Here is a 230,547-nt window from a genome sequence, read left to right as displayed (position 1 = left end):
TTTCCCTCTGTCCTAATATAAATCTTACTCTTTTGCATGCTTGACCTTTTTACCAGCTCACAGCCACTCAGTAATATTTCAATTGCCTATTTCAAGGTTTTTTTGTTGTTTTTGTTTTTAAATGGAGACACACAAGCTCTAGAAACAAGTTGATAGTGATAGACCATGCTGCAAAGCACTCATGTTGAGGAGAAGAATCCTTACCCTGCATGCAAAATAAAAGCACCAAAATGGTGCATCTTTACATGTTTAAATGACATTTATAATTAAAAGCAACATCTCAAGACTTAAGGGGGGAAAAAGGTAACAGAGGTGTCACTGGACATAGGCTGAAGTACACATTTTCATTTGTCATAGTGACAGTGAGGCAACACTAGAAGAGACTGGGGCTGCCACCCCTTCCTAAAATTTATGGGGCCATGAGCCTGCAGGCCCAGTGACCATCTATTCTGGATTCTTTTGCCTATTTTACAAATTATATATATCTTAATATAGATATATCTCTCTATAGATTAGATACATCATCTCCTTTTCTTTTGGTAGAAATAGTGCCCTTCCCCTGAACAGTTATCCTTTCCATTTTAAAACCAGTTACCTGCCTCCTGTTACATTCAATGCACTGGGACTTGTTGTAAAGGATTTGAACAAATAGCCCTATCAGTGTGCTACTGTGCTGGGGATTGGGGTACAAGATTAACCTAAGGTTGAAAAGTCCTACAATATTTGGAAGATGAGCAGTGTGGAAATAAGGCTTTCAGACTTCTTCTGTAGGGGCTTACATTAAAGCAAACATTGAGAGGGGTTGGAAAAAAGCTGGATACGTACTAGAGTCTGTTGTTCATTGAGACATTAATAACCTATGCATAATTCCCATTACTATCAATGGAAGTATGTTTTTTTTAAAGGTTGGGGTCCAAATGTGATGTTGAAGCAAGTTGGGCTGAGTTCCACTGCTTTGAATAGTGCTCATGCCAACTCTGAATTTGGCCCTCACTCTAAATATATTAGTATTACTTACTTAGTCTACAAATTGATACAAATGTCAGAAATTAAACAAGCTAAAATTAATTCATGCCAGAAAAACCACTAGTCTGGGATCACTGGCAGCTCGCATACTTGACAGAGGCCTAAAGCTGGAATAACTGGGGTGTTTTTGGCATATATACACACCCAATGTTTTTTTCCAGGCTTAAATGTGTCTCTACAGTTTGGAAGATTTGGGCCTCTCCGTCTTAATTTATGATGTCATTAAATAATTCTTTTTGCAGCTTGTTTAGAAAAAATGTTTCTTTTGAAGATGAGAACTCTCCTGGTGGGATGGTTAGAGTGGAACATTCCATTAGGAAGAAAAGTCATCTCTTCATTAGCCAGTCGAGATTTCCTACTGGTCTTTGAACAGCAAGAGATGACAGTTTTAGAAAATAAGGGCCTGATCCAGGGAAGTGCTCAGTACCTCCTATAACATGCTGAATTCATTTGAATGCCAGGTGGGAAGAAAGTACTGAGACTTTGCTGGATGGAGCTCTAAGAGCGCTTGAAGATTTCAGGGAAATCGCAACATGGCCAACTTGCTGGTGAGGAAAATAAGGATTTAAAATGTATCTCCTCTCCACAAGCTACATTGTCAATTTATTAAAAAAGGGGGAACATGGGGAACACTAAGACAAAGGGTCCCATTCAATAAAGAATGTATATTAATCTTAGCAAGACACTGTCATGCGAGAGTCAGGGGCCGTTGTGTCTCTTTTAGAAAGACTCAAGCTGTGGAGTCAGATAATCAAATGGAATCTAAAACACACCTTTCCGACTTCTTAAGGGATCAGCCTCTCATGCTTAGTGGTGGATTTTGCATCCTAGTTCTGCTTTTTGTTTTAAGATTGTAAGCAGATAGCCAGCTGTAAGAGGAGTACCAGGTAAGTGGAAAGGGATTGACGTCACTAAGAAGTGGGAACTATAAAGGGTCAGCATAATCTGGTTGCCATTTATCTTCAACCTCAGGGATTGTATACATAGAGAATTGCACTCGTTTAACTTGAAGTGTGATTTTTAAACTGTTTTATTTAGTTTAATAAATGCAAAAGCCTGACATCATTATTGTGATTTAAACCAGGCTTATTTTGGTTTAGTTTAAGTCAATTAGGAACCTGTTTAACATAAACCAAAATAACCCACTCAAATCAAAACAAGTAGCCACTAGAGCAGATTGTGACAGAAGTTGACAAAAAATTCCCCCCCCTCCCCTCAAAATCTATCTGCAAAAAGCAACAGGATTTTGCCCCCAAAACCCACAGCATTTTAAAAAATTGTTCAGCAATGAAAATATTTCAATTTTTAGGTAAAAATTGATTTGGCAAAAAAACAAACATTTCCCAGCAAAATTTCTATTTTGGAAAAAAAAAAAGTATTTTTTGTCAAACATTTTGAATGAAAACATTTGACCAGCTGTAGTGACCATATAGGACTATGCACTGTCTTAACTAAACTGGTTTAATTAAACCAGTCCAAGATTGTGTGTAGACAAAACCTTAGACGCCGCTCTTGTGGAGTTAAAGAAGCCTTTGATAAAACCCTTCACAGAGAACAACAAGCAAAGAACAACAAGTTTTTTGGTGTATCTGATATTCCAAACAAAAATAAATCCTACTTACATTAATTGAATCCATTGCCAGAAGGGACAACTGTGATCATCCGGTCTGTCTTCCAGTTCAAGACTGGCCATAGTTTCTTTTGAACTAGAGCATATCTTAAAGAAAAACAAAGTTTAAAAGTTGATTTAAAAGTTGCCATTGACAGAGAATCTACCTTGTCCCTTGGTTAATTGTTCCAAGGTTTACTCACTTAAAAATGTACATATTATTTCCAGTCTGATGAATGTGTCTAACTTCAACTTGCAGCCAGAGAGTATCCCACCTTTAAGTGCTTGGCAGATATAAAAGGGCCCAGTCTTTCTTCCATTGAAGTCAATGAGAAAGCTCCCATAGACTTACTTGAGTATGGCATGAAAATAAAAATGAAGAGCCTGATCAACAAGTCCAAACCCATATCTTTCATGGAGGCACTAGCCCTGGGATGTGCAGTAGGACATCGACATGCAAGGCACAGGGTATAAGGCCTTTGATGAAGGGCAAAATCACACATTGTTATGTATAACTCATTTTCATTGCATCTGTCTTTTTGCTAATGGGGTTTACACACACAGCGAAACCCTGAACTTAAATCAGTTTACTGCATATAAATAAAAATGCACAATACACAAAAAAGAGTAGCCTCAAACATTGATAAAAAATATTACAACTCCTGGAAAACACCTAAAGCAACTTATTTCAGCCTGAAAATATACAGCAGGTCTCTACAAGACATAAGGAATCAATCAGGAGACATCCTGGAAAGGTGATGAACTTGCACTATGTATCTAAAGTAATGTGAACCAGTCAGCATGGAATGGAAAAGGTGACAGCTACTAAGCAACTGGATACAGAAGAAAATGGAAGTGGGGATTGGTAATCAATTCAATTTAAACAGGAGACCAAAGTACCACAGTGTCTGTCTTAGCTGATTAGACATCTTTGTCCAAGGCTTCCTCACAAGAGCCATGAAAGGTCAGGAAGATAAAAATATCAGTGCCGCAGCCCTATAAACAGAGATTCTGTTTTATATGCATCACCATTCCTCCTTCCTGTCCTTTTAAAAAGCAACCAGTTTGAAGAGTAGTTTCCCCCTCCCCACCTGCCCAACCATTTATCATTATGAAAGAAAGTAGATCAGTTAGAAGCAGGAAAAATGTCCACTGAGATTTCTGTACAGTATCACTAAAGAGGAACAGATTTACATTTTACAGTTAAAACAAAGCACATGATCGTTACAAAAACGTTTGTGTGAGTTGTAGTTTTTCGACATTTCTCCCTCTGTAATGTGAAGAGGGTGGGAGGGAGAAATTAACTATTTCCATAGACATTTCCTAAGCATTTTAAGAGTCCAAAGCAGTCAGTGAAAGCAAGGTACGCAATGGTATGTGTTTAAAAAAAAGGGGGGGCACGGGGCAAACCCTAGTTATCCTGTATCTGTACATATTATGCCAGAGTCTCTGTAAGGAAGTGGAACCAATGTGTTTCCAATTCTCAGGAAAGGGGACAGAATTCCCAACTCCTGCACAGAGGATCCACACACCATGGATCTGTGCTCTGGAGTATTTAGGGGAGAGGCAGGTGAGGATAACTGGTCATTCTCCCCAGCTGTGGAGTGGAGACACAGGAGTCAGACTCACCAGACTCACCAGCCAAACACCCAGGAAAGAATTATCTGTAGTAACTTAGACCCTACCCCATCTAACATCCCATCACAGGCCATTGGGCATATTTACCGCTAATAGTCCAAGATCAATTGTCAAAATTAGGCTATCCCATCATACCATCCCCTCCATAAACTTATCAAGCTTAGTCTTGAAGCCAGATATGTCTTTTGCCCCCACTGCTCCCCTTGGAAGGCTATTCCAGAACTTCACTCCTCTGACGGTTAGAAACTTTCGTCTAATTTCAAGTCTAAACTTCCTGATGGCCAGTTTATATCCATTTATTCTTGTGTTCACATTGGTACTGAGCTTAAATAATTCCTCTCCCTCCCTGATATTTATCCCTTTGATATATTTATAGAGAGCAATCATATCTCCCCTCAGCCTTCTTTTGGTTAGGCTAAACAAGCCACGCTCTTTGAGTCTCCTTTCATAAAACAGGTTTTCCATTCCTCAGAACATCCTAGTAGCCCTTCTCTGTACCTGTTCCAGTTTGAATTCATCCTTCTCAAACATGGGAGACCAGAACATGGGAGACCAGTATTCCAGATGAGGTGTCACCAGTGCCTTTTATAACAGTACTAACACCTCCTTATCTCTACTAGAAATACCTCGCCTGATGCATCCCAAGACTGCATTAGCTTTTTTCACGGCCATATCACATTGGCGGCTGATAGTCATCCTGTGATCAACCAATACTCCGAGGTCCTTCTCCTCCTCTGTTACTTCCAACGGATGGCTCCCCATCTTATAACAAAAGTTCTTGTTATTAATCCCTAAATGCATGACCTTGCACTTTTCACTATTAAATTTCATCCTATTACTATTACTCCAGTTTACAAGGTCATCCAGATCTTCCTGTAAGATATCCTGGTCCTTTTCTGTATTGGCAATACCTCCCAGCTTTGTGTCATCCGCAAACTTTATTAGCACACTCCCACTTTTTGTGCCAAGGTCAGTAATAAAAAGATTAAATAAGATTGGTCCCAAAACCAATCCCTGAGGGACTCCACTAGTAACCTTCCTCCAGCCTGACAGTTCACCTTTCAGTATGATTCATTGTAGTCTCCCCTTTAACCAGTTCCTTATCCACCTTTAATTTTTCATATTGATCCCCATCTTTTCCAATTTAACTAATAATTCCCTATGTGGAACCGTATCGAATGCCTTACTGAAATCAAGGTAAATTAGATCCACTGCGTTTCCTTTGTTTAAAAAAATCTGTTACCTTCTCAAAGAAGGAGATCAGGTTGGTCTGGCACGATCTACCTTTTGTAAAACCATGTTGTATTTTTTCCCAATTACCGTTGACCTCAACATCCTTAACTACTTTCTCCTTCAAAAATTTTTCTAAGACCTTGCATATTACAGATGTCAAACTAACAGAGGCTGCTCTAGTGTGGCCCTGGAGCGGCTCTGCAATCTGGGAAACAGAGGGAGATTTTCTCCCCCCTCTTTGCTCCAGGAGGACTATCCTAAGCATGGCCAGTTGTATAGGTTGTGGAGTGGGGCTATGATTGGACTTAAATTTGTTTAGAAAAAAACGAGATGTTTGGCACACCCAACAAATGGTAAGGAACATTTAATGATCAGGGAATAGTGTACGGTCTCCTTAAGTGGGAAAAATCTGAATCTTCTGCAGCTCCACATAGTCGAGAGGAAGCTGGAAGTTTGTGAAATAAAGAACCTAGAGATGGCTGCCAGCATGAGTGCTATGCAGTACATGAATAGCCTGGAGTCCAAAGATTCCATATGGGATGAGCACCCACTTAGGAGTGTAGTTATCCTACATATCGTATCCCACCCCTCTGTGGTCCTGTGTTGACTAGAATTTAAAGGCGTGATGTTGGCTCATGTTAACCAATACATCTGGTCCAGCATCGACAAGACACACTGACTTTTTAACATGTCCTAAACTGACTGAGTTAAAGCCTATGGGGAGAGATCTTTAAATCATAGTTTACACTAGGCCTGTAAGGAAACAAGTAAATCTGTACCTGTTTGTGTGCATCTGACCTGGGGTTTCAGAGAGAGCGAGTGGCATGATCCAATGGTCTAAGCAGAAGACTGGGATTCAGGAACTTCTGAGCACTGACCTAACAGGGATCCCTTCTGGGCCTTCAGGAAGTCATTTAGGGTCTGCCTTATGTTCCTCATCTGTGAAATGGAAATCACACCGTCATGCCTGCTTCAGAGAAGTGAAGGAGGATTGTTTGAAGATGAAAAGTGATATCAGCACCACTAGCAGGAGAGTCATCTGCTTAAAACAAAATCAAGGGAAACAGACAATTAAAGAAAAATATAGGCAATTAATTAGGAGAAAAATGACATGGAACAAACTAGAATGGAAAGGAAAAAACTTGTCAAGCATCAAATGGAACTATGCACTAAGTAAAGTGAAAAGCGTGTGCATAAGTCTTTGCAGGATCAGGGACCTAGCTTGCTTTGTTGTGTTAACACATTGCAAGGGTCGTCTTATAAACCTCATTCTATATGAGACAATATCTACTGTGGGCCCCACACTGACAGTTCTAGGCTGCCCTCCGAACTTCCTTCTATTAACCCTTACTGGTCTTTTAACATGTAATGAACTATGGATGACATCTTGCAAAAGCATAAAAGTTAAAGTTAACTACAGCCCCAGTCATTGCTATTGGGTCATTTAAAAGCGCAGGCCTCTGAAAATGAGAAGTAACTGTAATCCTAGTTGAAAACACAACTTTCCTCCTGGTCTCTTTTGTTACCTCATTAGCCAATTCTCAGTTGCTATTTTAAAGATACAGAGCCAAATCTAGTCCCATTAAGTTAATGACAAAACTCCAACTGGTTTCAATGGGAACAAGACTAGGTCCACAATAAGAACAGGAGTACTTGTGGCACCTTAGAAACTAACAAATTTATTAGAGCATAAGCTTTCGTGGGCTACAGCCCACTTCTTCGGATGCATATAGAATGGAACGTATATTGAGGAGATATAGACACACACATACAGAGAGCATGAACAGGTCATCAAAGATCTACAACCTATCCTGAAAGATGATCCCTCACTCTCACAGATCTTGGGAGACAGACCTGTCCTCGCTTACAGACAACCCCCCCAACCTGAAGCAAATACTCACCAGCAACCACACATCACTGAACAAAAACACTGACCCAGGAACCTATCCTTGCAACAAAGCCTGATGCCAACTCTGTCCACATATCTATTCAAGTGACATCATCATAGGACCTAATCACATCAGCCATACCATCAGGGGCTCGTTCACCTGCACATCTACCAATGTGATATATGACATCCTGTGCCAGCAATGCCCCTCTGCCATGTACATTGGCCAAACCGGACAGTCTCTACGCAAAAGAATTAATGGACACAAATATGACATCAGGAATCATAATACTCAAAAACCAGTGGGAGAACACTTTAACCTGTCTGGTCATTCAATGACAGACTTGCAGGTGGCTATTTTACAACAGAAAAGCTTCAAAAACAGACTCCAACGAGAGACTGCTGAGCTGGAATTGATATGCAAACTAGATACAATCAACTTAGCCTTGAATAAGGACTGGGAATGGCTGAGCCATTACAAACATTGAATCTATCTCCCCTTGTAAGTACTCTCACACTTCTTATCAAACTGTCTGTACTGGGCTATCTTGATTATCACTTCAAAAGTTTTTTTTCTCTTACTTAATTGGCCTCTCAGAGTTGGTAAGACAATTCCCACCTGTTCATGCTCTCTGTATGTGTGTGTGTATATATATCTCCTCAATATATGTTCCATTCTATATGCATCCGAAGAAGTGGGCAGTAGCCCACGAAAGCTTATGCTCTAATAAATTTGTTACTCTCTAAGGTGCCACAAGTAATCCTGTTCTTTTTGAGGACACAGACTAACACGGTTGCTACTCTGAAATAGGTCCACAATGTCTCTTTCCTGCAAGACTAATATTATAATTGCCTCATTTTGTTATTACATGGTGGGCATACGTTCAATTTTGAGGTTACATCATCCCTACTTCTGCCTTTTACTGCAGTTTGAGATTCCTTTTGTTTTGAAATGTTGCCTTGTATTGTTTTTTCCACAGTAAAAAAGTTGGAGTTCGTGTCTTGTTCAGTTTCCTTATTGACAGATGTTGGAATTGCAGAACTCCAATTAATCAAGATTTTTACTAATAAACTCTAGCTGAATTGCATGTCAGTGGGCAGAGTTCTATAAGTGAGATTTGGATAATCATTCGGATTATAGAAAAAAGGTTTTTGTTGTCCTATGACTATCTCCATCCGTGATTGAACCTTTTGCTGTGCCTGGCCTAACTAACAGCTAATGCCAGCCAGTTGTACTATCATTGATACTCATGTATTATAGATATTTTCAATAAATGTTTAGAAGTGCAGGCTAAGATATTAAACTGATAAGAACAGATACTACGCTTGATCTTAGAAATAAATGAGATTTTGGGAGATGTTCCTTAATTTATTCTCTTGTTCAAATGCCTTGGTAATGTTTAATTGCTATAAAACAGTTGGAGCCCTCTTGCCTTTCTACCAAAATCTAACCTTATGTCTTATTCGCTAGTCCAATCCTGACACAAGCAAGATGGTATCATGGCATATCATTTTAGACAACGATTTTTCACTTCCATATGTTTCATTTAGCCAGCAGCATCTTTAATTATATAAGAAAGGTGATGGCAAAGATGGGCCATTCTGACTGACTACAGTTGAGCTACACCAGGGACGAATTTGGCTCACGACATAAAAACACAAGTTTAGTAATTAAAATGAAATGGTTGGGTTTCTTTTTTATAGTATTCAGTCATCTTGCCTTCAGAATACACATGCCTGGTCAGTAAAATCCAGCAATAAAGGTCTAAAGTGTTGAACATTTCATATGCAGAATAACCAGTGGTGTTTAATTACAAGTGTAATTTCTGACCTGGAGAAGGAACCCATTCTCTTTACAGAAGCTTATTTATTCAAGACATGCTGAGTATTTGCCTGCCGGCTGCAACTTCTAATACCAGTAATTGTGCTGCTTCTTTTGTCATCTAAAACCAGTTGAATATTGTTCATATTTGTTTTAAATTCCTTGTTTGGGTCACAGCGTTTGTGTGTTTTCCTTCCCAGTGATGGTTTTGGATGTTATGAGAGCTTCAGTCCCGATAGATTCCTTTTTTAATTCAGTTTTCAGAGTAGCAGCCGTGGTAGTCTGTATCCGCAAAAAGAACAGGAGTACTTGTGGCGCCTTAGAGACGAACAAATTTCTAAGGTGCCACAAGTATTCCTGTTCTTTTTTTTAAATTGACTCACTCTTTTCTTTTCTGAAACGAAGATTTGCTGTTTCTTCTACACGCTCTGGGCTTCTCACTCTCCCAACACTATGGGCTTCACCAGCATGCCAGATGCCAACTTTCAAACATATTTTGAAACCCAAATTTAGATTGGTGCATTTCTCTTCTTCAGTCTTTCTGGCTCCCCTGGAAAAGCTTCTGCCTTATACAAGGCCTAAAAGACAGCCAGATTCATGCTATCTGAATTTATTCACAACATTCAAGTTAATACCTTGCCTGATCCCAAGACACACACCCCAGCAAAATCTTGTTCATGCGCACAGCTGCCCACAGCAGCAACATTTTGGAAAGAACAGCATAATCTAAAAATCTTCATTTTTTAAAATCTGCACAAAATTCTGTCTAAACAGTGCCTTTTTGGAGAAAGTGAACCATCATTATTCATTAATCTCTATTGAGTTTGAGCTCTCACTTATGTGGCGCTTTTGCTAACTTATAAGGATGGATTCAACCTTTCTGTAGGAAACATGCTTTTTACAGGTGGGGGAAAAAACCCTACACAATTCTGTGATGTTGAGACATGATTTAGAATCATCACCTGCCTTATCATTCTCATCCTTATGCCTGAATCCTCAGTTTTTGATTAAGTCAATTTCCTGAGTGCACGTGAAAGCCTGTGGCTGTAGCCTGGAACAATCCTACCTCAGTGCTTCTCTTATGTTGTTGATCCTTTAATTTCCTCCAGCCGACTCCTGCAGGGTCTAGTTCTAAGTTTTATGCTCGCCTTTTGGACTAATCATTTACAACAGACTCAGAAAAAACTGCCCTATGCATACTGTGACTGCTTTGGATATAAGGGTTACTAATTGGGATGTACTCCCAGCCAAATGGCAACACTTTAACAGCAAGTTCATTGGACCCTAAAATTCTGCCCAAATCTTTACAACCAGAGCAATTATTGATAAACTTAGAATCTGATCCAAAAATTAAGGTTTCCATCTATGAAATTCTTCCATAGTGCAATTTTTCATACCTTTAAAAAAAGTGTGCTAGCAGCAGAGCCATATAAGATCTGATTAATAAAAGACACTGCAACTTAAAGACCAAGACCAAGTTTCATCTTCTATTTTGACTGGTTACTAAATTACATACTGACCCAATTCTGTATGTTAAATATGAGCGCATCTGAATGTAATATGGCTCTTGGTTATTAAAAAAGTAGGAAGCACATTGAACTGGAAGTTTAAAACCATTTATTTTGTTGCTGATTATTGAATACTGACAAGTATTTTTTAATAAGAATTGTAATATGAAAGTTACGTTCATTAATTTCCTCAAGGTTCTTAAAGTTAATATGTGGGAAAATGGACACAAGAACTGCAAGGTTACTACATAACAAAAACAATGTTTATGCAACACTACATTTGTGATAAAAACTGATAAAACCTATGAAATTCAAAGTGAAAGCTGATAATCCAAGACTCCTTCCTTAAATCACTTTTGTATTACCTTCTTCCACAACCTTAACATACTTAAATGTGCTTTTTTGGGTTAAACTTTCTTATTATTATTTATAATAATACTTATTTGGAGGCAATAAATAAAATACAGCTTTACAAAATATTCTTGCATCATAGTCATTATCTAAACAAATATTTTGGTCATTTTACATATTGAAAAATTTAAATATTATGGATTCATTATTTTCCAGATCTTTTTCTTTTTAAGTAGTGGAGACTTTTTGAACCATGCAAACTGGAGTTATATTTACAACAATAACTGTTGCACGAATTGGAAGTTATAGCCATACTTTCATATGTGCAAGCATTCATAGTTGCTGAAAATTGCTCCTAAGAAATTTTGTTATATTGAATGGGTGAATTTGTACAAATGAATGATATATTTTTCACAGCAGCTATGTTTGCAGACTATTATTAAAACTTAAAATCAATGTTTGTACATTACATTGAGGGAAAGTAAAGTCATACTACACTTTCCAGAACAGAAATGGGTTCTGTTCCTATTCCTGGCTGCATCTGCTAGACTGACTATTATCCTTATACATTCACTGGGAGCAAAAGCTAGTGGTTTAACTGTTTCACATATTCATGATAAAAATCTGGGATTCAATTAACAATGTTTTTTGGGCATAATAAAGCAAAAGTCTTTTAAAACACCATAACAAACGGGAGAGGGAGATTGTCTAAAATGATCATTTACATGAACGGTCATGTACAGCGGAAACAGAACCAAAAATCTCAAGGAGCAGATGATTTACACACTAATTCCTTCCTTACACAATCAGACTTAGACTGGTCTGATTTCAGCAGGAAAATCTTTGCATAGAGATCAATGCTAGTCTCAGGCATAAGATCCTAATTATTTGAAAGGCATTTATTTTCATAGCTTTTTTTGTGTGTGTGTCCAAGTCGATGGCATTTTAATGCCTTATTAAATGGTTGTTTTACAGCAGTCCATCTGTTCAGTCTCTGTGCCCACGCCTGTACATTGTGGTGCAGGATTTTACTTTTCAGGCTAGCCAAAAATATTTTCCAAATTCCCAATAAAAGTTTGATATTTCCTAAGACAAATAGCTTGTTTTTTTTTAAACATACTCTAAAATGACTGATATGTATCTGTCATTTCTACTATATCCATTTATGGTATGTTTGCAAAAAGGAGTGAAGGTTTGTTTTCATTAAAAGGACATTCTTAGGTAGTTTGGGCCAAATATGGGATTTTTAAAAAAACATCAAAGTTACATAAACAGATGTGAATGTTTTCATAATTTTTGTTTTTAAAAAAGAATTCAAACATTTTGCGTTGTGGGGATTTAAATATTCCCTTGAAATGTTTGGAGTCCAAACACTGCAGTGCTGGGGCTGCAAATTCATGAAAACCAGAAAAAGTGAAGCCAACTTGAAACTGACTAGAAACAACTGAAATTGAGGAGGCTGCTTTCCATCTTATACTCTGAAGGGCAGATAAGTAAACAAACAGCCAGAAAATGAAATTGAATTTTTTAAAAATTCTTTACCTGCATTTCTAACATCTCCAGCTAATAACAGTTAAAGATTTCTTTTTAAATATGGGGTGGAATCCTGGCTTTATTGATGTCAAAGGTGTAACTTCCATTGATTTCAATAGGGCCAGGACTCCACCCTTGATTTTTAACCTGATAATTCTTTCCAATCATTTTGCGTGTGTACAAAGATAATACTGCTTCTGCTACTGCACTGAAAAATAGTTCTGAGTTGACATTGAAGAATAAAACCCTTTACTTATCTATCTTATTAGTCCTGGTAACTGTGTGGCATACATCAGCAACATTTTCCAAGATAGGCTATGTGGAGTATAAGCTGTTTTCAGTTCTTGAGGGATCTGTAGCAATAACGAACAGACGATGGAAGGAGCCAGACCTACAAAAGAAAGTATAGTAAAATTACTGCACTTAGGGGGAAAAAAACTTGCCTTTGTACATAAATGGCTCTATTCATTAATAGAAGTTTTTACAAGTGTGGTAATTTCAAATAGTTAAAAAAGTGTGAAATACACTTAAAATGAGTAAAATGGGTGGGTTTTCCTGTGGGTTAAATGTGTCATGCAGTAAAGTTCTCCACACGCCTTCTCCTAACTCTCAATCACAGACCTCATCCTGCAAGGTGCTGTGTACCCTCCACTCCTATTGAAGTAAATAAGCATTCAGGGTGCTCAGCATTTTGGACCCATAGTCAGTAAGTCCCTAATCCTGCAAAGATTAATACATTCCTAGATTTTAAGAGGTCCAGAAGAGATCAGCTAAGGTCTGGTCTACACTGGGACTTACACTGGCATAGTTACATCTCTCTGGGGCGTCCAAACCTCTGAGAGATGTAGCTATCCCAAGCTAACCCCGGGTGTAGACAGCACAAGGTCGATGGAAGAATTCCCCCTCTCAGAGAATGGGATTAACTACAACCCCGTCGCTGTAGTGAGTGTCTACAGTGAAGCACTGCAGCTGTGCCACTGTAGTGTTTTAAGTGTAGATGTACCTAAGTTCGGCCCTTCTGCATAATGTTGGCCATAGAATTTTACCAATAATTCCTGTATCGAACCCATAAGGTGGTATTAGGCAGACTCATATGCTTGCACAAGTCCTATTGAATTTAGCACTTGAGAATCCCATTGTAGCACAGAGGCCCTCCAGGAGTAGTTGCCCTACTGACTCTCTGGGCAGGCACACTGAAAGTGAACGAGGGGTAGGGAATAATTCCGAGAGTTCATACCTGTCAAGGGAACCCAAAACAATCAATTGGAGAGAGAGTTTCTTGTCCAAAGTCTCAGAATCCACAGGTACCAATTCTGTACCGCTCACCATTTTGAATTCTCTCTAGGTGCCCATATGGTTCCTATCAAGGAGTATCCAAGCATCTCTCATGACAACAGTAATAAGATCCTAAACACCTCCGTGAGGTAGGGAAGTATTATCTTCAGTTTACAGATGGAGAACTGAGGCAGAATGAGATTCACTTGACCAAGGTCACAGAGGAAGTCTCTGCAAGTAATCGGAACTGAATCCAGATTTCCCGAGTCCCAGTCCAGTCTCAATCATATGACTGTCCTTCCTAGCTACCTTACATATTTTATTCTGCCACCTCATCGTCTTTTATTAAATTTCCCCTTCTGTTTAAAACAATATTGAAGTCAACAATTGACAGGCAAATGCACCTTGGGATGACTGTATTAAAGACACCAAAGGTCAGGCACAATTATTTTTCACCTGAATCTGTGAATTATTGGCAATGCACAAGCCTGTGGTGGAATGGTCTTTCAGGTTCAAAGGCAGTATTGCATCATTTCCCCTCTGGTGGTAGTTGTTTTTAAAAGGACTGTTTCTCTGTTTACAGCACTGTTATGGTCAATACAATAATTATGTCAGCAGTTTATATCCTGCAAAACCTGCTTTATATTTTATGTATGAAATATTGAGTCTAAGCGGACACAAATAAATGCTGCTGGATACTGGCACTGGAAATAAGAGTGCTTGTCACCACAACCCAGACAGTCATTTCTCCTGTATCTATGATCTCATAGTTTTGCCGTGGATGTTAAGATGACATCGGAAATTTAGCATGATGATTCTGCTGGCTGGTCAAGTAGGAAGATGCAAGAAACATTTTGGAAAATACGGATTTATGTTTCAAATTTGATATCTTTAAAAGCTGGCTCCTTGTTTGCAATAGGCAACAAGCAAAATCTGTGATTTCACAGCATTTTCCCCAGCTATTGTGGTACAGTATCAAAATCAAGTAAAAGAAATGTAAAATATCTGCTAAGCTTCAGTTGCTTGGGCTCTCCAGCAAGTGGTTGGTCAGTCAGGCACTTAGCTCCTGGGTGCAAGGCCAAATGGCCCTCTTTTCTACATACATTTCAGCCTCTTGGTATTGAATTAATTCTTCACCACGACAACTACTACAATTGCATGTGCTGAGCACCCTGATCAATGTGAGCTACTGGAAGTTCTAGTATGCACACACTGGCTGTTTTTCTAAATGAAATAAAGTCACATTTGAAATATTCCACACCACACGTCACATGGCTCCTTGCCCTACAATAGACTAAGGATCTTAAAAAACCTGTCTTTAAAGAAGAAGAAAAAGCAGCAACATTTTTTAGATACTGCTGTTGAAAAAGGCATCTAGATGTTTTGAGTTAATATTGTGTTAGAAACAGCTAACAGGCTGCATGCCAAAATTCAGTCCTAGGTCCATTTTTATGGCTTCAGCTGTAAACCCATGAAATTAGTGGTTTATAATGGAAATTTCGACACTATTTTAAGCATCAACACCACTCGTAGTGGCAAATGAGTTTTTGACAGCTGTGGCACTCACTTGTGTCAGCTGGATTACATGGAGGGGTCCCTCTCTTATCCCACACTGTTCCAGCTCACTGGTCCTGTAGCAGTTTGATGCAGGCATCCACTTGAGTTTCTTTTGGAGCTTGCTAATACTAACTCCTGGTTAGCTAGAATGAGGGGCTTGAAAGCAACACAAGGCACCAATCGGGGTTCACCGTACTGTGTCTCTTGCAATGCTCCCAGCCCAGAGCACAGACTCCTGTCATCCTAGTGACCTGCTCAGCCTATGGGACAATTTTTTTCCTTCACTCACAGGAAGATGGGGTGTTTCTTCAGTATTTCTTTCCTATTTTAGTGCTCATCCTTCTCATGTGGTGACCAGGTATTGGGGCTGAGGAGAGCCAGAGGTTAAGAGCACTTTCTTCAGTAGCTGAGCACGTGCAAAGTGCTCACAGCCTTGAACTCAAACTTGGAAACCCTCCTTGAAATCATCTTGACACTAAAGGTGTGGGCCAGCTCAAATAGGGCTTTCTCAAAGAAACATCAGAAACAAATGCATACAGGGAAACCATCCTTGTTATCTACTAATATTAATTTAGAGGCATAGCATAATTGTCATTTCTTATATCCCTACAGAAATCATATTCAAGAATAAGAGGGCATAAATCTACAAAATCCCTTTAGAGGTTAAATGGTAAGTGATAACGATTCATCTGCATAACCCACTGGATTGACAAGTAGATCCTTAAATAAATTCATGATTAAGTGAATACCTCATTAATCTTAACCATATCAATCTGAGGACCCTTCTAAAGCTGAACACAATAGGTTATCACGGAGGACATGACATGCTTCAGGCAAGAATGCACTCACTACATAGAGAGAGACATTTTATTAATAATAAAAACATGAATAACTTGCATTAATCTAAAAGGGTTTTACAACTTTGAAGCCTCTCACACACATGGTTCACTTCACCCATCGAGGAAATGGAACCATCTCTGGGGTGGAACACAGCAGCTATTTACCAGGGCATCACAACAGTTTAGCTTTGGAAGTGCAGAAGAATGCTGTATCCACTTGTATCTGTATATGGATCGTAGATAGCGAGAATTACATGAATTGGCCAGGACAAAGTAATTAACATCCCTAATTTTATTTTATTTTATTTAAGTGCCACATGATCTCGAATGACCACAAGTGGGCAGGATGTCCATTTTCCATCTCACCCAAAAGACCTCTGGCAGCACATTGCCCCCTACAGCCATGGTAGAACATAGGTTCAATGATGCCTCAGAGGGAAGAATGCCACCTATTGAATCAACAATACCATATCAGTGTGTTGGAGATTTCCCCTCCAAAAAATTATCAGACCAAACTTCATTAGCTTATGAAGTCTGATGGGACGTCAGCACAAAGTGGTTTAGTTCTAGAGTAGATCTACAGAAGATTTAAGATGCACACATTAGGAAGAGATCTGGAAAAACAGAACAGCCTAGACAAGAATAGTCATGAACATTTACCAGCAAAGGCACAAAGGTTACCTGCCTGCCACTATCGTTATTATGTTGGACTCATCTTTGAAAGCAATTTAATTGTCCCTAGGTAAGTGGGTGAAAATTATTGAGCAAAGAACAGACATTTCTATAAACACATCCAGTATTGTGTACTTATAATTGTGAGAAGAGTCTAATGGGCAGATTTAATGTGCCATCACCAGAGAATCTGCCGCATATCTGTACATGTCTGGAGTTAAAAAGGCAGAAGACAATTTTTGTTAACATGTCAAAGATATAGGAAAGAGGGAGGGTTTACAACAGTGACTGGCTAGTTAATCCATAGGGATCACTTCTATGCCTTATCTGTCTGCATTTGCACACATTAGGACTGGTGTTTCCAAAGGGGTAAATAGGGGAGTTAGGCACCCAACTCCCATTGACTTTCACTCATCTAATGGCCCCTGTGAAAATCTCAGCCTTGATTTGCAGTTAATGTTGTGGAAGAAAAGTAGTGGAGCAGCAAGGCAAATGGTCGTTAGTAACATGAGTGAATAGTATGGGTGTAGAGGATGACCACCAGGGTTTCAAGTATTATTTATCTGGCACTGAAAATGTGCTAGGCACTTTGCAGACAAATGAAAGAATATAGTTCTTGCCCAATCCTGTTTAAAATCTGAACAGATGAGAAATAGATAAAAGATTGCAGATTGTTCTTTCCAAGTAGCAAATTAATCTACTCTGTTGCAAAGTTAAGCTTCCTCTCTTCTTAATAGGCAGAATAATTAGAGGCACAATTTGATTAGCTACAACAGCAGATTACAGTGAAGCAGGCTTATTTTATGCAAAATATGAACGGAATAAAGACTGGAACAGAGGCAATAATATATGTCTGGAGAGGAAGTCAAATAACCGTGTCTATTAATTAAGATCCATACCTTGACTTCCAAGTCCTTCTTCCATTGACACTTCTCATTTAGCACGATTAAATTAGTGTTTGGAAGGCTGTGCTGATGGAGAGAAGGCAGAGCCTGGAGCACACTAGTTGGCTGTACTTTAAGAGCACCAAACATTTTAAAGATACATGTAATTTTACTTGTATCATGAGGATATTAATAATAAATTTACATACTTCGTATGATAATTGCTAAGGGACCATGGGCTCATTTATAAGGTGAGCCATCAGATGGCAAGTTTCACATTTAAGATGCTTAAAAAATCATGATACTGGCAAGGCCACCTGTGATTACTCTGAACATTGAGAATACCACAAACATACCCTTTGGTACTGTAACCTACCCTCTATCCCATTGGCATTTGTCTATTTAACCACCTGTTTCATATGGTCATAAACCTAGACTGTGAGCTCTCTGGGTTAGGGATTACCTTTGTATAGCAGCTAGCACTATGGGGCCCTGATCTCTGGATGGGACGTCTAGATTCTACTATAACAGAAATAAAGAAATAGTAATAGTAGCTTGATCATTGCTTCAACATATAATTTGCTGTTACTAATGTTTCTCCTTCTGGTTATTTTACTAATGTTTTACCTACAGGTCTCCAAAGTCCTAGAGATGGTTCTTTGCCTTGTGCCCAGCTGTGATTTCAATCATGGCCCTAGTGAGATAAATACATTTGTTTATTTCCCCCTCTTGATTTGCATACAATGAAGGGCAAATTGTAGGTGCTCAGCACATTTTCAGGATCAGACCCTTGGTATGTAAGAGTTTTACAAGCATTCCAAGTGCTTGAACTAGTACTGGGAATACCCAAACTCTCTAGAGTGAAAGGGCCTTTAGAGCAATTCCATCAGATGAGGGAGGGAGTTTTTTTGTAAAATGGTGAACAGGATACTTCCAGTTCCCTGACAACATCCCATTCACAGAAAGCAGCTGTCAAGAAATCACTGGAAATACAGAATTTAGATAGAGGAACAACAAAGTTGCCATTTGTTACCTACTGAAGCCCCACGTGTCATTCCAGGAAATGAGGGAACAGCAAGAAATCTGCTGCAAAAAGTGAAATTTGGAGCCTGTCTGAAGAAACCAGCCTGTGAAATACAAGTGAATGAAATGAGTTCAAGCTTGACTGTTAATTAAGAACTTTTATGTTACCAATCCTTGAGATAACAAGATATAGTTATAGGGCAAGTATAGGGCAGTGCCCAGCAAACGATGATGAATATTGGCCAAATTGCTCCAGAATGTGTTTACATGTGGTTTCAAGATACGTTATCATCAGTTCTCAATCAGTGCTGAGAGACTGACATCATACAAGTTAATAGTTATTTTCATATAGATTTTAAGGCCAGAAGGGACCAACAGATCATCTAGTCAGACCTCTCAGAGGCCACCCACCCCATCCAGCACCCGCACACTAAACTCAACAAGCAAAACTGGACAAGTATTGAGGCTCACAGGAAATTAGCCTATGATGTGCCACAGGCAGACAATAAGAGGGACCAAGGTGCACCAGTGCCCAAAGTCCCTGCAATGGGAGGGATCTGCATGTCTATTGAAGAAAAGAGATGGGAGGTGGAGGATTCTGTGTTCTTAATATTTTGGAATTTGCCCTTCCCCTGTTAAAAAGAGACTGTGTTTAAGTAGCCCTCTTCCACCTAAATTATTCCAGATTTCAGAGATCCACAGGGCAAAAATTCTCCTCTTGCAACCTCACTGCAGACCCTTTATCCATAGTGTGGGTCTCTAGTGCATATTCTGCCATGTCCAGTCATTTCAATGGGAGTTCTGGGTGCTCAAGGGATGCATGATCAAAGATTTAAAGAAAGATCTGAAACTTTTACCATTGAGGAGGACTTAAAAAATTCTCTAAGCTAAATGAAGCAGGCCTTTTTTAAAGTGGCGTATAAGGTAAAATCCTGCCATACCCACTTGCAACTCCATGGCCTCATAGAACCTAAAAGGCAAAAAAGTTGGTGCATTTCCATTACAGCATGAGATACAGGACGTGGCAAGTTCAACATTCAGTGCAAAAGATGGGTGCCAAGGGGACTCCATTTTGCCACTGCAGAGGGAGAATTTGGGGTCATGGCCAATGGCCCATATGAATACAACATCCAAACACCTTGAGTAAGGTGAAGTACAGTGGTTGTAGAAGCTAATGTAGCCCTCAGAGGGTCCCACACATTTGAAGACAGAACTTGGCTAACAACATTGAATTGAGTTCCTAATCAGGATTATTTTACTTGCAAAGAAACTTAATCCAATTAATACACATTGCAAAACACTCCAATAAGGAAGTATTTACATACTAATGATTTCCATATAAGGAAATCTGACCAAGTCAACAGCAGAACTAAACATTGCACGCCAATTTCCTCTAACAGTCAATGTAAAGTTAATGTACCATATATTTAGAATTTGTGTGGACATATAGTTGTATCATCAAAACTTACAGCAGGAATATTACAACCTTTATGAGGAAAAGATACACTTGGAAACCAGTCTGGGTTGGTGGGTTACAGCAAGGAGGAAGCCAGAAGAGCTGACTTCTATTCCCAAGTTTGCCACTGACCTACTGTATGTCTTTGGATAAATCACAGTCTTTCTCAGTTTCCCTACCTGTAAAACATCAATTATTGTTATTTCTCTTTGGAGTGTACACCCTATGCTATATACATATAAAGTGTTGTTACACATAAAACCCCAATTTGCCTCAATGTCTAGGCAACATGTCTTACAGTTCTGAAAATACAGCCTTTCAAGTGTGCTTCAAGCTGCTCTATAAAAATGCCATCATGTGGTTACGTTTTTAGTGTGTCTAAATTATTTACAGACCAATTTACTAGTATAAACTGCCAGCACTACAAATCTCACCTGGGATCAGAGAGTCAAGCTGGGTTCCTTCTTAGTAGTACATCATCCCATCTGAAAGATTCTGTGGCTAAAATTCTATGGTCAGCTACCCCTGTGCAAGTCCAGTGAGTTCCATGGGGCTGCACAGGTGTGGCAGAGGGCAGAATTTAGCTATGCAACTGGATTTTAGTTAACAGTTCTGTTGGTGAGGCACAAGCCAGAAAAATATTCTGCTCTCTATGCTCACAGTGCTAGCAGAAGTGTATTTAAAAAAATCCTTAATTTTGTCACTGAGTCAGCTGATATGACTGAGTGTGTGCCAGGAGCAGAAATGTTAAGCGAGACACTAACAATTTTACATCGTCTCTTTTCAGAGTAGGACTATACTTCAAAATGTAAAAAGGTCAGCAAAAGTAACATGAAGGCCAAATCTGACATATTTGATGGCATCTCTCTCCTTCCCCTCCCACTGCTGTATAGCACTTGACATCAGATGGTAGCCTCTTTGATGCAGGGGCCTTATCTGGGATTTTCCCTCCCTTTATACAGCAGCCTGGATCTAGTTGGGGGAGAATTCCTATGGTGCAAGAACTGAGTAAAATTCCCCTTTGCAAGCCATGCTATAGGGGGCATTTTGGGACCCTGGAGTGAGCAGAGACATAGTAGATGGTTCTACAGATATTTTGTGTGATACAGGACTTCCTAAGTTTAGCCAGGGGCCCTTTTGTCCTCTGCAACAGCCCAGAATCAGGAGGATGCTAAGGTGACTTAAAGCCACCTTCACTCCCAAGTCCCCCTGTGATGAGAGTTATGTGCTGCACCTCTTAGAACCACAAAACCTCTTGCCTAGTTTTCTTGTGTGTTTGTATGGCATCCAGCACACCGGGAACCCACTCATGATTGGGGTTTCCCAACACCATTGCAATATAAACATTCAATATTAGTATTTTTATTATGAACAGGCAGGAGTGAAATTACTAAATGGCTTCTGCTGAAAGGGTAGCATTTGCAGTATCCCCTTAATCTAACTTTCACCTCTTCCCCTTTTACAGAATAACTCCTCTTCACTGAAGACAAGTATGGTGAAATAAGTATACAACCAGAAAAGAAAGACATTTACAACACCTGCCTAATAAAAATCAGAATAAAGTTGGGGTTTGGTCAGTCTGATTTTACTCATATTTTAGGGTAATTTAGACTCATGGCTACCAATGAAAAGATCTGTATACATCCACACAAATGCACACCATGCAGTTTCATATTACCATGCAGTCCATTTAGATGTGAAAAAACAAACACCTTCTACACTTCTGACAAACTCCATCCTCTGAAAATGTTACCATGACTTGAGTGTTTCACTATCTACTATTCAAATGCAACAAAATTTTGTCCTGTATCAATGCTAACACTGCATTACATCATTGTTTTCTAATAAAGCTTATATGATCCTGAAACGTTATGGGGATAGCTGCATTTATTCACATCAGAGATCTGGGGTATGATATTAAAATGTTAAGAACAGGACACTATTGCACGTTTGCAATAGTGATCCTTCAAATCCAAATCTCTGACTTTTTAAAGCTCATTTTACCCCAAATGTCAAAAGGTCCAGTCCATAAGATTGTCTACCTGCTTGCAAAATTACAATATACTAATTGTTTAAAACACTGCTAAAAAGAGTCCTATGAAACAAACAAAAACCCCAAAATTTCTGATCTGCTCTTCAAATGGTATCTGCTTCCTAAAGGGAAAAAAAGATCTCTGCAATGTCTTAGCTATTTATCCTATCAGCATGGCATCTGACCACTCCTGGGGACATCTCCAGATTCTGATCAGGATATTTGAACAGCCAAGGAGATTGCCTCCAAGGCACTGAGTCGAGTATTTCCTGGCGCAGGGCTGGGAGCTTAATAGATGCTGGGTGGACACTAATGAAGTGCAGATATCAGTTGAGATTTTCAGAGCCAACTAGGGGACTTAAATGCACAATTCTCATTAAAACTAACGGGATCTAAATCCCTTAGCCAAGTTTGAAAATCTTAATCATGATCAATAAAGCTCACAATTAAATACTTCGCCATGAAATCCCAAGGTCGGATTTTCAAAAGTATTTAAGGACTTAGGAGCACAAGTCTCACTGGGACTTGTGCTTCTAAGTCTCTTAGGCAGATCAGAAAACTCCACCCCAAATGTTTTGCTTTAAGGACGCTTCAATCTGGAACACAACGTGAGCCCAATTTTAAAAATCCATCTGAATAGACAGCTTGAATTCTAAGTGCACACGGGATGTCCACTGACCCTTGAGGTTTACAGCAATCGAGCTATAAATCCATATAAACAAACGTTTATATGGACAGAAACCTTAACTAGAGCAGCCCATGGTGTGTTATTTAGAAATAATACAAATCGTGGGTTTGATTCTGCGAGCACTTATTCATGTGGCTAGTCCCATTGAAGGCAATGAATAAGGACTACTGACATGGACTAAAGGGTTTAAGATGGGGCATACTGTATAACATTCAGTTGAATTACAAAAGTGACTATAATACTTCTACAGCCTAAGTCTTACGATGTTGTCTTTGCCCATTCTCTTTCATTTGCACCAAAAGACAAGAGCATAGTTTTTGGAGTACACTTTTATGTACACATTCCATAAGGAAGTGTGCATTCCCTAGATCACAAAATGGGACATTTTTCCTTATCCAACCAATCTTTTTTTGCAATAGCATTATCTTGCCTGATCCAATTTTCCCCTACAAATCAGAAATAAACATCGAAGTAATCCAATCCACAAAACACAGAATGAAGAAAAAAATCACTTACATGCCATGAGAAGGAATTATTATGAACTGAAACTCAATTTTTTTCCCAACACACAACAAAATAGAAAGACAATAAGATGGCAAAGATAACAAAATTAATTAAATGCTTATAAAAACTAACATGCACTATCTCTATAACTTCCCAACAGACACCCCCATCTGGAATTTATTTTTTTAGGACGCTCACTGCTTCTCACAGGTTCAATGTTACCCATTTCACATCATTTAACTACTGAAAGCTCTTGAAATTCCGGATCATAGAAGCCAGAGCCAGTGTATTTCACAGTGATGCAGCTAATGTGTCAGACTTGTAAAATAGCTCTTAGTGGTAGACCTCCATTTAGAAAAAGACAGAAACTAGCTTTAAATACTTAAGGCTTTAATATCTAGTCCATTACGCTGCAACAAGGTCTTGTAAAGAGTCAATTATGGGATACTTCTGATTTGATCCACATGCAAGGGAAATCCGCTTCTTTGCCTTTAAATCCCTGTAGTAAGTGTCCTGTTTAAATAATTAGTGACACTTTTTCTTTGATCAAATTGATTCACATTGTTATTCTTTTATGTTAATTTAAAACCTAATCCACATAAAATGCTAGACAGCTCTTAATCCATCCTTCAGAGAGCTTTCTGCAAAAGGGACTGTCATGAGATTTTCCAGAAAACACTACAGGTTAAAACCATCAACTAATTAATTTGAAATGAAGTGTTACTTTGTGCCCATTGTGAATCACAAATCAAAATGATATTGGAAGCGTGGTTAAGTAGTGCAACAGTTTAAAAAATGCTGCTGAGTTGAAATGCAAAGTTACCTACCATTATCATATGAACATAGCTCAGAGATTTAAAGCATGAAGCCTGAATTTGTGGGTTTCCTGCACAGTACAAATAAATGGGGGTTAATTTTACAAAATTTTAATAAATTGCATCTCAAATGACTAATGTTATGGCTAACAACTTTGTTCTCTAGTCCAAGTCCAACTGTTTGAGTTATTTGGAAGTTTAAGAATAGCAAGGCAATCTTGTTTCAAGCTTAGGGGCAAATCATACACACAAACACAATCATCCCTATGGGTGCAGGAATGGGCACCAATTAAGGAGCAGGGGCATGGCTGATGAATCCATGACCACTAGGAGTCCACCCATCATTCCTCCAACCCTGGACAGGGGAGGGGTGTGAAGCCCGTAGAAGCTATTACAACTGCAGAAGTGGTCATGGACAAAGTAGGAAAATTCCTTCCTCCTTTGTTCCCATTAACCTTTCCAGTACAGAGTCCAGTTACTTGCAAATCCCAGCACCCTTTCACATGACCTAGACTTAGAAAAAAAACAAATCCTTATCATGTGCATGCCTTTGTACTGGTTAACAGATTTCTGTGAATCTATGCATGAGCAGTTGGCATTATAGTTAAACATAGAAGAGTTATACTTAGATTATTGCAGAGATATGAAAATTATGTTCTGCTCCATAAATACAGACAAATCCATGAATTCAATAAATTATACCAGTTCTGTACTTGTTGTAACATTCAAGCAATGTGTAAGTTTAAGTAAAAGATCAGCGGTGACAAGGTAGACCAAGGATTACATGGAAATGCACAAAAGAAGCAGAATTGGAAGCTATCAAAATGGGAAGAAGCTAAGACTGCAGCAGGAGAGCGGCAAAGATGGCAGACAGTGGTGAAGGCCTTATGTTCCTCAGGGAATAGAGAAGCATAGGACAGAAAGTAAAAGATCAGCTACACACTGAATAGAACACAAACTGATAGTTTCTAGATAGTTGAGTTAAATTTTCCCCTCACGTGCGGCTGCATGGATGCAAGCGAGGGCAGAATTTTGTCCTAAAACAGCAGCATTGCTACCTTATATAAAGAGACATCAATGGAACACTGCTCTCCTAAAATGCTGTATCATTTTGCTTCAAAAAGGTTTCAAAGAATAGCTTTTAAATCCTATCAGATCTTCCATGGTTAAGTCTTTTCTATAGCATTATTTCACCTGTTAAACAAGAAAATAAAAATGTGGTATGTTCTAACTATTGTGAAACATTTAAAGAAAAGATCAGATGATTGTGTTTAATTGCATGGCAAAATCTCTGAGCAATTGTTCTATAAAATGTTGTATATGAACATAACCACTCTAAAAAATTAAGTTTGAGATGAAAGACATGCTCAGCATCCTTGCTAAAAAGCTAGGTCTTGAGGACCTCTACTGTTCACATAATGTACTGTAGAGATGACATGTTTAGAATGTTATCTTTTCCCAACACAGAAAAGGCAATAGATTTTTCTAGCAATGCATTTATTTTACCAAATTATTTGAAACTTTCCAAACCCACAATTGTTAGTTAATGAAAAGGCTAATAAAAATCACTGCATAGAAGCTGCTTAAATATCTAGCTGCCTGGTGTCAGTAATATCAGTTACTTTATTCCCTTACTCTTTCATGGGGAATGGAGTAAACCCAAAGGAAAACACTCCCATTGTTTCTCAAACACATAAGAACATAATAATGGCCATACTGGGTCAGACCAAAGGTCCATCCAGCCCAGTATCCTGTCTACCGACAGTGGCCAATGCCAGGTGTCCCAGAGGGAGTGAACCTAACAGGTAATGATCAAGTGATCTCTCTCCTGCCATCCATCTCCACCCTCTGACAAACAGAGTCTAGGGACACCATTCCTTACCCATCCTGGCTAATAGCCATTAATGGACTTAACCTCCATGAATTTATATTAGTTCTCTTTTAAACTTTATTATAGCCCTAGCCTTCACAACCTCCTCAGGTTGACACTGAGCTGTGTGAAGAACTTCTTCCTTTTATTTGTTTTAAACCTGCTGCCCATCAATTTCATTTGGTGGCCCCTAGTTCTTATATTATGGGAACAATAACTTTTCCTTATTCACTTTCTTCACACCATGCATGATTTTATATACCTCTATCATATCCCTGCCTTAGACTCCTGTTTTCCAAGCTGAAAACTCCTAGCCTCTTTAATCTCTCCTCATATGGGACCCGTTCCAAACCCCTAATCATTTTAGTTGCCCTTCTCTGAACTTTTTCTAACGCCAGTATATCTTTTTTGAGATGGGGAGACCACATCTGTATGCAGTATTCAAAATGTGGGCGTACCATGGATTTATATAAGGGCAATAAGATATTCTCCGTCTTATTCTCTATCCTTTGTTGAATGATTCCTAACATCCTGTTTGCTTTTTTGACCGCCGCTGCACACTGTGTGGACATCTTCAGAGAACTATCCACGATGACTCCAAGATCTCTTTCCTGATTAGTTGTAGCTAAATTAGCCCCCATCATTTGTATGTATGGTTGGGGTTATTTTTTCTGAAGTGCATTACTTTACATTTATCCACATTAAATTTCATTTGCCATTTTGTTGCCCAGTCACTTAGTTTTGAGAGATCTTTTTGAAGTTCTTCACAGTCTGCTTTGGTCTTAACTATCTTGAACAGTTTAGTATCATTTGCAAACTTTGCCACCTCACTGTTTACCCCTTTCTCCATATCATTTATGAATAAGTTGAATAGGATTGGTCCTAGGACTGATCCTTGGGGAACACCAATAGTTACCCCTCTCCATTCTGAAAATTTACCATTTATTCCTACCCTTTGTTCCCTGTCTTTTAACCAGTTCTCAATCCAGGAAAGGATCTTCCCTCTTATCTCATGACAACTTAATTTATGTAAGAGTCTTTTGGTGAGGGACCTTGTCAAAGGCTTTCGGGAAATCTAAGTACACTATGTCCACTGGATCTCCCTTGTCCACATGTTTGTTGACCCCTTCAAAGAATTCTAATAGATTAGTAAGACATGATTTCCCTTTACAGAAACCATGTTTACTTTTGCCCAACAATTTATGCTCTTCTATGTGTCTGACAATTTTATTCTTTACTATTGTTTCAACTAATTTGCCCGGTACAGACGTTAGACTTACCGGTCTCTAATTGCCGGGATCACCTCTAGAGCCCTTTTTAAATATTGGCGTAACATTAGCTATCTTCCAGTCATTGGGTACAAAAGCGGATTTAAAGGACAGGTTACAAACCATAGTTAATAGTTCTGCAGTTTCACATTTGAGTTCTTTCAGAACTCTTGGGTGAATGCCACCTGGTCCTGGTGATTTGTTACTGTTAAATGTGTCTTCTGAGCCTGATGTTATTATATCGCGCCAAATTGCTTTTCCCTCAAGATCCTACATCACTCTGCCCTGCCTATATATCTAACCTCTACCCCCCATACCCTCATCTCTGCCACTGATGCCAGTTTTATACACATACACACACACGAGGTGGTTATGCTGCTTTCCTCGTAATGGCCAGAATTTCACTCAGTGTTATTTCATTTATAATTATTCGCAGAGGTTTTTTGGTGAATTTGGAAACAATACCACGCAAGCTTCAGAAACATAAATTAAGAATCTCCATTTGAAGGTCAGTATTTCAGTAAATCTGCTCAATAAATTGGTATCGTCTTACTCAAGCTTGTGGCAAACAAATGAACTAGGATCCTGCTATCATTCAAATCAAAGACTGGGCCCAATAATTGGCTGATTTCTCTAACTTATGTAAATCCTGGCAGACACTTTTGGTTACTACTTAGTTCTTGCATGGCTCACTCTGGCTATTTTTCTTCTCTGCTAACTGTGTGTGTAACCCAAAAGACCTAACTGGGGAATATCTAATTGAAAACATTGAGACCCACTCAAAACTGGGGCAGAAGACCTTTCTAAACATTTCATGATGTAAATCATCACTGGTTACATGTCTGCAGTATTTAGACTCAATAACCACATTTAATCACTTTGTTAAAAGTGTAAAAAAACTAATCACAAGCGTTCTCCTCTTCAGAATGATTGCGTGTAGCTAATGCTGTTGGTAGAAACCCTCAAAGAAAGTTTGGGGCGCATTCACTCTTGTAACAATTTAAGAAATTTGTTAACTCATGATTTAGCCAGACTGATCATTGCCCAGTAAATCAAAGAGTCTTGAAGACAAACATTGGTTCATAGATTTTAAGGTCAGAAGGGACCATCATGATCACATGATGCAGGCACATTGCAGGCCACAGAACATCACCTGCCCACTCCTACAATAGAGCCCTAACCTCTGGCTGAGTTACAGAAGTCCTCAAATCATGATTTAATGACTTCAAGTTACAGAGAATCTACCATTTACACGAATTTAAACCTGCACGTGACCCATGCTGCAGAAAAAGCCGAAACCCCCTCCCAGGGTCTCTGCCAATCTGACCCAGGGGAAAATTCCTTCCTGACCCCAAATATGGTGATCAGTTAGACCCTGAGATGCTGAGGCTGTAATTGTGTGCCTATAATCATAGACAATTCTGTATCATTTTCTTTGGAGGTTGCCCATTGAGTCCTGCGAATAATACTGAGAACCTCAAACCTTTTAACGTGCTCTTGAGCTACCAATTTATTGTGTGCATTTTCTCTTTACAATGGAGTCATTTATACATCTGATCTGGTTTTATATGCCATTTAGAGCTTTGAGAAAAAAATGTTTAGTAATTCCATACAGATAGATATAAATACATTTTCTTCTTCTATAATGCAATTCTATATTTGCTGGTTTTATATTTCTAACCTTACTAGGTCTGGTTTTACAGTAAAGACTAATTCCAAGATGGACATGACCTTCCTGTCCCCCACCTCCAATGCATTAATGAAATGCCACCCACAGTAGGCCCTGAGATGCCTTACAGAATTTCTATTTCCTTGGAATTAAAATGTATATGGAACTCAATAGCCGACAGCCACATCCTTGAACACGCTTTATTACAAAAGCTAAAATCATCATCTCTGAAGTAGACAGTGCATCAGTCATGAGCATCAGTTGCTAAAAGCATCTGCCTGCTGGAACAACAATGCATTTACAAATGGACTGTCTCTGTCACAGTAAAGATGTCAAAATGTGAAGACTAGCCATTGCCTGGAATTAATAATCTGTTTATCTAGGTACTTCTGGCTTCCAATGCAATAGTATCTGAGCACCACAAACATTCATGAAGTTATCCTCTCAACATCCTGTGAGGTTGGGAAATAGTGCCACAATTCTCAGACAAAGTTATTTGCCCAAGATCAGAGGGTACTGTTTGTGGCAGAGCTAGGAACTGAACGCAGATCTTCCAAGTCTAAGGCCAGTGCCTTAACCACCAGACTATTTTTCCAGCAGGAAATCTAAATTGAACTAACACTATACGAAGACTAAGCATTAAGAAAAGCTTGGCTAACCATTTATGTAGTTTAAAACAGTGCAAAGGCTAAATGTTGCAAAGATAAGAAAAAAGGCCTCTCTTAGAAAAGACTGTCTTCAAGGCATAAAGTAGCAAACACAGGTTCTGTGCCCACCTTCGTGGAAAAAGACATGTTTTAGCAGCATATACAACATCCCCGAGGCAAGCATCTGCCTGGTGTGAAGCTTTCCAGAAAGTTACAAAAGTGATAGTTAGCTCTCAGGGACTCACACATGCACGTCCATGAGAAAGAGTGGGTACAGCAGAGAATACTTATCAGTATCCACACTCACCTCCATGCACAGGTGGGAAACACTAAAGATGTTACAAATCAAGACAGTTTCAGGGAATAAATGTGTAATGGTATAAAAGCAGGGAAGCAGTTGGGTGAACCCTAAGTAGTACAAGTACTCTCTGCCTTAGGTTTTCTGATAGTCCCCATCACTGTAATACCGAGTACTGCATATAGAGGGTGCTTGTCTAACCCTCTGGTATGTGCCAGGAGATGATATGATCTTCATTAGGCTAGTAATTGCTCTTCGCTCCCAAATGGCTCCGTTATTTTGCCAGGTGAGAGGTGAATGGTACAATTTTGCCAGAGGAGTGTTACTTTCCTTTTGAGTTGTCTTTTAATAATGTCTGTTCAATCACAAATTAAATTCATTGTCCTAGCCACAGCCTAGATATCCTGCCCTTGACCAGTATGCTCCTTTTGGAGGTATTAAATCTTGGCAACATCCATTGCAGTTCCCACTTAAGCTGAAGTAAGTACATGTGCAGAAGGGCTCTGTCAACATATCGGAGTGGAAAGATGTTTGGATTAGCTAAGAAAACCTATTTCAAATCTCAGATAATAAAATGTCCTCCTAAATCCTAATTGCAACTTTCATCTTGCGTCTTAGGCCTTGCCACCAGCTGATGTGCCGCTATGGATCAAGCGTTTAGTTTGATAAATGCGGCTTACTAGGCTCTCGGTATTGCTGACTGACAGAGTAGCTGAATAGGATCCAGGCCTCTAAAGGTGATTATCTGCCTAAAGAAGGAAGAAGATGAGCACAGGACAACCTTGTTTGTCATTTTGCGCACTTAATCAGACAAAGCTCATAATACTAAGAGCTTCTCTGTACTATCAAAAATAAAACAAAAGCAGCTTTCAAACAAATTACACTACCATTTTACGGGGGTGGGGGGAATCTATGAGCATGCATCCTTTGGTTGCTATTTTCCTGCAAAAGTAATTACAGTCTGAACACTAAATCAAACTCACAAAGGCTCATTTCCTTGGAGTGGTTGAATTCGGAGTTTATTACAGCTAGAGTTCACTATATAATGCACGTAAAGTGGCACTCTTATTATAAACAACGTGTAGCCAGATAGAAAGTCAATAGATAGAAGTCCAGTCCTTTTAGTACAAATTGTTACACAGCATAGAAACAAATATAATGCCTCTTTGGGAAGATGCAAGCCTGTCAAAGACACATCACCAATGCCCCCTAACTACATTAAGATAATACCAAGGGTATATGTTAGTTACTTTATCTTTGTCTCGGTATAGAGGGTGCATAACATGATTCTAATGCAATATGATCAAGTTTATTTCCCACCTTATGAATTTAATTTATGAAGCATTATTTTTAAACAAAACCTCTGAGCAATGTCCCATTCCATATTCCGTTCAGCTTTATTCGTTGCTGAATACAAAAGAAGGTAAGAATTATTTATTTTCACAAAGTTATCTTTAGTTTCAAAAGAGGGAAACAAGTTTAAAATCAAGAAAACCTGTTTTTTTCTTGGATCCTTCTTTAGAGTTAGTATATCACCGACCTTCATGTTACAATCTATTTTCTAAATATTCTGTGATGTTTAATTTGTGTTTCTTTAAATGAGAGTTTGTTAAACCAATTTAATCCCATCATAAACGTAAATTGAGCATAATTTTTCAGATGGTCTTCTCTTTAAGTCAAAAAAACAAATGCCTTCTTTCGCTGGCATTTGAAAAACAACAGGCTGGGATTATAACTGAATCTTAAGATTCGAAAGCCATTCGGTGAATCTCCCTTGTAGCACCACTGTAAAGAAACACTGAAAGACAGTAATAGAAGTACCTGAGTGACAGTGTTCTAATAGTGGGGCTTCAAAAAGAATGAGAGAGAAAAAAATTATTTAAGCAAAATGCATCATATCCAGAGAAAATCTAGAGTCGGATCCTATAATTTATACACATGCAAAACTCCCCCAAATTAGTTATTGCCGTTGAGTCTTAACTTGGTAATTTTTTTTTCATAATGTGAAGTCCCAGTCTTCACTTGTACATTACACATATCAAACTACTTACGTAGACAGTCAACATAACACAGGGATAAAACTAATTTTCAAAATATGGGCCATTCCCTACACACCCATAGCCATGTGAGTAGATTTTACTCACACAAGCATTCCCATGGACATGAGCAGCACAACTAACCTGAGTAAGGCTTGCAGGATCTAAACCTAAAGCTGGAAAGCAGCACTTAATGGCCATGGACTGGCATCACAACTCAAGTATTTCAATTCACAGAAAGTCCAAAACATTTGATCAGTAAAACTGTCAGAAGGAAGCATTGCAAAATGGGATCATATGGAATTCTAAATCCTGTTACCAATTTTCGATCAGAAAGGCTTAATCTATATCCTGCCCAATAAAATATTTGGAGAAAAAAGATTCCTGTTTTCTTAAATAAACTTTGTTTCTTTCAAAATAGGCCTGAAGCACAAAGAAATCATTCTGATGCATTTCAGAGCTAAAGCATTTTGTCAATTCTAAACTTCAAACCAAACAACCTCCCAGTGTTTTGTAATCACACCTAATTTTGCATTTAAATCACTCGAAGGATAAAGCAGTTATACTTGTAATGGTATTTGTCCTACTTTGAACATTACCAAACTGTTTTGTCTAATCCTTTAGGAAACACCATAATGAGGCTCATCCAGTGGCTTCAGCTAGTTAGGAAGGCAAAATAAAAGATTTAGCTCCTCAGTCTGTCTCTAAATCTTCTAAGTGAAAGATGATTTACAGTTAAGCTAAGAAAAATGTGACCACTCTTGAGTCTGGAAAGTCTCAATCTGATTTTAGCAATCTTAAATTACGACAAGAGATTGTGTCTCACTAACTATAGATTTGCTTACCTAGGGAATCAGCATCTGTTGCAAAACATTCATCAAGTTATAAAGGTCCATAGTTTTCTAGGGCTTCAAACACAGGAAGATTTTCAGTGTTAGCACTAGAAATAATTTTTAGATGGGCAGGGACAAACAATATGTAGAAACATATTAGCCTGAACCCTGAAATAACATCATCAGCTAGATAAGAATTATGTCTCATCCCCTTCTCCAATATGGTATAAATCAGCCAAAATATCTGTAATTTTCAGAAGGAGAAAAAAGGTGTATTCAAATATTTTAATGGGCATATTAATAAAAGTAGAGACAGAAAACGTACTAGTAAGATACAGCATGAAACATAATTGAGAATGGTCTGTCCCTTAAAAGTATTTGGTGAAAAAAGAAAATTGTTGAAACATTACAATATAAACCCTGAATGCTGCAAGGCATTTCCAGGTAGTTGGAGTGCATTTTCCTCTTCAAAAATATGTTTAAACATAAGATTTAAAAATAAAGCAAAACAAAACAACTTCAAGGCACCCAAATTTTGAGGCAAGAAAGGGGGATGGGATAATGTGAAGCAGTCACTTTGTACCTCAGACTCAGCTGTACTGAGCCTTGCATTTGATGCTTCTCTTTCCCTTAGTTGGGCGTCCTTGTTCTACCATGGCCCAGCAGTTGCACCTTTCCCCAGTAAGTCCTGTGAATCAGCCCTGAAGCCATTGATTGCTATATTTCAAAAGTTCTCAGTATCCACAACTGGGATTAGGCTTTCAAGACAGCTCAGCACCCAGCTCCTCCCATTGCAAATAATGTAAACTGCTGGGTACTGACGAGTTTTGAAAATCTGGTCACTTTTTAAAGTACCTCAATGGAAGTTGTTGGGTACTGATCCCTTGAAAATCCAGCTGCCGTGGTATAAGAGTAGGGGCCCTGGGGCTTGGAGGGGCAATAGTTGGCAGTTCATAGAAGGGTAGCATCTATGTTTCGGCAGTGAGGAATGAGGGGTGTTTCCAGGTTAACAACACACAAATCTCCAAATGAAGATGCAGAGGTTGGCTTGCTGAAGTGAACTGCAGGAATCAGTTCATAACCAAACCCTGTACAATTCACGAAACCTGGGAAAGAGCAACAGCCAGAACAGAAGCTGGAGCCATCTCCTGTGGCACCTTGTGCAGGAGGTCGTGGAACCGTGTTTAACAAATTGTTAAGGTAAAAATAATATTCTCAAGGCGTAGCTACCAAATATATAATGGGCTTGATTCTCCTAATGGGTTTTGCACTGATGTTAGGTTTTTCTTTTCTTCACTCCTCATCTACACTGGGGTAAGCGAGAGGAAAATGAGGCTCAATATTTAAAAATGAACGTAAAGACACAGAGTGCTGATAGATACCTTTCAAAGCCATCCCTAGGAAGGGGCAAAAGTAATAACGACTCCTGATCCCAGTATCACAAGCTTCTGGGGGCCCTGCAGTCAAAGCACATACCTGCTTCTTTATAGCAACTCCCCTCAGCCTCAGAGCTCCCTCTGTCTACAAGACCTCCTGAAACCTTGAGACTCCAGGGTCACCTGATGTTGAGTAGCTTTGGATTATTACTCATTCTGATGCAGAATGGGAGGAGATGGGCCACAAGACATCAGAACAGGCCACCATGGGAGGAAAAAGATTGGGATGTTATTTCACAAACGGCCCTGCAACAAGTAGGACATGGTGCCTTTGAAGTTCTGAAAATTAATTAATATGGTCCTGCTACACTGACATTTGCAAATGGCTAATGGGTGTGTATAAAATAACACTATGCAGTTTCACTGCCTCATGTGTTTCACTTGGCATTGGTAAACCCCAATTAGAAGGATTTAATACAGGGCTCTCCTGCACTGTGCCTTCTGAGATGTTTTGAGCACCCTCAACTCCCACTAGGAGCCCCCCTAATTTCAATGTTTCTTGCAGTGCTGGGGCCTTTAATCATACCAGGCTGCAAACTGCTGAATGGGTCACCAATTCCATCTTCTCATCTCTCCTCCTCTCCCATGGTTTGAATCTGTTAAGTGCTGTGGATTTATAAAGCCACAAAAAGGTAAATTTCTCAGGATTTCAGATGCTTCTCTCATCAGATGGCACAAAGTTTAGGCCTAACTGTCCTCCTAAGATCCAGAGAGGAGATTCTGTGAATGGATTTTATCCTTTGCTCACAGAAGTGGTGAAAAGCTTCATACCATCCTCAGCACTTTCCAACCCTCCCTGGAGAATCAGACATACACATACATACATACATGGAGATATGCCTATCACATTGAACTAGAAGTGACCCTGAAAGGTCATCGAGTCCAGCCCCCTGCCTTCACTAGCAGGACCAAGTACTGATTTTGCCCCAGATCCCTAAGTGGCCCCCTCAAGGATTGAGCTGACAACCCTGAGTTTAGTAGGCCAATGCTCAAACCACTGAGCTATTCCTCCCCCAATAGCCCTCAACTGTGTGGCTGGGAATTCACAGCTAAAAAAAGGGTTATTCTGAGCCTGCAGGGGGCCAGTCAGATTGGTTGATGGGACATGTCTCATCCCTTCAAAAGCCCAGAGGGGAACCTGTAGAAAAGGCAATGGAGATTGTGGCTGCATTCACTTCCTGGTGGTTCCCCTCCTCATTTTATTAAAATTATTTGTATTATGGTAGCACCCAGAGGCCTCAGCTGAGATCATACTGAGATCCCATTGTGCCAGATGCTGAGTAGAGACAACTTCTGTCTTGAAGATTTTCCAATCTAAATAGATAGGAAAGACACCTGGAGGGAAGGAAGGGCCATAATACAAAAGTAGAGCGAAAAAACACAATTGTCTACAAGCGTGTTAGATCCACCTTTTTTGGTTTGTTTGTTTTAATGTTTTGGATAGGGTTTTGTTGGGAGAGGTTAGCTAAGCAGAAAGACAAAGGAAAGAGCATGGGATGTGAGATTGAATTGAGCAGGGAGGGCAATTTGACTGTAGGAGGGTTTTCCTCTACACAGCACCCCTGGTCATGGGCTCTGCCCTGGGAGATGTCAACAGCACCCTTTACTTTTTCAGTTTTAAATATTTTTCAGCTGAGTGAGCTGGTCCTTAACACTAAAGGAATTAAATATTCCTTCTAAGCAAGGTTTCCAAATAGCACTAGAACATTTCTCATTTGTTTTTCCTTCAGGAGCTCCTGCCCCCAAACTTATCATGCCCCAAAAGGATCCCACCATTTCATTTTTTTCCCCTTTCCTGAGGCCCCAGAAATTGCAGCCACCTTCCTTGTAGACAAAAGGATCTGGGTGTAGCCCCCTTTGGAAATTGACACCACCACCTCTTACTCAGCCTGGAGGGTCCCAGTTGAGTGATACAAGGCACTCCCCTCAAAGGATGAGTAGGCTCCCACCATAACGTTCCCAGCCCCAACTGGCCCAGAGCATGAGAGAATAGGAATGGGTATTAAATCAGTGACAGTATCTTTTTATGTGACATTACTGCATTAGAATAATAGAATATCAGGGTTGGAAGGGACCTCAGGAGGTCATCTAGTCCAACCCCTGCTCAAAGCAGGGTCCATCTCAAGACAGATTTTTGCCCCAGATCCCTAAGTGGCCCCCTCAAGGATTGAACTCTCAACGCTGGGTTTATCAGGCCAATGCTCAAACCACTGAGCTAACCCTCCCCACTGATTGTTTTTACTCTGCACTGGCCAACTGAAATTAATAGCATTAATGGGATTCTGTACAGTAAGACACAATATGCAGTAACACTGTGATATTGCGTAGAAAGAAATTGTGTTGTGAGAATCAAATGGCTGCTAGTGCATCTGAAGTGACAAGTATATTATCTTGTGTGAATTTGTATCATTTACACAATGTGAAGTCTGGACACAAGCATAGTAGTAACAATGCACAGAAAAAGTACTGCATGGGATCAATGATGCAGATCAGATCACTGCACTATCTTGCCAACACAAGTGTTTTCATAAGGACTGGTTGCACACACCGCCTCTATAACTTCCTGCCTCCCATATAGGTCATGCTTCCTTTAAGCAAATGAATTTAAATAAGAAAAGCTGTTGAAAAATAAAATAGTTTTTTGTTCTGACTTCCAGCTACAAAACAAAGGAATTCAGAGTCAAGGTTGTTTTCGGAGTGGTATTTTCATTACACTGTATGTGTGTTTATTCTGTTATACAATGCACTAAGCACTTTGGCAGGGGTGGGGTGCTCTCTACAAATACACTTACTACCACTTCCTACTTAGCTGTTATAACCCGGTATTCATACTGCCATGAATCTCTCTCACGGGTGCTCTAGGAACACAAGCAGAATTGCATACTAAGACTTGAACCCAAGAGGTGCTGAGCCCTCACAACTGCCAGAGATTTCAGGTCCTGGATCAGGTTTTCAAGGCACAATGTCATGAATAAACAATGGAAGAGCAACTGTCACTCTAAAATGTCCTAGTTCAATAGTTCAAACATTAACATTCCAACTATACAGGTAACTCTTACTCATCTGGAGAAACCCTCTTTGGTTACAATAATATGGTATTTGCCTCCAGGCCTGCAAGGTTAGTGGAAAGTGTTTTTTTTGTTGTTTGTTTTTGTTTTTTTTTGGGGGGGGGGGGAGGGGGGAGAGGGAGGGTTTGGCCACAAAGATAAAAATGTAAAAATCAAACTCCCTAGAGAATATATAAAGTGAGACTGAAAGTAATTAATTTTTTAGCCTTAACCCCCCCACACCTATATAGTCCCCCAAGGGGAACTATTTCCTTAAAAATATTCTGTCTTAAAGTAGTAAATTCTGTACATTTAGTGGATATTTTATTACTGGTGTCATGTCTAGACAATCATCTAGATACGTAAGCAAGTCTGTTATAACTGACATCATTCAGCAGAAAGCCTCAAAAAAATCCCCAACGCCATAACGGCACTTGCGAGGCTAGAAGGAAAAGCGTGAGCTGAAGGAAGAATGGCTAAGATTGGATCATACAGTATGTTTATCTGTAGAACAAACAAAAATGTTTAGGAAAAATTGAATGTTTCATTCAACTGATGTGAATGAAAGGTAAATAAAAGGTTACACTTTGAAGATTAGTAGAATGGGTTAATATTCCTGTCCCCCATACTCCTTCCACCCAAAAAATAGACTTCAACAGAAATCTGGAAAAGAAAACACTTCCATGAATTGTTCAAAGGGCTAAGCTTTGAGAAGTGCTGAGTGGTTTTCAGTTTGAATAGCAATATAAGCACACCTGCTGAAACATTATTCTACTTTTAATGTTTACTTGGAGCTTGGGGTTGTTTTTATTTTTTGTGCTATGACACTATAGAAAAATACAACGTACAAAGCTTATTTCATTAGTACGTTTTGAATTATCTGCATTTGTCTGTTGATCTGTTCTTGGTTTTTATCTATTGTTCTGCTGTGCATACAAGCGGCCTCTATTATTAGAGAGAATTAGTATTGATATAATCTGTGAAAAGTTCAGTATAACTAGCCATTAAATGAAAGCATCTCTGAAAACATTACAACTTTTGTGTTAGAGGGTGTAACCTAAATTATAGAGCTGGTGAATATTCTCTTATGTATTATGACTTCACCACATTAATACCATAAGTAAATACTAGATGGAACCTTTATCACACATGAAAAGCCCTTTAATGTTCTTTTCAATAAAGTGATGACAATGACAAAACAATACAGCGCATGAGTAAGGCAGCTCAAAATGAACAGTTCAAGAGTCCTGTGCAAGCTGTGAATTGTTTGGGCTTTTTCTAAAGAACTTATTTCAATTTGCTTTGAACTTCCTTTTGCTGTGAACAATGATTGTTGGGAACATTAGGAAATCAAGGGATAGTAAATACAATTCATTTTCTAAACTGCACAGAAACTTCATTCCTACCCCCACCCCGGCCTCCCTGTACGTCAGAAAGAACTGTATTTTTAAGGGCAGGTAAATCAAACCCAAAGACAGTCCTGAAAACACTTGATTCATGTGGTAATTGATTTCACATGCAGTTTGTCAATCTGCTCACTTTAATTAATCTTGTTGACATAAAGTTCCATTATGATTAACCTAAATAACATTTCAGCTATGAGAAACCTGGGTTCTAATGTCACATCCAAACATTTACTTTGGGAATTTATCTGGAACATCAACAAACACGTTACCTAGCTGGAGGATCAGTAGAGCTGCAGCTCTCTTACTTAAAAGAGTGCCCAAAGCTCTGAGGACTTAAGGAGTTTGTGATTTCACACTTAAAGGGGGCACAATATAAGGGCTGATAGGATTAATCCTGTTTTACACACACACACACACACACACACACACACACACACACTCACTCTGCTCATTCATTTCAAAAATTTTAGACAATACATAAATTGCTAGTCAAGCTAAGCAGAAATTAATACCTACAAGTTATATGGCAATTACTTGTACAGGCTTTTTTATTCTGCTAATGCAGGACAAAATTCTCAGGGACATACTCCAGATTAGCTTCAACTGGAGTTTGCCTGAGTAAGAAATGAATAAAAGCAGAGTAAGGACTTCATGATTTGGCCCATATACTATAGACGAGGGTTTTTTGGTCTTTCTAGAGATAATTACAGTTAGGAGTGAAAAATAAAGGTAAAACTGAGGGAGGGGAGGTAACAATGGGAATTTACCAGCTGGAAGACAGAAAAATGCAACAAGCAGTTGCCAGTTGCAAAATGGCCACTTTAGGACTGGAGCTGCTGGGTTCTGCCATGTGGAAAGGGCCAGCCCCAGAAAAGCATGTTTTGAAAAAAGTTCTTGTAAGAGACAGCTCTGGACTGGGAATAGTTTGTAGGGACCAGGAAGCTGCTCCTGGGAAAGGGTTTGCTTTGATGTTATGGTAGGTTAGCTTCTAAAGGCAGTTCATGCAAATTCTGGGAAAGCAGGCTTTCCAGATAGCCTTTGACAAAAATCAAACCCTATATGCACATAAACTCTCAGAAAAAAAGACTAAACCTACCTACAGCACGGGTAAACAAAAAGTCCAGTAAACTAAACTCAAACAAAATAACTCCTTGCCCCTACCTGGGTTCACTTTTCCACTGACTCTTCACACCCCTTCCTGGACTCTGCAGAGTTGTCCTTCCGCCCTTGTGCAGAGCAATGCCTCTCAGGGCTTTCTTCCTTGAGACATGGCTCCAGATTCAACTGTCCTTTTCCCTCCGGTATTGGAGTGTTCCTACATCACCTTTCTTGGCAGCTGGTAGGAGAACCCAGGCCTTCCCTCTTCTCTGGATTCCAGGCCAGGGGCTTGTTGCTGCCTCCCTGGATTTCTTCCTACCTCACTCGTCCTTCAGGCCCTTTCCTACAGCTCCTTCCTGGGCTTACTGATTATTTACCCCTCTCTAGGCCCTTCTTCCACTCTGTATCAACCAGAGACTGCAGAGTTCTTCCCTTCTCCCTGCAGCCCCCTTCCTGCTCACCACCCAGCTGGGTTTCATCTTCAATTGGGCCTGATCCACCCTCCAGGTGCAATCAAGTGCCTTAACTGAATTCTCTAGCTCCAGTTAACCCTTTTAATGCCAATGTGGGGGTATATAACCCATGACAGCCTGGAGACTGAGATCTCTCCATCTCTAAATGTGGTCCCATGAGGTCAGGGTTATGTCAAGATCGGAAAAATGTGCTCCACTATTGCCCATGTCATACTGACCATGCAGGAGTTGAGAGCCCAGCCCTGTTAAACGAATACCACGAGGTTCACTTAGAAGTAGGAAACATACTTGAAACAAGTTACATTTTTTTAAAAGAACAAATAACATTCTAACAACTATTGGTTCAGATTTTATTTCTAATGAACAGTTATACAAGACCGGGGGGGGCAGGGAGGGGAGGAGTTCCCACCGTTTGTTTTGCTATGCACTGACAAAATCATTTTGTTCTTTTAAAACCCCAGGGTCCCAACAACAGATAGCCCTGTAGAGCATGGCACACACACACACACACTATTTGTTTCTTCATCTATACTCAGGTAACATTCTGGCTTTGTTTCTAAAAGGTGGTACTTTGTCTCTCTGAAGTGACAGAACATATTTTATTGCTCACCACAGCAATGCTAACAGTGCTATTGTAAGCAAACATTTCTGTCCAATAACATTTAGCGGCCAACATGTAAATGTGTTCAATGAGACTATTTGCATTCCCATCCCATCCCACGCCCCGCACACGCACTCTTCTTTCTTCAGACATTCTTTTAAAAATTAGGTTAGTGCTGGAGAAAGGTGCCCGGCTGACAGCTCTGGAGAATTCTAATTTTCCACAAAACAGGTTCAGCATGGGCGACTGCAAGCTACCCTACAGTTTCCTGCCAATGCAACTCCACCCTGACCAAGAGGGACACCTCTAGGGGTGAAAAGATAGCTCACTCACTTTCAATGGCCAATTCACACCTGCTGAGAGGGCCACAAGGAGACCAACTGTAGCAGCTGTTTTTGTGATATGGACACTTATTTATTAGGCACTTGACAAGGATCACCACCCTCATTTCACAAATGCCACCCAATAATCTTCAGACCATACTAGCTCAACACAGATACGAGACTGTGACCCCAGAGGTGAAAGGCTCCACACTCCCTTATCAGTAAGGATACGATTTAGTCACGGAGGTCACAGATTCCGTGACTTTACCGGAGCTCCATGACTTCTTTGGCTTCAGCTGTCAGTGGCTGCAGCCCGGGTTGTGTGCTCCACCCCTCTCCAGCAGTAGGGCTTGGGCTGTCAGTCCCCAACCATGGGGCTGCAGCTGTCATTCCTTCCCCCCAGCCCTCCCTCCATGGTTATTTTTCATAAAAGTCACAGACAGGTCACAGGATCCCATGAATTTTTGTTTATTGCCCTCAACCTCTCCTTGACTTGTACTAAAAATAACTGCGACAAAATCTTAACCTTAATTATTGGTCTCCTGAAACCACCCAGTCTACCAAGAGCTTTCCTTTTCAACAGAGTACCAGAAAACAAAGATCAACATATAATTCTTGGGAAATGATGTAGTCTTTTGTGTGGGGGGGTGGGGCACACTCACCACTTGCACACCCCCTTATGGCTAGGGTTGGTGTAGCAAGTTTTTCCTTTCTAGTGCCCCTTGCTGACACTCACTCTGGTCCCACAGTGGTCTGACTCTTCTTGCAACTTGGCTCCAGTCTGGTCATCTTTTAGTCCTACCCCTTCTGGGGTAACAAAGTCAAATGAATAAAAGTTCAACAAATAATTCCTAGACCTTTTATTAATTCTCCAGACCCTGACTCTAGGCCCAGTGGTCCTTACACCTTTCTCTCAGCATTTTAAATCATCCTTATCCACATATATTGGAGGCGGGGGGAGGAGGGGGCTTCACTCCACCTTCCTCATGGCTGGTAGGGGAATCAAGGTCCACCCTCTACACTGGATTCCATTCCAGGGATAGAAGGTCTGCTCTGACAGACACCATAATGACACTGCCTCCCTGGACTCCTTTCTACCCACCTTTTCCGCCAACTCCTTTCTGAGCTCTTTCTAATGCACACCACCTCCCATAGTATTTCTGGCTGGTTCCTATTCTTGGGTGAGGGACACCACGGAAGCTCACTTCAATCCTGTGTCTTGCAGGTATCTTCCCTCATTGGGCTTCACTGTCACCCTGCAGGAGCCTTCCTATTTCCCATAGGCCTCTCCATTCTCTAGTGCCAAGAGAGTGGCTACAGAGTGCTTACCTCCCTCCCCTCTAATTTCTCATATCCTAAATATCGTCTTGTTGGGATATTGTCATCTCCCCCCCCGATATACCAAATCTAACATATATTTGTTGCAACCTTCTTTGTAAGAAATTTCCATTCTCATAGATTCTTAATTTCCATATGAGTCCACAGAACCTAGTTCAAGGCCAACTGTTCAAAATGCTGCATACCCTCAACTTTCATGGCTATTTTGATTTTAAATGAGAGCTAAGGTTGTCCCCTTTTATAGGGATGGTCTTCCAAATTATAACTTTAACAGATTAAAATGCTGCACCCAGTATGCTCCATTTACTGGGTCTTAGATCCCCAATGTCATAAATGCACTTCATATTGTCTTGATTTGTGGCATGGGTCAACACATCTGGTTGTCAAATAAACATGGACCTCTGATTGTACGAGAGAGGCATTATCAGGTCAGTTTTAAAAGTTAATAACTACCATCATTCCATAATACATATTTTTGGCTTAATATGTTTTATAAATTAATGCATTTTCAGATTTCATTATATGCACTCAGAGTGATATGTGCAGAGGGCACAGTATCATGCTGCTTGGACATGTTTCAAGGAAACGCCAGTCGCTAATAACATTATGTTCTGCTTTCCCATGACTAGACTCAACTTCAGGCTAGATGCCATTGCACTATAAACACTTATCCAAAAAGGTAAATGTTTTTAAGGTCAACTTTTCAAAGTCTTCAAAAAACACATTTATTCAAACTGTTCTCTGAGTAGCTAAACATTTCAAATCATCCCAAAGGACACAGGGTACTTCACAACCCTCTTCTCCCCCCCTCCAAAAAACCCCTCAGTCTACCACTGGGATGAAACAACAATTGAGCAATACCGGACAGCAATATTGTGGAATGATTTAGAACAGAAAATAAAGAATACCCTTTCTAGTTCAAAATACAAGGAGAATTTTGTAGACAAAATATGATGATAGGTGTTGCAATTTGGCTAGGAGAGTAGAGATGATAACCCATCACTTACAAGAAGTGCCATAAGATCTTTAATAACATATGTCAGGTCACCTTTTTTAGGTCACCATTCTGGGTGACTGGTTCACATGCTGAAGCAGAGAAAAAATACCACCTACTGAATCACCAACTCCCAGTTCCTGCAGTACCTCGTTGATCTTTAGAGTTCTCCCAGTCAAGTCTCTACTTACTTAGTCTGACCCTGCTTAACTTAAATCAGATGATGGGATCAGATCAAAATGGTAAGTCTGCAGTCCAAACTGCCATAGCAAATCTCATCAAACTTCATTGCTTACCTCATCAGCTAAACAAAATTCCCAATATTTTAGATGAGCGCCTTATGTTTTGTTGTTTTGTTTTAAAGCAGCCTCCAAATCTGCACCTACAAAATGTGAACACAGATCCATTTTGTACACATGAAGCCCAGGTTTGTTCACTAACATTTTTGTTCAGTTTATCCATTTTGTGCAAGTAAGTGAGGTCAGTAGAGCTGGGCAGGGAATGGTTTTCCCATGCTGCAAACAATTTCAAGATTTCAAATTGTTTTCCTGTTGACTTTTTTTTTTTTTTGGGGGGGGGGGAGGTTTTTTTTTTTTTATTTTTATTTTTTTTTTGAGAGAGAGAGACACAAACCAACTGGCCTACCCAACTCCAGCACAGCATGTAGCCCACTGTTTAAGGCCACTCATCTGGGATGTAGCAGACCCAGATTCAAGTCCCTTCTCTGGCTGATTCATTGGGTGAAAGAGAGAGACTGACTCTATATAGCCTGGTATTTAAAGACACTCACCTGGGTTGTCAGATACCCAGATATAAGTCCCTGTATCTCTGACCTCCCACGCAAGTGCCCTAATCATTGTGATAGACAGTCAATCTCTCCCAAAGAATATTTAATTATTTATACAAAGCGGAACAGCTCCAACAGAAGAGGCTGAGGGAGAGAGAATACTGAATAGCAATAACCAGCTGGTTGGGGCACTCAACTTGGATATTGAAGACTCAGGTTCAAATCCTTCTGACTCAAGCAGAAGAGGAACTTGAATCTCTTGACAAATCCCTCTTGAATCTGGGTCTCCCACACCCCAGGTAACCACTGGGGTCAGGGCTACTTTGGGGTGGGGCTCTCGCTCCTCTGGGAGGAAATTCCATCATGGACTCAAGAAACTTTTCCATCAAAATCGGTACGTCCCCACAAAAAATTTGGTTTAAACCAGTTGGCATTTTCTGACAAAAAATTTCACCGAAAAATTCCTGACCAGCTCTAGTTTAGCTCTGTGTATCTTGAAAGCTTGTCTCTTTCACCATCAGAAGTTGGTTCAATAAAAGATATTATCTCACCCACCTTGTCTCTCTAATATCCTGGGACAACAACATTGCAAATAACAATGTGAAGAGTACAGTCACATCAATGTTCTGTAGAAAAATACAGGCAGGGGTAAAAACCATTTTCTCCATATTAGGGAAAGTCATATGGTAAACATCTGGAATTCAGACAGGCACTGTAGAAGTAGCCACTATTAGTTTGTATTTTCCAAAGCAGCGATAACACACACACACCCGCTCCTGAACCTAAAATTACCCTTATGCAATTTGTTCTTATTTAACTCTTACTAATTTTTAAAAGGTAGCAGATAATTTAAGAGGTTAGTTTAAAATCTGGTAACACTTGGAACCATCATGCCATTTATAAATATTCCTATTATAAGATTTTACAGGACTTTATAAATATGCCTGGATTCAACAATAATTAAGGCCTACTATTTGCTTTTTAGCTTTAAGCACATGAAGTCATTTTGATTTTAAGGATTGGCATATATGTTGAAGGACTGGGGCCTAAAATCTTAGAACATGCTTTACAACATCTTACTGTAACATTATCTGTTAAGCATTTGTGAATGCATTTCATGCCATATCTTACAATATGGCTGGTTACTGAAGAATACATCCTGTTTGTTTTTTTTCAGTTAATTCAGTGCTCATGGAAGATGGACATCACTGAAGAGTGACGTCATCTGTTTATCCCCAAAACAGGTAGAGCATAGACAGTGGATTCCACATATTCAACTGTGGTGCTTGTTTTGTGATGTCAGTACTAGAAAATTAACTGAGACTCATTTCAAATAGATCACTGAACAGCCACCCAATGGTAATTTTCTGTCAACCACTACCTGCAGGATATGGTCCTGGGGTATTTATATTTCAAGTCAATGGAACAATGAAACATTCCCTCAGCTAACAAGCATTAAAACTAGTACCACAGGATCAGTCACCCCATCCCCTTTACCCAGCCCACTTACTTATACCCATGACTGTCTCTACTTCCTATATGGGTGATAGACCCTCACCGCTTATCGACTGTTTCCTGATCCCGCCCACCGGTTACCCACCCCTCATTGGGGACATTGCAGTCTGTATATACTATGTGTGCTGCCCAACCCCAAAACACCAACATACCCCTACACTCTGTATGTTACCCCCAATGACCAATAACTGACGCTTCAAACTTTCTGTATCATTTATTTTTTAAATAATCTCTGAACCCCAAAATGTATGTAATTGTGCAACTAGATGCAAATACCCATATGGGTGTACAAATCACATATTTGTAGGAATAGCAGGGCCAAACTGGCCACATACACATGCAAAACACCTAATCTGTTGGTGCACAAGTATTTACAAGTTAGTTGCATACATATGCACATTTAACTGAACACACCCAACTTTGGAAGTCTGGCCCACTGTGATTAACAATGATGAGTCAATCATACTGGGACAGACTTTTACAGGTATTTCAGCATGTTATTGTCAGTGGGAGGTAGGAACTAACTGCCTATTTGCATCTTTAGGCACCTAAATACCTTTAGAAATATGTCCATTAGTCAATAAGATTTCTCCTGTATTTAAAGCTACACATGTGCTTAAATACTTTTCTGAATCAAGGCCAATCTGAGTACATTTGTGTCACTTTCCAAACTGATGGCCTGATTCTCCTGTGGTGTAAATTTCCACTGATGTAAATCAAGAGTAATTCTCCAAAAAGTCAATGCAGCTGTACTGGTGCAGAACATATAAAAAAGGACAATCATACCCTGAATGTTTTATGCATTGCAATTCCTACGGGACTGTAAAGAAATAAGGAACATGAAATCTTATTTGCAAGACCAATTATGGTAACATATGGTAGATTTTATGCGTAACAGCTTTCAACAGACTATCAGCAATATTGTAATATTCGTGTGGTGTTTAATTTAGAAATAGTTTGGGGTTAGGTAAAAATAAGTCTAATGTTATGCTGCCATCTACAGTTAAATACGGACATCGTCTCTAATAAAAACTCAGAATCCACTACACATTCTTAAAGTTTATAAAATCTTTTCAAATAGTAGTGGGTTAAAAGGATGACTCTCTGGTGACAATCTGCATAGGTTTCATTGGCTCCAGAATACTGAACTGAAAAACAGTGAGAAATCACTGAAGGAGGTCCTAGCACTTGAAGAATGCAGTACAAAATGAGAAGAGGAGAAACAACTGAGATCCTTCAGGAATTATAGTATCAAACATTTTTATATGAAAATAATATGAATGGGCTGCTAAATATTTTCAGAAAGAATTTTTCAAATTGGTCCTAAAGTAAAATTTGAAAGGGGATCTGCAGTATTTGACAGTTTCCAAAGACAACTACAACCCCTGTTATCAGCAGACGGGCTCCTTCATTAGCTTTATAGCCAGCTCTGCTAAAGGTACACAGTAATTGTAATGTGTTTCAATTTGTTGGGTCATTGATCAAACATAATTAGGTCCCTACCAAATTCATGGACATGAAAAATGCATCATGGACCATGAAATCTGGTTCCCCCTCCCCCCCCATCCCCACCATGAAATCTGGTCTTTTGTGTGCCTTTACTCTATACTCTACAGATTTCACGGGAGAGACCAGCGTTTCTCACATTAGCGGTCCTGACCCAAAAGGGAGTTGTGGGGTGTGCGTGTGAGAGACAAGGTTATTTTAGGGGGTTGCGGTATTGCCACCCTTACTTCTGTGCTGCCTTCAGAGCTGGGCGGCTGGAGAGCGGTGTCTGTTGGCCGGGCACCCAGCTCTGAAGGCAAAGCCCCACTAGCAGCAGCAATGCAGAAGTAAGGGTGGCAATACCATACCGTCATCCTTTCTTCTGTGCTGCTGCCTTCAGAGTTGGGTGGCCGGAGAGTGGCGGCTGCTGACTGAGGGCCCAGCTCTGCAGGCAGCAGCACAGAAGTGGGGGTGGCAATACCATACTGCGCCATCCTTACTTCTATGCTGCTGCTGGCAGCGGATCTGCCTTCAGCGCTCCTGGCCAGCAGCCACTGCTCTCCAGCTGCCCAACTCTGAAGGCAGCACCGCCACCAGCAGCAGCGCAGAAGTAAGTGTAGCAGAACTGCACCCCCTCCCAATAACCTTGTGACTCCCTCCACAACTCCTTTTTGGGACAAGACCGCTACAGAGGTCAAATTCTGCAGTCTGAAAGTTAAACTCCCACTGAAATCCGGGGGAGTTTCCGGTAAAGACTCCAGTGGAACTAGCCTATTATTATTTTTGTCCTAAATTTAATGTTTATTTCCATTCATATTTATTTTGAAAAATGATGTTGCAGTAACATCAGTATTGCACAGAAAGAATATTTAGTAATTAATTTCAGAGTTACATCAGGGATAAATTTGGTCCTGTATGGTTTCTTTGAAAACTATGCATTGCATCATTCACTTGATCTATAAGGTTGGGGTTTTTGGGGAAAATGAGGGTGGGGGGGTTGCATATTAGACTTTTGAGACTGCATATGTAGGTTACATTAGAAAAATCAGCATTTATTGTTGTTCTATATTAGCAATGGCATGCAGTATACTGTAGATAATTTTTCCTGACCAAAGTTTTACTGTTTTCTTCAGATTAATCTATTACAAGTTGGGTAAATATAGAAACAGAACATGAGTAAATACATTGTGTTTAATAACTACTAATGTTAAAAAAGAAATGTGGTATCTACTTGTTACTTAGAACAATTTTATAAGCCTTGCAGTCTCTCTATCTTTTAAGTTATGAATCATTTGAAATGTTTCTAATAACATCATGAATGTACTTGACACAATTGCTAATGGTTTACTTGTCACTACGAACTATACAAACGGTTTCTTGAGACTACAGATCATTTTTCCTAATCTTTGTAAAGATATATTACAGCATCATACCACCGCCTGTTACTTTTTTGTAGGCATGTTGTTTCTAACCATCTATTAGTATCCCCAAGTCAACAGAGGTATGTATTTGAAATAGTCTATAAGATTTAAAACAAATATTAATAAGGATTATCTGAATTCTTTACACCCCCTCATTCATCTTTCATCACTGCCTAAAATGCTCTTAATTTGTCTATGCTCTTTAAAATAAACAAAAAAATTGCCAAGGAAGGCTCTAAAGGCTGTAGGATTGCAAATTAAACTGAAATCCATCTCCATAACACACCAACAACTTTCAATAGCTTAAACTCTGATAACCAAACAGGATCATATATATAGGATGATACTGAGTGAACACAGCCTATGTAAGCATTTCATAGGTTTTTTTTTAAAACCCTTATTATTGAAATCATTTTTTTCTATTGGGGTAGTTATGTGTATTGTAGAGCAGAGCTGGGTAAATACTACACAAAAACATTTCTAAAAATAGCTTGAATGAATATTGAATTCACTTCAATAATATTTTGCAACCCTCTATTATTTTTTTTTTTTAGCAAAACATTCATGTAAGTCTGTTTTTGAAAGTGTGAATGTTTGCCAAAAGCAAAAGGCTCACAAGTATTCAAGTGAATGTGTTTGCATGGTCATTTTGAAATCTCTGATTTCCCACTTCCTGCTTATAAAAGTTCAGTCATCCAATCATTGAAAAAACAATACCACCTGACTTAGCTGACCAATTACATACTACAAACAAACAACGAAGTATCAAAGATATAAGAGAAGCAAACACAGTTTGTTCACAAACCCACCAATAGCCTAAAATATATTTGTCTGAAGTGCTCATTAAATAATTTTGAACCAGCATTTGCCAATTACTATTTGCCAGTAATTCTCAAATAGAAAAGAGGGCAAAATTTATCAGCTATGGTACTCATAGGTTGGCTAGCTCTACTCTAGATTTTAATTTCAGTTTACTCCAAAAAGTACAGGATATTTAGTATAGATTAAATATAGAACTAGAGGTCACTAAAAGTTTGCACAGTATGTTTTAACATACAGTTGATGGACTCTTTCATATAAATAAGGATGTGAAATGGAGACATCATAAGAACAAAACTTGTAGAGGAAAATTACCACATTTCCTCCCCCCGCCGCCTTTCCCCCCCATCCCAGTTTTGCTACGATATGGAGAAAATATGGACATTTGAAAAACAAAACTAAACAAAATCCCTCAAAACCGATCACCATGAAACTGAAATGTATCTCTTGGAGCCAGAAGGCACCACTGAATGTAGGCTGCATTCTCGGTGACTACAGTATCCACATCCTCCTTCCAACTTAACTGTCAAGTGCCTTGTATTTCAGCATCATGTTCAGTTGATATGTAACGCATAATTTTTCAGTCTACCACAGGATACTATTCTCTTCCCCAATAGATTATAAATACCTCATTTTTACTCCTGCTAAATAAAGCAGCACAGTTTACTTAAAATATAGTAAGTGCTTTCCATGGTTTATACACATGGAATATCTTCCTCTTTGTCAATTCAATCCCGTTTTTTCTTCTCTTTGGAACGGGGAATAATCAAACTGGGAACAACCAAACTGGAATTAATAGACCATAGCCACGGCTACCCATTAAAATGTTGCTTTGAGTAAGATATCAAAAAAGCAAAGAAGATAAATATTGATGGCTGTGTTAACATGTAGGCATGCATATGAGCCTTAAAATAAAACAAGTGTCCTATTGAAAAATATGTTGTGATAGTAGCACATACGTTTGAAAATTAGAATATAGAATGTGCCCAGATATCAAATAATGTGACAGGTGGCATTAATGCATGAAGATAAATACCTCATTTGATCCTCAGAAAATGATCAGGGACTGCTTAATACTTAGTAGTCTGAATACCCTGTCTGACATGCTGGAGTAGTGACCCTAACCACCAGTTGCGAGTGCCAACTCCCTTCCCCCATAATATTCTCTCCTTCCAACAATGGAGCCATAAGCTATGCTGAGGTTTCCTAACTCTTCTGTCAATGTTATTCATCTGCCATCTTGTGAAATGAAGTGAATCCCCTCATGATCACTGTAGTTTAATCATATCAAAAACGAGAGTGTACAGTCATACTGACAGCCAGTGATTGACATGGCCTGGATTGCCGCTGTCAAAGATTTGCATGTCAATCAATAGGAATCCATATGGCATCTGTTTACAATGATCATAAGTCACTTGCCATCAGTGTCATCATAAATCTTTGACATAAACAAACTGGGATCCATGTCCTGTATTCCTGAATGCATGAATTACAATGTTTTCATTTAGAATACATATACTAGTCAAGAGAGCTGGAGTGTGATAGCATACTGTGCTAGTGACAAAAAGCACATAGGGTGACTTTTAGTAATGAAAGACAATGAAGAGACATCTTCCGCTGGCACTTGGCTTGACAGCCGTTTGTATTGATTGTGCAGCTTTTCATTTTCTGAAATAATGCATCTCTTCTGAATGTGTGCGAAAATCATCACCTCTGGTAACATCATCAAGCACTGCTGAACTATTATTGAGCCACAGTTAGACTTCTTTCAGTTTCTTTTGGCACTTAATGTGTTCACTTCCACTTTCTTCCTAGATCATTAGCTACATTCGAATACTATTGGAGAACAATCAGGTTGACAGAAGGATCTGAATATTAGCTTCCAGAGAGAAAAATAACTTATCAGGCAGATATTGCTTCAAAGATTTGGCATGGCATTCAGTGGGAAACCATTTTGGATCAATGCCACTAAAACACACATAAAATCATGCTGTTTTTTATTTCAGATCCTTGATAGTATAAAAATGAGTGTCTGGTAGCAATCACAGTTGGGCATGATACCTTCCTGTAATGCAATTCTAGGCACCCAAAGAGTGATAAAAGAGTCTTGACTCTTGATATTCATGAAGAAGAAGCCGGCAAATTCACCCCTATGTACTGCGAGAGCAATAAAGCTTTTCCCCACACAAGCAAATTTAATATACTTAATCCTGCCCGCATACTGACAGGTCATATCTGAACGTTCTTTCACACCGACAGTCCAATAACAAGTATACTAAGAAGACTGCAGAATGTCTCTACAATTTTTTTTCATTTAACTTTGGGTAGCATTCTCATTTCTTCACATATAACCTCTTCTAAGGAGCGGTCAGCTATGTCTACTAATGCCATTTCTTGCAGTCAAAAGGAGTATCAGTTGCACATGAAATTTAATTTCAATGTTGTATTGGGAACATAGCACTGGAAGGGACCTCCTGGGTCATCAGGTCCAGTCCCCTCCTATCACAAGCAACTCCCTCATATAATCCCTTTCCTAAACTTACCAAGCTCCATTTTAAAACTAGTTAGGTTGTTTTCCCCCTACTCCTACTGGGAGGCTCTTCCAGAAACTTTTTCCTCTAATTTCCAGCCTAAATTTATTCATGGCCATTTCATAGCCCAAAGTGTAGTTATGTTATGTGCAGCACTATAGGGCCAGTTCATTAGAAGATGAATGGCTGTTAGCACATCAGTTTCTTCCCCCGGAATGTTTACCTATAAGATCATAATGAGTAATCCAATGTAATTTGCAACAGTATAATAATAAACATTTAGAATTTTTATCAAGAGATTTCAGAAGTTGTTAAGGGTTCTAACTCCCATTTTACAGATTGGGAAATGGAAGCAAAAAATATCAAGTGACTTGCTCAAGGCTGCATCAAACATCATTGTCAGAGTAAGGAAGAGGACCCAAGTCTCCTGAGTGCCAGTTCTCAGTTCTAGCCTCCAGTCCATGTTGTCTCCCCGGACAAGTCATTTAATAAAATAATTAGCTCATCACTTCTAAGTTCAAACACTATGTGCCTGGGCATGATTTGCTTTTAAATATATAATGCTTTCTTCCTTTTACTGGCTTAAGTACAATTTAGTGGTGACTCAATTTATGTGAAAGAGAAAGATGTATTTTTAGTTTGGTTAAGAATTAACTGAGTACTGAGTAGCAACAAGTTTTTCTATAAACTCAAAATGCTTTTTCACTTTAATAGGCCATTCATTCTGACCCTACTCCAAGAGACTGATGAAAGTAAACACCTGTGCTAATCTGTAGTTTGGGAGGCATTTGATCACAAGCTTTGCTCTGCATTTGAACTAGGACGGTCTTTTACAAGATAACTGGCCACGCCCAGGGCGGTATGTGGATATCCAATTCCTGCTGTCAGCAGAGACACACTTAAACCTCCTATTGTGTGTCCTATCAATAATTATATTTGTTTTTTTTATTATGTACTATCTCCTGGTCTGTGAGCTCATAGCTACTCTAATCCTCTCGAAATGAATGACACCAGTTCTAATACCAGTGGATCTTATTATCAACAATTACCAATTTTCCCCGATTTTTACCGCATTTAAGGATGCAAGCATACAAAGAAGATTTTAAGAAAATATTTAAAAAAATTAGAAATCAATAACATTTCAGAGTCACTCCTATTGTATGCAGCTGGATTAAATGTATTTAGCCAGGATCCTTCCAACAAGACTTGAAGTACTAAAGCTATGAAATGCAATTGTCACCCTAAGTGAAATATACATCAAAGGAAAATAAATGATGAAATTTCTTTAAGGAACATATTGAATCATGTGTGCAGAAAAAAAATTGGGAGCTAGAAGTGGGGAGGAAGTACTTTGTTCTTAATCTTATAAAATGATTACTAATTTATTTGCATTTTGATTAGCTTCATGGACTGTAATTGCTAATGACATACCAAAGCAAAGAGCCTTTCCAAACTTCATGATAAAAAGATTCCCAGAAACTTTCCAAAAGCACTTAAGTCCCATGGATTTTCAATGAGATTTTGAAAGTGGGATTTAGGCACTTTTGAAAATTGTACCCATAGTCCAAAACAACTTTATTCTGGCTATACCATTAACATGCTGAAAACTCACTAGAGGTCAGATGCTGATGTCCTCACTGTTCACTCAGGCAAACTCTAAGGAACTACCGAGGAAAAGATAATCCCTCCCTCTCTATCACGGTTACCCCTGCAGGAGTAGAATCTGCAGGTGGGAATCTACACAAGGATCACCCCCTTACAGAGCTCCTTCTCTACAATTTTGTTGGGAGGTTGGTATTTTCCCTTCTTCGAAGGGTTCACTTGACCTGCCCTGAAACCTGACAGATCCATACAGATCCCAGGGTATCTGCAGGAGACGTGCCCCCACATTGGTTCTAGCTCCTGGTGGTCCTACTATGTCCTTTGCAGTGCAGTTTTAATGTAGCCTTGCTATAGAGACTCCTCCCCTCCCCTTTGGCCTGGCTACCCTCAGCAGCTCCAAGTGGGAAGTAGCTTTGTAGAAACCATAATACTTGTGGGGGTTTTTTGTTTGTTTGTTTGCCCAAAAGGTTCAAAGGGCTGGAGGAGAAATGATGCACATCCCCCTTTGCCTTGTCCACTGCCCAGTCTTTCCAGTCTCTACCCACTCGCCTAGCTCAGAACCACAGAACACCTTCTAGAGTCCAACAAAGGGTGCAAGGAGTTGATGCTGCAGGGGCACGGGAAATGTGTGTGCAGAGGATCTTTATTTGGAGTGTATGCTTACTTGATGTATACATTTGAAATGTTTGAAGTTTGTACTTTCAGAGGCCCATTTAAACATCCAAATAGACGTACACAGAAATTGGTGAGAGCACAAAACAGAAGCCACCTGGAAAGGTGCCTGCTGAAGCAACGTTCACACAACACTCAGGCCATTCCTTTCACTCTGACCGACAGAACCAATCATTTCTGAATTCCTCTATACTATGTACTATTAGAGGCTCCCTATTTATTGATGATCACAATGAGGTTCAAACTGCAGGGACTTGCACAGTTCCCTTTTGTGGTAACAAACAACAACAAAAACACATTGAACAAGGCAAATCAATGGCACTAAATTTGGAATTTGCACTCAAAGCCATGATTGACCACACCTCACCCAAATACTTTTACCTGGTTTTGCATGTATGAAAGTTTTTTCCCCAGCACAATATGCTATTAGCAGACATCCCCTCGCCACACAAGATATGCACAATACAAAAAGTACAGGACAAGAACATAAGTGGATAAATAAAAACACAGCCCTACTGCTAATTTTTCAAAGCAGCACACAAAGGTTTGACTGCCCAGCTCTTATTAACGTCATTGAGAGTTGTACAGATAAGTACTCCATACCAATCTGAAAATTTATGGTGCATCATTTTGACTGTACTAGGCATTCCCATGGGACATTTTGCAACAGTGCATGTATTAACCTCAGAATCCTGGCCAAACTTAAACGTCGACCATTACATGTTGTCTACCCAAAAATCACCATACAGTTTCAACTGGAAAAAGTATTCTTTACTTCCTATCTTAAACTACTGTGAAGTATTGCTCTGTTTCATCCTAGAAGTGAAGTGAGATCAATTGTAAAATATTCTAGAAGAAAGGCACAACATAAATCTAATGCATCATACATAAATAACTGTAGGAATGTATCTGATATACAGGAAGCTGATAAGTTAACTGCAAAGTTATCTAAAAAACAGAAGTACTGTGCAGTAAATGCCACTGTTTCCAAACAAAGAAATAATATTATTCTTATGAAATAAAACATGATTGAGGTCAACATTTTATTGGTTGTCTCAATGGTATTCATTGCATCAGACAGCAGAATGCCAGTCTATATATATTTTCCAACTAAAACAAATATTACATTTTATTTATCACTATTCTAGCTAATTGCAAATCTCTCATGGAAATTTACTGCAATTCAATCCAAACAATCCAAATAGTGTATGTGTGTACACAGTAAGTGGAAATATACAGCTTCTTGATAGAAGAAATGTTATTACAATGGCTAGGATGGCTGAAGAGGAAAAAATAGTGTTCGGAGGTCAAATGTGATTAAGTTCGTCTTGTCTGATTCTGATTAAGTTACTGAAAGAGAAGGGGGAAAAAAGACCAAATTAATGGTGATGAGACAGAATTCAGGACAAGGTAGAGTACTTACTAAACCAGGGGTCGGCAACCTTTCAGAAGTGGTGTGCTGAGTCTTCATTTATTCACTCTAATTTAAGGTTTTGCGTGCCAGTAATACATTTTAACGTTTTTAGGTGGTCTCTTTCTAGGAGTCTATAATATATAACTAAACTATTGTTGTATGTAAAGTAAATAAGGTTTTTAAAATGTTTAAGAAGCTTCATTTAAAATTAAATTAAAATGCAGAGCCCCCCGGACCGGTGGCCAGGACCCGGGTAGTGTGAATGCCACTAAAAATCAGCTCGCGTGCTGCTGTCGGCACAAGTGCCATAGGTTGCCTACACCTGTACCTAAACAAAGAGAAGGTGACTATCTTGTTCAAATCAGTTTATTGTATCATTTACTGGTTGTGTTAAAGGCCAAATCAAGTTACTGAAGTTAACAGCAAATTCCCACTGATTTCACTGGGTCCTAATCAACAATCAGAAAGCTATGTCTCAAATCACAATTTTTAAAAAAGTACATTTGATATTTTTCAATTAACATCTAAGTGTGCCTCTACCATAGTAAAATTTATTCTAGAGATGAATACTTTATAAAGAAACTTTACCATACAGTTAGTATATTAGCTACTTTCTCTTCCCAAGCACAAGAGACAAATTAATATCTCTTCCATATTTGACTACACACATAAAATGTAGTTAATGGGAATATTTGGTAGAATAAAAATAAAAACAGACAACATTGCTATGCTAATAAAATTTTATAATCCATAGTATATTTATTATTTTACCACACTGCACTGATGGTTTTATTTTCTCCCTTCATTATTGATCTTTTCCATCCAAGATTGATTGTAGAGGGACCACGTAACAAACAAACTGGCCAGAAAATCCTTTTTCAATACTGTACACATAGGATCAAATTCTGAAAGCCATATGCAATTAAGCAGATGCTAGAAAATCAGCGGGCATTGTACAAACTACCATACAAAATAGTTTATAAAGTACTTTGGGATCCATCAGGATGAAAGGATATATACAGCTTTGGGAACATAGGAATTGCCATAGAAGATTAAACCATTTAGTCAAGTATGCTGTCCATACTTTACCAGATATCTGCTTTAAACATGACAGACAGTTAGCGTAGGATATTATAATTATACATAAAAACAACAAGGAGTCCGGTGGCACCTTAAAGACTAACAGATTTATTTGGGCATAGGCTTTCGTGGGTAAAAAACCTCACTGCATCTAAAGAAGTCCACCAGCATTAAGGTGCCACCGGACTCCTTGTTATTTTTGTGGATACAAACTAACACGGCTACCCCCTGATAATTATATATGTATACATCACATATATGTATTGTGCATGTGTATATATGTGTATATATTGCATACATATAGGCACATACATGATACATTATATCTGTTTATGTTCTTTTATATTGTATTATTATTTGTAATATAGCAGCACGTAGAGGCCCCAGGTGAGGTCAGAGCACTATTGTGCTAGGCACTGTACATACAGGTAGCAAGGAAACAGTCCCTACCTTTAAGAGTTTACAATCTAAATAGACAAGACAGACATGGAAAGGCTTATTATCTCCATTAGTGCATATTTATACATGTAAACAAACATTATCAATATTAGATCTATATATAGATCTATAATATAAACAATGAAGGTAGCATTGCGAGTGTGTGTATCTGCATACTGATATACAAACATACACACAGTGTATTTACACATTGTAACAATACTTGCTATTTTCTTCTAACTGAATATTACAAATAATCAGAAGGGTGTCAACATAAGAATTTCCAGTGGAAAAAATAGTAGGTGAATATGAGCTAAACTTAAAATAAACCACATAAAACTGGACTTTTTAAAGCCATAAACTTCCCAGTCTATTAGACATAAAGCATGTTTGTATTTAAGAAGCTTTTCCAAGTGCAAGTGTGATTTACATTGTTCAGACACTTACAGCTATTATTCATTTCCGAGAAGCAATACCCAAGAGCATGGTTTTGCATGATTCATATTAGACTTGTGCCAGTTCCGTACTTTCTGTTTACACCTGTGTAGATGGCAGAGATTTTTGAAAAACCATATTTTCCTTCTGGACAACCTAAATAAACACTATGATGCATCTTTTACAAATATCTAGCTGCCATTTATGTTGAAAATTTGATATATTCCAAGGGTTGATTCTACAGAAATTCTATATAGCAGTCAAGAACCATCAAGGTCATTTCCTCTACATGAGTTATGTTTTGACTGGATTTTTCAATTTTTACTATGGCAACATATGGCCAATCAGAATAAGAGAGTCCCATCTGTTTGCAATTGGTTTCAGCTATTATGTTTTAGTTCACTGGTAATATTTTGCATACTAAACTAAGTATGTGTTAAGCGAGCTATTATTTTTTTTAAAAGGTAATACTGTTCTGTAAGAAGGAAAAGATCACTTAATTCTAATTCACCACTGATAATTAATGGAACAGATTCACAATTTTATTTTTTTGTACAATCCTCAACATCCATAGAAAGTTCAATTCTGAAATAACGTTACTGATCTTTACTAAAAGTAAAGATCTAAAAGTGGAGGAAGTTGCAATCCCACCTAAAACCATAAATGTCTTGATTGTTTATATTAAGGTCTTATATAGTGTTCATTGTGTTGAGAGATCACCAATTGTCTCAAGCTGTGATTTCAAACATTTACAGGCAATGGTTTATAACAAAACAAGACTGCTTTTGGCATGGAAACTACATATTGGGGGCTTGTCCAACTAGCTTTGGGTGAAATTCATCTCTCATCACTTCCCAAGATGACTTCCCACTAAACAAACACCTGGGTTGAGAGAATGACTGGATGAACCAGGACTGCAAGCCTGGGCTACATTCATATTTATTGGATTAGTTTTAATCTATACCATTGTTTCTTTTTGAAAAGTATTCCATTTAAATATTTTAAAAGCATTTTAACACAACATATCGCCACATTTTAACACTGTTAAAATGCTTTAGATAATGCTGCCATAAGATGATCAACCATTATAATGAATTAGAAAAAACAGGGGGTGGCATTTATTATATTTGAATTTATAGTCACAGAGCAATATATTATATACGTTACTGATAGAAGTTACTAGCAAAGAGGAAATCCAGATGCCCTGAAAATGTGACTTACCAGATGATTATATTTACTCAACATCAGCTAAAACAAATTATATATTTATAGGACAGGGAAGTTTTTAAGATTAGTGTCTGATAAGGAAATAAATAAACCATATACCAAACACAAATAGTAATCAGAGCACTTAAGTTATTAAACCTACTGTGCAACAAATCATCTCACCAGTGTATATGATGAAACTCTCTAAAATAAACACCTGATAAATCATCCATACAGAGACACAGTTGAATATAAACATACACAATATACACAATCAAATAACAATTTCAGGACAGATTTATTAGCTTGTGGATGTTTCTAATTATTTGAAAACTGTAGTCTTACTCCCAATAGCAAAAGCAAACAGTAACAAGACTCTAAATCTCAGATAAATGAAGTCGCTTACTGAAGAAATGAAGAATCAGAGAGAGTGAGAAAGAGAATTAAACCCACCTTGCAATGTAAAGCAAACATATGGTGGGTAATGGCAGTGTTCCACTATAGTATCACTTGCATCAGCTCTGTAATCGTGTCATTACCAACAAGGTTTGCTATAAGTACTAACACAAGAGATACAATGCAGAAGGCATACAAGAGGGGAAGCAGGGGGAAAAGATTTACTACATTCAATTATTTTTGTTAAGAAGTTTCCTCGAAGGCACAAGCACATAATATATTGCACTTTCCATTACCTGGTGCAAATGTAAAACACATCTGAAAAATACATTTCTTCCTTAAAACATATTAAAACAACAAGTAAGATGTCATGGCATTGGTTTGATAGATTAACTGTCATTTATTAATGTTGTATTACATTAGTTAACAACAAATTAATATCATCATACACATTTTACCCCGTTTACATTAAAAAATATGAATTTCTGATTTTGAATTCTAGAATGACTGTTTGAGACTAATGTAAGACAAGATGGCTAACAAACATACAACCGTTTGAAAATGTTTAGAATTAAAAAAAACACTTCGCTATCTCAGCCACCTCTTGAGATTAAAACAATTTTATTATAAGCTCTAACCTAAAACCCCAAAGCTTTTTTTCACTGTGATATTGATTTGACTTGACTACATACACACACACACTTGTACTTTATGAAACAGCTCATAAAGACCATTTCATCATATTATACCAAGTTTACTCTAACTGTCCCTACTATAATTTGAGGCCAGGCTCTTTCACCAACATCCAGTTAAATAAAATTTCACTAGCACAATAGATTCATGGTTATTTATGGTAAAAAGAGCAGAAGATTAGCATGTTTTGATATACACTTTATTTCAATATACTTATTTTCTATATGCCCTACTCACCAGGAATGGACACTCGTCTCATTTCCTGGTATTTTTTTTTTAGCTTGCATCTCCACATTTTTCTTCAAAGCATACAAATAAATATTAAGCAACTTAGTATAAAATTCAGACAAAAACAATTACTACCATGTCTCATATGTGGTTAACTCTGTTCTTGCATGTTTAGTGTTTCATATATACCTATTGATTGTGCAGCTTTTCATTTTCTGAAATAATGCATCTCTTCTGAATGTGTGCGAAAATCATCACCTGGTGGTTTATTGGTCACATTGATACATAGCTAAGTGTCACTCCTGGCTCCGTACTAAAAATAAAACTCCAGACATATTAAATAGATTAAAGACCTCTGCCTGCACCTTGAATTTAAGTATCAACTCAAACTACAACCAAAATAAGGTTAAATGATGTACAGCAACCAGCCAAGTCTTGTGATCTACCAGTCCAGGGGTGAATCTTGAAGGCCCCAGGCATCACCACAGTATTGCTAATGCTTTTCAAAAATATGAGTCAGGCCTCAAGAACCATGAGTTTGGCATAAAAACTATGAGATTAAAAAAAAAATAAACCACACACTTTGGGTACTTTTAATTTGCCCTTTGGTTTGAGTCCTTAGGGTGCATTTGGGTCACGTATTCCGCACAATCCTGTGGATTAAAGTTTTTATTTTTTAAATGAAAACAAATCCTTGTCTATTCACACACTTCCAGGAATTGTGGAAAAAACCACACTATACCACAAGAGCGGCCACTCTGTTTCTATGTCCCTATCATGCAGAAAGGATGCAGTTTTGGCAAAGCCACAGATCCCACCTAGCCCTTTTGAAAGGAATCAGGCCCTTTTAAAGAGCATGCCACATTTCACCTTTGAACATTATTGAGCTTGCTGTCTGCCACTACCACCAACTGTGGCCTGTTTTAATTCTGCACTCTGAGCCCAGATCAAAGTCCATCCTTTCATCCCAACCAACTTGCAATTCCTCTCACCCATCTTTGTTACTGCTACCTGCTAATCTCCAGACCAAGCCACATTTTTTCTGAAAGATCAAATTCCTTATTAAACTAACTCCAAAATGGATTGTCACTATTGCAACAAAGCGAGGACTACAGGCCAATATGCTGATGGAAAATTTCTCCCTGACTCCAAATATACTGATTGATGTAACCTAGTGCATGTTGTGGAGACCCAGGCCCTGAACCAAAAGTTAACTGCTAGCCCTTCTTAATAACCACACCCTAGCTGACACCACCAATGCACTGAGTTGAAAAATGTGTGCAAGGGCCAAGGGAGAACCTCCTGATTGGCCATATGTACAGCTCACCACATCTCTTGTCCCAGCCTGTTAAACCCCTTAAATACTCTTCCCCAACCATGGGTCCAAGGAACCACGAGGTATGCCTACCCCAGGCAGCAGACCCCTTGAAGCAAAGCCATGGGCCCTTTCTCTCTCACCTCCAGGGCCATATGGAACTTGTAACTCATGAGCAGATGGAGATGCTCTGATTCCTTTTTCATGTTCTGCATGAGGGAATAGGGAGAGGTAGAACCTCTCAAAGCATTGTCTGCTAAGCCAAGTGACTCAATAGCTCAGAAGTCCCTGTGGTGGGAAGAAACTGAAGGAGAGAGAGAAGTAAGTACTGTTCCCTCTTAACGGGGTACGGTCATTGTTCAATACCATATGCTCATAATTGGAATTACTGATTTAAGAAAATTTTATTTGTACATCATATTAGCCACTTGCATATTGTGTTGTTGATAATGATACATCAGAGTAATATGTTGATATAAGAGTCACAACATAACTTTTAGATTTTATCTCATAGTAAAATGTTTTTTCTATGTTCTGAAGCAGAAGCCAGAAAAATTGTACTTATAAAGTACTAGATTTTAAACCTCTTTACATTGTCTCAATTTAGAAAATTAACTCTTCCAAAACTTTGACTGCATGAGCACACTAGCTGAAATGCAATTTTTTGTTAAATCTAACCATTTTAAGAGAAAATAATGTTTTCAGTGCGATGCATTTCCATTAAATTGGCCACAAAATGTTATTTTTAACATACACATAAAAACTCCAGAAAAATATACAAACCACAAAGTAGACAAAACATGAATATTCTTAGCAATATCTTGAATATAAATATATGTGCAGTGCTTAAGATTAAAATATTCATAATTCAACAGTTTTACACAGGCCATAGATCAGCCCAAAAGATGCTTGTGTGGAAGACTATTATATAATTTACAAGGTTGATACAAAATACATCACCACATCAAATTCATGACAGACACAATGAAAATATGAAACATATGTGAACTTTATTTTGCTTTATGAGTTTCTTTTTCAAATATATGAGTCTAACTATAAACTGTCAATTCTGTTTTTCATATAATTTACTTATTACATTCTAAATGTAAACTTTTTTTAAACCAATAAAAGATGCACATCTATAAAAAAGATTGTATTGCTGATTAAGACACTAACATATGGGCTATATTTTTCGTTAACTTGCATTTCCTCTGAAAAATTATTATTGCTGATAACTTTTTGAAGGAAATGATGAAAACAAATGGCAGTTAGTCCTCATGGAATTTTCCATAAAGGCGGCCATTTTAATGAATTCATCTGGCCAGTCTCTCTCAGGTTTAGGGTAGTTTTCATTTTCTCAGTTTTGACAAAATTTTGCAAAATTCCAAATAATTTTAGATATATTTTATCTACCTACTGTTTATCAGTTCCCCAAGAACTTAGTTTGACTCCAGTCTTGTCACTCAGGTTCCTTTATTTGGCATACAGCAAATATATCTCTGGAGAGGAACAGAACAGTCTGTATATGAGATAAATATTTACCAATTCACCCATCACTGAAATTCAGCTACCTCTGGAGTAGAATAGAACAGTCTGAGTTGATCAGATGCAAGCATAAGAGGTGGGTATAGGGCAGTAGTTTTCAAACTGTGGTACACGAACTCTTATCAGGGGGTAAACGAGAAAAATCCTATAACGGCAGACAATGCATTTTATTTAGTAAGACTTGGCAATCTAACCACATAGGTATTAAACTGATAAGAACAGATATAACTTAGAGAATTTTTTCACTTCAAGGTCCCAGAAGCAAAGACAAGGTTTTCATCTCTTAGCTCAAAGAGCCGAGAAGCAATACACTTGACCAGAGCTCGGAGAGCCAGGAAGCGATATATTATAACCCAATCTCATATGGGGGTACACAGCAGACTACATTATTTGGAAAGAGGTACACAGCCTAAAAAGTTTGAAAACCTCTGGTATGGGGCGTACCACATACCCGAAGTTACACAGCAAACCTATTCCTTTATATACATTTACACATTACATTGCATTACACAATTTGGGATTGGCTCTGTTACTTTGTAAGAACCAACCCCTGTACAGCATGCTCTGTGCACGCATTGTCCATATATGACTTACCCTTTACCTCATCTTTACATTCCTGATTTAGCTTAGCCATTTTAAATGGTTCCCTGGATATTCCCCCTTATTTTAGCTAGTGTAAACATTCTTTTTCTAGCCTCCTGATCCATCTACCTCCCTAATCCTATCTCCCAAGAAATGAGGCCTCCCCCACATCCAATTACTCATGCCAAGCCAGGACTACATTGTTTCCTAGACCATCCCTGACAGGAGTTTGTCTAACCTGCTCTTAAGAATCTCCAATGATGGAGATTCCACAAGCTCCCTGCACAATTTATTCCAGTGCTTAACCACTCTGACAGTTAGGAAGTTTTTCCTAATGACCTACCTAAATCGCCCTCGCTACAGTTTAAGCCCATTGCTTCTTGTCTTATCCTCAGAGGTTAAGAACAATAATTTTTCTCCCTCCTCTTTATAACAACCGTGTATGTACTTGAAAACTGTTATCACGTCCCCTCTCAATCTTCTCTTCTCCAGACTAAACAAACCCAATTTTTTTCATCTTCCCTCATAGGTCATGTTTTCTAGACCTTTAATCATTTTTGTTGCTCTTCTCTGGACTTTCTCCAATTTGTCCACATCTTTCCTGAAATGTGGTGCCCAGAACTAGACACAATACTTCAGTTGAGGCCTAATCAGCGCAGAGTAGAGCGGAAGAAGTACTTCTCATGTCTTGCATACAATACTCTTGCTAATACATCCCAGAATGATGATTGCTTTTTTTGCAACAGTGTTACACTGTTGACTCATATTTAGCTTGTGATCCACTATGACCTCCCAAGATCCCTTTCCGCAGTACTCCTTCCTAGGTAGTCATTTCCCATTTTGTATGTGTGCAACTGATTGGTCCTTCCTAAGTGGAGTACTTTGCATTTGTCCTTATTGAATTTCATCCTATTTACTTCAGACCATTTCTCCAGTTTGTCTAGATCATTTTGAATTTTAATCCTATCCTCCAAAGCACTTGCAACCTCTCTCAGCTTGGTATCATCCACAAACTTTGTAAGTGTACTCTCTATGCAATTATTTAAATCATTGATGAAGATATTGAACAAAACAAGACCCAGAACTGATCCTTGTGGGACCCGACTTGATATGCCCTTCCAGCTTGACTGTGAATCACTGATAACTACACTCTGGGAAAAATTTTTCAACCAGTTATGCACCCACCTTATAGTAGTCCATCTAGGTTGCATTTCCTCAGTTTGTTTATGAGAAGGTCATGCAAAACAGTATCAAAAGCTTCACTAAAGTAAAAACATACCACATTTATCACTTTCCCCCTATCACAAGGCTTGTCACCCTGTCAAAGAAAGCTATTAGGTTGGTTTGACATGATTTGTTCTTAACAAATCCATGCTGATTATTACTTACCACCTTATTATCTTCTAGGTATTGCAAATTAATTACTTATTTGCTCCATTATCTTTCCAGGTACTGAAGTTGATTCTCCACTGTTTTGTGCCAATAAAATTCAAATGTTGTAGTGGAGAAAGAGTCTGTCAATTTTGTTTGGTGAGGACAAGAGAATTACACACAGTAATACCCCTAACTATTGCAAAAAGTTCCATGGGAACTTTAATTACCATGATTGGTTGGAGCCGCCTCTGAAAATTAAAAAAAGCCAACAAGCTGCCAATAGTGAGAAACAGGATAACTATATGTTGCGACAAAAAAGGGAACTAAGTCTACAACTCTTACTCTAGTAAGAGTAAGTCCCAGTATCATCACTGGAACACCTGGCACAAGTAGAATCTGTTTCTGAAACCAAAGGTTTGCAGGAGCAGGCCCCAGATTATCATAGCAAGATACAAGATATTAGCATTATGATAATTAACATAGGAAAACAGGAAAATACATTGTCACTAAATTAACTTGTCCTGTAACAACCCCCCCCCGAAATAACTCAACACTTATGCTCTATTTATATCTTCCAGTTCTGGGATAAGGGCAGGAAGATGAAGGTTTGAGTATGTGGATTCAGGGGACTAAAAAAAATGACAGTTTCACCTACACATGCCCATATATACCAGCCTGCAGTTGCCTCAGTCCAATGGCAGCTGCACCGCGTTTGGATCCTGCCAAGCCACTCCTTTATTAGCATCTCCTAGCTCCCCCCAGAGGAGTATGGAGAACTTTTTACTTTGTGAGATATGGATTCATTGCATCTACTGCTGTTTTCCAAGAAAAAATTATTTATTGAAAAATATTAGAAAATATTCTGTTTTCTTAAAAAAATCTGCTGTACAGGAAAATGAAAAATTGCTTTGATTATGGCTTTCATGTTGACACTTTAAAATGCTAAACAGAAGTTGTGAATAGTATGAAATGACACTTTTCCATCCATTTTAAACGGAACAGAAAAAACAACAGAATTCCATGAATGTCTCTTGTTTATTAAGATTCTGCTAAATAGAAAGGAAGAGAAGTTCTCTTCAGGAATCCTGACAGAGCCAGTCTCCAGAAACCAGTGAAATGTGTAGCCTAGTGAAAGTATATCATACACTGATGATAACACAGCAGTAATTCAAAAGCAAACAAATCCTGCTAGAATGAAAAATCAATGTGCTTGCAGAACTTTTGACAATGAAAGGCCTCTCTTCCTGTGGGATCAAGTGGAGAAGCCCCATTAACAGAGCAGCCATCTGCTTTTTCTTCATCTTTATGTATTGTTACACCATTTGCATAACTTTCTCCCTCCTCTATATAAGGGTACAAGGGACCAGACAAATAAGCCCAACATCTGCAGAAAAAAATACATGGGTGAAAGAGAAGAGAGCCATACAAGAGCCATTTAAAAGAAAAAGAAGAGTACTTGGAAGTGAAGTAAGCCAGCTCTTAGCGCACACAATATTTCTAAGGACAGAGATGCCAATAAACCAATTGGGCCCCAATCCTGACATATGTGCTAAACTTTACTCATCTTGAGTAATCCTATTGAAGTAGGTGGGACTAGTCACGTGACTAAAGTTAAACATTTGTGTAAATCTTTTGTAAGTCTTTTCTAGGCCTCTGACACAGCACTGGGCAAACGAGTCTAAAATCAAGGTTGGATCCTCATGATTCCTTTAGATGCAGCCTCACAAAACACTGACTCTGTCTCCAAGGGCAACATTGGCACCACAATCCAATGCATGAATTAACTTGGCCCTTTTCTTTCTAGTGAAATGTCTACAAGTAGTTCTTTACCACCAAAATTCTGCTGTTTCTTTCTTTCTTACCATATACATCAAAACAACTTAACTCTCCATTGAAAGTTTACTGGGAACAATCTGATTTTACATTATAATTATCACACTCAAACAAGTTTATGAAATATGAGAGAAACATTTCACTGTTATAAGTTTTAATATTATTTTAAATGAATAAAATGATATAAATTTATTTTATTTTAAACGTCTTCAGATTAATGCGGACTGTATACTTCAATTTCACTTTCCTTCATTTTATAAGCAAATTCTCCACACTTACTCAGCATAACTAATATATATTAATCAGAAAAGAAAACCCAGGGTTAGCATTCATCACCTTTGTCAATTTTTATCTAAAACTTGATTAGTCATAACTTGTGTGTTCTAAGATTACCACAGAGTGCTGAAAAATTTGGCATCAAATACAGATATGTATTAATGAAAATAGTAATTCACAAGGCTAAAATGGATAACTAAGCAACAGCTTTAGGGATAAAAATGCCTAGCAGTTAGTGTTCTTGTAGCCTGTCAGTAGGCTGAAGAGGTTTTAAACAAACTGAAATTAGTTTTTAAAAAAATCCCTCTGCATCCTACATATTTCTTACACTGAGAAATAAAGCCCAGGTCTATTGTGGTCTATTACAATTTCTCAGATGATTTCCAAATGTTTCATTACTACATAGTAAGAGGATACTATTTCTGATCCAGATGCTTAAAAGAGAAAGTCTAACAAAGAAATTTAATCTGAGTTAGACTTGGCAAAGTTTTAAAAAAAACCTGTAGTATGATGCTTTGGAAGCTGCTCAAACAAAAGCCAAAAGAGAAATATGCTTCTGTCAACCATACACTTGGCTGCTGTTAAAAATAAAAGACAATTCCCATAAGCATGAACTGCTGCTGAGGTTTATAAAGTACAAAATGTAGATATCAAAACTGCACAAATTTTGTGCTTTTCTTTTTATCTCAACTTAATACAATTTAGAAATGGTTACTTTAACACAGAAGACGTAATAAAAAGATATATGAATGGTTTTATACTTACATTTTCACCTGTTATTTATAATGGATATCTTCATTACAGAATTTTAAATTTCTGAAATCTTTGAAAAAAAAAAAAAACTATGTAGAAATCACATATCAATATGGTGGTAGCTTTTGCATGACTCCCATTAACAACAACATCTAATTCTACAGAACCTTCCAGCTAAGGATCTCAAAGCTCTTTACAGATAAGAATAAGATAAAACCTACCTCACAGGAAAGTTCATATCTCAATTTTACAGAAGGGGAAACTGAGTTACAGAGAGATCAAGTGACTCGCCAAGGTCACATCAGAAATATATAGCAAAGCCAGGAACAGAATCCAGATTTCTTAAGCCATTGCTTTACCCGATGGCCTTTCTTCCTTCCCATAAGAGTTACCGTACATAGCAAAATTTCTGCACAGCACTCATTATGTATCCACACACCATTCAAAATCTTAGCCAAATGCTTTAGTACAAGCCCTTTAGAAAGGGCAGCATATATCAGTGGTTCCACTGACTTCAGTTGAAGAATTTGGCTAAATGTTTGTGTATTGTGAAGAGGAAGAAATGTACAGACATGAAGAATAACGATGATAAATACCACATAAGAATCACCTGTTTGTGGAGGTGATGACGTTTTTCTCCACAGCTTATAAATGTGTGTAGCAAGGAAGTTATTTAAGGGACAGGATAGTCTCAAGTAACCAGAATTTCTACAGTGTTCTAGTCAGGCATATGTGATGCAGTATGGCCTGACTGTCTAAGATTCAACACTGACTTTTATTATGTAAGTGCTTGGTACTGTACCTATGTTACACAAATCAATTGTATTCTAATGTCCTCAAACAGGAAAATGGCTTACAGAACCCGAAAGTATCTGATGTAGGAAACATCTCAACAACTATAACTTGGTCTTTCATTCCTGTACCACCATTTGGCTCCTCAGGTAGGAACAATGGCTATTACTTACTAAACTCAACATAAAATTACTCGAAAGAAAACTCAATGTATGAATTAAAAAACTCAAATGAGAAATGACCTTATTTTCATTGTAGCAGAACAGAAACTTATGAGTTCAAAATATTTTAAAAAATTATTGGAAGTCAGATATTTCTATGGAAAAAATGTTCCATGGGATTCAGATATCTTGAGCTATGTTTTTATTTACAATTAAATTATTAAAAAACATATGTAAAAGTGATCATTTTAAGGCTTTCAAAAGCTCAGTGATTCATTTATAAGAGCCCAAATGTCTCCCATAAATGGTCCTTTTAATTTTTTTCTGTTGATGAATGTTACTCTGTTTTGAATTCACACCCACAACAGCAGATATTTCCCATACTGATAACAAAGAGGTTTTTTGTTAGTGCTGACTGAGGGGTCAGTGGCAGCTGCACTATGTGTGCAACATAATCAGTATAAAATACTGGCTTGTAACAATGACTGCTCATTAGAATATAAAACAATTAGAATGTTGCATTTGTAAGCTCAGCAGCTGTTCCTGTATGCTTTAAATGCAACTTGTTACACGCTGGTTGCTCTTACTTTTTGCTTCTTTCAATTCAAAATTGCAATGAAAGATTAATTTAAATGGTGGTCGGTACAACTAATTTGGACTGCACTCTTGGAAATGTGAATTTGGATTTTCAGACCACAACAGTCAAACTGTAAAACAAATAATTTTTTCTCCCTAAATGATTGTCATGCTTCATATACCAATCTATACATCGAAGATTTAACTAGGAATTACTAGGAAACAGAATTTTAGCAACCTAACTACTGCTAGAGATACTGATATTGAAACAATATTATTACAAAGTCTTATGGCACAAATATGAAGACTTCTTGTGCATCGTGAACATCAGATAATACATAAAATATTAGGAAAATAAACTAAGTGATTATAATTTTAGGCCTGAAATATTTGCAGAAAGGGAATTTGGAATGGTATGTTGAGTTACAGAATTTGCAATTTGTACTGTGTTGATTAGAAAAAATATCATGTAATCAACACAGCACAGATTGTTAATGTTGTATTCAATTTCAGTAATTTGCAGATTGCTGTATCTTCATAGAGCTCATTGTAGGGTCAGGGTCTAAATTTGAGGATTTTAAAACTGGCTTGCAGATTATTTGTTAGACACAAAAAATTAATAAATTGATCATTGTAAATTATTTGCGCTGCTTTACTGCAGATAAACATCCATTGTGTGCACTGAATTAATCTAGCTAAGTCTTCATTGTGCTATCATATTCTTAGACTACTATTGTAAAGAAAGCTTACAGTCAAATGGGTTATCTTTGTGATAAAAGATAATCTGCAATCACAGCTCCCAGTCAGCAGCTGGATCCAAATGGGCACAAGGCCCAACTCACACAAATGTGATTGCAGAACTGGGGCTTTAAATGGTACACAAATTGCTTTTATCAATGTTCTTGTAATGTACATTTATGTCACTGAATCAAAATGACATTGAAACTTTATAGACTTTTAGTCTATTTAAAATCTGACATCAGTTTGTTCTCACGACAGAATTTCACATCATAGTCTGAATTTTCTTCATGACAAAATGTTATTTCTTTATAATGTTCTTTCTAGTTTATGAATTAAAATCTCTCTTCATGTTATGCATGGATACATCTGTGGTCTTGTAATTACATAGCAATCTTCTTCTATATTGAGAAGTAATAACTACTGGGATTTTTAAATTTACAGGGATGACCGCAGCAGTAACTAAATACATCGGCTAAGATTTTTCCAAAATAAGGGCCTAAAATCAGGTCCACTGAAATCAACAGAAAGGCTCCCACTGACTTTGGTGGGCTTTGGACAAGGCCTGAGGTGGTTTGATTATCAGTGATAAACAGCCAACAATTGCCATTGAGGCCATTGGGAGCTGTTGCTTGCTCAGCATTATTGAAAAGCATTGTCTGTATCAGAAGAGACAGATATAAAGCGGAGTGTTATCAACACATTGAAAACACTGCAGACTATATCTTCTGACTAACCCTCTTAACCGCCTCATACATACATACACACTTTACTTTAGATAGATAGATAGATAGAAAGAAATCTTAAGTTTATCTATCAAGAAATATTTCCTGTCAATGAGGTCTAAGAAATTATAGAAAGAATGGAAGACCTATCACTTGGAACATTTAAAATCAGATTGGACAAAGCACTAGAAAATGCAAGGTGGGAATGCATTGACCAGAGGAGATGGACTAGCTTGACCCATAGGTCATTTCTCTTCACTAGGTTTTATAGGTCATATTGTAAGCCCTTTATTTACCCTGCTTATCAGTTACTCTCAGTTGTTCCGTGCTCACCAATTAGGCTTTCACAATCTAGCCCTATGACTCTAGGAAAGTAACAACAACAAAAGAGCAGCCCAGAAGTTTTGAAAACTACTTTGGGTATCCCTAAACCTCCAACTGCCAGAAGCTGTTAACCTGTTCTGTTCATTCCCTTAGATACGGGCCTAGATGGACCATTGGTCTGACCTAATATGGCTCTTATGTTCTTAAGTTAATAAAATATTTACAAAAACAATTAATATTCTGCTGCTGCTTGTTTTTAGAAGTATGCAAAGTTTCATATCTGCATAAAACACCAGAAACCAACATAACCTAAATTATACTCATATAGTGTTTGATTACTAAGAACTGAAAAAAGTAAGTACCAGTAATGTGTTTCTATCAAAAAGCTCCTATATGTTGGTGCTTCTCACATATAGAAGACTGTAATAGGATTTGTATCTTTCTGCAAAATGGCTCAAAAATAGGAGACACATTGAGAGTTATATACATAGGAGGTACAGAGAAAGGTTAAGGTGTGGGGTGAAAGAAGCAGTATCCATTTAATACTGAGTTACCAGTTCTGAGCGATCACAAAGCATCTGCTCTCAGGCTTCTCCCCAGTAACCCAATGGAACCAGTGCAAATGGACTTCCAGAGATTCCTGAAGAGGAGGAAGCATGTTATATTGCCTCTGCCTTCCAGAGAGGAAGTTATGATGCCCCTGTGTCCTTCTTTACTCAGATTTGTTCCCTTCAATGCCTTGCAGTAGAGGAGAGCATGAAGCTCTATTGACAAAGAGAGAAGGGGCATGGGGAAGAACAGCTCCAGATCATCCCCAGCCCCTCTTTCCTAGAAGTTCACATACAGCGCTTCTAAAAATGTCTAGGGCATGACCATCCTACTTAAACTAAGCTCATAAGTATAAGTAGGAGCATTGCCAGCATATCGAGGGACATGATAATTCCCCTCTATTCAGCATTGGTGAGGCCTCATCTGGAGTACTGTGTCCAGTTTTAGGCCACGCACTACAAGGAGGATGTGGAAAAAATGGAACGAGTCCAGCAGAGGGCAACAAAAATGATTAGGGGGCTAGAGCACATGACTTATGAGGAGAGCCTGAAGTTACTGGGATTGTTTAAGTCTGCAGAAGAGAAGAATGAGGGGGGATTTGATAGCTGCTTTCAACTACCTGGAAGGGGGTTCCAAAGAGGATGGACCTAGACTGTTCTCAGTGGTACTATATGACAGAACAAGGAGTAACAGTCTCAAGTTGCAATGGGGGAGGTTTAGGTTGGATATTAGGAAAAACTTTTTCACTAAGATGGTGGTGAAGCACTGGAATGGGTTACCTAGGGAGGTGGTGGAATCGCCTTCCTTAGAGGTTTTTAAGGTCAGGCTTAATGAAGCCCTGGCTGGGATGATTTAGTTGGGGATTGGTCCTGCTTTGAGCAGGGGGTTGGACTAGATCTCCTGAGGTCCCTTCCAACCCTGATATTCTATGATTCATGTGAGCCCTCCTATTCTATGGCTTGCTAGGCCAAGATCCTAAGTATGCTACTTCCCAGAACTATCACTAAGCCTCAGAAAAGTGCCCAGGAATCACTTGTAAGAATGTGGCCTATGTCCTCTTGAAGCCCAGCTCAACAAATATACCCTGCCATGCGTTTGAATTACTAAATTGCAAAAGAATGAAGGGCAGAATGAAAAAATGGTTTACAAAGTTAAACATGAAAATAAATTAAAAATAAAATGATAGAGCGCTCTGTGCATGCAGATTTTGCTATAGCTAACTGTTTTCTCTCTTCTGGAAGATGTAGTGTAATCAACAGAAGAAAGATGAGTGATTGCGTCTCTGATTTCGGACTAAACTCAGCCTTTGTATGAGCAGCACAACTACACTGACTTCAATTGTGTTACATCTGCTAATGCCAGGGACGGTCTTGTTCCTTGTTGTTTGATTGTTTTATGAGTGGGAGAGGGGGATGTATAATCCCGAGGTTGAATTATACTGTTTCTGTATGAAATATAATTATATCTTGGAATAAAAAAGAGTGGATTAAGGCAGAATCCTTTGTTAAAGGAGGGCAATGAGAGGCAAAGCAAGCATAGGTGCAGAGCACAACTGATTGCTGCTGAACGGCTAACCTGTCTCATAGGAGAAGAAAAGCAAGGATTTTGGAGTGGGAGGAAAAATCTATTTGGGTAAAGTACTAACATTTTTGCAGCATGCCTGAAATTTTAGTGGATGTAGGCCCTATTTAGCCTTACTCCACTTACAGCACTTACAGTATTGCTTACCAATGCACATTTGTTTGAGTGATTTGTTACTATGTTGTTTGTATGTTGTTACTGTGTTGTTTGTATTGTTCTAGTGTGTGCACACATATACACTTACATAATTTTATATGTATAAAGTCTCTATAGTTACATACTAAAATTCATACTACATACATATGTCTCATACTGCATTTAATATTGTAGATCTGATTTAAAACAACTAAAAGTGCAATTTTACAGCACAATTCTTATACAATTTTTAAATTACACAATAGAGTGCTATAGAGTGTTCTTGTTGAAAATTTCCAAGGCATTTATCAAAACCCTATTAACAGTAAGGCATTTTAATACAAATAAAGAATCATTAATTTTGCCACAGCATTTCTATGCATATGTGTTCTATCAATCAGATAATGAATTATGTAGATATCATCAATATGTCTGAGATGCTGGTATAATAACGAGATGTTTGCTCACTATAGCTCAGAATAAATCTGTCCATTAGCATAGTCAAAAATCACCCTATTAATAAAAATACAAAAGTACACTTTGATGAATAAACATGTTTCCAATTAGCTTGCCATACACTGTTTATTTAAACTTTTATCAGTAAATAAGGATCAGACATCCAATATTTCAATTACTAATACTGATTTACTTTGTAATACTAATCAGTAAAACCAACAACCTAACATGCTTTATAGTAAGTACCAAAAAAGGAGAATTGCCATTCAAATAATTCTGTTATATATATCAGTTTCTGACAGTAATTAATGTTAAAAATGATAAAATGGCCAACAAACAACAACAAAACTATTTTTTCCTCTTTCAGAAATAAAGGCATTATATTACATACGTTATGCTGTCAACCAGAGTTTACTATGAAACTTTAAGCTGATCTACTGATTTTCATTGCATCTTTTTGAAAACAATGTTAGTCTCCTTCTAGATCTGTCTACTCACAATTTCTAAACCAGATTATAAAGCTAAATCCATGCAAACCCTTAATGGATCAGGATTTCATTTCTAGTACTGCAAAAACTTCAGTTGTGGCCAAGTCTTATCAGCTACAGTGGCAGACAGATTACAGAAGATGTGCTATGGATAAGTATGAAGCACTACCAGCTTAAACCAATTACGCACTTAGGACAAAGTTGTCAAACCGCAGATGAATGCCAAATCCTAACATTTAATTTCCTATGTACTTACATATTTTAAGGAGAATTATACTATAAATAGAGGTTATAGGAAGTACAAAAAGACAGGTGGGTAAATATAACACAAAAGGAAATATTTAAAACTGTTATTGAAATATGATGGGGTGTAAATAATGAAGCCATTTTAATTCAATAAATACAATTTAAGAATCAAAAATGTCTGCTAGCCACAAGATTTCATTTCTTCCAGAAGTGAAATTTTAATGCTACCTGTGTTTACTTGTTGATGAATATTTCTTTAATTTTTGACAACTAATTCTCACCGTCTTTTAAAAGAAGAAGCTACATAAAATTAATCTGTTGCAAAACAATCCATAGCTGTCCTAATTGTTCTTCATACAATTGCAGGCAGGAAAAGGGGCAATAAAATGTGTGTGTATATAATTCAGTTTCTATGACTTACTTGCTTCAGTACTGTTACCCTGTGGCTTCTTCGTGGTGTTCTACAATGTTCTCAAAACATTAAAAAAATCATAATTAAGAAAGGCAGTGTACAATTTAATGCACATAATTAGCAATTATTTTATGCACACTTCACAATAAAAATCTGTTGCAAACTAAGGGAAAGAAACATTAATGAGCTACTTCTGATGCTGCTCTGTGTACTGTGTTTGCATAATAATGAGGTCCAATCTGCCAGAAAACACATAAAGGACAAATTAATAAGGTCGTCATTTTTGTCTAATGATGCTTAATGCAGTTTTAGCAATCTGCTCAAGACAAAAGGCAGTCACTCAGACGTAGCCGATTATGCATTCGCGTGGCAGATGAAATCTTTATTAAACAGAATGATGAATCTGATTAACATGCGATAACAAATATACAGTCTGCGAAAATGACCACGCCACCTCCTGCAAGCATCCCTCACGTCGACTATTAAGGCTTTACTCAGATTGAGGTCAGACTGGTATTCCCGAAAGGCGCATTAAGATAAAAGTTTGCCAAATGTGGTAACATGATGAACAAAACAATATCCTGTTATATAAAAGCTACTGTCTCAACAGCTGACTGTCTAATCAGTTACAGTAACAACTGCTTAATAAGTTAAAAAATCTTTATCAAAAGAGCTTGGTTTAACTTTTAATAGGCGAGGGAAAATTTATTACATTAGCTGGGCTGGATCTCAAAGCACCAGGCTTTTGATTTGTAGCACTAAAAAATTTCCTATACGTTTCAAAGTTCTCTCATCTATGAGCATTCTATCATTTTAACACAGAAGAGAACATGGAAGTATGTAAAATTCTTTGGAGAACTTTCAGGAATAAAAATGGTTACTGTGATCATTCACATGGTGTTGATATCACATAAACCACACTGTAGCTTGTACAAGCCAATGGAGGTTTCTAGATCAACAGCAAGCACAATTTAACCAAACGCAAAGAAATTTGGCGCTGAATTAGCCTACTGAACTTTGAATATAAATGGATGCTTTCTTAAAGTCTAGTTTAAACAATACATTAAAAAAATGAATTACATTATGGTAACCATTCAATTAAGACTTAAATTTAAGTTAAATTCATGGAAAAAATATGGTAGGCCTTCGTTAGAAGGCTATTTATTATAGAACAACTGAACTCCAGATCCTAATTCAATTGAAAACATTTTAAACTTGTTTTGCCATAACAATGCACTTTTTATTACCTGAAAAACTCTTTGGTTCCCAATTTATAAAGAGAGGAGGACATTTAATTTAAGATGACATCTGATCTCTCAAATTGACAACAGGCATGAAAATCCTGGACTAGGCCGCAGTGTTAAACTTTGGTGTTGATTTTTCTCTCTTCAATCACATTGCTCAACAGCAGCAAGAATTTCATACTCAAGAACACGCAAATGCAAGCTGAAAATAACGGAGTCCCAGCTTCCGCACGATAAAACATTTGTGCTTGCGCTGATTTTCCTTTTAGTAGCATACAATAATCATTTCAATTTCTTTTGAATCTTTGTTTACAATAAATATATGAATTCCCAATTTAAAAAAAATAGATATTTGGTTAAAGTAAAATGATGCTAAAATTGAAACTACATTTACCTTTACTATCATTTGTCCTAAGCCTATAAAGAAACAAATAGCATCTCCGTCCCTGATACCCATCATCACCATCATGCAGGTCAACTGCTTACACTTAAAGAAATACAGGTACTGTCATACAACATTAAAATACTCATATGAGGTGCAAAGTGTTACTGAAGTTCTAACAGTTGTTTCACAAGTCTATCAAACATGACAAGGCTCATTCCTGAGTTGCTCTCTGAAACAAACACATGCATTAAGAGATTAGCTGCCTCTTTCCTGAATGCCCATAGCTTTTAAAATGCTCCATCAAAAACCAGATGTGGGCATTTTTTGGGAGTCTATGTTGCTCTTTTATAACCTACCATATTATTCCTTACTACATTTACCAATGCCAAAGATAGATATTACATCTAAAACATATTGCCTTGCAGCTATTTCAGAATTATGAGTCATTATAAAGGGAGACTGTAGTAGCTTTATTTTCTGAATTATGTTCTAGCTGCAAATAAAGCCTACCCTATGCCGAGTTCTTAAAAATACATTGGCCCTTATCAGTACCACACTGTGCACCATGCTCCGAGACCGGAGAATTCTAGCAAGTAGTGTCCGTTGACATCCTGCATCCTCACTCTCCTCCTGCTACATACGGAGGATACAAGGGGCGACGTGGACCAACACCTCTCCAGTTCCTCCTCTAACCACAAATCAGAGGAACCGAAGCAGAAGGGAGAATGGCTAGTGGAATAGAGACAGGGACCACACATCTCAAAAAAACCTCCAGCTATAAAGGGTAAAGAAGAGGAAAGTTATTTAAGTGGTGGTCCCTACATGTATTTCACTGTGGGTGACTGACAAGCAGTACTCAAAATGGAAAAGAGTGTGAGGATGCAGGTGATATGGCTGCTTGTAGAACCGCCATCCCAAAGGACGTGCCAGTGGAGGAGACTTGGACCAAGGTATATGATCTTGTGAATGTATGCACGGAACTCTATGTTTCTGCCTTGCAAACGTAAAGCAGAGTTATGTCTTGAATGATGCTACTGATGCAGCCTGTGCTCTCATACAGTGAGCCCTTACCTCACCTGGGGAGGAAGGTGTGCAAGTTTATAAATTAGGATTCAGCCAGAGATCTACTTGGAGATCCTCATCGCATTTCGAGGGAATGAGGTCTCTTCCCTAAGCTAGAGGTCTGGGGCTTTGGGAATAGCACAGTTAAGTGGATAAGCTCATTTATGTGAAATTCCAAAACTACTTTAGGGGTGAATGTCAATGTAGTCATAGCAAGACCTTGTCTTTATGAAATGTAGCATAAGGAGGGTCTGCTGTTAGGGATCCCAGTACACCTACTTTTCTGACTGAGGTGACAGCAACGAGGAAAGCAACTTGCATAAACAGATGAAGCATTCAATAGCTAGCTAGGGGGGTTGAAAGGTGGCTTGGTATTGGTGAAAGTACTAAATTAAGGTCCCTTTGAGGAGCTGGGCTTATTACCAGTGGGAAAATTCTAACTAAGCCCTTTAAGAAACTGGAGGTGATTGGGTGAGTAAAGACAGAGTAGCCATTCGATGGACAGTGACATGCACTGATTACCACCAGGTGAACCCATATCGAGCTAAGGGAAAGAAACATCATCTTGAGGATAAGGAAGTAATCCAAAATATGAGGAATACCCATTGTCTCAGGAGACATACAGAGCTGCTGGATCCAGACAGAAATGCTTCCACTTGGCTAGATAACATTTTCTCATGGAGTCTTTTCTGATTGTGATGAGGTGATAACCAATTACCCATTAGGCAACCTAGGAGCTTAAAGCAGAAGGGACTGCTGGGAAAAGGCAGACACCCCTAGGAGAAAGGAAGAAGTGAGTGGAGACTGCAGGCTGCGGTCACTCCCTAGGAAGAGGGAGGAGGCTTTGGGAACTGGCAGGCCCAGTAAGAAAAGGGAAACCAGTGGTAGGAAGAAGCCCAGGGATAGAGCAATGAGGCCAGAGAGAGAAGGCCAAGACTGCTGAGCTGAAGGTCCCTGGGCCGGAAACTGAAGAAGAGGGTGGGCCTGGGTTCCCCTACCAGTCACTGGCAAGTGAAACAGAGGCAGTGAGCGGGGAAGACTTCCTAGGACTACTGAGGAGCTAAACCTCCCCCGGAAGTTGGGGAACATGGACAGTGACATGGCCGGAGGACTGAGCCATGAAGAGAATGCTGGATTCCTGAGGCTGTGGGAGGAGCTGCAGACCAGCAGAGTGACGGTGTTAAAAACCATGGGGGTGGGGGAGCGCATCAGCCTCAAGCTAATCCCCAGAGTACCAGGAAGAGGCACCAGTCCGCTGGTGCGTGGTGCGCTCCTACAACACTCCTATTTGTAAGAACGGCTGGCACAGTTTTGGAACAGGAACCTTCTAGCTCCAGTGCCCATGTAAATACCAGGAAGTGAAGAGCTTCCGGGTTGGGATGTATGACTTTACCATTCCCTTGAGCCAAAAGATCCAGGAAAGGATGAATACTGATGGACAGCCAGACTGACATATGCTGGAGACCTGGGAGCCAGAATTGCCTGGGCCATTTGGGTGCAAAAAGAATTCTCTATCCTATCGAATTCTTCCATAGTACTCAAGGAAGCAGCGGGATAAGAGGATAGACATAATTCAGGTGGAGGACGGGTCTCAACCCTCTTGTCATTTTGGGGACTAGAGAATATTTGGAATAAAACCCTTTTCCCTGATGTTAAAGAGGTATCCACTCTATGGCTGGTTGGAGGAGGAATTTTACCTCCTGAAGGAGAATCTTATCATGACAGTGGTCCCTGAAGAGGAATAGGGAAAGGATGCTGGGAGGAGGTGGGGAGAGAAACTCAATGGTATAGCTTAAGGGGCTTGTGTATACATACCTAGGGAGCAGACAGTTGTCCTGGAGTCTTTTGGCGAATGCAAATATGTCTCTGTCTTCTGGTGGAAAAGATTGATCTCATTAAAAGGAAAGTTCTCTACAGGGGGCCCCTAAGAGTGTAGCCCAGCACAACCTTATAGCAGTTGCCATAGATCTCAAAACAGTATCAGCTGCATCGACTGCAGCTTGTAATGAGGTCCTTGCCACTAATTTACCCTCATCAATAAGGGCTTGAAATTGAGTCATATACTCCTGGGGTAACTTGTCTTTACAGTCCAGGAACTTAGAATAATTTTTAAAATATCATATTTTGCCAGGAGAGCTTGGTAGCTGGAAATTCTAAATTGGAGGTTGGTGGAAGGAAACACCTTTCTCCTCATAAGGTCTAAACATTTGGCCTCCTTATCTGCCCTTGGGTGGTGTTGTCTGGAACTTTCCATGGCTGCTTGGATAACTAGAGAGTTTGGGGCAGGGTCGGAGAACAAGAACTCTGCTCCCTTAGCCTTAGACAAAGAACAGCTTTTCTGCCCTCTTAGAGGTAGGGACAAAGGCAACTCGCAAGTGCCATAGAGTTCTTGCCAGTTCCTATATGACCTCATTGACTGGTGTAGTAGAAAGAGATCCTGGAGCACTGGGCCTGGTGAAAGACCTGAACCACACTCAGAAAGGCCACGCTGAGCTGTGAACCAAAGTCAGGTGAGTATTGAAGCAGATGCTTACAAGTTCACTGTCCAGTACATGAACTTGGCAAAGGTTCTGCTACTGTTGCTAAAACACAGGCACTCCTAAGTAGTACCAGGCACTGGGTAAGTATGTGAATACATTCCAAAAGATTAGCCCAGGTACACCCTGACCTAACACAAGATAAGATGGTTTGACGGAAGTGATGAATAGGAATGTTTTGCCCAAGACATCTGGAGCAAGGTTACAAGGGGAAGTAACAAGCAGATGTCATGAAACACGTAAGGTGGTACATAAGTTATTTGTTTACATCTATAAATGTTGGGGTGCCTCATCTTTGTGTGGTCAAGGGGACAGTAGAAATTCCCGCTGCTGACTGAGCCGCTACGTGCCACAGGGTACTCATGTGTTAGTGTACTTGTAGCTTCTATGGGATGCTTGGACTGTGCCTTGAGGGCAATAAACCTAGCTGCTTTCCCTTGTCACCAAACTGTGCCTGTGGTCTTTTTTTTTTAAGAGTAACATCAAGGTCTGCTGAATTAGCAGGCTGCATTCTGCTAGTGCTGATAACACCAGAGCTCCAAGAACAGAAGGATTGAGCAGCTGTAATAGCTCAGTTGCCTGGACAAGGAAGCAGCGGACAGTATTACCAAGGCAATGACACTCCAGCCTTCTTCACTTACCAACTGGCAGGGCTATTCTGCTAGATCCTGTAGGATGTCCAGGAGCGTGAGTTGTGAGACCTGGACCTCCTCTAAGGGGATCTACAGCCTTTCTGCTACTCTCCAAAGCAGCTTTTGGAATGGTCGGTGGTCATTTGGAGGAGATGGCAAGGCTGGAGCAATCGCCTCATTAGGAGAGGAAGATTAAATATTTGTTGGTACTGACAGTATGAATGGATCTGGTTCATCCTCTTCCTCCTCCATAGGTTCAGGTTGGCCTCTTGGAGGGGAGGGGTGGTAAGGCTCTTACTGGATCGCACGGACTACGGATGCTGTGTGAATGGGTCCCATGGCCCTCTACTAAGGCCAATATGAGGAGTGAAAAAACAGGTTATGGTTGACCCCATAAGGCATTGGATACTATCAGTCCCGAGGAGGGGGTCCCTACTTGGACAGATGAGATTGGTAGTAGAAGATTCTTGATCCCCTCTGGGCTGAATGCCCTCAGGGGATGGGAAGGAAGGTTTACCAGTATGTCCAACTCTCAGAGCATGAAGAGAACAAGGGAACAGGTGTGGACAACGGACACTACTTGCTAGAATTCTCCAGTCTCGGGCATATGGGGGAGTGTGGGAACACATAAGGACCATCACTCGAAGAAGAATTAACAGACCTGTCGCTCATTTGCAGCCCAGTTGCTGGGTCAATATCCAACTGTTTGGTTACCAGATTTTGTAATGCCCTTTTGTTATAACCAACTATGTGTCCTCTGATATTTTCTAATTACTAGACCACCTTTTTCTGATTTTCACTTCCTATTTTACTCCTCCATAGACAGTCACCCTCTGAGTTAATAAAATGTTACCTTTGCCATTATACACGCCTAATCAAGCTTTTTTCTTGCAGGAAAATAAGGATCTACCACTTTGCACAATCTTTGTATATTGGGTGCTTTATTGTACTATATCAGAATATTGATGCACAGAATAAAGTAATACTTAAAGTGGTCTAGTTCAATTACAATCTTCAGAGGAGGATTACATGTTAATTATCACCTTCTTGAACAGTATGGAAAACCAAAAAAAGGAAAAGCAGTACTTTTTGCCAAGAACTTTATTACTGTACTTTCTAAATAGTTTTAGATATATTAGGAAAAATTATTTGGAAATAGGTCCACATTGGGTAAAAATACTAAAACATCAATTAATGGGTATGTTTCCAGTTAAAAAGGAAAGGGAGAGGTTAAGACCTGGAAGTAGATTAAGACTATAATGCTAGGTTATTCTGCACATTAATAAAAATACGAAATATATAAATTTAATGACAACCGATTCCACAGCTATATATTGGCTGACATTGGCTGTACAACTACACTCTCACACAAAACAACAGAAGGGTGAAACACTTGCTCTCATTTGCACACACAATCCTTCATATTTCCTAGCATAAGTTACAAAATCATCACTTTAAAAAATACACTAAAATAAAAGATTACTGTTCAAAACATCTAAACTTGGTAAATCATGAACTCATTTTATTATAACTTACAGTGATCAGCTATTTTATATTGTTGGGTAATAATTCAGATGCATAGAGTGAAACACACAGACAGAAGATATTTATACATACAGAGAACATGAAAAGGTGGAAGTTGTATACCATTTGTACACATACCAATTGTAAGAGGCCAATCAATTGAGATGAGCTATCAGTAGCAGCAGAAGAAAAAACTTTGAAGTGATAATCGAGATGACCCATAGAAGGTGTGAGGAGAACTTAACATGGGGGGAAGTTTCACAACCTCTCTAAGCAATTTATTCCAGTGCTTAACTACCCTGACAGTTAGGAAGTTTCCTAATGTCCAACCTAAACCTCCCTTGCTGAAATTTAAGCCCATTGCTTCTTTTCCTATCCTCAGAGGTTAAGAACAATAATTTTTCTCCCTCCTCCTTGTAACAACCTTTTATGACCCTTTGCTCTTCTGTTTTGTTCCCAGATCAGTCAGTGCTCCTTTTATATGAAATATTAGTAAATGCTGGATATTTTGATAATAAAATTAAAACTATAGACAGTCTATCAAATTATCTACAGACACTGAAAAAGGTCTTGATTTAAGGTGACCTAATCTCAGTTACTAAACACTCTAGTGTAAATAATTTCAAACCTATCTGGTAGAAGCATGACTTAAGTAACCTACATTTTTCCCTATTTAAAAGTATATTTTCACTCTCTTTAAAACTGGCATTTAGATATGTTCAATCGATACATACAACTCATTTGCTACCTCTGATACACAATATGAACCAATTGAACTTACCCATGACTGTGCATTGTTATTGAGATCAATAATTTCAGCTCCTATCAAAGGACACGGAGAAATAGACCGGATGACACAGTTTCTGCATTGCAAATAGCTGGTCAGAGAACATTCCTTCACATTCCAGATAGCATTTAAAGATAAACCTGTGTCCAAGTCTTCCAAAAAGAAAGAAAAAATCCTTTCATACATACATCCAGAGACATCTTAAAAGAAAGTAATATTACAAGTTTGATTTGTGAAATGTTTCACATGTGAAAAATCCAAATGGACATTCAGTTTTTAGTATGTCAATAAGTAAGAGAGAGAAAAGTAATGAAGAGGAAAACTTTGTAATATTTAATACTTTTAATAAGAGAATAATTCATTCAATTAGAATCATCTGACAAAATCATATCTAATAGACTATGCAGTCTAGTAGTAACAAGGCAGTCTATACATTAACAAAAATCTTTTTTCTTTGCTTTTGGTATATATCAGCTAAATGTGCAGTAAAAGGAAAGTTAGTTACCTGTAACTAGATCTCACCAAGTATATTGCCTCTGCAGATCCCCCAATTCAGAATACCATGGAATGACATGAAGAATTGAGGAAGAGAAGATGCATTGGTGTGGATTAAAAGGCAACAGGTCAAATTCACTGCTGGTGTAAACAGACGCATCTCAACAAAAGTCAATAGAGTTATGCTTGCTTACACCAAACAATGAATTTAGTGTGGCACTCCTTCTACAAGGGAGTAACATTCCTTTTTCCACACAGAATTGCTTCTGCATATTCCCCAGTCCTGGGAGGTTGACTAGTATTAACAGTAACTACACTCTAGAAGAGGTGTGAGGACTCCTTTGTTAAACAACTGCTTTCCTGTAAAGAATATCGGTCTTAACTGCCTAGTCAAAAGGGTAGAACTGGTGTGGCAGCTATATAGATTTCAAAAGAGAAGACATATCTCAAGATCATCATGGAAGCTAGCTTGGTTGAATGTAACAGAAGTGGCCTGCAGGACTGGATACCTGCTTGGTTAACATAGTTGAATAAAGTTTAACCAATTAAGATTATATTAAAGCAAATATTGATTCCTCATTGGACTTGTCCCCAAATGCCAAAATAACTTTATAAATCTGCAAAAAGATTTTTTATTATCCAGGTAATAATGCTGCAATATCACCGGACATCTAATTTATGTAGCTTTGCTTTCCTTGGTAAGTTACAATGCCTAGTGAAGAAGAATGAGGGGCTGATGGACTGGTTGAGATGGAATTCAGACATCATTACAAGGAGAAATTTGGGTAGATCTTATCCTTTTGGAGCACTATGAAAGGTGTATCGGCTATAAGTACTTCTATTTCACTCACTCCTGGCTCAATGCAATGGCTACTAGGTATACAGCCTGGGAGAAACAAATGTTAAAGGGTCCACTTGCCAACGACCTAAAAGGAAGAGCCCATGAGTCTCATCAGCACTTAATTCAAATTCCATGAATGTGTGGGGGGGAGGGGTCTCACGTGATAAGTCTGACATGAAGTGAGCTCTTAATGAATAAGGATTTGGCAATCAGTATGGGGTATGTATTAGCCATCAGAGAGATTTACCTTCATACTTCACTTGAGTTTGATAAACCTTCAAAGTTTCTTTAAGATGACTAAGACTTGCATCATCTGTGATGATCAACACCACATTATCATCTTCTGAAATGGCACCTAATTCACACATGCAATTGCTAAGAGATTCTGTAGCTCTTACATTTGTATTTCTGAAGAGTTTCTGGACTATTTGCAGCTCTGCATTACTGCAGAAAGCTTTTTTCAAAGTTCCTAAAATTAAAAAAGTAGAGGTTAAAGTATTCTTTTTATACACACAGTTTTGAATACAATACAGTTTGAATACACTGCAAACTTTCCACATTTACAAGATGGTAATTTAGGCCCAGATCCAACACCTCTTCAAGTCAATGAAAAGACCTCCATTGATTTAAATGGGCTTTGGACAGTGACCTTATTTTATTTTTCTAATGTATCCCAAATCTACTTATCAATGAGTGGTTTTTTTCCTAGTATAAATACTAACCTGATGAGTGAGTTTGAATCTATTTTCCATAAATTGCATTTATGTTAAATTTTCATCAAAATGTGACAGATTTTACACTTCCATCAATCAACTGACAAAAGGAGTCTAATCTAAACAGTAAAAAACCTATTGCTGCCAATAGACACATTGGTGCCCACCAATGCTAAAGCACCCCAGAGCTTCAGAATGGTTTCATTTCCTGTACCACACTTCCACTTCACTATATATCAATTGCCAAAGGCACAAGAACAGACAATTTAATGTTTAAGAAACAGATGAAAGGTCAGGAATTTATTGATGACATTAGACCATGTTGCCCTCTAAGTGTTCCACGTGCCGCAGTAGTGCCCTGGTGTTAGAGTTGACATCTCCAGCGCCCGTTAGCCATTTCTTTGGCCCTGTGATAGCCTCTCTCTCTGGCTATGGCTCAGCTCCCTTTTCCAGTTCTGTTCCCTTTCAGGGTAACAAAAGTCCAACTAAAGAATCCACGCCAACATCCAAACAAAAGATCCTTCTACTCCTCTCAGGCTGTGAAGTTCCCCGTGCTTGACCACTATTCCTGGCGCCTGCAGAGTTCCTTCTTTGCTGCTTTGGCTGAGCACTGCTTCCCAAGGCTTTTTCTCTGGATGTCCTCCTTCTTAGCAGACTGCTTCTCCTGCCTGGGAATGGTGGCAGCTTCTCACAGGCCCTATGTCAGCACCTCCCACAGGAGCCTAACCTGCTCCCTGTGGGTCTCTCCAGCCTGCCTTCACCAGCCTCTTCCCAGGGAAAAAACTCTCCTTGCTCCTCTCTCCTGGGTTTCCTTCCTCCTCTCTCTCTATGCAGTCCTCCCTGATCCTTGCACAGCTGGAGTCACTATGCTAAGCTACCAGATCAGGATCCCATGGAGGATAATAGCAACATCACAGGCAAAGCTGAGCCTGATTCACCTTAAAGAACCAGCCAGCCTGTGACAAGCCCCAAAAGTAGGTCGTTCTGAAAGTGGATGATCCTTTACTACTTTTGGCCTGCTTTTCTGTATTCATATAATAATGCTCATCTTGCTAGCCAGGTTTAACTTTGATGGATCCAGAAGCAGTGGGGACAGCCCTCACTTCCTCTACCCCTGGGTTAAGGGGGCACCTGGAGATCACCGAGTAGGAGCAGCTGGGGGAGTGCTCTATATGCTCTTCCTGGTTCCCCCTTCCCATCCCTGAAGAATAAGTGTATGGGAGAGGGTGCTGCTCCTTTCTCATTCCTCCACAGCCCCTTCCATGATGGGAGGAGGAAGGCTATCCCATCTGGTGGCCAGGAAATGGATTCTGACCTGCCTACTGCAACTGGTATTGGACAGGGGAGTTAGGAAGAGCCATGTGCCTAGCCCTCACTTGCTCTGGAGGGTGGTCTCTCCTTACTTTTATTGCCGGGAGTAGCCATTCTGAGCTCTTTTGCTTTCTGCTGCCAAGCTGCCAGTTTGGTTCCATTCAAGCCCCACTCGGAGGCTATGTCTCCACTAGGAGGGAGGGGCGTGATTCCCAGCTTGTGTAGACAGTAGCTCTCCTTGAACAATCCTGAGTATAAATAGCAGTGTAGCAGGGGAACTGGCAAGGAAGGCATGGCTTAGCCATGTTGAGTACAAACCTGCCTGAAACTGGTGAGTAAGTACGTGGCACAGTCTTGCCACTACCCGTTCTACAGTGGCTACACTACACTCAATGAAAACTAGCATGAGTATGTGTATGTGAGCAGGGAATCACACCCCTAGCTCATAGCATAGGCATAGCCATATTCTCCCCATCTAATGGATGAGATCTCTTTAGATACCAGGGTAGAGGCTCATTGCCAGACTTCGTTTGGAGATCTGGAAGGAATTTTTCCCATATTGCAAAATTGGCAAACTGCTGTGTGGATTTTTTCACCCCCATCGAGTATCTCCGAGGTCCATTATATTGCCTTTTGCGACTTCAGTGGGTTCTAGTACGGCTGGTGAGTTAGAAAGGGTCTGAGAGGAAGACCCTGTAATCCAAGGGGCTTCTTGGGCATGGGCCCAGAGTATAACATTTGCACAATGAGGGGGTATGTTTCCACATGTCATGCTGCATGTGGCTTCCCTCATCTAATTTCTCCTACCTCCTGTTTGTAGGTGGGGAGTGGATTGGGACTCTGACTGGCCAGCCAGGCTCCCTGAGTAGGCCTGAGAGTGTTAAGGGGGCGGGACATGGCCTTCATAGCTCCCCTCAGGTTTGTAGAACCCAGGGCCACTGGTGCCAAGTTGAAATCTGCATTGGAACAGCCCAAACATGTAGTTGGGAGGAATGGTCCCTGTTGGTTAAGAATTTTAATAAGGTTACAGCCTCTGCATTTAACCATACTATGGCATATGTGTCTCATTGTTTCCATGTCGTCATCAATGAATGTTGATGCTAACATCTCTAGCTATGCCACTAGTATATGTGGTCTAGTAGCATGACTCTACAATCTTAGCGAGCAAGACCATTATCATTACCATAAAGGTTTGGGAGTCCAAAAGAGGGTTAGATGTCTCACAAGAACAAATTAAATCATAGTCAAACAAAGAATTCATAATCTATGTTTGACATGACACAACAAGTGAGGGTTAAAAAACAGACAAAAGTAAGCAGTGGGACAGGAAGGAAGAAGAATGACAAGAAGATCATGTTATGCAGGAAGGCATGTATTTCCATCAAAAACATATTTTTGGTCTTTTTCAAATTATGCTGCCAAAATACCACCACATCTCATGTAGCCATAGTCATCCCACATAACGACAACACCTAACAGAGGTGGCAAATATGGCAGGGCTGGGAGGTAAAACACACCCCTGCCCCTTGATCTCTCTAATCTGGGGATGCTGCCAGAACCAACTGTCACAGACTGTGCTATCCAATTAGCTGGCATACTCCACTTAAATAGATGCTAGCTGTGCTGCAAGCCAGGTTAGTATGTTGAGGTTTAAAACACTATCAAACAGGCAGAGCAACACTGAGACTGCTTCCATTAGCCACCACTTTTATGGTAATTCACCAGCCTGTCTCTAAATTTAGGGAAAGGTCAGTGAGATAGATAATAAAAAATGCTATTTGTCAGTCAGAGACTACAGTTCCACACATTCTAAGAGGGTCTGTTGTCTGCAATGAGACTTCAGGTGAAAACGAAGAAGCTGCTTTACTGTAATAACGTCGGTAAAAAGAAATGCTGCAAATCTAAAATCGGTCTTAAAGAAATAATTAATTTACTAATTACCTTATCCTTCTGGTTAACTAAGGATTATTCTAAAACGTACGTTCAGTATTCAGAGGTGCAAGGTAAAAAAAAAATTTGTACAGCCCCCTAGCCCCAAAAGCAAAATGAAAATGAGCTGGAACAGGTCTTACCCTCTGCCCTTGGTAATATTTCAGCTTCACAGACAATACAATACAGTCCTGACCTGCAAGGTTGGCTGTGTGTTTCCTTCCACAATATAATAAGGCAATAAATAAATTAATGTATTAAACATTTAATGTCTAAATATGTAGGTCATAATTATTTAAAAATAAAAACCATTACTATCAAGTAATATACTAATGAAAATTATTGCTTCAATATAAATAAATAATATTAGAAGCACAGATCCATTTGAATCAATATTTAATTGCTTTAAAATTTACATTAATTGGTAAAATATGTATCATATGAAATAATAAAAATGACGACTAATTAATATATATTATATATGAGATATTTTATAATACTGTAGTCTCCAAAAAAGGGGTTGAGCAGCAGACCAAATAAGATAAAACAATAGACTTGGCATCATAGACTCCAAACAAAACTTTGAGTGCCAAATTTTAAAATGTATTATTCAAAGAAATTAACAAATTTTGTATTTTAGATGTTTCTCTCTAAATTACAGTGAAATGTAAAGCATCAATGTAGTTTTCTTGTATATTGGAGTTTTATTTTATATTTTAATCTGAATAGCTCAATATATTTGAAAAGGTTATTATTTCCTGAATTAGAGCACACCATAAAGTATGGTTTTGTAAAGCATTTAGGACCCAATCCTGCACCTCTTACTTATAAAGGTAGCGCCACAGACTTGATCACCTATATTCATGTGATAAGGGCTGCAGCCTGCAGCCCTGGAATTTAAAAAAAAAAAAAAAAGTAATGGAGAACTTATAGAACATCAGTAGAATGAGAGCACATGTTAATTTTATGGCACAAAATTACAATCAATGCTCTTCAAATAGTACTTTAAAAGATTAATTTACCAGTCATGAGTAAACAGTTCATTTTAACAAATAGCAGACTACAACTTATGAAGAAAATATAACTAAAACAGTACATTTTTAAAGGTAGGATTGCATGTTGTACTAGACCAGACCAGAGGGTTACTCCACATCATGTTGCTCCTTTATTGGCTTCTGGAATGTGAGATACAGTGTCTGTATTTTATAATCTATGGTATTAACAAAACTGCTAGTTGATAATATATTTAAATAACATCATTTGTTCCAGAAGAACCCAGAGGTACTTTACAAATTACTGATATTTAGAGTTTACATGAGTTCCATCAGCTGAGAAGCTGCCAGGACATTTGGACTATATACCCTCTCTCAAGAAAATGGCCAGTGAAATTTAATGACCACAAGCACCTAGTGACTTAGTTTTAAGTCTCAGACTAAAAAGGACTTTACAGTGTCAAAATGTTCCCTTGCACCATGCGGGTGGTGTACTAGTTTAATACTATATAAGGGAAGAGAATAGTCTGCTTAATCACCAATACTACATCTTGTAGGAGACGGGGTTTCCTTGGAGGTTTTCAACCCAAGTACTGACCATTCTCAATTTACAGAATCACAAGATTACAGAGGCAATCTGGTTACAGGCTACAAAATGCTTAGTCTGGAATTTTTCAAAGGCTCCTAAGGCAGTTAGGTGCTGAACTCCCATTAAGCTTCAAAGGAATTAGGATCTTAGGCTCTTTTGAAAAACCCTGCCTTAAAAATTACACACTAATCAAAAATAGTAAAGAGTGCTTATGTAGAAAGGAGACATCTATTACAAACTATGGTCTTGATTCTGCAAAGTGCTGAATATCCTCAAGAACCACTGATGCTAATAAGGCGTTCAGCGCTCATTGCTACAAATTTTTTAATCCGGAAATAAAAGTGTCTCTACATTACTTACTGAAGATTTAAATTACAATAATTATATTAATCAACTAATAAACCATACAGAACCATGCACATTGTACATTATTTCACCTCACAGGAAAAAGGTAATATATATATTTTTCTTATATGTTAACAGTTGCCACTACCATATTCAATAACGTCATTCAATCTACTCTTTATATTGTACCTTTCTTTCACAGATGAAGCCATTTCCCCTACTAGCAGCATTCTTGGTTCTTCGTTTGCATGCTCTTTGCACATTCAGTCCTTTAATAAATTTGGGATTCGATTATTATTTTATGCACAAAAGAAATTAATATTAATTATTGTTTTAGAATAATAGGATTCTTTCTATAATTTAGATTTCACTGACTTGAGAAGTCCAAACACAGTTTTAGGTTAGTTTTAGTTTATGACAAAAAAAATTTACGTGCAAAGTAGACAGCTAAGTAACCAATTTACTTTTGTTGTTTTGAGTCACCACAAATCTCTGATCAATTTAAAAATAAAATGCTTTTCAACCATTGATGTATATATACGAGAACAAGAAGCTTGTGTGTGAGCGCAAGCATGTAGGGCTGAATTTATAGTTTTTGCATTTAAAAAAAGGCAGCAATACTATCTGGTCTATGATCCCATCAGTTCTCCCAAGCAACTGCGTAACAGTCAGGATTTAAGATGCGTCTGGTGAATATTTGAATGGGAAACTCCAAAGAAAACCCAGTATCTAATGGTGATGTTACTTCAATAGGTGGCACTTGTCCTAAGTCAATGTTATTATATATTATGATATTATATATTGATATAGCAACTGCAAATTAACACAGTGCTTGAACATAGATAAGACCAGTTTCATGTGTCAAAGTTTATAATCAAAACAAGATAAGACAAGACATACACAAGACAAGACAAAAATTCAGGAGAGGAAGGGTCCAGAGGCTCCTTATGATAAGAAAAGAGAGGAGAGATTTCCTATGAAAGACTTGAAAGAGGATAGAGAGGGTACTTGTGATTCAAGGCACAAAGCCAAAAGTGCTAGAAGATTTTTATTATACATTTAGATTTAAACACAAAAATATAAAAAGGCATTTTCCATGTGACCTTCTGGAGAAGATTACATGAGGCCTTTAAGAGTAGCAATTCAAAACCCCACAAGGAGCAGAAGCCTGGCAAACAATGGAGAACTAGGCATTTTGGATGAACCATAAAACTAAGAGTAGCATTTAGATCAAGAATGGTAACTACTGCAGTAGGCCCGAACAAGAAGTCCCCACCGCACACACCAACCGTTAGGTTTCTTGCAAGAGTTATGAAAAGAAGCTCAGTCACCAGTATATAAATCTAACATAAGGGTTCCAATGTTAGCTGCTGGCATGAAGAGAGGGAGAAAGAAAATCACTAGCCATTTGATCCACCAACCCCACAACAAAAGTTACTACTGACTGAAGATGGGTAGAGCCCTGTGCGGATACAAATTTATACCCACAGACGCAGATATCCACGGATATAAATCGGTATTCGCGGAACCACATGGTTCTCCTGGGAACCGCAGCGATGAAAGGAGCAGACCGTGGGACCGCCACACAAAGGAGCCAGTGCCCTGCACTGGCAGCTCGTCTGGCACAGCTGTACCACCCGCAGCCCTGCCCCCGTCCCTTCCACATCTCCAGTCTGGGGGCATGTGTGCCACTTGCACACACTAGTGTGACCAGGGACAACTGCTGGTGAGCCTGGTGCCTGCCCCAGGAGGCGGGGCTGGGGCGGTACAGCCGTGCCAGAGGAGCTGCCGGCGCGCACTGGCTCCTGGGAGTGGCTGCCCCACGCTCTGCTCGTTTTGCGCTGCAGTTCCCGGGAGAGCCCTGTGGTTCTGCGGATACCGATTTATATCCATGGATATCAATTTGTATCCACCCAGGGCTCTAAAGATGAGCTCAATAAAGTAAATATAATACTAATCTGCAGCATTAGGATTTTGTGGAGCAACTATGAGTCAGACTAAATTTGAGTATAGCGACTGTTCTTATGTGAAAGGAGACTATTTTTACTTTATGTAATTTTTTTTCTTTATCTGCTGCAATAGAGGAAACAAGAATTTGGGCCAAAGGTCATGTAATCAATTAGTGATAAATAATCTAATGCAGTATATGCAAAAGAGATTTAATATTCTACCCATCTTTTACCATACTTGCACACATAAGTTTTCATCTTCTTAAAGCAATATTTAATATAGAAAGAAAAAAAGCTGTTTAATTCACAATACTTGATGCAAGAAAACGTACAGTTTTGAACAAGGGGATATCATAGCATTATTTAGTCTGATTATTAAAGAAAACATCACATGTGCAATTCCAACTCAACTCCTGTGCCAAATATATAAATGTCCACATAAATATTTTACATTGTCCCAGGAGTTGACCCCCCACCCAAAATGTACTTCATTAATATAACAATAGAAACAAAAACTAGTTTTTCTCAACCGTGTGTATCATAATGTTTCATCACAGCAAAATCCTTCCTTCCGCATTAATTTTCAATGTCAAATAGTTAATTCACCATGTTAACCTGGGATAAACGTGAAGCCCTGGAAATAATTATTCCAAATTTTGTGTTCTTTAAATGTCTAATAGAAGTTATTGCTTTATTTTGTAACATGAACTCTCTTTGCTCTGGTTTTCTGTAATAATGGCAGTAGGACCAAAATTTAGTACAATATAATCAACAAAAATGTTTGAAATATTTCAAAATAAAATATACACAGAAAAGTTTCAAAGTTCATGTGATATTTTACTTGGTCAAATACAGCATAAGAAGTGCATTTATAAGGTAGAAAAAAGTGCACTCTTGTTTGGCTGTCATTACATCTCAGAACCTGACCATAAATAAAAAAGATCATCAAAGCAGCAAATTTTGAAGAGATGTCAGTGATATTAGCTTATCTCAACTTTCTATTTACACATGAAACAAAGGAAGAATACATAATAATGTTATTAGTACCATTAACCTTCAAGCAGTCTGCTCAATACTACTCATCTGCTGATGTGTTCTTTTTGTGAAGAAAGACTTGAAGGAATGGAAAATGGCTCCCCTAATTTGGGAATCTAGGGTTGCTCTCGTAAATTACCTGGTGCTCGAGGAATGTGCATATTCTGCATATTAATTTTTTTAAATCTAAGATAAATGCACAGAATTATATCTGCTTGAAGTTTTATCTTCCTTGGGGGCTAAACAGCAATTGCTTGCTAGTGTTCAACACCAGATGAATTCAATCGACAACTGATCAACTTTGTCCTCACCCTATAGTTTCAGGTACAGTACACTATTGGGTTTACAATTTATGATTCCCTGGGTCTTGTTTGGCTCTTCGGCCATACATTGTGAAGAAGAATCTTAATGAAGTCTGAAGAAAACAGCAGAGCAGTATTATTTGCATATGCAAAATAAAAAAATAAAAAAAATCAAATCAGATAGAGATAATATGGAAGTACAATTCCACCATTTCTCTACTAGTGAGGCTACATAGTCAATAAAAAAGCCTACCAGAAATAGAAGTGATTCATAATGAAGTTCATTTCTAAATTTCCTGTAAAACATGGTAGCTATGGACTAGTACTGCTCAATGAGAAGGAAGACACACCTTTGTTTCGTGATCTGGAAAGTTTACTTTTCTTTTTTCTGGTGTCCATTTCCTGATATTTTTTCTGTTCTACTTCTCCTACTCTAGTAATACTTTCAGCATCACTAACTGTATTATCCTTAATCTTGTCATTTTGCATTATTATAGCTAATTCTGTGTTCATGTTATCATTACTTTTTATTTCTCCAATTGAGCTTACTACTTTTGAAGTACTGATTTCAAAAAGATCTTCAGCTACAATGCAAGCTCCATGTTCATTCTGATTCACAGTATTATTACACGTTTGAATTAATGGTTCAATTTGCTGTTCCTCTGGTTCTATATCATCATAAAGTTCAGGTGTAAAATAGATACTGTCATCCTCAGCTTCTGCTTCTATGGATACATTTAACATTGAAAGTTCAATTTTTCCTCTTACTGGAGATAACTCGATGCATTGATCTATGACTCTATTAGTGCAGAGGTGCTGCTCAGCAGGATGTTCTTCAGCAGTTGCAGCTTCACATATTGAGGAACTAGTTGTTTCCAGTTGTAATGCTGGTCCACTTGGTGTATGTTCTGTAAGCAATGACAACTGGCACTGGCGTTCATTAACAACAGGCTGACTAGATTCAATAGTTCTCCTTTTTTGTTTGCACATAGCTTTGGAGATGCATTGCTTTTCATTCACAGGCAGAGGTGTTGAAGTCAGTGGCTTATTGCTGAAGTATTGTTTCATAAGGTCAGCATTAGTCCAACTATTCCTTTTCTCTCTTTCTTTTTTGATGGCAGGACTTTTTGGTTTGGAATCTATATGTTTTTCTCTCCGCACTGTTTGGTGAGAATGATTTTCTACACCAAAATTCTGACCGTCTGTGGAAAATCACAAAATACAATAGTAATTGATTTCGTTTTTGCCCTTATTTTACAATAAACTTTTTGCACAGAATTTTATTAAGTTTACAGAATTATTGTTATTATGTGAAATGAAATCCAGTATAAAGGGTCAGATCATCAAATAATTATGCATTGACTTAACTGGGACAACTCACATGCCTAAAGTTAAAGTGTGTGTTGGGCTTGTAGGATAAGAGTCACAGTCAGTATTTTTCACTTTAGATTACTATGTTCTCTATTTGCAAATTCTCTTATTTGTCATAAATGGTTAGGACTACAGATGAGCTTGAGCCACTAAATTCAGATTTTACATCAATGTAATCAACAAAATGTTGATGTAATTTGCATGCAGAATATTAATTTAGCCAAGCTATTAGAGGTAGGAAGTACATGTGAAGTACAATTCTCTAAACTTTGGAAACAATCCGGAGCCAAGATTGTAGCTCAGACTCAACTCCAAGTAAGATGCGAGTAAGTAAAATTAAAACAATGACTCCATATGTGAATTCAACTTTTTTTTGCTACAATGTCGACATTGGTAGATGTAAACGTACTGTAAATTATCTTCAGATTATCTTCATATTTTTTCAGTACAGAACCAAGATAATGTCAGAGTTAAACATTTTTAAAATTACACCACAAACTTATCAAAGTTGTTAGTTTTAAGACAACCAGATGGGATGACAACTAATCGTTTAATCTCCTGAGCTAAGCTTATATATATTTGTGAGAAGTGGCCATTTTACAGCACAGCACTTCATAATTTTTTTTTTTTTAACGTGTGTCTCTTTCAAAAAAAAAAAAAAAAAAGCACAATTTTATAGCCTACAGAAAAATATCAGTTCTGAGAACTGTTAATGAAGTTTTAACATGGGAAATAAGCATACTTTTCTTTGTTGCCATGCTGTTACTTGATTGACTGGATGCTGAAGGATTAACTGTGTTGATTGCCGTAGGCGAATGAGCTTCCAGGACCAAATTCTGCACCTTACTTTCAACAGGAACATCTGGTGACAGATGAATAGATGCCTCCCATAACGAAGTTGGTGACAGATCTTTTGAACTTGAATGTATGAGCAGAGATTCACTATTACACTGGGTTGAAGAACCAGCACCCTCTTGATTTTTTTTAGCAAATGCATCCAACGACTCAAGTGCAGTACTAAAGTTCTCATGGTGCTGGATTTGTTGACGAACCCATTTGGATAATCCTAATGGAAAAAAAAATTGGTACACTACAACCAAACTTACTTTATCTAGATTATATACAGTAGCTATTTCAAGTTACTAAATTGGGCCCTGGTCCTGCAAATACTTACACATGTTTAGCTTCGCTCATGGGAATAGTCAGATTGACTTCAGTGGAACTACTCCTGTGAGTAAAGTTAAAAAAAAAAAAAAAAAAAATAATGGAGATATCCCATCTCCTAGAACTGGAAGGGACCTTGAAAGGTCATCAAGTCCAGCCCCCTGCCTTCACTAGCAGGACCAAGTACTGATTTTGCCCCAGATTCCCAAGTGGCCCCCTCAAGGATTGAACTCACAACCCTGGGTTTAGCAGGCCAATGCTCAAACCACTGAGCTATCCCTCCCCCCCATGAGATTGTTTATAGGATTGAAGTCTTGATTTTTTTATAGTTTTCTATTAACATTTTTCAAAAACTAGAGTACAGATGATGTTATCATTTGGTTTAAAAAATTCTCTACCCCATCTTCTCATTTTTCACCTACCCTTCTCTTAAAATAAATTTAAACTGATATCTACTGTTAAGGACAGCAGCAACGCTGAAGCCTTCCAAAATGTTACTACTGTTGTCCTTTGATATCCGTGTAATGTTTCTCTTGCTTTCCTTCCTGTGCTATTAATTTAAATATCATGAATGATTACAAGAGGAATTTATGTATAGACTATATATTTATTACAGCTGTTTCACTGCATGACAAAAATCTAGCAGTATTTAAATAGTTTGCAGGTTTTGCAGATTAAAAACAGTGTCAGATTTTTTTGAAAGAATCACAATCATTTAATACTTCCAAAAATATCATACAAGATGCTCACATGAACCAATATTAATTTTTATAATTATTGTATATCACAAATCTTAAACAAACAAATGTTTTGATGAATCAGGAAAACTGAAGATTGAGAAAATTAATTTTCATAAACATTAAAAATACACCTTTTAATCCCTTAAAAATACTCTATATTAGAAAAGGTTTTTTAATTGGCTTTTATTCTTTGAAAAAAAATTACGCTTACCAAATTCACAAACTCTTAGTGTGAGTGTGTAAATTACAATACTCTGCTTTCTCCCTTTTGTTTCCTCTCTTCAGTTATCTAAGCATTTGCCTAATACAAAACAACATGTCAGAAAACTGCTTATATGGCAGAATCTGAGCTCCACCTGCTGACTGGACATGAAAATTATCTCCTTTACATTATCCTTTTACTGTGGTTGTTTATAAATGGAGAAGGGGCAATGAAGCTATGCAATCTATTCCTAAGAAATTTCTCCTTGACTAGTGTCATGTAAGCCTTATTTTTGTTTTAGCTGCATTAATTTTACTAAACATGAAGAAACTGAATTGATCATGACAGCACAAACAAATGTTCAACGATGCTATGAAAGGAATGGCGGTGCCTCTACCTGTTCATGTCTACAAACCAGATGGTTAAACCTCTAACTGCTAACATTAGCCCCTGCAGTTCACTATGGGTGCAAAACTACTCATACAAATGAATGAAAGTCGATACCTTTATTTTTATATTTACCATGGATAATAGTTCTTAAATATGTTATAAATTTCATTTTGGAATATGTCAGTTAAATTCGGTAAATTGAAGTTTCCTCAACAAATCTTACTACCAGCATGTTCTGAATGGGAATTAAATTAAAATAACAGAATGACTAATTTGTGTGTTTCATTGCATTTTAAGCCTGACACCCAGAAGCAGTGTTTTACAGTTGTTCAGAATTCTAGCTGCACAACCACAGAACCGAGTTTAATGGATATATTTTGTTATAGCCTCCCCCCACATAACAGATTTCTTTGGGAAATCACCTCTTGAAGCCTAGATTTCCCAACTCAACATCCTAATACTAGGATCTTTCCCAGGAGAATCTGAATATCTTACCAGTTATGTATTTATTAGGGTTACTCCTGAAGCGATCATCAACTAACACAAGAGCACCCCAATCCTTTTTGTGACGAATACACCTACAGGAGAACAATGAAAAAGAATTATAATTAAATAAAATAGCATCTAAAACTGGAAACTATTTCTCTTTTGCATACAGTTGGAAGCACAAAAGATGCAAAGATGTGTCAGATGTGCTTTCCTGAGCTCCAACAAAAGGGATATCTGTCAGAGAAGGAATGTAAAAACTACACCTCTACCTCGATATAACGCTGTCCTCGGGAGCCAAAAAAATCTGTGTTATAGGTGAAACCGCATTATATCGAACTTGATTTGATCCACCGGAGCACGCAGCCCCGCCCCTCTGGAGCGCTGCTTTACCACGTTATATCCAAATTGGTGTTATATCGGGTGGCGTTATATCGGGGTAGAGGTGTATATCAGAAGATAGTTAAGCATAGAAACTGCTTTTTCACACAATTCATAGAATCACAAGAGTGACCATTTGATGACACAAACTAGGAGGTCACACATTATTTTACAAACTGAGGACTTGATGTCTAATAATTACAACAGATGTTATTTGTTTGGCAATCTACTGTTGTGGGAAAGATAGGATAAGTACTGAAAGGAGAGTATAGAAGAATGTAGGGGCAAGGTATGGGAATGCACTGAGTGTGGTTGTACAAAGATTTATAGAACTATGTACTTGTTTTAGTATTTTCTGGCAAGGTTTTAATAAAATAACGTTCTATACAAAGAAAACATCAAGATGCAAGGTAATGATGGCTGTTGACTCTGTAATTAAAAGTTTGTTAAAAAGTGGCTTTCTGTAACAATCCTGAAGTGCCACTTTATATGAATCAATTATTTTTATAATACATTGACCTTCTACAGTGTCTTTCAGATAAGGGTTTTCAAAGAATTACACAAAAATAAATGAACTGGACCACACAATCCCATGAGAGATACATAAACATTATCCTCATTTTACAAATTAAGGAAAACTGATTCAAAAAGTATCAGGGGGTAGCTGTATTAGTCCGCATCCACAAAAACAACAAGGAGTCCGGTGGCACCTTAAAGACTAACAGATTTATTTGGGCATAAGCTTTCATGGAAGAAAAGGAAAGAAGAAAAACCTCACTTCTGAAGAAGTGAGGTTTTTTACCCACGAAAACTTATGCACAAATAAATCTGTTAGTCTTTAAGATGCCGCCAGACTCCTTGAGGCAAAAAGAAGTCTGATTGGATATACAACGTCACTGTGTCTAGAGATGGGATTAGAATCCAGATCTTCTAATTCACAGCATCATAACTAGCTCAGCAAAGAATTTTTTCTTGAATATCTTTAAAGCCTCCCATGAAAGAAAAAACTAACAAAACAATTCAAGGCAAAAGATTCCTTCCGAGCTTTTCATTTTTTAGTGCTTTAATAAGTGCTGTTTTAACTTGCCATTTAAATGAATTATACCCACTGGAAACATATCCCACACGTTTAGTAAAGCAGCATTGCAAGGAGTTCATCGCCCAGTTGTCACCTGGTCATGCACACCATCTGGTATATTCCCAGAGGTTGTTATTACATTTCACGGACTTATGTTACTTCATATACGGTAACAGCACTATATTAAGAGAAAAGTGCCAGATTCAAGACTAACATGTTTCTGCTCACTTCAATCCCTGCAGGACTCTTTTACAGAAAGAAGCTTGCCTATCTGCGGCAACCACTTTCTAGGACTGTCAGCAAATACTATATTTTGATTTATATTCTCTTTTTATAAATGCACTGAAATCTACTGGCTTTTCTTTTCCAAGGCTCAATATAATAAAATCTGGGTCAAATTATAATATAAACCAGAATTATTCTCCCTTACATGAAACTGAGCCTTTTCCAAATACACCAGTAGGGGAATCTGTCTTTCCCTTTCGGCTCAGATTAAAGTGCATCCATTTAAAATGGTTAGTCATACAATGAAGACCTTTCATTAGCAACAGATTTTAAGTGGAAAATGTCTATATTTTTAGACAGACAAAATAACCTGTATACTACACAACCAAACTCTCTTCCTCAAACTCACTTCCTTCAGTAAGTCTTCCATCACTGATCACCACTCTTGCACCCTCCTGGAACTAAAATTTTTTATTTTTAAATTACTCTCACTCCCTAAAAGGAAATTAACAAGATTGATATCTAACAATGAGTATGTATCATGATCTTTTACTATTCTCCACCATATTCCCCCAATCCCTTCCCCACCCGTCATATATATCCCTCGCATGCTGTATTAAATCAAATTTAGGGTACTTCTGCACTGCACACTTCTCTTGGTGCTGTGTATGTAGAGTACATACCTGCAGAGCCCCACAGCATGAGAATAAACAGCAGCATAGAGAGTGAGGCATAGCTTAGGCAAGAAGAGTAAAGACACGTCTGAAGGGTGGAGGTATGTATGTGAGTACAATACTATATAGGCTCTATTCACCCAAACTGCCTCCCCATCTACACTGCTAATTTTGGCAGTATAGTGTCCTGCTGCTGGAGCCATTCCCCTCTGCAGGAAAGACTCCCCCCAGGAGGGAAAGGTGTGGGTGGTTGTGGGAGGTGGTGCTTGGGCATGTAGAAAGCCAATATATACTCTAGGTTTCTAGTAGGTCTCCACTCGCTGAAGCAGTGCCGCACTGGCTACACGGCTATTTATACCCATTCTCGCTGTGGGTTTAGTGTCTCTACTCTATATGCCACTGCAAGTGTAGACCTCACCTCAGATTTGACCACAATTAGTTGCAATAAACACTACTCTTTCAGAAAGTCTCAGTGACAGCAGTCATGCCAAAATGAACCCAGTTACCATGCAATCTCTTTAAAGCAGTACTGAGGACAACAGCTTGGTTAGATTCTCACTCCTCAATCTTTGTTCAGCACAAACATCAGCTTGCCAAATATCTTGCCACTTGATTTGCAAGACGTCAGTCCACTTTTAACCATGTTAGTTGTTACAAGACTTTTGGTCCATAGAGTACTCAGGGCAGAAATATTTACAAGGCAGGAATTATAGTTCTGAGTTATTTACTTTGAAATGAAAGATACCCACTGACTTAAGCGTCAGTCGGAAATCTTTGCATTTGATTCTTCCATGGCCCTAAAATATGAAAGAGTTCCTGAATTTAAAAGGGCAATACAGTTTCCTAATTAGTATTTGCTTGACGTGTTTATGGCAACCCCTTACAGTTAGATTTTACTGATGCCTATCTGAAGAAAGAAGAAATCTGAATATCTGTATTTTAAACAATTCCAAGGATAACATGAAGATGACGTGCAAAAATACCTCCAGTGCTAAGAATGAGGGACTGATCATGTTCAAGAAAGGAGTTTAAAAATGAAAATATTTAAATAATATTCAGTTTCTCTTACCTGCCCAGTGCCTGGTTGAGAGCTCTGTAAGCTTGAATTTCATACCACTGGCTACCTGGTAAAAGGCCTCTTGTCTTTGAGTGCTGGTCATTGTATTTCCTCTTTAACTCAACCTAAAAATAAAGTCAAAATATTATTTTAAAATATTTCCTTTTGCAAAATTATATAGTAAAATGAAAAACAGAACAAATTGGTTAATCAATTGGGTATGAGAGAGTGAGGGAGGAGGCTGTTAGGTAGAACACTGTGTTAAAAAAATCTCTTCCTTTCCAGAGGAAATTTCATCCAAGCCCTTCTTAAACCACAAGTGAAAGTGAGTTTGGTGCCCATCTCAGACTCTATTTGTTCACAACAAACCACTACTAACCAATTAAGAATAATTACCATTCTTTGCTTAAGATTAGCCTTGTGCTGTCTCAGACTAAAGGCAGAGCTGCGTGCCTGGTAATAGCTAATATTAGTGTCATTTGCATAAGAACCACCGTTCATCAAATATAATTGAAATAATATTTTAATGCTAAGCTTCTAGCTCTCATTTTGCAAAAATATCATAAAATCCATAATTGAAAGTTTTATCACAAATTTTTGGAATGTGCAAAGTGGAGATAATTTTGGACATGCGTTTTACTGTATAGACTCATCAGTGTTTATATATTTCAGTTGTACAGTAAGTGTTGATGCTGTAATTTCTAAAAAATATAGTTTGAGTTTAGGACCTATTTTCCAGTCTTTGAGAAATTACAGATTAGTTTATCAACAGTTCTAATAAAAGGCAGTAAGAATTTTTATATATTCTACATAAAGTTTACAATCCTGAACATTGTTTCAGTTGAACATTGTAAAGGATTTGTGTAATCACTCTGAGCTTTTATGTCCACAAATATAAATTGTATCTACTTAACCATGAATGATCTAAAACACTACAATATCCAAAACTTACTTGATTGATTGCTCTCTATTAAAATTCTAAATAATATTTCTGTTTTTCAGGTATAATTCATGGTCTTCACTCTGCTCATTTTACTCATACGTAATATGTGGTTCATTCAGTAATAGCTTATCACTCACAATACAGTAATCATATCTTTATCCAGACCTCAGTGGCCTGCTGGGAAAGGATGGATAATCACTAAATTTGGTCATTTCCATCATTTTCAAGTAGTAGTCTAAGACTGAAAGGCACTATGACTCCTGCCATGCTATATAACACCATTCTCATTTCATTCCTTACAGCAGGCACCAGAGTACTCCAGTTGCTAAAATCACATACCATCCAAGCTTACCAGGCTACCGGAACACACCTACTTGTATCAAACACAGCTAGTTTCTGTCAAGGAATACATAACTGACAGACATGTGCAACGGTTTAATATTGGGAGTAATTCCCTGAACACCTGGCAGAACTGCAGAAAAGAAAATGTATGCAGTGTAGTTGTAGCTGTGTCAGTCCCAGGATATTAAAGAGACAAGGTGGGTGAGGTAATATCTTTTATTGGACCAACTTCTGTTGGTGAGAGAGACAAGCTTTTGACAGAAGTGACTTGAAGAAGAGCTCTACGTAAGCTCGAATGCTTGTCTCTCTCACCAACAGAAGTTGGTCCAATACAGATATTACCTCACCCACCTTGTCTCTCTAATATTCTGGGACTAAGAAGTCTAAAACACCACAGCATACATGGAAAGTAAATGTAATATTTGGGGTGTGGGCAAAGGAGGGAACACTTCTGAAGTACTAAGATGTTTTTTAAAAAAGAAAGGGAGAAAGTAAATGAAATAAATAATAAATTTTTGCTCTATAACCTGAATTCAAAGGCATTTCTTTACATAAACCCTGGACTGCTGGAGCAGCTGTGTAGTATGTTGCCAGATAGAGAAGAGGGCTAGGGTCTCCAGGGCTGGGGTCAGTAAGGAGTGGTAAGCCTCCTGGAGGAAGAAGCCAGCTCCTCCAGGTAAATGGAACCTCTCCTCACTAGTCAAGGAGCAGTGCTGATATCAACTGCACGAGAAACCCCTCGCCGTCCCATTTCAAACAAGGGGATAATGCTTGTTAAAGATCCATTCTGAGAATGTGCAGAATGATCTCTTATTTGGAAAATATATCCAACTCCAATATATATTTTCAAAATGTATTGGTTTAAAAAAGACATAAAACTACAAAAGAAAGGTTCTTTTCACTGCTCTTTTGCACAGTATTAACCTTTTTAAACTGACATCTGAAAGGACACGCTTCAGGAGAGAAAACAGCAGACTTCTAACCACATCTGACAGGTAACTTTCAACTTGAATTTGGGTAAGAAATTTTATTTTGTGTACTTATGCCCTTTGAAACAGCCTGTCAAATTTACAAATTCAATCTTTACAGCCAGAAAGTAAATTCAGTTTGATTTCACAGATTTAATATTTGTTCCAGTCACTCAGATTTTATTGACTGGTGCATAAGGTTTCCTTTGTTATTTTTGAAACATACAGAAGTCTTTTCCCCCTAAATAGTTTGTAAACATTCATATAATTCTTCACAAAAAAATTTAAACAGTAATTACACATATCTGTGTATTACAATACATGTAACTGCAGTTAGAATAACCAAAGACAGTACTTTTAAAGGATTTCAGATGGAGAATAAAATTTAGGAAACAATCTAAGTAGTGGGTAAAGCTAAATAAATATTTTAAAATATGAAATAGTCACAAAGTTCTTCTGAAAGTATTTCATAATTCTCTTAATCTCATGATAAATTTCTCAACAGAATTTCTTCACAAAGTCTTTTGTCAACATTAATACATTTATCATTTCTATAGTTTCTTGCTACTTTGAAAGTCTTAGTAAAACAATATTAGAATAACTTGTCATTCTGTTTTACACCAATTACAATTATTGCAGGCAGTGTCACATCTACACACACAGGTATATTCATATAAATAGAGTCAGCGGAAACATTGTCCCATCAGATAACAAATATTGAGGTCTATATATTAATGTAAGAGATATTAACCTCTCAATTATATGAACAATGGATGACAAAAAACTAAGTATTCCATTTCTCTCACTCTAAAGATCAGGTTTCAGCATGAAGTGACTATTTAGATTGCTGAGGGTTAAGGATTCATTATAAGTCTAGTAAAGGTAAAAGGCCAGTGCATGTCATTTTAATCCAATCAGAATCTATTTCATTGTATAACTCTGCATTATCAGGCATCAAATCAACACCCAATTCGAAATGACATGATGCATATGTGAAAAAGCCAGTCTCTCCTGCTAGCAAATATCCTAAATGTGCAGTAAACCACAGGCTAGAAGGGATTAGTTAAAATGTCAAAAGACAGCCTTTTACTTTTACCTGTTCATCCTTAAAAATATACTCTTAGCTATCAGGCATGCTTTACAGACAAATAGTTTCAGCAAGCAGCAGCAGAAGGCCTATGGCAAGCTCTGCCATCTTGCAGCTGTCACAGAGATTAGTCTTTGATCTATCTGGGAGGTCATGGTCACAGTCACATTAGCTGAAGTCTAACAACATTATACCTGTTAACTACTCGTTCTTTTAATGCTTAATTAGACAGACTTTCCCATTATGGAAAGTTTAACTGGGAAATTTGCTGAGTTTCAACAAAAACTAAATGACATAAACAAACTTTGCTTACTGTGATTTGGAAAGATTTTGCGGCAGTTTATATTACAATTCAAGTGTATTTTACAATGCTTTCCTAAAGCAGAAGGCTAATAATAGAGAAAGTTAAAAAGCATTTTACTAGACAAGCTCTTTTGGGGATGGTGTTGAAGGGTGATGGAGAATGGTTTAGGTGAAATGACCTGTGAAGACCTGCATTCATCTTTGATTCAAGGGATACAAGAAATAATAGCCTTGCTAGCCCATGGTGAAAACAGCATTAAACTACTCCATTATTGGCCATGTGCTGAGGTGATGCTTAGGAGAGTAACTGGGGTGTGCAGGTTAGAGTGGAGGTTTATTTACAGAGTTACATGCAGAAACCTGTATAGTGTCTTAACTTGCACTGTATTAGAGAGCAGCACATTTATTTAACTTAATAAAACCCCCAAAATTTTAATATATAACATTAGGGCATGCAAATAGCAGCTTATTATGAATTAATAGCTTCTGGAGAAAAACAATGGTGGAATGATCTAGCCACAGCTACATTTTATCCTTTAAATTGTGTACTTTCAGTTTAATGTTCGGTAAATAAAAAAAAGTTTCCCTTTATGGCAGTTTCATATAAAACTGAGGTGAATATAAGTGCATACGACACTAGAAGTTTAAGATACCATCACATAAACAATATATATGAGAAATATTACACTGTCTTACACTCATGATAAGCTCTTTAGGACTAAGAGTTCAACCCATAAATAAGAGTAAGAACTAATCTGTTAAAACTACTGATTAAAACTATTAAGAAAACTTTACTTCAGTAAAAATAAACACATTGTCCACCAGACACTCATGCAAAATGGTTTTATCTTCAGCCAAGGATAGGGCCTTAGACCTAAACAGTTTATAGCAAAACCAAACTGGAAGAGAGAGAATGTGCATTAGGAGCGTTTACTATTCAATATCAGCATACCATAAACACATGCATCAGTATAAATATCACAATATAAATTTCAATGGCTAAACTAAAGTACAAGGTCTTGTATGCTGAGTAACTTAAATAGACAAAATCAGTATGGTTGTGTTTTATTTTATCTGGCATATTTTCAAGATTTTTAGAGGCAGTATTTTATTTAACCAAATGCAGTGCTATATTTTGCTAAAACGGAAAAAAAAATAAAAAAAAAAATGGGTCTCTGCCAAAAGTGAAAAAGTCAGGCTCACTCAGATATAACAGCACTTCTATCTTCCCTTTTAAATTACAAACTGATACACAACAGAAGGAACACTGAAGACAAGGCAACAGCTCAGCATTGTAATGACACAAATGTAAACACCAAAGGCAGCACTGATGAAAACCCTGACCAGAAACCTGCCGCCTTCTTTATACTACCACTTGGTGGAGCTCTGAGAGTCACTGCTAAAGAGACTAGAGATAGGATGATTCCAGATTGGATAAGGCTAAACAAATATTGACACTCTACCAATATATTTGTGCATTTATATGGGTACACACATACATACTCCCTCCTCTACATCCATCCACCGCAGATTTAAAAAGCAAAAAAAATATTTTAAAAAAATATGGTCTTAAATCTATCTTCTTAAAATCTTGTGTGTCCAGTTAGGGTCTGTCTTCAGACTCGTTCAGAACATACTTGCCATCTAGTCACCCTCTTGATGAATGCCAAGTAACCATAAAAGTTGGCGAATGTAGGAAAGTGAAAGACAATCATATCCCTTATTTTCTTTTTTGTTTGAAAATGTTTTAAGTAGAAGTAGCATTAAACAGTGTAGCATTTAACATTTTTTTCCTTCAAAAGAAGTAACAACATCTGTGAGAATTAAGACTAAGTAGTGAACATGTAAAGACCAGGGCACGTCACAGAACACACGTTTCACTCCTCAGTAGGCTCGCTAAAAGCTATATCTAAACACAGTCTCAATTTATTAACCCATAAAGACTGAGATATTAACAATAGGACACTACTTGCAAACTGGTGCAGTCTTTTCATGGGCAAACAAAGGCTTGAAATATGCAAATGCCTATCACCTGTAACCTGTCAAACTAGTTTCTGTGTATGCTGTAGAATAGCTTATTTTGTAATCATACCAATGAACACCTTGCAGAGTGCTAAAGATAAAATCCAGATTACTTAACACAGATCATTCTACTTCACTTTCACACACAGTTGCCACATTTTTCTGTTTAAAAAAAATCTTCATGTGTGTATAGCGTTCAAAGATATGCTAAGGGTCAATATTATCTTTCGGTACCATCAAGTCTTTGTATTGCTTGGTTATCTATAGAATGCTGTGCTGTGTCTCTCTCTGTCGACACCCATAGTATTCTGTAACACTGCTTTGGGCTGGATAAATCAGACAGGCTCAACTGTGTGCAATCATATCACCTACCAGTGGCTGAAGCTTACTGAGGCTATAAACTAATCTTACTACAAGAGTATAAATATTTCACAAATTGACACTAGCAGTTTTTAAATCTAATTTATTTTTAAAGGTTTAAACAAAAATTATCTGCCTTAATGTATGGGCATGAATGTGAAATAAAAGAGCACGAATAGTGCAAAGCTATCTGAACTCCAAAATATTTGAAGTAATCAACTCCCTTTTTTTGACTGCCACTTAGAACGTCAGGGACCTCCCAGTCCCCACCATGCAAATCTCAAACTCTCCAACATACACATTTTAGGTTTTTTTTCTGTAACAGTAATCGAGAAGAAAGGGACGGTTCTCATCTCTGTGGTTATATCTGCAGCTCCAGAACACAGCACCATATCATTCAAATCTCTTGCATTTTGCAGACTGCTTCTTCCATACAGTACAACTCAAAAATGACTGGGCTCTGGAGTTCATGGGATTTGAATGGAGCAGTACTTGGGGGCCAATGTCTCCTGTAATGGAGATAGAATCAAAGCTAGTCAAAAATCAAGGAAATTGGCAGAATGGAAATAGAATGAGATAAAGTCACAACAGGGAAGAGAGGCTGTAAAGAAAAAAAATCACTGAGGCAATTTGATAGACTAACCCCATAATTCAAAACTATAAATATGAGGGAGCACCTGTAGACAACTATTATCATCCTGCATCTTATCATTTCTCTATGTATCTTTCTGTGCCAGAACAGTATTAACAACTACATGTGAAGAGACATATTTCTCTTATTTTTGATCCACAAAGTGCCTTTTCACTTGAAGCACTTCATTCATTCCCAAGTATTCTCACTCTTAATCCCAGTGACAAAGACTGTAGGAAAGGCTTATATAATGTTAGAGTCACTGAACACTTTTAGTATTGTCAACTACAGCATGTGGCATCTCCGAGATCTTGAAGTTTTGCGGTTTGACAAATCATCTAGCACATTCACCCCAGGCCCATCTACTCATCTCAGTCTTGTAGGCTTTGAGGGACTGTGAACTAGTGACTTGATTAAAATCTAATGCAACCAAAACTCTCCTCTGAAGAGAAAATTCAATCCATTTCCAGTGAAGCAGAAGTGAAAAAAATCAAACAGCTTCCCTTGAGGTACAACGCTGCTGCATACGCTCAGTGCCACTGCGTCTAAGGTGAAGTGGTAAGTGTCAGTCATCCTTACAAATCCCCAAGGTGATAGCTCCACTTTTAAAGCCTTCAACATTCTTTGACAGTAAAGTAAAAACTTAAAGGTCAACACTACTTGCTAAGGACAAGATAAACACAAGAAAATCACTTTGGAATTTTTCATGGATCAGAAAAGTAAACTATTAAAGGTAAAAGAAAAGTTTTGATTTGCTCTATTATTTGTCCAAAGGCTAAACTAAGGGATATATTTAGGGATGACTCTCTTAATCTGCGCCAACATATTGACATTACTGTTGCACCAACAGAAGAGAAATGCCATCCACTAGCCTTGTCTGATAATCTGAACTTAAAATGTTATCTTTCTAAACCAGAGAAATTCTGTATTTTACAAAATGTTGCAGATAGTTACCAAAAACCCAGCCTCTATTATCCATAATTTTTTATTTACATAAAAACTTTTTGCAGCATAATTAGTACTGGGAATAATGGTGGGAGAGGAGTTATTTTTCAGTATTTACAAACAAAAATTCTTTAAGGCAAATGGTGTATTGTCTCTCTCTAAAATTTATTTCTGCTTCAGGCTAATATGCAAAATTGACAGCAAGCACAGCTTACACTTGTTGAATGGCTTTTAAAATTTTAGAGACAAAAACAAAAAGCACTCTGAATTTAGTTTTAACACCCCTTTTTGGCCACATTCTCCACAAAAAGTGGCTCACATGCCAAAGCAAAAATGTTGTCTACACCTGGTATTTTAAGTGGGCTAAACCTTAACTTATTTTCCTCCAAAGAGAAAAAAATTGAGAACAAGGGCAATATCCTCCCAACCACCTTGGCAAGATGTGATTTTTTGCATACCACAGTCATTGTTACTATACTTTAGTATAGTAACCACTGCCATTGTTACTATACTTTACAATAACAAGCTGAAATAATTTATGGTACCTGTTGCAAGACAATCACATAATGCCAATCACCTTGAAAACGTAATACACACACATAATTAGTAAACTTTTAATACTCACAATTTGAACACATGCCTCTTGAAATGTCAAACTATGTCCCTCAATCACTGTTGTTGTAAATTTGGGGGCCTGCTAATATAATGTTGTGCATTGCAATCCTCTACAAACAGTCAAATCTATTCATCACAATCTTTACTATTTTAAGAAGGTATTTTATTCAATTTATTACTAAATATACTTGTATGGTGATGGAAATGAGAGGGGCATATAAGTATCTAGATGGATAGGACGCATATCCTTATTCACTTGCCCTTCCTCTAGATCAGGTCACTTAATATTCTTTTTAAAAACCAGCTTCTGTAAGAACACCCTTTGAACAGTATCTCATGTTTGTTTTTCCTTTAAAATTTTGATAAGGGTTTTTTATGATCCCATTACTGTTTCCCCCCTTCAGCAAGGGAGAAACTGACTGTACAGAAGAAACAATTAAACTGACCACACTTTTGCATTTGATATCACTTAGTGTAAGCAAAACAGTGATTTTTTGCAGGGTTTTTTCAGTTATACTGAACATAAGGTGTTTCTTGCAATTACAGCAGTTATACTATTTTAAGCCAGTAACATAATTTCCAAGTTGATAGTTTCCCTTTTAAAGCAAAATTGTTCAGAAACATTCAAAACTACTTAGAACTACCAAAACTCTAGAGCAATAATAAAATATCCAGTTTCATTTTAAAGAGACGCTTTAAACTTCGTTGTATAGTATTCAAATAATGTCAAAAATCCTTGCAACAAAATTTCCAAAAAACTTGTAACTATGTATCAATTCTCCTGTATTTTAAAATGACTATTTACTTTTCCCAAAACATGATGGGATTAAAAATGAAAATTTCCTAATTCTAGGATTTAGCTATTTAATTAGTATTTGCATGGCTCACAGTATCTGGTTTTTATTAACTGATTTTTTTAATCGATTCAAGTGTGCAAGTCATAGGTAAATGAGGACCATAACTGCTTCCATGAAGTGGTAAATAGTCTACACTAGTGCAAGAAAAATGAACCAATGGTGTCATGTAGAACAGAAGCTTCATTTTCATTCAGAATAAAAATGTATTTCAGTCACCATTTAACTAGTGTAAATTTCTCTTTCCCTGTACAAGGAACAACAAGGAAAAAATACAAGCTAAAAAAGGTTGAGACACGGATGGAAATAAGTTTAAATATTAAGAAAAGTTGCTGTTTGTTAACTGGAAATTTCAGGCACCGGTTTTGATTTGTTGATTCTTCATCATAGAAGTGAAGAAACCCCAATAGCACAACTGATTTTTTTTACACCATTAAAATACTGAGTACATAGCAATGAAAAATGAAATTCAAATGTGTTCCATCATGGCTCACAGATTACACTTCTGGAAACAATAAGAAGGGTATCTGCCTTCATAGCTTATATTCAAATCATAGCAGCTGACTAAAGGAAATATGTAAAAGATTCTCATTATAAGGGAAACCCTCTTCCAGTTGTTGAATAATATCAATGCACAGAAAGTGTAGTCTTATCCAGTTTATTTTCTTTTTACATCTATTCATATAAAAGGGTTTGAATGTTTTCCCTACATATTTTGGCTGAGTAAAGGTCTCACTTAACTGTACCACAATTATAAAGTATGCTCTACTGTAGTACGCTCAAAAAGGCATCTGGGAAGTGGAAGTCGAGAAATCTTCTCTGAGAAAATTAGGTTAATGCTTGCTCTATCAGAGTTGCCCATTACCAACATTTCATAGCAAGTCTCTTTATTTTCAGGTCCCCTAAGAAAGAACAGTAAATTATGACTGAACTAAACAAGTCACACTTGGCTCCAAAATCAAATTTTCCTACCTCTATTTTCAGGTCCCTGAGGTAGGCAGAGGAAATCCTAGTCACAGCCAAAGAAGTCATTTTTGGCTCTGAAACATATTTTCCTGCTTCTTTCGAGCCAAACTCTACCACTGAAAGTACCAGAGCTTTACCTAGTATTTGAATGTTTCTCTTTTTATTTTTGCTGTAGCAACCGGATTCTTAAACAATATGAAGACATTTTAAATAATACAGAATTGGTCCTATAGTGTCCTTTTTCTAAACATCTTATTTTTCTTTTATTGAGGTCCAGTATACTTCCAAATCTTAGTGATCTTCATTTCCATAATATGAAGAAGGTAGGTTTAGACTGTTAAACTAATGCATTTAAAACAATATGTGCCTAGAACTCTGGATTGGACCAAATGGAAAAAAAAAAAGTCAAAATAAATAAATAATATCCTAAAAGGGATCTTGTTTTCAAACAAACAGATTAAGTACATAATATGAGCTACAATTTAAAATCTCTACCATTATTTAAGTGGACTGAACATATTATTTGAAAACCTTTTTCCTCTCACGCTTAACTGAAGTAGCACCTTATATTTTCTCCAATGATATGGAGAAAATTACATTTAGCATTATACCGCATACACCTCTACCCCGATATAACGCGACCCGATATAACATGAATTTGGATATAACTCGGTAAAGCAGTGCTCCGGGGGGAAGGGGAGTGGGCCTGCGCACTCCAGCGGATCAAAGCAAGTTCGATATAACGCAGTTTCACCTATAACATGGTAAGATTTTTTGGCTCCCGAGGACAGCGTTATATCGGGGTAGTGGTGTACTTTACAATGGGACTTTTACCTGAGTAAAGACTGTAGGATTGGATCCATAACATTACAATTCCAAACATACAACAAAAGTTTAATGAAAATTATTTTAGCATCAAACAACATGAATTTGGGATGACACAGCCTTCTCAGTCACATTATTTATATTCTTTAACAACACAGTTCACTAGCATTAGCATCAAATTACAAATCATAAAACATGTTTAGAAAGCAGGTTGATCAGAGACAAGTTATATTAGCAGTGGAGATGAGCCAACATCAAACTGCCTTTTTAAAACATTGGTCTCTAACGCCTCAATCCTACAAACCCTTACGCTTGCACATAGTATTAGTGAAACTAATGGGATCACTCAGAAAAGTAGGATCTATGTGCAAGTGTAAGGGTTTGTAGGATTGAGCCTGAAGAGGCCTTTTATTAACCATCTAATAACCTGACTTGCAACCGTATTTCCATAAAGCACCAGTGACATTTTTTAGTGACAGAGAAAATCATTGGGTGATATGCTTTAGGGATTTGCCTAACAAATGTTCAACACTTACGTTTCCTTTTTTAAAAAGGAAGTCAGAATTAATTCCAGTATCTTCTGTCTTCAGCATATTTCTAATTGTCTAAAGACTCTGTTAGTTAAATAGCAATATACTTTTGTGACCTATATCTTTATTATTTTCTTATATTTATTATGAATTATCTGCTGCCTATTCAAACCACCTCCTAAAATTTGAAACCCACTTAGAAAGTTTTATAATTTCCAATACTTTATAGCTCATCAGTTTTCCAATTAATTGACTGCCACAAAATCTACAGAAAAGCTACCCAACTATATCATAGGACCACAATCCTAAACTCCACTTGTGAACCTCGAGCTTACTTTGATACCTGCAAGCAAGGAAGCATCCCTTGAATGACAAAAAAAAAAAAAAATCTGGGCTCTGCTGGACTAAGGAGAGAAATGAATTCCACCGTAGAGGACCTGTCAAGGAGAATAACCTGCCAGAAGCACCCTCTCATTTACTATGAGGGAGTTCCAGCTTGAGGGCTTCCCCAAAGTCAAATGACATGGGAGGGAAAGGGGGGAAAAGGTGATCTCTCAGGTAACCAAGACCCAAACACGTTAGGGCATTAAAGGGTAAAACCAGTATCTTTAATTTCAACCAGAAACGTATTGGTAGCCAAAACAACTCTGAGTAGGGTTATTGCATAATAAAGTACTACTCAATACGGAGGAAGGTGGCAAAGTCTGGCTCAACATTACAATATGTAGGCTGTCTATCTGAGCAATCAAAGATTTTCTATATACATACAAACATATCTGCTATATCAATTTCTAATAAAAAGCATCGTATTCTAGCTCCCAACTGCTTTAAAACATGCTCTCATTTTAGCTCCGAGTTTTTAAATGACACTCAAAATATTTAAATGACACATAAGAATAACCATGTGAGAGTGGAATGTATTATCAATCTCTTTCAGAGGCTAGAATAATTCCCACACCCCTCCTATATCCCACAAACAACTTGACTAAATATCAGAGACTGATCTGCATGAGACTCAGTGCATCATATAAATCAGCTATTCGAGAAAGTAAATTAGCTTCTGACTCAAGTAGTAATGCATTCACCTACCTAAAACAAATTCTAATTCTTAAATTAGCAGTATCCAAAGAAAACAGTGCCTTAATCCAATTCTGATGCAAACTGATCACAAAGATTTAGGTAAACTGGCTCAAAGGAAAGCCATCGCAATGTATTACTTATGGCAAACACTAAGAAGAGGAGAGAATCCAGGATTCTTATCTCTGGGGTCAGTACAAACTCTATATTTTTCCTGATTGTCTTTGTCACACCGTTTTCAGTGTTTCATGGTAGGAGCAGTTGAATGCGTGGTCTCAAATGCCTGAAAACCCCACAGTAGGACACCCACTGCCCCAGCCCATAAAGGAAAGAAAAAGGACTTAAGCCTGATTAAATGAGTACAACCATTAATTGAATCTGCATCATAAGCAGGACGGCAATTTCTCTGCAGACCAAGTATTATTTAACCCCTTGGCAATAGGATTTGAGATTTTTGGATGCTAACTGCGAATGTAAAATGCAGTAACATAGCCAGCAAAGCGCAATCATTTATGGCAATGGGTTAAGGCTTAATTTGGCCCAACTGCCCATGCACTTACAATTCAACAGGTCTGGAAAAGGGAATATATGAATCTAAGTATCTGTTTTATGTTAAATTTATTTCCTCTCAATCAGTAATATTAAGTGTTTAATCTTTCCAAAATAGGAACTGCTGTTCCAAGTGAGAACTGTGATTTTGGCAATTCATTACATCAGACAATTTCATTATAATAACTGGAGTGCCTCATTTATTTCCTGCACTATAGTGCATTTCAGAATTATTTTGCAGCCATGCGTGCACTCCCATAAGGCCACAAACAAATCTTCTTCAGGGAGAAGAACTGCCACCATAAAGGTGGCAATCTGAGCTCCACTGGCAAAAGGAGTAACATACGTGAGGCTGATCCAGAACTTTCTGAAATATCTGACAAACTTAAAGCTAGGGACAAAGTAAAGCATTCCTCAACTGAATTTACATAGAAGTAGTGCTAACTAGATGTCACTTTGAACCTAAGTTGCCTTTTGCTCAACATGTCTACAATAATAACTAGCTTTCCCAGTATTATCTTAGGAGCATTGCCATGCACCAGCCAGCTCTTCAGATCTGATGCTAAGAGACTGGTGCATGCCCTTCTCTCATCTAGAATTGATCACTGTGGTGCTTTGTGCAGTGGCATATCTAAATATATATACTCAGAGGTTCAGCCTACTTGCAATTGGCAGCTAGTGTTTTGATCCTTGCTTAAAAATTTAGTTTTCTTAAATCTAACTTTTAAAACTATAAAATATCTCAACATAATATTGATGTTTGGTATTTAGTGAACAGTAATGATTTGTATTGTCTGGCTCTAGATTTTAGTTCAAATCTGGCTGATGTATTAAACACACACACACACACACACACAGGTAATCATAATTTATCCTTGACTCACTTCTGAGTTTAGTGTTGCATACAATACCATCTAGAATATAAAAATCACCCACTTTTGGAGATCACCTACTGCAGGAACAATCTGGGAGGATTCCAACCACATTACAGAATGAGTGTTGCAAAACTTCATTTTAATATATAAAGGTCTCTAAAATAAAACATTTCTAATTACCGCTCTAACTTTACAATGAGGAACAAGACTTTTTAGTATATGTACATTTTGAGTTTAAAACACTGTGTGCCAAGCTTTTAGCCAGGAGGAAAATGTTATGGATGAGTAATAAGTGATTAAAAAAAGATTAAGCTAGTAACACTGAAAGAACATTGCGCTAGCAGGCACCTTAAACTAATATAATCTTACTAGTCCTTATAGGATGCACTTTTTTTTTTTTTTTTTTAAACCCAGGCAGTACCTACACATGCATTTTGGACAACAAAGAAATCTTTGATTATGCACTTAAAATGCAGAATGCATCCCAAAAACTAAAGAAGCTAAGTCAGTTTGGGCTGTCAAGTCCAAACTTATTACTTGTTTGTTTGATTTGGCTTACTTATACCACTGTTTGGTTGGCTCTACTATTTGTTTATTATGGGATATTTCATTTTGGTTGTTAGCTCTGTACAGCAGTATGAGTTTATTTTATAAAGCACCTTTCAAAGTTATGTAGTAGTAATGGTGGTGGCTGTTATCACTGGGAAAGAAAAGGAACCAACAGTTGGATGACTGTTTAGTTGGCACACAGAGAACACTAATAAATAGTGTTACGAATAAATTTGAATAATATGGGTTCTTAAGTTTATTTGGTACTGCAACCTCTATATTCCTGACTGATCTCATGGTATGCCAGCCTCCCTTTAGCATAAGGGTGGAAACTCTGGAATTCTACACTTAGTAGAGATAGTTACCTCTAATTAGAATTCAAGTCAGTTGTGTATAAAACATTTAATGCAAACATGGATATATTTTAATGTAAATACCTTTGTATACTCAGATCCCAAAAGGTAGAAAATCCCTATTTATTTTGGATTTTACTGATAAGGATGACCCTCTTGCTTTATATATTGTAGGGACCATAGTGGTGGTGGTGTTTTTTTTTTTTTTTTTTTTTTTTTACAAAGAGTTTCTTCTTAGCCCATTAATTAGTATTCATATGTGACCAGAGATTAACCAGACACATAAATGCTAATCTTTTCCACTGTATTGCTGTATCTCTTAGTTTTGATGTTATGGAAGAGGATGCTCATTGAAAAATGTACTTTGAGGATGAAACTGATTTTGTATTTAAACAATTGCCTCATTTTAGAGGACCTGCATCCACTTCCAAACAGTGTTATTTTATTATGGTGCCATATTTAAAAAATAAAAACTGGGACACTTTGGTGGCAATATTTTTTTAGGGTTGTGAAACAGTCATACTGAAGACAAAAGTACACTTTTAAATGTGGCCAGATGTTGCTCCTGCCACCTTCTAACTCAACGGGGGGGGGGGGGGGGGGGGAAGGATAGCTCAGTGGTTTGTGCATTGGCCTGCTAAACTCAGGGTTGTGAATTCAATCCTTGAGGGTGCCACTTAGGGATCTGGGGCAAAATCAGTACTTGGTCCTGCTAGTGAAGGCAGGGGGCTGGACTTGATGATCTTTCAAGGTCCCTTCCAGTTCTATGAGATAGGTATATTTATTATTATTAACAGCAAAACATGCATATTTCTTGGAACTGGTGGATATTTTCTAGTAAGTTACTGTGCTAAATGAGTTTATCATGAAACAGTGAATGTGTGTCATTGACATTCACTTTGAGCACAAGACCAGCTTTGCTGTTGCCTACACTCTTGACTTCTCTCTTCACTTCAAACACTTTTCATCACACTGAACACTTCTTCCATTGGTCTGTTTGCTACTGGTAAACCAAGAGCAAATTCTACTCTGTGTAGCAATATATCTTTGGGTGTAAATCAGGCACCCATAAAGCAATTATGGCAGTAAAAGAAAAATACTTCCAATGTTGAGAGTTGAAAAGTGGTAAATACTCCTAAATTATAACTAACAAATGTCAACAGCAAGATATCATATTGCATGTAAAGGAAAACACACTGATTTCTTCAGTTACAAAAGGGCCATATGAAAAAAGAAACAACAGTCATATTCTGTTCACTGAAATATTGTGCTTCGATTTTCAGTATTAAGATTGGCAGCCCTTGCTTAACTGAACAGTGAAAGAAATGGCTTCAGATGCTTTGGGAAATTTTTAGTTATGGGAACTCTGATCTGTATTTTCTTTATTCCTCAGTTAGATTATACGAATCTATTAGTATCATTTAGTAAGGCAGTTATCTGATTTATCTTGGTCATGAGGCAACCCGTGATATTTTTTACTGGAGGATGTGTCAGAGTTTTATGTTATTCATGGATAAAGCAAGCTGACAAGAGGTATAGTTGAAGGGAAAGGGAATTAAAAGTATGAAGACTAAATTTAAGTTGATGTATTCTGAAGTCTAACTAATCAATTACTATAATTTTTTGTGCTTCTATAACACCTAGGAGCCTTAGTCATGGACCAGGTTCCCATTCTGCTAGATGCTGTACAAAGATAGAATAACACTATAGAACAGGTATGAAATAATTCATAGAATTTCATGTCAAAGATATGTCACTCTCCGTAGCATGCCCTTGTTTTTGGAATTCGCTCCCACTGGAAATAGGTCTCAAGCATGTCAACTTCTACCACATGCTGTAAGACATGTGTTTATTCAGGTTCTCAATTAGTCCATTAATTGAGTTTCCTCATTTCTGCTTCTTTCAGGGGAGTGGCTGAGTGTCAGGAAATATGCCACCAGCTAGTTGAGGGAAACGACTTAGCAAGCACTCAGGGCTGGTCTATACTTAAACTGTAAATCAACTTTTAAGCTACGCTACTTCAGTTACATAACTAAAGTCGATGTAACTTTGACTGATTTACAGTGGTGTCTACACCGCGCTATGTCGATGGGAGACGCTCTCCCGCCAACTTACCTTCTGCCTCTCGGGGAGGTGGAGTACAAACCTCGATTGGCAGAGCACTCTACCATCGACTTAGCTTGTCTTCACCAGACTCACTAAATCGATACCACTGCATCAATCGCAGCAGTGCAGATTTAACCGGAAGTATAGACAAGCCCTCAGAACTAAATCTCTCACTGAATTTGATTAACAGAGGACCAAAACTATAACACAAGCATTGCAAATGAGGACTAAGACACACTGACAATTATGTGGCAAAGCTTCCACAACTCCTGTCTGTGTTATGCCAGAGTTTTCCCAGTACGTCAGATTCCTCTTCTTCGTGAATACTTAATCTTCCCACTGACTACCCCCCACTCCAGGAAGGACTGAAATAACAATCAGGATAGCAAAGGACCAAAAAAAAAAAGTCTATTAGTTACATGTCTAATGGGTACTCTTTTCATTTGGGTACATACATTGCAAGTCAGTCTCTCTCAGATTACTCATCACATCTTTCTTTCATACTTTATTATTTTTAATCCCTTTACAAAACATAATGGACCTAAACGTGAACCCTTTACTCACACTGATGAGCAGTTACTGACAAGCAGTCCCACCAAAATTGGTGAGTATACTCACGTGAATAACTTCTAAGCAATGTAAGGGGCTGACACTTTGGTCAACTCAAAGATACAAACTGACCCGGAAATGTAGTTAATTTAGGCCTACCACTACATTCAGAAGCCACTTTAAGATCTATGCCTCAAATCATCAAAAAAAAGCAATGTTCTCAATTTCCAGGAAGAGCTCATTTCATGTAATAATTTCACACTTTAAAGAAGCAAGCTAAGCATCAACATTAGCTTTGGAAAAGCTAAATGAAGAATGTTACACACAACGATGTTGAAGGAGGCAATGGAGACTGAAGAGGGGACATGCAGCAACCAACAATGAAAGAACTTTAAGATAACAATGAAAGAATGTAGGTAAATCTTTCACCTCTAGGTTATATCTATATATTTACCTCTCAACCTATTTTACCCATCTTAACATTCTTACTTTAAATTTGTATCTGTTATTTATTTTCTTAGGAAACAACCTCAAGTAGATTAAAAATAATCTTTTCCCCATCATTTATAAAAAGAAGAACAGGAGTACTTGTGGCACCTTAGAGACTAACAAATTTATTAGAGCATAAGCTTTCGTGGACTACAGCCCACTTCTTCGGATGCATCCGAAGAAGTGGGCTGTAGTCCACGAAAGCTTATGCTCTAATAAATTTGTTAGTCTCTAAGGTGCCACAAGTACTCCTGTTCTTCTTTTTGCGGATACAGACTAACACGGCTGTTACTCTGAAACCCATCATTTATAATGGATCTTAGCTATCACATATCCTACTGTATCAGATTAATCAAGGAGTAGTCTTTATCTGTGCCATAGCTGGTAAAAATGGAGCCAATGGGCACTTTGAATGTAAAAACACTATGACTAGCTGTATTCAAACAATGGCTTAAAATAAATTTATTGTAGTATGTAGTATTAACAAGTGTTAAAATCTAAAAATAGAAGCCACATAGCTTCCCAATTTTACCATGTAGAAAGCATGCTGAAGAATTCAAAATGAGGTCAGGTGAGAGTCCTGACCAAATTTGGTAATACAGTATTCCGTACATGAAGAAGTATTTTAGACATGACATAAATTTAAGTTACAAATCTTTTGGTTAAGTGTTGATGTCCTACCTGAAGGTCTTTCACATTTGGAAATGGAATACCAATAGTTATAACAGCACGGGCATTGTCATCAGAGAAATCCAAGCCTTCGCTAACTTTACCTCTGCATACTGCTATGAGAAGTGCTCCATCTTGGACAGAGCAAAGAAAAATTAGCAATCATTTTGGGAATAAATCATCAGTTACCAAAACGCAGTTTTACGGTATTCTTTGACAAGACTAAAGTTAATACAGCATAATGCAGTGAGTATCAGTTTAAAAAAGTGAGCTGAAATAAAAGTACATGATTTTTTACAGAAGCATTATGATAGCTAATATAATTTAGACAAATGATATTGATGTGCTGAATTAGCAATTTTCATATTATGCTTGCAAGAGGCACTATATAATATAGAAGTGCATCATAGGGAAAAGACTGTACCTACCTAAAGCAATAGTGTTTTCAATTTATCATTTCAATAATGGTATTCTCTTGTTCTCTTACTTACTATTATGCTGTATTGACTGAACTGATATTTAGGGTATTTTTTAATAAAATGTATAAGGTTAAGTTTGTAAAACAGTGCACTGTAAATATGTTTCTATGCTTTGCAAAATGGTGGCTTTGCTCAGAAATTAACAGGGTAAATATTACATTCACTGTACACATCTGGAGTCTATACTGGACAGGTATCAGAGCGGTAGCCTTGTTAGTCTGGATCTGTAAAAGCAGCAAAGAGTCCTGTGGCACCTTATAGACTTTCACCCATGAAAGCTCATGCTCCAATACGTCTGTTAGTCTACACTGGACAGAAAGTCTACAATAAGAATAATTCAGGATCCAGTTATCTGAGAGACCACTGTTGCAGTTAAATTAGGAGAATCTTGCTGAGGTAATATCTTTCATTGGACCAACTTCTGTTGGTAATAAAGTGTTCTTTATGCAGAAGTTTCACAAATGGATCACCTTTTGGAAAAGCTGAATCAACCCTGGACCTTCCTTCTTGTTGAGAAAAAACATAGAAGTGGTGTTGTCGATAAGAACTTGAATCACCTGATTACTGATGGTGGTAATAAAACTTTCACAGCCCCAATACGTTTATGTAGAGAGAAGTCTCCTGTGATGTGCAAAGTGCTTGAGCCTGAAGTTGCCCCAAATTGGCATCCTAGCCCCTGGAGGACACATCTGTTACAAGAGTCCTTGTTAACTGTGGTGGTAAGAAAGGAACACCTTTGCAGACATTCTGGGGATCTATCCATCAACTCATGGACTGAATCACTCTTGCTGGTACACAAATGAGCATGTCCGGAGAACATCTGCTTGGATGGTATACTGAGCAAAGCCAGGCCTGTAGATACCTGAGGTGCAGGCTGGCAAAAGTCTCTGACTTGAGTGAATTGGGTGCATGCACATCTACGGTAGAACGTATATGTGCACAATCACTAAAAGCACAGGGCTCCTGTGAACAGGAGTATGTGATAATGTATTTAAAGATTGTATCATATTATAGATGCACAAGGGGGCCGAATAAAGGTTAATACTGGCATTTCCTAACTTCATAGTGCTTGACTTTGCATCCTTAATGTTATTTTAACAAAGGTTTGGTGTGTGTAATATATGAATACATTACGTACAAACCATCAGGCACAACTCCTCTCAAATCCAAAAATATCATATCATCTAGTAAAATTAATTGTACAACACCAACTTAGTCTGACTTCAAAATATTTTAAAATATCAACCACACTTTCTACCTGAAAAGTCTACATTAACTACTTAATGTGAGTTAAAAATTCATTCAGACATCCTCACCCATCCGATTACCTTTTCCTCCTTTATATTTTATTGCATCATAGTATATTTGGAGCAGTGCATCAAAGTCAGCTTTGTCTCCTCCTTTAGGCTCTGCAATTACTGTCTTAACAAGCTCCAAGTTTCTCCATAAGCCAGTATGCATCCAGCGATCTTTTAATTTATCCAACAACTAAACAAACATACAAAAAAAAAAAAAAAAAATCAAAGAGTGCCATAGTGAATATTCAGTCACCTATTTTTTCAAAAGGCTCTAAAACATACTAAACATGTCCCCAATAAAGTGCACAATAAAAATACCAAACACAACTTTATAAAATGCATATTACTCAGTATTTGTCAAATATTAGTTGTAACTTGACACTGTGGAAATTTGTGCAATTCAATGTAAGCAACTGCATTTCTAAATTCAAACATTTATGCTTTCCACTGCTGCAGCTCTATATACTTACGCCCTGCAATTCTCACCTGTGACAGGTGTTGTACTGATGGATTCTTAAAGTAATAAACAGAGTGGATGCAATTCAGTATAAGTAAATTTTATTTAGCGAAGGCATATGAAATGCACAAAAAGGCTCAAAACCACATTTTTTCATATATTTCTATTAGGGCTATCAAGCAATTAAAAAATTAATCATGATTAATTGCACTGTTAAACAATAATAGAATACCGTTATTTAAATATTTTTGGATGTTTTCTACAATTTCAAATATATTGATTTCAATTACAACACAGAATACAAAGTATACAGTGCTCACTTTATATTTATTTTTGATTACAAGTATTTCCACTGTAAAAAAACAAAAGAAATAGTATTTTTCAATTCACCTAATACAAGTACTGCAGTGCAATCTCTTTAGAATTATGTACAAAAAAACCTCCATTCAAAAATAAAACAATGTAAAATTTTGGAGCCTGCAAGTCCACTCAGTCCTACTTCTTGTTCAGCCAATCACAAAGACAAACAAGTTTGTTTCTACATTTGCAGGAGATAATGCTGCCCTCTTCTTGTTTACAATGTCACCTGAAAGTGAGAACAGGTGTTCGCACAGCACCATTGTAGCCAGCTTCACAAGATATTTACATGCCAGATGCGCTAAAGATTCATATGTCCCTTCATGCTTCAACCACCCTTCCAGGGGACATGCTGATGATGGGTTCTGCTTGATAACAATCCAAAGCAGTGTGGACGCAGTGAATGCATGTTCATTTTCATTATCTGAGTCAGATGCGGACATCTTCTGGATCCTAAAGCTCTAGTTTTTAATACTTTTAAATTATCTCAAATAGACTTGACAAAAAGTTAGAAATAAAAAGTATGGACATACCATTTAACAACAGCCTCTGCTTTTAGGAGCAATAAGGCCATATTGGCTGAGGAAGCCTGCTGTACCTAACAAATTGCAGTCTCTGCATTTGTTATCCCAAATTAGCACAGGTTAGCCCCTTTGTAAGCAAATAGTTTGCTTGCTTTACATGCTCTCTAAACTTAATGAAAATGTGTATTAAATCTAAAACCAAAAAAAGTATGGAGTGAACACAGCTCTTGTAGATTGATTGGCTAGGGGGCAATTATGCCATTGGTTATCATCACTTCCCCTTCTCTCACCAATCCCCAGTCTGAATTTTATCAGCCTAGGGAGCAAGACACCCAGAGATCCATTCCTTCATCTGATCATTTTGTCTGATGATACATAACACACCTCTCAAGACACCAGAATAGCAACACACATTTGACATGAATGGGGATTAAGTAGATCTGGTTCAGTGGACAGAAATAACTATTTCTCTTACTGCTGAATGATCACTAGTATTTTTCTTAACAATTCTGCAGTACAGCCACCTGATTTCATATATTCAAAGAGTTTTAAATTCACAGTTCAACTCTGTAATAAGGATTATGCTTTTCATAGTTAAACTTTTTGTCAGTCCGCTGCCCCCTTCAACTCCACTCACTGTAGGCTGTCTCAGTCCTTTGCTTCAGACTGTGCAAACTGCTCCCTCTAGAACCTGGACCAATCCCTAACTCCCCGCAGGAAGGAGAGACCTACACATGAACTCATCCCATCAGGTTTGGGCTCCAAAGTGGAGGGCATAAAAATCTCTGATAAGGAGAAACTGAATCTCTTTTATGCTGTCTGGATTCTGAGGGTCAAAGATTCCTAAACATAAACAAAGAGGTCCCCATGCTACTTGGCATGGGTTAACCTCAAAAGACACTTTGCACTGAGATTACTACAACTATGTCACCTTTTGGATGACAGACAAACCCATTTGTGTATATACACCTGCTTGCCTTAACCAGTAATAACTCTCATTTCTTTTTCCCAGCTAATAACCTTTAGATAGTTTATTACAGGATTGGCTACAGGCTTTGTCTTTGGTATGAGATGTAAGATACAACCTGACCTGGGGTAAGTGACTGGCCTCTTGGAACCGGAAGCAACCTGAATATTTTGTGATTTATGGTGTAAATGACCATTTATCACATAGTTCAGCCTGCCAGGGTGGCAAGATAGACTGGAGTGTCTAAGGGGACTGTCTGTGACTCCATTATAAGACTATTTTAATACTTTGGGCGCTCACATTTGTTACTGGGTGGTGAACTCTAATTACAGAACATAAAAGTTTGGGGTATCTGCTCTGCTTTTAGAGAGTCTGCCCTGAGGTTGGCACGCTCAGTCATGAGCCATTTCAGACAGCATGACAGTATACATGTCTAGAGAACAAAATGGGTACATTTTATCCATTATCCTGTAATAAGCAGGTAGGTTTTGCTTTTATAATACATAAAACACTGGTTCCAGTTCACAAATTAACTACTAGAAACTCTGAATCAGAAAGTTTACAAACAGAATGGTTCAACTTCTTGTTAATACAAAAACTACATGATAATAAGGAGAATTAATATGCAGCAGGGTAATCAATCTCACTTCAAAATTTCACACTATCAACAATAAATAGGACCCCACTTTCAAAGATTTTATATATTTAAACTGTAGACACTGTATAAATCTCCACAGATTTTTTAAAAATCTGAAATTCACCCATTCAATCCTATTGTGTTCTTCTCATTTTAAAAAGAAATAACTTCCACTCACTACCGGCAAAGAATGTACTAGAACATCTTTATCCAGATCCATCAGAAAACATCTGCAAAGCCAATGTTCCACTTTTATGGATTACACAGTAATGTGAGCTCTACTTCTCCCCTTTGAGGAATACACTCAAAGCCCCTACTGGCCCTTGATGACTTCAGGTTTGTCTTTTAACTGACAGCTGCCATGACACCAGCAAGGCTACCTTCTGTATGTAAAAAGGCAGATTATGAATATAATTAATATTTGGCAAGGATAAAACAATTTCATATAAAATTTACTTATTCTATTTTAATGGTGTTTGCCATATACAGGATCTTTCTCATATACAGAAATGGTATTCAAATGCTTTTATAAACATGATACAACAACAAGTGCTATTGAGATACCTATAAATAAAAATAAATAAAATATAACACACATCCATGCTTCATAGGAACTATGAACTCAAGTGCAGGGTTATAATGAAAAACAATAGCACTTTGGTTTGGAAAAAACACAAATAAGAGTGGGGTATAATGCCAGAAGCCACAGGAGGAGGCTATTAATGCCCACAGTCAGTCACTTTCTCTACCCAGGGGAATAATAGTTTTTGCAGGGCAAGGCAGTCTATATATGTTTTATTAAACCCTTTAAATATGGACTCTCTAATGGTTCTATAAATGAAATAAGGTTTTCCTCCAAGAAAGCAGAAAATCTTGTTAGGCAAGTAGAATCTGCCATCTTCCCAGAAGCTGATGGATGTTTATTTGATTTTTTTTCCACTTGTAATTTTAAAACAGTTGCAAGTTCTTCCCCAAGAGTTGTTTTTCTAGTAGCTAGGCTTGTCTCCCAACTCTGCTGTTTCTTGTTTTTTAAGACAGTCGCTGAAGCTTTCCAATATCTTGTGAAGTATGGGAGAAGAGGTTTCCTCAGCATCTTTTACCATTTCTCTCCGCCGCCTTGAGCTGTGGTCCTCATATCCTACTTAACAGATATGTTCCCTTTCCAGATTCCTTTTTTCATTTTTTCCATCTCAGGGGCAGGCGAGGGGGTTCCTATTCTATGCAACAAAGCCAAAGATTTGCTACGGCTACATGAGTGTAATTGCCAAAATCTTAAGCAAAGGGAAGTTGACAGGTTAAACTGCAGCAATCATACTGCTGCAGAACACTATGGGAAAACAGTCACTTTCTTTGCACTATCCCCTGGTTGATTGGTTTCTGAGGAATAGGTCCTTGGGTGGGGAATCTAAAGGAGAACACAAAACTATCAGCTAACTGTTCTCCTTTCTATGCCCCACCCTGAGGACCTGTCACTCAGAAATCCCTTACATAAAATATGCATTTAATATTTTAATGCTGATTTTAAATGGGCATCAAGCAGCATTTAGAGAGGGAACATTTGTGGAATTTAACAACACAGAGGATATGCAAAGAGCAGCCCAGGATAGGAAAGGATGATGGAACCTTGTTCATGCCCTAAGAGACGTCTGATGGTGTAGGAAGGATTCAGATAATAGCTTTGGATCTAATCAACAGTTAAGTAACCATTGGCTTTTATTACACTGCAAACTACAGCAATGAGGTGGTGCATCCTTCTTCTCATTTGTAATGGGCTTGTCATCATGGTATTTAAATACTACATCATAATCTTCTAAAACAAGTGGATCTTGAGGTGCTTTCTTTAATCACCCAATGACTGCCCATAAACCTATTCTCCCACTGCCTATGTAACCACTAACCTTAGACAAATATCTGTACCCCGCTGAAAGCTTGCAATTATACATAAAAGACATACCCTTCGGAATGTCCACATTTTCTTCACCTCATTTGTACAGGGATGGTTTTGTAAAGCTACAAAGTGCATTTTATCAAACTTACCAGTCTAGCATCTCTGAATCAATTTAATTGTTACTTGGAAATGGGGTGTGGAGAAACAGCCATTAGGCTTTCCTTAATAAAAATCACAGTTATCGGCACTATTGTTAGTGCAAAAAGTCAGAGATCCTCAGGGGACTAACATTGATCTAAAAGCCTTTTCCCATGCAGAGCTCTTCATGTGTTTGCTACCAGAATTTTCTTTTTGAATAAGCATTGCTTCAAAATCAAAGTGTCTCTCCAGTGGGCTGGAAACGTGTTTGAAGGGTCAAACAGAAGTTCTACACACAGTCAGCATAAAACTTCAGAAATGGAAAATACAGATGCACCCAACCCAGTGGCTTGGCAGCCAAGCTTCAAAAAACCCCAATTTTGGTGAAACTCAAATGGATACAGTGTATTTGGGACAACAAGGACAAGCACTTGCTCAAAAAGGGGCTCGTACCAGCCCACCCGTCAACATACAAGAGAGACATAAAAATGCACAACATTCATATAATATTGTATCCTATGCCGTCTTCAGAATCAGTTAATCAATATAATTTCATTTACAGATTATATAAAAGGGAGGTGGTCGGGAGGAGTTTTGGAGTAATTTTTCAAAACAGCTAAAATTCCATACTTTGAAATATTTCCCTTTTATTACAGGTCCTTAAATGTATATTTATCATGCAATTATAAATACATCTGAAAAATCTTTTAGTTAAAAAAATTATGGCCAAGTGATAATGCTCTACACTGCCATGCTGCAGTTCTGGGTTCTATTTCTAGTTATGGACAGCAAGGGTTGGGGTTTCTGGGGAAGTGTGGGACAAAGATTAATTTATGTCACTCCCTATAACTGATTATGCTGATTGTTTCCAAAAGGAGTCCTAAAATCCAGTCTGCATTCAGCTGTGACAAAAGGACCTGGAGATCAGAGGTATCAAACAAAGGGAAAAAAGGAATGCCTCAAGGCTCTGACACATGAAGAGGATCACGGTGAACTTTTAACTTACTGAAAGTTTAAGTATATAATTTTGGTTCCACATTTGGGAAGTTACAAACTGTCTCAAGACTATTAGAAACTTATTTCTCCTCCCCCGCCTCTAACCCAAGACAATTTTGGAAGAGTCTTTTAACCTCACAGTATCAAAAGCATTTTAAAGAAATGCAGCTGTACGGAAACTGTGTCCAGCTGCATCTCTCTGTACACGTACACAGTGCACAAGTATTTCATCAATGATTACGAAATTCATGGAGAGACAAGAGAGGCTGTCAACTTGGATTTGTGCTCTTCAAGCCCTTTGATAATTTATAAATTGTGAAGATGGCCATAAATTCCACAGGTTCATGAAATCAACCACAAGCATCAGACCAGGGAAAAGGCAAGCAAGGGCAATTCCAGCTGCCTGGAAATCTTATTGGGGAGGAGGGAACAAAACCAGACCATAGTCTACTTAAAAAAAAAAAAAAAGTTTAATTCCACACTGTTTTTTTTAAACCTTTCAAGTTAGTGCTCTATTCACATTTGGCTGAGTTGCACATAAAACTCTTCCAGATAACCACATAAAAATAAAAATATTTGGGGATACTAATTTCAAGCATAAATCTAATAAGCTCTTATAATGTTCTAGTTCATACTACAATAATTAAGATTATTCCAACATTTCAATTACAAGAACTGATTATAAACAGATTCATCATAAAAAAAATCACAAGGGACAAGATGACTGCTACTGATACAGATTTTTTGAAGTAATTCGGTAACAGATCTTTAATCATTTTTATGATATAGAATTTGTAAAAAAAAATCAAAATTATTAAAACTTAACTTTGCAATAATGTTGTTGCTTTTTATAAACATTAAAAGTTGTTTGCTTTTGCCCAGAACATGTGATAAGCACTTTAATGCTTTTTAAAACACATTAGTTATTTAACAAAAACAACAAAAATCAGGCTGTACCAGAGGCGGAATATTTTTAATAGCTTTGCTTTACATTTTATACTAGGTTATATTTAACTACATTTTGTACATTGCCTTTTTCTGTCAGATGGGAAATTACACATTCACATTTCTGTATTTGTCTGACAGCTCTTCTTTTTTATTGATCTCTTTGCTGTGTTTTCATCAGTCCAGATCCCAAAACATTAGCCATAAACCTCTATTCCACTTTAAGCTCTATAATACCAGTTCACGAAGAGACTGATGTATCCACTTGCCTAGGCCACGGAATGAGGCAATCACCACTGGAGAGGTCAATCATTTTAACTAAAGTGGTGCCAATCCAGCACTCCTTACTGACTCCAGCAAAGCTGCAATTAAAATCAATGGTAGTTTTAGTTTTGCCTGAGTAAGGAGGTATGTGTTTGCCATGAGCTCAGCAAGTGAAGCAGACTTAATTTGGCGCACATGTATTCAGTTTTTTCATATGTAAATTTAATATTTGTGCAAGATGCCTAGTTACCCTAGAAACTGAAGTCTTCTTTTCATTCACTGAAGTGGCACAGGATGGGCTACAGCAGTGAAAGTTTTCCCAAAGTGCTTGTCCTTAAGCTGAGAAACCATAACTTTGGGTGAGAAGGTAGTTCAATCTCCATGGTGATTCAATTTTTGGCCCCACTAATAAAACTGCCAATAATGGTACCAATTGCCACTTGTGGTGGTGAGTTTTGTAGAATAGGCCCCTGTTCTCAAAGAACAGGACAAACCAACATCTAATAAAAATTTTCAACAACTGTCAACATGGCCTGGATTTGAACTGCTGACATAAGAGTTCAACATTCCACTGACCAACTACTATACCATTGGAAGTCTTCCACATCAGTTGTTAGAACTACTAATTGTATGTAAAACACTGTGGCCAGCTCTTGCAGGACCATTTGGTATAATTACAAAAACATTACACTTTCTACAAATGCAAAGCCCTTTAACAATAATTTCAGCCAATTTTTTTAAAATACAAATTTATATTTTTTCCTTCACAGGGATAACCATAAAGTATGTTTTATTTCTTACATCCCCTTCCCTCCTGCCAATTCTTCCCCTCTCCCTCCTCCACTGTATGGTTCTGCTTCTGTGCAATTCCAAAAAGTAAATCTTTTGTTCTCAGATACTAATCACATTTTGGCAGAGATGAAAGGAGTGGCCATTGGGAAAAAGGTTTTTCTCAGTATAGTACCTTTCATACCCCTGCTCTGGGTAGACAGGTGTCAAGAGGAAATGCAGTTTTCTTTTCTTACTATAGAATGTCTCTCACCATTTGGACCATCTGCAAGAACTAGTCCAGGTTGCTTATATATCATAGCATGATCATAAAACTGCATCTACATCAGCTGCCTTTTCCCTTCCTCTCAGAACAGATCTATGCACAGCCTAAGCAGACAGGATCTTAAAATGGTGAAGTTCTTATTTTCCATGAAAGTAATCCTCTGATGATCTCAGGATACTGACATTTTTATATTGTATCTAGTTCCATTGGTATTACATCTCCTTTAATAAACTTTCATGATGATGAAGTTTACTGAGTCACCTATTTATCTGCAGCTGTAACTTTTTGTCCAAACCACTCTCCTACTGGCCTCAGGCCCTAATCAGTCCTTCACAGTGGTTAACTGCATGGTTATATGTTCTACCTTTGAATTTAAGAATGAATGTAGTGTCCACATTGTCATTTTTTGCAATGATTATTTTTAGTATTTCTCTTAGGGAACTGCTTGAAGTTACAGAAGGAATGAGACACTGATAAAGCAAATAGATCAGGCCTGCACAACATGCGGCCCGGGGGCCGCATGCGGCCCACGTGGGCTCACTGTGCGGCCCGCGGGGGTTGAATAGACGGCTCACTGTGTGGCCCGTGGCGGGGGGGTGAGTAGGCAAATGGGCAGGCAGTTGCAGGGAGTGAGTCGGCGAGCCGGGGGAGAGGGGCTGAGGAGGCGAGAGGCAAATCGGTGGCTGACCTGTTCTACTGATCTGGTCTGGCTCCCATCCCCTTTCTCAGAGCCAGCTCCAGGCACCAGCAAAACAAGCAGGTGCTTGGGGCGGCACATTTCTAGGGGCGGCATTCTGGCACCGGCCATCATAGGCACCAACTCTGAGGCATGGGGAAATAGTGCCCCCGCCGCCCCAGCTTGCCTCTGCTCCGCCTGCTCCCCTGAGAGCGCCACCGCCACTCCGCTTCTCCCCTCTCCCTCCCAGGCTTGCCGCGTGCGAAACAGCTGTTTCATGCAGCAAGGCTGGGAGGGAGGACAAGCCGAGCGGCGGGGCACTCGGGGGAGGCGGCGGTGGTGGAGTGGAGGTGAGCTGGAGTGGGGAGTGGTTCCTCTACCCCCCCCGTTACTTCCTGCACCACCCCACCCTAGCTCACCTCTGCTCCATCTGCTCCCCTAAACGCACTGCCGCTCCGCTTCTCCCCCCTCCCTCCCAGGCTTGCCGCATGCAAAACCACTATTTCGCGCAGCAAGGCTGGGAGGGAGGGAGGGAGAAGCAGAGCGACGGGCACTCGGAGGAGGCGACGGTGGTGGAGCGGAGGTGAGCTGGAGCGGGGAGCAGTTTCTCTACCCCCCTGTTACTTCCTGCTTTCCCTGACCCTAGCTCACCTCTGCTCCGCCTGCTCCCCTGAACGCACCACTGTTCCACTTCTCCACCCTCCCTCGCCTGAAGCGGAGCAGCAGCACACCAGGGGGAGCAGGCGGAGCGTAGATGAGGTAGGGCAGGAGGTCATGGGGGGCCCCCAGGAAGCAATGGTGGGGGGGAAATGCGGCACACCGGGGGAGGAGGCAGGGCTGGGGATTTGGTGAAGGAGTTCAGAAGGGGTGGAGTTGCGGCGGGGCCGGGGGCAGAGGGACATGAAAAAAAAAAGGGGGGGGCGGCCAAACATTTTTTTGCTTGGCGCAGCAACAATCCTAGAGCCGGCCCTGCCCTCTCCAAGTGTTGCAGCTATCTGGAGGTGCCTGTCTTCCACACCTTCCTCATTCACACCTCATTCATTCAACAGGGCAATTGATTATAAAGCGGGGGGGGGAGGGGGAGATCTTATTCTACTTCTAGCAAAAAGACATTTTTCTTTTACCTTAATTATACTACCTTTGGGCCCGCTATAACAAATTACCGAGGTTCAATACTGCTGTTTCGGTGGGGTAACGCTGGGGAAGGAGGGTTTGTTTCCGCGGGGAGGTGGCGCTAGGGGAAAGGGGGGGTGTTTCGGCAGCGCTGGGGGGAGTTGTTTTTGTGGGGCGGGTGGCGCGGTGTTGTGTTTTGGGTGGCGCTGGGGCGGGGTTGGCGGCTCTCGGGGGGTTTCGGCCCTCAGCTGTTTTCTTTGGAGTAATATGGCCCTCGCCACTTTATGAGTTGTGCAGGCCTGAAATAGATCTTTATCCAAATCTCACATTCTGACATTTTAAATTTCTTCCAGTATTATGAAGAAAGATCACACAAGCTTTTAATATTCTTAACAGGTGGGCCTCTGTATTGTGGAATCTTCTGCCCTCTTGTCCTGCTTTCTTTAAGCACATCCCAAGAGAAAGCTACTCTCAACAGGAAATCCTTACTATTAAGTGCTATCCCAAGAGACTGATGCATTTAGACCTTTCGCACCCTATTGCAAAAACAGAGAATCAGCTTAAAGATAAACCTTCTCACACCAGACAGATATCTGTAAACTTCAAGAACTCATTTGAAAAAGAAAATCTTTTTCAGTTTTGAAATATTGTATCTATATTTCTCAGGAAACAATTTTCTGCAAGCAAACACTACCAGATATTCTTCCCATACAACATTATGACCAAGACCTACATGAGAGAGATCTGCATACTCTAGAAAACTTGGGGTAAAATCTGGGCTGGCCCACACAGGCTTGGCACATATAGTGTGTTAAAAAAATGCAACACAACTACATAATTAAACTAAACCCTGTACATGGTGAAAAGCTCTGTACTATGAACAAGGTTAGGATCACTATGTGCACACACTAGCACAATAAAAGGTGAATAATTCATCATCATTTTTGAAGAAAGAGTATGCATCACTCAACTTGGGGGAAACACAAGGGATTTCACTGGTATGATTTTTCTTTAGGGACAATGACAAAGTGCCGCTCACCAGCAGGAAACTGAAGCACTGAACTGTGTTCCATGTGCCATAAATCAACACTGCAACCTACAGGATGTCTCTCTGGTACCAACATACCATCAATTTTTCAATAAGCCCCTTAAATAATGGAAAATATGAATGGCGACAACAGTAATGAAAAATGAAATGTTTTGCACTAAAGACTCCAGAATAACACTGTTAATATTTTGCTTCCACTGTTAAAAGTAGTCATTTATGCAAACTCTGTACTTTTCCCCAATGTAATTTACATATTCTTTCTCAAAACAAATGGGCAAACCTTTGAAACACTGAATCATTTAGAGCTATCACAGTTATTTCTAAGCAATCTGGCTCTTTTGTGGTTTTAAAGTCGACGAAGACAACAGCTTTCTGTGTTACAATAGTACGTGTGTGTATAAACATTTACCTTAGGCTAGCTATATTGTTTTGCTTGCTAATGAGACAACAATCTCTTTTACAAAGAATGCTGTCAGTGAAAGTATTTTTAAAAGGACTATTTAGAAGTTGTTTCCAAATCAAACATGACTTTTAACTTATATATTCTGTAACAAGGTTAGCATTCCACAGTGCTGTTCTCTTCTTCACCAGTTGTCCAAAAAAAAAAAAAAAAAAAAAAAAAATTTCAATCATCCCTTGACCTCTTTTTTCCAGAAGAAAAAAACAAACAAACAAAAAAAATGAGAGAGACAGACAAGATTGGCTTAGTGGCACATTAGCAGTGAAGCACAGTGCCATGTGGGAAAACTGATTCAAAACAGACTTGTAGTCCTAGGCCTTGGGCCAACCAAGCCTGAGAATGCTGTGCAGTTGACACAGTAAATTGAAGTAGCTGGATGTGTGTCATGGGGAACTGATTCCAACAGTAGGAGAGTAATAGCAGGATCTTTTAGTCTCCTTTTCTTGTTAATAGAAAAAATAATGGAAGTATTTATATAGCACTTTTGATCTGTACAGCTCAAAGCACTTTATAAAGGTGGGTATGATTACCCCCATTTACAGAATGGGAAAGTGAAGAGAGGAAAAAACAAGGTTAAGCAATTTGCCTAACATCATATAGCAAGTTCGAGACAGAACTCGATGTAAAAAACACCCATTTTCAATCCCTGATCACCAAGAATTTTGTGTAGTGGTCAACTCTGACTGGTTAATGTGAAGGAAAGTTAATACAATTTAAAAGGAAAATATCAGACTAGCCTCTCAAAGCTGGTTAAAAGCCTCTGGTGTGTGCGGGTGGGGTTAATCACGGAACATAAGTTAGGCTAATTCTGAGCCCAAGTTACAGAATTAAACCAATGTTAAAATACTGAAATGCAAAGCGCAAAAGACTTTCTACAAGTAAGCCAATGCAAATGATGATCCCTTACCAATGATATCAATATTAGTAGCATGTGTTCAGTCAATAGCAATTAATCAAGTAGAAGACACTAAGGAACTAGTCTTACCCACCAAGAAACTACATAATTTATGCATCCGAAGAAGTGGGCTGTAGTCCACGAAAGCTTATGCTCTAATAAATTTGTTAGTCTCTAAGGAGCCACAAGTACTCCTGTTCTTTTTGCGGATACAGACTAACACGGCTGCTACTCTGAAACCTACATAATTTAAAAAAAGAAGAACAGGAGTACTTGTGGCACCTTAGAGACTAACAAATTTATTAGAGCATAAGCTTTCATGGACTACAGCCCACTTCTTCGGATGCATATAGAATGGAACATATATTGAGGAGATCTCCTCAATATATGTTCCATTCTATATGCATCCGAAGAAGTGGGCTCTCCTCAATATATGTTCCATTCTATATGCATCCGAAGAAGTGGGCTGTAGTCCACGAAAGCTTATGCTCTAATAAATTTGTTAGTCTCTAAGGTGCCACAAGTACTCCTGTTCTTCTTTTTGCGGATACAGACTAACACGGCTGTTACTCTGAAACCTACATAATTTAAGGACTTCATTAGAAGGAAAGTTTAAAAAAATCTGCCAAAATTAACAAATACTATGTCTACATCCCTGTAGTTCAAACTGCAGGGGACTGTAGACAAGACCAATGTATCTAACAATACTATTTTAAAAAGTGAGATCAGATACAATTTCTTAGAGATTAAAGCATGAATTACAACAGGGACAACAACAAAAAAGTGTTACCCACCTCACAATGTTCATGCACAATAACCTTGTTAAGGAGAGAAAACTGAAGGCCAGACTCTCGGATGGTGTATGCTGGTGCAAGTCCATGAATTTCAATGGAATTGTGCTGATTTAAGAATCTGGCCTAAAGCCTTTTTAAAGAACATACATACGTAGCAGGAAAGGAATTACCAGTCCTTATCTATTTTGTATGATTTTTTTCAGCAGTCATATTTAACATTCACTAGGATCCTACACTGTTTATGTCAAGAGATGCTACTACATTCCTGCAAGGTAGGAAATCTGAAAAGGAATAGCAGTGATTTGAGAATATCTGATTCTGAAAAATTATTTCTCTGACCAGACTTGAACCCAGTGATCAAGAACCCTAGAAGGAAGGAAGTAGATAAATTATAAGGAGTTTCAAATTCAAGACACTGCAATTTTATAATGGTCCAGCAAAAATTTAGTCATCCTAAATCATTGTTTTGAAGACATTAAATAAGACTTCTGCTTATACAGACACTGTGAGCAAAGATATCAGTGCAAAATTGGACAGGTTAACTGTTTTCTTGGACAATATACCTATGAGAAGCCTAGTAAACTCTGAATCTACACAAGAGAATAGTGCCACTGACCAACTGTACAGGATCAGAATCCAACTGGGGTCTTCCTTTGTTTGGAGTGTGGAATGATGACATTTTGGTTGCCTTCAACAGTCATATAAAGAACTGATAAGGTATGGAAAATGGTGATTTTTTTCTTTATACTGAAATTATCTGTAATATTTATATTAATAACGCCCCACCCCTTTCCCTATCTTGGTGTAAGATCCATCTTCTATAGTAAACAGATATAGTAATACTTTGTACTGTTCCTCATGACTTTCAATGCAAGAATTTTCAAGCAATTCATAAACATTAAGCCTCACAACAAACTCCATTTACAAACAGGTAAAGCTGAAGCATGAGAGATTGAGAGTTGGTCAAGGTCACTCAGTAAGTCAGCAGCAGAGCCAGGAAAGGAACCTAGGAATCCTGACTCCAAGTCCTGATCTAACCACTAGCCAATATTCTTTCTCTGAACAGTATCTTAGCACAGTAAGAAAAAGAAACCCATGTTTTCTCCCTTTTGTCTACCAAGCAAAAAGAACTATAATACAGTCACAAAGAACAAGGCAGCATTATTCTGGACAGTCATTCATTAACTGTTGATTTATTTACATCCTTTGAGTTTATGCACTGTATTAATATGATCAAAATTATACAAGTGTTGAATATGAAAAATCTGTTTTCTTGCAACTCTTTATATTTAAACAATTTAAAAAAGATTATTTTGTGAATTTGCCATATGCATTAGAATGCACTGAATATACTATACCACGGACTAAATTTTAATGTAAATATAAACTACTTCCCACCTGATTTGGAACTTAGTTTTAGGCATGGATATCAAAGGCCTATTAACTTCACATTAAAGTAGAACAAAAAAAGTTTACCAAGACACCCAAATATATGATTTTCAAGAAGTGCAACAATTCAATTTTTTTATGTGCTGTTATATGTGCTCATGCACAATATGCTGCTTAAATATGTATTCTCAGCGCTGTTTTCTCTTTTGTGCGGGAGCTACATCCATCAAGGTGACAAGAGACCCCCTTAGATTCTTGGTTAATGTTGTTAGTGTTTGCTACACAGACACACACAAATTAGGATTTTATATATGAATTTAGAGATAGTGTAAAGTAAAACTGAAAGGTTCCCCTCCCCCTCCTTCCAAAAGAACGGCATAGCATGGGCTGAAACAGTGCAAACCTTTTCATTCTGTCTCAAACATGACCTGGATAGAATACTAAGGGGGGAGGAGGGGGAAGAAAATCAGTCTAGTCTATATGCTAATACAATCCTTTGCCTCTGTCCTAGGCTGTCAGATAGTGATGTGTACAGTTATAAGAAACTAGACACAGTCTATAGGATGAAAATTAATATTTGCATTTGGGGTGTGCGACACCTGTCCACTGGGCTGTATGAATGTTGACACAATGCAACCTAGATACATTTACAAGGTCATGGAAAGCTATCAATACTGCAATAAATTGTTTAACATTGCAAATTTATCTGCTTTAGCTGACATCTTACCTTTGTTCATTAATGCATTAATAATAAACCTCAAAGACAGGAGTTTGAATATAAACATCATAAGATTGTGATCAGTCTACTGGTACATTGATTTTTCACATCTCAATCACATCAGGCAGTGAACCTTTAAGAAATGCCAAAGGGAGCGGGAACTCTGTAGGCTGCAGTGGTACAGAACAATGGTAAGGTCAAAGCAACCGAGGCAAGACATATACAGCAGTTTTCTTTAACAAAGAAATGTTTCTAGGTTGCACTCTTATTTATTGCTAATTCTTGTTTTTATTCCTGCTTTCTTTTCAGTAGAAAGCACTTGAGGAGAAAAATGTAATGATTGCAAAATATTATTATTTGCTACTTAGACTCATTCAAAAACTGAGTGTGGCACATGTCTTGAGTGTGACAAACCTCATTTCCCATGTAATTCCTGCTTAAATAGTAAGAACAATGTGCAAGTAAAATGTGCTAATCAGACCATGCGTTAAGCAAGATGCTCCAATTCAGCTTGCTGCAATTTAACAAAAAGTGAGAAACAATAATGGATTTTTACTTTATTTTCCTGATGCTGTATGTTCAAGACATTTAAACTAACAGTGTAATAAAATATTAAACTACATTGCTATGCAGGGTGTGAAATTCAGGTGGAAAAAAAACCTCATCTACCAGTATAGTATGTAATTTTTTTAGACGTTATGTCTAATAATCTGCCACTGACTGTCACTGTAGATTCCCCCTTATGTGCCATGCAGATGTTGTTAGAAAGTATCTGCCCCATGTAAAAAGCAAGTGCCACAGGCACTTTAGAAATTGCAAGCCCCTGCTGATCACTGAATTACATGGGAAATGAGGTTTGTCACACTCAAGACATGTAATTGTTCAATAAACTGTAAAAGGTACCCACCAACCTTCCCCATGTATGGCATGAGGATAGGATAGCACCCAAACCATACCTCAAAGTCTCCTGAGAGCCAACAGCATCACATTAGCATTATGCAAATTGAACCCAGATTTTAACTGCTGTCAGTGGCTGCCCCAGGGAATTCTAGCAGCTGGCTCACATGTCAACTGCCCAATTGCAGTACATATTCATTATGTCAGGACTACCCGTGGCTCCTCCACACCCACGGCTCTGCTCTCATTTTCACATCCTTGGTAGTAGTTGCACACTCCAGTTTTCTAATAGATGACTGTGGCAGAAGAGGGGTTAAAGCAGCCTGGGGAGGCTGCACAGGAGGCAGCCAATTAGGAAAGGGCTTGGAGAGAGAGCTAATCAGGAGAAGGTTTAGAGAGACAGCCAATCATGGCCAGGTTGGGCCATATAAGAAGGACTGCTTAACAGAGCGGCTTCAGTCACTCCCTGGAGTTCAAGGAGGGAGGACTGGCTGCCCAGAAGGTGGGAGAAGAGACAGCACCATGGTCCAAGCAGCGCTGGATGGGGTCAAGGGAGCATGAGTGAGCGCCTGGTTGACCACTGCCAGACTGAGGCCCTGATACAAGGGCAGAGAAGGTGCTAGGGCTGCAGGGAAGTGGCCCTGTGAAAAAGATGGCGGGGTTGGAGATGATGCAGTGCGTGACTGCCGGTCTCCACCTTCCTTGGGCCCCAGTTGCCACTGACGCAGGTGGCTAGACCCTGGACTGTAGCCTGCCACTGAGGCAAGTGGCTGGACAAAGGACTGCTGGCCTCCCCCAGAAAGGGGGGGGGGGGAGAACCGAGTGGGGAACAGCTGGAGGGCTGTGTCCAGAAGAGGACACTGCAGTCCTGAGAGTGACAATGGCTCTCATGGCAGAAGCGACAGTAGTGAGATGCCACTAGATGAAGGCACACCAGCGAACCAGAGCTAATTCCCAGGTCAGCCAGCAGGAGGCGCCACAGTAGTGAGTCGACCCCCGTTACAATGACAATACACTGTAAAAATATTTTTTCACAGAAAATATGGTGAGTGATTAAACTCATATCCAGACTCAAACACTAAATATAAAGGATAAAATCATCTTTATAGACAGCATATTATATATAATGTAAATACACTCACTTCTCATTCTAGTACCACTCCAGAATGGAAAGCATTTAGGATATTACAGAAATGTGTTCTTGAACTGGGGATTGGTCCTGCTTTGAGCAGGGGCTTGGACTAGATGACCTCCGGAGGTCCCTTCCAACCCTAATATTCTATGATTCTGTGAACAGACAGCTGTATAAGGAGCCTGCTGCTCACATACAGATATACTACACTATTACAACTCTACTAAAAACAAGGATGAGTTAAAAGTGAACTTAACATTCTTTTTAAAATCGTTTACAAACCCAAATCTTTAACAGAATATGATGAGATTTAAGCTACAAATGAACACATTTTAGAATGAACTATCTGAAATTTAGAGATAGGGAAAAGTAGAGATCTCCTTTATGCAGGGTTACAGTTATGTAATAATTATCACATAGTCACCACAGTTATTCCTGTGGTGTTTCAGATGCTCTTATCGTTGTATAGCAACTGTTGTCTAATACCGAGACCAAACTTTGGGTTTCTTCATTATTATACTTCCGTAGAACTTGCAGGCCTAGTGGCAGACCAAAAGCCCAGTGTGCTAGGCGCTGTGCAGACAGAACAAAAAATTCCTTGACCTGGCTTTCAACATCTTGGGTCTTGATTATTGCATTATCCTTTTCTCTAGGCTTGACAAATTCAGTCTTACCCTGCTCATATCTATTCAGAATGCTGCTGCAAAGATCATTCTCTAGCCCATTGCTTTGACCATACCACTCCTCACTTTGTGTCACTCCTCCGGCTCCCCTTTCTACAGCACATCAAACATAAGTCATTTGGGAAGGAATTGGAGGATCATCATGTATTGATTGTTGTGACTGGCCGTGGCTGCATGTTTTCACTGTAGTTCCCTTGGGTTAGCAATAGGGAGGATAAGCTCATTCAGAGTCTGCTCTATGCCTTAGGCCATGGTGTCTGCCTTGCTATGTGTCACAAATAGAGGCAGGTAGATGTGTGAACCCAGAGCATGTTATCAAAAACAGAATTTGAACCCAGGTTAAGACTGCAATGAAGACAAAATGTTTTGTCCAATAATACTTTTTCAGCTTACTTAAAAGCTTGCAATGTTTAAGTCTAAATGTGCTTAAAAAAAAATCCCTCCTATGAATTAATGATTAACTTCACACACTGACATTATTACAGTAGCTAGGGGTAGTGATGCAGTACAGGACTTCACTCTTTTTTTTAAACGTTCCCTTCAAGGATTCAGAGTTATACGGTAAGTGACCCATCCAAATATTGCTTTATATGGTCAATACTACACTGATTACTACTAAAAGCTTGTTCGGGTACTGCACTCCAGATCCATGTCAAGGTCCTGGTAATTATCTCTAAAGAGCCAGGTAAGCCTTTAATAGGCAATTCAAAGACCACTTCTTCTTCCATACTCAACTGCAGTGGGTGAGTTCATGGAGGATGTTTCAACTAACAGACCTCAGAGTTCAGAATCCTTGGCTATAGAATACTTCACCTCTGAAGATCAGGGTGAGTTCATCTCTTGGCACTTATAAGGTCCAGTGCAAGACTCATGTTTTCAAGATGATCTTCCCCAGATAAAAGTGACATGGTGACAACATTTCTCATTAAAAGATGTACCAAGCTCACTTATGAAGGTGGCTTTAGGTAGGGAGGAGAGTAATGAGAATCTTCAGTTATATAGAATTTTTTTATATAATGCTTAGATATCATGTTGATGAGTGCATTAAAAATAAAACAGATTGCATAAAGAACCAAAAAAGGGTAAACTGACAAATGTTTTAGACTTTTATTTTCATTGCAGTCACAAATAAAGAATAAAACTGAAATTACATGGAGCCTGAGAGATAACATCAAGGTAATTATAAAGAGAGCACGAGAGAGACATAGCAGTGGTCACAGCAAGACAAAGAATGCTTCCTAAAAAAAGGCAGCTCATGTAATCTTAATAAGGACAAAAGTTCTTGAAGTGTTGGCTTTTTAATCCAGTGACTAGTGTCGTCGTAAATGATGAAAAATGCTGCATGTTCTGATACGGTGAACAAATGAGAGAGTCTCTTACCCTTTCTTCTCACAAAAGAAAGCAGCTATATTGAGAAGCTTCTTACCTAATATGGCTTCTATTGCTATACTCCACTGGGAGAAATGGAAAGTTTGCTACTTGATTATTTCCTTTCTGTGACTGATCTCTGCCCCAGTGACATTTGAGGTACATCTCTTCTTCCACAGACAACTAAAATGTCTTGGACTAGGGAAGAAGTCAGGATCCACAAAACACCCAGGTTTTGGAAGGAAAGAGGAACTACAAACAGAGCATACAATCTCCTGATGGACGACTGATCCTCCAACCCAAACTGTATTGCCTTTTCTAAACTAGCCCAGATGTTTGCACCACTCCTCCATATAAGCAGGTTTGTATGCCATCAGAGCTTCAGATTTCTATTTCTGCTACAGGATTCCCAAAAAGGAAAGAGGAAGTTAACCCCACCCTGTTCTCCTTGAACATTTTAGTTTACCATTCCCTCAAAGATTTTCATATCCTTTGGAATCCTCAGAAGCTTTTTGGAATTCTCTCATTATTTCTGCTAATAAAGAAAAGGTTTAGATCAAGGCCTACTTATTACGGCCATGCCATAACAAATACAAATATTCTGCTGAAACTCAGTCACTTTACAAGAGATGTTTTTGTCAGGGATTGACAGGAAAAGAGTTAAATAAAATATCTGATATCAACCAATGGATTGGGGTCACTTTTTTGCGACTGCTTTCTCAGTATGAAACCTGGACGGTCAATACCTGCTGTAGCCATTCGTAGTAACCAACCAAGCAAAGAAACCAACTTGACAGATTAAAAAATGATCTGAGGCAAGTGAAGAAATAATAACTATTCTGTACAACAAAACAGATATCAGCTTTAAAAAATTTAAGTTATTTTTTATGGTTCTGTACTTAACAGCATTTCAGTTATTCATTTGAAGTGCTATTCTGAACTTGTTTTGCCTTTCTGAGCCAAATGAAATATGGTTGCTGCGGGCCTCCTGGATGGTACAGAAATTGATTTTACAAGGATGTGAACTGTCAGTTCCTTCCTAAATTGAAGACTGGCGGAATGACTTGAATGAGCGGATGGCATTAAAGTAGGGGGCTTACAACAGACTATGAGAGGACAGAAATTGTATTACTAGTTACAGAAAACTTGTTTAATTCAGCAGTGTGTGCGCAAGTAACATACATGTTCATTAATTCCTGTCTCCAGTCCTCAATACTGGATTTAATATCACTCAGGCTTGCTATTTCCTTTTCCCCCCTCACCTCAGGTGCAGATGTGAAAGGATGGTTGAAGGTACAGCTCCTATCACACACAGTGATTTTAGACACCGCAGATGGCTAACTGAAATTTAATTTTTCACCATATTCTTCAACTATGTCCAAGTGAAAGAGAGAAACTGAAACTGCAGCTTTCTTTAAGTTTCAGGAATCACAATAAAAGGTGTAAAGGCTACCCTATCTTGCAGGAGTTAACGTCAGCCAATGTTGCACAGTAACTCTGAAAATTGTTCTGTGAAATGGGTGCAATGCCCTGAAGCAAGGTAGATATATTGCAGAGCCTGAAACAGTTAAATGAGGAAAAACTGAGGGTAAAAACAGTGAAAGTAAAGATGTTATATACAATTTATGGACATGAAACCATGCATGGAACAAGCAGAAGCTGAGATAAAGATCAGAGAGAAATCCGCCAATGGGTAGTCTTGAAAAACAATGGACAACTAGTAACAAATTGCATCTCTTCATTAGGCACAAATGTAGATTTATTTTTTTTTAAAGTCACTAAAAATCTGGCTTCTTTGGTCCCCTTTTTTGTCCTCAAAACAACATCTCTTGCGCCAGGCATAAAGTATCAAATTAAAATCACTTTACTAGTTTTATTATGCTTCTAAATAGAATAAGGCAAAAGACACAGCTTTAGAAACTGGCAATAGACCCTCCTTTTCAATCAGCATTGGCCAGAAAGGGGTCATCTTGGTATCATAGGACCTAACCAAGCACTCTGAAGTCACTGGAAAGAATCCAGTGACTTCAGTTGGCATTGGATCAGGTCCTCAGTGCCAGCCAAGAGACACATGGCACTTCCTACATATTGTTTAGTTCCACCATTTCTCTCAGCTTTTGGTTAGATATTTATACAGAATTTGGGTTAGCAAATACGACAGCATAATGTTCCCAACAGCCTTTTCATTTCTTTTTTAAGGTTTCCTTTGTACTTAATGTAATTGCAGATGTTCGGCTCAAACAAATTAAGGCTATACTTCCACAGGAAGAGAATCCCCTACCCTCAAGAATATTGATTAAATGCTATGTAGAAAGTGAGCACCAGTATTCATTTACAAACATATCTCTAGTTTACCAGCCTATTTAGAAGCCTAGTTAGCTCACGCTCCACTTGATAGTTTTCTGTCCCAATGCCTGATGTTCTTCAGTCTTGGATATTAGCCATAATTATGGCATTTAAAACAATCTAGGTCATTAGAGATGGTAAAAGACTATACAGATAAATGAAAATTATACATAAAATTATATAACCTTGACTTTTCCCCAGCATTTTCATACATCACCTAAAAGGGAAAAATATTCTATAATAAAACATGCAGGTTGCAAAAAAAGGTATCCCAACCTGCAAACACTTAAACTTGTGAATAAGGTTACTCCCATTTAAGTCAATGGCAACACTAATATGAGTGGAGTCACTTGCGTGCTTTAGAGTTTGCATGTTTGTCCCCAAAAGTGTTTAATGAGTAAACATCAGCAAACAAATAGATGTTTATGCAGGAACAGGAAAAACCATCCAGCATGTAATCCAACCTACATTACCCATAATTTCAGTAAGTAATTATTAGGTCCCAAAACAAAATCGGAATGTTCCAATGTGACAGCAAGAATTATGCCTTGAGGTGTGAATTAATCTAATTTTCATATTTAATCTCCCAAATTCACCTTCTGACTCCACAAACCTAATGGTTTCTCATTTATTTCCTTACATCTCGCAAAGAGACACTGTGGAATGTTTCTCTCTTATCTGGATATTGTCATTTTACTGTCTCAAACTTCTTAAAACAAGCATCTCACTAGGGAGGAAATCAGTCAGCATCAGACCTAGTAGGGAAACCCTGCACTTGCTCAATGTCTATGGCTCTTACACAGTTCCAGATGTTCAGCACATTAATAATGTACTAACTCAAAACCTCTTTTTGAAACTTTAGAATGTGCAAATTGCATTAAAACCTCTTTGCCCTCATTAATGGTATTGTTACAATCCCAGTACTCTGGAAAATGTTTTTTGGCATTTGTTTAACTTTGTAATATTGCCATTTACTCATTTTAACAGCTAGTGTTCAAATCGTAATGCTTTTAATAGGCCTAGCGAAACAGACTACCATCTTTTGTAAATTTATAGACCTAATTCATTAAATAAGTAAAAGTTGTCAGAAGGTTTTTAATCATCTTTATTTTTGTCACAGTCAGGAAGAAAACAAAGCCTGTTTGTTAGCTTTCTTAAATTTATTTACAAGAACTATGTGTACAACAAAAAGACCTGGAGTACTTGTGGCACCTTAGAGACTAACACATTTATTAGAGCATAAGCTTTCGTGGACTACAGCCCACTTCTTCGGATGCATCCGAAGAAGTGGGCTGTAGTCCACGAAAGCTTATGCTCTAATAAATGTGTTAGTCTCTAAGGTGCCACAAGTACTCCTGTTCTTTTTGCGGATACAGACTAACACGGCTGCTACTCTGAAATGTGTGTACAACGGTTGTTTGTGGGCAGTACCTCTGATGGAAATCTTGTCATCACCTTTCATTTTTATAAATAGATAAATTTCAGAAGAAATTGAAAAATTTACTAACCACCAATTCAACTCTCAAAAAATGTATTTCTACTAAAAACTCTCTCAAACCTCAGTAAAATAAAAGGTGTCTCAAACTAAGAAGAGCCAGACATACAGAATTAATACCAAAACTGCATTCTTAGCTCGCCTGCAGTACACTGGGATGGCCCCATTGGTAGCACATTTCCTCTGGACCAGCAGACAGTACGCTCAAGGACTTGCACTCATATCAAATGCAGATACTGCAGTGCAACACCTGAGAAGTGCAACACTGTCCAAGGTTAAATCGAGTTAACTTCTACTTCTCCCTGGTGACAGCTTAGATTGAATTTAAAGGTTCTCCTAGTCTTTTTTGGCGGTAGCAGGGGATAGCCCCATTCTTTTGGCCACCAATCCCTCACTTAATAAAACGAATTAATAACTCCAAGGCTATTTGTCAAGGGGTGTGTACTACTGCCAAGAATTTAATGACTGACATATACCTAAACAGTCACTATACAGCTGCTTGATCCTTCACGAATGAAAGGAACTAAAATAATATCTAAGCACACATCATCACCATCTACTCTTCTCAGTTCTCATGAAACAGGACTATGATGAGCTATGACACAGACATAACAGGACGAGTTCTAAAGGACTTAAGCCCAAAATCTGAATTAAGAGCTTCTGACAATCTATCACGTAAAGATGTACCTGAAAAATTAAATTCAGTATTTGTTTTAAAGCAAAATAAGTACCTGTAGAAGTGCCAGATAAAATATACCTGAAGTCCATTATGCACACAGCAGGTACAGTACAGAGATTAGCAATGCATGCTTCTCCCACACTATCCTATTAATGTGACTCAACCCTGACCTCTGTTAGTAAAGGATAAACCAGTCTATGCCCACACAATCTTTAATGCCTCTCCCAAGACTGCTTACTTGAGTGCAGAGTAGTACCAATTCAAGATGTGGGGATAGGTTCACTAGTGACTGGATTGAAACTATCTAATTTATTTCACATTAGACAGCTGTTCAGCACCCAATGGTTAACTTATTTTGGTGACTACAAAACTTGTACTGGAGTTGAGCTAGTGATCAAGAGGTGAAAGGTTCCAGGTTGTTAACAATCCCCTAGACCATTTATTCCATACACTAAATGACAGTTACACACATCCAGAAGTTATAAGAAAATGAGCAACAGGAAGTTTAAATAAGTCATGATTACAATAAACAGTGCTGCTGAACTAAAGCAATGTTTTTCACTCTGATTAATCAGTACTTCTGGCAAGATATGAAAATCACCATTTGCATGAATGCTACTTATCCAGTGTTTGCAGGATCAGGCCATAGAAAATATTAAAAACTCCAAAAGTTTGTAACACATACAGTACTTCCAGAAAAAGAAGCAAAAGGGAGAAAAAGTTTGAGTTATTCAACAAAGAAAATAAAAGAGCAAGCTAAAGAGGTCCTCCACTTTGTACTAGAGATTTATGATCCTGTTATAGAAATTTAAACATAGAACTACTTCTATAGTCCGTTCCAAGTAAACCTCAATGAGATACCACCCCAGAACCTGCTTACAATGGATATACCAAACTATCCAAGTCTGTGATCTCATGTTACCATGACAACATTATGGTCTCAAAAACAAAACCATCATCCTCCATAAGTTTGGGGGTCTCTAATAAAGTGAGCATGATATAGAGTCAGAATGAGATACTTATCCTAATAGTTCCAAATTCCTGATATACTGGTTTTACATGCAACATTACCCCCATAATGTAATGACTAGAGACAGCAGAGAAAATAGTTTAGATTGTGCTCATTATTTTGAAATCAGCAGTAGATGCAAAATGTACCTTAAGGGAAATGGTTTATGCATCAGACTCAAAGGTGTAAAAGGTACAAGGTACAAGACTGCACTGGACATAAAAAATTATCCAAGTCTGAATCCTTGCACCAGACAGACATCTTTCCAAAACCATTTAGTGGAATCCTTGATAGCCACAAGAAAAACTATGAAAACTTTCTTCTATGTATTCAAATGTTTTCTTACTAGGTTCTAAGACATTAGATGCAACTACTGACATCAGTACCAGAAACCAAATTTTTCTTAACAAGAACACAATATTTCAAGTCGTACAATCTTTGCCTCTCCGCAACAGTGCAAGTTTTTGGACTTAAATGACTTATAGAACAGGACTGCATGAATGTCTAATGGCAAAGTACTGAAACAATTTCACTCTCCCAGCTGCACAAGAGAGAACTTTTCAAGTTTCATTTTTGAACTGAATGTGTCCCAGAAGAGAGAGATTTAGTTTATAATGTTCAACTTCTGTAGAAGTATTCATTAGTGAATATCTGGCCTGCCTGGCAAAATCAACTAAGATTTTTTAAAACCTTTCCTGCAAAACTCTACTCTTTGATTATTCCCAATAGAAAACTGTTGGATATCTGTTCTCATGCAAGTGCATACAATTACCACTTTGTAAGCCAATACATTTTCCTAAATTCTTTCATAACTTTGCTTTATCTTCCTATTTGAAGCTATTTCCCCCAAATGAACACTGCCCACAATCAAGCTATGAGATATATATCAGCTGTCTATAACTGAGGACACTGAAAGTCCATTCCTCTCTCTAGATTTAGTACACATTTCTACTGAATTATAGCAATTCAAACAAAGCCTATGATACACATATCATGACAGACTTTTGTTTTGACCAACCACTAAAATCTCCACTTCTTCACAGAGGGAGTTTCGTGTTAAGATGTACTGTGTCAGCAAGAAATATCAGATTTAAATCAAGATTCAAGACCAATATGTGAAGTAAAGATGTTGCTGCAGCTTGATTCTGCTTCTAAGATCATTTGTTTCTGCAATAAGCCACAAAAAGAAAAGAGTAGAATTCAGGACAGGTATTAACAAAAACCCTCTTTATAATCTGTCAGACAATTAGTCAAGATTCAAGAAATTCACTATTTCAAAACCTTGTTGCAGACTAGTATTGACTCCCTTTTAAAAGTTTTAATGAACAAATTAATAAGTGAAATTTCCAGAATACTGGTGAGTTGTATATTTGTAAACCTTGTTCAAATGAACTACCTATAAGGGAATGAATGCATTCTCAGAGTCACTGTATCTCTTACCCTTCCCTGTGTACAAGTTCCAGGTATTGCAATTTCCGGGTACATTTGGAACCTGAGGTGGTATGAACTTTCAGAAAAATCCACACCTCCTGTGAATTGCACGCAACAATATTTTTATCTTTATAGCTTGATCTCAAAGTTTAATTCCACCTGTGATGGTGATCTAAAAGTGTGTTTATTAAATTCATCTGGTTAAGGAGATTACTATTTCAAGAACTGAGTTCAGCTCAGAATTGGGTTACCTTCTAGGCTTCTCCCTGGTGGAACTAGAGTTCATTAGTTACCTATATCCTAGAAGTAGCATTAGTCAGTTTCTTTTTTTTCTCCCTTTACTTTACAATTGTAAATATTGACGATCATTATTCTGATGTATTTCCCTTTTTTTCCCCCAATTTGTAATGCCTAGTGAAGGGCTAGGTGAATGCCAGCAGGAAAAGGTCTGCTTCTTTAAGATTAAGATATGATGAGAATCTTCTCTAGGATGCAACATCCAGCCTTATCAGAAAGATCTCAGTCTAGTGGAGGCTATGGGAGAGAAAGGTACTGCACGAACTGAAGGGATGTAGGGCCCAGTTTATGCCAGATATTTTTGTTTTCTCTTTATATTGTAGTTGTTAGGGTTCTGAAAGTAAAATAATTTTTCAAATTATTAACCTGAGTCAGTACATTATATATTAGGAGGTCTGGATCTCCAGACAACTCCATATCACACTGTCTAGCAGTTGACAAACATATGATCATAGAATCATAGAACTCGGGGACCTCAAGAGGTCATCTAGGTCAGTCCCCTTCACTCAAGGCAGGACTAATTATCTAGACCATTCCTGACAGGTGTATGTCTAACCTGCTCTTAAAAATCTCCAATGATAGAGATTCCACAACCTCCCTAGGCAATTTATTCCAGTGCTTAACCACTCTGACAGTTAGGAAGTTTTTCCTAATGTCCAATCTAAACCTCCCTTTCTGCTATTTTAGCCCATTGCTTCTTGTCCTATCCTCAGAGTTTAAAGAAAAACAATTTTTCTTCCTCCTCCTTGTAACAACCTTTTACATACTTGAAAACTGTTATGTCCCCCCTCAATCTTCTCTTTTCCAGACTAAACAAACCCAATTTTTTCAACCTTCCCTCATAGGCCAAGTTTTCTAGACCTTTAATCATTTTTGTTGCTCTTCTCTGGACTCTCTCCAATTTGTCCCCACCCTTCCTGAAATATGGTGCCCAGAACTGGACACAATACTCCAGTTGAAGCCTAATCAGAGTGGAGTAGAGTGGATAATATTTTAAAACTGTTTTGAAAAACATGAACCAGTTGCAAGCCTTTTACATTCTTTTCCATTTTAAAATACACCCCAAAACAAAAAACGGTTCAATTGCTGGAAATTATATATGGCTAAAAGGTCTCTCGTGAATCCATTATAACAAAGGATTGGTGGGTTTTCAGATATTATCTATTCTACTTGTGTCATGATCACTACTGCTTTTGCTATTGATCTGTCAAAGCAAAATGATTGCATGTGGCACCCATAGTTACAGAATGAACCTCAAAGAATTATCAGTTCTGTAATGCAATGCACAATAATACATTACAGTTTAAAAGCAGCAATTACAGATGTAAATGCAGAATAGGTTTTAGATAAAATAGTTTTAAGGCCTGAATCAAGTTCAACAATTTCTAAGAGACTCACAAGAAAAAAACACCCTAAACTATTTTATATCATTTTAGATTAGAACCCATGACATCGCTGAAATCTCTTCTACACATACTATATACAGCTATTTGGTACAGTGTACCGTACAGTACACACCATCACCCTACAACTGTCAAGCAGAACTTTGCCAGACCAACTGAAAAGTTAAAACATATTGAAAAAGGTCCTGAATATCACATGGAGAGGAAATATGATTAAAGTCTGAATCAATGGAAGACATTTGCCTTTTGAAAGGTAAAGGAGGAAATGAAGAAAGAGGAAAACAAAGAAAACTATGTCTCATGCTTCAATTAATTAATAATTTTCTTTTTATTGGTGAAGCTTGTAAACTGAGAAACTCAACACACTGAACAATTGTCTTATTTTTAAATTTTATTTAAAAAAAGTTATGAAATCAACATTCAAAGGAAATCAACAGGGGCTCATAGAAGGGACTAAAATATTACAATTTATTGTAAATAGATCCCAAAGAAAGGTCAGTTAACTCATCATGATGGATCATCACTAAAATTTATAAGCATTAGCATTCTTCTCCTTGCGGGGTACTTTGACTTTGATATGACACATATTGAATGAATCATCTCAGATGCAGGCACCAGGCAAGATGTATCTTAATGCAGACAGGTCGGCGACATGAACCCTAATGGGCCCTTATCTTAATCTTGTTTAAAAGCATCTTAGATTTCTGAGTAATCTTTTCACTTTCTGATATTCTCTTTTATAGAGTGTTTTTGCTAGAGTTGCTACTGATTTTAACATAAATGCATTTTTGTTGCATAATATCATCAGTTTGTTTTCCAATGATGTACTAACCTTCAAAAATTGTCTAGACTTGCATTTTAATGTAAAATTTATCCAAATTTAAAAACACTTTCAAAGTAAAAGTGACAGAATTTTGATTGCCTGTACATTACTGCAGGTTCAATGTGTAAGAACAGGATGCAAAGCTATGAGAGAATTGTGTGAGATGCATTGTTTCCATCTCATATGTATATTTTACTATAGTGGGTTATTAATCTCAGATATCTGGCATATGTAATACACAGCATTTTTTTTTAAATAGTGGTTTTATTAAGAAAAGGCTTGTTTTTATTTATTGAAATACTATTTTAATAGGGTAAAAAAAAAAAAATCAAACCTCCCTACTAGAGTTTTCCCACAGTGCAACACATTTGTAGGGCTAGAGCGTCGACACTGAGGTGGAGGGGGAGCACTAGGCACTTTGGGATAGAGTTACTTTGATTCTGGTCTGTGCGATGCAGTGTGGACGCCAGAGCATTAGGTTTGAGAATGGGTGAGAAAATCCTTAACCTAGGGTTAAAATGCAAGTAGATGCTCAGCCCAGGGTTTCCATGACACGGGTCAGCTGACTCGAGTCCCTCTAACTCTAGGTTTACATTGCTGTGTAGACATACCCTAAAAGACTAACGCACTTTAAATCCAGTAACAGTTCTCTGAATATACAACATAAGACAAAACTGTGTCTCCCCTCCCCACCCACCAGACACACACACACACACTAATTTTCCTTTCTTTTTGTGAGCATGTTGATATAAAATTCTGTAGCTAACAAGGTCAAACTTATGGTGATCTACTGAAATACACAGAAGCTGAACTTACTTACCAGCCAATCAACTCCTTCCCTCAGGTTAAGCCATTTTATAAGGCTATTTTACTTAGAAAATTTTAAATCTGTAAGTAGGTATTTATTGATATTTCATATATAAACCAAATTAAACTATTTCAGCATCTCTCTAAATTTTATATTAAAAACTAACATTTTATACGATGTTTATTTTTGGGACATTATTTGTGTGTGTATATATATATATACACACACACACACACACGTTACAGTATTGCTCAAAGGGTTCATTGTGTTAAGCTCTGTACAAACATACAGATTCACATGGTTCCTGCCTCACAGAACTACCATATAATTGAAAACAAGATGAGGTAAGTGAATATAACAAACAATAAGAGGGAAGAGCAAGGGAGGACAAAAGTAGCAGTAATTATAAGAAGAAATAACAATAATAATGTGTGTTCATGAGCTAACAATATATACCACTTGATGACTCCAAAAATCCTTTAAACATTTTTATTTATTTAAGAAAACTCATAACCCCTCTTAGGTGCTAGCTTAATAATTTCTTGTCTCGCTATCCTCGCAGGAGTGAGAGACCTGGGCTCACTTATGTTATGTCAATTAGTTAGTTCCCTATATAGGATCATAGATCACAGTACAGTAACAAAAATGTAGCAGATGGAATGTCTATTCCATACCCATACAGGTGCATGATATCTTATATTTTTGTAAGACAATTCAGATTGTGTGTTTGTGGTATCTCTCTCTCTCTCACACACACACACGCACACACAACCCTCTTCTTCACAGCTAAAAAGCTATGAAGAGTATAAGTTCTTGGTATTTAATATTATGTTCAAAGTGAAACTTCATATTCATAGGGTGAATTGTTTCTGCTACGAGAAATCAAGTGGGGATTTTTCGATACAACTGTTTATGGCTCTTGTATATTGGACAAAAGCAGCATATAAACACACACTAATCTTAGATGTCAATTCTGAATCTTCCTTTTTAGGGAATTTTACTGAACAACTGGTAGACATGGCAGGTAAAACATTAACCGGAATTCTCAGATACTCTTGACCCCATTCGAGTCTGATTTTAAACCATAACTTGGTGCAAATATTGTGCTGATCTTGGTTAACAATTAAATCACAGGTGTCCATGCATTGTTTTAGATCTTTCAGCAGCCTTTGATACTACTGCCAATGGAGATATTGTTGATGTACCTGCAGATACTAACAGAAAATAGATGGGAGTTGCGCTTGAGTGGTTCCATTTCCATTTTTTCCTTTCAGAGGGAGGTACTGGGCAATTGCACATCTGCCCAGAGGGCTCTCTCATGTGTATTAAAGCAGTTTCTATTCTCACTCTTCTTTTTTATCCTTTATCTATGTAATTAGATTTCTAAAAGCACCTATCTGAGGAAAGAAGGAAAAGAGGGTGGGTAACAGCAAAACAATTTTGGCTGCATTGCCCTCAATCTGATGATGGTATATTTTCTCTGACGCTTGAATGAGAGCTAGACGACGGAGGATCAGTCTGGATAAGGTAGCAGTGGTGCTGGTGGAAGAGGGAAACACATTGCTCCAGCTACTTAGTATGGATATCAATGCACTTGTGGCTTCCAGATAGATTCCTGCAATAAGCTGTATGTGCTCTTGAAGACCACTCACACTTTGAGCTAGTACAAAATGCAGCTCTCCACCCATTTTGCTGAGAATATTACAACAGTACTCTATATAGAGTCTGTGGCTTCAAACTGGTTTCTGGGCACAATCCAAGGTGCTGACTGTTATATCTACAAGTGGTTTGGGTCTTGGCTATGTAATGAACCATCTCTGTCTTCATGCCCCATTCCAAAAATTTTGAGAAAAAATTCCCCAAAATTTACTCTGGTGGATTGCAATTAGGGTGTTTCTCAATGAGGATTTGCAGGGAGCAACAGTCTTGAAATATTTGCCCCACTAATCAAACAGAGAACAGAAAAGCCCTAGTTTGCTGATCATACTTTTGCTTCAGGAAGACGATTCAGGGAGTTGGACTTTCATTTACAGTTTAGTGCCAAGTTGACATTCTCAATGAATGCATGTGTGTCTCTAAAGGCTGTGAAAGGTACGTTTTTTTAATACAAAAGGATGTCACTCCTTTAGATGAGCAGGAGGACATTTCCACTGAATGAGGGCATTGTACTTCTGCCATAGAATTTGCTAAATCTTGCACATAATTGCTTCATTCGGGTTTCATTCAAAAAGAGCTCTTCCAGCTTGGAGTCTGAACATCCAGAATTTATGAAATCATAGTTAGTAGAAAGGCACAATTGACAAAATATATTTCAATTTAATTTTTCATTGTAAATATATAGCCTGCATGCTGAACAATGAATAGCCATCGTGAAATCCCTACTTCCCATTGTTCACAACTGACAAAACACTAAAGTCTCACATATGTTTGAAATACTTCAATTGTGTGAAACATATATACAGATTTTATATTCTCAATGTTTTGTTAGACCAACAGCATACTTTCTGTGCAAGCATAGTGTTCTATCATCATATCGCAGTGGTACCTTCAGGAATGAAAAAGTGTTTGTTCCTTTTAATATATTTATATTTACCTTCTGTAGGCAAGAATCTATCACTAAGAAGGAAGAATCAGAATACAGATTATTTATACAGAATTTTCACAGTATTACTGGTGATTGATAACTGTAATTTACAGAAATTATTCATTTTTAGTGGGATATTATAAGCTTCTTTTACAAGGAAATATGATACAAGAAAAGTTAAAGAATGACTCAAGCTTGGCAAACTGAATAATAAAATATGTAACTACTATATCTATTCTTTTATTAGTCCAGTTAATATGACAAAATATATGGAAAGGGAGAGAGAAAATACAGCTGATATTACAGGCTTTGGAAACTCTCTTCTCTGCTTGTCAAAAACTTCTTCTTAAATGGGTTACTATAAAGTAGTTTAGGCTCAAAATGTTATATACATTAAAATGGTTATAGTATGGTTGGGTAATGTCCTACAGATTAGTGTTTCTCAACCTTTTTGATATCAGGGACGTGCTTGCTGCCTTCCTAAACTGTCAGGGAGATCTCAGGGGCTGGTGCCAGTCGACAGACCGGTCATTGAGAAACACGACTATAGATTCTAAACATTTATTTTTAAGGGCCAGTCTTGAGTAGAAAGAGGGCAAATCACCACTACAATCCAATGGAAGTAGGAGAAATATGCAATAGATTCTGATTTCTCCCAAAGGAAAGTATACGTAAATTGAAACTTGCAACTGACAGAAAAATTGAGCCCTTTAATGGATGCTTTTTGCACCTGTTAGCACTGGAAGCAGTAAATAACTATGATGCTAGTTTCTATAGCAACGAGCATTGGTCACATAAATTTCACCTGAGATGTTTTATCAGCAGCAGCCAGCTTCCTCTCTATATGGTTAGTTTAATGCAGTCTTTGACTGGCATCTCCTTATTAGCACATCAACATTTTCAAACTTGTTGCTACTTGTTCTTAAGGTCAGGGCACAAGAAGTCTGGGGTGTTTCTTTTCTGATAGACTTTTTATGTGATCTGGAGTATGTCACTGTATTTCTTGGCACCTCAATTTCCACAGCAGTAAAATGGGGATAACACTTTCCTACCTCACAAGGTTTTGCAAGGACACATTCATTAATGTTTGTAAAGTAATTTGAAATCTTCAGAGAGAAATGTACTTACATTATAGCTGACTCCTAATTATTTCTTTCCAGACTGGGGGATTCAGGTGGTTTCATTTGCTCCACTTTTGCCACAAATGGTTTCTATTTCTGAGACCATGTAATAAAGGTGCAACACATGGGTACTGATAATAGACTACTCCTTATTTCCTGGCTCTAGTCACTTGACATTGTATAGTTACAAACTGCATCATGTAGCATGGTTCCTTCATCTCCCAAATCCAATAACTAAGAGAATTTTTTCACTTGACCAGAGCTCAGAGAGCCGGGAAGCGATAAGCCCCTCAGTTGGAAGAATTTGGTCTGTGTGCCTAGAGATATTGGCAGGCACTTCTTAATAAATCAAAACATATATAAATAGATATGAGTGTATATCTGGAGCACCACACTCCATGGATGATTTTGATACTAAATGTGAAAAAGTTAGAAAAATCACTTGTTCCATAGTAACTGTAATGCCTTTATTGCATATTTTGTTTATAAAGTCCTAAAAGTTGACCCCACATACAGTATAACAAAATACTAGATATGTTTAAGTGGTTGAATTCAAGTTGCTGTGGGAAACAATTCAATTTCCTGACTTTTCCATTTAAAATCTGGCCCATATGAATGTATTAACACAGTATTTATATTTAAGCCTTTTGTAGGTGTCTGTCTGTATTTTGGTGTTTAAAGTAATTCTGAAATTTATATTTAATCAATACCTTCACTAAGTCCATGGAAGTGCCTCCACAAAGAAAAAACACGTAGGGTATGTATACACTGCAATAAAACACCCATGTCTGGCCTGGGTCACCTGACTTGGGCTCACAAGACTTGGACAGTGGGGCTCTAAAACTGCAGTGTAGACATTTGTGCTCGGGCAGCAGCCCAGGTTCTGAGACCCTGAGCCTGAGCCCAAATACCCACTCTGCAATTTTATAACCCTGCAGCCTGAGCCCAAGTCAGCTGACCTGGGCCAGCCACAGGTGTTTTATTGCAGCGTAGACATGCAGTTAATGTTTTTTTTGTCAGTGGTCCTTTCAGTGAACCATAAGGCCAACTGGAGTTTTGAAGGGGGAGGGGACAACCTGAGCTGATCAGCAATTTCTTTCATTCTTACTAAATATGCCAGTTATTACTCTGAGCTCAAGGGCTCTAAGCATTTTCAATGGAGATAAGTTTTACTGTCAAAAAATAATTTTTTAGCAAATATCTTTTGTTTATACACACAAAAACCAATGTCCACGCAACATATACAGTACCATTGTCACAACTATTGCTCTACATAAATACATCACAAACTGAAATAATGCCTGGGATTCAATTTTAGATATCAAATTAGAAGACAATTTAAGATTTATTTTCAGCTTGCTAGTCTTGCACATTATACATGTGATTTTGTGAGTTAGAATGATGGATTATAGTTCATAGTCTGCCTTCTTCTACCAATTTTACATTGTATGGTCTAATGTGGTCACCTAATGGTTATTTCTAGTAACTGCATCGATGACTGCAACTCTTTATGGACATCAGGCAAGATAAAGAACTGGTATTCCTTTTGATCTAAAATATACATAATGTATGTAGCGTGTCACACAAAAGGACATTTTCTTTTTATCCATTCCTTCAGGTTTTAAATTACTCTTTCTTGTGGGACTTCTGACATCAGCAAAGCGGTCAGAAATCTTGAACTACATCAGCGGCTCCAAATTGGTGCAGTTTTTCCAGTGGTACCAGTTTTGATTTTTAAAAGGTTTACATTAAACCACTGTTGATTGTACTAAATTGTTTACTGCAATCCAACCACAGTTACAATTTGATGAAATAAACAGACCTGTACTCCTAATTACATTGCACATTTATACTGTTCCTCAGATCTGAGTTCTGTACAACAATAAGAACTATGGGAAAAGAAAACGAACTTCCGTTTTTTATCACTGGGGTATAGTCTTAGCCATAAGATATACCCTCCTATCAACAATAAAATTTAGTAATACATGCTTTGAAATAAAGAAAATTGATCCCTTGGGACAGTGGGCTTTGTGCAATTTCCACTTGATTCAATAAAACACTGCTAAAATCCATAGTGAAGTGAAATGAAACAGCTGTATATTATATACAAACTGCATATAAAGAAAATGCAAAAGGCATCCTAATTGCTGAGTCAATGCACATGACAAAGTTGCCTTTGATGATAGGCAATTGAATGGTAAGAGTTTTTTAAAAACTGGTTTTAAAAAGCTAGACCATGGAGACAGTTCAAAGAAAAACACTGAACATCTCATCTTTCTGCAACAGATATGGCAATTTCCTGCAATATCCAGAACAAACCTTATTGAACTAAGTTAAATCTTACTGTATTAAGTGTATGTACCACTGTGGGCCAGGGATTGTATGCAATTCCATGGGGGAGGGGGAACACAGCCCTCCAGGAACTAAGAGGGGGAGGGAAGGCGGAAGAGGAATGGGGGGTATTAGACAAATTCATTCAGGTTGTAACGTCCCCAGAGGCACCACCACCTTGAAAGAGGCATATACTGGTTCCAATTGGATTCTCTAGAGACCAGCAGACAAGAAAGGACTTTTGGATAAATAATCTGATTTTAAATTGACTCAGGGCCTTCTTTCTGATTCAATAAATGGACAGGACCCTCTGTCCAAGTGAAGGGCCCCAATCCTCAGGTAAGGATTGGAAGGACTGATACTGACCAGAGCCCTTGTGGAGATGGGGGTGATGATTTCTAGTAAGCTTATTAGCATCCATGTAGGTTCTTTCATTGTTTTAATATGCTTTTACCTTAAGAATAAATGCACTTGCTTAGAAAGAGCTGTGTGGTAACTTAAACCAGTGGACAATTATGCTGTTTAGAGTCTCTGAGTAGAAGGCAAAGCAGGTCTGCTAGGCAGTCTGTCTTACTGGGGAATTCACAGTATAGGCAGGAAATTGTGCAGCCTGGAAATACCTTGGTCTGGAAGAACAAAGAAGTGTGTCTGCCCAAGAAAGGAGACAGCTGGGGAGCTGGAAGCCTAAGAGTAGGTGCCCTTGCTGGACCATGGAGGGGAAATATGGGCAAAGTTGCCCTGAACTATTACACTTTCTATCCACGATTTATTTTCATACCGAGATCCCTTTCTAACAGATGCCAAAAGCACACAAGCACACTTGCACTGAGGCCCAAACCAGTCTTTTCTGGATAACTGTGATCAAAACAATAATATTCCTATTATTCCTATAATGAAACAAAACATACCTTGCACAAAAGCAAACTTGTAACCAATCAACTACAGGATCCAAGCAATTCCAACATGGACACTGCTGTTGTCTCTATGTTGATGTATAGGGATAAAAAGTTACAGAGTAAATCTTTAAGTAGGGTTTTTAAAAGAGAAGAATATGAATTAAAATTTCCTTACCTTATAAGATGGCAAAAAGCATAAGACCCCTTGGCCAACAGTTTGACACACTGAAAGCAGAAGTGCTCCCACTTCATCCTGGAATTCAAAGGTCTCTGTATGCTGGAATGTGGCATGCAGCTTCCGACCCTTGGGGCCTGCCCCAATGGTGCCAACCCAAACCTGTTGTATTAATATTTCAGTGTTATATACATATTTACACTAACTTAATAGGGGAATGTAAAAACTGAAGTAAACAAAATAAGATTATTTCTGAACAGATTAATGCTAAGGAACAAGAATATAAAATGAATAAAGAGAGAGAGAGAGAGAGAGAGAGAGAGAGAATGGAGTGTAGCAAGTCACCAAAGTGAGAGGTGCTGTTACCAGTAGTGTTTACTTTTTAGCTGTACTGGTGAAATAATATTTTCCTACTATTACTACTTTTATTTAGGATTATTATATATCAAGTATAGTTTCATTTAAACACTTAGTTGACAATTTTCTCAATGCAAGTAAATGTCTATTTTACTCTTTCCATTTTGAGTTATAGAAATAGAATGATTTTATATGGTCTTCATTTTAACTTGCCATTTATAATGAATATTAAAGTTTCAGGAGTGAAAGCAATGCTGCAAACATTTACCTGTGAGTTATGAATAACATGATTTGCCTCAAGCTGGATAGTAAACTTCACACCAAGTTCTGAAGAAAATGAGTCCATTGGAGAGAGCGTACCAGATGTTAGAACAATTGTCCTGACATTACCACTTAAATCTGAAAAGGCCTAGGGAAAATTTTAAAAAAAATTTTAAAATCAATACAAACTATTATATTTGTATTTGTGATCAAATAAGGGTCAGTAAAGAGTTGCTGGTTCACTTTGTACTTAGCTTACCACAGCTGGATTCAAGCACCAAAAGTTAAGCGTATGGACTGCTGTTTTCTGCCGTGAACTTCTCTGATATTTTGGTTGTACAAAAAAAGCATTTTTATCTGGAATATCAAGTTGCTTTTCATTTGTCCAAACATATGTTTGTTGCAAAGCAACTCTGTAGTCATCTGCAAATCTATACAAAAGTAAATTAATATAACTGGTAAATAGATGTAACCTGCACTTGTGTTTGTTAAATATATTTCCTAATATCTGTCATGTGAGTTCAGCATTAAACTCTGAAAAAACAAAACCAGTGTTGACACAATGTGGTTCCACCTTAAGCATCCAGCCTAATGCTGTACGAAACTCTGCCTATAATAAAATGAGTTGGCTACTGTGCATACAATATATGGAATAATGTACTCTACACTAGAAACAGAGATTATGATTTAAGATACAAGGTTCAAAAGTTATATGACTTCCCATTTAAGAAACATAAAGAGCCCCTATAATCGCTAAGCCGTGTATTACAGAATTAGTTCTAAAACAAAATATTTAATAGCTACAGTGGCTTTAAGAGTGAAGGTATCAAAAGAGTAGTTTAGATCACTTCAATATTAATTTAAAAGAATTAAATTGCATACTGGAGTTAAGCAACATGCCAAGAAAATATTCTAGTCTGACCTTTAGAGAAACCATACTCAACATTTTAGTTATATAAAAAAGAAAATTAATTTGGTGATATCAACCTACTACTTACTGGATGTTTACCCACATGAGAATTTTTTGGCACAATCCTGTTTAATTGGTAGGTTTCGCTCAGGAGAAACCTGACACTGAAATAAATAGCAGAGGTGCTGAATAGTTGAGAAAGAGACAACTTGGCAAAGAAGCAGGAACATGTTTGTACTATGCATGCCTCCACTGTGCTTGGCTCTTACAAGTGCTCTTTTTTTCTTTATCATGCGCACCAAAACTACCCAAATGTCTTAGGGAAAATATTTATATTTGCCGTCTTTCCATCTTCCTATAAACAATCAGATGTTTACAAAAATGCACTCACTTGCAATTTAAATATATCTGATAGAAAGGAGAATGAAAAAAGTCCACAATTCAGGCTATATATTTCCACCAACCTGTTGTTATCTTTAAAAAGATATAGCAGAACCATGAATAGCCCTTTTAGCACAATTTGAGTGGCAGGGCTCACAATAGGAACCTCAATAAGCTCATCTCCTTCATGAAGATTTGATACTTTTTCTTCTTTTTCAAGGACAGCTGCAAAATGTTTCTGCAACAGGCAAACTCTTCATTAATATCATCCTAAAAATCTTCCCAAAACAAATGCATACAAATAAAGGGTTCACCACAGTATTTTAAAACAACTTATCTCAATGCAGCTAGAGAAGTTAGACTGAAGATAAAAATCTTAGTACTTAACTCAGTGCTTTCAATGTGCTTGGTACCATACAGAAAGAAATGACTGGCTGAAGCATGCAGTAAATATGATTTGTTAATCAATCAATCTGAATGTAGATGGTCAGTAAAGAGAGAACTAAGAGTCACTACATTGTCACAACTTTGAATAATTTTATCTGATCACAGTTATTCTTTGGTAGAACAGAAATAAAGTAATTATAAGTTCATCGTAACAAGGTCAGTGTCTGCGACTTTGAAAATAAATGACTCTAGTAGATTTAGAACTTGATTCGCCACTGGCACGTCTTTTACACAGGTGTGACTGTACTAGTTTCTGTGGATTTACCTTTGATTTTCATCATGCACACTTTTTAAAGACAGCTTTGAGAAACTGGACTGAATTTAAAAAAGTACAAGTAGTGTAAGCGTATTTTAAAACATGAAACCAAATAATATTATGCATTTGTATAATAAATTCTGTAACAGAAAACTCTACCTGCAAGATAGGAAATGTAGCATTTGTTATTCCCATATTGTGCAAAATGGTGAGCATTTCCTTTCCACTCCAAACTTTACAGGAGGTTTCATATCCCCTTTCTTTAAGCTGACCAGAGCTTTCCTGCAGCCAACTGCAAATGAAGAGAGGAATAATAATTGTAAATCATTCCTGCATTAATTTCAATGATCTTGTATGATTGTTTCCAGGAAGCAAAATTGAATAAGCTTCACAAATTGTACCATACTCCTGTGATATTATATACTCGTTCATAAGCCTAATATTTTTGGTAAAATATGACACATCAAAGAGCGGGGATCGGCTTATAAACAGGTCTACACTAAAATTTGATGATTTTAAACTCTATGGAATCATTGAATTGAATATCTAATACATTGTTGTTTTGTTTACCTGGAGCGTTCACAGGCATGGAGTCCCTCAGCTCCCTGTGGCTGCAGTTCCCCGTTCCCAGAGAGGTGCCACTTCCCGCAACTCCCATTGGCTGGAAACAGCAAACTGCGGCCACTGGGAGCTGAGGGGCTCCATGCCAGTGAACGCTCCAGGTAAACAAAACGTCCAGTCCCGCTAGAGGCTTATCCTAACGGGCCAGGAGCCAAAGTTTGCCAACCCCTGAAATATAGGGTCGACTTATGAAAGGGTCATAGTTTTTGCTATTTTTACCTAACCATCTCGGGGGGTCGGCTTATAAACGAACGGGCTAATGAACGAGTATATACAGTACTTATTTTAACTTAATATCTTTAATCAAAAGGTGAGGGCTATGCATTTAGGGTCTGATTCTGTTCTCTCTTCTGCTAGTTTTACACCTTTGAACTGCACTGACTTTAATTAGAGCTACTTCTGATGTATGCTGGTGGATGTCAGAGAAAAATCTGTCCCTTAGTGTTGACATTCCCCCCGCCCCCCCACCCCATATATTATTTTTTAACTTTATTTTAAAAGGGCATAAAAATATAACTTGTTTCTTTAATTTGTCAGGAATGCTAGGAAACATTTGTGTAGCCATGCACCAATCCTTATTTTAAGCTATTATGCTTTACAGACAATTCATTACCTCTGTAATTGGTATGATCAAGGAAAGAGTGATAACCTGCATCATACAGCTCATTGCTAAGTATTTCCAAGATGAGTTAAATCAGCCTAATTAAACCACATCCCTTCATTCCAGCCACGGAGGAAGAAAGACAGGATGCAAGAACTCTTTTGCTAGTATAAGCTGTGTTTCCACTAGGGGAACTGGCAAATCCTTTCAAGTGTAGGAAAGGGCACTAAAACATGTGCTTAAGTGCTTTTTAGAATCAAACATAAGAGACTTTTTTAAACGGATGTAGAATTTTTCTGGTTACTCACTTAACGGGCCCAGAGCTGCCAGTTTGTGCAAAAAGAGAATACTAATTATTGGTCATTTACACTCAGTCTCTTGCTTTCCCTACGGTTGGCAGACTTGACAAGAGAATCAACCTGAGTTTTTCTGATAAGGTTAAAAAGCCAGAGGCGGTCAAATCTCCAGCCTTGTTGCTCTCCTCTGCTGCTAAGAAGTTTAACATTTGAAAGACCCAACAAAGGAGAATTAGTAGCCACAGGGAAATTATTCTGTCTCAGTGGCACACAAATGTTAACCCTTGGCACCAAAGGGAAAAGAAAAGAGGGTGAAGTTGAAGGTGTAGCTAATCTCTAATATAAACAGGGACTTCCTAAATGAGCAACACTTCCAGACCAATATTATAACAAAATGCTTGTCCCAAATGTAATTAAGATAAGCTCAGTTAATATAAACAAAGCCACTTTTGTTATTTCTTACTGTTATTCCACTGTTCAGATAGGTTTCTGATGAAGGAGGCAATTACTTAATTGGAATATTTGGACATGCACAGTTGGGTACCAGTTATTTATTATTTAAATTACAGTAGCAGCTACTATATATGGCACTGTACAGTCAAAACACAAAGGAGAATGAAATGGTGGTGGAGGTTGGCTGCTTTTTGATTTATGTGACTTGCTCAGCATCACATAGAAACTCTGTAGCAGGAGCAGAGAAATTTCCATTCTCCCTTCGGGTTCGTTGGGCATTTTCTGTGGAATAATTTTCTGGCAGAAAATTAACTTTCTGCAGGAAAATTTTAATATTCTGTCAGACTATCATCCACGTCTCCATGACTTGCAAACTGCCCAGAGACAACATAAGTAAATACTTCTTCACACAATGCACAATAAGCCTGTGGAACTCCCTTCCAGGGGATGTTGTGAAGGCCAAAAATATAACTGGCTTCAAAAAAGAATTTGATGTGTTCATGAAGGAAAGAAACATCAATGGCTATTAACCAAGACTGTCAGGGATGCAACCTCATAACTCTGGGTGTCCCTAGCCCTCTGATTGCCAGAAGCTGGGACACGACGACTGGGACAAATCGCTTGATAAACTGCCCTGTTCTGTTCACTCACTCTGAAGCATCTGGCATTGGCCACTATCGGAAGAGAGGAAACTGGGCTAGATAGACCATTGATCTGCCCCAGTATGACCATTCTTATGTTCTAGATTCCACAAGCTGCCCAGCTCTCAGGCAGGTGGGCTGCTGGGAATCTGGGCTGCTGGGGGCCTAGGCAGCCTTATTCTCAGGCTCCTCAAAAAGTCCAGATTATACAGGCAAGTGCTCGACTCTGAAACCTTAGCATTCTTTTAATGTAGGAAATTTTAACCAAAATTACCTAAGTTTTTAAAAAACTTAAACACTGAAAAAACAAAATTGCATCACGTAGAACCACATGCAGGGGTAAAAGCCAGGTGGTACAGTGTACCGGTAAAAAGTGACCGCTGGTACTGGCCCGTACCCAGCTGGCTTTAATGTCACTGCCCCTTTTGCCCCTCCCGGGTGCCGATGAGGGGGAGGGAGGAAACAGCTGCCCCGGAACCGATGATTTAAAAGCCCGGGGCTCCGACCACTGCTATTGCTACTGTGGCAGCGGCCGGAGCCCTGGGCCCTTTAAATCACCACTGGAGCCCCAGGTGGCGTGAGCCAGGAAGCTTGGAAGGGATGGCTGGGGGACACTGACCCCCCTCCAACCCTGCCCCCATACCGGTAAGTCTTCAGCGTTACTTTCACCCCTGACCACATGCATCCTCCACAACATCAGCAGGGTTGGGATCTTTAGATCCACAACACTATCCACTACCACTTAAGCTAATGGAGTAACTGGTAACAGAAGAAGGCTATTACTTCTCTGAGGACCTGGCACAAGGAGATGGAAACAGAGAGAGACATTTTACCAGAGGGTTTCACAGCTATTTGCTAGACAGCAAAGGAATGTTAAGACTCATCAATAACGGGTTCAGTTCCAAGTTCTAGTGGCTATAGACCATCTGCCACTGTTCTCCCAGCCTCTCCCTGCCCCTTCTGCTTCTATACCCACCTTGTCCAGATCCTACACCTGTCCCCCTCTCACTCAACTCCTGCCTGCTCTGTCTCCTTGTCTTGCCCCCAACTCTTGTCCATGTTCTTCTTCACCCATTCTGATCTTCTCCACTCCATAGCTCCTGTCCTTCGCCTCCCCCCTTTGTTCTTATTTCCTCTCCCATATCTTCTGTCCTTGTTCCTCCCTGCCAGTTCTTGCTCCTAACCACACCATGCTCCCCTCAGGCTCCTATCCCTTATGCCTTGCCCCTGTTCCTCACCACTGTGCATTCAAGTTAGGTTGCTGCCTCTTTCCACTCCACAACACATGGGCACCCGCATGGAGAGCAATGAGAAAACAGGATTCTCCCTGCTCTCAGTTCCTGTGCATGGCTTCACAGTGGCTACCGGAAAGAACAATTGCAGGGAAAGTCCTACGTAGCTCCTGCAGCCAAGGGAGAGAGCATGCCTAGTTGGTCTGTGGGGCCAAAACAAGCACTATCTGGCCACAGACAGAAGCTGTGAGAGGGTAGCACATGATCAGTGCAGACAGAATCTTTGGAGAATTTAGCTGCCAAACACTAAGATGTCTCTACTGAGCATGTGCACACTGCAATTTTTCAGAGCCTTATACCAGATTTGGGCAAATTTTCACAGAGATGCTTGACACCAAGGTGTCCCCACTTGACAAATTTCAAGTCCCTGTTCTGAAGCATGGAGGCACTAGACAGTCTCAGCAAAACAGTTGTAAGATTGAAGAACATTTCTCCCTGACCTTGCTCTCAAAAATGGCTGAGTTATTTTAGGTGAAACTTTAAAAAAAAAAAAAAAAAAAAAAAAAAAAAATCAGCCTTAGGCAGACATCCTGCCTGGGAAATTTTATCAGCCCAAACGATTTGTGTTTGGCAAAATTACAGGCAAATGATAAGTGTTGGGTAGCCTTAACTAGGCGTTGCTACCTGCCCTGCCTTTAGTTAAAGCAAACTCCAATTGTCTTTTACTAAACCAGCAGAGGATGTCTACTCTCAGAACACTTGAAACACTTTGCATAAAATTTTTCCCTACCTTAAGGGGGACGATTTCCTCTGGGAACATAAGTTTCTCTAATGCTGACTTAACAATACTTTGTACTGATATAACACCTTCCATAGAAGGCTCACAAAGCATTTTACAAACATTAATTTTCACAAAATCCCTGTGATTGGCCTGATGTGGAAATGCACAGAAAATTTAGATGGATTTGCCCAAAGTCTTGGAGTAAAATTTTCAAAAGCACCTGAATGACCTAAGAACCTAAATCCCATTTTGAAAAAAGTGAGTTAGGCACTTAGGAGCCTAAGTTACTTCTGGAAATTGGACTTTTGAAAATATTCCCATGATCCATTAAACAATTAATTGTCATAAATGCCACAAATCCTTCTTGGGTGCCCAAAATGAGAAAAACAAGAGGTCTGGCTTGTGGACTATAGCGTTTGAAGTATATCTGTAAGTCTTCTTGTCAATTATGCAGTGTGTCTTCTAGTACATGATATTCATAAAAGGACTATAAACAGTAGATTTTTTTGTTTGTTTGTTTGTTTTAAATAGGCCTTACTTTGTCAGACTGTAGCACACAGCCCGCAGGGGATCATGGTCCTTCCGTCTGATGTTGTTGACGACCATGATATCAAGTTCTTCTCGAGCAAATCTCAGCTGTGTTTCTGTAACACTGTAACTAGCTGACTCCCGTGCACAATCTTCAATATTATGAGCTTCATCTAAAATGACTACTTGGTCTTTTAAGTTAATCTCCATCTGCAAAAGACAACAATTGTCCAGTAAAATGAGTAAACAACAGCCAGTAGGTTCATGTTTAAAAAAAAAAAAATCTGTCCAAATTGTGTCACTTGTACAAGCAATGAAAAGTGATTTTTTAGAGCTTGACAGAATTTCTGTAGCATAGGAACTAGCTAGGTTTTTCACAAAACTGAAACCTGGTGCAAGCATAAATGACAGAATTTGGTCCTTATCTGTAAATACCATAGGGGCAGAGAGTTTGTAAAATATACTTTTATGGTACTGTATAATTAATAGCAAAAAGGACAGACAGGTTGAAATGTGATTTTTTTTAATGAAATAAAAGTATTTTCACTTTTTACACCTTCCCTAAGCCACCATGCCTACTTTTCGTAGTTACGCCATCCTAGAAGTTTCTCTTCTGTTGTTGTGTAAAAAATCCACACAACTGATTAGCTACAATGGAAAAAACAGTGAAACTGACTATTACCAGAGGTACTGTCATATGTACAAAATAAGGATATTGCAAAAGAAAAGAAATATTCTTTAATCTCTTTAATTTAGATGTTACTTGTAACACTAGCAAGTATTCAGACAGGAATGTGGCTTTAAGTTGACCATGTGCCTTTATCACATTCTTTATTCATCTCGCTTTAACTTCAGTCAATGCAACAACCAAAATCTAGGGCTGTCTACTCTTACAACACTGCAGAGGCACCACTATAATACTTAGTAAAGACACTACTTAGGCCGACGGGAGAGTTTCTCCCTTCAGCATAGATATCCACTTCCCAACAGGCGATAGCAAGGTCGATGGGAGAAACCCTTCTGTCAACATAGCACTGTCTACGCCAAGGGTTAGGTCGGCATAACTATGTGGCAAATGGGTGTGGATTTTCCTGAGCAACATAATTATATCGACATAAGTTCGTAGTTTAGACCAAGCCCTACTTACAAATATACTTACACTCTCTCTTATTTGTGGGTCCAGCAGGTAGTTGTAAGGACAAAATACAATATCTGCCCCCACCATGAGTTCTCGAGCTGCAAAATAGGCACATGCACGTAGCTTCTTTCCCAGGCTTACTAGATCTTCTATGTCCCAAGCCTGACACTTCTTACGTGCAAACTGTAGAGCATGATGTTCACTAAGTTTATGGACACCATGGTAGTAAACACAGGACCCGCCCTAAAAGGAAATATGTGCAAGTTTGAAAACAAAATATTGTCCTAGGAACAATGATGCACGTGAACTTACATTTTTTTGTAAAACAAAACAAAAAAAACCCCTTATTTTGTAATCTTTTACTTCATCTCAATCACTGAGGTATTTTAAAAAGTGCTTGTTATCTTTTGGACTTTAACAACAACAAATATTATGGCAGAAACGAAGCAGGCAAATATGACAGGATCTATAACCTATCATACATAAATCTGTAAGGTACATTTCAGAGTTTTGCCCCAGTGAACCCAAAGAAAATTTTAATCTATTTTACAAATAGCAACCTGGCAGTGGAAGAGGGTGGGATGGATTCTAAATCATGAGCAATTAATTAATAAATCCAAATACATATAGTTAATTCAACTAGGAAAGATAGAAAATAAAATAATATGGCACATTCACATCCACCCACCAATATATCAACTTTCTTATATCATCAAATTACCAACCAGAAATGTCTAGTGAATTTAAATCACATTAGAATCCACCTGAGCTTGTTCATTTGTATGTCTCCTCTGTGCTAATAGCTCAGGAGGGTGTCATGTTTAACAATAAAAGCAAATAATAGTTGTTCTGCTCATGACTTTGACAGCAGTCCTTCCACTGGTGTACAAGTACATCATTTCGAGGTTGGTTTGGGTTTATTTGTTGTTGTTTTTTCTGGAGGGGTAGGAGAGAGATTGGACAGACAAATCTTAATTTATGGGTTGGAGATGATACCCTGGAATTACAGGGAGGAGTGGAGAATTTTAAAATTTTAATACTGGTTAACACTGGTGTCCCTAAGGTATAACTAAACAACTATTATTTCTCTGTTCTAGTCAATCTGAGTACAGTTTTTTTTTTAAACTATAAAATTAGTTGCTGTGAATTCTATTTTTTCTTTGATAAACTTTTAAGTAAACAAAACCAGCAAGAAGAGAATAAATCCCTGGAAATATATACTTTAGACTAGAGGCAATTAAGGCTGCCTAGTCATATGAAGATTGATAACATGAACAGGAAAGCCCATCCCTTTTTAACAGTGTAACACGACCCTAAGGGGCAGATTGTCAGTTGAAATGTTATCACACTTAGTGCCTTTTCGCTCACAAATTGTCAGTTATCTGCTTATCAGCTCACTTCTGTAATATAGTCTTGGTTAACACAGACACCTAAAGTGACAGTGTAATTGGCTCTCATTACCACTACTATTTACCCTTAGAACTTGGGAGCATAAAAAGCAAATGCTCACTTATACTTGATGAATACAAAATAAACTTGAAGCCCCAACAAGAGGACAAAACAGAAACTAGGTACAGTATGACCATATAGCCTTCAAAACAATTTGCCAATGGAGACAACAAAAGCTGTTCCTATCAGCCTCAATAGTTTTCTACAGTCTGAGTCGTACATTGGAAACCAGCAAAAACCTTTTACTGGATGTACGTACACACAATTATTAAAACCTTTAATTTGCTTATAGACACACTATTTTTGGCATAGAATGACTCCCAACTAATCTTCCTACATTTATGATCAATGTATGTGTGGTGCTGATATATTTTAAAAGTGACCAACAAAGGGAAAAAAAAAAGTGTGTGCGCCCTTTTTAGCTTCCTTACAGGGAATAGAGGCAGCTGGAAAAAATTTTCGACTTGCCTTACAACTATCAAGATCAAGGTTTTGCTGCAGGACTTCTTGAAGGACTAGAAAACTGGAATAAGAGTTGCTCAGCTCACAACTGACGGAACAGGGAATAAGGGAAGGATTGAAACGTGCACAAAGAGCTTTTCTCTTAAGTATTTGTCAGCAGCTTGAATTAAAATAAGTATTCTAAAACAAAACGGTGTTAACAGTGATATCAAAATCCCGTCCCCTCTCAAATTCTTAAGATTTAGTCTTGTTCAATCTGATGTGCAGCCAAGCCAACTATTTTCTTGTCCTCTAGCAAAAACAGGGAAGTCCAGACCTGATATTTTAAATGCGTAAACAAGCAGAAACACACTACTTTTTGGAACATTCATTTCAGAACTTCTATATACACTATGAAGCAGCAAAAGATGGCAATTTTGTTAGGTTTTGCAGATTATCTGTAAATAAATAAATTCTGCTGTGCTTTTGCAGTCTAGTTTTATTTATTTATTTTAAATGTAGGCTGCAAAAGTGGAAAGGAAACAAGATAGTCTTAAAACAACTCTGAAATGGCAAGCAGAAATCCTAAACTTGGTTAACCAAGATGATGATGAACAAATTATGTTATCAATAACACTTTTTATCATAGGGTGAGCAAGCACAGTGTATCTCTGCTAGCATCATTAGCAGATTATTTGTTCCAGATTTGTGGTGGGTTATCCACATGAGAAAAGGCTCTAAATTACTACTTACATAACACAGGTAATTAAGTCCCTATTCTCTTAATTTTGCAACTAGAGAATTATTACAATAATTTTACCCCCATGCATTCTAATCATCTTCAATGCCCAGATACACTCAATAAAATAAAATAAAAGAATAAGCAGAGAGAAATCAGGCCTGAATGGATTATTTAATTTAATTTAAAAAAGAAATAAGTTTTGAGAAAGCAAAGGTTATTGCAATTATAATTAAGCTCCCAAATTAAAACTATAATCATACATTGTCATAATCTATTACACTTTTTAAATTTTGATGCTGTGAATCAAGATTTACTGAAGATTAATGGTCTAATGCAAAATGAGTTAGAAGTTACAAAAGGGCTTCCAACCAGTGTGCCATTAAGAAGTTAGAATGTTACTCAATCCAGCTGCTCAGGCAGCTAAATCTTTCATTAATATTTTTTAATTAAATACTCATTTTCTGAAACAAAACTACTCACATTTTTTCCTTCCAGCAAGTCTGCGCATTTTTCATTCCTGTTACTACTTCTGGATACCACTGGATGAACACAGGTATGATCCCGGCTAGAAAGAATTGTCATACGGACACTGGAGTACACTGTCCTCTGCAGCTCTCTAGTAATCTGAGCTATTTGCTTGTGTGTTCGAGTTCCAAAAAATATTTTGGGGATGTGTGGCTTTCCTCCATTTTCCTTCCTCTTTGCATTACTAACATTTTTACCATTTTCTTTTGCAGAAGAACAGGAACACTGTGTGCAGGGGCCAGGAGACTGTAACCAAAACACGGAAAGTTTATTAGGACATTACCACTGCAAACTGTATATACTAAATCTCCATATTGACCATTGAGCGTTTTCCTCTAGGGTGGTTCAAAACGTCCCATTAATTAATCTATCAAACTCTGAATAGTGGACTCAAGTTAAAAGTATACATAAAACATTACAAAATCTCAAAATAATTTCTAAGAGAGTTTAATTTTTTTTTAAAAAGTTATCGTAGAAAAGAGAGTATCTCTCAAGTAAAAAAATGTAAGTAATTACCAAATTCTCCATCTGCTTTTTTCTTTATATATTCTTTGCCAGTCAGCATAATATTTTCCAGGTTAATATGCCATTACTTTGATGGAAATTAAAATGTTACCATCGAAATCAACATACGAAATTTAGTAGCAAAGTTGATGCATGTCCTTGGTTATACCATCTATTAATTTTACATATAGAAAGGTTTACTGGTACCGTTCACTGTCTCTCCAGGATTTAAACAAACCAGATTGTGGTTAAACTCAAGTGCTATGCCAGTAAAATAACATTATTTTGTACATGACATTTTAATTTGTTTATTCGTTTGTGCCAGAAAAGAGAGAGAATTTTAAACTAATTTTTACAATGCACTAGGAAAGTTTTTCTACTTTAGGTTCATTTTCTGCCATCATGCACGGCCAATTACCTCTAATTTACCTGTGACAAATTATTACAATGAAAAAAGCCAGGACAGTTTAGTAGCAAGTTATGCAGGACGCCTAGAGTTAGGAGTTCCCAGGCCTTAAGAACTGAGTAAAAAAAAAGCATGTTATACAAGAGACACACGCGGTCTTCAAACCAGATGGCAGCCTTTGTTTCATAGCAGACAAATGAAGAAAAAGTGAGAAACATTAATGTGGGGGAAAAGGATTGTTTATTATGTTTCTTAATTTGAACAAGTACTTATATACTGACTGCCAGCTAAAGGAAATTACTTTTCCATTGAGGGCTTGATCCTATAAGGTGCTGAGCACTCTGGCCTCAATCCAGTAAAGCACTTAAACATGTGACTAGTGCAACTGAAGTCAGAGAGACTTCTCATATACATAAATTTAAGCATGTGCTTAAGAGCTTTGCTGGATCAGGACACAACTCTGCAGCACCTTGTAGGATCAAGACCTGACTGGGCTACCAAATTAAAACTAATACTGAAAACTTTGTTTTAATATGGTTTCATCTGCAAATCAAATTTCACTAAATTGGCTTCAAAGCATATACTCCATTAGTAATACACTCATCATGGTGTTATGCCATTAGTCAATTCTAATGAATACTCTCATTTCGCCTTAAGAGTTTCATAATTCTTAGCTAACAGTACTGAATCCAGGAAAAATATTTGGAATAGCAGGACAACTGTTTTTTTTTTTTTTCACTCCAATTACTTTGTCACAGAGAAACTCATCCTCCTCAGTCTCTTCCACAACATAAACTATTGGGAAGACTAATCATTAGGATTTATGTAGATGACACAAAGAAAATGTTAAGAGATCTGTAAGAAAAGTATCTTGTCTGTACAAGTACATGCAATAGTGAAAAACCGACCAGCACGTGTTAACAGTGTAAAATAGTTTGCACTTGGTTTTTAGTTTGATGGCGCAAGTAGCAACAAACTGTACTTGACAGCTGAAAGTTTTTCCCTCTGCTTTTAATTGATTATCCTTCATAAACAAATGCTAAGTCATGGAATGTGTTACACCACAATACTGGGGATCAAGCTGTCTCTTAGCCTCCACTCTGTGGAAAAGCAAGTTCAAATTACCCTGAGTCCCACTCATCCTTGTCCGCCATTAAATATTACAATACATGATAGAATGGATGTAAATGTGACCCTCCTGGAGCTGTCACTCACTGGGATAAAAGGTTCACTGATGTGCCAAATAAACAGGCCGTCAAAGCAGATAAAGTTACAGCCATGCTGGAATTGTTACATTCCCCTCTCAGGTTGCCAGTAACAGCAGATTTCATTACGGTGTGCTGCCACATTAAATAGCCAGTTCCAAATATCCTGCCTTCTATATTGAATAATTACTTATTCACTGAAAGGATAAAAAGAAGAGAGTTATGAATGGGGCTCTTGTCAGCAGTGAAGCAGGAAACAGCTGACATGTGGTGTACGTTACATATGCGGCAATATCCGACTCAGTTTATACTCTCAGAAAATTGGAATGCAAATTATATCGTGATATTTTGATCTATATTCTATTTTGGTCTTTGAAATAATGATATTTATTAACATACTAAGAAAATTAATGTAAATAAGCTGCAGAATCAGTTTACTTTTGCTTACTGTGCAGGCCTTTTTGCCCATATCTATCCCCTTTCATTTGAATTCATTTTTTCCCCCTCAGAGATGATGCAATACCATTAATCCTTTATGGGAGGATAATGTGAGGCCTAAACATTTACTTTACTAAATGTAAATTTTAGAGAAATCTAGACCAGTACACCAACAATTTTCCAAAGCACAGTAATATTTGCTGTCCTATACTGTACTTATACAATCAAGATGATTGGAAAATGCAATTCAAATTCTTTATGTACAACACCAACAGTGGTAATTCCTTTTACTGTATCTTTGGGGAAAAAATAAAATTCAAAGAAACTTTTTATTAAAAAGTTTTAAAAAGGTAAAATTAAAACCATAATGCCTGCATGTGTGTGGGGTGTATATAAATTACAGTATTTTACAGGTGACCTTAAAGTTTTTCTTAAAAGGATTAAAATTGGCATAATACTGGCTTTAAGAAGCACTTCACTCACTATTGCAGCTTTAAAATGTTACCTTTTACTAAAAAATAAAATAAAATAAAATAAAAAAATAAACCAACATCAGGAAAGCTGTAAACTCAGGCTGATTTTATAGTAACCAGTAAAAGTATATAACTGCTTTGCAGTAGTCATAACATTTCTGAAAACCACAGACGCCATCAGCCAAGAAAAAAAAAAAAAACACTTTAAAGAGGTGCCTGTATAACAAAAAAACCCGACAACCCAACAACAAAAAAAACCCACACATTAAGAAGGCTCTTATTTGAGAAGGTGAGCCCTTTATTTGCATTAAACTGGAGGTTCACACTTTCAGATGCTCTGTTAGAAATTTTTTGGGAAAGATCTTTCAATTATACGGTATATAATATAACTGAAGTGCCTATAGGTTAGGCATTGACACATGAGGAAGCACTTCATAAAACAATTAAGTTTCGGGTTTCCATGAGTTGCGTGACAAGTGGGTTAAAGTAAACAGCATACAGGTTCAATCAGTAAAGAGGATTGTCTGTTTTAGGCAAGCTATTCCCCAACCCTGCTTGAGTACAATTAATTTATGACCCAGCTGCATACAGCCACATAATTTCATGGTTTAATGGGTTATTTTTACGTTTATTTTCTAAAAACACATTTTTGAGTCAAAAAATTCAGCCCCTCTAAGCTTAACTATTAAAAAAGGATATTACTGTTCAACTAGTTCAGGCCCTCAAAATTTGCTTTCATTGAGGAAGGTAAGTTTCGGGCAAAATTCCTGGAGGATGCATTGCATGTGAGCTGCAAGCAAGCAAGCAAGCACGCACACACACACACACACACACACACACACACACTTTTTATATTTAAAAATACATTATTTTGGGGTCCTCAGCAATCAATACTTATATTTCTGTTGCAAAGGACCCAAACAAGCCTTTAAAAATAAAAAGACTCTAAATGTCATCATAGGATTTACCTTCCTTAAAAAAGTTACCGTTTGGGACTTCAGCAGGGTAGATTTCTGGTAGACCATAAAGTAAAGAAGTGCCCATTTTATGACTTAAAACACAGTAAAATAGTCCCAAACTGACAAATATCTCTGGAAATCAAACAACATAAAGCAGGAATAATTAAAGCAATAGCATGGTTAAAGCAGCAACTTCTCCCTACATCTTGCAATACTCACTTATGCAAATTTCTGCAGAGATTTTCTTGTTAAAAAAAAAAAAGTTGGATTAGGTATGAAATAGCTGAGCTTTTAAACATTTTCGTAAGTGACCCTTTGGGTTCTGCATTTCTGTACCAGAAGCTATTTATACCATTGTAGTTGCGACTTAGCATAATTTATGACATTGTAGTCTTCCATTACTGTAGAAAGAGGAAAAAGAGTCCTAGTTACTTTTCACTGTAAGAGGTAATTACTGTATAGTTGGGGAGTACTGCAGTAAAAATTATAAATCTGCATTTCAGGAAGGAGAGGAGCTTGCTAAGCTACAAAAGTATCTGTCATATTCCTTTCAGGGCAACTGAGAAATAGTGAGGAAAGAAAGTTAACTTGTATACTAAAACTTATTTTACTAACAGCCCAAATTTCTTAACCTTCAGGACCCAAGTTTGTTAACCACAAGACCCAAGTTTTAATCTGTATTTGGCAGGAAGTTGAAGAAAGGGTTCAAATGGGACTTCTGTGGTTGAGTTTGTGTTATATTTATATTGCTGCTCCAACAATGTTCTTGAGTTTGTTATAAATTGTATGGCCTATTATTTTATTTTGCTTGTAAACCCCCTGGGACAGGGAGCACATCTGCATCTGAACAGTCTGGTACACCACACGTGCTCAATAAATATCTTTCTCCTGCATTTCCCAAATTATATAGTACCTATTTTGGGCTTTAAATCTTTTTATTGAAAGAATTCCTAGATACACACAAAGATAGTAACTGGGAAAAAAGTTAAATTGTTAGGATAAAGAAAAACTTTATCTACATCATCATTTTATAACTCATTAAACTATTTAGAATTAGAGGAACATACTTTTTTTTTAAGGAAAGATGAAGGGCAATACCTAATTTATCCATAAGGCCCTGTTCCACAGTATGAAAACAGACAAGTTTACCCAGAGATGTTAAATATGATTGTGCTCCATCTGTGTTACTGCTTGGCCCAGAGAGCCAAACTATGATAACTGGTTTAAAAATACCAAGTGATTTAATCCTGGTAGAAAATACTGGTTTAAACAAGGACGTTTTAAAATAACTGGTTATAACACAGTTTGGCTCCATCCACACTGAGCTAAAAAAATAGTTGAGCTAACAACTGTTTACACCATCTATGGTTAAATTTTATCATTTTCACTGTAGAATTTAGCAAGATTTTAAGGGAATGGACATTTATATGGATAACAAGAATTTCCAAAATTATAGTAGTTAATGCTTAAAAATGTTTGCAAGAGATATAAAATCCTCATGCTTCAGGGCTTAAACCAATTTCTAACTAGTAGGAGGTGGGATGAGACTTTCAGGGGATGGGAGGGAATTATCAAATATCTACCTCCTGCAGGTCTCTTGCACCTTCCTTAGAAGCATCTGATGCTAACCATTGTGAGACACGATACTGGACAGGATGACTATGAGTCTGATCCAGTTTGGCAATTCCTTTGTTCCTAGGTAGAGGGACTCAAAATAAACCACCTTTCCACATCAATACTCATGATAAATAATGCAAACGTCAGATACATACATACATACACTGAGAACGTCCACGACAACATCCAGCTTCCTCTTGGGGTGTCAATTATAAAGGTCTGCACAGCCTTGCCTGAGGCTTTTAGGATTTCATTTAATTGTATCCACTTGTGTTCTTCTTCTACCCATGATATTATGTGAGTAATATTGCCCTCCCCCACCCCTTCCAGACACACTGTGTCCTTTCACTACCTTCTCTTCTCCACATTTTTGCTCCTCCATTCCTAGAACTGAGTAACTCTGATACTCAGGAGGTGGATCTCATAGTCTCCTGCTCCTTTTTTGCTGCTCTTGGGAGCTGTTCTCCTCCTCCATCTGCCTCAGCTCCGTGCTGAGGCTCAGCGTCTGGCACTTCTCCTCCTGCAACCAACTCCTGAGCATCCAGAAGCAGCTTTCACGGACTTGAGCGATGTGCTTTCTGATCAGCTCAGAAGGCCTGTGACATTGTTTAGCTTGCACTGATGTCTGGTAACTTTCCTAGCCAGCTCACGCCACACTCTCTTACAGTCAACTTATTTTACCTGCAGATCTTGGCGCTGGACTTCTACTTTCTTGGACTTGAACTCAGAGTCCTCTTTGCACTGCTGAAGTATCGTCACCTCACTGAACAGCTCTGCCTGCTCGCTCTCCAGAGCCTGCTTTGCCTTCTCAAAGTTTGCTGTCACTCACGTTGTGTGTTCCAGCTGTTCTGTCAGCTCCTTCATAGCTTGTAATTGCCTTTCTCTTATCGGCTGGGTTTGTGCCTCATGAGTCTTTGTCTCATCATTCAGGGTCTTCTTCACGAAAGACATTTTCTGTTCCCACTTTAATGTGAGTTCCCACTATGGAGCAGTGGAGTCTACTGTGTCTTCTAGCTCCATTCCCAGTACCTTCAGCTTTTTCCTCAGCTCCTGCTTCTGGGTTTTTGCTCTGTTCCTATGTACTCGCTCAAGGTGTCCTTGATGTTCATTAATCTGAGATTCCAATTTACAGATTATTTTCTGGGCCGTGTTCTTCTGGCTTTCTTCCTCTTCCGTCTTAGTCACGGCTGCTTACGTTTCCTCTTCCTTCTGGGCCAGCTGTCTTTTAAGTTCTCCAACATGAGTTTGCAGCTCAGCTATCTGGTCATGCGGATGGGTGGAGTCTTCCCCATGCTTCATGCAAGTTATCCCCAAGTCCAGCCACTGCTGTTCTTTGTGACACAGGTGCTCTTCCACATCTGTGATCATGATCTTGTGTTTGTTCTTGCATTTCAGGGCCGGCTTTAGGCACCGCAGGGCCCGATTTGAAGGCGCTGCCGCTAAAGTTCTGCCGCTGTCTTCGGCGGCAGCGCAATCGCTGCCGCGGAGGAAGGACCCCCCGCCAAAATGCCGCCGAAGACAGCAGCAACGATTGAGCTGACGACGACAACAGTGCCGGGACTTCGGCGGCAGCTCCTTTGGGACGTTACAGGGCCCTCTTAGGGGCGCAGGGCCCGATTCCAGGGAATCGGCTGAATCGCCCTAAAGCCGGCCCTGTTCCATTTAACGTGGTTCTTAGATTTCTCCTTATCATCTGGGGCCATCTTCTCCTGCAGCTTCCAAAAAACGGTTACTCACCTTTTCGTAACTGTTGTTCTTTGAGATGTGTTGTTCATGTCCATTCCAAGCAGGTGTGTGCACGCCGCGTGCACGCCAGCCGGAAGATTTTACTGTAGCAGCATCCGTAGGGTCTGCTTCGGCGCCCCCTGGAGTGGCGCCTTCATGGCGCTGTATATAGGGGCCAGCCGACCCTCCACCCCCTCAGTTCCTTCTTGCTGACACTCCGACAGAGGGGCAGGAGGGCGGGTATTGGAATGGACATGAACAACACATCTCGAAGAACAACAGTTACGAGAAGGTGAGTAACCGTTTTTTCTTCTTCGAGTGATTGTTCATGTCCATTCCAAGCAGGTGACTCACAAGCCCGAATCTAGGCGGTGGGGTCGGAGGTCACTCCAGACTGGAGTACTGCGCGGCCAAAGGCAGCAGCATCTCTGGCCTGGTGCGTGATGGCGTAGTGCGCTGTAAAGGTGTGGATTGAGGACCAGGCGGACGCTCTACAAATTTCCTGCGTCGGGACCTGGGCCAGGAATGCAGCGGAAGAGGCCTGCGCTCTTGTGGAGTGGGCCGTGATAGGCAGGGCTGGTATATTGGCCCGACTGTAGCACTCCCTGATGCAGGTTCTGATCCAAGCCGAGATTCGCTGTGACAAGACCGGGAGCCCCTTTCATCCTATCGGCCATGGCGACAAATGGTTGGGTTGATTTCCTGAAGGATCTTGTCCTTTCGATATAGCACGCGAGAGCCCTGCGAACATCCAGGGAATGCAGCCTACACTCCTTCGCAGAGGAGTGCGGTTTCGGATAAAACACCGGGAGAAAAATGTCTTGACCCATGTGAAATGGAGAAATCACTTTAGGGAGGAACACTGGGTGCGGCCTGAGTTGGACCTTGTCCCTGTGGAAGACAGTGTATGGAGGTTTAGATGTTAGAGCTCTGACTTCCGACACTCTCTGGGCTGATGTGATAGCCACCAAGAACGCGACCTTATATGAAAGATATAACAGCGAACACGAAGCCAGCGGCTCAAAAGGGGGGCCTGTGAGGACGGACAGGACTAAATTGAGGTCCCAAGCAGGGATGGGTTGACGAATGTGCAGGAACAACCTGTCAAGGCCCTTGAGGAAGCGACCAACGAGCGGGTTCGCAAACACTGAGGTACCCCCCGCTCCAGGGTGGAATGCCGAGATGGCAGCAAGGTGTACTCGAACCGAAGAGAGAGTCAGTCCCAGGTGTCTGAGATATAGTAAATAGTCCAGGATAAGAGGGATCGGGGCGAGCAAAGGAGCAAGACCCCGTTGTGTGGCCCAAAGCGAGAAGCACTTCCACTTAGCCAAGTATGTGGTCCTTGTTGAAGGCTTCCTGCTGCCAAGAAGGACCTGCCTGACCTGATGGGAGTATTGCATCTCCACAGGGTTTAGCCATGGAGCATCCAGGCTGTAAGGTGGAGTGACTCCAGGTTCAGGTGAAGGAGGCAACCGCGATCCTGTGTGATCAAGTCCGGTAGTAGGGGCAACCTGAGGGGCACCCGCATAGACACGTGCAGGAGAGACGTGTACCAGTGCTGGTGCGGCCACGCAGGCGCTATCAGGATGAGCTGATCGTGATATCTGTGGGCCTTGAGGATTACTCTGAACCATGGGAATTGGGGGAAAGGTGTAAAATAGCCCGTCTGCCCAAGAAAGGAGAAAGGCGTCTGTTAGAGACCCCGGACTGCGTCCCATGATGGAGCAGAATTGACGACACTTCCTGTTCTCGCTGGAGGCAAACAGGTCCACCTGGCGATGACCCCAGAGCCGGAAAATTTAGAGTACTATATCCCTGCGGATAGACCACTCGTGACCCTGGAACGAGCGGCTGAGGGCGTCTGCAAGCCCGTTGTGCGTCTCTGGGAGGAAGGATGCTGTCAGGTGAATTACGTTCTGTACGCAAAAGTCCCATAATGCAAGGGCCTCCCGGCACAGGGGAGAGGAGCGAGCACCACCCTGTTTGTTGATATAGAACATCACCCTGTTTGTTGATATAGAACATTGTTGGAGTGTTGTCCGTGAGGACTGAAACGCACCTGCCTGCCAGCTGGGATTTGAAGGCTATGCACGCGAGGCGCACCGCTCGTAATTCCCTGACATTGATGTGCAACGAAAGATCCTCTCATGACCAAAGGCCTTGGGTTCTGAGGCCGCCCAGTTGTGCACCCCCATCCCCGATCCGATGCGACCGTTACCAGGGATAGGGAGGGCTCGGGGTCGAGGAAAGGCCCTCCCGCGGGTCGAGCCACCATTGAAGGGAGTCCAACACCGGCCGAGGTAACGTCACCACTGATTCTAGGGAGTCCCTGACCGGCCAATAAACCCCTGCCAACCAGGACTGGAGTGGGTGCAGTCTGAGTCTGGTGTGTCTCACCATGTAGGTACATGCCGCCATGTGCCCTAGTAATTTGAGGCAGTTTCTTGCTGTGGTGGTCGGGTAACGTTGGAGGCCGAGGATAATGTTGGACATAGTCTGGAATCTGGCCTCTGCGAGATATGCCCTGGCATGTGTCGAGTCCAGAAATGCCCCTATGAATTCGATTTTTGGGGTTGGAGATAGTGTGGACTTGGCCTCGTTGAGTAAGAGGCCTAGCTCAAGGAAGGTCTGCCTGGTAAAGACCACCTGAGCCTCGGTCCTGCCCTTGATGAGCCAATCGTCCAGGTAAGGGAACACCTGAATCCCCTGCCTGCGCAGGAAGGCTGCCACGACTGCCATGCACTTCGTGAAGACCCTTGGGGCTGCGACAGACCAAAGGGCAGAACCGTAAATTATAGATGAGCATTGCACACGAGAAACCTGAGGTAACGCCTGTGCTGAGGGATTATCGCAATGTGAAAGTATGTGTCATTTGAGTCAAGGGCAGCATACCAGTCTCCTGGATCCATGGAAGGAATGATGGAGGACAGGGAGACCTGCGGAACTTGAGCTTCTTTACAAACTTGTTGAGACGCCGCAAGTCCAGAGTAGGTCTGAGGCCCCCTTTCGCTTTCGGTATTAGGAAATAGCGAGAGTAGAAGCCCCTGCCCCGTAGCTCCTGAGGAACCTCCTCTACTGCCCCTGATGCGAGGAGGGACTGAACTTCTTGAAGGAGAAGTTGCTCATGAGAGGGGTCCCTGAAGAGGAAGGGGGAGGGGGGCTATTGGGGCGGGATGGAGGAAGAGAACTGGATAGAATATCCCCTCTCTACCGTGCGAAACACCCAAGCGTCCGATGTGATCCGGGCCCACGCACGACAGAAGGGGGACAGATGTGACGAGAAGGTAAGGTTGGATGGATCCAGGGTTCTGACTGGGAGGCCGTCCTCAACCAAAATGGTGGTCTAGGCCCCTGTGTAGGCCTTGGTTGGGCAGATGACTGGCCGAAGGGCTGCTGTTGTTGCCTCCTCCTGCCTGTCCTTCCCCTTCTGCGCAAGGCATCCCCTCAATTTTGAGGCTGGTACGGCCGTGGGGCCTGTGGTGGCCTGAACTGTCTACACTGGGTGACCGGGGTGTCTAGGCCTAATGAACGGAGGGTGGTCCGTGAATCCTTTAGACTATGAAGCCTCTTATCAGTCTTCTCCGAGAAGAGCGTGGGCCCTTCGAAGGGGAGGTCTTGGATCGTTTGTTGGACCTCATGAGGGAGGCCAGAAACTTGAAGCCAGGCTCTGCACCTCATGACCAGACCAGTCGCCAACGTGCATGAGGCTGAATCGGCTGCGTCCAAGGCCGCCTGGAGGGAAGCCCGGGTAATCAATCTCCCCTCTTCAACCAGGGCTGAAAACTCAGTTCGTGACTCCTGTGGAAGGAGGTCCACAAACCTAGACAAAGCCGAGCACGTGTTATGTCCATACCGGCTCACTATGGCTTGCTGATTGGCAATGCGCAACTGCAGGCCCCCCGTTGAATATACCTTGTGCCCGAACAGTTCCAGCTAGCCGTCATCGGCGGTAAGAAGGAACTGAGGGGGTGGAGAGTCGGCTGGCCCCTATATACAGCGCCATGAAGGTGCCACTCCAGGGGGCGGCGAAGACGACCCTACGGACGCTGCTATAGTAAAATCTTCTGGCTGGCGTGCATGCGGCGCGCACACACCTGCTTGGAATGGACATGAACAATCACTCGAAGAAGAACTTGCCTTTTCCTTTGTATTTGTGCCACAAGGTATCCTGGCCCAATTATGCCCACCGGCAGTGATGTGGACCAGCTCCTGGTGGCCTTATTCCTGAAGTAGGAGTTTTAAATCCAAAACAAGGGGGCCTTTCACTTATACAAGCCTCCTCATCTTTCCAAGGATGATCTCTACTTGCTTGCTTCATTCTTGCTGCTCAGACAGCCACTCTGGGCTACATGTGTCCTATCATCCAGTTTCTGCCAGAGTGCTTTCATCTGGTTGTGTAGTTTGTCATGGTGTTTGGTGCTCATATCAGGGGTTTGGTTATCAGCATGTTCCTGAGCTTCCAAAACCCGTGAAACAAGTTCTACCCTTTCTCTGTTGCCCCCACTCAAGGAATCCCTCTGTCACTCAGAACATCTCATTGGGCTTTTCTCCCTTGTGTCTGGTTTGTTTCCTGTAAAAAACTGTACATTCCCCAAGTTCTCTCTGCACAGGCTGAGACTAGAATCTGGGTTTCTCCCTCAGGAAAAGTGAAATTTGAAACTCAGCTGACCTCCCATCTCTAAATTGGTGTCCACAAAGCAGTTTCCTTGGCTAGTCCAAGTTTCCCTATCACTGCGAAGCCTGGCTTCCCCATAGTACCAGTCCCACTTCTGAGAGTTTGAGATTTTTGGGGGTGCAATGTCTTTTTATGTGCCTCATTTTCCTACAACATAAAGAAATTATTCCTAGGGCTTGCTTTTCCTTCGTCCAAAGGAATGAAGGGGTTGTGTAGTGGTCAGTGCTGGATCCAGTACTAGTTAATATTTTCATTAATGACTTGGATAATAGAGTGGAGAGTGTGTTTATAAAATTTGCAGATGACACCAAGCTGGAAGGGGTTGCAAACACTTTAGAGGACTGGATTAGAATTCAAAATGACTGACAAACCGGAGAATTGGTCTGAATTCAACAAGATGAAATTCAATAAAGATAAGTGCAAAGTACTACACTTAAGGAGAAATCAAATACACAACTACAAAATGGGGAATAACTGGCTAGATGGTAGTACTGCTGTGAAGGATCTGGGGGTTATAGTGGACCACAAACCAAATATGAGTCAACAGTTGCAAGCAAAAAAAAAAAAAGGGTAATATCATTCTGCTGTGTATTAACAGAAGTGTCGTATGCAAGACCTGAGAGGTAAATTGTCCCACTCTACTCGGCACCGGTGAAGCCTCTGCTTGGAGTATTGTGCTCAATTCTGGGTGCCACACATTAGGAAAAAAGTGGACAAATTGGAGAGAGTCCAGAGGAGAGCAACAAATATCAAAACCTGACCTAGGAGGAAAAGTTAAAAACACTGGGAACATTTAGTCTTGAGAAAAGAAGACTGAAGGGAGACCTGATAACAGTCTTAAAATATGTTAAGGGCTGTTATAAAGAGGACGGGGATCAACTGTTCTCCATGCCAACTGAAGACAGGACAGGAAATAATGGGCTTAATCTGCAGCAAGGGAGATTTAGGTTAGATATTAGAAAAAGCTCTCTTACTATTAAGGGTAGTTAATGTCTGAAAGAGGCTTCCAAGGCAGGTTGTGGAATCCCCATCAATGGAGGTTTTTAAGAACAGGGTGGATAAACACCTGTCAGGGATAGTCTAGGTTTATTTGGTCCTGCCTCAGTGCAGGGGGCTGGACTTGATGACCTCTTAAAGTCCCTTCCAACCCTGCATTTCTGAGATTCTATGAATAATAAAAGAAGAGTCAAATGCACTGAGAGAGTTAAGTGTAAAATAAGGTTAAACAAACACTGAGGCTATGATCTTTGAAGCACAGAGATAAGAGGACTTCTTGATATCTTCTTCTATATTTCATTGGGTACAAAGCCATCTGAATGATACAGTGGTGAATACCTGTTGTGTGAAATCTCACACAAGCACACCCTAGTAAGATATCAGAAGTGACATTACTAGAGCTTTTCAGCTATTCTTTTTTAAAACGCTTTTAAAAGGAGTAGTATTCTGCTGCTACAGTCTCTTGATTAAACTGCACAAAGCAGCTGTTTATCCACTCACAGTAACCAGCAGGTGAACCCGATTCAATATTTATCACAGGCTTTCACAGATCACTGCTAACCAAGCAAACGTTTTAATTAAGCTGGAACTTGCTTCAAAGAGCTCATTCAAGATGTCAATCAGCGGGTAAGGGATCAGATACGGTGTCAGGTGAGAGTGTGTAATACAAATCCACAACTTTCTTCATCCCATTGCTGTAAATTAGCCTGCTTTAGAGTCTGGACTCTGATTGTAACAGACTGCCAGTCTCCTGGAATGTGTAACTGAAGTCACTCAAACTCTATTGTGAAGGTTGTAAGCAATATGTTAAACTGCAGGGGGCTAGCACATTAAGACAGATTCTTTTCACAGTTGTTTTTTGATACTCCAAGTGTTTGTTACACTACTCTCCATTTACTGTTTACTTTTTTACCTAGTGTAAATGGGGATTCCTTAACACAGCTGCCCCAGTTTCTCAAAGTCAATGCTTCTGCATAATTCACCAAGAGAGTACAACAAGGGTATAATTTCTCATCTAGATTTATACTAGAACTGCACTGTTTTGTAAGAATCCCCAGTTCAAGAACAAACATGGGTTCCCAGGCACAAAGAGGCTAAAGATAGTCAATTGCTCTGGACAGGAAGGGCCCGGCCTTCATTATGTCTACAGACATTCCCTTGATACAGCACTGGAAGGTGCTTCTCACTAGTTCTCTCATGTTGATTATAGGCAATAAATGGGGCTCAAAAGCTAAACACAGTAAATAGTATAAAACTGAATGGTTTAATTAATCATGACTGTGAGGACAGCACCATAGTACACTGTTTGTATCTATTTTCCTGAAATAAACGAAAATAAAGATCAACACAGAGTTATTGACAAATAAAATGTCAGTCTTAAAAAAGACGTTAAAGCAAATACTATATATATATATGCGCATTTGGAATATAAATGAGAGAAACAAGAAAATAAAGTATTTTCCTCAAAAGTGACTTAACTATTATAACTATTGTAAATTAGTTCATTTAATCAAAACACTACTAGTATCACAAGAGCATGTGTTTACCTTGTGTTAATGTCCAACAGGGCTTATAAAAATTAGGGCTGTCAAGCGATTAAAAAAAGTTAATCACGATTAATTGCAGTTAAACAATAATAGAATACCATTTATTTAAATATTTTTGGATGTTTTCTACATTTATATATTAATTTCAATTACAACACAGAATACAATGTGTACAGTGCTCACTTTATATTTATATTTGATTACAAATATTTGCACTGTAAGAAATAGTCTATTTCAATTCACCTAATGCAAGTACTGTAATGCAATCTCTTTATAATGAACGTTGAACTTACAAATGTAGAATTATGTACAAAAAATAACTGCATTCAAAATAAAACAATGTAAAACTTGAGAACCTACAAGTCTACTCAGTCTACTTCAGCCAATCACTCAGACAAACAAGTTTGGTAACAATTTGCAGGAGATCATGCTGCCCACTTCTTGTTTACAAAGTCACCTGAAAGTGAGAACAGGCGTTCGCAGTGCACTGTTGTAGCCGGCATCGCAAGATATTTATGTGCCTGATGTACTAAAGATTCATATGTCCCTTGATGCTTCAACCACCATTCCAGGGGACATGTGTCCATCATTTTCATCATCTGAGTCAGATGCCACCAGGAGAAGGTTGATTTTCTTTTTTGGTGGTTCAGGTTCTTTAGTTTCCACATCGGAATGTTGCTCTTTTAAGACATCTGAAAGCATTTTCCACACCTCATCCCTTTCAGATTTTGGAAGGCACTTCAGATTCTTAAACCTTTGGTCAAGTGCCGTAGCTATCTTTAGAAGTCTCACATTAGTACCTTCTATGTATTTTGTCAAATCTGCTGTGAAAGTGTTCTTAAAACGAATATGTGCTGGGTCATCATCCGAGACTGCTATAACATGAAATATATGGCAGAATGAGGGTAAAACAGAACAGGAGACATACAATTCTCCCCTAAGGAGTTCAGTCACAAATTTAATTAACGCATTATTTTTTTTAAGCATCATCATCGGCATGGAAGCATGTCCTCTGGAATGGTGGCCGAAGCATGAAGGGACATATGAATGTTTAGCATATCTGGCAAGTAAATACCTTGCAATGCAATGCAAATGCCTGTTCTCATTTTCAGGTGACATTGTAAATAAAAAGCAGTCAGCAGTATCTCCTGTAAATGTAAACAAACTTGTTTGTCTTAACAATTGGCTGAACAAAAAGTAGGACTGAGTGGACTTGTAGGCTCTGAAGTTTTAAATATTTTGTTTTTGAGTGCAGTTATGTAACAAAAAAAATCTACATTTGTAAATTACACTTTCACGATAAAGAGATTGCACTGCACAGTACTTGTATGCAGTGAATTGAAAAATACTATTTATTTTATCATTTTTAGAGTGCAAATATTTGTAATCAAAAATAATATAAAGTGAACACTGTACCCTGTGTATTCGGTGTTGAAATAGAAATCAATATATTTGAAAATGTAGGAAAACATCCAAAAAATTGTAATAAATTTCAATTGGTATTCTATTGTTTAAGAGTGTGATTAATCACGATTAATTTTTTTAATTGCAGTTAATTTTTTTTAGTTAATCGTGTGAGTTAACTGTGGTTAACCGACAGCCCTAATAAAAATGTATAGGCCCATTTTAGACTAGATAGCTGTAGACTGAGTGGAGGGCAGTTCAGATTCTGTACGGATAGTTTTCTCTCCTGTGTTTCGCCCTCCCTTGTCCTTTGTGTCATCACATCACGCAAAACCACAGGTTATCATTAATTTTGTTTTCTTTTAGGGAAAAAAAGATTGTCACAAGCTGCTTAATACATATGTTTTAATATACTTTCAACAGTAGTTATTATTAAGAGTGTATCAAGCTTGCCCATCCAAAGCAGAAGCATTTCTGGCTTGCATTTAGAGTTGACAGCTGCCTTTTTCTCCTCACAGTATGTTTCAGTTGGCCAGCACCACCACAGCAGTGAGTATTAAGCAATTTGATATATCATGTTATGTTTTGTTTTCTTGTAACGAAAAAGAAAGTGACTAGCCAGCCAAGCCTTTTAAACCCACAGCTGTGACAAAGTTACTGAGAAGTGTAAGGGCAAAACTCTATTTTCAGCCCAAAAGTGGCCTTGCACATTAAAGCAGAGGTGCACTGATGCTGAGCTAGGACAGTCAGCACCCTTGCTACAGTCACTCTGTCGATAAACACCTTATCTCTAGTGAAGTCAGTCCGGCACCCCCTCTAGCATTACAACTCACTAATTGTTATAAAGACTAAAAAAAGAACAGAATAATCATGCATTGCTATTGGAACTAAGAATGCCTTTCCCCTTATGGACAGTGGAAAGGTCTTCCTTAAAGCAACTTACCCAAAGTCATGCAGCAAAAGCTGAGAATAAAACTCAAGTTCCCTGATTCCCATGTTTTTGTTTTGAACCAAGCTGCCTTCCTACAGAATGTTTTCCATTATGCCACCTCCTTTTGGTTAGTTCTTCCATCTCCCCACGTCCACACATTGTTACATTACATTATGCCCATAACTAACTCCACTTGTTTCTTAACACTTGAGTTTTTGCATGAATTAATTCCTAAATTTAAAAGGCTTTTGGATGAGGAAATATTGTCTGTGTTTTGATTACAGTTAAATTAAAAAGATGGTACTCCATATTTCTGGGTCACATATATAACCCCCCACTGACTCCTCTATATAACTGGGGTTTTGGCTAGTCTTGTAATCAGGAGAGCAACTCTGGCCACCACACAATTTAATCAAACTATTTTTTACTGGTGACCCTTTCACATAGAAAGCCTCTGAGTGCGACCCCCCTTATAAATTAAAAACACTTGTTTATATATTTAACACCATTATAAATGCTGGAGGCAAAGAAGGGTTTGGGGTGGAGGTTGACAGCTCACGACCCCCCATATAATAACCTCACGACCCCCAGTTTGAGAACCCCCGAGTTACACTGACCCAAGCCCCGGTGGGGACAGCGCTACAGGTTGAACCTCCCTAGTCCGGCACTCTCTGCTCCGGCAACATCCATGGTCCAGCATGATTTTAGTTAGCCGGATGTCCGCTTATCGTGAGTGGGTCCAAGTTTCCCGCGGTCCGGCAAAGTTTGGTTACAGCCGCCAGTCCTTGCTCTCAGTGTTCTGTGTTATTTAGCTCTAATTTATTCCTAAATATGTCTTCTAAGAGACCAGCAAGCAGTGGAAGTGTTGGTAATGCTGCTAGGCGTACGCATGTGTCAGTATCGATACAGGAAAAGGTGGAATTGTTGCCGAAATTGGAAAAGGGCACATCGGTATGTTGTTCTGTTTATTTGCCTCAGTGAAATAAAAATAAAAAGAGACCCGCTCATTACAATAATGTATTGACCTCCCATGGTTCAGCAAATTCTCTGGTTCGGCACCAGTCAGGTTCCGAGGATGCCAGACTAAAGAGGTTCAACCTGTATGTCAGCAAGAGAGCTGCTCCCACTGACATAATTAATCTACCACTAATGAGCAATGGTAGCTAAGTCAACAGGAGAGCTCTCTCCGCAGCTACACTAGAGAGCTTGCTTGGGTGCAACTGCGCCACTGTAAGCTCTTTAGTGTAGCTACAGCCTCAGCCACAATCTGGGAGAAAGAAGATTACCAAAAGTTGTAATAAATTACAGACGTCTAACAAGAATGTTACAAAACTGCAGACAAGCACTCTGCAGCTAACACAAACTTTTTTCCATTTTAAGAGGGTTCATTATTATGTATAACATAGGCTGGGCTGCTCTGGAGCACTTCACTTACCCTGGTTATGACTGTAAATTAAAAAACACACCCTTGAGCGTCATAAGTTTTGCCAGCGTAAGTGGCAGTGTGCACAGTGCTATGTCTGCAGGAGAGCTTCTCCCGCTCGTTGAGGTGGTTTTATTATGTTGATGGTAGAGCTCTCTGCTGTTAGCATAAAGCGGCTACACGAGCGAACTTCCAGTGGTGCAGTTGCATTGGTACAAATGTGCCACTGTAAGATCACTAGTGTAGACATGGCCTTAGTTTAGGACTTCTTTAAGTCTCAGCCTTGGAGATTTTTATTGGCATACACTAATCAGGATCAGGCACAGAAGCCCTAATACTCTGGGCTTGTCTACACTTACACTGGATTGACGCTGTGGCGATCTATCCACCGGGGGTCGATTTAGCGGATCTAGTGAAGACCCACTAAATCGACTGCCGATCACTCTCCCATCGACTCTGGTACTCCACTGGAACGAGAAGCATAAGGTAAGTTGACGGGAGACACACTCCTGTTGACCCAGCACGGTGTAGACACCGCAAAAGGTCGACCTAAGCTACATCGACTCCGGCTATGTTATTCACGTAGCTGGAGTTGCGTAACTTAGGTCGACTTAACCCTGTAGTGTAGACCTGCCCTTAGAGATTATTTAACTATCAAAACAAACCTTTCACAGCTCTGCTCCACCCTACTTCCCTGCAGTTGTCTCTTTTTGCAACTCCCCAGCCTGGCATCCCAAATTTTGCCAACAATGCCAGCGTCGCCCACCTATTTATCAACTTCTCTTACAAAGATTCCAATGCCCCTCTTCCAAAATGCCACTGATGCATGGAATGCCCTCCCTAGAGTGATCTGTAAGACCATTACACCCTCTCCTTCTTCAAATCCCTTCTCAAGAACCATCTCTAAATATAAAGCTTATATGAAATTAGCTAATTAATTATAGTTAAGTTGAGGGACAGATGGGGATAAATTAATAATTATAACATTGTGTAAAGGAAATGTGTATATAAATGGTATGTTTGATTGCCATATCTCTATATTCTTTGTATGTCATTTGCCTTAGACTGAACTCTTTAGGACAGAGACTCCCTTCATATGTGTTTGATTGTGCCTACAAAAGTGGGGCTATGATCATGGCTGGGACCACTACTGGATGCTACTGCTATATAAATATCACATAATCTGTTTAAAAAAAAACCAAGAACATTATCATCGGGATATTTATAAAATTACCTCAGCAACAAGCAATGGCAGATAGGCACCAATACTTCTCTCAGTATACAAAAAGAATCTCTCTTTTTCAAACAATGGGGCGGGAAGCCCCTTAACCATGTATGAATTTCAATGCAATTACAAAGTGCATAAGAAGATCTAATGCACTACACCACAGACTGTGCCATGCCTTAAATCAGCTGTCACACACTTCTTCCTCAAATGTAATTGAAAACAATTTGGCCACTTATATTGACAGGGCCAAATTGTTTTCAACGCCTGACATAAAAATGAAGGATCAAGGATGATATTAGAATAGGTTTTAAAACTGCTGACCCCAAGCAAATCAATGGGCAGAGTTTTCAGTACCATGTTGGGGGCTTTTTGGAGACAGGAATATGATGTTGCAATATTATGGTAATTATTAAAAGGAAAAAACAAAGGAATTGAATTTAGGACATCCGCTGTTATTACATCTAGTTTTGTTAGTACAATACCAAAACAACCAAGAGCAATTTTAAAGGGAAGAGAGTTCTCAGTAAAATGTGTAGATTATATTGATTCTACCTATAACCATACTACACTGTACATTATAAAGCCCCTGCAAACACTCATGCAAGTAGCCTCATTAGCCACACTGGGACTGCTCGTGTGAATAAAATTAAGCACATGAGTAAGGTTTGCAGGAGCAGGACTATGTTACAAGCTGGATCAAGTCTTAAAATGAATGTAACAACTGAGATAATATAACAAAAATTATTCTGAGATGTACATTAAGTCCAACATTTTTGAGACTACCTTACAGGCACTAAAAATCTATTTTCAGGCACTTTTTTTTAAAAAAAGAGACACATTTCACAGAGCTCCCACAGTTCCAGTAGGCGTGAGTAAGAGCTCTTGTGTTCAGCACCTCTGAAAAGCTACTTTTAATTAGGTGCTTAGAATTAGACATCTAAAATTGAAAATTTTGGACTTATACCACAAGTATCAGCTATAAAATGAAACTATTATAACAGCAGTTAAGCCTTGTCAGACTTGTAACATTCTCCTGTCTTAACAATACACTGCATCAACAAACAAGACCAGAAGAAAGCATATCGTGCTTTCAAACAACATTTGGAATGGAAATACAAGTACCTACTTAAAAAATTCTAAGCTACAGACAATCTATTCCTTCTCTGTTAGGTCACAAAGAGGGATTATTTGGCAAGAAAATTACAGCTCATTAACTTCAAAAATTTCCTTGCATGCAGGAATGATCAAGTAGGATAAAACACTGAGATTAAACACAGAAAGTTTCATTATCCCACTGGTTAAGAAAAATAACTCTGTAAGAAACAGAGAAACACTTATTCTAAAAAGACACTATCCAAATTTTAAAACATATATAAAATTAAATAATTTTAAAAACTTTCCATTGTTTTTACTAAGCTATTAAAAAAGTAAGAAATCTTCTTCGTCATTTGGAAACATTTGGTGTTTAGCCTCCAATCAAGGCACACACGTAGTCAACATTAAGGAGAAATACTTGCATGAATAAACCCCTTATTTTTGAGCATTGACAAAAAGGTGTTGAAATTAACATAGCTCTTTATATTAACTTTATTTTGCACTAATATCATCCACATCAGCAATGCTTAGGGAAGAGTGTTTATTAGTTAACTGCTCCTCCATACCTATCAAAGGCAGCACATACATACCTTGTTTTGTAGCTGTCCCACCAAAAATGACAGTTGAAAATTTGTTTAAGAAAGTGAGTGGTGAATAAGTATATGGTATGTATTCTTGTATTAACACCGTCACAAATATATAAATTAATTTTCAGTCCAGAATTAGCACTTACCCAATGCTAAAAATAACCTTAGGTTTTGACACACCAAAAAAAAACCCTTATGGCTAGTTGATGAGACAGCTGCAACAAGAGTTCTGTAAGTGGAGCGAAAGAGGAGAAAGAGGATATTTCAAAGAAATCATGGAACTAACAGGATGTTTGCCAACCATCATCCTGATCACTCTGCTTGTCTGTTGAATCCTACACCTTTTTCTTATATATTTAGTTTTTAAGGCCTTCACTGGCTTGAATATTTAGATTGTACGACTTCTCTTACTATGTGTTTGTACAGTTCCTATTACAATAGAGCCTCAATCCTGGTTGGGATCTTTAAGTGCAACAACAAAAATAAATAATAACTATCAGTTCTTTTCATCTATACATTTCTTCATGTAATACATGACATATTTTAAGATTCTAAATTAATGGCACAGATGCTTAAGTTTACAAATGTTTTAGAGTTGTATTAAATTTCTTTATTAATAAAGAGAGAACTTCCCCATCACCAAAAATTTAAATATGACAGATTCTTATGTTAAACTTAAGTCTTGCTCCTGCAACTAGCTCCATCCTGGGACACCCATGCACCTATGCAGTGACAGTTACAGGATCAGGGTCTAAAACTGTACTAGATTCACCCAGAAGTGAAATTAAAATCTTAAGCCTGGTCTACATTTAACAAGTTTTACAGGCATGACTATATCAATAGTTTTGGTGTTGCTTTGTTTTTGTTTTTTTACCAACAGTTATCCAGTAAAAGCCCTAATGCAGATGCTACTAGTATAAGCTCTATGCTGGTATAGCTTATTCCACTTTGGTAAAATGAAATAAGCTATACCCACATAAGCATTTTTATACTGATCTGTGTGCACATCGGGGGGATTTTGTCTATTTAACTATGCTGGCAAAGTTAAAGCAGAAATTTTTTTAAATGTAGATGAGGCCTTACTATTCCAGAACTGCCTGTTGCTATCAAACATAAATTCCCCCTTAAAATATCCCCCCTGATTTAAAAAAAAAAAAAAATAAAGGTCATAGTTGGTAAATAACTTCATGCCCTTCCACTTTTAAAAATAAACCAATGTCCTTTAAAAAAAATCATTCTGCTTCCTCTTCAGCTGTAGCTCAAAAACTGTTCTAATGTTGCTTTGAGAGATCACACAATTCCACAAATATGCAAAAGTATTATAAAGTGCTACATGGCATGGTTCTAATTGTATGACACATTCTCATCAGAATACAAAGTAAAGCACATAATGTATCATGATTACTGATGAGATTTCAATAAAACCCATAATGTAGATAAAAAACAGCAAGTACATGAAATGCTTGCTCTACAGAGGAGTTTCAAGACATGGTTGAAAGCCAGTAAGAATGAAGAATCTATCTAGATCATTATAGCGCCTCTCACTTTTGTCTCTATTTCTGGGCAGCAAAGTATGTTTTAGATTCATTGCCGACTGAAGTGTACGTCAACAAAAATAGGAATGTAACTGGAGGATACTTTAGTGATTTTTCTCAAGACCTTTTCAGTGGGATCAAGGGAAACTATTATATTTAGGAAATTACCTTAATTTTCCCTTTAATAATAGAGAAAGCATATATTTTACAACTCCTCTGCTAGATTGGTTTCCCCACACCATTCAGAGCTATACAAATGGAAACTCTTCAGAGTAACTACGTCCTCCAAAAGCCAAAATGTTTTTTTTCCAAAGACTGTGATCAAGGCCATGTTATTGAACTTCCGGGAATCTCTTACCATTTCAACATTGAAAAAAAAATCACATATTAAGATGGGAAATTATTTATTTAGGTAAACTGGCCAATTTATAGTGCTCTGCACTCCCCTTCAGGAGAATCAAGACCAATTCCAATTTCTGCAGGATAGATTCTTGTGCTAGCAGATGCTAAAAATCTTTCTGAAACTATGCATTCAGTTCCTAAGAACGGTGAGTATCTTGCATTGCTCAATAGTTACTTTGTTGGACCGTGATACCGAGAGGCTTCTAAGTGTCAGCCATAGCTAGAATAATAGTGGCCTGATGTAGGGTCTTTGGGAGACTACACAGCTATTTATTAAAGCAGGGGACTAGGAATAAGGAAGACTGAGTTCTATTGCTGATTGCCACATGCATCCTTGTAGTCTTTGATAAATCGTGTACTCTCCCCTTTACCTCAGTTTATTCATCTGAAAACGGGAATAACATTCACCCACCATCATAAGAAGTATCTTTCTATCCCAGAGCTACAGAAAAACACTAATATGTATCATTATTATGGTAAAGTAGAGCTGGCCTAAAAATTTGCAGCAAGAGTAAGCCCCCAAACTCCCAAGGGGGTAGAGACAGAGAAACACAGGACTGTGAATTTCCCCTCTAGTTTCTCTGATGGAAGAAGGAACTCTTCAGTGAGTTGATTTTCCATCTGGCCTTGTTACCAGAAAGCGTAAGAAGTGGAGGAAATTGGGCTGCACATCCCTGAGATTTTGCATGGAACTCCAACAACAGTTGTTTGTGCTTAAGGCCAGCCCTGCAGTCAATGAGTATAAAACAGAGGGGAAATAAATAGGGATCCTCAATGCTCAGAGGACTGCATCATCTCCCCACCCCGCTATTCTCAGAATGAGAAAAGAAAGGAAAAATATTAGACTCAAAGAGCTTTAAAAGTAACCGTGGTATTTTTCATTTATGAAACAATGCCAGGAAAATGTTGTCTTGTATAGCCTAATATAATGAAAAGCCTGAGACAGCCAAGTGACATTTAGGGTCTGTTTATACTACAAATAAAAACCCACAGCTGGCCTGTGTCTGCTAACTCAGGTTCGTGGGGCTCGGGCTAAAGGGCTGTTTAATTGCAGTGTAGACATTGGGGCTCAAGCTGCAGGCCCAGACCTGAACCTCTACACCGCAATTAAACAGCCCCTTAGCACAGCGAGCCTGAGTTAGCTGATCTGGGCCAGCCATGGGTGTTTAACTGCAGTGTAGAAATACCTTTACTTACTGTCCACCAAACATATTGGTTACCTGTACTTAAAAATCCTAGATATGCTGACTGACCACTATGCCTGATCTGAGGCTGACAGGAAATCTGGCCTCCCTTGTAAATGCCAAGTGGCAGGGGGGAGAGAGGGTGATCTCACTATTCTGTCTGTTTACTACATTTCTAAATTCTTCTGGCTCTGCTCAGTCGGTTACCTGGAGGACTGTACTGTAACAAGAATACACATAGATAACCATTTTTCCGCCACAGGTCAGATATTTTAGTCTACTAAAATACCCAGGATTCTGAATTGTGTGTGATTAGCAGCCTGTCAAATACAGGTTTATTAAAAATATATTTTATGTAATGAAAATAAGCCACATGGTCTTGTTGGCCAACCAGATTTGAGATTCAGATTCTCATTAGGCAAGTCATCTTTCAATTAAAAAACAAAAACACACACGCACCTTTCCTAGCCTGTTTTGAAACATTTTCACCATTGCATTAACCACCCAATCAATTACACTAAGCAGTTTTCACAGAATTCTGTACTGCAAAATATCTGTGATTCAAGGAGCATCTTAACTGGCTGTTCAAAAAAATGAGTTAATTAAATTTTTGCAGACTTCACATTAATTTATCCACATGTAAAACTTGAAAGATCCTAATGGCAAAAGGGGTTTATTGCTTGATAATCTCACTCTTACATGATTAGAGGCTCTCAACTGTGTTTTTTGCTTTACAGTGGCCCGGGGGTTGAATGGTGTGCCTCATTGCCTGAATGTAAGGAAATAAAAGGGTAAGTATGCGTGTTGCTACTGGTGGAACAATCATCAGCATCTTCCCAAGCAATGTTGATCTGTATACACTGATAGTTAGGGAAGAAATGTTCTCAGTTTCCATGTGCTTTTATTAATAATATTTGATGCAGTTTACCAACATCTGCAGCCATTTCAGATGATGCTATAATGACCATTTGTCAATTTGTTTGCTATGTACTTTACTTGCATATGCCTTGATATTTTTAGCTCTTGGAGCAGAGGTATCATCATTTCTGTGGTACATTCTGCCTATTGTAAGGCACTGTGTAATATTATTTATTCTCTAAATAATAATGTTTATCAAGGAATAGTTTACACTTCTCCTTTTCTTGCCATCATAAAACATTCTATTGTTTTTATGTCAATATTTTTGAAGAGACCATCCTCTTCCTATTCATTATAGTATCACTACTACTATCCATTAACACAAATCTCTCTAAAAATAGATTGCAACTTCTCATTCACAGCTGATAACTACTTATACCATTATTTTTAGCACAATCATATTAATGAGGAAGAGAAATTGTTCCACATATCCTCGATCCTGCAAATATTCCCAACTACAGCCCTTCCCACAAAAGCAACAAGGAAATTAGATATCTGTTAAATTGAAAGATAAAAATATACTGGAAGTCTAGTCAGATCTAGTGGCAAACTCAAATCTCATCTGTTTTAAACAACCATAATGGACTCTATTTCTTTAGTAGTTCAGAGCTGCACCTTAGATTTCAAAATATATAGATAGCCTCAAACTTTGAGCCCAAATACAGACTTCTAAGCAGCTTCATAATTTGTTTTTTTCACTTTTGATTTCTAGAAGAACCATAAGAAATGTGGAGGAAAAGTGGATACATTTATCCAGAAATATGATGTGCTACAACACAATTACATAATTCTCAAATTTCTGGAATCCTTCCACTATACAGCATTTCACCCTTTTGTGTCCTCCAAAAACCCCATCACCTGATATGGATGTCTCATTTTCCATATTAATTTTACTTTTTAGAGCTTGACATTTAAATAATTAATTCGTTAATAATGCTGCTATTGTGCACCCATTCATTATCTAACTTAGTTCATCATTTTTTCCTGCCTTCCAGAGTCCTGAACTAAAATAATCAAACTCCAAGGTGGCAATTGTGAACTGGATTATAAATTATTTTAAAACCAAAAATTATTTAGGAGGAAGTTAAACAGAGACTTTAAAATCTGAGACACCTGTGTCTTGCAAACTTAAGAATTTCAAAAGACTTACTGAGACCAACTTCATAGGGTTCAGCTTTGTTCTTTCAGGAATAGAACACAAAAATTGCAGTATTTGCTTCCAGTGCCAATGACATTCCCAGAAAAGTACAATGAGAGAAAGTTTTTCATATTTACCATGCCAAAATACATTTAATGGTTTCTTTTTTATATTACATAAGTGGGTCCAAATAGGTCTTCAAACTTTGCACCCATGAATTTTCCCCCTTCACTGTTAATCCCAAACACATCCTCTGTCTTGTTTTAGGTGATCTTACTTTTCCTGACTTTAGGAGGTGCCAAATTTGTATCCAATACTAGCTTTTTCACCACCACAAAAGACCAGAGGCATAAATGTATCAGACTTCATCAACGCCCAAGAGTGAGACTACGCAAATTGTTACCAAATCTGGAAAGCATAGCCACAAACATGGGCCCAAAGTTTCCCGGCTTCATTATTATTGCTTGAGTAGCCTTCTGGACATCAACAAGATTATTCAGGTACTAAGCATTATTTCTATAAGTATTTGCAAGATGAGACCTATAGATGGCATATTATAATGCACTGCTCAAATGTTAACCCAAAAGTAATATAGATTTCCTTCTGATGCAAAGGAAAATAATAGATAATTCTCTTATTCAGTGTGGTTTTTTTTTAAGTTATTTTAATGTAAGTAGTAAATTATCTTAAAAATGAGTTGCAAAATGCTCCTCAAACACTACAAATTCTTAGTTACTGTCACTACTTATAAAAAATTCTACCATCTTTCAATTTTTTAAGCAAATCCACAACACTGTCCCCTTCAATGTGAAGGTCAATAAAGCAAGAAAAGATTTTTATTTGAAAACCAACAGCACACTCTGCTGGCCTTCAGATTTCACAATGCCAACTGATTTCAGTAGCATGAGGCATTTAAAAATGCCACTTGAAAACCTCTGAAGCTTTCCAAAACAATAATAAAATGTACTGCTCGTTAAAATGAACAAGAGTACTGGTTCTCTTTTGTAAAAAAGAAAATAATTAACTACCAGTATTTTACATTAGTATTACAACTTTTGGTTTGTTTTGTAGTTCAAAAAGGCAGGTGCAAACTGGACCCAGAAGTGTACAGTTAAAATAAAAAATAATGTTTAAGTCATTGTTCATAAAGATGTAGACAAAGGGTCCGAGAGTGTATCAGACAGAGAAAAGAGGCTCCAGCTGGTCATCAGCTCAGGGGTGTTTCCAAAGACTGACTGATTCTTCTATCAGGATTTTAATACACTATGAAATGCAAAGGACTATTTTATTCTAGTGCTGGATTACCTAGAGATGCATATTACCTGGGAATTACTTAAAAGTCCAAAAGACAAATGGGAAGGAGAGAGTATCCATGGGAGTTTTGAACAAGGGAAAGATTCTCCTCTCCTCTCGTGTTTGTCTGCCAAACCCATGCAGCTCTTCACTCTCATCCGACTTTTTAGCACTGGTAGCGACCACTCTGGCATAGCCCTTCAATAAGAAGTCATGCGAATGCTATTAAGTAGCCTCACATATCATTGAGATGATTCAACTTTCCTGCATCAGCGCTGTAGGACTGACTTTAGGAATGTCTCATATTCTTTTTATTTTGGTTTAGCTTGAACAATGTTGTTATTACTTCCCCGCCCTCCACCACCTCCCTCCTAATAAAAAATGAAGAAAACTCAAACACCAAAAATTGCAACAATTTTCCAGTGGGGAACTCTGCAAATACCACTGCATATTTCTGAGTCTGTTTCCTTTAAGAAACTTGCATTTTCTTGGAAGTTCTGCTAGGAAAAGTGACAATTTGTAACAATGTTAGAAAACAGTAATCAGTTTTAACTTTTTAGGCACCTGTGCCTCTTTACAAAACAAGTTTTATCAGACACAGAGCAATTATCAGACAAACAGATGAACATGATTTGCTGGGGGAAGAGTCCACACAGCTTTGTAAAGGGAAATTATGCCGCACCAATCCATCAGAATTCTTTCAGGTTGTCAACATACACGGACAAGGGTGATACAGTGTAATTGAACTTTCAGAAAGCTTTTGACAAGGTCCCTCACCAAAGGCTCTTTAGCAAAGCAAGGAGTGAATAAGAGTGAAGGTTCTCTCATGGATCAGCAATTGGTTAAGAGATTGGAAACAAAGGGTAGGAATAAACAGCCAGTTTTCAAAGTGCCCCAAGGATCTGTGCAGGGACAGTGCTGTTCAACATATTCATAAATGATCCGTAAAAAGGGATAACCAGCATGTTGGCAAAGTTTGCAGATGATACAAAATTACTCAAGATAGTCCAAAGCAGACTGTGAAGAGTTACAAAGGGATCTCTCAAAACTGGGTGGTGGGGCAACAAAATGGGAGATGAAATTCAGTGTTGATAAATGCAAAGCAATGGACTTTGGAAAACAATCTCAACTGTACAAACAAAATTATGTGATCTAAATTTGCTGTTACGACTCAAAAAAAAAAAAGAAGAGATTTTGGAGACATCATTGATATTTCTTTGAAAACATCTGTTCAATGTGCAGCAAAAATCAAAAAAGCTAACTGAATGTTAGGAACCTTTAGGAAAGGGATAGTTAATAGGACAGAAAATTTCATAATGCAATAAGAGAGAATTGGAAAAGGTACGGAAAAGAGCAACAAAAATTATTAGGGATATGGAACAACTTCCATATGAGGAGAGATTACAGAGAGACTGGGATTGTCCATCCTGGAAAAGAGATGACTGAGGGGGTATGTGATAGAGGTCTATAAAGCCGTGAATGGTATGGAAAGTGAATAAGGAAGCGTAATTTACACCTTCACTCAACACATGAACCAGGAGCCATCCAATGAAATTAATAAGCAGCAGGTTTAAAACAAACATAAGGAAGTACTTCTCCACACAATGCACAGTCAACCTATGGAACTTGTTGTCAGGGGATATTGTTAAGGTCAAAAGTATAACAGGGTTCAAAAAAGAATTGGATATGTTAATGGAACATAGGTCCATCAATGGCTATTAGCCAAGGTGGTCAGGGGCACAACCCCATTCTCTGGGTGTCCCTAAAGCTTTGATTGCTAGAAGCTGGGACCAGACAACAGGGGATGGATCACTCAATAAATTGCGCTGTTTTGTTCACTCCCTCTGAAGCATCTGGCATCAGCCACTGTTGGAAGACAGGATACTGGGCAAGACGGCCCATTAGTCTGACCCAATATAGCAATTTTTTATGTTTTTAAGTGGGCTACTTTTTCAGATAAAAGCAAGACAAGACAGCAACATCCTACCTCCAGCACACAAACAAAAAGGGAGACAAAAAAGCCTTCAGCCTTGCCCAAAAAGATTCCACAGAAGTACTCGGACTAACAGTGAGAGGAAAGAGCATTCCAGAGATGCAGGCGTTTACCAGAAGACTTTCCCTCCAGTCCTTTCTAGACTGCATCATGGGATGAGCCAGCAAAATAACTTAAAGATTCTAGATCCTGATGCAGCAGGATGCTTTCTGAAAATCATCTTGTAAACTGGCCTTTCATGCACAATTTCTTTATAGCAACAAAATTTGTCTTTGTTACTTGAACTAATAAGTGGCCTACAAGACCCATGCTACTTACTGTTTTTGGAGAGAAAGCAGCAATTTTTTCTGAGTGAACAGTCAGTTCCCCATTTCTTCGCTGTTGATAAACTTCCAAAGCATCAACAAACTGGACTCCCTTTGCAAAACAATGACGTTTTCTTACCTGTTAGGAAAACATGCAACACTCAAATGTACAACAACAGACAAAGGTGTGGCATTAAATCAGAGCTAAACTAGTGGTCAAACGTTACTGTTACAATTTTAATTTTTTCTTCATTCTGTGCCTGTTTCAGAAACTCAGTGCATTGTTAATACCCATCAGTTTAACCAGATCTAGCATAAGCTAACCAAAAATTAATAATTTAAGAAAAGTTACTATAACATTTGTACATCTTGGTTATCAAGACAAATATACAGCTTAATAATGCTTTTTAAAAAAAAACATTTTGTTTTGCTAAATAAAAGCAATAAATTAATATGATCAATTTCTATAATTTTGGAGTGATATTTTATTGAGCCTTCTTTGGTCAAAACAGTTAATGAAATAACACTATACCACCACCAGCACCACCCCTACAGACTCCTCAGTCACACAAGGACTTTGGTAAGCAAAATTTACATCTAGTTTCAAAGATGAAAATGGATGTTTATGTTGATGTACTTGTTAATCATAACAACAAGGAGTCTGGTGGCACCTTAAAGACTAACAGATTTATTTGGGCATAAGCTTTTGTGGGTAAAAACCTCACTTCTTCGGATGCATCAGTGATTATTTCCCATTGTTATAGGTTTTGATAAAACTAGTATAATTATTGTACAGACATACAATAGAAATATCCATAATATGCATGGCAAGGAAAAAATCCAACCCATGGTAATTACTCTTTAAAAAAGTTAAAAGTAGTTCTCTGATACAAAATTAAAACACAATACAATGATGACTAGAGTGCATCTCAGTAATATAAAAAACAATTAAGGAACTTGTAATACCAATATTGACAATGTAACACAAACTTTAGAGAAATTTCATCCCATGTAAAAAGCTAGTGATAAGAATTTGGCAAGATATCAAGAGGCATTAGATTTTTAGCACATATGTGGAAGGGCATTTTCATGCCAAAGAATTCTTTTCTTTGTCTTAACGTTTAAGAACAACTATTGGTGAGTAGGCTTCATAGAGACAGAGTGTTTAAATTCTCCATTTACTAGTATACATCAAGTAATTTATCTGCATAACAAGTTATTGTGAAAATCAAATACAACAATGGATTCCTTTGTAACAAGTATTAGTAAAAATGAAGAAAAAAAGTAATAATCTAATTTATGGCTGTGACATGACCAACTAATCTCTACTTCTAGCACTGAAATGTTGACTGATATTTGACAACTTTGTTCGGCTATGCCTGGATTATTTTACTGCCAATAAACTTTGCTCACCTGCTGCTCAGTTTCTAATAAACGTATCCTTTTCCTGTCCACTTGAAAGTCGTCATTTTCATCTCTATGTAAAGATGCCCATTTCTTTGCAGATAATTTTGAAGACAGTGTGACTTTTGCATTATGTTCTGTAACAGGAATATTCATTACTAAAAGTGTATTAAATAAATGTAAATAATATTTCCAGTCATGAAACTTATTCAGAAAAAATAGTTTAGACTCAAGGTGGACTATAATATTGGTAGTCCTTTCTGGACCCCATCTTCCCTTATTGCAATGCAGACAAATTTATATAGGAAGAACCATTACTTTAGGATTTTACTACTATGCAACATGGAAAAAATGGTTGGTCTAAGGGAGGCCTCCTAACAGAAGAAACGTAACAAGCATTGCACGAGCTATTAGTTTCCCTTCTAAAACTGATTTTGGCTATATTGGTAAGGAAAAACCAGCTATTTAATCCTTACAATATTTTTAGAGGGTCTGTCACAGCAGATAAAGCTTTAAAGTTTCTTATATGTAAACATCTCTCTTAGCTTTCCACTGATCTTTTATCATTGTCCCTGTTATTGTGGCTAAACGCAAGAGATTTTTACTTTCAAACAGCAATGATTATATCCTGTTCATAGCTCACATCCTTACACTAAAAATCACAGGCACAGATGGGTGCTCCACCCCCGCTCCGCCATTTCCTCCAAGGCCCCACCCTCTCGCCACCTCTTCCTGCCCCTTTCCATCCCTACTCTGCCTCCTTCCCCCCAGTGCCTCCCGCCTGCCACCAAACAGCTGATCAGCGGATGGCTAGTGGGTGCTGAGCACCCACTATTTTTTTTTCCATGGGTGTTCCAGCCCTGGAGCACCCACGGAGTTGGCACCTATGACTAAAATCATAATGCAGAACTGCAACAGCAAAATCATTGAAATGGCCACAGATTGCCATCAGTAACAGAGGAATGTGACTTCATTGTAGAATTAGGCATAAAGAAAGATTAGACTGCAGTAGAAGTCAGCACAAGGGTCATCTAGTCTAACCCTCTGCCAAGATGCAGGATTTGTTGTGTCCAAACCATCCAAGACAGATGGCTCCAGCCTCCTTTTGAAAACCTCCAGCGAAGGAGTTTCCACAACCTGCTGAGGCAGTCTGTACAATTGTCCTACTGTTCTTACAATTCAGAAGTTTTTACTGAGATTTAATCTAAGATTTTGTTAGTCAATATTGTACTTAGCACAGAAATTATATGAGAAGCCAGGGATGGCAACCTCATTCCAATAAACCTCTCATCTGTGTCAGTCAGGTTTGTTTATTATTATTATTATTAAAAGGGATACCGCCAACTTGAAATCTAGTCACTTTTTCTTAAAAAAAAAAAAAAAAAATTATGTTCAGGTACTACACCTATCCTAGTCCCCTGCCAATTTTTCATGGTTTTACAAATCACATCTTCATATTTTCTCAATGCTCTTCTACTCCCTGTTGCTAAGTGAAAGTCCCACAGTAATAACAGGTAAAATGCCTACACAGGAAAAGCGCTGCCAACTGACCATGTAAGAGTGCTGTCAAATGCATAAAGAAAACAAAATGAGAAAATAATGAGACATTCCCGTCACCCCCTTTCAGCTAAAGCTAGCTTAGGTGTATCCTTTCACAGCAGTGGGCAAAACACTTTCAGGGAGAAGTGCAATTTAAAGCTGACTTTTACACCAAAGGCTAGGACCAAAAGAAAAAAATGTGCCATCTATTTATACAATGACCCTGGTACTTGCTGCTTAGAAAAACTGGCAAGATCACATGGACATAGTGGATTACACTCAATAGCAAAAGCCATGGGTAAAATACTTCATTGCAAAAGCACAATAGTACTCCTTCACTGAAATCCTGTGAATCACATAGGGAAAAGAAGAGGAGGCTTCAAATGAGGGTGTTCCCAGTATGCAAACTCCCAATTATCTACTTCCCCAGCATTCCAAATTCCAGAAGTTAATATTTAACAGTTAGTAAAACTGTAAGGTACTCGTTTCTGAGTCAAGGTTTCTTTTGGTAGACTGGATTATAGTGCAGTGCTAGAGATCTCATGGGGAGCTGACTATGGGCTCCTGAACTTCAAACTAGTAAGAAGCAATGCAGGAGAACACTTGCAACCACTACTGAGCATAAGAGACCATAAACACGCTCATCTGTAGGGCTAGCCTATGACATATTTTTGATTTGGACACTTGGAAGGAAGGGGGAACTTTAAAGCCAGGAGCCATTAATGACCCAGAAAAAAGGTGGGGGGTGAAAGCATGATGAAAGTAGCACTCTTGATAAGTTGTTGACTCGTGTGGCATTGGCAATCATAGGAGAAATGAGAACAGCCATATGAGATGTCCACCCCCCCCAAAAAAATAGAAAGTTACCTTTGTCTGTTGATGGTGTTTCACTTTTTATGGAAGTTGCTGCTTTACAATTAGTGAAAGAACAAGAAGCACCTTGGTTCACATCTGCAGTAGCGTCATTAGTCACAGCCTGGGAATGGCATCTACAGTGACATGGCAATGAAGTCTCTGGTTTTTTGCATTCCTTTTCACATGAGAACTCATCCAGTGACTTCTCTAAAAATAGGACAGGAGAAGGTCATTCATCTTCGGTTATAAAAGCATAACTACAGAGCCATATTGCAGAAGTAGGCTCTCTCCATACTGTAGGAATAATTAGATAACAGTAGATTTTGTCAGCCCTATAACTTGTAGGCACTGGGTCCACAACAGTTGTACATCTTTACAAAACAGATATATGGAAGTCATTTACAGAAACCCTACCCATTCAGCTACAAAAAAAGTACAATAGGCCCTTTGAGTTAATACTAACCACAATCTTAATCAATAGAGTAAGCATTATACAGGAAGGAAAAAGACGCACATATATAGTTAAGATCCATCGCAGTTCCTCTGAATGGGTATACCAGCCATACTAAACCATAGTATATATAAGGTTGTACGCTAGTATAAGAAAAACTGAAAAATTATCTAATTTAGCAGGTTTTGAGTCTTAGCCAGAAATAAGGACATTATCTCCACTGCATAAAGAAAACACATGTAAACTCAGTTTTCCCCAATGAAGGCAGCACAAACTCTTTCAAACAGTAAAACAGAGGAAGACTTGTTAATATTGCTATCTACTAATTTGGGCTTGCACTTTGATCTGGTCCATTAGTAAATTATGGGTGCAGTCTGTATTGTGTAATTTACTTAGATTATAAGCCTTTTGGCTAGGGACTCCATCTTCCTCTATGTATTGTACAGACTAAGCATACTATGAAAACTCAATAGAATAATAGTCAAAAACAATTACAGTAATTTACAGAGCTGGAAAACACACATTTTCCAGTTCAAAATGTCATATAATTTCAGATAAGCAATAACATTTTCTTTAAATATGCTGATATTCATATTACCACCTTAATATAACATTCAAAGCCATATCCATTTTAATATGAAAATAACACTGATTAGGTCTACTATCTTGATTCTCCATAAAGCTGGCATCAACCATTGGCATAAGGACTGACAAGATTTGGGTCCATTCCTAAAACTAGATTTCTGAGGTTGTCCACAGAACTAATGTATCTATTAATGCAGACAATCCTTGCTAACTGAAACTGGGCATATGGGCATTTTGAGATAACTTACCATGCAGAGACTGCTGCCATGACAATACAGAACAAAGTAACGCCAAACTTTTACCACTTCCTGTGGGGCTCTCCAACAAACAATGTTGCCTGGAATTTAACCCCTTAACAATCTGTAAGGAAAAAAATAAAAAGTTAACAGCTCAGAAGAATTAACAAGTAAATTTTCATGTCTCTGGGAGGAGGAGGAGTGTATATATATCACACTCCCATTAGCAAAGTGCAGTAAATCTTCTGTGTCAGCAACAAAGACAGTAACTAAGAAAGAAGGTGAAGAACATCTGTAGCTGAAACCACAGGGATTTTATTTTTTTTAAGGCAAGCTGAAAGTAATTTCCTAAATGGAATTTGACGTGGTGCTCAGAAGTTCATACTTTTGAAAAAAAAAAAAAAAAAAAAACAACTCACAAGACCACAAGTGGTCATTAGGTCTTGGTTTTCTCTCAGCTACAGACATTTGCAACATCTCTCACTATACTGGAACATAGGTTCGGTAGTGACTCAGATGGGACTGTCGACTTCCTCCCCATATAGCAGCAACACCTGATCAAGGGCTTGTCTACATTTGAAATGCTGCAGCTGCACCGCTGTAGTGCTCCACTGTAGACATGACCTGTGCCAATGGGAGGGATTCTCCCACTGGAGAAAGTAATCCACTTCCCTGAGAGGTGGTAGCTACGTAAATGAAGAATTCTTCAACCTAACACTATCTACACCGAGGTTAGGTCATCTTAACTACGTCGCTCACTGATGTAGATCTTTCACACCGCTGAGCGATGTAGCTGGGTCAACCTAAATTTTTTGTGTAGATCAGGCCCAAGTCAGAATCTGTTTATCCTTAATGTCATAGGAGCAAAGAATGATGGCAGGCCATTAAATACTTCCTTGTTGTAATTGAAGTTTTATATTTAATAACATGTGGAAGATAAAACATCTACTCCCTCAATAAAATGAAAACTTACTGGGTTGGTACAGTATCTTTTGATCAAAAGATGGCAGGCATTTTGCTGAAGCCTTCCCTTTCTGCATTTGCAATATCAAATAACTCTTAATATATAATCTCTAGTTAAACAGGCATACATTATGGGCACACCTATTTAACAAGATATTTAGTATAAAAGTTTAGGAGTATGTATTCACCCTAATACTCCAAAAATATAACTGAGCTCTCCCCCACATATATGTAAATACAGCATGTTGTTGCTCGTATTGTAATGGAAACACTGGAGGTATTGAAGGTTCTGAATTCATATCTAAATTCCCTTTTAAACTTTTAATTTACTACAGGTTCAAAATTATAACACTACATAAACTATTAAATCAATAGATTTTAATGACAAGTCTACTTACTGCATTCATCATAGCAAGCTGTGAAGGGTAAGCCTTGCAAGGAAAGATAATCTTCACCCCACCAATGGTATATTCTGACACTACCGAAGACATTGTCAGGGTTCTTTTCCCTTATTTATTTCAAGTTTATGTCTGCAATACAAATGAAAAATTTTGACAAATCAGTTCTACCTCAGCAGTTATCAGAAATCTGCAAATAACATAAGGCACCAGATAAAACTGAGTATAAACTGTTAAGGTGATTTGGGGATTAGGTGGTTCAGGATATTGGCTATGGTGGGAATATAGTGCTTTACACCTATAGGTCACCAGTTCAAATTTAGCCCATCTTAGCAATGACAGCAAGTTATTACCATCTGATGATTTTTCTGTAACTTAAGTGATATAATAATAATTACTAACATACTATATGTATTATCTTTTGGAATATAATCACTCAAACTGGACTTTGGCCAGGATATTAGATTAGCACCCCAAGTCCTGTGAATAGCACTTTGGGATCTTTAATAGTCACAAACAATCAGTTCCTCAGTTTTACAAACCCACCCTAGTTAGCTTGAACTCCAAGACAGTGCATCCTGTGGTAATATGGCTGAGAAGAATGGTTTCCAGATAAGATTTTCTATCTTTATAGCAATTTATAAACATTACAAGGGACACTATACATTTAAAAATAAAATGTTTTAAATAAACATTTCTTATTTATGTTACTAATAATGTAATTATTAAAAGAGAAAATATAATTTACTTGTCACTATTTACAGTGATAACTTCTTGCACATCGCTCACTTTGGACAATGAAAAATAAGAGTTGAAAATTGTATATAGTCAGTTTCACTTTCATGTTCAAAAGATGCAATATTTGGATTTCAAACATTAAGGGGAAATATAGGGTAGCTTGTTTAAAAATAACTGTTCACTATATTTTTTTTAAGGTTGAGGAAACAATTCCTACTGGTGTTAGGTTATACAAAAAGCTACTTTTTACAAAGTTAATATTTGGGACCAAATTTAGCAACATCCCTTTCACTGATTAATTCCCTAACTGAAAGATCTCAGTGGACCACCATGATAATTGTTATGATGCCGCATCATCATAAACAATCTCAGAGGAAGGAATCTAACTTAAAAAAAAAAAAGGAGGACTGTTACCCTCAAATGACAACCTAACCTTGCCCCCCCCAAAAGGGACAGTCCCCTGTCCCAAGTTTAGAAAGCTTTTCCTCAAATATACTCAGAAAGTCCCACCGTCCCTCTTAAGCAAAACCAATTATTTTTATTGTGCCCAAAGTTTGCTAAACTTGCTTTATGCAAGGAAACAAGGTCCCTAGCTGAAGCGCTTCAGCTCTAACTAGACAAACACACAGCCGAAGACTGCAGGGAGCGGGGTGTAGAAAGGGAAACGAACCTAGCAGGACGCTGGTCCCCGGCTTATTCAGCCCCGCTCTCTGTTGACATTTTTGTTTTTGCTATTGACAAACAGTAAAAAGTTTTGTATCGATATTGACGCCCTCGTGAAAAGTTTGTGTCCGGGCCATCCGAACTGAGCCTGGCGCAGCTTGGGGGGGGGGGCAGGAGGATTAACACGTTTCTTTGCTTTTTTATTTTCTTCTTCACTTCACACACTTCCCCCCCCCCCTAAAACATGGCAAATGGGGGGGGGGGTGGAGAGAGATTGCAGAGATTCCCCCCCACGGTCCTCCCTCCACCCAGCAAGAGGAAGTGTGCAGGGGCCTCCCCCGTTCCCTGGCCAGAGGGGAGATAGACCCAGGGGTCTCTCCCGTACGACCCCCCCCCGCCCCGGGGGGAAGATATTGCTGGGGCGCTACATACTTCCCCCAACCCGCACCAGCGGCCCATCGCCGTGAGCTCTCCCCGGGCCGGGGCAAGGGGAAATTCCCGTAGCTCCCCCCCCCCCGAGAGTGAAAGGAAGTCGGTCTCCCACAGCGAACGCCCGCCCCGCCTCCATTTTGAATGCCCCCCCGCGGCAGCTGGCCCCGCCCCCCGGCCCGTGTCCACAGGGTGGCGGGAGCCTATCCCACCGCCCGGGCCGGTTACCTCAGGGGGCAACTCCAGCGGCCCTTGAGTTTCTTCGAGCCTTCGCGCCTCCAGCTCAGCCTAGCCCCCCCACTTTCCCCCCACCAATCACAGCTGACAGGAAGGCGCTCCGCCGCAGCCAATCAGCAGCCTCGTCAGCCAACGAGCTCCCGCCTCCGCCCCTCGCTGCTGGAGCCAATCACGGAGGCCCATACTGGTGCCCAGCAGGTTCCTTTAGTTGCCTAGGTAACCAAGCGCAGGGGGTGTGACTGATCCCTGCCCCGCCCAGTCTCCTTTTCCGGAGTGGGAGGGGCTCCTCCCCTTAGGCTGAGACCGTAATGGCCAAGGTGTGCTCGCATCAGGACCACAGCGGCCAATGGTGGCACAAGGAGACGCACTGGACCTGCCCCCACTTGGCCAGGGAGTCTTCATGTCTGGGCCTGCAAGGTCACAGCAGGGGGCCGGCCCCCCACAGGAATTGTACAGCACAAGGCAGTGCTGTGCCATCACTGAGTGCACAGGGTGACCATCCTCCATTTGTAAATGCTGTCACTTAAGCAGGCCTCATAGCCATATCCTCGCTGTCAGGCATTTGCTGTATTAGGCTGTAGTGACATCTTGTGGGGCATTGCTCTGAAATGCTTAAGTGTTCCTTGCTGGGGCAGACAGGCTAGCATTTGCTTCTATAAGTCAGGGGGTGTGGGTTGATGGCTTTTTTCCCCCTTAAACACTCATTTCCCCTGCATAACTGAGGTCCACATGCATAGAGAGGCACACAATCTTGTTCACTATATTTAAGTTTACTTGGTTTTGCATTGTACTAAGTATAAAGACAACTAACGATTCCGGCTGTTTGATTCATAGTAATTTACAAACAAAAAGAAGACATTTCTGTCCTAACCTTAACTGTAAGTAGGGAGAGAGAGCTAAGCACACACACTGGCAAAAAACAAACAAGGTTGTGCTGAAACAGATCATGTAGTTTGGTTACTAATTCAGAGAGATGCACACACAGAAAAAAAAAAAAGTATATTTGACCAGAGGGCAGACAAAGTCAGTGCTAGTGCTGAGGCAGGATACTTCCAATCAGTCCATCCATTTTTTGACTAGGTCTGTAAAAATATCTTAGCATACTTACTGCTATTCAAATAGTAATATTAACAACTATCATATATGCAGATAGTTATTTGATTAACCAGACTTTGCAACACATCTGTCTTGCACCTGTTCATGCTCTAACCATACCAGGTCTTCCCTACCCACTTTGGACAGTATTGTATGTAGTGCCTCAGGCTCCCAGACCATGAAAGTGATTAGCCTATATGATGAAAGATTAAACAAAATACAGACTATAATACAAACCAGTTACAAAATTCATATATTAGTAATATTGCTGTTCACTTTCTTTTTAAAATAGCTAGTAACTGTGCAGGGAGTGGATGGCTCAGGGACTGGCAAAAGGCTACATGAATGATGTTAGTGTAAGTCAAGCCCAAATCACTAGTAACCAAAAGTCTTGGTCATTTGATGACTAATTGGTATCCTACATAAAGTGAGATATTGTTCCACACTGGTTCTTAAAAGTGACAACACATCAAAACTGACATGCTTGGAATAGGGTTGCCATGGATGTAGAGGTCAGCTTATTGCAGTGCAGAGTTGCATCTGAGGTACATGTGGCATTTTAAACACATGAAATTTCAGGCACTCAAGATAATGCAGCTTCTGCAGTCTCAATGGTGGTAGTGGGGATCTTTGTCTGGACTGACTGGTAAAATGATGAAAGCCCTCTGCTTTAAAATAGGGGATAGTTCATGTTTCAAACTTTACCTTTTAAATGTTTGTCAACAGAGCACTGGATAAGTAACTGGGGGGGGGGGGGGGGAGAGAAAATCCATGTCTATTGCAAATGCAGGGCTCAAACCTACAATCCTAATGGAGACAGAATTCAGTCAGTAATTTTTAAATTTTCGCATGCAATTACATCTAACCTTTCAGACATTTAGCCATTTATGAGGGAAGGTTCTGACTTTGTAAGAAAGTCAGTGGTTTTTAAAGCCATTTAGTTTGTGCACTAGAGGCCTGAGGGAAGTGCTCCTTCATGTAAACAGACATCCAATTTGGAAAGGATTTTAAATTTGAAATGAGCAATCAATCCATGCAAGTCCGTCTGAAGCAGTTTATGAATCCATCCAAAAAATATATGTACATTAGGTTTCTCTTAAAATGTCACTACAGCATATAAAATATTACAATCTTGAGAAAAACAAATAAAATTTAACTTATTTACATACTTTACATCAATACATATGGCAAAAAGTACACCACCTTCCTACTAAAAGTGTATTAACACATGGTTATTGCAGGCTTTGACCAATCAATACGGAGATAATACTGGAATATGGATTGTACATTTGGTTTTGCAATTTCAGTATTAGCTTTTCTGCACTCTGGTCTGATACCTTTGAAGGACAAGCTCCACAAAAGTGAAGGCCACTGTTTTTAAGAGAATCAGGTCATTTCTTCATGGGATAAAAAATAGGTTTAATCAAACAGAATATTTTACTTTTTTTCTTTTAGAAAGACCATGGATGCTGTCATTTTAATACAACAGAAGATCCTCTTAGAATGGTACAGTTTAATAGCAAAATGCCTGCTAGAAGTACTACACTTACCTCACACAACAAAGCCATTTACTTTCCTCTATTTATGGCTTTAGTAGAGACTGTCATCCTGCTACACCAAAAGAGCTTGTGCATGGCTGCAGAAGGGTGTAGCAGGCACAATGCAAGCAAATGCACGCTTTATCCTGCAGTTTTCTTTCATGCAGTAACTACTCACTACTTTCAAAAGTTCTGGGTGTGTGACGGTTTGATCCTTTTAATTCACCAAACTGCACACCGCTCCACCACATGCCTCTTTTCTTAGAACCACTTTGCTATGGCTAAAATCTGCCATTCATCACAAGGCAATTTAGCGTTTATCACTTTGGCCTCAAGACCACTGATTTTTAAATCCTATCCAGATGATAAATCAAGAGATCTTTTGCATTTAGTGCTTTAGGCTCCTCTCATGTTTGTTAAAGTAAGCAATATTAAAAAAAAACAACTAAAGATAATTGAGCAGCATTATAAAAATAAAGTTCTTTTAAAAGAATGTGCTTTTGCAGTATTAACATTTGTTGAAACTTTTTGACCAATTTCAAGACTTTCAGTCATCCCAAACTTGTTTGTACAATTTTTTAAAAGCCGACTCATTTGCAAATGAATGCCTTAATATTTTGAGAGTTGCTGATCTCATCAACTCAAACCTTGTGCAGTGGTTTGAAAAGTGAGTAAAATGATTTTTAGTCTTTGTCTAGGACTTCATGAAACTGTAGAAGCAATTTAGAGTGGTTTTTCCAGTCTTCTCCATGCTATTCTTTAGGGAGTTTATTGCATCTTGCTTTGCAAGACACTGTTGCAACTGTCTGTTTGGGTTAATGCTTTTCAATCCCAATTTTCCCTGCATGTTTTTCTCTTGCCCACCATGTCTCTGCAAGATGGGAAGGCTCAACACCTTAAGACAAACGTTAGGCTTACTTCACAGGCTGCTTTTTAAAAGGGTGTTATATGAAAACATTGCAGGTATTCACAACCTAACTCCACTAGAAAGGTCTTCATTTAGGAAGATCACTTGAGGCAGACAGGTTTTCAAAGGAAAGCAGTGCAGATCTCCTTAAGAATTCTCCTCTTTGGACAGGATCAGTCCACAACTTTGTGTAGAATCCAACAAGTGAAAGATACTACTGGTTCCAATCCAATTCCTAATTCCACTTTGGCAGTTGTTACCAAAATTAGAAACTGTACATCATACTTGCTGTAGTCCAACTTCATTTCTGTTTTTCCTAAACTCCACTAACACTCATGTTAATTATTTCAATGATGGTCCTTTCAATACACTGGCATAACTGAACATCAGGGTCCATGCTTCCTACGTTCTTTAGTCCACTCTTATAAAATGAGTCTTTACAAAGTCCTGATTCTTCATTTGGTTTCTCCTTTAGTTGCTGGAGACCTATGGAAAATTAGATAGAAACAAACATAGTTCAACAAAAACTGTTTCTTCTCCTATGTATATAGACAAGTGTGCATGTTTTCAGATGGTGAACTGGAAATACTGGTACCACCACGGGGACAGATTAGAGCCCAAGTATGCACTGGTTTAATTCCATCAACCTTTCTGGAGATACTGAGGGAACATTTCTGTTTGGTTTCACTTGGGTCTACCTGTTTATTTTTGGTTGGTTCTTTTCTGACAAAGACAATGGTTTTAATAATTCCTAGGGGAAGGGGCCCGAAGCCTCACAGCACCCTGTGAAATGGGCATTCCGTTTGCTTTAGAAAGGGGAGGAAGCGCAAACCTTGAGTGACTTGCCCAAGATGACATAAGTCAGCAGTACAACTGGGAATAGAACCTAGCTCTCCTGCGCCAGCCATTAGACACTTCTTTACCCCTTAGAGAGGCAGCGGACGTCACCCACCAATGACATTCCATTACAGGCGCATATATATTATTTTTTTGCCATTTTAGAATGTGAAGTACAGGCACTTGTACTTTAACTTTACACACCTTTTCACTTGAGTTACAAGCTAGTCACTACACAGAACCAGACTATCCCTTCTAGTGTCCATCATTCCCCTTCCCCAGACTATTGTAAATGTGATTCCACGTATCCAATAGGACACTCAATTACAACCCTAACCAACAACTCCTCTCCTGCACAGCACAATAATCTCGCTTAATTTCCAGAAAGATATTCATATTTGCTAGAGATATATAGTAAAACTACTATACATTCGTACCTAATATGTGGATCAGCTTGATTTCAACTCATCTCCACTCTAACACTTCCTCCCCAACCCCTGCCCCAGGAAACACTGTTGCGATGGAACAAGTCAGATAGTGTATTAAGAGCTACAGCTATAATAAGAAAACAAAGCTATCTGAAGTGTCCGTAGGAGATTTTTAAAAGTTTCAAGGCCAATAATTAACAACAACAAAATGCATGGAGTGAACTTTTGCTGTTGCTCGGGTGCATATCAATTGAAGAGAAAAAAAGAAACCAGGACTTTCCACACCTTTTAATTCATGACAATTTAAGTAATAAATCTGCATCAGTCATGGATTCTGTCAGTGAACATCAAGAGCCCAGGGGAACAAATTCCAGCCAGGAATATGAAGATACTTATTCTAAGCCCAATGAACTCCTATAAATACAACAAAATGCACCTGGATAGAGAGGCTCTCTCAACAACAAAAACTAAATTACAGATGCCATGGTAAAAGGAAACAAGGAGATAATTGGTCTTTCTGGTGAAACTGAGTTTTCTTCAGGGGTGCATTTCACAGTGACCTCAAAAATCCACTCTAACCTTTCAAGGTGTTAGAGATACAGTGGTCTTGAATTATACCATTAGTTTTGGAATACGTACTGTCATTACTTACGTGTAATAATTGGATCAAAGTCTCTTGTCTGTGTAGCAACATCAGAGGCACAAACTTGTCCTATCTGTATCAGCAGAGACATAATATCATCATACAGCGGAGGAAAGGCTTGGCAGAAGGAGACCAAACAAGGCAGGGTCGGCATGAAGAAAGCATAGCGCTTTGTCTGGGTTAAAACTGGTAAGGAAGGGAAAAAGTTTAAAAGAATCAAGAGCTGTCACTACATTTATGATTGTAACCTATGTCCTAAAATGCCGTTTCATGTTATGATTAAACATGTTATGTGTATTTCTTAAAGCCAAAAAACCTTAGCAAGCATGCAACATTATCCCATGCTACTTCCTGGTGCATTAAAAAGGCATGAAATGCCAATTACTAGGATTCTTCTGTGACATCAGCAAGATAAATAGGATAAAGTTAGGCAGTAAGTTTCATTCCTGTTTTGTAATTAGGATGGAATTCAAATTTCCTACATGCTAGTCTCTTAAACATTACTTAATTCTAACAACTCATTAGGAACTCATAAGGGATGAGAGAACAGTTAAACTGTTGGTTTGCACGTTTCTTCACTGTGCCCAGCACAACTGTCTAAAACATACACTTATATAGAGATGAAAAATTAGTATGAATATAAAGAACTTTTTTAATCTTGGTGTTTTCATGAAAAGACAGATTGGGATATCGAAAGAGTGTAGCGGAATGTATATTTCCTCTTAGAGCAGCGGTTCTCAAACTGTGGGTCGGGACCCCAAAGTGGGTTGCAACCCCATTTTAATGGGGTTGCCAGGGTTGGCTTATACTTGCTGAGGCCTGGGGCCAAAGCCCAAACCTGAGGGCTTCAGCCCTGGGCAGCAGGGCTCAGGTTACAGGCCCCCTGCGTGGGGACCTGTAGTAATTTTTGTTGTCAGACATGGGTCGAGGTGCAATGAAGTTTGAGAACCCCTGCCTTAGAGCAAAATTACAACCACTTCTCCACAAAAGCATTCTAGTGTTTTGATGTTATCTGGCTGTTCACCTGTTAGCAGTGTTCCCATGACATTGATAGCTAAGCGAGCCACACTGAGAGATTTAGGTAATGCATACTGGATACACAAATATGAAAGCAGCTGGATGGCAAATATCTGTGGGGAGGGAGAGAAACAGGTAAAAAGTTATTTTTAATACAGATTTGCTCTGCACTTCCATCACACTTCCAATCCAAAGATCTTTACAAAACAATTAATTTGTTCCTATTTTACAAATGGGGAAACTAAGGCACAAATGCAGTTACAATGTTTGTAAAAATGTTTTACCAAAGTTAATATTAAGGAAAAACATGTTTGTGAATTTAACATCAATGGAAAATGTTTTTGAGCATTCCCTTGCAGTACTTTGCAGCCCAGAGAAAGGTTTCTCCAAGGTTAAATACTTCCAATGCCTCTCAGGCTATATGGCCACACAGTACCTGTTTTTCGAGTTCAGGTTGAGCAATGAGCTCTGGTATGAAATCCAGACAGATATGCATGGAAGGAATACCTGCCACTGTCAGTGACAGAAGTTCACATGGATAACCCTATTTGAACAAGAGAAGAAAACTTCATTCAATTTCATAAAGTCATAATAGAAGCTTAACTGCATTAAGTTTTTGATTTTTTTAAAGCCCTTTGTTTACATTGTTTTCAACATTTTACTCATAACATTTACTCAGAGTCTTAACACAGACCAAGATAAAGTGTCATCCAAGCCCTGTTTGCCTCAAGACAATTAATTTGCTTGCCTTTCCAGATTTTAACAAGTACCACCAGCAACTTCTGCAGAGGCAATCCTCCTTCTTCTGTTCCCTCACTCAGCCAAATTCAGGCTTTTAGCACAGGCATATATTAACAGACTTAAAAAGCAGCATTAATGTGAGCCAAAATACAGAATGTGGCCCTGAGCACAGATAATTCCTGCTAAGGAACAAGTAATCTGCACAAATTGTGGAACAAGTGGGTTGGTTATGGGCTGAGCACATTATAACATGGATTAGCTCCATTCCCCTCCCCAAAATGCCCACTCCAATACTATTTGTAGTGGTGCATGGATACATATGAACACACTCGAGTGGTGGGGAGCAAAAGTTGCACCTAGCTGTTTCCCTCTGGACCACTGCTTTTTGAGTGCCTGCATGAGCACTGGAAGCTGGGTGTAAAATAACTACTATACTAAGAAAAGCTGTGCCCTTGTTCTCTTTCCAACGCTACATGAGTGCACTGGTTTTGGATTCATTCTGCGTTGCCCTAGCCAACTATCACTTCCTGAAGAGCCATTACAAAAATGTGAAAATAAGACGTAGCCAACAAAAAACCGACCTGGAAGTGAACTAGTTTGACGATGTTGGGATCTGCAATGTACATTTGATGCAGTAGGCAGCAGATGAGACATTGCACTTCTCGAAGATTACACAAAAGGCTATCTTCTTCCTCTTCTAGACCCTTACTCTGAGGTCCAATGGCAGCAGCACTTTGAATATTCTTTAGCAGGCTGTGAGAGTTGCAACCCTGAGCTTTCTCCTCTTCTGTAGGTAAGCAAATCTCTAAAAGGATCTGCACAGCAGCACTGTCCTGGAAAGGAGTCAAGCAGCGCAGAAGTTAGTAAAACAAAATGAAGCATGAAGTATATATGTGTACTCATGGAGTAACTTATATACAAACACACTGTGCCCATGGAAAAAGCAGATTAATGAATGAAACATTTGCTTGTTACGTGCTCTGCCCATTCATCAGATGTGGTTAAACAATATAACCGCAGCAAGGCTATTATCCACCGAATGCATGTGTTTTAAATAAGTTATGTATTCCAGGTCTCTCTTCTTGTTGCTATAAGGTTCAGCTTTTGTTCACTGAAACTGGCAGACACTAGGCAGCTATCAGGGACTATTTTATTGTTCCCTAAAATCCTAATGTCAGTATAGGACGTACTCAATGCAACTTTACATAACTATATGTTGTCTGACTGTGTCAATTAGTGGCAACATAAGAAACTAAGGCATGAAAAATAGCTACAGTTCCCATACAGAAGCTGTGGATTAGCTTGTTTAAGACTGGAATAAAGGGTAATGAGTTATTAAAAGTTATTTTAAAATCAAGAATTAAAAACTTAAGCAACAAATGCCAAAAACTTTCCCTCCCCCCCCCCCCCACCCCAAAAAAAAAATCACTAAAGCTTCAATGGGCTAAGAATCATTCTCTAGAAATCAAATATTGTTCTATAGTGCACACATATAGACCAAGGAGTTTTAATATTAAAACTTGTACACAGACTATACATGCAAATACATGTGCCTTGTATGCAAAGTATACAAATATCCTGATATAAACTATCCTAGCTAGTGTAAAATTTATCCAAGAGATCTATACTTACAGCACCCACTCTATAAAGAGGGAATCCAATGCTGACCTAAGCTGGTTCTAGATCAGACAAGGATACACCAATGGCCATGCAGTACACTGCATCCAGAGGACAATAAGCTAACCACCCAAGTATGAAAACTTCTTGCTGGCTGATCAAAAACTATAGTGGCTGTGAAACTGACTGCTCCATCACTCTCCCAGCTGGAGGCAAGTTATAAGTGGTTAATTACACTTTGTTAAGAGTGAGAGAGAAAAGAAGCATGTGTGTAAAATAAAAAGTACTCACAACAAAAGCTCTGAGACATTAAGGTAACCAAATCAACCATTCCCAGCCTTGCACTTTGTAAAGTTACTTAACAGAAGCAGCTAACATTGAAATGGTCTTCAGGGGGCTGTCACATTTGCTCATGCTCTATAATTCCAATGTTGTGAGGGTATAAAAATACTCCTCTGGACAATGGGAGGGAGAAGATAAAAGGGGGAACGTAAGCAGAACTCTTTGCTATTCTACTGACAGAAAGATGCTGTTATAATGGTCAGCCATCAGCATGATGCTCTGGGCTAGAAAAATAGAGGAGAGAAGAGAGTTCAGGCCATTAGGTACAATCTGGAAGTTGAACAGAGTGCCAGTTTTCTACTTACAGTAGGACAAGTCAGTATAAACAGTCTCTCTGTTTTCGCTACAGTTTATAGTGCTTACAAATTTTGGAGCTATTATTGTTGGATGGTAATGAAGATACAAAGCTATTTCATCACTATTACCTGGGCAGCAAGCAATGCATTTTTCAGTTCCTCTCTTGTAACTTCTGGGGCCTCTGGGCCCATCATATTTTGGGATGGCCTAATGTCCTGCTCAGCCGTTTCCTTTAGGTGGGAACTAAGGTAGGCTTTTGAAGCCAGAAGATATCCATTCAGCATGTGCAGAGTAATATCCATCAGAGGAGGACACCTAACAGATGACAAACAAAAGGCAGTTACTGGGTAGAACATGCACACATGCTGGATATAGCTGAGTAAGGAAAGTGTGAAAACCTCTCTGATTGACAAGGCCCCTATAGACTTTAACTCAAGCTGCTAACCCAAGTTAAACGTCAAGTTGCCATGTCTTCACGGCTATTTTAACCCAAGTTAGCTAATCCAAGGTAAGAACACTTTTTTCCCCTTTGCGCAGTGAAGACATACCCTTGGTTGCAGGCTGATAATACTACAGCTCTTCCACATGATAAAGAGCAGCATGTTGTCAGCCAGAATTCCCCTTTGGAGGGCTGCCATTCGACTCTGCCTTCCACACACACAAACTAGTATATGAGTAAATTGCAAAAGAAACTGACCTATGGCAGCCTAGGAATGAAAGGGAGCTGAAAAAACACCTTTCATACGTGAGGCAGCCCAAAGTTTGATGGTGGCAATGCCCTACCTGTATAGGCAAACATGGCTGACATCCAGCTCTCAGCAATTCCTCTCCAAGTGCTTGGGCATTAAATCCAAATTTAACTGAAAATTAACGTAGGCCACTATTCTCCCTTCCATTTTTAGAAATGTGGGATCTTTAAATTGCACCTGGATAGCCAGGTAGACAGAAGGACAGGATTTTAAATATATCTCACTCAATGGATGAGATTAAAAAATGATGTCAACCCAAGCTTCAATGCCTGCAGAGGAATATTGAAAAGAGCCTGGAGTTAACTGGAAACTACTTACTCCAGTGGAATAATGGATCAATTACTAGGGAAAGAACTAAAGCTGGAAGAAAGGGGAGAAAAAACACATACAAACTAGACAACATGAAGACGAAACAAAGGTAAGTAAATGATATTTATAAATAAGTGAAATGGGAGGATGGGGTGACAAAGAAGAAAGGTAAAGAACAAATTAAAGCTTGAGAGGATTTTCAATATTAGAACATTTTACAGAAGCCATCCATGGAATACCATTCCAAGGTAATACTTTAAGTAAACTCAATGAATAATAATTATTTGTATTACCATAGTGCCCAGTGACCCCAGTCATGCACCAGTACCCTGTTGTGCTAGATGCTGTACAAAGAGATCAAAAAGTCCCTGCCCCAAAGTGCTGACAGCCTCCAAGTATAAGGTGAGACAACAGGCAGATGCCGACAGATGGGAGAGTACAAGGAAACTATAAGTCTATTGGTCAGCACGATAGGCGGTGATCTCAGAACACCTGAGTATTATGAAAAGTTAGCTGGAGTTCACTTACCTATGAACTCTCTGATCACATCTCAGTACAATCAGAGGGTCAATCATCAGATCATTCTGAGTGTACTTTTGCTGTCTGACTATCTTTACGGAAGGCTGCAACGCGTTAACAGTCATCACCCACAACCTACAAGGACATTTCTTTTTAAATCTAAAAGCAGCTGCTTAAGTAAAACAGGATCACACAGATTAACAGACAACAGTTGAAATAAATGAGTGCCAGCTAATTACACATTCTCAGCCTACAGTTAAAATCCTCAGTTTACTACACTGATTAATCCTTGAATTAATATTTCATAAACAAGACACCTTCTTACAATATGCATTTTTCTGGAAAGTCATCCATCCAAAATGTATTTTCAGAGCAATACAGAGAATCTACTTGTTCTAAAAAGCAAGATGTCACTAAATATATTTTTCAGCACCCGGGTCCTAAATTTTATATTCAGCCAGCCACCATAAATGGATGCATTCTTAAAGTGTATGTGAAGACAGTTGTAGGTTTCTACCTTTTTTTTTTTTTTTTTTTTTTTTTTTTTTTTAAATGTGACCTTTGTTCCTTTTTACTTATCTGTGAAGTCTTTTATAACGGTAAGAGGTACTTTTCTTTGGAGAACAGGTACAAGTTTAGCTCCTGCAATGTCATTATAAAAAGGACCTGATCTCACGAGGTGCCAAGCTAATTTCTGGGATCAAATCCGTAGCCTACCACCATTCAGAGCAGCAGTGTGTCAAAGCATAGGAAACAGGAGGTGGCATTCTACCACTTTACCTGCTGTGTTAAACTGAACAGTAAGCTGAATCTACCTTCTAGGCATCACAGTGTTAAGGACCATCCAAAGCTTATTGACTGTCTGAAGAATTCTCCGTGGGACTCCAGTATTCAGCAGTTGGTTCATATTTGCTGTCAATACCTCTGCATAGGGAATCAGCTCACCAGCAGATAGTAGTGTTAAGTTTTCTAGAATCTGCATCACCTGGGTGTGATTTCCTGGGAGCATGGAAAATGCTACAGAAAAAAAAAAGCAGTGGGAAATCTGATCATCAAACTAGCCTTCTGCCAATTTCCAAAGCCATGTTTAAAATGAACTATTTATAAACCTCAGTGCTAACAAGCTCGCTGCTGTACACCCAAGTGCAACCTGATGGAGTGATCAGAAAGAGCAAATAGCTTCCAACCAGTTGGGTGGTGCAAATCACAAACGCAGTTTGTGTAATGAATAGAATTAGAACCCATACTAAAGAAATGGCATGGCTTTTGTGCTTCCTCTCAAAGAAAAGAGTGAAATTTTCACTGCAACTAAGGAGCTAGTATTTCTAGAGTTCAGTGAACATTATGAAGACCCATTGATGTGGTCTAGGACTGTGATTTCAAATAATTTCTATATCATAGGTAGCAATTCCAAATAACTTCTATGCTGCACATAATAGATCTGAACTGTACAGCATAAAACCATATGGGGGGAGCCATCTTCACTATGTCCATCATGTTATACTGCAGTGAAGCAAACAGATATATCTTCCAGTCTAGTGACAGTATTTGTAGTGGCACATTTGGGAATCTGATCTAGGGGGTGTTTTTCCTATCTAGCTATTATAATCCTCAATTATCATGCACCTACAAACACAAAATGAAGGGAGGGAAGAAACAGCTACATTGTATATCACATGCACATTATTTTCAATGTTTATGTAGGCCAGAGAATTAAACTATTAGGAAAGAAACCAGGAACCGCCTAGTTCACAGATGAAGTTATTATTTACCTTCTTGGAGTTGTTTGGAAGAATGGTTTTTGGCAGTGTTGGTAAGAAGCATCCGTCGCAGCAAGGCATCAGTACCCGTGATTTGCTCCTCACAGATCCAATCGTCCACAATACACAAGTGTGGGTAGTTAGTAGCAAGGAGGCGCAGCAACGCAGAATGCAAGCCTTCAAAAGTTAAAAAAGAGATCAGAGTCTCCAATCTAAATCCCAATATATTTTTGGCTGAATAAATTGTGTCCCTATCACCTCAATAACAAAGTTTCATTGAACGAGTTCTTGGAATGTACTAAAGTGCATGTAGTTCACCTCATCTGTATTAGATAAGCTCGTGTATTTACAGCCTCAGATTAGAACTCAAGCATCTACAATACCATCATAATTTCCTTTGTATCTTCTACCTTTCCAAAACGTCTCACACTGCAGCAGGTAGATTGAGGGAGACAGTAAATTAAAAACTCAGTCACTTTTGAATGTTTGACTTATGTCAGGATCCACTGAAACAAATGGAAATTTGTTCCACAAGTTTCAGACAGGCGTACGTTACGGTTATTGTTATATGGTAGCTTTCTCTAAATATGGACCTAAGCTCACTCTAAACTGTTGACAGATTTTAACACAGGTAAAAGCAGAAAGACAGCATAAATTTGAGGACCTAAAGATAGGAGAACTGCAGGTTATACGAGTATTAATAAAAACACACCACAAAGCAGGAGAAAGCTACTTTCTTATAGTTCTGCTCAACAAATACAGGACATCAGAAAACCGAGATTATGCTCAGTTTCCTTTCTCATATGTTAGACACTCAGATATACCTCCCAGTTCCTGCTGTAGTCCTTGTGCCTGCCGGATAAGGTACTTGATTGGAATCTGATCCATCAGTGCTGAAGAGTAAGACTTGGGCTTTTTTTGCATGGCAGCTGTAAGGAAAGACGTTTATAAACTAATTAAGAATTCCCACCACTATTAAAATCTTATGAGTTAGACTAAAAGGCAAAAGCGAATTGAGAGCTCAGGCTGCCAATCTACTTGCTCACATTGCAGTTCATAAGGACAACAGAATCATCCTCTGGTTTTAAGGACTACTGATAAGTGGCACTATTTAAATAGCAATATGGAGATACACGGGGATGAAGTCAGAATGAACTTTTGATCCAGCCACATTTTCCTGCTCTTGAACATGAAATCAGGGCTCTACACAAGCTCTCTTTAAAAAAAAATATATATATATATATATATATATATATTTTTTTTAAGTAATAAATTCACTACTTCCTTGCATTTTCATAGCATTTCTCCCCCAGCCCCACATCTTGAATGACCACAAAGTGCTGTGCAATTTGTACATATAGAGTTCATTTGACCCACCAATGAAACACAATCACTTCTGAGGCAGCCATTTTGTGCCAGGAATATTACACAACAATTACTGCTAGTAAACTATAAGTTTTGTCAACTGAAGTTGCAATGAGAATGTCAAGAACCAGATTAGAATTATTCAAGATTAATTTTGACTAGGACACTTAAGGTAACACTTGTGAAAAGTATCAGGGGATCCTTAATGACCAGAGGACCTCAGCTCTGCAAAGAGTTTCCCCTACCATCTCTCCCTTCAGTTCATGGATTATCACTGGATTTCTGCCTCACTGGTTTTGACCAGGTCCAACCTTATCTTACGAAATTACAGCCCAAGTCTGAATGTTCTTTATTCAAAGAAAAACATGGAAAGATGGTACGGTACTACGTAGAATATATTCTGCCGGCACACACCATATTCTACAGCAGTATGCAAGCTATCAGCATGGGAGGAAGCTTGATGAATTTTAATATGCCATTTTACTCTCACATAATGCTAGGTAGCATAGCACACATTCAATTGATATGCATATTGATGAATGCTGGAAGATCTGCGAGGTAAAATGGTGGCTGGAAATGCACATCATGCTTACCAGCAGGTTTCCACGGAAATCAAATGTGAGTTCATGAATTATAGAACACTCAGTAAGTGTCAGTTTAAAGTATTTCATAGGAAGAGAGTCACTTAGCCATATCCACATTTGAAAAAAAAAAAAAAAAAACCCACCCACAAAGCCAGAAAATAATGGCCAATAATATAAATTCATTGCCATGTGAAAAGAGCATCCAAAGCTACCAAAAATGTTTTGGTATTTTCATCACTTAGAACACAATTTATTATAGAAAAATTTGAGGTAACTTTTCTGCCAAGTTTCACTCTGGCTAGATCTGAAATGGCTGACTTAGAATACAGACAACAGAGCCATGGGTTTATAACAGAAGCTATGCTGGCTTCTACTCCTGACCTCGAGAGTCTTCTGATCAGCTACATAATATTGTGTTAGATACAAGAGTCAGTGCTAGCTCTGCCAGAGTGAATAGGAACATCAGAAGGTTCTTACTGCTGTGCTCATTACTACGGCAACTGAAACGGAGGTCATGTGATCTGTTTTAGGAAGTCTCAGTTCTTGTTGTAGTCAGATTCTGACATTTGTTCATAAAAGATCTCTTCAGTTTCCATTTGACTTTCAGTCACAATGATTTGCGCAACACTCACCCACACATACCTAATGTCTTTGTGTTAGCCAGGAGGGCCTCTTCATAAGAGAGGACATAATAGAGGACAAGCAGCTGGGCTGTGATACTGTAACGCTGATTAACACGAGCATTTTCTCCCTGCACATAAAACCATACAGAGGTCATGTTGCAATATTGCCCTTATTCTTAAAGGAAATGTTTGGACTCAGCAGAGAACACTGGGGGGAGGCAAGGCAGCCAAGTTGAGGTCAAAGTGACATTGTAAAGCTAAATTTGGCCCCAAATTTACTGTATTTTTGTTTTTAAAGAAGTAATTTAGAAAACTTCAGACCACTAAAAATGTTTTGACATCTTGGGCATTTCTACGGTTAGAAGCAAGTGCTGATTTGCCTTGGGAAGCCTGGAACAAACCCCTTATGAAAGATTCAGCCTCCCATTCTCACTCCACATGTAAACAACTGCTTCCCAGAAATGTAATATAGGGCCCTTCTAATTAAAATTTGATCTTTAACCTGGGCGCATACAAGACAATGCAAGGATTGGTACTGTGAAAGCCAGCTTCATTTGACACTTCAATTTGTTACTGGAAAGAGAAGTCATTATTTGAAACCCACATATTTAGCAAAGGCTGGTGGTGCTGCAAAGACAGCAAGTTCAGCATTTTCCGGGGAGCAGGACAAAGAGTGGTAACAATAGGATCTGAAGGGAACCTCGTCTGACCATCTTTGGCCAGAAAGGTACAGTTTAGGACATGGGGAGTAAAAGCAGGGAAACATAAAAAGGCAATGGCCAGATTTTCTAGCAAGTTTCCGTTCAACATATTGAAGACATTTCTGAATTGCCACTTCTGAGAACAGACATGCAAGGATAAAAAAAAATAAATTTACCCCAGTGAGTCCTTGAAAAACATTCAAGATTTCCTGTTCTGTGACTGGCTGATTTGTGGCCTCTGGGTTAGATTTAGAAGCGGGAGTAAGAATAGAGTTAATGTAGACATCAATAAGAGGAAGTAACTGAGGATGAAGTGGTGTGGTGGTTTCACACAGCTGTCTATAAATCCAGTCCTGGAACAAACACATTACACTTAATAGCAGCATGTGAAACTAAAAATACTGTTCCTACTTTTAAGTGCAATTACAACTCTATTTTCCAAAGTGTTACTTTTGAAAGTGTGAATTTAACTGTCTAGTGGATCTAAATTCGTTTAGTTAAAATAAAGGAAAAGCATCAGCTCTGGACTGAGCAAGACATCATATCTCAAGGAGTGGGAGAGTTTCCCCATGCTGCATAGCTCTAGTAATACCTCTTGGTCCTATTCAGCAACATTCTTACTCTTCCTTCTTCCTGACTAGGATTTTAACAAGTTTACAAATGGAAGCTGGGATAAATTATGTGTGACTTAATTAGGTTGTGATCACTGGTTTACAGAGCTTAAAGCCTTGCACGCTAACCCAATGTACTCTACAAACCCCAGTTACCAGATAATGGTCGCTCACCAGCTCAACAAAGATTTCATTCAGACTGTAAATTTTTATTAAATTGAGAATACACAGAAACAGTAGAAATATGTATCCCTGTAGATTCCAGTTAGCAGCAGGAACTATTAATGGAACCTAAGCCCGATCATCATGCAGTTTTCTGGAATGTGAATGGAACAACTCTCATACCTTTATGGACACTTTGTGTTTGGTGAATGACCGGCTCCTTAGAAGCTGGTAGATACAGTGAATGGGCAAAAACCCAGTGATGTTGGCACTCAGATTTCCTGTTACAGGCACACGAACTGCATGGGCTGTGACAACCTGTGGGAAAAATTATAATATTCAAGAAAAATATTTTCATTCCTTCTTCATTATCAAATGATTTTCTAGAGTACTTGCATAAAACCAGTTTATATAAACATTACATACAAAGAACTCTGTTAAAAGACTACAGAATCAAGTGCTCAACAGTCAGGAAATGCCAGAATTAAAATTGCCTGTGAAACTCTAATTTGTCCACTTTGTGCGCATGCAATACTATCATGTAATTAATGGCAGTTTCATAATGCGTATGCACAAGGGACCCAAATTAAAGTTTCACAGACCATTTTAATTCTGCCATTTCCTAAACTTTGAAGGCTTGATTTTGCAGCCTTAATGTTCTTTAAATGCCCTGTGTTTATGTGTAATTTCCTAGGTTTTTAAAAAGAGTAAACTATTAAAAAAAACATGCAGAAATTCCATTATTTGGCGTAATACTGGCACCCACATGATTCATCAGCAGGGCTGGAACCTACAGAGCCACTGCACAGACCTCTGTCACTTCAGCTAATGGAGTAACTGATAGCAATAGTAGTTTGTCATCCTCTTTATGGACCAGCACTAGCAGGGGATGAGACTGGGCCAGTGGGTTTCAAAGATGTGTTTATGGTGGAGTAACGGTCAGATTCAGGAATCTTAAGTTCCATTCCAGGCTTGGAAGGGCGTGTGCTCAAGTGGGCATAAACTCTTAAGTCCATTTCCTTCCTCTGACCCCAAGCTCCAAAGCATGAGAAGCTCTAGCACCTCCAAAATGTCTTAACTATTTTGGCTTAAAGTTTAAAAAAAAAAAAAAACGCCACCTGAGGCAGAAACCCAGGATATAACATTTTAGTCCGAAGAGTTAATGTTTAGCAAAGTTATAATCATCTGAACACAAGGTCTTACAATGAGAAAAGTTGGACCACGTTATTAATGGTGCAATCAGCTCTGCCTATGATGTTTCAACCAACAGCCTCCTTTAAAAATGGTTTGCTCTTTGAAGAAAGATATGCTTACAGTCCTTTTTTCCACCTGTGATGCGTTTGTGCAGACATGGATTACCGTAGGTTTTGGTTTTTTTTTTTTTTTTTTTTAAAATCACCATCTCCACAAAAATAAGCAAAAAATGAAATCCAATTCTGCCAGTCCCACTCATGGGGAGCAGGGGCACACTGAAATCAGTGGGACTAATGACAAAGTAAGATACTATTCAACAAGGCTAAGGATGGCAGAAACAGGTCCTAAAAGATCTTCCTTCTCCATTAGATCTGCTACAATAACTCTGCAAAAGAGTGAATAGTCCCAGGTAAATTTTAAAAAGTTCATATTAACCTTCAGAAGAAAAAGTATAAAAAAAGTGTGATAAGATTAAGATACCAAAAGCAAGTGCAATAGTTGTTCTGAACCTTTTAAAGCAGTTGCATAGTACTACAAACAGAAATTAAAATGAAATGGTTAAAAAAACCCAAAGATTACCTGTTCAGTGAAAATCTCCTGCGTAAAGATGGTCTTCATTCTGCTCAGCGAACTGGGCTTAATAACAATCTGAAACAAATAATGAGGTGTTTGCTCTTCGGCTTTAAGATGTGGCTTGTTCAAATGTGTAATACATTATAAATAGCTTTTAGTGTTTAACCTATTTCAGCCTGCGACGACTGGAATCTGCCACTGCCTTTGTTAAGGCCATATTTCACACATTAAAGTAATACATCTGCAATTCAGTTTATTTTACATTCCAGTGTCAAGTTCAAGATTGTATGAGTCTTCCCCACTCCGAAAATTCATTGCTACTTTTAAATGAAGTCAAACGCTCCCATAGGGGAAAAACCTGAATCCAAAACTCAGCTGATAAGTAAAACAGGCCGATTTTCAGATATTGCTTAAGAAGTTTACATGATATGAGACTTCTCTACGTTTTTTTAAATGAAAGATTTACAGTGCCTTTTAGAAAGGACTCTGCATTACAACTAGCAAACACGGAGTCTGTTAGAAAAAACTGTGTGCACTGAGAACACAACGTTCATTTCAATAGGACAATTCTTTTTGAAAATACTTACTTAGTTTGATATCTTACACACCTTTTAGCATATAGAAGACTATTATGTTAACAGGCATTCATGTTTCAATTCTACTAGTCGATATGCCTTTTGCTTTTATGCTAAGGAAATCTATTTATGTGAAGATTCTTTATTTAAAAAGTTACATTTGTTCAAGAACAAAGTAGAAACACCGATTTTCAGTTGTCTTTAGGTATCAGAGTCATATAACACTGGAATAAAATTCACTTATTGATGGCGTATTTATAAGAGAAATAATTCATTTGGAGGAAGGCATTTAGAAGTTACCTTCATTCCCAGAGTAGAACAGACCAAATCAATGATTGCGCTGAGCTGGTTGCTGTGGAAATACATGGCCACCAGTAAGAGCATTTCTCCAAAGGAAGCAGAAACGCCAGAAATGCTGTTGGAACAGAGATGAACAAGTGAGTTTCCAGAGAGGACACAAAACCTTGGCTTATCAGGTTGTTTTGAAAATTAAGCTCTCACCTTTCAAAGTAGGCTTCTTCTTTTATCATCCAACTCAGCCACATGACCATCAGCTGCTCCTGTTCTGGGGTACTAAAAGAAATTCCAAAGCGGTTTCATTTCTAGAGCCACACATAATTTTACTAATAATCAGCAGAGCCAAGGAGTTAATATTTAAGAACATACAACCAGAGCACAGTGCCAATAAACATGAGTACTTTTAAATTTGATAGCACCTACAGCAAAATCTGTATAAAAGTTCACCCTTATTAGGTAATTTCCTGTTTTGAGGGCATACCAAGGGACCCCCCAAATACAAGAATTCTTGCTCTACCTTTATTAGAAGGCCACTTCCATTAAATAACTATTTTTGTCAACCCTTTGAGTGGTGGCTTAAGATACTCCCCAAACGCATTCAGTGGAAAAGGAATACAGAAGGCCTAGTCCAGGGGCTTAACTAGAACACCCTGCACTATCACAAGGCAACACACCCTAATGCCTGTACTCCACTTCCCAAAGCACTGTGCACTAGTGAGAGGTGGAGCATCATAAATTTATTAACCCCACCAGTGGTATAACCTCTTTCTGAAGAGGCTCCATGTCCATAGAGAATTAAAAGAGGAAGAACTGGTGGAGAGTCCACATGCTTCTGCCCTGGCCATGCTCCACTAATATCTCTAGAAGGCTCTGCCTCTGTTGTTCTAGGTACCTGACAAGGGTGGAGAAAGCCAGGAGCATGCAGAACGAGAGCGATACAAAACGAACACCAGCTGGAGTCGCAGGAGGACGACTCGTCATTAGTTGAAGTAACTGTTCAGCTTCCTCATCCGTTGGTCTAAACAAGAACAAAATAAGTGAAGGACGTTTTCCCCCCTTTAAAAAGATCAATTTATCTTAAGGCAGAATGCATTTCCAACCTGGCTACACTGGTTAGAGACTATTTACATTAGAATTACTACAATATCAATATATGGTTCTAGAAATTACTTGGAAGTCCTCTCTGGACTTAAGAATTCCAAGGTCATTGTTTTAAAGATTTCATTATAAAAATCTCTGCTTTAGAAGTCCTGAATAACCAGATAGCGATCTTATGTACTCACAATTATTACTATCATATACTCATACAATTAGAAGCCACATTATAAGATACTGTGTTATCATTAGTCTAGCCATAGAAGCAAACCAATATAAAAAATTAATTCAAAGTGAAAACAATGTATTTTGTGACATGACCCAATATAACCAGGATTTTCAGCAGTTTTCTGCCTTACATACTGCTCCAAAGACAGATCTCTACATTTTAAAATTAATTTATAGGAACTAATTTTATTACAGAAAAGGAACCAAGAGATTTCTCATATGAAACTCACTTTAGACAGTGACTTCTCACAAATGCATTCACCCTCACCAGTGGAGGACAGAAATCTTTCCTGCCAAGAATGTAGC

At 38.5% G+C, this 230,547-nt stretch overlaps 2 protein-coding genes across 4 annotated transcripts in view; both read right to left on the bottom strand.

The window, feature by feature from the left end:
- Nucleotides 1-82,633: 82,633 nt before the first annotated feature.
- Nucleotides 82,634-209,490, bottom strand: BRIP1 (BRCA1 interacting helicase 1). Its single transcript, XM_054008544.1, has 23 exons — nt 209,426-209,490; nt 207,368-207,499; nt 206,019-206,130; nt 204,747-204,941; nt 202,350-202,477; nt 200,950-201,075; nt 170,911-171,201; nt 167,820-168,041; nt 166,671-166,870; nt 161,667-161,799; nt 160,888-161,042; nt 159,773-159,944; nt 159,521-159,661; nt 158,896-159,057; nt 122,128-122,287; nt 120,333-120,454; nt 101,726-101,838; nt 98,308-98,390; nt 96,059-96,382; nt 94,296-95,147; nt 90,849-90,928; nt 88,877-88,952; nt 82,634-83,596 (listed from the first exon to the last, which is right to left on the bottom strand). Exons 2-23 carry the CDS (start codon nt 207,458-207,460, stop codon nt 83,367-83,369), a joined length of 4,170 nt encoding a protein of 1,389 aa, XP_053864519.1. The 5' UTR covers nt 207,461-207,499; nt 209,426-209,490; the 3' UTR covers nt 82,634-83,366.
- Nucleotides 209,491-211,569: 2,079 nt separating this feature from the next.
- INTS2 (integrator complex subunit 2) overlaps nt 211,570-230,547 on the bottom strand; it is a 26,495-nt gene continuing 7,517 nt past the window's right edge. For all 3 annotated transcript variants that reach the window (XM_054008463.1, XM_054008465.1, XM_054008464.1), the window contains exons 9-25: nt 229,811-229,936; nt 229,123-229,194; nt 228,922-229,036; nt 228,053-228,121; nt 226,463-226,597; nt 225,683-225,859; nt 224,825-224,933; nt 223,058-223,162; nt 222,246-222,410; nt 221,289-221,490; nt 220,483-220,608; nt 219,025-219,211; nt 217,222-217,473; nt 216,336-216,443; nt 215,907-216,012; nt 214,892-215,068; nt 211,570-213,460 (exon numbers count right to left, since the gene is read on the bottom strand). In XM_054008463.1, coding sequence (XP_053864438.1) covers nt 213,291-213,460; nt 214,892-215,068; nt 215,907-216,012; nt 216,336-216,443; nt 217,222-217,473; nt 219,025-219,211; nt 220,483-220,608; nt 221,289-221,490; nt 222,246-222,410; nt 223,058-223,162; nt 224,825-224,933; nt 225,683-225,859; nt 226,463-226,597; nt 228,053-228,121; nt 228,922-229,036; nt 229,123-229,194; nt 229,811-229,936 — 2,401 coding nt within the window. In that variant the 3' untranslated portion in view covers nt 211,570-213,290. The remainder of the gene's footprint in view (nt 213,461-214,891; nt 215,069-215,906; nt 216,013-216,335; nt 216,444-217,221; nt 217,474-219,024; nt 219,212-220,482; nt 220,609-221,288; nt 221,491-222,245; nt 222,411-223,057; nt 223,163-224,824; nt 224,934-225,682; nt 225,860-226,462; nt 226,598-228,052; nt 228,122-228,921; nt 229,037-229,122; nt 229,195-229,810; nt 229,937-230,547) is intronic.

This window comes from Malaclemys terrapin, chromosome 18, assembly GCF_027887155.1.
Source record: "Malaclemys terrapin pileata isolate rMalTer1 chromosome 18, rMalTer1.hap1, whole genome shotgun sequence".
Classification (NCBI taxonomy): Eukaryota; Metazoa; Chordata; order Testudines; family Emydidae; genus Malaclemys; species Malaclemys terrapin.
Note: the sequence above shows the minus strand (reverse complement) of the source record. Positions and strands in the feature narration are given on the sequence as shown.

Bases quoted from the DNA above. Each gene is read 5' to 3' on its own strand.
- BRIP1 (XM_054008544.1), bottom strand. From the start codon at position 207,460: ATGTCTTCGGTAGTGTCAGAATATACCATTGGTGGGGTGAAGATTATC. The intron at 159,058-159,520 runs GTAAATGTTTGC...TTAATACAACAG, and splicing joins ATGTTATTCATAACTCACAG to GTTTGGGTTGGCACCATTGG. The intron at 96,383-98,307 runs GTAAGATATTCA...TTTTTCCATTAG, and splicing joins CCCTAATAAATACATAACTG to GATTATCCAAATGGGTTCGT.